Source organism: Leopardus geoffroyi, chromosome A3 (genome assembly GCF_018350155.1).
Source record: "Leopardus geoffroyi isolate Oge1 chromosome A3, O.geoffroyi_Oge1_pat1.0, whole genome shotgun sequence".
NCBI classification, from domain to species: domain Eukaryota; kingdom Metazoa; phylum Chordata; class Mammalia; order Carnivora; family Felidae; genus Leopardus; species Leopardus geoffroyi.
Window position 1 is genome coordinate 101,329,259 of NC_059336.1, and position 287,407 is coordinate 101,616,665.

Here is a 287,407-nt window from a genome sequence, read left to right on the forward strand (position 1 = left end):
CCCCCTGCCAGAGATGCAGGAACAGAGAGGTTCCCAAGTGCTTGCTGATTCCAGTGCTGCCCTTTCCCCCATTCTCTAGGACTTTGGGCAAATTTATTAAAGGTGGACACTCTGTAGATCATACAGGGTGACCCGTCTACAGGGCTCACCAGGGCAGAACTAGAATCTCCTAGGATTTGGGCTGCGAGTAGGGTGCTGGAACACCCTTATGGGAGGGCGAGGGAATCTGGTGAAAATGTGAAAGATCCACCCATGTGGACCCTGCACTTCTTGCCTCTGAGTCTCATGATCCTGCGGCCAGGCAGCTTTGGTGAGGTCACAGCACGGCTGTACTTCCTAGGCAGGCAACATGAGACAGGGATTATTGAGATGCCTTCCCCTTGAGGCCCTGCAAAAGGCAGGGTCGCACCAAGGTGGTGACAATCTGTTGGTTACTTGCTAAGGATGATGGATGATTTACCATGTGATTTAGCTCACCAGTCCGATGGTATGTCAACTTAAATAGAAGGAACCAGGATTGTAGCACCCCACAGGCCTAAGGGCACAAGAGGATCCCCCCCCCCCCCCAATTAATTTAAGACCTGAAGCCAGAAACCTCTGATTCTGTTTCTTCTGAATTCTCCTCAGAAGGAGGAAATCACACAGAACCACTTACGGTAATTGTGCCCCCAAGGTAAGCAAGTTCATCTCATTTGGGAAAGTAAAGTGAGGGTCCCACCCTTCTCTCCAGGCCATCACCTTGGGTTTTATCACCGTGGTTAATCAAGGTGAATTTCAGTAGTGTGTGACCTGCAAATTAGTTCCCTGACATTTGGGGTCAAGGGTAGAAAGGTCTGTAGGTGAAATAGACAATCCTCATGCTCTTAAAATTTCTCCCAGCAGAGTTGTGAAGTGGGTCGGTATTGTCATCTCAGGTTGGAAGACAAGCCAGTCTGTCCCAAATGTCAGTGAGCTTGTTCTGACAGAAATGTCTTCGGAGAGGTACACCATATTGGACAAGAAGGCTCAACTTCAAGACGTCTGTGTTCCCCAGTTAATATTACAGATCAGTGTACTCTAAACGTGAACTAGACCTTCTTAACAAACTGATTATAAAAATTCATGGGAAAGTATAAAGGACCAAAAAGGGCTAAGATAAGTTTGCTGAAGGGTAAGGGGAGAATCTACTTTTCCAAATATCAGGATTCATAAAATGTAGTAATTTTAATAGTAATAAAGAAGAAAGTAGAGGGCTTAGCAAAGATACATATGAAAATATTGGAGATGGCTGTACACATCAGTGGGTAAAAGATCTAGTCATGGGCTGTGACCATTGGCTTTCCATGGGAAAAATGTAAAATCTGACCTATATCTCCAACCATTTACAAAAGTATATCCCAGATGGACCCAGATGAAGTGGAGACTAAGTGTGAAAATAAATGCTTTAAAACTTTTGGGGAAAAAAAATTTATGACATAGGATAAGGGCAAGATTTCTTGATCAAGACCTTAAAAACAGAAACCATAAAGGTCTGACAAAATATTACCATATTAAATTTTTAAAAAAGAATGTGGTACAAAAACCAGTAAGTGCAAAGTTTAAGAACAGATCTCAGATTAAAAAAAGATACTTTCAGTGCATAGAAGCAGCATGATCCATAATGTATAAGACTATTACAAATTAAAAAGATAAAGGCAAATAACTCAATTAAAAATGAACAGCTCATGGGGGCGCCTGGGTGGCTCAGTCGGTTGAGCATCCGACTTCGGCTCAGGTCACGATCTCAGGGTCTGTGAGTTCGAGCCCCACATTGGGCTCTGGGCTGATGGCTCAGAGCCTGGAGCCTGCTTCCAGTTCTGTGTCTCTCTCTCTCTCTCTCTGCCCCTCCCCTGTTCATGCTCTGTCTCTGTCTCAAAAATAAATAAAAAACGCTAAAAAAATTAAAAAAAAAATAAATAAAAAAATAAAAATGAACAGCTCATGAACCAACCAATATCCATATAAAAAGACAGTAAGCCTTAAATGAGTAAGGGAAATGCAAATTAAAACAACTGATACTACTTTATACTCAGATTAGCAAAAATTAACAAGACTAATAATATCAAGCATGAGAAAATGGCCAATGAATTTTATGCAGTGTTGATCGGAATGTGAATGGGTGCATCCACTTTGGAGACAATTTGGCGATATCTAGCAAAAATGAATGTACTCATCACCATTCCCACCCCCTGCTTTCCGAACTGCCCCCCCACGCCCCCGCCCTTCCACTTCTAGGTTCATCATTCAGAGAAACTTTGAAGTATGAGTGCTCACAGAGGTAACAAGAACAGAAACTGGAAATTTGTAATAACAAAAATTGGAAACAACTTAAATATTGAATAATAAAGGAATGGGTAAATAAGTGTTGATAAATAACACAGTGAGCAAACCAGATCCACAGGCATCAACACAGATAAACCTCAAAAATATGCCATTTAATGAAATACGAAAATATCTAAAGTGTACTCTCAACCTGACACCATTTATAAACAAGAAAAACACATGGACCATAATGTCCTGTCTTATTTTTTATTATCATTAGTTATAAATACATACATATAAAATATAAGTATAAAAATGTAAAAGCCTGACTAGAACCAGGTAGAATCCACAAACTTCAGGATGGGGATTGCTTTGGCGGTGAGTGGTACTGGAGGATGGAATGGGAATGAAGTAAGTGGTACCATTTTATATCTTGAAATAAAAAACTGAAGGAAATTTGGGAAAATGTTAAATTGTATAAATCTGACAGTGGGTATCTGGGCACCTATTATAAGACTTCCAGTGCTTTTCTTTATATGTGAAATATTTAATAATTTAAAACAAAAATTTAAAAACTGTCCTTTTAAGAAGGCTAATAGACTAATCATATAATGAGTATCTGCTGGGTTCTGAGCGCTGTGTAAAGTACTTAATTTCCAAGGAAACAGGCTTTGCGGGCTTTGTCAGAGGATAAATTTTAAGCTATTCAAAAATAGCCAGGCAAATCATCTGAGAAGGGGCTAACGTCCAAAAATATAAAGAACTCACACAACTCAATAGTTAAAAAAAAAAAACCCAAACCATCTTATTTAAAAATGGGCAGAGGGCGGCGCCTGGGTGGCTCGGTCGGTTAAGCGTCCGACTTCGGCTCAGGTCATGATCTCACGGTCCGTGAGTTCGAGCCCCGTGTCGGGCTCTGTGCTGACCGCTCAGAGCCTGGAGCCTGTTTCAGGTTCTGTGTCTCCCTCTCTCTCTGCCCCTACCCTGTTCATGCTCTGTCTCTCTCTGTCTCAAAAATAAACAAACGTTAAAAAAAAAAAAATTTAAAATGGGCAGAGAAACTGAATAGACATTTTCCCAAAGAATACATTCGGATGGCCAATAATCACATGAAAAGGTGCTCGACATTACTAATAATTAGGGAAATGCAAATCAAAAACAATGAAATATCCCCTCATACTTGTTAGAATGGCTATCATCAAAAAGACAAAAGATAAAAATGCTAATGAGGATGTGGAGAAAAGGGAACCCTTGTGTATTGTTGGTAGGAATGTAAATTGGTGAAGCCATTATGGGTAAACAATATAATGATTCCTCAGAAAAGTTAAAAATAGAACTACCATAGGGACGCCTGGATGGCTCAGTTGGTTAAGCACCTGAGTCTCGATTTTGGCTCAAGTCATGATCTCAGGGTTGTGAGACTGAGCCTCCCCACCCCCGCCTCTATGCTGGGCATGGAGCCTGCTTGGGATTCTCTCTCCCTCTCTCTCTGCTCCTGTCCTGCTTGTACTCTCTCTCTAAACAGTAATATTAAGAAGAACTACCAAATGATCCAGCAATCCCACTTCTGTGTGTATATATATTTACCAAAGGAAATGAAATCACTATCTCAAAATGGAATCTGCATCCCCATATTCATTGTGGCATTGCTTACAATAGCCAAGATATGGAAACAACCTAAATGTCAATGGATGAATGGATATATATGTTACAATGAAATATTCAGCCACTTAAAAGAAGGAAATCCTGCCATTGTGACAACATGGATGAACCTTAAAGGCATTATGCTAAGGGAAATAAGTCAAGTGGAGAAAGACAAATACTGTATGAGGGGTGAAATGGATTAGAGATATTCTACATATATATATATACACATATATATATGTATATACATATATATATATACACATATATATATGTATATACATATATATATGTATATATGTATACATATACATGTATATATGTATATATATGTGTGTATATATATATATGTATATATAAAGTTTATTTTGAGAGAGAAAGCGCAGATGCGAGAGGGGAGGGGCAGAAGGAGGGAGAGAGACAATCCCAAGCAGGCTCCCCGCTGTCAGCACGGAGCCCGCCTCAGGGCTCAAACTTACAAACCGTGAGATCATGACCTGAGCAGAAATCAAGAGTCAGAGGCTTAACCGACTGAGCCACCCATGTGCCCTGAGATGTTCTTTCTATATATTTATTCTCAAAAGGTATGAACCCATATATTAACAGGTACAAACTTCCAGTTGTAAGATAAATAAGTTCTGGGAGCATAATGTACACCATGGCAGCTATAGTTAACAATACTGTAGTGTATGTTTGAAAGTTGCTAAGAGAATAGAGCTTAAAAGTTCTCATCACCAGAAAACAATTTATAATTATGTGAGATGATGGGTGTTAACTAGACTTATGGTGATCATTTCATAATATACACAAATATCAAATCATTACATTGTACACCTGAAATTAACATAATGTTATATATCAATTATATCTCAAGAAAACTGGGGGAAAACAACAGCCACGGTCACTTGGCTGGGATCACATAAGCGGCCCAGGTTTTCTGGATGCCAGCCTTTGCCTTAAACATGGAGCCTTCCTGTCTGTCGCTCGAGCTCTGGATTCACCCTCCTCCAGCCTTACCTCTTCTCCTGAAACATTCTGTATTGCTGGGTTTACCTGATTTGAAAGCCAACTTAACTTTTTGTCTCTCAGCTAACCCCAGAACTCAGACCTTTAAATCAGGTTACACACGTTTTCTCCCAAGTTTTTCTCCAAACTCCTAGGCTTGCACTTCCTCAAAATCTAGAGAAACAGCTTGGCTGTGCCTGGCAAGTGTGGGGAGTAGGTAAGGCGTTGGAGTCAAGCTGCCTGGGGTTGAATCCTAGCTCTCGGATTTAGTAAACGCTGTGTGATTTTGATCATGCTGCAGAGCCTCTCTGGGCCTCAATTTCCTAAGAAGTTAAAAGGGTTGGTTACTGGACCACCCACCCTGTTAGCCTGTCAAGAAAGGAGGCAAGAAAGAACGCACTTCTCCGGGCACAGTGCTGGAGCCTGGGAGCAGAGGGGAGTCTTATTATCCTTATTTGTCTTGTGCTGAGGAAGCAGATGGGGTCTCGTGCTGCCGGGCACACTTAAGACACACGAGCTCTTTCACACCCCGGCCCATGCTGGGATACCAGATGTGCTGGGCCCACTGCAGATGAGCCTTGAATACAGAAAGCAGGTGGAGGGAGGGATTGTTTTTACGCCAGTGCAGACCCTCAAGTGGAACATCTTCCCTCCCAGGGCAAACCCCTTCAGAACCCTTGAAAAATTATGGTTTCACTTTTAGCAAGACCCTGCCACAGTGTGGGGAAGCCCCCCACAGTAACCAGTCCTCTCCAAAGCGGGGCAGTGGCGGGGGGGAGTCCTCTTGGAGGGGCTGTGTTTGTTTCATGCCCCCTGCTAACTGCACTGTTGCCTTCCCGCTGCTTAATTCCTTGGCTCCATCCTGTCCTGCCTTCTTTATTCTTTTGCCTTTTCCAGTCCTGCTCCTCTCTCACTTTGGAGGGCTGGCAGAGCCTTGGCATTGCTGGCAGGTCCCGGATGGTCTGTCTGCCGCAGCCTTGGCGGGGATCCTCTCCCCAGCAGCCTCATTGCAGTCTCGTGCTGTGTCTCCGCACAACTCCGCGTAACACTGTGCTTAGATTACTGCTTCTGAACAAGCCCGCCGTGGTGTGCCCCCAGGCACGTGGCAGAAATGAACCAGGTACCCTATCTAGGGTTTTGAGTTCCTGCCGTGTGAACAGCATATGCTCTATACTTCAGCGCCACAGCACAGCAGGCAGGTCTGTGTACCACAAGGGAAGATGTTCCACTTGGGAAACACAGAATTTTTAAATGCTACATTCTTCCAAGGCATGATCCACGAAAGAAAGAATTGATAAGCTGGATTTCATTAAAAGTAAACACTTCTGCTCTGCTGAGACAATGTCAAGAGAGAGTGGTAAGATAAGCCACTGTCTGGGAGAAATTATTTGCAAAAGATATATCTGATAAAAGGTGTTCTCTGAAACATACAAGGCACTCCTAAAATGCAACAATAAGAAAACAAAGAACTCAGTTAAAAAATGGTCCAAAATATCTTAGCTAACATCTCACCAACAAACATATACGGATGGCAAATAAGCATACAAAACGATACTCCAGGGCACCTGAGTGGCTCAGTTGGTTAGGCGTCTGCCTCTTGATTTGGGCTCAGGTCATGATCCCATGGTTCGTGGGTTCAAGTCCTGTGTCCGGCTCTGTGCTTGAGATTCCCTATCTCTCCCTCTCTCTCTTGCCCCTCCTGCACATGCTCTCTCTCCCTCTCTCTCAAAAATAAATAAATAAATAGACAAACAAACAAACTTAAAAAAAAAGAAACGTTATTCCATCTAATATGTCATCAGGGACATACGCATATTAAAATGACATATCACCCATACAGAGAAAGACAGATACCATATGTTTTCACTCTTATGTGGATCCTGAGAAACTTAACAGAAGACCATGGGGGAGGGGAAGAGGAAAAAAAAAAAAAAGAGAGAGGGAGGGAAGCAAACCATAAGAGACTCTTAAAAACTGAGAATAAACTGAGGGTTGATAGGGGGTCGGAGGGAGGGAAAGTGGGTGATGGGCATTGAGGAGGGCACCTGTTGGGAGGAACACTGGATGTTGTATGGAAACCAATTTGACAATAAATTTCATATTACAAAAAATAATAAAATGACATACCACCACACACCTACTAGAACTATCAAAAGCCAGAACGCTGACCATCCCAAATGCCAATGAGGATGTGGAATGACAGGAACTCTCAGCCATTGCTGGTGGGAATGCAAATGGCATGGCCACTTTGGAAGACAAGTTGACAGTTTCTCTTAAAACTAAACATACTCTCATGCCTTGGTATTTACCCAAAGGAGTTGAACACTCTTATCTTCACAAAGACCTACACAGATATTTAGAGTAGCTTTATTCAGAATTGCCAAAACTTGGAAGCAACCACCATGTCTTTCGGTACGTGAACGGAGAAGTCGACTGTGGTACGTGTAGGCAATGGAATAGAATTCAGCACTAAAAAGAAATGAGCCGGGCACCTGGGTGACTCGGTCCGTTAAGCATCCAACTTCGGCTCAGGTCATGATCTCGCAGTTCATGGGTTCAATCCCCAGGTCAGGCTCTGTGCTGACAGCTCAGAGCCTGGAGCCTGCTGCAGATTCTGTGTCTGCCTGTCTCTCTTCCCCTCCCTCGCTTGCACTCTGTGTCTCTCTCAAAAATAAATAAACATTTAAAAAAAAGAGCAACAACAAAAAAAAAGAAATGAGCTGTCAAGCCATGAAAAGACATGGAGGAACCTTAAATGCATGCTACTAAGTGAAGGAAGCCAATCTGGAAAGGCCACATACTGTGTGATTCCAATGATATAACATTCAAAAAAGGCAAAAACAATGGAGATGGTGAAAAGATGAATGGTTGCCAGGGGTTAGGGAGTGGGGAGAGACGAACAGGTGGAGCACAGAGAATTTGAGGGCAGCGAACTACTCTGTATGATGCTATCATGTGGATACATGTCAATATGCATTTGTCCAAGCCCATCGAATGTATAAGAGTGAACTCTAATGTAAACTATATACTTGGGATGATGTGTCAATGTAAGTTCACCAGCTGTAGCAAATGTACCACTCTGGTGGGGGATGTTGAAAATGGGGGAGGCTGTGCATGTGTGGGGGCAGGAGGTATATGGGAAATCCCTTTACCTTCCTTTCAATTTTGCTGTGAACTGAAAATCGCTGTAAAATATAAAGTTTTTTTTTTTTTTTAAAAAGTAACTGTCTTCCAATACAAAATTATCACACAATGCTGAAAAAGTATTTCCCAACCTATAAGCCGGTAGGGAAAATAAAGGTGATACCTGTTGTGGGTGAAAGTGTGGTACATGCTTGTGGCTATAAAATGTTTACACCCACGAGCTCAGTAATTCCAGTCTGGAACATTTCTCCAGTAGGTATAATCTTTGATTAGGTACAATAGGGTATGAACAAGATATTAAGTGTTAAAAACAATGGAAATGTTTACAAGTAACAGATAATTTAGGTAAATCGTGATAATCCATTCAACACAATTTTAAACATTAAAATTACGAAGTACTGTAATTATGAACACTACGCAGGAACAAGGAACGTGCTGAGAGTATACTTTAAAAAAACATAACATGCAGTGAGATTACAACCATGTAAATAATATTTCAAAACCATTAGAAGAAAATGATCAAAATTCCCTTCCTTTGCTCCTTTTTTCTAGTTTCTAAACGTCCGCAATGTGTATGTGTTATTGCAGTTAGATGACTTTTACAAATGGAAAGCTTAAGAATAACTCACTTCCCTTCTGGGGGGTGGTGTCAGTGCAAAGCCACACTCCGCCTCCGACACAACCTTCAGAGTTGGACTTTTTTCTTTTCAGGGGCCGGACTGAGCAGAGTGTATCAATCTTTGCCTGATCCTGTCTGTGCCATTGATTCAGATGTTGTCTGATCATTCTCCAGTTGTTTGCTAGGTTTATATCTTTCCCCACAACCATTTTAAACATTTTTTAATTGTGACAAAATACATATAACAGTAAGTTAACCATTTTAGCCATTTTTAAGTGTCCATGTTGGTGGCATTAAGAACATTCGCAATGCCGTGCCACCTTTGCCACCTTTGCCACCATCCGCCTCTGGAACTTTGTCATCTTCCCAAACTGAAACCCTGTCCCTATTAAATGCTAGCTCATTGCTACCCCCCTGTCCCTAAACCCTGGTATCCACTATTCTGCTTTCTGTGTCTGTGAATTTGACTACTCTAGGAACCTCATGTGGAATCATACATTTGTCCTTTTTCCACACCACTTAAAAAAATTTTTTTTTAACATTTATTTATTATTGAGAGACAGAAAGAGACAGAGCATGAGCATGGGAGGGGCCGAGAGATGGGGAGACACAGACCCGAAGCAGGCTCCAGGCTCTGAGCTCTCAGCACAGATCCCGACGTGGGGCTCGAACTCACAAACCGAGAGATCATGACCTGAGATGAAGTCGGACGCTTAAACGACTGAGCCACCCAGGTGCCCCCTCCACAACCACTTTTAAAGCTTTTTGAGGAAAAGGACCAAGTCCCTGATTTGTTTTCATTTTAGGCGTAATGTCTATTTGCTCATTTGTTTCACATGCATTGTGCTGGGCACGGGGTTAAGCAATCTCAAGAAATACATGTGGTGTCCAAGACTGACAGTGTAGTGGGACAGAGATAATAGGGAAACCATAGGGAGAAGGAAGAACCACAGAGCGTGAGGAGTAGTGACTGAGAACCCGATGGGGTCTTCTGGAAAGTCTAAGTGTTTGTGGGATGAATGGGGGAATGATCTGGAAGGAAGGCTGAGGAGGAGCCTTGGGGTTCCAGGCAGAAAGAGGGGGCACAGAGCCTGAGGAGGGAGGGGCCTTCTGCGGTGTGTGTGTGTGTGTGTGTGTGTGTGTGTGTGTGCGCGCAGGGGGGCTATGGTAACTGTGTATTCTAGATGCAGTGGGGAGCTGTAGTGGGATCCCCTACATCTGAGAGGAGGAAGGGAATGCACAGCCGACATGCCAACACCTCGCTCTGGGCACTGAAGGCCATACTCTTTACCCACGTGTCCTCCTGGGCCAGGTACCCTGAAAAGCCCTGTTCCTTAGACACCAGGATCAGCGCAGCCTCTCACATGGCTACAGGCGGCTAAATGGGCGCGGCTCATGCTCGGATCTACCATTTGGTTCCGTGTCTTTGTTCACAGCTGGGCAGCTCTGTGCACAGTGTCTGGCAAATGGCAGGAAGGTGATTGTTACTTCCAGTTTGTAGAAGTGGAAACTGAGGCTTGGGGGCAAGGAACCACCTGCCCAAGGTCAAGGAGCAAGTAAGTGAATGAGGAGTAAACTCGTCACCGAATGAGCAAATGAAACGTCTGAGCCCATCCCCACCCCATCCTTCCCTCCTAGGGGCCTGAAGGAGGGACTTTACATGGCTGACTGTGGCCCCAGGAAGAAGCAAGAGGCCTGTGGGTGAAGGCGGGAGCGAAGCGGGGAGCAGAGCCCACCACAGAAGATGAAAAGAAGATTCTAGTCTCTCCAAAGCACATGCGAATTTGCTTTCTTGTGCTTCTTTCCTAAGCCTGTGTTGACCTTACTGCAAATGCAATGTTATGTCCTATTTTTCTTTTACTTATTTGCATGAACATTCTCAGTCTCTTTTTTTTGAAAATTTTTTAACGTTTATTTATTTTTGACGTAGAGAGAGACAGAGCATGAGCAGGGGAGGGGCAGAGAGAGAGGGAGATACAGAATCTGAAGCAGGCTCCAGGCTCTGATCCATCAGCACAGAGCCTGACGCGGGTTTCGAACTCACGAACCATGAAATCATGACCTGAGCCGAAGTCAGATGCTCAACCGACTGAACCACCCAAGCGCCCCCTCAGAGTCGCTTATAAAAATCTTTATGGCTGCCATTTTTGAACTTTGAATAATTGTCTACCCAAGAAATGGATCACAATTTCTTAAAATAGCTTATTAAGAATAGCTTATAATCACTTATTATTGATCATTTAGGTTGCTTTCAGTATTTCTCAAATACGTAAATAATGCTAGTAAATAGTGCTAAGAACGCTGAGAGTAGTGTTTCCTGAGGATTAATCTCCGCGCTGGGTTTCCAAGGTCTGAGTGGTTTCTTTGGGCCCTGTCGGGTTTGACTCTCCACGGTGCCTAAGGCGGCTGCGGGCAGGCCGAGGAGGCCAGGGACAGACCGGGATGACACTGCATCTGTGTTTGTAAATGAACTTGTTCTTTCCCTCTCAAGCAGTGGGGTAGGGGTGGCGGGCCGCTGCTGGAGCAGGGAGGGGCGCCCTACATAGCATCCCCACATAAAAGGGCAGGTGTTCAGGCAGGACCTAGAGTGATAGTGGTTTGGCCTGACTCCCGGTGCTTGTTGGGGGCAACGGCCTGCATCTGCTCCTCTCCAGCCCCTCATTGGTCTATTCCCGTTAGCTTCCTTGGGAAAGAGTCCCACATTCAGGGATTCTTTGCCCATTTCAATGTGATCCTGCTTGAAGAGCAGCCCCAGAGTCTGTACCGGTCGCAGCAAACCCCAGGCATGCAAAAACAGAGGCTTGTGGCTGGTTTGAGGCGGCTGTGATCGCATGGAGTCAGAACCGCTGCCCCGCAGGTGCCACTCAGCGCATCCCAAGTGGGAAAAGCCCTGTGCCAGTGGAAGCCGTGAGACTCTGGGAAAGCCCCCAGCCCTGAGACCTTGGGCTCCAGCCAACGCAGCCTCCTATTGGATGATGCCCGGGGTGGGGGAGGGGGGCAAACACCTTTAGGAAGAAACTAACAGAAAATGCATGTGGAAGCAATGCGGGAGAAGAAAAGTGCTGTGGCCCATCCTTGGCTGCCACCTGCATGGTTAGCAGACCTTGACCAGTGGTATAGAAGCTTCCCAGAGAGAGACACTCCCTTCCTAGCTGCTCACCTCCAGCCCAGACACCTCTGCCCTTTATTGCCGTTACCTGACTCTGTCAGGCTGTGTGACTCAGCATGTGACTGCCAGCCGTGCCCCCCCCACCCCCCAAAGCACACCAAGGAGAGCGGCTGCAGACCCCGTCCTCAAGGAAGGGCCACCAGGGCATTTCAGTCATGAATGGGAACGTACCTGAATGTGTGGATACTGACGGCTGGAGTTTTTGGAGGAAAGCATCCAAGACGGCTCCTCCAAGCTTTGATAAATCCGTAGACTAAGCCGACTTAGACACCTGGGTTTTTAGGTGGTTTTTTAGAAAGTCTCATTTATGTTATACTGATGTAGCCTTGAAAGACTGGGAGGAAGTGTGGTCTTGTGGGGGGAGCGCTGTGCAGGCAACACCAGGGCCTGTGTTGTCTTCTCAGCTCTGCCCCTTGTTGTCAGGGGAGTCCATCTGGGCCACAGGAGTGAAGGCAGGTCACACCTGCCCCCTGCTTAGCCAGCAACACCTCCCCAGTTGTGTGGCAGGGTGACGGAGTTGTAAAGCCAAATTACCCCTTCCAATAAACAAAACAAAGCAAAAGAGGGCAATTCTAAAATAGTGATTTTGCAAACAATGAAATATTCTGAGAATCTGTAATATGTGTGGGTTTGTAAATGAAGCGGAAACAGAAACCACTGATCATAATGATACCATTGAAAGCTGCGTTGGTTCTGGGCCAGGGGGCACCAACAGACATTCTAGGAAAGCAGATGACCCAGGACACGTGGCAATGCCTGGGCCCTGTCACGTGGAAAGAACCCCAGCTTACGTTCTTAACCTTCTCTGTATGGGTACCTTACTTTGTCACTGCTGGATGTGAAGTGTAACAGAAACGTACTTCCTTAAAATAACAGAGCAGGTTCAAGGTTATTCCTATAAACTATAGTGCCACGTGCTTACTTGTATCATGGTAGGCTCCCTTGAGTGGGCTAGAAAGGGATGGAGTGACAGCTGGGAATTGGCCATGGAAATGGTCACACGTGGACATCAATGTGAATTTCGTGGCAGCAAAAAGCTCACCTTGCTGCATTAGGAATTCAAAACTGCAGTCAAGTGTAAGCCATTGAGTCGACTTGCTTTTGAGGGGTTCTTGGAAGTTTGCAGGGACTTCCTTTGAGAAAAAATCACTTTGGGGTAGAATTAGTGAAATGGGAAATGGTTGCCCAGAGAATGTGCGTTCCGTGTCACAGGAAATATTTAACTGTGGGGAGGACAAACACTTGGCGGGGCTGTCGTAGAGGGTGTTCAAGTATTATTTTGGAAGCTGAACTGGACAGGCTAAACTCTTTCCCAAACATAGAGATCTAAACTTTAAAGAATCAGATTTCACCAGTTGCCAAGATTTTGAATTTTAGTTGCAGTTTGCTGCTGCTTCAAGCGGAGTAAAGAGCCCACAGGACGGCCGTTATGTAGCGATCATGAACTCTGGGCCTTCATGCAGTGCTAAGATTAGGTAAGCTTGTGCAGGACCCGAGATTAAACTGCTCTTGCTGCTGTTCCCGTGGGTTCGGGTGGGGGGCACAGGATATCTCATAGGTATCACTGGGTGGTGATAGTCAGGAAAGTCCTATCTCTGCCATTTGCTTTTTAGCCTGGTGACCGATGGTGCTCAGGCTTAGCATCCTGCTTGTAAAACGGCAAGAGTGCGTAAAGAGTTCATTGAGGGAGTGCAGGTAAGACAGTATAGTAGTAAGCACATAACAAATGTTTGATAAGTACAGATGGTGGCTGGCAAGTGAGGGCAAGTGTCAATAAACGAAGGGCAAAGACAGGGGTCATCTGGTCACGTTAAACTTTAGCGGGATTGGATGTGGGCTACCCTTCTCTGAAAACAGGTAGAAACAGGTGCACATGTGTGTGTGTGTGCGTGCTCAGACGCCAGACCGCTTTTTAAAAATAGATGTACGAAGTGGATAATCTCACTTATAGTTTGGAAATGTAAAATTTATTTTTTGTTATTTGATGATTATTTTTCTCCTATCGAAGGAGATTTTGCAGCTGCAGGAGATGTTCTTGTTGAGCTCGCTTCTGAAGGTAAGATGCCTTTAGAATGGCCGTGAAGGTAGAGAGTGAAACCCTCAGAGCAGCCGGAGAGGATGAGCCTGTGATATTCGGAGCCACCGTGGAAGTGAGAAGTTCTGTTCAAGTGGCTACAGCCTTAAAGACATTATTTTCTTAAATCAGAATCAGGTGTCTTTTCAGGGAAAATCTAAGCTCTAGCAAAGCAAAGAGGAGAGGAAAATAAAATATTCATATAGTCTTACCCCAAAGACGCAACCAGCAGCTTCTGCTGTATCAACTTTCAGATTCACATTCTCTTAAAAATGGGGTCATGCCAGTTGCTTTAATATTTCATAACTTTTTTTAAACAGTAATTTCTCTCTTGTCATTATACAGTCTCTCTCTCTCTATATATATATATATTTAATTGAAATTGCTTTATTGTTTTGTCTGGTTATACATGTCATATGCAGATGGAAGTAATCCACATGCATGGACAAGAAGGTAAAAGTCACCTGTCGTCTGCCACCTCCCCCGGCCCCTCGGGCAACCAGAGCTAACATTGACTGTCTTTCTATTTTTTCTACTGTATGTTTCTGACACACAGATGATTCCCCTCCCCTCCAGGATTGGGTTCATATGACATCTAATGTTTTATAACCTGCTTTTTAAATTGAAAAATACATTCTATCTTTCCTGTTAGTAAGCATTCTTGCACAGCATGATTTTAATGGCTCTCATGACACTGTATGGATGTATTCTCTTTTGTATCACTAGAGGATAATTAGATTTCTAGTATGTTTTCAACATGCTCACAATAAATGTTTTTGCCATTATTATCATTATAATCTTTGTGATAACCATAGTAATCTTTTCATGATAGATTCATTTAAGTGGGATTCCTGGGTCAAAAAATATACGTGACTCTAAGGCTCTTGGTACCTATTACCAAATTGCCCTTGGCAATGGTGACACCATTTATCAGCACTCTTCTCACCTATATGAAATATTATATTTTGGTATAATCTGGTATAATGCCTTTTAAAAATGGAATTTCTTTTTAAAATTTATTGTTTAGACAACTCTAATCTCTATTTGAAACAAGTTTGTATTTAATTGTTATTAGAGTTTATTATTCATTAAATTACTGACCTTCTGGTTTCTTTACTTATTGGGGCGCCTGAGTGGCTCAGTTGGTTGAGTGTCTGACTTTGGCTCAGGTCACGATCACATGGTTTGGGTTCGAGCCCCGCATTGGGCTCGGCTCTGTGCTGACAGCTCAGAGTCTGCAGCCTGCTTTGGATCCTTTTTTTTTTTTCTTTTGTTTTTGGAGCCTGCTTTGGATTCCGTGTCTCCCTCTTTCTCCTCTTTCCCTGCTTGCACTCTCTCTCTCTCAAAAATTAATAAACATTCAAAAAAAATTCACTTATTTAAGACACCTGAACTTGCTTTCTGTGTAAGATGTGAAGGACAAAAACCTAATTTTTTCCAAACAGCTAACCAATGATCTCAACACCTTTATTATACAATCTGTTCTTTCCCCTTGTATGTGAATGCCACTGGTGTCGTGCACTCTAATGGGGTCAGTTCTCATATCACTTTAGTTTAGTTCTTAGAATCCATAATTATAAACTGGCCAGTATGTATTTAATAGCTGATAACCCCTTGGGAGGAAGAGGTTCTTGCCTTTGAGGAAGAAAGACTTCTTGATTCCAAAAAGATGTGCGAGTCACATTCCTGCATGTCTGCAATTTTTCCTTCTGCTAGGACCCAAGGATGGGAAGCACAGGACATCACAGTGAGGCTACAGGAATCCAGAATTCAGAACCTGGATGACCAGTAACAAAGCTTATGGGAAAACTTAAGCTCCCCTTCCTTGCGCAGGGAGGTGGGGAGGGGATGAGGGGAGTGGGATGGGAGGGTGGGAGGTGGTCACAGTAATAGCTGAAGATGAGCCTCCAGGATTCTGACACTTTGAGAAGCCAGCCAAGTCCCGGGACCCTGAGAAGAAACTAAAAACCAAGAGTTTGGGAGGAAGTAGTGTTCTCATGCTATTACTGATATGAATTATTAAATGAATTCCATAACAAAACAGATAAGCGAAATGATCCATAGAGTCATGCCTTAGTAAGTCAATAACCTCATTGTACCTATGCTTGAAATGCCATCGTCTTAAGCGGAACCAACAATACGTTTAGCTGCTGTCCAAATTCTACCTCTCGGGGAACAAAAGTTTAAACGAGTGGAAATTGCGTTCTCTCATGTAACCATACTGCTGAGCAGCTGGGGCGTTCACACCACGAACCCACAGCCGGAGCAGCACGGTGTATCTGGGCTGGTGAATGGTAATTTTAGGTCAACATAGAGGAGAAAATAAACTATCTGGAGTGACTGGAAAACTAAAAATAGAGAGAGGTTGATAACACATCAAGATGAAGGACATAGTACCACCAGATCTTCCCGTGGTACCGAATGGCTCGGCTTGAGTGGGAACCCCATGTTGAACGCCGACAGGTGGTGTTGCCACTGTGATGTTCCTGTTTCGTCCCCACCCTCCATTGCATTGCTGGTTTGCCCTTTTTCACGGTTCCCTTTTTGCGTGTGTAGCTTTGTAACCTGCCCCAAATTATTTTTGAAATTGGGGAGTGCAAGAATGAATAAAAATATTGATTCTTGTGCTTTCCACTGTATTATAAAATTGCATTTTATCAGTCAAGTTAATTAATAAGAAATAAGAGGAAGAGTTGTTTTGTTTCAATTTCTCATTACTTCAGCGAGACTCATTCCTTTTCCTGGGGAATGTTTGCTTTTTAGGGCTCATGCCCAGGATTGGTGGTCAGGTGGGTGTCCTTCTACAGGGGCACCCGTCTGGCTCTCAGCCCTAGGCATGTAAATGGTTTACCACAGGTGCTTACTTGCTCGACCAAAACAGGATCGTATTGTAAATTCTTCCCTTCATCCAGCTTTTCCTACCTAAGGATTTCTGGTAATCTCACCAAATCATTCTCTTGAGTCATTCTTCTGATGGCTACATGATATTTCAGGGGGTGTATAGGTCACAACTTATTTAGTCATTCCCTGTTGATGAACTTGGGGTTGTTTCCAGCTTTTATTTTGCCCAAATGAAATTGAAAGAATCATCTTTGTATGTTTATTCTTTTGCAATAATATTTTTACTTTATAGGGGCATATTCCCTGGATTGCTGAGTTAGAGTATGTGATTTATGTTAGGTCTTACTAGATATTGCCAAACTGTTTTTCCAAAAGACTGTAGTGTGTCGCGATACCATCAGCAACCCCTGTGAGTGCCCTCGTCCACGTCCTCTCTGGCAGTGCGTGGTATCACTCTTCTACATTTTCACCCAACCAGTGACACGTGTAGGTACCTGACAGATTTCCATTTTCCTGGAAAGTGTATTCTTTTTTATTTTATTTTATTTTATTTATTTTTTTAACGTTTATTTATTTTTGAGACAGAGAGAGACAGAGCATGAACGGGGGTGGGTCAGAGAGAGAGGGAGACACAGAATCCGAAACAGGCTCCAGGCTCTGAGCGGTCAGCACAGAGCCCGACACGGGGCTCGAACCCACGGACCGCGAGATCCTGACCTGAGCCGAAGTCGGCCGCTTAACCGACTGAGCCACCCAGGCGCCCCAATGTGTATTCTTAACCTTGGCCGAATCACCCCTCATTCTCTGAAGGTGAAAGTTTGGTGTAAAGGTTATGGCAGGAGAAATGAGACCATGTGACTCAACCATCCTCTCTTAAACGTGCAGACACACTCAAAGGTCTTAATCTAGTTTGGATACTAAATGCAGGGCAGGGAAGAGGGCAGGGAGGTTTTGAGTTAACCTCGGCAGGGTCTGCCCGGGCTCCACTGTGGGACAGCTGTCCACTGAAAGGCCCTGTATGGCACAGTGATCAGGAATAGTTTACGAAGCTAACATCCCTGCCCCCACCTTGCCCGCCACACGCAAGAGCTCATTCCCTCCGAAGTGAAGTAGACTAGATCCCAATAGTATTATCGCTGTTTCATGGATAAGCTCTGTAGTTGCAGAGACCCATTGGGCAAGCTCGGCTCCCATCTGAGCCCCAGTGAGCCTTCCTTCTCTCCTCCTTTAACACCCACACCTCAAGATGGGCCATGAGAGATGGGATGCTGAGTTTCTGGCCAGATGGGCTCAGAGCGTGGTCCAGGAAAGGGCTTCCACAAAAGCCTGGGGTGGAGTGAGGGTAGAGGGACAGGAGTCACGGCCTCCCTTTTACCTGGCCTGGTCCTACCCAGACAGCAGGTCTAGCCAAGCAGCCAGCTTTTGGCCCACAGGATGCTGAAGGGGTGCTGGGGAGGGGTGGTTGGGGAAGATGGGCCTCCGCCTCCCCACCAACACTTCAAATCTTCCCTCTTAGCTTTGCCCCCACCCAACCGCAGAGACCTCCACAAAATCTACTGTGAAAGGCCTCACGCTCCCTTGTGAGGTGGCAATTCATGCCTTCAGGCTTGTGTTTACATCATCTGGGTATTGACCTGTTCACTCGCCCTGAGGACACTCACTCTTGGAGTCACACAAGTGCCGGACCTGTGTCTGGGTTCCCCACGACGGTGTGAGCCCGTGGGGCTGGGGACAGTGTGTGTGCTGAACGCATGGTTAGTGCCAAGGACACGCAAGGTGCTCAATTCAGCGCCAGTTCGTTGAGCTCGTGTTCTTCAAGCGGTTTGTTGACCGTACCCGGCAGAGCAAACACTGAGAAGTGAGGATAAATCAAGTTCTCACAGCCTTGGGGAGCCCCGACAGGCTGGGTTGGGGAGCCGGCAGCAGAGGGCTGAGGGGGTGCCTCAGGCGAACTGTGTTCCTAGCTCAGCAAGCGAGGAGCGGGGCCCGCTTGTGGGAGCCCTTCCTGCCTCGCTCATTTATTCATATTGATTCTGGCTTTGGGGCTCGGGAATGCGGACCTGAGTGTGCAGATGGCAGGACAGGCTCCCACAGGCCTTGGTATCCCCAGGAGATCAGGGACTGGCCAGTAGGGAGGGATCGGGGGCCAGGCTGCATCTGTCCTGGGCCCGTAGTCCCAGCACAGGGCCAGCCGGGCACACAGAAGGTGCCCCAAATAAATGCATTTGAACTGGCATCAAGAACCTGAGGAAAGGGAGCACGAACGGCAGACAGGAGGCAGGCGATTAGCCTTGTCCACGGGGGACAGGACAGGAGATGGTCTGTGGTTAAAAATATAGGAAAAGACACGTAGACTTTTCCGTTCAAATTCAGAAGCCCAAGCTAAGCTAAAGACAGGGACTTGCTCATAAAGGGCAGTACATGAACGCGAGAAAACAAGATCCAGGAGAGTCAACGACACCGTGCAGGAATAAATTCCTTTTTCAGCACTTCCGTGTTCAGCACGACGAGAATCACACGGGCCAGATGTCTGTCTGTCTGTGAATCCCAAACCGAGGCGGTGTCGGGGGATACAGCTTCCTTCTGTTTGGACTGAAGCACCAAGTTATGTAGCCCGGAGGACTCCAGGAACCAATGACTCACGGTCACCGAGGAGAGTCAGTGACGCATCTGAGGAGGTTTCCCAAGAAGTGATGGAGGAAATCTCTTTCGTCCTCCACACCTGGAAAGGCCTCTGAAGACAGGGCTCTTTCTCTCTTTCCCTTTGACTGGGTGGTAGATTCGGATCAACGTTGCAGCCCACACAGGGCTGGGGATCACTTTGTGAAAACAAGTTGCCCACTTCCTACAGGTAGAGACGCGAGACGAGGGGGGCCGGGGTGGGGATGAGGAAGGATGAAAGGGAGGGGGTGGCGTAGGAGCCCCCTCCATCCTTTGAACTCGTGCTGCTGGGTGCCACACCTGCAGCCTGGGCACCCAGAATTCTCTACCCTTGCTTCCCACTGAGAGGAAGGCTGGCCAAGGAACCACCACGGTTCCCAGACCCTGCCATCTGCCAGCCTCACAGCAAGACAGACCGACACTATTGTGGCTCCCATTGCAAAGGAGGGAACTGAGGCTCACGGAAGTTACAGGGCTTGTCCAAGTTGGCACAACTGGTAGGCTCAGGCCCCGCTGTCCTGCAGCCCCCACATGCGTCACGTGATTCCCATTGCACGGATTTTTAAACACTCTCGTTTATGAACAAATCTCTCATTGATGGATATTTAAGTGGATTCCAATTAAAAAAATTTTTTTAAATATTTATTTACTTTTGAGAGAGAGAGAGAGAGAGAGCAGTGGAGGGGTAGAGAGAGAGGAAGACACAAAATCCAAAGCTCTGAGCTGTCAGCAGAGAGCCCGATGTGGGGCTCCAACCCATAAACCGAAAAAGATCATGACCTGAGCCGAAGTCAGGCACTTAACCAACTGAGCCATCCACGTGTCCCTCCAATTTTTTAATAATACAATGATTGGACGGGGCACCTGGGTGGCTCAGTCGGTTGAGCGACCGACTTCGGCTCAGGTTATGATCTCATGGTTTGTGAGTTCAAGCTCACATCGGGCTCTGTGCTGACAGCTCAGAGCCTGGAGCCTGCTTCAGATTCTGTGTCTCCCTCTCTCTATGCCCCTCCCCCTCTCATGCTCTGTCTCTGTCTCAGAAATAAATAAACATTAAAAAAAAATAACACGATGATTGGAGTCTGTTTTTAAAAAGAGGCTGTTTTTTCCCCAAACCTTTTTACCCCCAATTATAAAATTAATACATGATTGTTATAAAAATTTACACAACACAGAAATGTACAATGCAGAAGTAGAAATTCTTCAGAGTAACTACCATTAACGGCTTGGAGTACATCATTCCAGACCTTTTTCTATGCATATACAAATATGTCCAGAGGCATTGATGCATATATTAGATGGAAAAAAATCAAATTTGCAGAATAATAAGATTCAATTTTTTTATATTCTACACCTTATGTGTTACATATTACATTTTATAAGGTTTCAATTTTTTGTTTAAAAAAGTACACACAGGAAACATCTGGGAGAACAAGAAACTTTCAAATACCAATGTTACACATTTTTGCAGTGCTCTGTGCTTAAGTATTTAAAATATCTCTTTATTTAAGTATAATCTATTGTCTATTTCCATATGTATATATGAAGGGTTGGCATATCCTACGTGTATAGCTCAGTGACTTTCCACGAACTGACCACACCCGTAAGAGTAGCTTCCAGATGGAAAAGCAGAACATGCCAACCCCCAAACCTCATACTCTCTCCTACTGATCACCCCTGCAACCATGGCAAACATATCCTGACTTTAACATATATCTGCTTTGCCTGTTCTTATCTGTGCTTGAATTTTAACAGTGGCCATATGTGGCACTTAAAACAAGGATAGGGGTGCCTGAGTGGCTCAGTTGGTTAAGCGCTGACTTCAGATCAGGTCATGATCTTGCGGTTCGTAGGTTTGACCCACACATCGGGCTCCGTGCTGTCAACGCGGAGCCTGCCTCGCATCCTCTGTCTCCCTCTCTCTGCCCCTCTCCACCCTCTCTCGCTCAAAAAACAAAACAATAAAAACATTTAAAAAAATAAAATAAAACGAGGATAATCAATACAGATGTTGTTAAAATATATGCTGAAGCCGTGGCCGTTTGATGCTAGCATGTGTGAGTCCAGTTCATTCCTTAACAGCTGCAGGGAGTCTCTTGTATCACAATTGATCTAACTGGCTTTTTCTTTTTCTTTTTCTCTTGTTTATTTATTTTTGAGAAACAAAGAGAGAGAGCAGGAGCGAGAGAGCACGTGTGTAAGCAGGAGAGGGGCAGAGGGAGAGGGAGACGGAGAGAGAGTCCCGAGCAGGCACCTCACTGCGAGTGTGGACCTAGACCTGGGGCTCCAACTCATGAACCGTGAGATCATGACCTGGGCTGAAGTCAAGAGCCATATGCTCAATCCATTGAGCCACCCAAGTGCCCCCTAATTCACTTTTCCTGATGGACATTTGGATCGTTTCCAATTTGGGACTAACAAGCCGGACTACAAAAAAATTTTTTGGACGTGTATTTCTTTGTACATGTAGCTTTGAGACGTGTTTTTTTTAAGATGACGCCTAGAGATGGAATTGTTGCCGGTCAAAAGATAGCCAGGTTAAAAACATTTTTTGGTAAATACTTTTGCCGCAATGGCCTTCCCCAAAGTAGTAAATGCTCGGTGCCTTCTTCAAAACAAAAGTCAGGTGCTGGGTGCAGACCTCTTCACCACAGCCCCTGCCCCTGCGGCTGGCAGCCAAGCCTGCTCCAGCTCTCTGGGCGGACCAAGCTGTAGCAGGTGTCTGCCGCACAGAAAACAGACGGAGGTGCACCCCCCTTCACCCTTGGTCCCCCAACCTCACCCCCTGTGAATTTGCAAACAACTAAGCACAACTGCAAAGGCGGCAATGGGGAGATGCTGTTAGTTAGCAGAGCCTGGAGTAGGACAAGGGGGCCTTGAGGCCTGTTCTGACTTCCGCTGCGGACTGGGTGTGAGCCTGCAGGGACGGTAGGCTGCATATCTGGGCTTTGGTCATGTATTAAATGGGATGTCTTAGAGCAAGAAGCCCACCTTCAATGTGAACCCTGGAGGAGTCTGGCCCAGGCTACCCTGGCCCTGCCCCCCTCCCCTCGGCCCTGGGAGGCAGCCTGTCCCCTTGTCCTCAGAGCTGATGGGCAGGGAGTGTTCGCTTCTCTCAAGCGCCTTCTGCATGGACCCCCTTCTAACTCCCACCCACACCTAGTTCTGTGACCTTCGCTCCACAGGCGGCATCCCTGATGCTGCGAGAGGGCCACGCGGCCCCCTCCCCTCGAGCCATCTTTCCTTTCCTGCTTTCTGTGGCTGCCAGAGGCCTCTGGGCAGAGCCTGGTTCCCCATCTCCCTTCCACAGTTGCACCTCCCAGCTGGCAGGAAAAGCAGCTGGGGCTCTATTCTCCTGTGGCCTGTGCATGGTGCTTCAGTGAACGCAGCCTTAGGCCGCATTCGTTTTTGGCTCAATAGCTCTCGTGCTGCTAAGGCCCAGAGTGGGGAGTCAAGATAAGATCCCTGGGCTTTCACGGAAGGCACAAGACCTTCATCTCAACTCCCTCATCCAGCTCAGCCTCTTCTTGCATTTTCTTTCCCCGTCAAAGCTGAGAAACAGTTTAAAAAAAAAAAAAAAAAAGGAAAGGAAGGAAGGACATGAGGACAGAGACTCTTCTAGTTTTTTTTTTTTTTTTTTTTTTTTTTTTTTTTTTTTTTTTTTTAGAGAGAAAGAGAAAACATGAGCAGGGGAGGGGCAGAAGGAGAAGGAGAGAGAGAATCCCAAGCAGGTTCCACACTCAGCTCAGAGCCTAATGCAGGGCTTGATCCCACGTCCCTGGGATCATGACCTGAGCCGAAATCAAGAGTCTAATGCTCAACGACTGAGCCACACAGGCTCCCCTCACCTTCTTTTTACTATAAGGTCACCAGCCTGTGGCTAGGAGTCTGGGGGTTCCACTCTGTACAACTGAGCAGGTGCTAGTGAAGACGGCTTGGAGTGGCCAGAAGAGTCGGCCCCTGGGGCCCCTGCCGCCTGGCTCTGGGTGCTTCCCAACCTCTGAGACTCTCCTGATGCCTCTGAGACTCTCTCAATGCCTACGATGCAGACTACAGCATGTTGTGGGGGCAGATGAGGACAGGCACATTTTATCTTTGTTACTTCTGTTTTAGCTGAGCATTAACATCTTTGCCGTACAGATGGGCTTTGTGCTTTTACATCTCGGGAGCCGTTCGCATCTTTTATTCAGGGTTTTATTTTTACAACCAAGACATTTTCATAAAAAGAACAGTGAGAGAAGAAATATACAAGCCATGGGAGGGCAGAAGTGAAAGTCGAGGAACTTCCTAATGGGAGATTGAGGAACTTCCTAATGGGAGATTAAGTGAACTCTGGCTCCCACACCACAAGTTCCTGCTCCACAGGAGGTCCCTGGAGACTGAACTGAGTCAGCCCTTCACAGAAAGCATGGTTCCAAGCTGGGTGTGGTCTCTGTGGCTCTCAGTGAGGACGGTGACCCCCGCCTGGGAAGACCAAGGAGGAGCCATCCCAGCACCATCCCATGAGAGACTCAGGACTCCATGTCACTGCCCTATCAGGGCAAAGCAACTTGCGAGAAGGTGGCCGGACGGCCAACACAAGGGTCCCAGCCCAGGGTGAGTACAGGAGCTGGGGAGTGGTGTCATGGCGGCATTTCTTACTCATTTGCAGGAAGTTGCAGGAAGTGCTCCGGGGCTCTGAAGCCTTCTCTCCGTGATTCGCGATGACCAACAAGTTTCTCCCATGCGTGAGGCCCACAGAAAGAACTTGCAGTAGTTAAAAGCAGGCAACTTCAGCAGGTCAGTGAAATTGCCACAATTGAGGGAGTTGAGCGTGTCCCTTCTCTCTCATTTTTCCAGATCTCGCTCATTATTGACCAACGTATTTTTGTAGCAGGACACCAAAAGCATATTCTCTGCTCATTTATAAAACCTGAAAACAATAGCAAGTCAAGAAACCACTTATATTCAGGGAAATGATATGAATTTCCTGTAACAGAGACAAATGACATGCGGGGATGCAGGGCTCCACTCCCAGTAAGGAGCCCGGGGGCCGGGAGTTTTCCACTAGTATGTTTTTTGGGCCCATCTTAGTCATTAAAAAAAAAAAATGAAGAAGCTCAAAAAAAAAAAAAAAAAAAAAAGCCCAAAGAACTCTAGCTTTGAATAGTGTTACTTCCTGCACTACCTTCTTAGATAAGCTATTGACAAATGCACACTGAGGGGCCAGAAGAAGTTGGTTGCTGATGGGCAGATTTTCCAGGGTCAGTTATAGGCTGGGGAACGTCTTCCCCAAATCACAACTTGAGTTTGGAACAGCTGATCTGTGAGGCCCATGGACTCTTTTGTCCACACCTGCATCACGGCAGCAAAACTAGAGGTGGTTTCCGAACTTTTTTGTAGCCACAAACCCTTTTGTTCAAATGATGTCTCACAGGTGAGCCTAAGTACAGGCAGCCGATGACGGCAGAGGGTTGAGGGGGCTCACGGCCCCCCGTGACCAACCCCCAGCTCCTTCCCCATCACAGTGGGTCCTCAGAACCCCTGGGTTTGTCAAAGCATGAGACACTATATCCAGCTCCCCTAAAACTGTCATCAGATCACTTGGGAACAAGTTAAAATGAAGGAGTTGGTGGGGGCAGTACCCTAATGGGGACCCCCCCCCCAATGGGGTCACCATGGGGAAGATGTTGAATGGAACATTCTGCAGATCTAGGCTCAGACAAATACACTCAGGTTATTGTCTGTTAGGTAGGGGGTAATTTCTAAATCCAGCACCTAAAATTGTGTAAATTGTGCACAATCAAAATGATTGAAAATTGCCAATAAAATGCAGCAGGCATGTTTAAGGGACTGTCTATAGTCAAGCAACTATAGCTACAAATATAATGTATTTAATAAGGTAGAGAATACTATATAGAGTTTATATGGAGATTACATTTTCAAGTATTTAGAGATACACTTTGTTCCTTGGTTGTTTGGCTCATAGAGTTGACTTTTGTAAGGAACATGAGTTTGTGCTTTGACTCCACAGGACCAGGGGCTGAGAACTTTATGGGTTTTAACCCAGTAAGTCCTCACAACAGCCATGAGGTTTGGGACTGTTATCCCATTTTACATGAGGAATCAGAGGCTCAGAGCGGTGAAGTGACTTGCCTACAGTCACATGGTTGGTGAGTGGCAGACAGGATTCAAACCCTCATGCTGGAGCCAGAGCTCTTAAGCCAAAGGCCCTGTTGCCCTCTTTAATCTAGAGGCACGATGGGCTTTCTTTTTTTCCGAACACCTCTATATAGAGGGGCTTGTCATTAATGAGATAGGTAGATGCGAAGCAGCATTTTGAGGAAGAAAAAGTAATCCAAGAACACTGCCCACGGCCCAGCTGAGGTCCCGAAGTCCCTGAGGTTGGGAGAAGCCCCTGGCCCCTCAGGGCCTTCTGCTCCCTGAAGAGCGAGTGCCTTTTAGCCCCCCTGTATATGTGACTCAACCTTTTGATTTGTCAACCCCTGGGCCCCGGGTGGGGTCTAGAGTAAAAGATGGGACCCAGGCAGCCCAATACCGGCAGGGAAGGAAGCAGGGAATGAATGGTCTTCGAATCCAGTTCTGCCGTTTACCATCCCAAATGCTTTGAGCAAGTCTTTCAACTGGTCTATGAAGGTAACCCTCCTATGTCATGAAGGACCAAGTCAAACGAAAAGAGTTTGGGGTATCCTACCGTATCCGATGCTTGCAAGAGTTGACTGTGAACATGGGGAGAGCTAAGCTAAATCTTTCAGTGCTTGAAATTTGACTTAATCGGCTACCCAGTAGTTTTGTTTGTTAGATGCTCTCTCTTCCTGAACTCTATCGCTCCATCTATTTATACAGTCTGAGATTTTTTTGAAGGCTGCGTCTGGCTTTGGCCCCCTGTGGGTGGAGGCTGCAGCAGCAGGGGCTGAGGAAGCCAGGACCACACCCAGGGCCGCGTCATGGGCACTCTTCTGAGGCCCCAAGCACTTACTGTTTCAGGAGGCGAAGCCGGGCTCTCCTCTTCAGGCCTGGAAGAAGCAAACAAGAACATCGGTTGGCGTGGGCTGTGGGTCGCCGACACCGAGCCCCAGAGAGCGAGGAAGGAGACCAGAGGGGCAGCCAGCACCTCAGACCACTTCCCTGGTGCAGGCTCTGCTCCAGATTTATGTGGTTTAACTCCCTTGAAGCTCGCAGCAAGCCTATGAGTTGAGTACTACTCTTACTATCTCTGCTTCGTATATGGGGAAACAGAGGCACAGAACACGCGTGTTATGGAATGACTTGCCCAAAGTCACGCGGCTAGTAAGCAGTAAGACCAGAATTCAAACTCAGTTAATGTGCTCTTAAACATGCCAGTCTGCCCTTTGCAGCAGGTCAGGAATGAGAGGTGTACACACAGGTGGTCGGTGGACTTAAGCTAAGGCGTGTGCGTGCGGGAAATGCACAAGGTCTCCCAACGGGATGTAGGAAGGAAGTCTGAGCACGTCTGTTTACATGTCTGTCTCATCCTTCATTCCTTTTCATTTCTGAAGCACATTTCGTAGCATATGTAATATATAACATAAATACACCTAATCGCAGTTTGAGTTTGTAATTTAAAAAGTTTTTACTAATAAGATCTAGATGCAGTTAGGGTTCATAATTTAAAACTGTTTTTACTAATGAGATCCTTGAACAAAAAAATTTGCAGACCACTGACCTTTAATGGGGTTCTTCCAATGGGGGCAAATGGATCCCTTTGTGGATGGCGATTTTATGCAAAAATGTGCGCATGACACATTTCTTTGTGGAGAGGGTCTCACCCTCTCCCATTTTATAGAAGCCCAGAGAGGGTCAGTACCTTGCTTGAGGTGGCACAGGTGAGCAGAAGGACCAGAAGGAGAGCCCTGGGCTCTTGGGCAGTTGTGAGGGCCTCCCATATAACTCCCCTCTTTCTTATGAACCCTGGGAGCCCAGAGCAGATGATCTCGTCTCCAGAGGGGCTGAGAGAGGCAGTCATCTCTGAATTTCCCTGCAGCCTCACAGAGAAGGAGGAGTTCAAGTTTCTGGGAACATGACCGAAACCCCACTGCAATGTCTTCTGTGTACTGTTTCTGTCCCGAGTGCTCATGGGAGTTCCTGCTTATCTCATGCCAGGCACTTTGGGCAGGACTTTACAAACAGCAACCCTGGGAGGTAGGTAATATTGTTACTCCTGGGTGGGGCAGTTGAGGCTCAGAGAGGCCAGAGTATGTGCCCAAGGTCACTAGATCCAAGAATAGTGAAGTTGGATTCAAACCCAGGTTTGTCTGACTCCAGAGACAGGGTGGTCTCTGACCTCTGTAGGATGGCCTCAGGCCAAGAAGCACCTCTGGAACTACCAGATGGGAAGGTGGGTATAAACTTCCACCAAACTGCCATCTGTCCTGCTTCCCTAGAAGAGGAAGGACCTCAGGGACACGTCCAATGGCAAAAGGAGTCGCCATCGTGGCCCAAGAGGCCACAACTTACGGTATAGGTGGATGGCCACACCCAAGGACACCAGCAGAACAAGGACTCCAGCCACCAACAGGCCGAGGGTGAGGAGGCCACAGGATGGGCCTGGGAAAGACACACGTATTGAACATTTGAGACATGCAGATAAACTACAGAGGGAAAAATCAACTGATCAACTGGAAGCCCCACCTCCCAGAGAATACCACTGCTGCACATTTTTCTCTCGTCGTTTTTTCTAGGCACTTCGAATACGTTGAGATAATTTTACATAGAACATTTTACGTCCAGGGGTGCCCTGGTGGCTCAGTCAGTTAAGTATCTGACGCGCGATGTCAGCTCAGGTCATGATCCCAGGGTCGTGGGATGGAGCCTGCCCCTCCCACCCCACCCAGCGTCAGGCTTCACGCTGAGAGGGTGGAGCCTGCTTAAGATTCTCTCTCTCCCTCTCCCTCTGCCCCTTTACCCTGCTTGTGTGCTCTCTCTGTCAAAAAATAAAAATTAAAAAATAAAATAATAAAATAAAAAAATTTTATGTCCCACATCATCATTTTAAAAATTAATTAAATGCAGGAGCTACTTATGTTCTAAAGGAGATAGATAATTTTCATGCCTGGTAATGAGATTTTTACTATTTATTTATTTTTTTTTTTTAATTTTTTTTTTTTTCAACGTTTATTTATTTTTGGGACAGAGAGAGACAGAGCATGAACGGGGGAGGGGCAGAGAGAGAGGGAGACACAGAATCGGAAGCAGGCTCCAGGCTCTGAGCCATCAGCCCAGAGCCAGACGCGGGGCTCGAACTCACGGACCGTGAGATCGTGACCTGGCTGAAGTCGGACGCTTAACCGACTGCGCCACCCAGGCGCCCCTTTTACTATTTATTTTTAAAAATTTATTTTAATTTCCCAAGAAATAGCTGAATATATTTTCATTGTAAAAGTTTCAAGTATATGGTTAGAGTGTTCCTTGGCATGCTAGCTCCTTCACAGAAGTAAATGCCATGGTTAACGTGGTACCTTTCTCTTTGTATTTATGCAGACACATACAGGTTTTTAAAAAATGTTTTGTTTAAATTTACTTTTTGAGAGAGAGAGACAGAGCGCGCATAAGTGGTGGAGGGGCAGCGAGCAAGGGGGACAGAGGATCCAAAGCGGGGCTTTGCATTGACAGGCTGATAGCAGTGAGCCCGATGTAGGGTTCGAACCCATGAACTGTGAGATCATGACCTGAGCCAAAGTCGGACACTCAACCAACTGAGCCACGCAGGCATCCCTACAGTTTTGTTTTTGTTTTTGTTTTACAGCATACAGTGGCTTATATTGTACAAACTGTTGTGCAAACCATTCTTTCTTTAAATATATCAGCACACTCCTTTTTCTAGTAGAGTAACATCTGAAGTATGGACATAGCATGGATTATTTAGCCATCAGTGGGCTTTTCGTTTATTTCCTATGTTTTACTTTTATAAATAACTCTGCAAAGAACATCCTGGTACATTTTTCCTAATGTGGGAGCCTGCCCGAGGCAGATATTGAAAACAGGAACTGCCAAACCATAGACTATGTCCATTTAATGTTGTAACAGACACTGTGAAATGCCTTCCAAAAAGGCCGCACTGGTTTTCATTCCTAACCACCAACTGTGCACCTTGCCGACCCTTGGTATTATCAGAGTGTTTAGTTTTTGGCCAGTCTAGTGGGTGAAAAATGGTGTTTGTCAACTTCAGTCTATTTTCATATATTGGCCACTTGTATGACCTGGCCCGGCCTTCCTTGCCTTGCATGGGTTTCGGAGTCTGCTGAAGTCTGAAAGTCACCACGTCGTTCCTGACACAGCAATTTAGAAATTGTCTCAGAATCATCTCAAGGGACAGCCCTAAGCCTTAGGGAGCACGTCCTTCCCCAGGGTGGCCACGTGGTTTCATTCATGATGACAAGTTTTGAGATCTATCTGGGTGTCCCCCAAGGTAAGTGCTTTGCATATAGCATCTATTTAATCATGCCTTCCCTTTAGCCAGGTAAACACCCCTAGTTTACACATGAGGAAACAGGTTCAGGAGGCTGAATCACTTGACCAAGGTCACATAGTATAGGCAGTGGTAGGCAGAGTCAGACCTAAACCTGGCTGACTTACCCCTAAGGTGCCCTGTCTCATGGCCCCCACCCCCAATGCAACCTCTACTTCTCCCCCCAATCCCCACTTGGCCACTTTCACACACAACCTGGTTATTCTTAATAACCTACTAATGTTGGATTTGCATTCTTGCCCTGGGATCTTGTTGGGGGTCGACATAAGGAATGATGCAAGAATCTCAAAGACCTTTGTCCACATCTCTTACAAAAGTGTTGTTCTACTGAGTTCACTATTGTTCAGCAGGCCTTACAGAAGGGTGAACAGAGCAGACTTTTTCTAGAATTTAACACTTCCCGGCTTTGAAGCCGGGAGCTTGGGGTTGTTTCTTTCTATCACTGTGGGGGGCAGGGTTTGTGTGCCATGTTATTTGGAGTATTGCCTTTGGTTCAGCTGGTTTTGCCGTTGCTCTAGAGTCACAGCACAGACCCAATTTTGGCACCTTCAACGTAATGGAGCTGTTGTATTTGCCTTTTGTGTTGTTTTGTTATTGTTGTTGTTGTAACTTGCCTAAAATCCTTTAGGCGAAGTTGTGGGGTATAGATACTTTATAAAATGAGGTCAATCTATCTCCACCTTTATGTTCACCAAGACTTTGCCCTTCTGCATTTGGGTTCCAATTTTTTTTTTTTACTGGGACCTCCTGGGGTAGCTTCCCATTCCCATTCTCGCAATCCCATTAGATGCCTGTCCCTCAGCTCTTTCTGTTACTTTATACATTTAAGACAAAGCAAACCCAGCAGCACGAGGCAGCCCTAGTGGGGCAGCTTGTCATTTGTTCCACGGGTGGGAGCAGATGACACTTTCTGTTTGTCACCAGTATCTTTTGGGGAGCAGAGGTCAGTATTTTTCCAGAAACACACTTGCACGTTTGGGCTAATGGTTCAAGGAAAGTGCACGTGCGTGTGTGTGTGTGTGTGTGTGTTTTCCAGCTGCTGTGTCTGGTGTTCATAGCACAGAGAAGCAAGTTAGTTCACTCATTAGCAAACAGATATTAGCACATACTGTGTGTTAGGCCCTCTGTTAGGTATTAAAACTGAAAAACTTTAAAGTTCTGGTCCCGTGGGTTAGGTATTTTTGTTTGTAAACAGTCTTACTGAGATATACCTTACATACAAAGTTCACCTGCTCCAAGTGTATAATTTAATGGTCTTCGGTATATTCACAGAATTGTGTACCCATCAAGCACCACGATCTAATTCTAGAACATTTTCATCTCCCCTCCCCCACCAAAAATCCTGTACCCATTTTAGCAATCTCCTCCATACCTTCCCAACTCCCCAGTCTTAGGCAACCACTAATCTACTTTCTGTCTCTATGAAATGTCACATTGTGGACGTTTCTTATCAATGGGATCACATAATACATGGTTTTGTGTCTGTTCTTTTACTGTGTAATATTTTCAAAGTTCATCATGTTGTAGCCTGTATCAGTATTTCACTGTTTATTATGGTCAAATAATATTCCATTGTATGAACAGTCCACATTTGGTTAATCTATTTACGGGTTGTTTCTACTTTTTTGGCGATTATGAATAATGCTGCAAGGAACACTGGTGTGCAAGTTTTGGGGTGGACATATCCTCCATTAAGTTTTGCTCTAGGACAATTTTCAAGCGTGTTCCTCATTAGACTGTGAGCTGTTGGAGGGCAGCACTGTGGTCACACTCAGCTTCCCTTCTGACCCCAGATTGGGTGGGGCCAGAGAAACAGGCTAGAGTCCACACATGGGAAGGGAAGGGAAGGGAAGAGAAGGGAAGTGAAGGGAAGGGAAGGAAAGAAGGAAAACTTCCTGCTCTGTTTCTGAGAGTCCAGGAGAATGGGAGAACTCACCCTTCTGGGTCACTGGGCTTGGGGGCCGGCACATTTTCTTCCTGGGGGTGGGCTTCTTGGTGGGCTGGGCAGTGGTGGGAAGGACATCAACTACAGAAAGCAAGCAAGACACATGTCTTAGCCAGGTAATCAGTAGGTGGACTTGCAGACAAAAGTTAAAGCCTCATGTCTTCCATGTAGATATGAAAGCCCTTATGACTGTTCCCTGGGCTGCTGCAGGGCTCCAAGGTGATAGAGTAATCGAGTTTTCTATGTGCTTCCCCAACTCTCAGACCTATCTGAGAGTCGAGGCAGGGGGTCACTTTGGTGTCTGGGGAAGAGAGGGGCTCTGGACCCACATGGACGTGAAGAGTGGCCCAGATGCCCTGATTAACCACTGAGTGACTTGGGGCAAGTCCTATCACTTTTCGGTGCCTCAGTTTTCCCATCTGCTGAAATAAAGATGACTCCCAGTTCTTTCTTGGGGTTGTCGTGAGAATTAAAGGGGACAGCATGCCCAGCAAATGGTGCAGTAGAGATGGCTCCCCCTGGCCAAAGACCCTGAGCAGAAGCTGGAGTCCCCAAGTGCTCGACGAGACCAGCCCCTCAGCCAACCTGCCAATCCCTAACCAGGTGGAGGAGGCTCACAGAAAGGAGGGTGCCCTTTAACACACATACAATACCATGCAGGTTGCATATATGGGGATTTTCTTACCTTCTCAAGTGTCTTTACAAGTCATATACTATCAGAGCTGGAAGGACCTCTAGTCTCAACCTTTACTTTCAAAGACGAACACCAGTGATGTAAGGCGCCAGCCCCGAGGCCCCACGATGCCAAGCGCCTGCCTGGACCACCCCAACCCCGTCTCCTGACTCGCGGATGGGTCACTCCTCTCTTTCGTTCTACGCCAGTGTCACATGCTGACGTGACGGGGCAGGGCAGTGGGACAGGCACACAGAGTGAAGGGAGACACCTGAGGTTCTGAGATGCTAGCGACAGGGTGGTGAGCACTGGGGGCTGTTGAACCCAGCCCTGGTCTCTGTGGGTTGAGCAAAGACATTTCACAAAAATGATCCTCTGCAAAACAGGAGGAGAGGGAAGATAACACCATCAGTTTAAACTCTAGCATCGGGAGGACAGGGAGGGGCAGCCAACAAAATGGTCACTTCAGGGCTGGCATCTTCCACATAAAGAGTGGACACTTTGGACCCTCGCCGACCCGAGTCTCCTCTGAGAAGCAGAGATGACACGCTCTGCCTGCTTCGTGAGGTTTCTGGGAAGAACCAACCACCAAGAATGAACCCTTGCTAAGTCCCGCCATGTGCTAGCGGCAGAACTAAGCAGCTCAGCTTAAGCGTATTCAACCCAACCACTTTGGCGATGGGAACGAGTATCTCCATCTAATCCCCGAGGAAGCCTAGGCGCAGAGAATGGAACTAGCTTGTCTGAAGTTCAAGAAACCCTAAACAGCACAGTCGGGATCTGAGCCAAGAGACCCCGATTCTAGGCTCTCACTAAGCCACACCACCTCAGGTGCACATGCTTTTCGACAAAAAGGCCCGTCGGGTCAAGGGCCTTGGCCGTGGGAATGCTGAAGGAAACTAGCATAAAAGGAAAAAAGGACACTAGCCATGGTGCTCCCAGAGCATGCGGGAGCCTGGCTCTCTGCTCAGGGTGACCCAGCATGGCTTTCTCCTTTACTCCTTATGGCCCTGGAGGTGTCCACTCCCTTTACTTTGTACACGAGGAGGCGCAGATGTCTCTCGGTTGGTCGGTGGGAAGCCTGCAAGGGAGACAGCTCTATAGGACCTCAGAGTCTTGGCTGGGCTCAGTGGTCGGGGTTCGATGAGGGGTTTGTGGGAAGGCTTGTTCCATTTTAATTTCTTCTTGCCCAGAGCTGGGTCCCCTTGATTCCTCCTGACTCCCCCAGCTCCCCATTCAAATCTACCCGCTTCTCTCCTCGTTGAGCGGGACAGGCTTTTTGAACCCATAGTGTGATTAGCCCCCAAAAGGTCGTTTACCCCCCCGCCCCAATACTTTCCTTACTGCCCGAGCTTCCCCTTTCCGTATGCACTGTCTTCCACAGGAGGGGTGGGGCCTGGCTCTTGATACCCTGACTCTGGGGAGATGTCGCAGTTGCAAGCACATGCTTTGGGGAGGGTCAGCATGAGGGGTTTGGAAATATCAAAGCCAGGAGTGGGTGAGTGGTGGTGGAGGTGGAGGGGGAAACTTCTAGAAACCAGTTTTACTTATTTCATCATCTATCTTTCTCAGACCCCCAAATCTAACGAGTGGGAAAACGCGGGGCTTGTAGAGAAAAAAACAATAAACCACACCCAAACCCCACACCCCCAAAAACCCAGTGTTCAATACAGGAATCAGTCAACTCCCTGCTGAGAATGCCTCAGCTTCTTGTCCCAGAGATCTTACCCCCCAACCCCTACCTTCTGACTGAAGACCCAAAGCTGGTGAAATGGGAGAGCAACCTCACTCTGGTTTTTGTCTTCCTAATTGTGCTGCTGTCCTAGCTGTCCCTGCATCTTCCCATGCTGAGTGACCTAATTCCGGGGGGGGGTTGGGGGGGACTTGGCATTCTCGGTGCCCCCAGCCTGAGAAGAACCCAGGTGAGCGGGAAGCAGGACAGTAGGAGGACCGCAGTGGGGGGTTGGCCGGCCGTGGGCTAACCTGGGGAGGGGGCTAAAGCCAGACCAGGCCTTTTGAGAATTTCTGCCACGACTCCTTCACACCTCTCACAGCTTAATCCTCACTCTCCAATACTGCAGCCACCTGTCGCCTTGGCTACCGGCCAGTCTGACTCGAGGTGTGCTGTATGCGTGAAACGTTAAAAACACATCGAACACTTAGTATGGAAAGGGAATGTAAAACATTCCAGTGATAATTTTTATATTGATTATAAGTTAAAATGATGATACTGTGGGTACACTGGGTTAAAAATATAGTATGTAAACTAATTCCACTCATTTCTTTTTCCTTTGTTAAACGTGGTATTCGAAATTTTTACATTTTATCTGCGGCTTTCTATTTCTATTGGGCATGCTGATTCAACCCACAGAACTACAGCTTCTCAGGGTGGCTGGCGGGGGGTGGGTCGTGGGGGCCAGCAGCAGCCCCATGATACAGATGGGAAAACCGAGGCCAGGGAGCAGAGGGACTGGTGCAAAGGCACACAGTGAATATGCAGCAACATGTGCAGCTAGGCCTGGGCGCCAGTCTCCTTACTCCCTGTAACTCCGGGTGTGGGTTTGAGCCATAGGCCCCTGTTCAGAATGTGAGGGCATCTGCCCCTCCACTGGCCCTAGAAATGCTTTCACTGGGTATGTCCAGGCAATGAGGACTTTCTTTCCTGGGATGCACACTTGGTGGGAATTTCTGAGACCACGGTCAGGTCTGGGGACTGAGGTCAATCTAGGCATAGCCTCAGGTAGGCCTGATGTGGCGGCCAAAGGACAGCACTGCCTTGTCCCCAGAAGTAGCAATGCTTCTAAGCATCCCATCTGGAACAGGAGTCAGTTCCCTACCTCCCTGGGTAGATGGCAGCATGAAGTGAAATGACTACATAGAACACTTGCGTGTGCTTGGCCCTGGCTAGGTCTGTTCCTACTAGCCGTAGCTCTATGGCTCACGGCTGGCACCACCACCCCCCGCCTCCTGCAGAGTGGGGCTCGCTGAGAGCAGGGGCAGCTCTAGTGTCTGCCAGGCACCCAGAACACAGTAGGCGCTTCATACTCATTGGCAGCACTGAGGTACTTTCTTACCCACACTCAGCCGAGTTCCCTTCCCGAAGGTCAGCTCGGGCGACCCAACGGTCATGCAGAAGTAGATGCCACTGTCTGCAGGCTTCACACTTGTGAGATTGAGAATGGACCGGGTTGCGTCCGGAAACACAGTTAGCTTCTCTGGCTCCACTTCCGGTCCATACACAGTCCCTTTTATGGGATCCCAGTAGGCCAGGCACTCGTAGTGACTGTCCGGGCTTGGAGCCTGGCGATGTCTCAGCCAGTAGATGCGCGTGCTAGTGGGCGAGGTTTTGGCTTCGCAGGACATTATCACCATTCCATTGGTCTGAACCATTACGGACCCAGGAGCCTGCTGGAGTACGGAGCTGCCACGGAGAGCTACGAGAAGCGGAAGGAGCAGACACCATCAGCACATTTTCCCAGCCACTGTTGTGGGTCCTGGGAGTCGCACTGAGTCAAGCACTGAAGGAAAGCTGTGGAAGAACCTGCCCAGTTGCGGGGTCCAGGGGCTGTACTCAGTGCAGCTAGTGGCTCCTGGACTCAGGAGACCATCTGCAAGGCAGGTGTTTCCTATGTCCAGCTTTACAAAGGGGATGGGGAGAGAGCTGCCATTTCTTGATTGCATGCCTATAAGCCTGGCTCTTTGCATAAATTATCTTAAGCCAATCTCAAACTTATTTGGGGATTTTTATCCCCATTACACAGACGAGGAAGCTGAGGCATGACGTTACTTGTTCCAAGTCCCATCAATAGCCAGTAAGTGACCTGGGATTCAAACTCAAAGATTCAAAGTCTGAAGTCAAAGCCTTTCACCTTGCCTTGCCGCCACTCTATGTACAGACCTTCAACAGGCTCCAAGCAGGTGTAGGAGACTCAGGTAGCCCAGGGGAACCCAGAATCAGAGGCAGAGCACAGGGCTGGCCTGGCCAACCACCCTTTCTGGACAGTGATGACAACAGCAAGAGGAACTCACTGTTGCTATTGGTGCAACTATAGCCTATCACTCCTCAGCCCAGCAAGTGATGGGTTCCTGGATCCCCATTCTCGAGGGGAAGGACAGATACCCCAGAAGCAGCACTTGGATTTCATTTAGTCTCAAGATGGGAAGCACCGACAAGCAGGAGATTGCTCATGGAGAATGAACTAGACTGGAACTCAGAGACCCGGCCTTCAACCCAGCTTCTGCCTCATACAGTGGTGGGACTGCAGGAAGTCAAGGAGCCTGTCTCTATCCTTTAAAAGGAGGGCAGCTTGGGGTCATTGTCCTGCTTGCCTGCGAGGGTTAGAGCATTTAAGAAAACACACTGTCAACTCTAAAGCAGTGCACACGAGTAAGTCATTTTCTACGTGTCTCATACATCAGAGGTTATTACTGGCAGCAGATGAAATCTTAGGAAAGATTTGAATGGGTCCTTCGCAGCCAAGTCCAACAAACTGAATCTGACCTGGCAAGCCTTCCATTTTAGCTGTGGTGCAGAGAGACCCCACAGACCCAGGCAGAGACCCAGGAACAGCGAGGCACAAAAGGATATAGACTTGGGTGGGCAGAGGAGGCCAGAGAGAGAATGTGTGTGTATATATATGTGCCCCAGGGGAGCTGGCTTATGAGGTAGTGGCCTAAAGGCACAATCCTGCTGATGTTTGTGTCTCAGACTTCATGGTTCCAGAATGGGCCGTGAACTTGAACTTTTTGACTCTACTCACAGGCCACTCTGAGCTTCTGCTTGTATCAAGAATGAAATGGTAGGGGTGCCTGGTGGCTCAGTTGGTTAAACATCTGATTCTTGATTTCGGCTCAGGTCATGATCTCACAGTTTGTGAGTTCGAGTCCTGTATCGGGCTTTGTGCTGACAGTGTGGAACCTGCTTGGGATTCTCTGTCTCTCCCTCCCTCTCTGCCTCTCTCTCTCTCTCAAAAATAAATAAACACTAAGAAAAAAAAAAAAAAAAAAAAGGAAGAATGAAATGGTACCTGGGGCCCAAGTGCCTGCTGGCACTTCTCTTTTCTCCCCAAACACCATACTGCCTTTTCAGCAGAGTAGACGGTCTTCATTGTTTGGGGTCACTGACATCTTGGGGGAGATCATAAGAATCGATGATGCCAATATTTACTGAACTGTGCCCAGCATGGTGCATGCATTATCTTGCTTAATCCTCACCAGATCCTGTTTTATACCCATACTCATGAGGAAACAGAGGCTCAGGAAAGTGAAGGACGTGCTCAAGGTCACACAGCCTGTATGCGGTGGATCCAGATTCAAACCCAGGTCTGAGACCCCAGAACCGGAACTTTGAGCCACTCCCCGAATCAAGGAGACCTGTGATCTTCTCCTGGATCACTGTCATGTCGTTGTGTGTACACAGTGGGTCTACAAATACACAGACTCCCGAAGTTCTTCCAAGAAAGCCCAGAAGCGACTCCTAAAGGGGTAAAGGGGCCCAAAAGGACTCTGGGTTTTTTGTGTATGTTACCCCTGCTGTGTCCTGACATGCAGACTTCCTGGCTGCAATATACCCTGGTCTCTCTCTTAAGTCCCTGGAGACTGAATGTCAAGCTCTATCTCTGTGCCAGACACAGAGCCAGGCCTTGCTACCTATGCGGTCTCATTTGATTCATCTGACTCTCTTCCAGTGACCCCCTTCTCAGAGAGGCCTGCTGTTTCTAAAACGATCAGCATTAACTACTAGTTTTGAATGGTCCTGACTAACTTCTGCTTGAGATGTGGCTGAGCTCATGGGGTCAGAGTAGGGGGCTGGCGGGTCTTGTCACCTCTGGCAGGTGGCCAGCTTTGGGCTTTTGGGGTAAGAGAGCAATCAACCACAGGTCAGTGGGCAGTTTGGTGTGTGGAGGGGCCTCTTCCAAAAGGCAGTCTGGCTGGGCTGATGAGAGGGACAGCGGAGACTGCCTGCTACATTCTAGCTCCAGCAGGGCTCCCATTGGAGCCGAGCTCCACAGCATACACAACCCAGGGACAGTGGGGTGGGGGGTGGCGTGGAAACAGGGAACCCCGAGGAAGTACTCTGTCATAGCCGTCTGGGATCTGGCAATAGCCTGGTGTTTGGCAGATTGTCCTCCGAATACTTTCCCGGAAGTACTAAAAATGTGTCTACAGAACCCTGGGTGAAGTGCAGAATACCAAAGCCAGAACTGAGCCTCTGGAACCTTCCTGGGGGCACACCCCTGGGAGGGAACCCTAGACAAGGGCATTTTTCCTTTTACTCTGCACTTCCTTCCCCTCTTTTCTTCCTTCTTGACTCCTGCCCTCCTTCCCCTCCGGGCTTTTGGGCAGAGCTAGCCTCAATCCCGGGCGGGGCTCCAGGGGCCCCTGGGGTAATGAGCTCTGGGGATGAATTTCCTCGCCACCCTTAGGGACTGTGCCTGCCATGCCGCCTCCCGAGTGCGCCCCCAGCCCCGGCTTCTGCATTCTGCCGGGACAGCCTTTGTAAACTCTACAGCTCAGGCTCTTCCCGGTCCCGGGGAGACCACCCGCTCCAGCCCCGGGCGCCCCACATATCTCCCGGTCTTACCTGCCAGCTGCGTGGCCAGGAGGAGCCAGAGCCCCGGCTGCATCTTGGCGAGCCCGGGACACCTGGTCCCGGCGGGGTTCTGCGGAGACAGTCCTGGCTAGGGGTGGGTGGGAGCGGGACTGGGCGGGGCAGTTTGGATGGGGGAGGGAGGAGGGGGGGACGGGAAAGACGAGACCGGGCGGGGTAGGGGAGGGAGTCCAGTGTGAGGTCGGCAGGGTCTCCGCCCTCATCCTCCCTGCATTTCAAAGGTCTTGGGTGCGTTTCCTAAGAGCCCACTGGGACCCCTGGCTTTCCAGTGAGGGGGTGACACCACTGTCCTGCGCCAAGCAATTGCACGTGTGTGATGGACGCCTGCCCTGGGAGGTGGCCAGGACAGGGTCATGACTCCCTGTGACAGTTGAGGCAACTGAGGCTCAGAGAGGTCAGGATATCCAAGGTTCCCACGGAAGTGCAGGGTGGAGCTGGACCGTAATTCGGGCTTTTTTTTTTTTTTTTTTTTTTTTTTTAATTTCTTTTCTTTTTGAGAAACTCGGTGGGGCCTAGAGTGACCAAGACCCAGGCCTTGCCCTCAAGGGCACACACTTGTGAGGGATGAAGGGCTGCTCCCACAGCCCAGCCAGAGGCCAGAATCTCTCAACATTTTCATTGTTCCCATGAGCAGTGTGAGGCTGAGCATACACTGGACAGACAACCCTGGGGACACCCCTGGCTGGCGTGAGCTGTTTTCTTTTTTTTTTTCTTAATTGAAGTGATATTTACATAACACAAAATTAAACACCGTAGAGGGTGCAATGCAGTGGTATTTAACCACCTCTATCTAGTTCCAAAACATTTTCATCTCCCCGAGAGAAATCCCTGAACCTGTTATGTAGTCATCTTCTATTGCTCCCTCCCCTTCTCACTACCCCCCTCCCCCAATCATCCTTTTGTCCCTATGGATGTACCTATTCTGGACATTTCATATAAATGAAATTGTACAATATGTGGCCTTGTGTGTCTAGCTTCCTTGGCTTATTGTAGCATTTCTGAGGCTCATCCAACGCGATGGCGTGTATAAGTACTTCAATCCTTTTTATAGATGAGGACTATGTCGTTGTACGTGTATGAGACAATTTGTTTAGAGATTCATCTGTTAATGGACATTTGGGTTGTTTCTCCTTTTGGCTATTGTGAATAAAGCTGCTACAAACATTCTTGTACAAATATGTATTTGAGTCCTCGTTTTCAATTCTTTTGGGTATGTTCCTAGGAGTCTAATTGGTGGGTTGCTTGGTAATTCTATGTTTGACTTTTGGGGGAACTGCCCAACTGTTTTCCGTAAGAGCTGCACCATTTTACATTCCTGCCAATAATGTATGAGGGTTCTAATGTCCCACATCCTTACCAACACTTGTCACTTTTTTTTTTTTAATATATCCATCCTAGTCTCTGTGTTGTGATATCTCACTGTGGTTTTTATTTGCATTTTCCTAATGATTAACGTTAGACATTTTTTCATGTGCTTATTGGCCATTTGTGTTTCTTCTTTGTATGTCTATTCAAATTCTTTGCTCATTTTAAAATTGGGTTGTCTTTTTGTTACTGAGTTATAAGGGCTCTTTGTACATTTTTGGATACTAGACCCTTCTCCGATACATGATTTGCAAATATTTGTACTGTTGGTTGTCTTTTCAATTTTAATGTCCTTTGATGCATAGAACTTTTCAATTTTCATGAAGTTCAATTTATGTATTTTTCTTTTGTTGCTCATGCTTTTGGTGTCATATCTCAGAATCCATTGCCAAATCCAAGGTCATAAATATTTGCCTTGGTGTTTTCTCTTAATATTTTTATAATTTTAGCTTTTATATCTCAGTTGTTGATCCATTCTGAGTTTGTTTTTGTATATGGTGTGAGGTAGGAATACAACTTCATTGTTTTGCATGTGGATATCAAGTTGTCTTGGCATCATTTATTCAAGAGACTCTTCCTTGCCCATTGAAGTCTTTGCACTCTTGTTGAAGGTCAATTGAACATAAATGTATGGGCTTATTTCTAGATTCTCAATTCTATTCCCCTGATCTATATGTCCGTCCTAATGCCAGTAGCACGCCGTTTTCATTGCTGCAGTGGGATGGTAAATTTTATGCCAACTTGGCTAGGCCATCAATGCCCAGATATCTGGTTAAACTTTATTTCTGGGTGTGTCTGTGAGGTTGCTTCTGGAAGAGATTTGAATTGGTGTACCAAGTAAAGTAGATGGTCCTTCCCAATATGGATGAGTATCATCCAATTTATTGAGGGCCTGAATAAAACAAAAAGGCAGAGGAAGGTTAGATTTGCCTTCCCTCTGCATGTCTGCCTGAGCTGGGATATTGATCTTCTCTTGCCCTCCACACTTCTGGTTCCTCAGGCCTTCGAACCTGGATTGGAATCTACATCATTGGCCTCCAGGTTCTTAGGCCTTCAAACAACACCATCAGCTTTCCTGGGTCTCCAACTTGCAGATTTGCTGTTCATGGGACTTCTCAGCTTCCATGATTGCATGAGCCAATACCTTATAATAAATCTCTATATACATCTCCTTTTGATTCTCTCTGGAGAACCCGGACTACTACATGTAGCTTTGTAGTAAGTTTTAAAATCTGGAAGTATGAGTTGTCCAACTTTGCTATTCTTTTTAAATGTTGTTTTAACTATCTGGAGCCCTTTATATTTCCATATGAATTGGAAGATCATCTTTTCCATTTATGCAAAAAAAAGGCTGTTGGAATTTTGATGGGATTGCATTTAATTTGTAGATTGCTTTATGTAGTACTGCCGTCTTAAAAATATTAAATTTTCTAACCCATGAACACAGAATGTCTTTCCATTTATTTAAATCTTTAATTTCCTTCAGCAATATTTTTTAGTTTGCAGTGTACAAGTCTTTGACCTTCTTGGTTAAATTTATTCTTTGCTCTACAACTGTGGGATGGTACCAACCAGCAAACAATGAATACTCCCACAACCTGCAAGATTCCCAAAGTCCTTCCAGACCTACCGCCAGGTGAGTTATCTACTCATCATGACCTAAGCCAAGAAATGAGCTCCATTTTACACATCAATAAAGCTTTCCTTTCTTCTTTCTATCTTTGTATTTCATTTATATTTCATCCTCTGCTTTATCTTAGTACCTAGAATAATGACTGGCATTCAATATCTGTTAACTAAGTGGATAAGTAGATGCCTATTTTCCTATTGGGTTGTTTATATTTTCTTATTAATTGATAGATGCTATTTGTCTGGTAGGGCTATATCGGGGCTCAATCAGAAGACAAACCATTCCAGTAACTTAAACAGAGAAAATGAAATATAAAATATTTTAAGCAGATAAATGTTTTTAACTACCAAAAGTGGTACAAGGAGAGTCTGAGGCAGGAATTGGCAATTTTTTTCTGTAAAGAGCCAGGTAGCAAATATTTTAGACTTTGTGGAATATTTATATATCACAATACAGAATGCAAACCTCCACAACCTTTGTCTTGATAAAATTAAAAATATAATAGTAAGTGAGCAAAAACTTTGGAATAAAGTTCTTTACTGAGAAGAATGGGATCCATTTTGTTGGGATAGCATTTTGCTTAGTTGGGGTTCAAATGTAAGAACCAATCTTAGATGGAGGGCAGCACAAAAACAGGCAGGGGGCTGAATTTGGCCTGTGGGCTGCAGTTTGCCCACCCTTGGCCCTTGAGGGAGGTAAACATGAAAGGAAGTGAGAAACTTTGAAGAGGGACTCTCCGCATGACTGAGATTCGGACTCTGCAGGGAGAATCTGCACAGGTCAAGCAGCTCACCAGGGACAAAGAAATATGTCAGAAGTCATGGACTGCACCTAGATCACACCCTCAAAGACAAGGACTCATTGCCAAGGGAAACTGGCAACCTTGGGAAAAGGGACAAAAGTTCCTCCTATTTCCAGTTTACAATGTCCTTCCAGCGCCCTCTATTGGCCGAGACTGTAGCATCAAGCTCACTGGCAAAGGAGAGCAGTCTCCACCACCCAGTTTCACAGAGGGGCAAAGAGGCAATAATTTGATAAATGACACAAAAGATATAGAGTGTTACAAATATTTTTCCCACTGTGTTTCTTGCCTGTAAAAAAATATTTGTTTATTTAAAAGGTAACAAGCTTGGGGAATCTGGCTGACTCTTGTCAGTGGAGCATTCGACTCTTGATCCTTGGGGTTGTGAGTTCCAGTCCCATGCTGGGGGTAGAGATTACTTAAAAATAAAAAAATCTCGAGGGGCGTCTGGGTGGCTCAGTTGGTTAAGTGGCCCGACTTCAGTTCAGGTCATGATCTCAAGGCTTGTGGGTTCGAGCCCTGCATAGACCTCTGTGCTGACAGCTTGGAACCTGGAGCCTGCTTCAAATTCTGTGTCTCCCTCTCTCTCTGCCCATCCCCCTGCTCACTCTCTCTCTCTCTCTCTCTCTCTCCCAAAAATAAACATTTATTTTATTTTATTTTTTAATGTTTATTTATCTTTGAGAGGGACAGAGACAGAGCGCGAACAGGGGAGGGGCAGAGAGAGGGAGACACAGAATCTGAAATAGGCTCCAGGCTCTGAGATGTCAGCACAGAGGCCTACGCAGGGCTCGAACCCACAAGCCGTGAGATCATGACCTGAACCGAAGTCGGACGCTTAACCGACTGAGCCACCAAGGCACCCCATAAACATTTAAAAAATATAGTAAAAATAAAAATCTTAAAAAAATAATAAAGGTAATAGTCTCAGATATTACAAAATTCAAAATAGAAAGAAATGAACACTTTGAAAAGTTAGTCTACCTGCCTGCCACCTCTGTCCCCTACTCAGTTGGTTTTTGCCCCCAGAGCCAACAGTTCAGCAAATCTTTTTGGAGGTGTTCTATGCATATATACAATACTTATCTTTTTTTTTTTTAATTTGCAAAAAAAAAAAAAAAAAAAAAACCCTTCTGTTATACAGATTTTTTTTCATTTTTAAAATTATTTTTTAATGTTTATTTATTTGTGAGAGAGAGAGGGAGAGTGAGTGAGCAGGGGAGGGGCAGAGGGAAAGGGAGACATAGAATCTGAAGCAGGTTCCAGGCTCTGAGCTGTCAGCACAGAACCCAACATGGGGCTGGAACCCAAGGACCTCGAGATCATGACTTGAACCGAAATAAGGCACTTAATTGACAGAGCCATCCAGGTGCCCCTGTTATACAGATTTGAAATGTTTCTGCAAACACATTTATTTTTTCTTTTTTATGGACCCTGACTCTTGCGTTTCATTCAGGAAGACCATTCACACTCCAAGATTAAAAATAATTTTCCTATGCTTTCTTCTAATAGTTTAAATTTTTAAATTTATTTCTATTTTAGAGAGAGAGAAAGAGAGAGAGAGAGAGAGAGAGCAAGCAGGGGAGAGGGGCAGAGGGAGAGGGAGAAAAAATCCCAAGCAGGGTCTAAGTCTAGAGCAGAGCTTGACACTGGGGCTCGATCCCATGACCCTGGGATCATGACCTGAGCTGAAATCAAGAATCAGATGCTCCACTGACTGAGCCACCCAGGTGCCCCCTAATCGTTTTATATTTTAGCTTTTACATTTACATCATTAAACCATCTGGGTTTTATATCTTAACAGAGTCTGAGGTGGGGATCAAGTTTCATTTTCTTCGAGGTGGTGGCCACTGAATCGCTTCAATGTCATTGAATCCAGCCTTTCTTACAGCTTCAAGTCGTTTAATATCGGGGCCCCAAATCCCCAACATCAGTAACAGCTGCCGAGGATAGCGTCCTCCCACAAGTCCCTCTCCTGCGTGCTTTCTTTGCCCGGTTGCTTCTTCTCTCTCTGGGACCTCCTTCCCTCCTTTGTGGTGTCCTGGTTGCTCTTCTTTCTGTGTTTGGGCTTCTCTGTGCTGACTGGCTGCCCCTTGGCCTTTTTCTTGCTCTTTTTGTGGGAATCTCCATCCTCGCCGTGCTTCGTCTTCCCCTCTACCTGCTTCTCCCTGGACCTTCTCTGGCCTCGATCTTGATCTCCAGCCTGATAGGCTCTGGTGTAACCCTCCTCCCGCAGGCGGCTGGTATCTTCTCTGCGTTGTGCAGCATGGGGGTCGGGGGGCTTTCCTTGCACAGGTGGGCTCGGAAGCCACACGTTCTTGAAGAAATGGTCGTGTTTTTTCTGATAGTGGTTTAGAGATTCCAGTCTTTGTCTGGGGTGATGTAGGTCAGACCCCGGGGGTAACTGGTTGCCCACTGTTCTCTGCCTTTTGTGGGAACTGGAGAAGGCGTGGGACCTCCTGAAGGGGAGTCTCCACTCCCCCACTAGAGGTTGGGGTGGAGCGTGTCCCCTTTCTCTGCACGCAGAGTTTTCTGTCATCTTTCTAGAGCAAACCTCTGGCTGTAATCCTCTGGCTTTCTGCTTTCTAACATAATCCTCAAGTTCATGTTGAAAAGAGTCATAGATCCTAGAATTTTCCATTCTGTTGACTATGGATGAATCTCTGCTAAGGGAGATAGAGGAATAACTTTCTGTTAAATGCATTCTTTTGCTACAAATGTGTTCTTTGTCCTTGAAAAGATCGAGCTTTCAAATTTCTAGCGGAGATTATGTTATGCTCATATACTATAAATACCAGGTAGCCATTGATATTGAAAGTGTGTATTTTTGACATAGGCTGAGAATCCTAAAATATAACAGACTAAGGAAATGAGTCTTAAAACACTGTGTAAATTTGAGGATTGGAAATACATAATGAATGTGTAAAATTTATCAGTGGTTATCCTTAGGTTTGAGGATTATGGATAATTTTAGTCTTTCTTACTTAATTGTATGTTGTGATTTTTTTTTGTCATAAATACTACTATTTATTTGTGTAATGAAAAAAAGAAAATGGAGTTATTTATGAGAAAACAAAACATAGCAAGCAACGAATTTAAACTAGAATCACTCAAAAATTCTACAAAAGCAGAACTGGCTTGACCCTGTGCTTATGCCCGAAGAAATAATAAGGGTCATCAAATATTCTCTCCCTCACACACTATGTGTATGTATATAAGCGTGTGTGCGTGCGTGTGTCTGCATTTTAACCTCATAGTTGGCATGAAAGAACACAGGAAGATGCTATTAATCGTGGTAAATGTGGACCTATCATTATTCCTTTTTTTGCAAATGAGGAAACTGAGTTACAGAGAGTTTAAATAACTTAAGGTCACATGGCTAGAAAATGGAAGGGCCAAGACTTGAACCCACGTGGAGAGGGTCCAGAGCCTGCTCACTTGACCACTCCAATAGTGGTACCAATCTTACAGGCGTTGGGAGGTTTAAAGCGTGATTACAAATGAAGGGCTTGGAACTGTGCTGGGTACAGAGTGACTGGTCGGTGGCTGTTAGCGATGACACTCTCAGAGGGAGGCTGGAATGACACGGCAGCATCTAATGGGCTACGGGTGGTCTGTTTGGAGACCTTGTATCCATTCTACCTCATTGTGTCTTGTCTTTCCATTTAATCAAAATAAATACCTGTTTGTGCTAAACGTAAACGCCCAAAACAAAAAACCAAAAAACCAAATCACAGCGACAATTATACACTGCAAAGTCACATTTCCCCGGCTTCCCCCTCCAGAGATAACTACTGGGTATATTACTGTGTTCCTGAAGCCTTCGTATCTAAATTCTAATCCAACAGATGTGAGGTCAGATGGTACATTCTGGTTCTCAACTCAGCTTTTCTTCCCAAACAATGTATTTAGATCCATTTCCTATTTCAGTGCACAAAGGGTTTACCTCATTTTAAAGAGGACCGCTTGCTGTGACAGAACAGGTGTGGACTGTGATTTAAAAGCAAAATGCGATCCCTGCAAATGTAGGTGCTCCTAGTTTTTAGCTGACCAACAAAGCAGCAATGTTTCGCACACACCCAGTGCTCTGTACCCACGCGTGGCTGTGCACACCGAGGTTGGGCTGTGGGACCAGGACCCTCACTCATCCTTGGGAAGGTTGGGCCGGTCTGGCCCTAAAACGTTACTGGTCGGGAGGGAAACCTCCTTCCCTAAATAGAACCTAAAGCGAGACTGAATTTGCCAGGGGAGGCATTCAATGTTTTCTGGAGGGTGTTTTTTGTTTTTTTGAGAGACAGAGGGCGTGAGTGAGCCAGGGATAGAGAGAGAAAAAGAGAGAATCCCACGCTGACAAAGCGGAGCCCAAGTGGGGCTCATGTTCAGCTTGATGCAGGGCTCAACTCACCTCATAGGAGGCTTGAACTCACAAGCCTGAGATCATGACCTTAGCGTAAGCTGGGAGCTTAACCGACTGAGCCACCCGGATGCCCCTTGCGGGGGGGTTTTAAATCAATTCTGGATCTTGGCAAAATGAAATAATTTCAGGGAGGCCGCAGGTCACTTCCTCAAAATGGAAGAATGAGGAGGAGTGAAAATTGGGCCGGTGAAGGATTTACTAGTACAGGCTGGCAGTTAAGATCCCAGGGTGGCTAGCCCAGCCTAAGAGAGGAAAATGCCAGAGTGTGTTATAGGGTCCCCATCCCCCCCGGGGAGGACTTATCCCACAGGCTAGGGCTGGGGCTGGGTTTCACTTCTGGTAGGAGTGACTTCAGCCAGGTGACAACCACAGGCAGATGTGGATCTGGAGCCAGGCTGGTCGCTTGCTCATGTGTTGACTTGCACGATTGTCTTATTCTATCAGGGTCCCGGTTTCCTCATATGTAGTGCCCCCTGTGGTGCGAGGTGCCAACTGGTGTGATATTGTTGTCTGCCCGTCCATGACACATGCCCAGTTGGGCGTGCACCCTCAGCCAGGTGCTACGCTTGGTATTGGGCAAGCATGAGAACTAAACGGACATGTTCTCTGCCTTGGGGAGGCTTACGGTCTTGTGTGATGGCCGGACAATACCCCTGCCCCCTCAATATGCAAAACAGCCACGACAAGGGCTGGGAAGGAGAGGAGAGGTCCAGGCCGTGTCCTGGGAGGCGGATGGTGGGGGAAGGGATGTTGAGCAGAGCGAAGCGGGCTCTGCTTGAAGAGGACTCAGGTGCCGGCAGAAAATGTCTGTATCGTGAGACCCATCAAGTCTGGCCTATTTTACCTACTAAACACCCTGGGGAATGAATATACCCCTGCCTTCCGACCTCGCTGCTCCATCCCTTGTCTGAGCCCCGTCTTCTCTCACTTGCGCTACAAATCAGCCTTCATCCACTTGAACACACCCTTGAATCATGCTCCAGGAAGCAGCCAGAGGAATTATTATTATTTTTTTTTTTTTCAGAGTAAATTTTTAAAAGACGGTCTGGTTATACCTCCTCCAGCCAAACCCTCGTGTTTACTATTGTTCTAAAATAGTCCTTAGTAAGAACCCTAGGCCACCCACGTCTGGTCTGTTACCTATTCCTCAGTCTCCAAGTACCAGCCACAACAGCTGTCCCCCATTTTCCCCAGCCTCTCTGTAAAAGCCGTGCTCCCTCAGGCCACAGAGCCTCTGTTCAGGCCATTCTTGAGTCCTTACCTTAACTACTACTTTTCTCCATAGTCTGCTAGGTTGTCACGTCCCTGCCTACTTCTTCTCTGCCTCGTTTCTGCCTCTCTGGCTTTGTTTTCTTAGCTGGGGTGCTGTGTATTAAGACAAACGTGGCTACACTATACAGTAGAAAGCAGAATTTGCAAAATAATGTGCAGGTGAAATCAAATTCTCTAAGGCATTTCCTTCTGCAATAGGGCTCTCACCCCAGACCCAGGAGACTCTGGTCCATGCTTCTCCGAGGAACTTGCGGGAAGTTAGGGGAGCCTGCTCTTCCGGCAGGCTCTTTCTTTGTGTCCTTTATTCCTGTTCCTCCTTCCACTGCTCAGACCAGAGCCACAAGAGACCCCGCTGCTCCCTTGCTTTTCTCATGTGGCACACACAGCAGGTCAGTTGGTCCCCCATGTTCTACATTCAAAATACACCCCGAATTGGAGCACTTCTCTTCACTCTAATGGTTCCTTCCCGGGGCCAGACCCCATCTCTGCTGAATCAGGCCTGTCAGCTGCTAACTGGTCTCCCAGCTCCCGCTTACTGAGTCTATTTCCAAACCGGCTGCCAAAATTAATCCCTTAACTATAATGTAATCCTGGCTAAAAGTCACTCCTCTGCTCAAAATCCATCAGAGGCCCTCCCTCACGCAGAAGGGCCTAGAAGTACAGACACTATTGGTTGTCCCACTGCCCTGCGGTCTCGGCTTCCTCTGTGACAGCAACCCCAATGCTCCTGCCTTTCAGCTACACCGTTCTCCAGGCTGGAGGGGAACAAGCCAGCACACCCTGACCTCAGGGCCTTTGTCGGTCTCCACCTGAAGCCAGCAAAGCTCTTTATTTATCTCCTTCTGAAGACTCCGCCTTCCTAGGCCTAGATGCGGTGTCACCACCCTATGCCCCTTCCCTACTTTGTTGCTCTGCATGGCATTTTCCATGACCTAACACGGGGCTTCGAGATATTGTTAAAAAGCTGATTCTGAATCACTGGTCTGGAATGGGGCCTGAGATTCTGCATTTCTACCGACGGCCCAGGTGATGCTGGCATTGCTTGGACCCAGACTACACGTTGAGTAGCAAGGATCTAAATGCAATTTAACTTTTTGAAATTTGATCCATTTTCTATCCCCAACACTCAAATATAAGTTCCTTACCCTCTCGAAGTGTGTGGGGCATAAAGTAGATGCTTCATAAATACTGCTGAATGAATACACAAGCCAAGGAAGGCCCGGACACTTTATCGTCAATGTGCGGGTCCCACTAGGAAGCCCAGATGCAAGAAGTCCCACTTGCCTCAGCCGGGCCTCCCCACCCCCTCCTCCAGTTCACACCTCAGCCGTCCTCCCTCTCAACTAGCGCCACATGCCACCCGCATGTTTGGCTCACCTCTTACCTGGAACGCACTAGCTTACTGAGAGCAATTTCCACAAACGGATGGAACCCTCATCTCGAGCTTCTGAGTCTTTGAGGTCGTGGTAAGTAGAAGTCCTGTGGGCCCACAGAGAGCAGAGGCCTCTGGCTAGACTCTCGAGGGGAAGTAAGGAGTCTCGTGCGGGGTGCAAGTTTCACTCTGAGCTCCAGGAGAAGTCCAACATTCTCACTGCTCGGCCTTCTCAGCCAGGCCCCTGGGAGCCAGGGAAGCAGCAAGTCACGCCCCTTCCCTAGTCTCCGGGTTTTGAGTTTTAGACCTCATCGTCCTACAGAGCCAGGCTCTCCCATCACAGTTTTTAAGGCGATTCGGGAACACTTAAGCCACCTTGGAATGCAATCTGTCTCTAACCTAATCGACATCATCATATCCTGTTTCGAGTCTATTTTGAAAAAATTTTAAATAAAATACGCCGCTCTTAAATTGCGAAATAAACACATATGCAGAAAATATGCACAAAACAAAAATATAAGGCACAATGATTTATCACAAAGGAAATGTCCAGCCAACTACATTCAGGTCAGTGAACAGAATGCCGCCCACACCTCAGAAGTTTGGCTCCTTTTCCTCCTCATCCCAACTGTGGGGCCCTACGTTGACTTCTGTGGTAATCTCGTCCTTCCGTATAGCTTATCACTTAAGTAGACATCTCAAAAAATGATAGTTCAGTTTTTGTGTTTGAACTTGACCTAAGCGGAATCATACGGCATACTTTAGTTCAACACACTTCTGAATTTCACTACAATGTGTTCCTTTTCGTGGTTGTGTGGTATTCCATTCTATTCGAAAAGATATATAATCACAGATCATTTATCCATTCATGGGGTTATGCATGTTTCTAGCCTAGGGCCATTTTAAACACCACTGTCATGAATATTCATATATATATCTTCTGAAGCCCACAAGTCTGCATTTCTAGAGGCTGTTTGCCTCACAGTGGAATTTCTGTGTTAACATGGCATTGTATACTCAGCTTTATCAAACACAACAACACCAAATATTTTTTGAAAGAGGTTTTACCAATTGAACTCCTCCCCCAGAAGTGTTTGGGTGCTTCTGATTCTTTCTTATGCTTGGAATTAAATTCTGTATCTAATTATAATAATTAAAGTGAAAGTCAGAATAAACGAAAACAAACCACAAAACAAAAACAGGCATTTCCCTGTTTCCAGTGATACTGAGTACCTTTCCTAGTATCTCCTGGCTTTGGGGGGTTGCTCTCTTGTGAGAGAGTACGCGCGCACAAGTTGGGGAGGGGCAGAGAGAGGGAGACAGAATCTCAAGCAGGCCGCACGCTGTCAGTGCAGAGCCCCATGTGGGGTTCGAACTCACGAACTATGAGATCATGACATAGCCAAAATCAAGAGTCAGTTGGACGCTTAACTGACTGAGCCATCAAGACACCCCAAGAGAGAGAGGATCTGAAGCCGTCTCCACCACACCCAGCATCGAGTCCAACACGGGGTGCTCACTCCCACAACCCCGGGATCATGACCTAAGCTGAAATCAAGAGTCAGCTACTTAACTGACTGAGCCACCTAGATGGCCCACTCTCTTGCGAAGTTCTGGTCGAGGTCTCTTGAACATTTTTCTGGTGCATAGTTTGCATTTTTTCTATATTCTGCAGATGAGTCCTTTGCTGGTTCTTCTCTCTCTTTTTTTAATGTTTACTTATTTTTGAGAGAGAGAGAGAAACAGAACTCGAGCAGGGAAGGAGGAGAGAGAGAGGGAGACACAGAATCCGAAGCAGGCTCCAGGCTCCAGCTGTTAGCACAGAGCCCTATGCAGGGCTCAAACCCATGAACCGTAAGATCATGACCTGAACTGAAGTCAGATGCTTAACTGACTGAACCACCCAGGCGCTCCTCCTTTGCTGGTTCTCTGGGTGTGAGATCTCCACTCTTTGCCTTACATTTTCATCCTCTTGGTGGCATCTCTTGACAGACAGCTCATGATAAAGTGTGAAATTTCATGGTGCGTGGCTCCATTCTCCCCATCTGGAGGGAAATCTTCCAGACCATCTGGTCCAATGTCCTCTTTTTATGCCTAGAAACAGCCCGTTACCCCTTTCCTATCAGACCAAGACTATCATCTTACTTTTCAAGGACTCCAGCACCTTCTGTGCCCTCACATTCTCTGCATATTCTATGAGGCCTCCTGAGCCCTTCAACCGTACTTTTCAAAGCTCTCACGAGACCTTCTGTGCCCTCATATTCTCAGCATATTCCCTCATACATGCTGAGGTGACTTCCTCCTTTCCTTCAAAATTTATAGTGAAACTGTTTCCTCACTCTTGGCCCCTCCAGGAAGACTCTAGATTCTCTGAAGTCCAGCCAGTACCCATCTGCCAGCTACCCTCACCCACCACACCTTCTCCTGGAATCTATTGCAGCTCCCTAAAGGGCTGGCGTTCAAACCTCAAATCTGGGAGGAGACAGGCCTGGGCTCCAGGGTAACCCTGGACAAAATTACTTTGAGTGGTTCTCGAGAGTCTCGCTTTCTTCCATGTAAAATGGTGGGAGCAATGGAAGTTCCCTTTATGGTAGCTGTGGGGATGAGATGTACAAGAATGTCAAATGTCTGTTGTGAGTCAGAGCCCAGTCAGCATCAGACTGTTATTAGGGTCTCTGGTCTCCAGGCAATCCACGATACATTTGGATATCCACACTGCCTATGAGAATTGTCCTTTTCTTTGGTTTGTTTCTTGTCCACGGAAGTCTATACTTTATGCTCCTGGAAGAGCCAGCCGAGTCCCCGAGTGCCCTTGCATCCATCGTTTCCAGGGCAGATAGCCTGGGGGCAGGTGGCAGGGAAAGCCTAGAGTGCACCCTCTTTCCTCCATGATTAGTGCTGCGACCCAGGGTATGCACCTTCATACCTCGGTCTCAGCTGCCAGCTCTCTCACATGCTTTCCTCTGGCATCCTGGGTATAAGGACTGCCTACAAAGTACTAAAGCAGTGTGCTCAGCCTGAGGACTGCCCCATTCCAGCCTGCGGAGGTTGTTTGTTTTTATTATGCTGAGTATTTTATGGCGTGTCAGGCACTTCAGATATATCTTCTCATTTAATCTTCGGAAGAGCCCTGCACGGGTACTTGTCTCATCGCCATATTACTGATGAGAGAACTGAGACCCAGAGAGATTAAGAAACTCACCTAAAATCACACAGTATATAAGTTAGTTTTTGCTGCATCACAAACCGCCCAACAGCTCATGATTTCAAACAGCAAGAAGTTTTCTCACAATTTTGTGAGCTGGCTGGCCTGGCTCAGTGGGGGTTGGATGACCAAGGGGCCTTGTATGTGGGGAAGAGGAGGAGTCAGTTCAATGTCAGCTGAGTGATGGAGACATGGCCACGAGGCTCTCATTATTCAGCAGGGCTTGTACCCAGTGGCTGAGTTCCAAAAGTAGCACGAGTAGCAGGCACAGGCACTTTTCCAAATCCAGCTTGCATCATATTTGTTATTCTCCCGTTGGCCAGGCCAAGTCCCACGGCCAAGCTCAGCAGTACGGGAACGGACTACCTAAGGGGTGGTACAGGGAGGAAGAATTATCGCTGCCATTTGCCCCAACAAAGAATGTGCCATACATAGCTTGTAAGTGTACAACTAGAGTTCGAAACCAAGTATGTCAGATCTGAAAGTTCAAAACTGTCTTGGGAGTTATTGCCCAGGGTCAGAACGCTGCATGCGTTGCCTAAATAAGTCAACCACCTTTTGCATGCACACCTGCAACTGTTTTGCAAATGCACATACATATTGCCATTAATAAACATAGCTTTAAGTGTCTGTTCTGCTTCACTGATTGTTTTCTTCCTTAGAGACTCCAAGTGTATTTGAGTCTCCTTTGCTTATCTTTTATCCTTAATCACCTTTTTGCAGGTCTTTTGTATTTTTTTCCTTACTTTTGTTGTCTTATCCTCATTATTCTCCTTTCTATGCTTTATTTCCTTTTTCTATATTGTCTATGCTCACTTCAGCCCTGTTTGAAGTGTTAGGTCAGAGTTTTCATCTGCTTAGTGTCTGAATTCTTCTGGTGTCTTCTTGTCAAAATATGTGCAGTTCATTTTTTCTCTTGTAATACCTTATGTGTGGCTAGGTCACTTTCTCCTCCTCTTTTCCAAGATTGAAATGAAATGTGTTAACCTTGACTACTGGAAGGTTCCTTTATGAAAAAGGAATGACCTAGGGTACCTTTCACAGCTTCACAGCTCAGGGCTCCCTCTTTTGTTATTGTGAAGGGTGCAAAATACTATTTCTCTGCCTTTCAGGGCTAAGGCTCGTTTCAGAAAAATCTGCTCTATTTCCTATTGGCCTACAGGCCTTACCTGCTAAGGTGAGAACCTTAGATGCTGTATTTTGCTGTTACAGCAGTTTCTGGGTTTTGTTTCATCTGGGACCTTTTCCTGCTCCCTGTTTGAACATTCTCTTCTCCTTACTCCTAGTGTTACTTCCCAGCTCAGTTTGGTTTCTCAACCCAGCAGATTTTTTTGTTTTGTTTCATTTTGAGGCAGGGTTTTGTCCTTCTGAAGGAAATGTTTGCTGGGTATTTCTGAAATCCTCAGGGCTTAGATGGCCATAACAGTCATAGGTTGCTGGGTGCCTCTGGTGCCTGTTTTGCACTCACCAATTCAGAACCCATGATGATTTCTTCCAGTTCTGCAGCTCTTTGCAGACTTACTTGTCCTGTTTAGTGCAAGGATAAACGATGGTTTGGGATAGGATGCCCGTCAACGAAGATGCAGAGAAGTGGACAATAGGAGAGATTATGTGATGGTATAACCAGGGGGAATTACTGATGGGCCTGATGTAGGAGAGGAAAGGTTGAACAATGGAGTTGGTGTTGTTATTCACAGAGATGGGGATGAGTGGACGGTGAAGAGGCGGGAAAGAACGCCTGGTGATGAGGGAAGCAAGTACTCTTTTGGGTTTCCAAGTGGAAATATCAACAAGTGCAGTTGGCTATGAATCTAGAACTCAGGGAGAAGATGTAGCCTAGAAATAGAAATTTAGAGGTATCTTAGATAATTTGTGTTGCTATAACAAATTACCATAGACTAGGTGGCTGATGTAGCTCTGGCCTCTTCTTATAAAGGCACTAATCCCATTCTTAAGGGCTCTACCCTCATGATCTAATTCCCTCCCAAAGACCTCACCTCCACACACCATTACACTGGGGATGAGATTTCAACATATGAATTTGGTGGGTGGGGAACACGTAGTCTACAACATCGATATACAGGTACATTTAAAGCCATGGGCCTGGATCAGATCACTTAGGATGTGTGATTACAGAGTGACGGTCTAGAGCTGGTCTCTGATGCACTATACATGATGATGCATTTTGAGGTAGGTGGAAAAAGAACCAGTAAAGAAGCCCATGAGGAGGAGGAGCTATGGAGGTAAGGAAAATCAGGCAAATGCAGTGCTATGAAGGCTGAGGGAGGGGCATTTCAAGGAAGAGGGGCTGACCAGGTGGAAGCTGCTGAGAGGCTGAACTGAATACAAATAAAAACAAATATCCATTGGATTTGACAACATGGAGGTCATTGGAGATTTTGACAAGAACAGCTTCAGCGAAGTGGTAGGGACAGAAACTAGATGGAAGAGATGGAGGAGAGAATGAGAGGTGAGAAAGTGTAGACAGCTGGCATAGACAAGTTCTTTTGTGAAAGAGAAAGGAGGTAGCTGAAAGACGATATGAGGGTCAAGGGAGTTGTTTGTTATTGTTTTTTGTAGAGGGGAAACAGAAGCATGTTTGCATTCTAATGGAATAATCCAGTAAAGGTGGAGAGACTCATGGTGCAGGAGAGATGAAGACATTGAGGAGGTGAAAGGGTGTAGGATCCAGTGCATGAGGGGAGACATTGGTCTTTACTAAGAGCAGGGACACCCTAACTGTAACAGGAGGGAAGACAGAGAACAGACTACCTGAGGGAAGTTTATCAGTCTGGTGGTACAAAGAGTTATAATCCTCTCTGAAGATTTCTTTTCTCACTGGAGTGTGAGGTGAGGTCATCAGCTGAGAAAGGAGGCCTTATGGGAGGCACTAGGAAGGGAAAGTTTTGAGGGAAGAGAATATAAAAGTGCTGTCTTTGAGAGTGGGAAACTTACTATGGAAACTCAATGGATTGGAGGTTTGTGGTCATTAGCTTAAAATAAAATGGGTCATATACCCTCTCTTCCTTCCTCTTCCCCTTCCTTCCTTCTTTGCTACTTGGGGCCTAGGCAGGTAGGAGGGTAGGTAGGGTGGTGATCCAGAGAAAGGCCAGGGCTGAGTAAGGCAGCAGCCCAGCAAGGATAGGGAGACTGGTTACATGCAAGAGGATGGCTGTGTGTGTGGGGAATATATGGAGTGATATATATGATACATATATATCTCTCATATAACATATATATATGTATATATATACACACACACCTATAAATATTTATATGTATTTTAGCATATAAGCTAAAATCACTTTTAGCAAAATAATTCTAAAGTTAATATTAAAATAGACATGTAAGCCCAGCATTGTGGAAAGCAAAAAAGTTTTCATATCACAGAATCTTGCTATTCAAGGCATTTTAGGGGCCAATCTTTCTAGTCATATTTGATAACGAGGAAAATGAAGTTAAGTGACTCCCCCAAAGTCACATAACAACTTGATGGCATAGCTGAGACTTGGATTCTGGGACTCAGTTTCCCAGGCCATAATTTTTTTCTACATAAAAAAGGGAATTATCAATTTCAACTATTTGGAAAAATTATGGTCATTAATAGATTTCTATCCTAAAAAGTGGGTTGAAATATGAATAAGCAAGGTAAAGAATTTTTACAACTGTAAAGTGTGACCCACCCAAAAGATCTTCCTCGCAAGTATAACTACTCCATTATTTCTCTTCCAAAAGAAAATCATCACTGAATGGGAACATATAATTGACACAGAACAACAAAATGCAGAAATTAGAACACTTTATTATAAATATTTCCAGAATATAAACTGATTTTATATCAAGACTCTTTGAAACTTTTAAAACTATATGTAACCTTAGCTTATTATTATTATAATGTATTTCATTTTCCACTTTGCAATCTAGAAAATACACTGCAAGTTAGGTCTAACAAAGGAAAAAAAATCAGTCTAAATTGTGTCAAAGAGAAAACTAATGAATATAAAAATACCCCACCCAAAACTAAAACAAACCTAATCAAGAAATAGATTCTGCAAAGCCCGTTAATACTTCAATTTAAAATAAGTGACCTCCCAAGGGAAAAATACTTCTACTATCATAGCATTTTGATGAGTAAAAGCAGTGCCACTCTCATTAAGGAAAATTACATTATATAGAAGAAAAATGTAGGGATGCTTTCAGGAAATGAGGAAAAGTAATTTCCGTGCTGGAGAGTAACCACATTAAATACTTTCGGTTCACTCGGCCTGTTGTTAGAAATTAAAGTACCTGTTCACATGAAAAAATCGATATGAACATGGACACCATAAAACCAAGCTCCTCAACTATTTTTTCAATTTAACCTCAGGAGAATCAACTCAGGATCTTCAAAATCCAAGGATAGACTGGTCCCAAAGCATTTCCTCCTCTGTCCTCTCTTTACCTTGTTCCTTTTTCTCTTTTCTACGCTTACGTTCCTCTTTCTTAGAGGCCACATCTCGGCCTTTCTTCTCCTTTCGATTCTTAAGCTTTTCTGTACTGACCCTGACTGTTTCCATTTGTGTTAGATTTCTTTGGAAGTTCTTGTGTTTGTCTAAATCTATTTCCTCACAACCTTTTTTCCTCCTATGCTTGGGCCGCTCCTCCTCTACTTTTTCTCTGGCTTCCTCTGGGTGCCTTTTCCCCTGCTGATGTATCTGTTTATGACTGGCTTGATGGGCGCTGGCACTGTTTTCTGAGGAGAGACGCTTGTAAACTCCAGATTCCACACTGTATGGGCGACAGTTATACGCTTGCTGACTAAGGTTCAGGGGTCCTGGTTTTTCTGAGAAACAGTCCCTGGTGAACTGGCAGTAGCTCAGAGAGTCTAGTCTTAGCCTGCTGTCATGAGCTGGTAGCCACTGAGGTAACCGGTTTTCCACCTTTGGTGAAATAGGGCATGATCTCGGGTAGGTCTGGACAGTCTCAGATGAGAGTCTGTGATCAAACATTCTATGCCTCGGTCTGTAATCAACCTCTTCTTTGTACCCACAAGTTTCCAAACAGTCCTCTCTCATCTTTCTGAAACAAGTCTTTGGCTCTAAGCCTCTGGCTTTCTGCACTTTGATATAATCTTCAAGTTCATCTTGAAAAGAGTCATATGTCTTCTTTGAATGCTTCATTAGGTTGACAACAAGGGGTTCTCTGTAGAGAAGATGGGAGAAAATTCTTCTTACTAGATTATTGTATTCTGAATATTTCCTTTGCTCTTGAAGAGAGATTCAAAAAACAAAACAAAGAAGCCCAGACAAATTAAAACCTAATTCAGCAAAGAAGTTAAATATCATGACATTATACGCCAAAATGGTACATTAGGATAGTCAAATATCTCCCAGGCCACTCACAAGTAGGTTTATCATTCTCAGAAGTGGGTGGAAGAGGGCAGAGAGCAGATGACACATAGGGTTCTGTTGTATGGCTAAAAATGTAAGGCATATAGGGATGTGTGGTTAAGGGCCACACATCCCTGATAGGTGGCTGATAGTTTTCATACTTTTCCTAAAGTTCTGACTAATCAATTTCTTGTATATTGTTTTTTAAGAGAAGTAATAGAACCATAGAGAAGTAATTTTTAAAATCTTCAGTTTACTCAAAAAAAAAAATAAAATAAATACGCCTACTTACCTGACTAGAGTACCATAAGACTTAATAATAAAAGGATGTTTATAAAATGGTTTGGGAATGCTGGAAATTGGAAATTCTGCTACGAGATGAAACTACTCTTTTGTATAGGGCATGAGGGAAGATGAGGGAACAGAGTTCTGTATCTTCTGTCCAGGGCTTGGATTCATTCCATTACTTCTGATTGGTAAAAAAAAGCATTCTAGAATGTCTTCTGGTTTGTTCTCTATTAAAGTACTGGTGGGAGGGTTAAGGGAGGAATGGAGGTGAAAGCAGAGAGGGGGTCAGACTGATGTAGAGAAAAGTTTTAGAAGAAATTTAAAGTAGAGACACTAATTTTTTGTTGGCTTGTTTGATTCTTTTGGTGGGGGCAGCACTATTTCTGATTTCTTTCCCCTATCTCAAATCCTGCATTAAGTACAAATGTAGCAGAAAACATCCTTACTACAAGATCATGTCCTATGTAGTTTTGGTGATATACTTTGTCTCTAAAAATTAGGAGGTGGCATACCCATGGAGAACAGAATGTTCTTCCCTTTAACAGAAAGAAAGAAGCATGACATAGCACTCCAGAGTCACTAATGATCAGCTACGTTTTCTGGAAATTTTAGATCAAAAAATAAAGTCTAAATGAAGTCTAATTTGGTGAATCAGAAAATTTAGCTCCTATTCAACTTAAATAGTACAAAAATTCTAACGAGAATAACGCAACAAATATTTGATTATAGGCAAAAGATTTGAACAGACAATTCAGAAAGGAATATATACAAAGGGCCAATGAACACATGAAAAAATATCAATAGTCATCAGGTCAATGTCAATTAAAACCCCAATGCAATTCCACCACGCACTCACTAGAATGACTGGGATAAAAAGAATGACACCAGCAGTGTAGTTGGTGAGGATACGGAACAACTAGAATTCTCACACACTGCTGGTCAGGGATAGAAAATGGTACAACCACTAGCAAACAGTTTGCTGGTTTCTGAGGAAGTTAAACATACACCTACTGTACGATCTAGTTATTCCATTCCTCAGTATGTCCCCCCAAAGAAAAGGAAATATATGTCTTTACAAAGAATGATACATGAATATTTATGGTAATTTTATTTGTAATAGCCCCAGAAAGGAAAAAACAGAAATGATGATCAACAGGTGAATGGAACTATCAATAGTGGTACATCCATACAGTGAAATACTATCAGTGGTAACAAGGGAAGAATTATTGGTTATTGACAGAGTCAACAACATCGATGCATCTCAAAATAATTATGCTGAGAGAAGCCTGACAAAAGAGTACATATGATTCCGTCTGTAGAAAACTCTAGAAAATGCAAACTAATGTACAGTAACAGTGTTTGCTTGGGGATGAGACAGGAAGGGATGGGAGGGATGATTATAAAAGGCACATTATGGAGTCTGGATATGTTTACTGTATTGATCATTTGATGGTATATACATATATCTGTCAAAACTCAAATTTTGTATTTTAAATATGTACAGTTTATTGTATGTTAACTATATCTCAATAAAGCTGCTTTTACAAAGTCACTAGCAAGATTAAAAAGATGGTGATAACTGTTGAAGCTGGATGCTGGTATATGAGGGTTTGTTATACCATTTCGTCTACTTTTATGTTTAGAAATTGGTATTTCATGCCCAGAAGGATGGCTATAATAAAAAAGACAGGTGAGATTCAGTATTGGCAAGGATGTGGAAAAATGGGTCATTTCATTCATTGCTTGTGGGGATGTAAAATGTGCAGCTATTTTGAAAAATAGTTTGGACTTCTGGCCCCACGCACACAGGTCTGAGCCTGCCTGGAGCCAGGTAGACCATCACCATGAAGTTCAACCCTTTTGTGACCTTGGACCACAGCAAAAACCCCAAATGCCACTTCAGTGCTCCCTTGCACATGCGCAGGAAGATCATGTCTTCCCCACTCTCCAAGGATTGGTGGCAGAAGTACAAGGTCTGCTCCATGCCCATCCACACAGATGATGAGGTTCAGGAGGTTCAAGGACACTATAAAGTCAGCAATCAGCAAGGTAGTCCAGGTGTTTAGAAAGCAATAGGTCATCTACATTAAGCAGGTTCAATGTGAGAAGGTAATGCCACAACTGTCCATGCACGCATTTACCCAAACAAGGTGGTTATCAGCAGGATAAAACAGGAAAAGATCAGGAATAAATTCATTTTTTTTTTAAAGACTTTGTTTCTTTTTTTGTTTTAAAGTTTATTTACTTAGAGACAGAGAGAGGGAGCAGAGGAGGGGCAGAAAGAGAGAGAGGGAGAGAGAGAATCCCAAGCCCTGACGCAGGGTTCGAACCCATGAACCGTAAGATCATGACCTGAGCTGAAGTCAAGAGTCAGAGTCAGATGCTTAACCGACTGAGCCACCCAGGCACTCTTGATCAGAAAAAAATCTTGAATGCAAAGCCAAATCTCAACAAGTTGGAAAAGAGAAAGGCAAATATAAGGAAGAACTTATTGAGAAAATGTAGGAATGAGTATAAACTGTTATGCAACCATAGTTTAACTGCAGATTTTTAGCCTGGTATATACTTCTTTGAAACTTTTCAAGATGTCTCTTGAACGTTTCATTTCCTTCCTGTTTTGTTATTGACATGTGGCTCTGTAAATCAACTTTTGCTGTTTTAATAATTTTATGAATACCCATTGGAAATGTTTCCTAATTAAAAAGAAAAAAAAAGAAAAACAGTATGGCAATGCCTCAAAATGTTAACAGTGTTACTGTATGACCCATCAGTTTCACTCCCAAGTATATGCCCAAGAGAACTGAAAACCTATGGTTACACAAAAACTTGCACACAAATGTTCACAGTAGCAATATTCATAACTGCTAAAAAGTAGAAACAAGTCAATGTCCATTAACTGATGAATGGATAAATAAAATGTGGTATATTCATACAATGGAATATTATTCAGCAGTAAAAAGGAATGAAGTAGTAATATGTGGTACAACATGGATAAATCCTGAAGGCATGCTAAATGAAAGAAGCCAGTCCCCAAAGCCCACATATCATGCAGAAATCAATGAAGAGGTGAATGGAAACTTACCTTTATCAGGCTGGGAACTTGGTGAAGAAATCTGATCATATTCCCCCATTAATTGCTTCAGTTTTCTAGCATGGACTTTCCCCAAATGGTGAGACCGTGCAACAACCAGGAAGCTAAAAAACATGATGCAGAGATCCCAAAATCTATTTTTGTCTAATATTCCACTCCTAGTCATCTGAAACCAAGTACAATCTTGTTACAAAGATTAAATAGTTCAAAGTTTAGACTCATACCACCAACATAGATCCAGTATCTGAAAATTCGCAAATCCATATCCTTTTTTATCATTTTACTTCCTATAAACCTGAAAGTTAGGCTAACTTTTTGAGCATATATTTTACTCGGGAAAAATAAATAATATTTTGTTTTACAACACAGTGACCCCAAATGTCTACCTCTAAATTTGAAAATAGCTTTCATGATTTTTAACACATTTAGTCTGAACTAAAAGTTTAAGGACAGAGTTTTGTTTGCATTCAAATCAAAGTATCAGCTTCAGTAGAAATTATCCTATGATTCGGAAGATCTTTATTTTCAACCTCTCTCATAATATGAAATCCTTTGCAATTCAAACTATATCACTACTTCCCATATACCTTTTACAAAGAGTATTTGTAAAAGCTCAATATTTATTCATTCAATGTGGTATCTATGAATAAAATAAAGGGAGGGAAGATTGAAGATCATATTAAACATTTAAGGTAATATTTTCAATCTGTAACTAGATATCACTTCACATACCATCTCAAATCTTAATTTCCTGAGTGCTTGCAAGACTACTAACTTTTTGCTAATTAGAATGAAATTTCAGTATGAAAACATTTAGTAAGGCTCTACTATTTAATATGGTAGTATATTCTTATTTAGTCCAGAATATATTCTGAAAGGGAAGTTACTGGGTCACCAGTAGGAGTCTGGACTTTATGGAAATGATCTGTATTGAAAGGCTGGGAGAAGATATCTGGCCTTGGCATTTTTGTGTTTTATAGCAGACAATTTCAAGAAATAGTCTATTTTAAGATAGTTACTGATTCTAGCTGTATCTCTCAGGTCATCTGGGAATCACAGAGAGGAACCACAAACCATCTTTACCTGTGGTGGGCAACAGTCCTCTATAGTTGTACAAAAATGATCACAAGCAAGGCTCCCTAAACAAGGCTCAGATAAGCCACTCAAAGCTATAGTCATATTCACATATTAACTTCCAGAACTTTTGCTCAAAGTGTTCCTCACCTCAATAAATAGTCTACACCAAACTTACCACATGTATACTTGAGGTCTATACTACTATCTAAAGTTCCTAACAGTTGAAACGTATTTTTATTGAAATTTACTAGTTTATAGCCAAATTATGGGAAGAGCCTAAATGTCCATCAACTGATGAATGGATAAAGAAGTTGTGGTTTATATACACAGTAGAATACTACTTGGCAATGAGAAAGAATGAAATATGGCCTTTTGTAGCAATGTGCATGGAACCGGGAAGTGTTATGCTAAGTGAAATAAGTCATACAGAGAAAGACAGATACCATGTTTTCACTCTTATGTGGATCCTGAGAAACTTAACAGAAGACCATGGGGGAGGGGAAGGGGGAAAAAAAGTTAGAGAGGGAGGGAGGCAAACCACAAGAGACTCTTAAAAACTGAGAACAAACTGAGAGTTGATGGGGGGTGGGAGGGAGGGGAAAGTGGGTGACAGGCATTGAGGAGGGCACCTGTTGGGATGAGCACTGGGTGTTGTATGGAAACAAATTTGACAATACATTTCATATATGTATAAAAAGAAATTTACTAGTTTATAAATATGATACCCATCATAGAACGTCAAAATTGTACTTCCTATGCAGCCACTTAAGTGAATATGAATTGGAACCACATGTACTGTCATGGAGAAAAGTCCATGATATATTAAGGGGAAAAAACAAGATGTAGAACTCTATCTATCTACCTACCTGAGTACCTATCTGTTGATCAATCTCAAATCCAATTTTAGTATAAAAACACAACACAGAACCAAAAAATAAATATATTCACATGTATTTATTGTAAGGAAGGAGTTAAAGGAGCTGGGCTGCAATCCATTCACTTCCTTTCTGGGGGTGGGGGAGAGGGAAGAAGGTAGGTGACTTCTGGACCTCTGAGAAAAGAGACCAATGATACTGGCTAAAAGAATAGGAACTTATCTTTGAAATGCCCTTAGCAAGAAGTTCCTGGCTAAGGATGATCTACAGTAAATAAATTCAGGACCAATGAGGCATAGCTCTATGAAGAATGTCACATAAGCCAGGGTATATAAAATGATTCATAATTTAAATACCCACACTGTGTGAGGTGATCCTTACTTAGAAACCTCATCTATCTATTATTTTGGGTTAGAGATGCAGGTCTGAGGAGCCATCTTTCATGTCCTAGAGATCTTTGCTTCTTTAGAGTTGCTTGATTGCTTGTATCCTTGAAATACTTAGAAAGCCTTGATACTAGGTAATATTACTGATTTGTGTTAGTGTGATTTGACAGTCTGATCTTGTATATCTCAATACCCATCAAAAAAAAATCTGAAAAGATATACACTTAATGGGGCTTGGGATATGAATTTAGGAAAGGAGTAAGAGACAATATTTAACATTCTGCTCTCTGAATATGTCTGTACTGTTTTAATTTGTGCGAAAAAAAATTACTTTGTAATTAAAAACTCCACAAAAATTGAATTTAAAGGTTCTACAGGTTAATTTTCAGAACAAGTGTATAGACGAAAAAGGTTTGGCTAAAAATATTGAGTTTAAGAACTGTAAATGATAAACTTTTTAGAAAGGATGATGAATATTTAAAAATGTTTCTCTAATATATATAGTATCTCTCTGAATTATTTCTGAGTTGTTTTAATGTATATAATTTACTTATGACTCTAAAATTAAAATGAAAAGCAAGCCATAAAGTGGGAGAAAATATTCCCATCTCATATATCAGACAAAGGACTTGTATCTAGAATATATATATAACTCTTATGACTCAGTAAGATAAACACAAATTAAAATGGATGGGCAAAAGATTTTAACAGACACCTCAAAGAGTGTATATGTGTGTGTGTGTGTGTGTGTGTGTGTGTGTGTGTGTGGCTAAGTAAATGCGAATTAAAACCACAATGAGATACTACTACACTATCACTGGAAATGATTAAAATTAAAAGGACTAAAAATACCAAATGTGGGTAAGGATGCTGAACAACTGTAATTTTCATACGTTACTAGTTAGAATTTAAAATGGTACAACTTTACAAAGCTGTTTGATAATTTCTTTAAACATTCAACATCTATCATATGACCCAGCCATTTCACTTGTATTTGTTCAAGAGAAACAAAAACATATATCCATGCAAAGCCCTGTACATGAATGTTCATAGCAGCTTTATTTGTAATAGCCCCCAACTAAAACAACCCTAATGTCTGTCAATAGGTTAATGGATAAACAAAACCTGGTATATCAATATGGTAGAATTATTCAGCAACAAAAAAGAAACAAAATAGCAATATATACACAACACAGATGAATCTCAAAATCATCATGCTTAGTGCAAGATATGAGTACCTACTTGTATGATTCCCTATTTGCAAAAAGTTCTGGAAATATAAAGTAATCTATAGTGATAGAAAGCAGATTAGTGGTTGCTGGGGACAGGAGTAGAGGGAGGGATGGATTGTAAAGAGGCATGAGCAAACTCTGGGTGTTGATGGAAATATCTGGCATTTTATTTATGATGGTTGCTGAGTATATACCTGACAAAAACACACTGCCTTGTGTACTTTAAATATGTGTGTATTTTAAGTAAAGTATATCTCAATAAAGTGTACTAAAAGAGCTTAAAGATCTATTAACAGATGTTTTTGGAAAATTAAATAATTTTACCTTAATTTGTTAAACTGGACTTTTAAATGTTGGTTTTTTTCCCCCAGAAAGATTATCCACCTAACCTAAGGCCAATTCACCTATGCAGAACTGCTGCCCATCATATTGTGTCACTTATCTCGTTGCTCTTATGATCCAGACATAGGGACTCTGGAGCCAGTTATTAGCTGTGTAAGCTTGGTTAAATTTCTCAACCTCTCTGTGCCTTAAGTCCCTCATCTCTAAAATAGGGATATAACATATACTTCAAAGAGCTGTTGTGAGCCTTAAGGAAATGAATATACATAAAATGCTTAGAACAGTATAGGTACATAGCAAGTACTGAATGAATGAGCTTTTATTGTTACTCAGGATTTCACCCATTTTACTGACCTAGTGAAATGTTCTCCCAGCCAACTTTTCTCGTAACTACAGAAAGCCAAATAAAGGAAAGGTTATGTGTAAACAGAGCAAGAGTGCCTGACAGGAGTACCTAATTCTTTGTATTTCAAGATAACTCATGTTTTAGAGGATCTTTTTAGTACTTATTTTTTGAAATGTTTATTTTTGAGAGAGAGAGCAAGTGGGGAAGGGCAGAGAAAGAGGGAGGGAGAGAAGCCTAAGCAGGCTCCACGCTGTCAGTGCAGAGCCCAACGCGGGGCTCAAACTCACTAAATGTGAGATCATGACCTGAGCTGAAATCACAAGTTGGACACTTAATCGATTGACTTCAGCTCAGGTCATGATCTCACAGTTGGTGGGTTCCAGCCCCACACCGGGTTTTTCGCTGACAATATAGAACCTGCTTGGGATTCTCTCTCTCTCTCTCTCTCTGCCCCTCCCCTGATCACACTCTCTCAAAAATAAACATAGAAAGAAAGAAAGAAAGAAAGAAAGAAAGAAAGAAAGAAAGAAAGAAAGAAAGAAAAGAAAGAGAGAAAGAAAGAAAGAAAGAAAGAAAGAAAGAAAGAAAGAAAGAAAGAAAGAAAGAGAAACGAAATGGAAATGAAATGAAAACTGGGGGCTCCTGGGTGGCTCAGTGGTTAAGCGTCTGACTTTGGCTTAGGCCTTGATCTTGTAAGTTCAAGCCCCGTATCCATCTCTCTACTGTCAGTGTGAAGCCCACTTGCGATCCTCTGTCCCCCTTTCTCTGCCCCTCTCTTGCTCTCACTCTTTCAAAAATAAACATTAAAAAAAGAAAGCAAGCAAGCTGAAAGTTAGACTTGATCATTATTGTGTCTTCTGGGTGCTCTATTTTGAACGAATTCTTTGAAGATTTCAGTTTATATCCTGTGTTAATTGGTGCCATGTCTAATACCCAAAAGAGTATGGAACATCAAGCAGAAACCTCTAAGGATACTAGCTAATTTTACTACTTACAGGCTGGTATTAGGTCCCAAGCAAGAAATAGCTTGTCTTGACTGAAACTCATCTGGAGTATTATTTTAGATTTACCTTCTAATATTTTTTGGAAAAAATCTAGCAAAATTCTGAAAACTTTTCTGTTTCTAGAAATAGATCTCATGTCCTGATCTGGTCATAAGATCCAGCCCTGTGTTGGGCTCTAAGCTGAGCAGGGAGTCAGCTTGGGATTCTTTCTCTTGCCCTCTCTCTCTGCCCCTCCACTGCTCTTGCAAGCATGTGTACTCTCTCTCAAAAATAAATATTAAAAAAAATATATTAAAAAATGGAAATTGCAAAGCCGGAGCTTTTGCATTGTATAAAATGTTTTTAGTAAGTCTCAGTTCTGATGAATAAATCAACTGAATTTAAGTGAAAAATCTATTTAAAAAATTTCATGCCCCACCGCACATCATTTCTGTTGTGACACGGCACTTAAACATTATACAGCATCTTTAAAAAAATGTGTATTAAATATCTCTGAAGAAAAAATGAGCAAAATTAGGATGTTAATTTGTTTAGTTTTAGCTCAGTTCTTTCCCTTTAATAAATACACCCCCAAAATGGTATGGTCTTATACTTTGTTTTTGAAGTTTATTTATTTTGAGAGAGAGAGAGAGAGAGAGAGAGAAAACATGAGTGGGGAAGAGAGAGAGAATCCCAAGGAGGCTCCACATTGTTAGCTCAGGGCCCAATGCAGGGCCCAAACTCACCAACTGTGAGATCATGACCTGAACTGAAATCAAGAGTCAGATGCTTAACCGACAACTGAGCCATCCAGGCGCCTTACGGTCTAATACTTTTAAATCTAACTCAGTCAGAAGTATTAGGAGACGTTTTATATTTTCCCATTATTTGCATTTTTCTCTCAGCCATGTTATGTAGCATTCTCTGTATTCCATTAAAGCTATCTAAAAGTATTTTGTTTTTTTGATGCAGTAGTAAACAGTATTTTTAAAAATCTGTACTGTTTGTTGCTAATACTGAGCAATACAATTGATTTTGTATATGGAGCTAATATTTTGCCCCCTTGCTAAATTTATTCTAGTAGCCTTTTCTGAGGTTCCTTGGCATTTCCTACATAGATGATCATATCACCTGCAAATAGAGAGTGTTATTTCTCTCCAATCTGAACATCTTTTGTTTTTCTTGTCTGACTGTACTGGCTAGGACCGCCAGTACAATACTGAACAGAAGTGGTGAGAATGTATAGCCTCCCCTCATTCCTGCTCTTGAGTTTTGCAATCTTTTAGCATCATTATAATCTCAGGAAAGGCTAAGCAGAGCATAGCATTACATTTTAGGAGACTAGGTAACTGACTGTTATCTTTGCTATCTTTTGTAACTATTTGTTATCTTTTCAGGTTTTTATTTTTTACCTATTTAAGTATTTTTTAGAGATCTTAATTGTGCTAGACATGCAACCCTGTAGCTGTCAGCCTCGTAAAAACTCCTAGCTATGTTGGTTATTAACCCTGTCTTTTCAGGATAGTAGTATCTGATTTAGGAGTTTGCCAAGCTCTAGCTATTTCACACTAACACAACAATCACAAAAATAACTAAGGGTTTACTACTATGGCAAATTTCCAATGATAAAATACAAAAGAATTAACAAAATCATTAATTGGGAGTCCTACACATTTAATATAATTACACATTTAATATAAAATTTATGTCTTTATTTAAACTGTCTTTGAACATCAATAATTGTAAGTACTCTGTGGCTAGCTAGCTCAAGGATCATGCTTGTGAAGTTAGTTTTACTTGGACCCAAGGCAGACATCCAACATCAGAATGCCAGCAGATGCATTCCATTCCTTTCAAAGGATTAGTAAATGTGAATGTGAATGGGTCTGTAAGAAGTGGGGGAAAGCCTCAATGCTTTCACATAGGTGCCCTAACATATATGTGATGAATATGGTAGGGGAAATCTTTTTAGCCATTTTAACATGCTTAGTCACTATTTTCACACACTGACATCTAATAAAGTCAGCAGATCTGCAACTAACAAATAATCATCAATGTCTCTCCAGAGATCTTTCTCCCCAACCATTCTACCCATCTGTCAACACTAGATTTACAACATAACGTGCCCTGGTGTGCATGTAGCAAATATGTCTTGGACAGAGCACAGCTTTATACAAAACAATGAACTACTCCTGATTATCCCAGGAGTCCTGGCTAATCCACATTTAAGACTACATTTTCTCTAATGTGTTCATCCTGCTATTTCTTACCAATTTTAGAAGTTGTCAATTAACCTGTTTCCTCCCCACTCCATGGAGAATTTGACTGCCACAAGCTACTATCCCACATTTCCTCTGCAGCCATTTCAGACTAAGAGATAGAAGTTGTGTGTCAGGAAGAAGAAAGCAATCATGCCAGCTCTGGAGCACTCACCATTAACGTAATTTGAGAGATAAATAAACTTTTATTGTGTTTAAAAGAACAAAAACCCCCCAAACTGCATTTTGTTTTGTTTTTTTTCTAATTTCACAAAAAAACATTAACTACTAAGCTCTTTAAAAGGGCTGTGCCTAATTCATCAGTATATCCTTGGGACTGAGCACAGTACCTGATACATACCAGGAGCTCAAAAAGTGTTTTCTGAATAATACAACAATGGCTATTAGCTAGATTTTTCTGTCATTTGATCCAAATCTCTGCTTACTATCATGAAAACAAAGGAAAACATTTTTAGGTAATGCTATGTAAATGGGTTACTGATTCAAGAAGGAGTCAAAAATGTCCTTCATTCTAAAACCAAGTTCATTTCATTTCTTGAAAAGAAGCAAATAAGCTGGAATTGTTTTTTGTGTTTTGTTTTTACTAATCCTTCAGGAATATGATTACTTAAAAAAATTTTTAAACTGTCAAAAATACTTGAGAAACCAAAAAACTTTTTTTGAGAACCCTCACTGAATGAATTAGAGTGTCCTGGAAAACGTTATGACAACTTCACCATAAATTCTATATATGTGTCTTTTCATAGAAGTCTGGTTATGCGGTATTTCTTTGGGTTTTTGTGAGTGAGTTTAATTTCTCAATTTCCTATTTGTAATCTGACACTTTCTACATATTCTCTGCTTGCCAATATTTAATCCTTACTGACATCTGTTCATTATCAAGCCCATACAAAGGAGCTCCTCTCAGTGTTACAGCTATAGGTGAAAATGGTTTAGCAGATGTTCTTCAAATCAGTTTGAATGGTCCTATCAGGATCTTGACAGTCACTGGGAGTTTAGTAACTGGAAGCACACTACTTCTTTCGTACATTTAAGGTAAATCTCCTAACCAAGTCTTTTAAGGAAAAAAAAAAATACTGGGTCAGTAACAAGCAACATTTTTTCCCCCTCTTGTTTATGTACTGTCTTACCTGGCAATTATTTAAGGCTTTTACAAATATCTCAAGTAAAAATATATGACTTCTACTAGTGTTTTAAATAGTACAATATGCCACATAGTTACCATTTGTTAGGTAGCAGTTAACTGAACAGTTAATGAAGGATATTTACCCAAAATAATGTCACAAGAGGTAATTTTTAGGTAGCGAATTATATTTTGTTTTTCATATCCTCATGAATAGTCTCAATCTTAACTCAGAGATTTCATCACTCTTTGAATGCCACCTGACGGCCATTATAGGTCGAGGTTTCGTGTTTTATGAACTGCTCTTCCAGTACACAGCCAGCCCATGGAAAGAATATCAATACCGAACTGTAAAGCCAGTTAACAATTTTAAGGACCTCAGAGTTTGGTTGGTGCAGAGGTCCTCAACCTCGACACTACTGACATTTTGGGTAGGAGAATCCTTCGTTGGGGTGGGTGTGGGACTGCCCTGTGCATTTTATTTCTATCAAATAGATGCCAGGTAGCACCTGTGCTCACCCTGTCCTTCCTTGCCCAGTGGTGGAAACCAAAAATGTCTGCCAAGTGTCCTCTGGGGTAGGGGTGCAAAATAACCCCTGGCTGAGAACCACTCAATTGGGCTAATCCCATTCCCCTTCCCCACAGATGACAAAACTCAAAACGGAAGTTTGGGACTTTGAAAGTTTGAAAAAAAAAGTTTGGGACTTACTCAAGTCATACAACTAGTGGACAAACTAGCACTAGAACCTAGTACTAGTCAAGATTCCTATTCCAGTATTCTCATTATACCACCTTGAAGTCGTATAGAAAGGTTACTGCTAGCATTGTGTGAACTGACATTGTACAAAGTCTTAAGAAATTGCACATATTTAAAGTCATCACACACACGAAAAACAAAAAACGCCATCTGGCAAAAAACTTGTTTTTCCATGAGAAACTGTTTCCAAATCTTCCTGTGATCTGGCTGAGAGCCAAACTGAATTGTATAAACTATAAACCGCATAAAAATTATAAACTGTATTACAAATTACATAATCTATAAACTGCTCAAGCTTACTTCTTGGTGAGAGGCAGTAAGTCTGGTATGAAAACTAAATCCAGAGTTTATTTTTGACCTCAGAACAATGATAACTAACCTAGGCTGACTCAAGACGTTAAATCTAGTCTTCCGAAGGTTGCCTTCTTTCAGAGATTTACTAGAACATCATTTGGTTGCAATGACTTCCTCATTCCATTTTTAGTGCATGGAATTTATATAAAGTGCTTATAAAAATGTTTTAAGAAACGTATACTTTTTTTTTTTTTTACTTTGCCATTCCACCAAAGTGAAATACGTAAAAGATTATGGAATAGCACAGAAAAATAGAATATATCACGAAAAAGGGTAAAAACAAAATTATTTTCATGAGGTTATTATATTGATGCCTCTCCAGAAAAAAGGAATCTAAATTATTCTACAATATCTTGGCTTCCACTGTCTTTTCCCTCTGGGGACAAAAAGCAACATAAGTCAACACGATAAGTACTAAAAATGATGAGACTGAAGATGGTGAAATGTTTTACTGAGACCTGCAACGCGATGAAGCTCCACCATCTAAAATCCTTTCCTAAACTGCCTTACAGTCTTACCTCATAGTTTGGGACAAATAGGGTGTTCACAGGCATATAGTACTTGTAGGAACTTAAACATCTGTTAGATCGAGATGATGAAGAAATAGCTTTTTGTGTTAGGGGAAATGTGTTGGTGAGAACTGTGAAAACTTGGGCAGAAACACTCCTTCCAAACTCCTGCAGGGAGACTTGACCAAATTTTAACTTGGCCTCTAGCAGCTTAAGGCTGAATCCCAGCGATGACCCAGCCCCTTTGGAGCTCCTGCAAGAAAAACCTCAGGGCTGTCAAAAAGAAATCTGCTGTTTTTAGAGCCAACACCTGATAACAGGTCCCCATCTCTCTTTTTAAGAGTACTTACTGAATTTGGATTGTGAATCCTTCCTGTCTCTGAGAAGGATGTGTCCCTCCTACAACTCAGGAGTGTCCTTCTCAAAGACCTGAAAGCCATTCCATTGAAGTGTAATCATCGGGAAGGAGACGCCTAGGTCTCCCAGTGGCTGTGGGAGGATAGAATCCTAAGGTCCCTCCCTACTTGCCAGCAGCCAGACACAGCTGGCCTAACAACATCCCCTTTGTAATTCCTCACTTCCTTGACTCTTCTGGAACCCCCACCTCTCCTCCAGTCCCTCATTTTCCCTTTGAAACTCCCAGTCACCTCTGCGCAAATGCAAATGGAGCTCAGCTCTTTCCCCTACAGTCGGGAGTGTCTGGATAAATTCCGTTTTTCACCGCTCTCACTACTGTCCACTTTGCTACCTTTGACACTGATCTGTAGATCCCTATTGAACTCAGACTACTATCAAAATAGGCCTATAAATCTCAGAAGCTTGCTTTATAGGGTGTTATCCTCAAAAAGCCCCGGAAAACTCTCCAAAGGGACCTCTCAACGCCCTTACCCCTCCGCTCTTCCCCCAGGGCCCCGACAGTTTTAAGCTCCGGAGCTACTTCCTGCGGTGGGCAGAGTCCTAACTCCACTTCGGCCCAAGTGTCTACTTCCCCGGATGTTCAAGTTCACCCCGCCGAAGTTTCCTCGCTTCCACGTCTCAGGACGTTTCTCTCCTTATCCTCGGAGCTACCTCATCCATCCTCCTTCCCTTTCCCTGCCACTCCAGTCAAGACTTCTCCCTGGACATCTCTCTGCCCCCTCAATCCTCAGCTTCCTGAGCTTGCTGGGGTGTCCCTCTCCCCTCCACGCTCCACCGGGGGGCCGTGGCGCCCCTTTCCCCGGGCGGCGGGTGGTGAGGAGGGCGGACGGACTCCGGCCCCGACCCGGTCGGCCATGGCGCACGTTAGGGGCGCGCCCAGCCTTCACTGGGCCGCGGAGGGAGCTGAGGGGCTGAAGACCGGGCCGCCCCCGCCGCCGGGGCGGGAACTCACCTTCTCTGAGGCAGGGGCGGGCGTCTACAACTACTGTCCCCCTCCCCGCCAACGCCGCCGGCCGGGGGATAGGCCGGGGTGGAGGTGGCGGAGAGGCAGGGACAGGCGCTGCCGCCACCGCCGCCTCCGCCGCCGAGCAGGCGGGGTGAGAGGAGGAGGCGGAGACCAGGCTTCCTGAGGGGAAGTCTCCGCCACCACCGGCGGCTTACTGGACGGCGCCAACGCCATGGCGGCAAGGCGCGCTACTGCGCTTGCGCGGGTGCCTCCCTTCCAGGGAGGCCCTTTAGCCCCGCCCCCTTTAGCCCGGCCCCTTTCGCTGGGGTTTTTTTCGGGGGCGGGGTGGGGGGGGGTCTCGGCTCTAACTGTGGCTGTGTCCCCTCCGTCTCGTGTACTTTCCCCGGGGACTTTCCCCTCGTTGTCGGAGGGAAGGGAGAGCGCGTGGGGCCGCTCGCCTGGGGTGAGTGAATCTAAAACCGACTAAGAAAGAAAAAGTCTGGGAACCTCCGGATTCTTCCTCCAAAGTATCTGAGAAATACGTCATCTCCTTTATCTGTTTGTCTTTCCTTTGTTAGGGCCTTTATTGCACAGAGTTAGAGTAAGCAGAAGCCTTGGTCCTGATACGTTGTCGTCACTGGTCCGTAAATGACTTTTGTCGCCCTCCGTCAATATATGCCTATATGCGCGCACTCACACGCACAGCCAAACTCACCTCATCTCATTCCCCATCTCCCAGAGAAATCATTACCCTCCTTTGTAGTTTCTTTTCATGTCTATATCTTTATTCCATACGTATGCGGCCAAAAACAGTTTGGATGATTCTTGAATTTCATAAGATTTGTATCTTTCTCTATGCAGTATTCTGGAACTTGTTTTCACTCAACATTTTGAGGTTCATCCAAGCTGTTGCCTTTAGGTGTTTGTTTCACCGCTGCACAGTATTCCACCCATTTTCCTGTTGAGGGGCTTGACTCCTGGTGAGTGTGCCAAAGTTTCTCTTGAATGGATTCTCCCTCCCTGTCACACTGCCATTGCCTAATTTCAGGTGCCCATCATCTCCTGTTAGAACCATGGCAAGAGATGCCTAACTTATCCTTCCGACTTGACCAGCCCAGTGTCCTCTCCATACTACTGCCAAAGCCTTCTATGTAGAAGTCATTTTGGCTCTCCATTGTCTGTTGGAGAAAGTCAAACAGGAGTACTACTGGGCTTCTGTGCACCCTGATCTCTGTCTTTCTACTGCTCACCTCCCCACCCTGCTTTTTCACTTTATGATTTAGCAACGTTAAACCTTTACTGATTCCTATAAATACCAAATTACTGCGTAACTCAGTTTATTGTATATGCTGCTCCCTCTTCTGGAATGCCTTCTCCCTACTTCCTAATGAACTCCTCCTCCCTTCGGAAGTAAATTCTGTCCTGAATGCAGCATTTCTCATTCCTATTCATTTCTTAATACTTTTGCTACATATGTATGTGTCCCCAAGGAACATGAAATATTGCTTTGCATGATTTAGAACTTTACATAAATGTTATTATACATACTGTTTATTCCCTTGCAACTTTTTTCACTTATTATATTTTGATATTGAGGTATGCTGAGATGTGAGGTTCTAATTCATTTACCTTCACAGCTTTAGAGCATTCTGTTGCATGAAAACACCATGAACTAGCCATTTGACAGACATTGAGCCTGTTGTTCATTTTTGCTTTTATAGATAGTGCTGTTCTAATGTACTTGTGCAGTCTCCCTGTGCATACATGTGAGAGTTTCTCTGGGGTTTATACTTATGAGATGCTGCTGCTTTTTAAATAGAGGCTTTGATAATACCCACTTTGAAGGGTATTATGAAAAACATACAAGGTAATGTTAATAAAACACAATTTCAGACATTCATACATTTATGTTAGAAAACTTGCAAACGTATATGAAACAGTGGGTCACAAGGGCATAGTTTGGTGTTAGAATGGTGAACAGAAGTATAATATGCGTGCTTCTGTAGCTCCAAGGTACCCAACCTATTGTAGGTGTCTGTACGTCTGCCATTTCTTTACCTCCACACCTCTGCTTGTGCTGATGTGTCCTTGGGGCTGAAATGGTCTCCTCCAGTTCTGGTTGTCTCACTCCCTTCTTATCTTTGTTGGCTACTTCTCTGAAGCCTTTCCTGACTCCTCAGGCTTCCCTGGATATCCTTTCCCCTCCCTTCCTGTATCTCTCTCACCATCTTTACATGCTCTTCCATAATCCTTTCTAAATGGTCAGTATCTTAAAGACAGGGGCTGCACGTTACTCGTCTTTGTATCCGGGCACTGAGCACAGTGATGATAAATGTGCTGATAACTACACAGGAGTGGACTTAGGAATTCTTGGGAAGAAAGCAATTTGCAGCCAAGGATTTCTTGGAGCCAAAAGAAGAGAGATGGAAGCAAGCATGCTCTTTTGTTAGGAACACAGAGACCGGAGAATTTGAAGGGGTTTTTTGGAGGCTTTTTTTTTTTTAATTTTAGAGAGAGAGGGAGGGAGACAGTGGGGGAGAGGGGCAAAGGGAGAGGGGTAGAGGGAGAGAGAGAATCTTAAGCAGGCTGCACACTCAGCATGGAGCCCAATGTGAGGCTCGATCCCATGACCCTGGAATCATGACCTGAGTCAAAATCAAGAGTCAGATGCTCCACCAACCAAGCCACCCAAGTGCCGCGAGGGTTTGAAGTTTTGCCAATGATGTAGTTATATAGGATATAATGGACTGTTAAGGAGGAGACCTGCCCCTGTCATTCTGGAATGTGAGAGCTAGATGTACGCCAGAACTTTTTCTTTGCATCTGTCACTCCTAGGGATTATAAAATGAATGAATGAATCAGCCAGTGAATTCACTTGAAGGCAGTGAGCAGCCCCTTGCTTATTTAACATTGCCAGGCTTTAAACTGTTATTAGTTTAAAGCAGGCGTTGGCAAACATTGTCTGTAAAAGGCCAGATCGTAAGTATTTTCAGCTTTGTGGGCCATATGGTCTTTGTTGCAAGTATTCAACTCTGCTGTTACAGTGTGAAAGCAACCATAGAAAATATGTAAACAGAATAGTATAGCTGTGTTTTTTTTTTTTTTAAAGTAGGCTCTGTGCTCAATGTGGAGCTCAAACTCACTACCCCGAGATCAAGAGTCCCATGGCCCACCAATTGAGCCAGCCAGGCGCCCCTAGAATAGCTGTTCTTTAATAAATTTTATTTATGGTCACTGAAACTTAACTTTCATATAATTTTCATGTATCACAACATATTCTTTTGACTTTCCCCCCCAACTATTAAGGAAGGTACAAACCATACTTAGTTCACGGTTTCAAAAAAAACTTGTTGACCCCAGGTGGAAATGAACCTTACTTCCAGGTACAAAGGGGGTGAAATCCAGTGATAAAGCACTGTTCTTTTACTAAACAAATCTTGCAGTTCTCTTGATTAACCACTAGATGGTGGTCCCTTGTAGGTGTGTGGCCCAGCCAGTGAGTCTTTCCAATAGAAGGGATGATTGAAGTTTTTCCAAGTATAGTAGATCAGCCACTGCTTTGTTAACACAGGCATACAAACTGTCCCAGGCTTTCAAAAACCATTCTTCTAGGTTTCATTTATGTCTCCACCTTCACACTTATTTGTACAAATTCCTTCCATGGCAGCATATCAAACTGAAGGGAACGCAATCGCTCTCAAGTCCTCTGAGATTATTTGCTCGAAGGCTCAGGAGGACAATAATTGAATACAGGCTATGGCTGAAGATTTGGGAGCTGCAACTTGGATCTGGGAACAGATGTTACCTGAGATACAGATTAATAAGTGGAGCTTATATTGAGACGATACTTGAAGCCCAAGTGTTGATACTTAAAACTCCAAAAGCAGCCCCCATTCTTGGCCTCTTCATGTCACCTTTTTCTATCCTTAAGGTGCCCAACTGGGGACCCAACATAGCCCTGGCTTAGCATCTTCTGCAACAATTTTCTCACACCTTTCTTAGGGTATGGGAGTATTTGGTAGCCATAGTGACGTTCTTGGCATGTATGTGTGGCCTGAGGTGCAAGGGAAGTTCAGCCGAAATAGAGGTGCATAGAACCATTGTGATTATTCCTGTCATCCTCTTGTCTGAAATCTCCCAGCTTAGATATCTCTTCCAGACTAGGAGTCCCCTGGCTTGAGCTGTCCCATTTGTCTCCCTTTCTCACCACCCTTCTTTATCCAGACACACGAAAGAAAGAGACTGGATGGCTATTAAAATTGTTAACAATGGGAAAAGTTTCCATCTTCCTGGAGCAGAAAAGGGCTTGACAGAAATATGACTTTGAAGGTCCTTGAAGCTCAAGTCTGTGACCCTAGCCACCACACCACACTGTCACATGGTTATGTCCACTCTGCCCCCTAGTTGGATCTTTCAGCAAACATGGAATAAATCCGTTTCTTCCACACCTCGATATACGATGTTGAAGAGAGCTCTTAGGTTCTTCCTGAGTCTTTTCAGCTGAGCATCTCCAGTAGAGCAGTAAGATATCCTTCCAAAACTCTAGATGGATTTTTCCTGGTCATGAAGACCAGCAGTTCTCATGAAGGCCGTTCCACTACTTAGGGGCCATTTTAGAAATGTCACGGGGTAACTCTTGGTTGTGCAGTGGTGCTGGCATGTTGTGCGCAGGACCAGGGTCACAAAGAAGGTTTTGGATCCCAGTGGAAAACAAAACGGGACGGGGGCAGATGGGAAAAAACTATTATAGAGGATTTATGTTGATAAGCAGTATAGCAGGGACATGTACCAGGACATGTCCTTGTCACCAGCCTAATAACTGGAGCCAACATCCCCTGTCTCATTGATCCTGGCCACAGATGCAGGATATCTTGGGAAGAAAGGAACAGTCATACATTGAAGATTCTTTGCCTGTCCTACACAGCCTCAAACATACAGATGTACATTTTAGGTATATGGAACTTTGTTTATAATTATCAGAGTCTAGAATTCTGTTTTATATATAATCACAGCATCATTTTTAATATATCCTAAATTTTCCAAGGCAACCTCTTGTTAACTGAAGGATTATGCTTTCTTTCATTCAGAACTTGACTAAGTAAGAGTCATTCACCATTTCAGAAAATCATGTCACAGACAACCGTGCCCTGTGTGATATTTGTGTCTCCAGAATCAATCTACATTTTCGGCTCTCGCTCTCACAGCGATTCTACTGGAAGGTACAAACATATGACCGCTGTATCATGTTTTCTAGTGTAGTTGTGCCCAAGCATATGCATAGTGAGTTCATTGACATATTTAATTTAGCATGATTATATATTATTTTATTATAGGCTAACTTTCACTCTATCTCTCCCTTATTAGGTTAGGTAAATGTTTTAGTCCATACGGGCTACAATAACAAAATACCACAGACTGGGTAGCTTATAAACAATAGAAATTTATGCCTTACAGTTTTGGAAGCTGGAAGTTAGAGATCAGGGCATCAGCATGGTTGGGTGAGGATTCTCTTCTAGATCGTTCACAGTCTTCATGTAACAGAAAGACCTAGGAACCTCTCTGGAGCCTCTTCTTCACGAAGGCTCCACATTCATAATTTTTAAGCACCTCCTAAAGGCCATACCTACTAATACCATTCATTACCTTAGAGGGTGAGGACTTCCATATTTTGAAATTTGGGCTGGGGGCTGAGGAGAGTGAGATACACAAACATTCAGTCTACAAGATATAGTAATTTATATTTTTTAGGTATAAGAGCTGGTAAATTATGTATGCCATTTCATTTCAGAGTAGCAAAAGGGATGTTATAAAATATTTACTAGAATGAAAAACTATAATATTTTATATATTTGTTTCCTGGTTTTGCCATAACAAATTACTTAGTGATTTAACATAAATTTACTATCTTACCGTTTGGTGGTCAAAAGCCAGAAATTGGGTTCACTGGGCTTAAATCAAGATGTCACCATGGCTGTTTTCCCTCTGGGGGTCCAAGGGGGTGAAGCTGCTCCCCTGCCTTTTCCAGTTTCTAGAGAGACCACCTGCATTTCTTGTCTCATGACCCATCCCTCCATCTTCAAAGCCAGCAATATGGTATCTTCAAATGTCTCTCTGACTCTGACCCTCTGCCATCGTCTTATAAGGATTCTTGTGATTCCATTGGGCCCTACTGGACAATCCAGGATAATCTCCCTCTCTCAAGATCCTTAACTTAATCACACTTGCAAAGTTTCTTTTGTCGTGTAAGGTAACATATTCCCAGGTCTGGGGAGCAGGGCCTGGACATCTTTGTGGGGGGTGGGCCTTTATTCTATTGACCACACTTTATTTTTTTTAATTTTTAAGGTTTTTTTAAAATGCTTATTTATTTATTTTGAGAGAGAGAGAGAGAGAGAGAGAGAGAGAGAGAGAGAGAGAGAATCCCAAGCAGGCTCCATGCTCAGCATGGAGCCCCACGCAGGGCTTGAACTCATGACCTGAGTTGAAGTCAAGAGTCAGATGCTTAACTGACTGAGCCACCCAGGTGCCCCCTATTGACCACACTTTAATATAATACTTGTTCTGATAAGGTCAAGACCCACAGATATAACTAAAGCATTGGGCTTGATGTTCCCTCTCTTTCTGTCTTGGAGCAACAAGATTTCTTTCTTGACCTTGGCTTGGGCTGAACCTGTTCCAGGGGTATAGTGTTTAGAGAACAGTCTACTCCCTTCCTGAGGGGACCTCCGAGTTGCCAGGCAATAGGGGTCCAGATATTCATTTGAAGTCAACCTGGATTGAAGAGCTCTTTTTCAATTTTTTTTTTTTTTTTTTTTTTTTTACCACTGGGAGCATGTGATGTTTACTCTTTGGGGCATCCAGCCTTGTTTTATTTATTTATTATTTTAAAAAATTATTTTTATTTTATTTCTTTTTATTGACGTATCATTGACATACAATGTTAGTATTAGCTTCAGGCGTACAATATAGTGATTTGACAACTCTGTACGTTAATGCTGTGCTCACAAGTGTCTGTCACCGTGACAGACTTGTACCGTCTGTCACCATACAAGGCTATTATAGACCATTACTATATTCCCTATGCTGTACCTTTCATCCCTGTGACTCATTCATTCCATACTGGAAGACTGTATCTCCCTCTCCCCTTTTGCCCATGCCCCCACCCCTCTTTCCTCTGGCAGCCACTAGTTTGTATTTGTGAGTTTGTTTCCGCTTTGTTGGTTTTGTTTTTTAGATTCCACATATAAGTGAAATCACGTGGTATTTGTCTTTTCAACCTTGGGAAGAGCTGTCTGGTAATCAAGAAGAGTGGCATTTAGAGGCACCTGGCTGGCTCAGTCTGTAGAGTTTGTGACTCTTGATCTAGGGGTTGTGAGTTCGAGCCCTACGTTGGGTGTAGAGTTTACTAAAAAAAAAAAAAAAAAAAAGGAGTGGCATTTAGGTCAATGGACACTTTAGAATTTTCCCTCCAATGTCCTTATTCCTGGGAAAGAAGAAAGACAGAGCATGTTGGTGTTCTCCTGGCAACAGACACGGTTTAAGGGAGATTTGATAAAAAGACAGAAATGAGGGTTTTCATTTTCAAGGCCTATTTCCTCTCCTAGCCTGCGTCCAGCACCCCTGTATCATCAGGGGGCTCCCAGACCTCTGAGCCCTGCGTGGGGGTGCTGTGGGAGTCCCAGGTAATACTGGAGAAGAGGGATGTCACTTGGAGCCTAAATAGTACTGTTCTGTATGTGCGAAGGGGGTCAGTTGGGCATCTGCTGTATTCTGCAAGCAATCCACCTATGGGGGAGGGGAGAGGGGGACAAGGGGCCCATCTCACTTGAGAAAGTATGAGCCTGACAGCTGAAGGTTCCCAGAGCAGCAAGCATCACCTCTTCTCTTGGACCATTTCAGCTGTCTGCTTGGGATTGACAGAGGCATCTGGCTGCTAAAAATACCCCACTGACCAAGCGTTCCCTATTCCAACTGAAGCTGAGCACAACCGCCATCCAGGACTGAGCTGCTTCTTGCAAAGGAATTTTGCAAAAATTTTCAGGTCCAATTCGAGAGGTGCACCAGCCCGTGGTCATTTCTGCTTTGCCAGCTTTGCTGGTGATGAACGTGACCCTTCTCGGATCACCGTTCTCTTGCCTGCCCCATTCCCACCTCCAGGAAGCGTGGCAGAGGGGGAGGTGAGGGCCCCATAGCTGAGAGGGGGTAGGGAAGGGGAGGTGCTTGTCCATTTATAGGCTTGCTCTTTGGGATGCTGAAGGTGCTGAAATAGCAATGACAGGGGACTTGGCTCCGTGTTAAATATCTGCCGAGCTGCCTGAAAGACTCTGAAATGACAATAGGAAGAATGGAGAACGTGGAGGTCTTCACTTCTGAGGGCAAAGGCAGGGGTCTGAAGGCCACTAAGGAGTTCTGGGCTGCGGATGTCATCTTCGCCGAGCGGGCTTATTCCGCAGTGGTTTTTGACAGGTATGAAATGTGGGGTGTTGCCTTCTTTTCTCTGTTGGTTTGGCCGGTGCCAAACTCTAAAACACTTTGCTCTCAAAATCTTCAGGGAAAGGGATAGAAGCCATATGATCATTTTTAACAAAATGGCACTTCTGACAGCTGTTTTCTGGAATAACTTTTTCTGCAAAGCGTCATCACTAATGTGATTTGCTCTGGTCCGTAGGAGGGTTGTAAAGGTGAGCCAGGGCTCTGGGGTACTTTCTCACAATACCATTGAACTTGGCTGAGTGGGTGTGCTGGAGCCCACTGGAGAGGTGGGTGTGGTACTATAGGAAATATCTTTCTTTTCTTTCTTTCTTTCTTTCTTTCTTTCTTTCTTTCTTTCTTTCTTTCTTTCTTTTGTCCGTTCTTTTTTTTTTTTTTTAAGTTTATTTATTTACTTAGAAGGCGAGAGGCAGAGAGAGAGGGAGAGAAAGGATCCCAAGCAGTCTCTATACTACCAACACAGAGCCTGACGCAGGGCTCGAACACATGACCTGTGAGATAGACCAGAGCTGAAACCAAGAGTCAGATGCTCTACCGACTGAGCCACCCAGGCGCCCCATAGGAAACATTTTCTTACAAAAGTCTCCATGTTTTTAGCTTCTCAAGTATAATAAATATATTACAGCATAAAGTAATTGCTGAGACTTTTAAAAAGTAATTGTAAACATTACAATCCATTTACATTTGGAACATTAGAATATCACCATGAAGCCGAAATCCCTTTTTACCGTTCCTACTCCCAATCCCAATCTCCTGTCTTTCCTCAGAGGTAATACTTGTTATGATTTTAATGTGCTTCCTTCTAGAATGTTCTTGTACCAGTACATACGTATATCTTCATTTATCGAGAACGTAGCACCGTAGTTTGTCTTTTTCTTTTTTTTAATAGAAGCGGTATCATACTTCAGATGTCATTCTAGAATTGCTGTCTTCACTGAACATGTTTTTGATATCTACCCTCATGGGAACTATAAGTCTATAGATAATTCTTTTAAATCCTCAAAGATCTGTTTCTTTTACCCCCATGTAGATCTATCCGTGTTGATCCATATGCTATGTGGATCGCCAATTACAACCGCTGTGGATATTCTACCCAATAAATATATGAAAACTTATTTATCCACTTCCCTAATGAGAGACCTTCAGTGGTTTCTAGCTTTTCACAAAAACAAACATTTCTGCAAATAAAATCCTAGACCATGTCCACTTGCACACATGTGTGATTATTCTCAAGGATATATGGCTAGAAGGGGAATTGTTCCAGAGTGTGCTGTTTCTATTTTAATAGGCCCTCCAAAGTGGCTCTGTTAAATTTACATTCCCATTTCCCCACAACCATGTCTATACTTGACCAAACTTTTAAATTAGTATTAAATCTTTATTTCAAAACAAAACAAAACAAAACAAAACCTGCCTAGTGATTAAACTATGACAATGTTCCCTCCACCTAAAGCTGGGTGACCTGCCTGACATTGATGTGATCTGAATCAAGATGGCCTCTGATATCTAGGCTTTGTGGTTGGCTCGCTGTATAGACCATCCTGGGAACGGGCACTGCTTTTCAGAGATAATTCGATTAGCGTTCAGATCTTCGTTTCTTCTTGCCTACCAGGACCCGCAGGGAGACGGCAGTGAATGGAGTATGTGGCTGACTGCCACCTGCAGAATGTGAGGGGCCTGAGGAGACAGTTATACCTCTTCAACAGGAGTCTGTCTGGCTTTATTAATTTACTTGTATGTGTGTCGTGCATGGAGGTGAGTGTGGTAAAGGAGTCAGTCGGGTTCAGAATAAAGACAAAAAAGTTAGAAAACAGAAACTCGGAACACTCATCTTGATGCCGCCACTGAGTCGCCACACTGCCTTGTATAGAATACCTCCATTGGTGCCTCTAGTTCCCTAAAAGCTAATATAGCCAATTAGTGTCCCTTTTAAGAGTGGAGTTGAGTGGGTTTTCCTTCCATTATAAAAAGAAAACTAAGGAAGAAAAAAATCTTTAGTATCTTCACACAAAGAGACTAACTCTAAACACTCTTGTCTGTTTCCTTACCATTTATTTTAAAAGGTAGGTTTCATTTGTACTGCACAGCTGGGATCTTATTACAGAAACTATGATGTTTTACGTTTCATAGTTTAAGTACTTCTGGGTGACTGTACTCTCTTCATAAACATAGTATTTAATGGCTGCGTATTCTCCTACCACTTTTTTCTGACTGATGTTTACATGGCTTTCTTGGTATAAATAAGTCATCATTCATTAGAAGTAATAATTACAAAACAACTTTAGTGAACATTGCAGATAGAATGCTAGCAAAATGTTATTATTACAGTAATAAAAATTGGGATGATTGGGGTAAATGATCTTTAAGATGATTGAAAAAAAATCTAAAAGAGATACTTTTAAAAAGTGATTTTTCCCAAGTATGTCACTGCAAACATGAAGGGGCTGCGCTTTGGGTATACCAAAGATAGCTTGGAAAGGCATGGGAGGAAAGCTTTGCCCATCCTGCCCTCCCATTGTGGCCTCCTGGGGAGACTCAGCCACTGTAGATGAGAAACCTGAGGGGGGAGGTAGGACTGAGAGTTACCCACAAAAGAGGCACATTTTAATCATTCTATAGAAGAGATACATCCTAATCCATGTTATTGCAAGCCAGGCTTCCTGCCCTACCCTCCAAACACAAATATGAGGAAAGATTTTATTTTTAGTTGAGCGCAACATTTAAATGAAAATTCTTTCAAACAACATATGACTTGTATGTACCTATATATGTTATGAAGCATAACAAGAAATGAACACCCATAAAACCATCATCCTGTTTAGCTAGAGTATGTGATTCTATTGTATCTTCTCTGTCTTCCCCTATCCTGTCCCCAACTTGTCCCAAAGGTAACTAGTAGCCTGAATTTTATGTTATTTATTCCGTTGCCTTTTGAGGAATAGTCTTACCACATGTGTACATATTCTTAAACAATATATAATTTACTTTTTTAAAGTTTATTTATTTTGAGAGAGTGCAAGTACATGAGCAGGGGAGGGACAGAGAGAGGGGGAGAGAGAGAATCCCAAGCAGGCTCCATGCTGTTAGTGCAGAGTCCGACATGGGGCTCAAACCCACAGACTGTGAGATCATGACCTGAGCCAAAAATCAAGACTCAGATGCTTAACTGACCGAGCCAAATATTTTAGCATTTAAAAATGCTAAGGAATGTTTAATGACTGCATAGTATTCCTTTTGACTGTTATATATCAGATTAGCAAGTGCCATCAAACTTGGATGTCAAAGTTGTTTCAGTTTTCCTAATAGATCTCTCTGTACATCTCTGATTGATTATTTATTAAAGATAAACTCCTAGAAGTGTATATTTTGGATTGAAAAGACAGTTTTGAGTCTTTTACTATAGATTTCCAAATCACCCCCCCCCCCCAAGAGGATTATACTAGTTTTTTCCACGAGGGCTATAGCATTTGCCTCCTTATCCAAGCACTGGCTAACACAGAAAACTAACTTTTACTTTTGTATTTTCCGACTTCACCTATAAAAACTTAGTACTATTTTGTTTTGAATTTTTTGATTAAGGAAGTGAGATTTTTAAAAAAAAAAATCTGTTTATTGATCATCACATCCTTCTTTTGTGATTTGTCTATTTTCTATTGATGCCCTCATTTTAAAACTTTATTTGTTTATTTGTTTTATTTGTTTTATTACTCCTCATTTGTTTTATTACTCCTTAATGTTCCAAACTTCTAAATTGTTTGAATTCTTATGAATCATTTTGGTTTATTAGCCCTTTTGATTTTAACTTTTTTCTAGTCCTCAGTTACTTTTGACTTTCTTTATTTTTCATGTCTTTTATTTTAAAACCTATTCATTTTTCTATCATATGTATATATATATTATATATATAATATATATATTAAAATTATGCCTAAGCTTTAAGTTTCTTTTTTTTTTAGTTTATTTTTATGCAGTTACTTATTGTCATTGAATTTATTCATTTTCATTGAATTTTATTCACATTCATTTCATTGAATTTATTCACTTTTAGCTTATTTAGTTCATTTTCTGTCAAGGGGAATGAGAAGATAAATGGTTTTAGCCGTAAGACTGACTCAGGCCTTCAGCAAGATTCAATCCTTATCTTTTTGCTGTTTGGTCTTGAAAGAACCCTTCCAGTTCTCTGAAGTAGAACCTTCATCTTTTCCAAACTATAAAATCAGTTGGTTAGCCCAGTGGACCTACAGACTGAGGTCCATGGGGCGCCATTTATCACACTGAGTACAATTCCATTGCCACCATCACCATCACCGTCTTCAAACAAAACCCACAAACAAATAGATTCATGGCCAATGTGGAATAGAATCAGATTTGACCAGGATAGGAATTTGAAGCATATTTTACAATAACATTGGAGAACTTCTTCTCCTAAAAGCCATCTACAAATAACAAACTGTCGTTTGCAAGACAGAGGGTTCTAAACTTTATTTTTGTACTTGACAGAAGGGTGAGAACCAAGCACTTTGAGCAGAAGTTATTTCTGGTCAAAATGGGATGTGTGGTGGGGAAAGTGCTAGTTAGAGCTCAAGACATTTAAGAATGAAGTAGGCCCTGGACACCTTTACCTTTAGAGGTTCCACCTCACAATATGTCAAAAGGTAGTTTTTGCTTACCACTTCTGAATGGGTTTTTATAACTTTGCTATTACAATTGTTATTAATTTCCATTTTGCATTTTTTTTTTTGTTTTAAGAAAATTTGGGGACTATTTGAAGGTGTGACGAATTCCAAACCTTTTCCTGGGTCACCTGTAAGCTTTTAGGCCCTTGACACCGAACCTCTGTTGCCTAACGGGAGACCAGGGCTACCAGTGCTGTCTGGAGATGGGAAGCTATTTCCAAGGTTTTGTAGTTTCTGGTGGCAACCTGGCAGAGATGATGTCCTTGGGGAGTTGGGCAGTAGAAGGGAATTGGGTCATTTGACCCTGAAGATCTCTTCTAGCGTGAGATTCTATGGGTTTCATGATTTCTTCAGTACATGTGAAGGACTCTGGTGCAGCAACAGAGGGGTGCTGGACTAATATAAAATGGAGCTTGTTCTGGGTATTTTTTATTTTAGCATTAAACACAAGACATGGCATGGGAATGGTGCTCATGAGCAGTTCCGGGAGCCAAAAATGCTATTTGATGGTTCCTTTTTAACAGTCCCAGACGTTATGAATTTAGAGTGCATCTAGGCTTTGGGTCCATGGATCCTTAGCTAAGGAGAGAACTATGTTTGAAAGATCAAAGTTTATGTGGATGGGCATCTGTGCTTTTTATTTCTGGGGAGAAAGTCTATAGCGTTCATCACTTTCAAAATCACTTTCAACCCAAAAGAAGGTTGAGACCCATTGGATATATTCAGTCCTCTCTTATAGATCAGGAAGCTGAGGCTTAGTGAGGAGACAGGCAGGCCATCCCAGGTCATACATGGATGGACAAGCATAGGGCAGGACTAAGATTCCTGAGATCTTGTCCATTTATCACTGCCCCCCATCCCAAGTGGGTCTGGCATCGCTGACTTAATTTCTTCTTTCCTTGTCAGTCCAGTTAATAATATTTGGTCTTAATAAAGGAAACGATACTCATCCATCAATTTCAGAACAATCAAAATCTGGTTCTGGGACCTGAGAATGGTTAGATTCAGAGACTCCTAGGTAAAAAACAGGAATATACATGTGATTACACAGGAGACTTCCTGCCTCCTTCCTATAAGGACCCTTGCAATTGCATTAGACCCACCGGGATGTTTCAGGATTATCTCCCCTTCTCAAGGTCTTTAACCTTAATTACATCTGTAAAGTCCCTTTTGCCATGTAGTGTAACATATTCACAGGTTCCAGGGATTAGGACCTTGACATTTTGGGGGGCGCTATTATTCAACCTACCACAACCAGTAAGATGAATTTCCTATTAATCCAATTCATCACAAAAAAAAAAATGTTAAGAAGGAGCAAGGATAGTGGATTTTTACCAAAATTTCTTTAAGTAAAAACTTGACTGGTTCCTAAGTGATTCTGTATAAGCAGTTGAAAGTGTCTAGGAGATTATGCACACATATGTAGGAATAAACAATGATAAGAACATAAGAAAAGTAGAGTACTTTAAGAGAAATTAATGCCAGCCAGGCTTTTTTGAAAATTGGACCAGTTATAAGCTTCAGGTCCACTGGAGACAGCTGGGCTTTTAGCCAGTGTAATTCTATATGGGCTGTGGGAACAGCAGGATTAGTGTGGCATACACAACCAACACACTGCGGCCTTTAATCTGATAACAGCTGGTGGGGGGGGGTGGGGGGAGCAAATGATGCTATAAATGGAAATCATTTAATAGAAGGATTAGGGAAATTCCTGAACAGTTAGTTCAGAAATGAATGAATCACTGTTTATTGTTCAATTTACAGTGTTAAACATTTACACTGGATGTTGCGGATAACCATAGCAGATTTAAAACTATGTCTTTATTTTATTTTAAGTAAGCTCTATACCCAACGTGGGGCTTGAACTCACAACCCTGAGCTCAAAAGTCACATGCTATACCCACTGAGCCAACCAGGTTCGCAATGTCTTTAGTTTGACAGTTTAAGTTGCAGGTGCAAGACGTGGTGACATGTCACATGCCCCGTTACAGGTTGTATTGCTACATTTTATGAAACGCATTTAATCCTTAAATGCAGAAGTTTGCAAATAATTGCTTTTTAAATATAAATGAGATCAAATGCCAGGTTGTCCCCACAGTGATTTCCTCTTCAGTCATGTGCATCTGAAGATGTGTTTTAAGCATGGGAAGTGAGGTGTGGTCACAGCTACAGTGTTGGAAATGCAGACAGGTCTGAGTTGGGAGTGTGAGTTGTGGCAGAGGAAAGCTCGAGAATTGCTACTTGAATATAGAAGAGATGTGAAAAAAATAGGCAATACCTAGATCTGACCTAAGGAAGCAGTATCACCTAACTTCTTAAGCTAAGGTCTGTATAGTGCAAACATGAATCCAGCGATGCCCCTCAGGGGTTGACGTGGGCCGTTTCAAAACAACGTTAAGTAGATGCCATGGGGAAAAGAAAATGAGCCTTCCAACTCTGGGTGGGTGTCTCTTCTCTGCAGGAGCCTTCAGTGGTTCCCCCCTTTGCCTGCAGAATAAGGACATACTACTGAGAGTAGCATTCCAGGTCCCCTCGCCTCCGGTCATTGTTCCAGCATCATTTCCCAGTGTGGTGCATCCTATGATCTTGTCAGATAGCTACTCCCGTCTCTCCTGTATGTACCTGTGCCCCTATACGGACGCCTTTGACTCAAGCCAGTGCCTCTCCACAGAAGAACTGACGGTCTCTGAGTACAAACTCGGCCCATCTTTAGAGGGTCAGAACAGTGCCTCCTCCCTTCACAGATGATTGCCTTCCCAGATTCCTCGCCTCCCCCACCTCAGTGGGAGTTAGGCTTCCCTTGAACCCTGCAGGAGTTACCTGCACTCCTAGATGGCATGCCTCACCTTGCTTATATGTGTTTATGCCCCAGCTCAGCCTAGGGACCGCTCAAAGGCAAGGTTTGTGTCTTGTTTATTTTTAAGGCCCTGTATTACCAAGTTCAACGCACAGCACATAATGGATGCCCAATAAATACTTGTGAAAGGAAAGTAGAGTGGAAGGGACAAGGAAGGAAGGAGAGAGGAATTTAAAATATTGTAAAATCCTCTGGGTACTTGAGGAATGTGGGATGTTCTTTAGGACGTGCCCCCTTCCCCCTTGGTTTTTGAGGGAACAGCTCCTGGCAGGCTGAGAGTCTTTAAGCAGTACAGAAAGCGAGAGCTGTTGGTTCAGTCCTTTCTGGCTGTGTTTTTAGGCGGCTTGTCCACCTTGCAGGCGCCTTCTCTTGGCATTTATCTGTCCAGCAACTGGTTATTTCCATATAAGGAGTTGAGCAGCAGCTGCCCTTCTAGCCCTCTTGATTCTGACAGGTGACATGACCCAGGGCAGGGCTGCAGAGCAAGGAGTGAGTGGGGACCCGCTGGCCAGGGCAAAGAACACTCAGGGCTGCAGACAGAGCCCAAAAGTGGGCTTTGGGGACTTCCTCTGTCCTCTGTGCTGGGCGCAGTGGCAGACATGAGGAACCCCTATAAGGATCCTCATATCCCCAGGAGGGTAGTAATCACTACTCCTAAGGGTTGTTGTGAAGGTGTAACAAAGGAGAATTGCTTATAACATCTCTTTGAAAATTGCAGGGGGTTGTGTAGGTGGGAGTTAACATCCTCTGTGGGCACTGGGGAAAGAGACTAGGAGGAAAAATGGGACTTCCTGAAGGCTGCCTGGCTAAGCCTGGCTATAAGAAGCATCTTTCTCCTGCAACCCAAAAAGTGGTTTTAGGACTTCCTGTCTTCTGGATTCTCTCTCTCTCTCTCTCTCTCTCTCTCTCTCTCTCATTGGGGTTAGTAAGAATGAGGGGAGGTATTTCTTTTCTTTTTTTTTTTTTTTTAATTTTTTTTTCAACGTTTATTTATTTTTGGGACAGAGAGAGACACAGCATGAACGGGGGAGGGGCAGAGAGAGAGAGAGACACAGAATCGGAAGCAGGCTCCAGGCTCTGAGCCATCAGCCCAGAGCCCGACGCGGGGCTCAAACTCACGGACCGCGAGATCGTGACCTGGCTGAAGTCAGACGCTTAACTGACTGCGCCACCCAGGCGCCACCCAGGGGGGAGGTATTTCTGTCAGAGAATTACCTGCCCCTCCTACAGGGATTCTCTGCTAGCCTGGAGGTCTTTCTCTCTGGTAGCTGCCTGAGAATTAGTGGATGCTGGAGGACAGCAGGAGCTCTGAGATCACCTGGCCCAACCTCCCCATGTGACAGATGGGTCGATGGACCCGGTTGTCTCTACTGAGCACTGTCTTGTGCCAGGCTCAGAGCTGGCTAACTTTACATTTAATCTGATAGTGGTGGGATTTGGGAACTTCTTTGTAATCTTCTTCTTGCTTGAATTTTTAAAAATAGTAAGCATGTTTCATTAAAAAGTAATATTTGTCTAAAAGATATCAAGATCTAGGTGTTGTTATGGGTCACCTGGGTGGCTCTGTCAGTTAAGCGTCTGACTTTGGCTCAGGTCATGATCTCACGGTTCATGGTTTGGAGCCCCAAGTAGGGCTCTGTGCTGACAGCTCAGAGTCTGGAACCTGCTTTGGATTCTGTTCTCCCTCTTTCTCTGCCCCTCCCCCATGCATGCTCTCAAAAATGAATAAACGTTAAAAATTTTTTAAAAAGGCATCAAGATCTAGGTATTATTATTCCCATTTTCACATATGGAAATGAAGGTCCAGAGCGGTTAGGGTACTGGCTTGAGGTAGATACCGGAATCCGGAGTTGAACCCAGCTCTGACCGGTTCCAGGTCTGACCTTCCGTAATACCCATCCCACCACTATTAAAGGAGATGGAGACCAGAGAGATGGGCTTTTCTTTTTTTTAAGTAAGCTTCCCCTTTCTGCCTGCCTGACACTTCCTTGCACACCCCACCAGAAGGAGCAGGTTTTCTCTCATCTCTACATTCTTGCTACCCAAAGTCACAGCTCAGCATCACCTAGGAGCTTGTTAGAAATGCAGAATCCTGGGCCCCACTCCAGACCTACTGAATTGGAACTTGAATTTTGACAAGATCTCTAGTGATGTGTGTGCACACAGAAGTTCGAGAAACCCAGCTCTGCTTCAGACCTACCCCCCTTGTCCTTCCTGGTTCCAGCCTCATGGCTAAGCTTTACTGGCAGGTGAGGTAATGGAGAGAAAGGTCAGCCTCATCCTAAGGAGATCTAAGTTAGGAGATAACTCCCGATGCTTTTTCACTAGCCTTTAAAACTTGACTCCAGGCCCTAGCAAAATTGTAGGATGGGTTATAAAACAGGTGTGTAAGCCTTTGGAAATAGTTTGCATAGTTGGGTGGCTAACATTTGGAACCCACTTTGTGTTCACTATAAGAAAAAGAATCATTCCAAATTGACCACATTGTCTTTCTATGAAAAGTAATTAAAAGTTTATTATAGAAAAGTGTAAAGACTCTGATGAGACAAGATGATGTGAAATGCTGAACTGATGAATTGAATTGATGGTAGCTGAATTGATTCGAGGACTGATAATTGATTGTATAGTGACTGGAGAGGTCTCCCTATCATCCAGTCTGGGGTGAAGTCTTTACACTGTTAGACTGTATTTGTGAGAAATGCAGAATCCTGGGCCCCACTCCAGACCTACTGAATTGGAACCTGAATTTTAACAAGATCTCCGGTGATGTGTGTACACATGGAAGTTTGAGAAACCCAGCTCTGCTTCAAACCTACCCTCATCGTCCTTCTAGTCTCCAGCCTTCTCCTTGTCAAAATGGTTGTTAGTGACTTGGGAGATGTGAGGGGCTTTCCACTAGAATTTCTTATGGACATATTATAGCTATAGTTCATGGCAGATTGATTATTCTATAATCAGGCTCCATTAAGAAGTGTGTTAGGTCAGTTTATGGGGGCCTGGATGCAGGCTCCAGGACAGATGTATTGTCCCTCTATGAGCCAGACTAAGAAAATTTGAGCCTCACAGGCAGTGTGGACGAAGGGAAGGGCAATGCCAGAGGTCCAACCATGGGGCAGACAGTAAGGGGGCATTGTCTGCACAGAATTTAAAAACAATAACAGAACTGACTTTTAAAAACCTGACTAAAAGATTCTGTGTTTTTTTTTTTAATTTTTTTTAACGTTTATTTATTTTTGAGACAGAGAGAGACAGAGCATGGAGGGGGGAGGGGCAGAGAGAGAAGGAGACACAGAATCGGAAGCAGGCTCCAGGCTCTGAGCCATCAGCCCAGAGCCTGACGCGGGGCTCGAACTCACGGACCGCAAGATCGTGACCTGAGCTGAAGTCGGACGCTTAACCGACTACGCCACCCAGGCGCCCCAAAAAGATTCTGTTTTTATTATCACCATGCACCAGTAATTCTAAACAATGTCAGGGATAAAATACTCTTCCTTGGAAAAAAAGAAAAACTGTGTTTATCTAAGTTCTAAACAATTGCCATTGCATAAACTTCAAACTGGCACATTTTAAAATCACATAACCCTTAATAAACATTGTATTCTGCCTGGGAGCTAATCCGGGAGACTCTCAGTTGGCCCCTAACACATGTTCCCAAACACTACATGTTTGTTGCAAGAACAATTTCTTAAGGTTCACAATTGCTTGAGCTTATGAAGGCCACAGCTCATGTCTCCAACCCCTATGCTATTACCTCTTCCTGAAGTTTAAGTGTATTAGAAATAAGCGGACCCCAGGGGTGCCTAGATGGCTCAGTTGGTTAAGCGTCTGACTTCAGCTCAGGTTATAGTCTCATGGCTCATAGGTTCAAGCCCTATGTCAGGCTCTGCGCTGACAGCTCAGAGCCGGGAGCCTGCTTCGGATTCTGTGTGTCTGCCCCCCGCCCCCACTTATGCTCTGTCTCTCTCTCTCTCTCTCTCTCTCTCAAAAATAAATATTAATTTTTTTTAATTTTAAAAAAGAAAGAAATAAGTGGAGCTCATAAAGATAAAGCAGAAGAACTTTTGTCATTCTAGGTGACCACCTGGAGTTTATGGTCCTTTTTAAAATGTGAAACAGTGAAATGGTGTGAGAACTGCAATGCATAATATTTGGTAGGTGTAAATTCCAGTTTCAACATGAAATATGTATACGAATGTGAATATATGTGTACAAATAAAAATATGAGGATATAATGCTTGAATGTTCTAAAAATATCAGTTTGGGTATAAAATGTTAGGGCAATCCAGTGCGGGTTTGTTCCCTGATGGACATCCCTAGGGCAGATAGGCATGGAATTCCAAGTGACAAGTCACAAATGGCAGCCTGCATGATCACACTTGCTTCTAACTCTCCCCTCTCCAGACCATTTCCCTTTCTTTCCTGCCTTGGGTTTGTATTCCTGGTCTGAGTCCTGATACCCCAGAGGCGAGAATCTGCTCCTCCTTCCCCATCCCAAACTAAGAGATGCTCTCAGACTTAGAGATGACTCATGGCTTAGCATACTGTTATAAGTGATGAAAAACTGAAAGCTCAAAATGATTTTGACCGTTTGGAATACTATAAAGGTGAAGACGCCACTTCAGTTTAAAAAATTCAATGTCATGAGGAAATTTGGGGGAATGTGGATAGGTTCACTGTCTTGGTCATGTTGTTGGTTTCATAAGTATATGCACATGTCAGAGTCTACCAAATTAAAGATTTTGGATATGTATGTCAGTCATACTTCAAGCTATTTAAAAAAGGTAGCATCATATGGACAAATGGAGGGAAGCTCTGATTTGGCTGTGTGTCTTTGAGAACACCTGGGACGTACCAGTGATTAGATTTTTAATTTTATCTCAAATAACTGAGTTTTTTTGCAGGAAAGCATTTATAGCACCACACCTGGATACCATGCTCTGTTCTTGACCCTGTAATTATAAAACTCTGTGACCCAGTATCCACCCTTGAGTGGCCAGGAGACAGGATTTGGAGCCTCATTGGGATCCAAATTACTTGGGTTCTTCAGCAATTCAGTCTCTGCTGAAGAACTTCACATTTCTGCCAGAGAATGCCATCTTGACTTGAGGCAGATACGAGAAATTCATAGCTCCCCATTTCTAGGGGTTTGAAGATTCCACTAAATGGTCAGGGTCCTGCATGAGCCTATCTGCTCTGTTCTGCTGGAGCGCTCATGACAAATGACCTTCTCAAGCAGGGAATACCCTCTGTGGTATAGCTACGATGGGCTGCAGATTCTGTGCAAATATAGCATATTCTAAATATGGTAGTGTATTTCTACTCTTCCTCTCCCATTGGGAAAGCTTAAGGGATTGCATGGGACTGAGGAAGACATTATTAGGGGGATAACTTTGAACCTGCTCTAAACTTATAACCACTAACCTTCCATGCCCGTGAGTATTTCATGATTAGTAACAAGTTATTAGCAACATACCTCACAGCAGATGGGGACACAGCAGTGTGTTGAGTTGGCCACCCAGTGGCTGAAAACTGGACTCCAGGAAGCCCAGGACCTAGCTTACAGCAATAGCCTGAGCAGTGGCCTCAGTTTGGCTCTCTACCTCTCTCCATTTCTTGATGCCCTCCTGGGGCCACAGGGCCTGACCTTTGGTCTCCTTGAGCCCAGCGCCCTAGCATTGGTCGCTGAATCTTGCTTGATTACCCTGCTGCACTCACTTTCCTTTGGCTACAGGGACCCACTGTGGGCGCATCAGAGACTGGAATAGGACTGTTGAAGGAGCTGGGAGTGAGAGTGCGAATGAAAGGGAGTCACAGCAGCGGTCTTCAGATTCTTGCATCACTGACCTACCTAGGCCTGTTCCACTGGACAAGGATCCAGAGAGCCGAATTCGATAATAGGAGTATGTTTCTCAGGAAGGCAAATTCAGGCTGAACTCAAGGAAGAAATCTGCAACAATTAGGACTGGCCAACAATGGATTAACTGTTCTTGGAAACAGTGTACTCTATTTCACTATGGGAACTTAAAAAGTGCAAGGTCAAGGATGGACACAGGGATTTCTGTGTTTGTATGTTCTATTGAAGGTTCTTTCTTCAGGCCCTAGCCTTCTGTGATTCCAAAAGCTCCTGTTTTCCTATACTTTTAAGATGCCTCTTTAGACCGTAAACTCCAGTCTGAGTTCACATACCCATTTTTTCCCAGGGAGCTCAGCGTTTCTGCGCATACTGCTGAGCTTGTTTTCATCATTTTTCTGCTTCAGTGGCCAGGGTTTCTTTTCTCCACATTGCAGAGATATTGAGATATTGCGCATCATGCCAGATTTCACTCACTCTTGGTATTAGGTTTCCATCATACTAGCCTGTGCTGTTTTCTGCCTGAAAGACGGCTCTAACCTGGGAGACACGAAGCTCTCTCTTGGGAACACTGGGGGGGTGGGAAATACAGGGTAAGGAACCTCATCTGCCTATTCATCTCTCCCTCTCCCACTGAGTGGGCAGGCATGACCTTCCATGTCACTTCCACTCTCTCTCTCTGAGTCAGGAGAATACAGCGGGTAACCTCCGTGACATCAGTAACCTTGTAATTGTTACTCTTGCAAAACACACGGAACTGTGACATACATCAGAATGCTCAGACCCCATTTTGCATAAAATACATCATGTTTCACGTCCCATCATATTGTAGGTAGTTATGAGTTTTATTCTTCAAGGGAAAGGGGCATTGCCTTTCAAGAACAAGAGGGTCATGTCACACAGAGTGGTATGGTACCAGTGACCTGTGGCTTTTGGCGAGGGAACCATGAGGAATTTCCACCTAGTCCTTTGGCCTGGAAGACTTCCTGGGCTCCTCAAGTGTCTGTTCCAGTGTGTTCCAGGAACACCCCATGGGGCCGCTCTCATAGCTTTCTCATGCAGGTTATGTATTCCCAGTGCCTACCGCATATGGGTCTAAATCTACACTTGCAGAATTAAATTGAAAGGCTTATGTGCAGCATGCAGTAGTGTCCCCACGTTGGGGTCCAATGTCCAGTGCAGTCCCTGTTTGCTGTGCCACCCCCAATCACTTGTTTCTCCCTTCATTCCCAGCCTTGTTAACTTTGTGTGCCATACCTGCTTCAAGAGGCAGGAGAAGCTTCATCGCTGTGGACAGTGCAAGTTCGCCCACTATTGTGACCGCACCTGCCAGAAGGATGCTTGGCTGAACCACAAGAACGAGTGTTCGGCCATCAAGAGATATGGGAAGGTGCCCAATGAGAACATCAGGTCAGAGCTGGGCCCCGGGGCTAATGTTTGGGATTCCCAAGTGTCAAGTGGGGAAGGCATTAGTGACAAGCATTCCCAGGCCCAAGGAAGCCAGGCTGAGTGCAGATCAGGGTAGAGCCTCAGAGAGACTGGATAGGAGCATCTCTGTGCACTCCCTTTAGTTGTGGGAGCCCATCTAGAACTGGGTGTCTGTGGCCATGGTTTTAGTCCACAACCCCTCTAGACTTGACTACAGACCTGTTCTCAATGGCTCCCTAGTGTTTAACTTAAAAAAAAAATTTTTTTTTGATCTGCCAATGTTTAAAAAAATTGGAAAATTCCACATTAAAAAAATTAGGATTTCTGGTTTCTCTTGAAAGAAAAAAATCTGAAGATTTGGCAAAATGAGCTAGAGCTCAACAGCAGCTGAGCTATTTAATTCCAGCAGAATTAAACACACAAAAAAGCAGAGCTTTTTTTTTTAAAGGTTTTATTTAAATTCTAATTAGTTAACATACAGTGTAATATTATTTTCAGGTGTCCAGTATAGTGATTCAACATTCCCGGCACTCATCACAAGTGCGCCCCTTGATCCCATCACCTATTTCATGCACCCACCACTCTGGTAACCATCACTTTGTTCTCTGTGGTTATATAGCAGCATATCTGCAATAGTCAAATTACAGAAACAGCTCAAGTGTCCATCGACTGATGGATGGACAAGGAAGATGTGGTATATATACACAATGGAATATTACTCAGCCATCAAAAAGCGAAATCTTGCCATTTCCAATAAAACGGATGGAGCTAGAGAGGCTTATGCTAAGTGGAATAAGTCAGATTTCACTCATATGTGGAACTTAAGAAACAAAACAAATGAACAAAGGGAAAAAACAGACAGGTAAACCAAGACAAAATGCAGAGCTTTTCAAGTAACCATAGACCACTAGTCCCTTGGCTTGTGCACACAGCCCTCTGCACTCATTATACGCGAAAAACATTCACAACAGTTAGTGGCATCCCCAGGGCGGCTGCGGCCAGGAATCTCAGGGCCAACACCGCAAGATAGGGCTGCAGGTCAGTGCTTGGGAGGTGGTGTTGGAGAGCAGAGGAGATGGGGAAGGTGAAGTTGGGACCATTTTCAGTGGGTAGGGTGGGAAGTTCAAATACAGAATGGAATCATCATATCCTAGTAATTTTTAGGAAACTACAAAATGAAATGGCTCAGTCAGCTCCCCATCCCCTTAGTTCCATCTGTTGAAATCCTGCTTCTTTAAAAACATGTTCTTTTGCAATTTTATTTTATTTTCATGTTTTAAAAATTTCAGCTTTATTGAGGTATAATTGGCATATAAGATCGTAAGATATTTAAGGTGTACATAATAATGATTTGATGTGTGTATACAATGTGAAAGGACACCTCCCATCTAGTTAATTAACATACCTATCACCTGACATATTTATCCTTTTTTTCCCCAAGTGAGAACCTTTATGTTCTACTCTCTCAGCAGATTATAATTATACAGTACAGTGTTGTCAACTGTAGTCACTATGTTTTACATTAGATCCTCAGACCTTATTTATCTCCTAGCTGAAAGTTTGTGCTTTAACTAGCCTCTCCCTGTTTCCCCCACTACCCAGACCCTGGAAACCACTTTCCTCGGTTTCTATGAGTTTGACTTTTTTCTTTTCTTTTTTAAGATGCCATACATAACTGATACCATGCAGTTTTTGTCTGTGTCTGGTTTGTTTCACTTAGCATAATACCCTCAAAGTCTATCCATGCTGTCTTAAATGGAAGGATTTCCTCCTTTCTCATGACTGAATAGTATTCCATTTTATACATATATATATACAATGTATAATATTATATATACATGTATATTATATATATTTATATTATATAATTATATATTATATTTATGTTATATATATATATATATATACAGTATATATATGTGTGTATATATATCTACACACACACACACACACACACACCACATTTTTCTTTATCCATTCATCCATTGATGGACACTTAGGGACCATTTCCCTAGTATGTGGAGGCAACAGACACCCTACTGGAGCCTTATTTTCTCCAGTGCTGTCCTGAGCTCCATGTGGGGATACCTCAGTTCCCAGGCACCTGGGATTGCCAGCAGGGCATCTTTTCAGAAATAACTCTGTGACCCAAACGAGAGGAGAAACGGGCCTGTTCTTTGCCAAGGAGGTCCCTCAGGGACAAGATCTGCCTTAGGCCCCCACCCCCTTGCAGGTGCTTGGCCAGCATGCATTCAATGAGTAGCCGAGAGTTGCCAAAATGCCCCTCAGTCATAGGCTTCATCTAGTGGGCATAGGCTGCCAAATAGGTAACCCTCACTGTCCTCAAGATGAACTGCACCCTTCTGTCTCACACTCCACACCCTGTGCTCTCCAGGGCTCCCTCCTATCCCGCCTTGCCTCCCCTCCTCCTTCAGAGCCCTCTGCCTCAGCCAGGCCAGCCCCCTCCCCTCCCTGCTTCCTGCATATGCCAAGCCTGTAGCCGCCTCCGAGCCTTTACGTACACTGTTTCCCCACCCAGATTGTCTTTCCCACCTCTTTCTTTAATCACTAAGACTACAGATAAGTTCACACACATGTAGACATCTGTTACACCACTTTGTCTTCCAAATATTATGTCAGGGGATATGTATTATCATCTTTTACTGGCCCTTAGATAGGTCCAGGGAATTGCCCAAGGTCACATAGTAAGCGGAAATGGATTTGAACCCAGGTTGTTAGACTCCTTCTCTAGTGCTCATCTCAGTTAGCCATATTATCAGGAGAGACCCAGGCTGCCATACCTCAGTGTCCCCAGATGCCTTTTTCATGGTCTCATAGACCCCACATGACCTGGCTCCTGCCCACCTCTCCATCTTTATTTGCTCTCCACTCCCTACTCACTATGCTCCATCCACCTTGGATTTCCTGCTGTTTCTCCATCATTCCAAGCCCATTCCTTCTTCAAGGTCTATGTACTCACTGCTCCTTCCCATCTGCACAGAGCCAGCTCCTAGTCATTCCATTTTCAGCTTGAGTATCATCCTCAGTATCACCTCCCTTAATCACCTTGGCATCCCTTCCCCCAGTCACCCTCTACTATGTTTTTATTCTACCCTAGTTTATTCTTTGCGTTGCACTTAATGCTAGTTTAAATTATTATTTTTTAAACTTAGGTCTCCCCACTATACAAGGGATAGTGAGGGATGGGCATTGAGGAGAGCACCTGTTGGGATGAGCACTGGGTGTTGTATGGAAACCAATTTGACAGTAAATTTCATATTAAAAAAATTAATAAAAGAATAAAATAAAATAAAGGCTCCACGATAAAAAGAGATTCCATATATGTAGGTCAGCCCTGTGCCTGACATGCATTAGGCGCTCAGTAAGTGTTTGTTGAATGGATGACGGTGCTGGGGCATCCCTAACCCTGCCCCTCTCCACAGGCTGGCGGCCCGCATCATGTGGCGGGTGGAGAGAGAGGGCACTGGGCTCACAGAGGGCTGCCTGGTGGCTGTGGATGACCTGCAGAACCACGTGGAGCACTTCGGGGAGGAGGAGCAAAAGGAGCTGCGGGTGGACGTGGACACTTTCTTACAGTACTGGCCGCCCCAGAGCCAACAGTTCAGCATGCAGTACATCTCACACATCTTTGGCGTGGTATGATCCCCCATAAGGTGGCGGGGGTGGGAGGTGGCAGCTGGGATTGGTCAACCAAGAAGTATTCAGAAGCTACCAGGCTGGAGCGGGGGAGGGGAGGCCGAGAGAAGGACCCGAGGGGTCAGAGGCCCAAAGTGAAGAACTTTCATCCCATTTCTGTTGTTCTGGCCTTGCTTACCAGAAAGTCATTCCCACCCTATCAGAAGCAGGCATCCCACACACAAACTGTTGGTTATCCCTGCATGGTAGATTTGGATAGGAATTGACCTTCTTATTTATCTGTGCTTTCTACTTTCTCTTGTTTATACTGAGAGCAAAGACCCAATCACCATCCTTTGTTGCCCAAGTCACTCTGGAAATGAGATCCTTCCTTTTCCCAGGTATGGTAGGCAGGATAATGGAGAGCCTGGAGTCGTGTGTTATGGACATCAGGGAGACGAGAGGAAGGACTTTTGGAGAGAGCTGCCTTGGAGCAGCAAAACCAGAGCTCTTGTAGCCATAAGAGGCTAAAGCATGGGGGTAGGAGCTTCATGGATCAGCAGGTTCAGGCCTTGGGTTCTGGGGGTAGATGTCTTCCAACTGGTGGGTCTTCCTTCTGTGGTGCTGATGAGTGGGCTGAGGGGGGAGGTTACTGTAATAACAACAATAGCATGATCATACTCTACATCTGTCCTCACCATGTGCCAGAACTTCTGTGATAGAGCGCTCTAGAGAAACAGAACCAATAGCGCGTGTGCACGCGCACGTGTGTGTGTGTGTGTGTGTGTGTGGAGAAAGAGGGAGGGAGGGAGGAAGAAGAGATTTATTTTAATAAATTGGGTCTTGTGATAGTGGAGACTTAGTAAATACAAAACCTGCTGGTAAGCTGGCAGGCAGGGGGCCCGAGAAGAGTTGCAGTTCAAGTCCAAAGGCAGTCTGCTAGCAGAATCCTTTCTTGTTTGGGGGAGGTCAGTCTTTGTTCAGTTATAGACTTCAAAAAGGAAAAGAACCATATCATCTTGTCAATAGATGCAGAAAAAGTATTTGACAAAATACAGCATCCTTTCTTAATAAAAACCCTCAAAGAAATTGGGATAGGAGTAACATACCTTAACCTCATAAAAGCCATATATGAAAAGCCCACAGCTAAAATCATCCTCAATGGGGAAAAACTGAGAGCTTTGCCCCTGAGATCAGACAGGGATGTCCACTCTCACCACTGTTGTTTAACATAGTGTTGGAAGTCCTAGCCTCAACAATCAGACAACAAAGTGAAATAAAAGGCATCCAGATTGGCAAAGAAGAAGTCAAACTTTCACTTTTTGCAGATGACATGATACTCTACATGGAAAACCTGAAAGACTCCACCAAAAACTGCTAGAATTGAGGCATGAATTCAGCAAAGTTGCAGGATACAAAATCACTGTACAGAAATCGGTTGCATTTCTATACGTCAATAATGAAGCAACAGAAAGAGAAATCAAGAAATCGATCCCATTTACAATTGCACTGAGAACCATAAAATACCTAGGAATAAACCTAACCAAAGATGTAAAAGATCTGTATGCTGAAAACTATAGAAAACTTATGAAGGAAATTGAAGAAGATACAAAGAAATGGAAAAACATTCCGTGCTCATGGATTGGAAGAATAAATATTGTTAAAATGTCAATACTACCCAAAGCAGTCTACACATTCAATGCAGTCCCAATCAAAATTGCACTGGCATTCCTCTCAAAGCTAGAACAAACAATCCTAAAATTTGTATGGAACCACAAAAGGCCCTGAATAGCCAAAGTAATGTTGAAAAAAAAAAAACAAAACTCAAAGCATGGGGCATCACAATCCTGGACTTTAGCCTCTATTAGAAAGCTGTAATCATCAAGACAGTATGGTATTGGCATAAAAACAGATATTACAGACCAATGGAATAGAATAGAGAACCCAGAACTGGACCCAAATATATGGCCAACTAATCTTTGACAAAGCAGGAAAGAATATCCAATGGAAAAACGTCTCTTTAGCTAATGGCGCTGAGAGAACTGGACAGCAACATGCAGAAGAATGAAACTGGACCACTTTCTTACACCATTCACAAAAATAAACTCAAAATGGTTGAAAGACCTAAATGTGAGACAGGAAACCATCTCCTCCTAGAGGAGAAAACAAACAACAACTTCTTTGACCTCAGCCACAGCAACTTCTTCCTCGACACGTCTCCAAAGGCAAGGGGAATAAAAGCAAAAATGAACTATTGGGACCTCATCAAGACAAAACCTTCTGCACAGTGAAGGAACCAATCAACAAAACTAAAAGGGAACCGACAGAATGGGAGAAGATATTTGCACGTGACATATTGGATAAAGGGTTAGTATCCAAATTCTATAAAGAGCTTACTAAACTCAACACACGAAAAACAAATAATCCAGTGAAGAAATGGGCAGAAGACATGAATAGACACTTTTCCAAAGAAGACATCCAGATGGCCAGCAGACACATGAAAATATGCTCAACATCACTCATCATCAGGGAAATACTTCACACCAGTCAGAGTGGCTAAAATTAACAACTCAAGAAACAACAGGTGCTGGTGAGATTGTGGAGAAACGGGAACCCTCTTGCACTGTTGGTGGGAATGCAAACTGGTGCAGCCGCTCTGGAAAACAGTGTAGAAGTACCTCAAAAAATTAAAAATAGATCTACCCTATGACCCAGCAACAGCACTACTAGGAATTTATCCAAAGGATACAGGAGTGCTGTTTCATAGGGACACATGCACCCCAGTGTTTATAGCAGCACTTCCAACAATAGCCAAATCATGGAAAGAGCCCAAATATCCATCAACTTATGAATGGATAAAGAAGATGTGGTTTTGGGGCACCTGGGTGGTTCAGTCGGTTAAGCGTCCAACTTTGGCTCAGGTCATGATCTCATGGTTTGTGAATTCGAGCCCCATGTCGGGCTCTGGGCTGACAGCTCAGAGCCTGGAGCCTGCTTCAGATTCTGTGTCTCCCTCTGTCTGCCCCTCCGCTGCTTGCACTCTGTCTCTCACATTGTCTCAAAAAAAAAAAAAAAAACGTTAAAAAATATTTTTAAAAAAAGCTGTGGTTTATATATACAATGGAATACTACTTGGCAATGAGAAAGAATGAAATCTGGCCATTTGCAGCAATGTGGATGGAACTGGAGGGTATTATGCTAAGTGAAATAAGTCAGAGAAAGACAGATACCGTATGTTTTTACTCATATGTGGAACTTGAGAAACTTAATAGAAGACTATGGGGGAAGGGAAGGGGAAAAATAGTTTTAAACAGAGAGGGAGGTAAACCCATGAGAGACTCTTAAATACAGAAACAAACAGGATTGATGGGACAGTTGGGGAGAGGGTAAAATGGGTGATGGGCACTGAGGAGGGCACTTGTTGGGATGAGCACTGGGTGTTGTATGTAAACGATGAATCATGGGAATCTACCCCCGAACCAAGAGCACACTGTATACAATGTATGTTAGCTAACTTGACAATAAATTATATATTTTAAAACTGTAAAAAAAAAATATGGGCTTCAGCTGATGGCATGAGGCCCACCTATACATTATTATGCAGGCTAGTTTGCTTCACTCAGAGTCTACTGATTGATTGATTGATTGATTGATTTTAACTTTTTAATGTTTATTTATTTTTGAGAGAGAGAGAAAGAGAGAGAGAGCTAGCAGGGGAGGGGCAGAGAGAGATGAGACACAGAATCCAAAGCAGGCTCCAGGCTCTGAACTGTCAGCACAGAGTCTGATGTGGGGCTCGAACTCACGAGCTGTGAGATCATGACCTGAGACGAAGTTGGACACTTAACTGACTGAGCCACCCAGGCACCCCTAGTCTACCGATTTAAATGTTATATACAGAATACTGTTTAACTAAATATCTGGGCACTACAGCCCAGATTAACCATAAAATTAACCATCATAGCTTTCCATATATTTATTTTATGCAATCTTTAAATACAAGATGAAATCATTGCTTTTAGCACTCCAATTTTATAGAATAGGAAGCCTAGGCCTGGAGAGGCTATGTTATCTCCAAAGCCCACATAGTGATAATGGGCTGGTATTCAAGAAAGGACTAGAAGCAGTCTGGCAGGTGATTCTAGATTTTTTACTTTTAGCAGTTATGCTCTATAGCCTTGGGGTGAATGGGTGTCACAGACCGATCCTGGGTATCACTAAAGTGGTCCAGGGACTAGAGTCACAGGACCACATAATCACCAAAGTGCAGAGCTGAAAGAACTCTTAGAGATCATCTAGTCCAACCTACAGATGGGAAAACTGAGGCTCAGGGAAGAAGGAAATTTGCCCGAGGTAACAGCTTGTTAGTGGTACTGACAGGCTTGACTTCATGTATTTGCTGAATGACTGACGAGATTGAATGGAGAAAGGGACATTCCTGCAATATCTATGACACATAGCCACGTGAGTGCATGCATGCATATGCATGAGCACAGTGTAGCACATGTTTACATACGTATTTATGCAGACAGCAGACGTTTGTGTGCAGTGGTTAATGTATTCTAGGTTGTATTTATTCTTACGCATTTTTTCGGAAAAGGTATTTGGAATCTGTTTCTATAAAGAATAAGTGATTTGGGGGGAAAGGAAATCAATAGAGTGCCACATAAGTAGTAACCAACTTGATTTGTCTTGCATTCAAAGATATATGTTAAGTGTTACACTCAACAGATTTTGAAATTGTGAACAGGAGTAAAAAATATCCATCCACCAGACCCAAAACAATCAAAAAGAGATGTCAATTTTATGAGCAGCTATAGGAGTTGAGGGTGGGTAGGCAAAGGATGCAGGGGAGGCACACAGCCCTCTGTATCTACGCGCACACACACACACACACACACACACACACACGCACATATGCATGCACACACATACACAGAGTAAGGCAGAGCAGATCACGGAGAAAAACCAAAATAGATACTGGGGAAAACTCATGTGAGACCCAGAAATAGGAAAAGAGGGAGACTTCTCAGAACCAACGTTTCCGTCTTTGATCTTTTTAGAATACAGCTACCAAAAGCTTCCAAGGTGGCTTTGTTTTTTGGCAAGTACAGTACTCTCCCAGGGTGCTCACCTTGAGGGTCCTTTGGAGTCACCTAGAGAACAAGAGATTAATTGTTTTGTTGCAGACTCTCTAAGCATCTCCAGGATTAGACTGAGTCTTCTATTTTCTTGAACTTTGAACAGCCAAGATGGTGTTCTGTCCTTGGTCTATGTCTGTTAATCGACTCTTTTATCTTTTCCTCTGAGTAGATTAGCTGCAATGGCTTCACACTCAGTGACCAGAGAGGCCTGCAGGCAGTGGGCGTGGGCATCTTCCCCAACCTGGGCTTGGTGAACCATGACTGTTGGCCCAACTGCACCGTTATATTTAACAATGGCAAGTGAGTATGTCTTTAACTGGGGATGGTATCATGGGGATGTGGACCCTATTGTGTTTTCTCTACTTGACCTAAACCAAACTGTGGAACCTGAACTAGCATGGATTTTGACTGGGCAGCAAATAGAAATTTTGTTCTAGGGGCACCTGGCTGGCTCAATTGGATGAGCCAGCGACTCTTGATCTTGGGGTCATTAGTTCAAGCCCCACATTGGGTATAAAGATAACAAGAAAAATTTTTTTTAAAAATAAAAAACATTTCATTCTAGAATAATTGTGGATAAGAGAAAGGTAATGAGAAAGCAAAGGATTCCACATGGGTAATAACTGAGTCTTTGCATGTTTCTTGAGGCTGCCTAGATATGTTAGGTAATTTATTTATTTTGAGAGGGAGAGAGAGAGAGAGAGAGAGAGAGAGAGAGAGAGAGAGAGAGAATCCCAAGTAGACTCCACGCTGTCAGCACGGATGTGGGGCTCTGTCCCACGAACCATGAAATCATGACCTGAGCTGAAATATAGAGTCAGATGCTTAGCTGACTGAGCCATCCAGGCGCTCCAAACCTCTACTGTTTTAAAGCTCAAAGCCTGGGATAATCTATCAGGCAGTCATTGCAGAACAACGTCAACTGAGAAGGTGCTTGGCAGAAGCATATATTAGTCAAGGTCCCAGCAGAAATCAGAAGGTACACTCAGTGTTTACCCAAAGATAATTTAATAACAGGAAAATTTACAGAAGTAGAAGTACAGAAGTTTACAGAAACTAACAAGGAATGGTGAGGTGTGCAGGGTCTAGCAATAGTATGAAATCATTACCACCTCCAGACCTGGAGGGGCAGGTGGAGGAAGTACTGTTCCTGCATCTGGTGAGAGCTGTAGCATGGGAGAGTTCCGTTTCTCCACCCCCCACCCAGTGGCTTGGCTGTACTGGTAGAGAAAACTGGCACTGCTGGAACCATGGCCAGGCAGAGAGGGAGCCAGGAGAATTAAATACCCCAGCCTCCCTCTCCTCCCATCTTCTGATCCCCTCCCACTGGCCAAACTCCAACCAGAAGCCAGAGAGCAAAGGACTCTGGGTGATGAAGCTCCCAGAGGTCATCCCCCCTCACCCCCAACTCCCAAGGCACAGATCAGGGGACAGAAGGACAAAGAATGGATCTTGGGATGGGCATAAATGGAGAAGTCAGCAAACAGAATGAGAGCCTGGCTGTCCATGACTCAGGGCTGGGGGAATTTGGAGGACGAGTCCTAAGCAATATTACTTATTTTGCTCTTAGAGATGAGACAAGATTTTATGACAGGTGTAAGTCAACTCTGAGCCATCAACAATGAGCTGCTTTGCCCCCAAACATCCTGGAAACCAGAGACAATGGTTTCTGGTTCTCAGTCAAGAATCAAGCCTAAACCCCAATATAGCAAGGACTCTGATTTCCCTTTTCCTTCCTATTTCTGCAAACAAAGGCCTGGCCTGCATGACACCAGGCTCTAAGCAAGTGAGAAAGTTACTCAAGACAGAGAAGTTTATTTGGGACCCAGACCATTTTCCCCGGAATTTACATTTCCCTTGCTAAGCCTCTTGGGTCACTGACGTGGACCTCATAGAATACTCCTCAGAGGGGCTGTTGTCCCAGGTTAGCCTGCTTGGCTGAGGATCAAATTCAGCCATATATGGGGCTGGTCTTTTGGGACACCACTCCCCTAAGCAGTGATGACCCAGGGCTCCCCTTGTCACTACATGTAACAGCTGTAGGAGCCCAGGAACCCTTTCTTCAGATCAAATCTGATGTCTGCTCTGGCTTCTTTGCATCCACTAATTTTGAGCAGCCATATTTACCTGGCTTCTTGGCTGTTGTGCAAAAGAAGGTGATTTTGCAGTCATAGTCTAGCTGCCTGCCATAGTGGAAAGAACCCAATTCTAACCCAATGGAATTTTACATACTACCTATGTGACCGAACCAACCTCCATTTGCGGTTCACACAGTCCCCAAGATAGACATCAAAGAGGCCACGATGCCTGTGAGTGAGATAACAGCACCCATACAGGGTTTAGCACCTATTATTAAATGCACTGTCTCATGGTAGTCCCATTACCAGGTTGCAGTTGAGGACAGTGAGCCCAGGAAAGGGAAATAACTTGTCCAGAGCTGAGGACCTTTGAACCCAGAACTTCTCATTCTAAATCCAGTGCACTTTCCACTATAGCAGTCTGCTTCTTGTCAAGTGAGCCCCCACTGGAAGGGGCTGGGATAAAGTGGTGGTGATGGCCAAAGCTTTCATTGCATAAGCTGGAATGCTGTGCTCCCTTGCTAGCTGTACTGGACCAGCCAATGGTAATGATTTCCATTCGGGTGTCTGTTTTGTCTTTCAGTCATGAGGCAGTGAAATCCATGTTTCACACCCAGATGAGGTGGGTCAGTCCTTGCAAGCATCCCTGCCCCTCTGACCCATCTCCCTTACTTGCCTGGTTTGCTGGGGCCGCCCCCTCCCGAGACTCCGAAGCTGCTCTCTGGCTGTAATATCCTTCCACAGCCCAGAGTCTGGTCTTTGCTGAATGCTATATTTTAAATGCATATATATTAATCGTTTTGTTCCTCACCCACCCACTCCCCACCGTGCCTTTGCTTCTTTTCTTTCCTGTCTTTCACTCCTTGCTTCTCTCACTACCCCAACCCCAAAGCATGCCAGTCCCTTCTAGTCCACATCACCTTAGCAAAACCCACGCTGTCCGTCGAAGTCCTGCTTATATACAATGAGGATGCTGATATTACTGACGTACTAAAGGGACTGTGTTTATGTATAACCCGCAATTTCTCACCCAGACTGTCTTCTGAAAATAGCACCCGTAGCTGCAATCTTTTTGATAAATATTTATTTACGCTGTTTGTTCAATGTTTCTGGCCAACTATGAATTAGTGGTTTAAGTAAAGTAAGATTTTGCTTTGACTTTTCTTAGTGACAAATAAATGGCCCCAGGTGGATCTATTTCTCAGGCTGGGTTTGAAAGTACTTGAAATGCTCTTTAGATTAAGAACAAAACTCTGCATGGGAGTTTGGGCTCTGGGAAGGCAGGGGTAGGAGTGGTTGCTGCATTGGAGTATGTGTTGGTCTGCATTACATGTGACTTTGGATGATTCCCATCATCCCTTGGGCGTTTGGTCCCACATCTGTAGAGCAAAGGTCAAGATGAGCACATCTCTAGGGACCTTCCTAGTTTTAAGCCTCTGGGGCTCTGCACTGCATTTCTAATCTCTCCAAGAAATAAATACATTAAATAAGTTGCCTATGTGTGCCTCAGTTAGCTGAACTCCAGAATTGCAGGCATTAAAGATGGAAAAGGGAGAATGGACTGATGGTTGCTATTCATCCCCTGACCCCGAATCCCAAGTAAGGTGAAATGGGGCATGCATATTTTCATATTTGAGGGACACTAAGTTCATTTGGTTTTGAAAATTCTCTACATAATTGAGATAATTTGAGATACTCTGAGACCTTGCAAGAACTGACTGAGCCGTGATAGGAAGAAAGGCTGTTGGGAATCCTCACTCAGTTGGCATTGAATCACTGTTGAATGGGAATATGTCGCAATGGAGCCGTGTGGGGTTGGTGGGGGCAGAATTACTTACCTTACCAGGACCAGATGCCAGAGATCCACACTCAACACTGGCCCAGGAGTTGTTCGCATGGAACGATTTAGAACATTGGCAGAGCTCTGAAGTCAAAGGCTTTGGTGCATTTCTTTCCCTGTGCATGGCAGACCTGGGAGGCAGACTGAGGACACTCTAGGGAGAGGATTCTATTGAGGTGAAGTGTGAATGGCACTCGATTTTTCGTCTTGACTGTTGCCCAAGTGCTGTGGGGCCTCATGGGGGGAGTTCCTTCCCCTCTCTGGGTGGCGGTGCCCTCCCTTGTGAAATGGGGACGTTGATCCCCTGCAGCTGAGACTATTAGGATTCTAAGCTGAGCTGTGAGGAGAATCACACAACTCACCTCTCGCTCTTGCCTTTCACCATGGCGGGAACAGCTGCTGCCAAAAATTGGGGTGGGGAAGAAAAGAAAGGGGTCCCATGGGCACGTGAACAGGCACTGAGACTTTGCCAGGCTCCCTCTGAATTGTTTGTATATATTATCACGTTTATTTGGCATGTCAGGGTACCCCGATTTGGGAGAAGGCTTTTTTACCTTAAGTGGTCACCTAAGATACTTGGACATGCCTGTCACTTCCAGTCAGTGGTTACTCACCTGGTTGTCACCTCAGAGTGTGTGGAAGGGGCTGCCGGTCACATGGTGTCTGACTCAGCCTCTCTGGGAGGTAGCGGAAATAAACACAGACCTGTCTGCAGATGTTCTCCCCAGCCCTCTGCGTCCTGCCACCCACTCTCTGGGTGATGGCTTCCCACTGGGCAGTGAGAAGATCCTGGGGGGACACAAGAGCACAGCTAGGCAGCCAGCTTGCGGGGCTCCCCGGTTATTCTCTGTAGCTCCTGGCCTGTGGTGGAGGGTGCATGATTGAGAGGCCCACGAGCTGCTCTGCCTGTTTGGCCTCGCTGGATGTCAGCTCTGCAGTGAGTGGGCTTTTGTCCTCAGCACCTTCTGTATCTGTTACCTGGTAAGGTGGTAGTGCTGTAGGTAATGAGAGGGTCAGGTCTAGGCTGGAAGGGGATTGAAATGCCATCTGCTGTTGCTACCTACCTTCAACCAAAACCCGCGTCCCCCGGTAAATACAAAATGAACAATGCAGCAGGCTAACAGAGCCAGCCTTTGTTTATTCATCATCAGCGATCTCCAGGCCTGTCTCTTTCCATAACGTAGACCAGAACCAGTGGACTGAGGGGTAGGTGAGGGAGGGCTTAATGTTGAACCCAGAACAGGCCACAATTGTGGGTAACTGAATGTATGTACTTTCAAAAGAGTGGTCTCTAAACTAAGCAGAGGCAACTGTTGAGTCTTCTCCTATTTGGAATGTTTACCTTCTTATTTCTCCCTTCCTTTGTTGCAGGCATCCAGTAGCTAAATGTACAGGGATAATTGCAGGCGGGGAAGCTACGTATGGCTTTGTGACTGTGCCCAGCCCTCTCCTGGGAATCCATTTAACTGGATTTCAGAGCAATTAACTGAATGGAGCAGATTTGATTGTTATAATGTGTAGAGCAGAATTATCCAGAAAATTGTCCTTTGGGTCCTTTGGGGGTAGGGGTGGGATTGGGAGTTTTCTTGGAGTGCTAGTGGGAGTTGTCTTTAAGACTCAACTCCCTGAGACCTTGGAGAGCAGAGACCCCACTCGGAGAGCCCTGGATTTGATTTACTCTTTCCTCTACCTTGTCCAGAATTGAGCTCCGGGCCCTGGGCAAGATCTCAGAAGGAGAGGAGCTGACCGTATCCTATATCGACTTCCTCAACGTCAGTGAGGAGCGCAAGAGGCAGCTGAAGAAGCAGTACTACTTTGACTGCACGTGTGAGCACTGCCAAAAAAAGCTGAAGGATGACCTCTTTCTGGGGGTGAAAGATGACCCGAAGGTACTTGTAGTCCTGCTCCTGGGGTGTCTGCGACCATCTGCTCCGGGAGCCAGCAAGGGTGGATTTCACAGCTCATCCGTGCAGAGAACCAGCCTGTGACTATTAGAAAGGTGCTGTGGGGTGGTGGACAGGGCATAGAGGAAAGGTCCCAGCTAGCGTCCTGGGGCCACCACTTGCCAGGTGTTTGCGTTGGTGACGTTGCTCAGTGTTCTCATCTGTAAAATAGGAATGATGGCACCCACCAGAAGGGGTTACTGTGGGGACTGAACAAAGTGATAAATGTAAAGGGAGTGGCATACAGAGTGGACACTGAGTAAATTTTAGTTCTTCTCTGTGCCCTTTTGCTGGTTAAGTAATGCTGAGAGTTTCATATATTGAGACCAGATGGGCAAAGAGATTATTTGCCTGGTTATCACAAAAATATTCCTAGTCCCATGGAAATGGGCAATATAGAGATTGGGTAATGTGCTTAAATCCTGAATAGCTTGCTGCCTGGTTGCTGGTGAGACCACCAAGCAGCTAAAGGATTCCTGAGGGGGATTTCAGGAGCTTGGCTGAGCTGGGAGAGAGCCCAGCAATGGTATAAACAAAAGGCTAAAACTGGACTCCTCTTGTTCCATTTTCCCCCATGGAAAAGTGCACAGGTGGAGGGTCAGGTGGGGGTCTTCTCCCTGCTGAGGGGCTCGGCCAAAGGGGTTCAGCAGTTTTATGGACCTGAGATGGGGAGAGGGTGGAAGAAGCTGTGGGGGAAGGGCTAAGGGTAGAAAAGTACTGGGTACCAAGTTGGAGTGGGGGAGAGAATCTTTAAGGTTCCCTCCTCCTCCTCTGGAAGGAGGCCTCCAGAGGTCAAGACCTCAGATAAAGAGACCTAGGAGTGAAGGCTCCTGGCTAGGAATACAACCACGCAATATGTGGCTCTTGGTTCTCCTCTCTTTACTTGAGATACGCTGCTACCAGCTGGTGACGATATGCCCACGTCTTCCAGTGTGGAATTGCAGAGTTGGCGTCTCTCTTGATATAAAAGACTGATGATTTCTGCTTGAACCTACCTGGATTCAAAGCAAAAGCTTTCTGTTGTTTTTATGTAAAATTTGGTTTCTCTATGAAAATAAACAAAAGTAACCCAAACCAAAATTAGTCAACCAAAAAAATTCATCAGAAAAAAATTGAGTTTAACCTATTTTTATTTTTTTAAATGCTTATTTATTTTGAGAGAGAGAGAGAGAGAGAGAGCAGGGGAGAGGCAGAGAGAAAGGGAGAGAGAAAATCCCAAGCAGACTCTGCACTGTCAGCGAGCGTAGGGCTCGATCTCACGAGTCATGAGATCATGACCTGAGCCAAGATCAAGAGTCAGACGCTTGGGGCGCCGGGGTGGCGCAGTCGGTTAGGCGTCCGACTTCACCCAGGTCACGATCTCACGGTCCGTGAGTTCGAGCCCCGCGTCGGGCTCTGGGCTGATGGCTCAGAGCCTGGAGCCTGTTTCCGATTCTGTGGCTCCCTCTCTCTCTGCCCCTCCCCCGTTCATGCTCTGTCTCTCTCTGTCCCAAAAATAAATAAACGTTGAAAAAAAAATTAAAAAAAAAAAAAAAAAAAAAAAAAGAGTCAGACGCTTAAGCAACTGAGCCACCCAAGTGCCCCAAATATTGAGTATAATTTTTTAAAAAGCAATGCATCCTGGGGCGCCTGGGTGGCTCAGTCGGTTAAGCGGCCGACTTCAGCTCAGGTCACGATCTCGCGGTACGTGAGTTCGAGCCCCGCGTCGGGCTCTGGGCTAATGGCTCAGAGCCTAGAGCCTGCTTCCGATTCTGTGTCTCCCTCTCTCTCTGCCCCTCCCCCGTTCATGCTCTGTCTCTCTCTGTCTCAAAAATAAATAAAACGTTAAAAAAAAAAAATTAAAAAAAAAAAAAAAAGCAATGCATCCTAAGGCAAATTCAAGGCCATTATAATGTAGTAGAAAGAATACTGGAAAATGAGCCAGGAGGCCAGTGTTAAGAGTTCGGGCTATGACACTGAATGTTTCTGAGTGTGGGCAAGCATCTTCCTTTTGAGCCAATGTCCTCATCTGTAAAAAGGGAGTTGCACTGTTAGCAGTTTTTTCAAGCTTATCCTATCTATGTGGTTGTCAAAGCTGCTTTTCTTTAAATGCGTTTATAATGCGTTATCTCAGCCTGATAAGCCCTGTCCAGTAATCCAGGCTTTGTGACTCCTCCTCAAACTTTTGATTCGCATCAGAATGCCTCCTGACTCCTTAATACATGTATGTGTTAACTCGTTAATATGTGTGCGTATGTTAACCTGGATCAAAGTCAAAACCAAATATTTACAAAATGCGAAAATAAAACCAAAATGTTTAACATTCCCCTCAACTGTAGCTTTGGGCCCTCCTTGTTTGGATTGCTTAGGTTTTTCTTTTTCTGTCTCCTCAGTTCTCACCCTTGGTTTTCACGATAGGAATATGCCAGTTTTTCAACGTTGGGGAACCAGTATCCCTCTTTCCCTCTTCTCTTCTACTTCTGGCTCCTCCCTCTCCAGTGGGTCCTTCCCTTCTGATGATTCCTCCCCATCTGCTGACTTCTCCCCTTCCTCCTAGTCTTCCTCCTCCTCTTCCTCTGGCTCCTCTTCCACTGACGTTTCCCTCTGCTCCAGCTCCTTACTCTTGTCCTCCTGGTTTTCTATTTATTTTGTATTTCTAGGGAGGAGAGTCTCTCTCTGCAGGGTTCCTAAAATCCTATCTGCAGATCATGCTTTCCTGCCTTTACTCTGAAAAGTGGAGCCAAATGGAACAGCCCTATTTCCTTTCTCAGAATAGCTTTATCACATGTTGCACATGCAATTAACAACCTACTAGCCAGGTTGTTTTGAGAATCTTGGCAGCTGCCTCCTTGAGCAAATTTGATTCACTTCCAAAGCTTGAAGTAACACTCTTCCTTACAACATCAAATTGAACAAGAATTTTATTAATACCTGACCACTTGGTATTCTCCAGCTCTACCCTGATTTCTCCAGAAGATTCCCTACGAATTTTGAGTTTTAAAGATGATGGAACTTACTATAGATTAGAGATTAGTGCTCATAAACTAGAAGTGCTTCAATGAGCCATTATTTGAGCAACAAGCTATGGATGAAAGGAAAAATCTAGGTTTGACAGACTGGTGGTACACCTCTGGACTACCAGTTATAGAACTCTGCCCAACCAGATGAGACATAGACCCCCTCTTATTTATGTGCTTGCTTCAAATGAATTTAGGAAAGCAGATATGCACTTAAATGACCTGTCTGGAACCAAGACACGATCCGAGTTAGCAGAAGGCGAAGAAGTACTCTGGGGCTGGAGGGTAGCCAGAAGCCAGAAATCTGAGCCACATCAAAGATCAAGACAAAGGTTGGGTCAGGAGTGAGGCCTGTGAGCAAAAATCACAGCACTGGTGGATGCAACACTTGTTGGCGTCAGGCCACGCAAGACCCCAGAGATCCAGAAGGATTCCAGGGAGGCCAGATGCAGAAGGAAATGAGGGTAGTCAAAACCGTAGTGTTAGTTACCTAACACTTTAGTTAGTTAAGAACTCTGCGGAAGCCGAAGTGCAGTGCGTAGAATAATAAATACAAAGGCCATTCCTTAGAAGATCCTGACCCTGAAGCAAGCTGTCCTGGCCAGGGCCTCTCATACTGCAGGGTGGATACTCAGTATAAAACTGGCTCAGGACAGCTGGGAGACCAAGGGAAGATCCTGATCTCCATCTATTAAGGGACTGTATTTTTATGGGAACAGATGCCCATCCTCTTGTTACTTTTTGGTGGTTTTGTGAAGGTCATGATCTCACAAAACAACGTAAGCAGCAAATCAAAATGGATCCATTGGACCCAATTCCTTACAGTGAAAAAATTGGAAAACTGGTTGAATAAATTATTCTGGCTTTATATAGTGGAAAAGTCTATAATTATTAAGCGTGGTGCTGTATTTTTATATTGACAGGGGAAAATATCCATAACGTACTGAGTGAAAGAAACAGACTATAGACGGAAATCTGATACTATTCCAATTAGAAGAAATATTTGATGCTGTTGGCATATACACACACGCATGTGCACATGTACAGGCGGTTCAGCCAGGATATACTGCTAAGGCCGTATAAATGTATGGCTGCTTATGGTCAGTGTCTGTTCTGATTGGTCAGTGCCTTTCCTGTACCAGTTGTTAAATATTTTAAATATTATTCTTGTATATATGCATTGGAAAGTGTTCCTCAAAATGCTATGTTCATCTTTGGGTGGATTCCAAGGATTTCTGTTTTTTCTCCATGCTTTTTTAACGTGTTTTAGTTTGTTTGTTTGTTTGTTTTTTTGTTTTTTTTTTTTTTTTTTACAACTTCTATATATCATTTTTATGGTCGGAATAAATAACAAAGTTTTTTTCATTTTGGAAAAAAGTTTTATCAGATTTGTGTAGGCAAAAAAAAAAAAAAAAAAAAAAAAAAAATTCTTATTTTTGTATTCCGGAAAAGAGTTTCTGATATGGATGAGCCCAGCAAGTAAACTTTTTCTTTGGACACTGAGAAGTTTGGCACTTCTTATTCAAAATTATGATGCCCTCGTGGGCTTTTAATTATGGTGCCTCCTTGCCTGAAATATCAAACCTTGGTTTTTGAAAAATAAGATCACTGGACCATGTAGGCAAATGTGGTAAACCTGATGAGTCTAGATTTCACAGAGACAGCTGACAAATTCTCTCATGATATAATTTGGTCAAGACAAAGAAATATGAACTGGGTGCAAAGATACTTTGGAAGGGTTTGAATGCCCACAACCACAAGTCCCTTCTAGAATGAGCTCAATGGCAAACTGGAGCGCGATTTTTTGGTTAAGCCGTAAGCTTCTGTCCTCAGTCCTGTGCCAGTCAGTATTTAAATCCATGACTTGTGCGAAGACTAAAATGCGAGGGCATTACCTGCAGAACACGTGGTTGACTTGAAGTAAAGACAAATAATGGAAGATATTTTGGGTGATAGAATGAGAATGTCAGATTCTGCACTGGGGTTCCAAAACCCAGGCATGAACACCAGGTGGGGAACAATTGGCTGGCAGCAAGGTGCTGGGGCTTGGTCAGTAGAAAACGCATGTGAGTCAGAAGCATGATGAGGGAGCTGGAAAAGCTATAGGGATCTTGAGCAGCATTTATGGAAATGAAGCATTTCGAATGAGGAAAGCGTTAATCTTGTCCTACATTGAATGTCAAAGATGGCAGCTATTCAAAGATGCAATGGGTTGCTTCGTGAGGGGGTCTCTAACTCAATGTTCCTTTTTTCCCAGCCCTCTCAGGAAGCGGTAAAGGAAATGATACAGTTGTCCAAGGATACACTGGAAAAAATTGACAAGGCTCGCTCTGAGGGTTTATACCATGAGGTAAGAATTCATTTTTATAGGGATGGGGTGGGGAAGAGGGCAGAAAGATTCTCTAGTATGGGAGGGACATGGGGAGGGGTGGAGATGAGGAGGCTACCCAGCAGGTTGTTTTTCTGGAGGATAGCCCTTGGTTTGGACCATGAGTCTTCTTGCCCTTAAGCCTTTAGCATCAATTGGGGATATGTTCTCAGTGATTGCTCAACCGACTGAAACGGGGTCTGAGGAGAGCACAGGCAGCCTGGCAAATGTCCCTGGGGGGTCTGTGATATCTCAGGTTGGCATCAGAGGTGGAGAAATGGAAATGGCAGTGGGTCGCCTGCTTTTTCCTAATTGAATGCATGTCCTGGCTACAGTTTCCAGTCTCTACCAACTGAGCATTCAGCCCTGGCTCTCGAAGCAGCAGGAATTGTCAACTGGATGTACACTAGAATCGTGGAAAACTCCTGATGCTCAGGCTCCGACCCAGGACATTTTCACCCAAATCTCTTGGGGGTAAAACCCAGATGTCAGGATTTTTAAAACTCTCAAGTGATTCCAATGTGCACCCAAAATGGAGACCCACTGCCACACACTGACCTGCAGAGTACTTGCATCAGATTTACCTGGGCAGCTTGTTGGAAATGCAGATTCCCGTGTCTCGCCCCCTAAGATATGATTTGTCAGATCTGCAACAGAACACAGCGACTGTGAATCAGTGTCTTTCCCCCAGGCTCTTTCAACAACCCAGGCATGTAGCTGGGTTTGGAAGCCACCAAGGCATGGCAGTGAGAGATGAATTTGTTTTCATTTCCACCTGCTTCTCCTTTATTTTCATCCTCTTCATTTACTCATTCATTGCACATTTGTGAGCCCTTACTGGTGGGGTGACCAATGCGAGACATGCTCCTTGTCTCCCAGGAGTTCTCGTGGGTGGGGAGACAGGCACGCCAGCAGGGTGTTACTGAACAATGTGGAAAACCTATGTCAGAGGCACGACGTAGGAGCTGAAGCAATCAGGAGGGCTCCGCTGGTTCCATTCTTCTGACTTCTCTTCATTTCTCCCCTTCCATTCAAACCTAACAGGACCAGGTGTAGGCCTGGACACTGGCCCCATGGGGTTAAGAGGATTATCTTCAGGATGGATTGATTATCAGTCCACAGTTGGTCACACCCCCACCCATGGGACTCTGGGAGAGTCTCAGAGCAAAATTAGTTTCCGCTCATTTGAGATGGAAGGCATTGTGTGACATTTCTCCCATGACAGTGGCAAGCGAAAGGGGGAACAATGAACAACTAAAATCTAGAGACCGTCTGACTTTGTAGGGTGCAACCCAAGCCCATGTGGACACAGGAATCAGTCAGAAAAGCCTGACTCCAAGCTCAGTGGGGTCAGGCCCGTCTTATTCCTTACCAGAACCAAGGTGACATCCTCCTGGTGGGTCTCCCAGCCTCCTGGGAGCCTCCCTTTCTACCAGCTCATCTTGTATGCTTCCATCGGGGAATGATTGTCCAAACTCTCTGCATAAGGACCACCCAGGAGCTTATACACTCTACAGATGCCAGGGTCCCTCCCCCAGATATTTGCTTTCACTTGGTCTGGGGTAGGGTCCAGACACTGCTGTTTTTAAAAATGTCTCCAGGTAATTCCAGAGCCCAACCACGGTGGAGAGTCACAGGAATGGTGGTTCAGATAAAGCCCGGCTGCTTAGTTTGAATTCTTGCTCCATGTTTTACCATGTGCGTGACTTCGGCAAAGCACTTAACCCTTTCTGTGCTTCAATTTCCTCATCTGGTAAAACGGGAATGTTAGTAGTACCTATCTCATTGCATTATTGTAAGAGTCAATCAATCAATCAATCAGTCAATCTCTCTCTCTCTCCCTTTCATAACTCTCTGCTACCTACTGATTATGAAAACTCATTTTTGTCATATGTCAGCCATATCTCCCACTGTCACCCTTTCCATCCCTGCATCGTAGCCAAATAGGGCCATTTTGCTATTCAGATCACAGACTGGTGCTCCTGCACCTCTGTCAGCCATTTCCTTGGCCTTAAAAGAATGAATGTCTAGTGTCATCGTGGTGCCCCCATATGTGAGCTAAGTGCATGCTGTGATGCCGTGGTCACAGACAGGTCCTGTGTCTCCTCCAGGTTGTGAAATTGTGCCGGGAGTGCCTGCAGAAGCAGGAGCCGGTGTTTGCCGACACCAACCTCTACACGCTGCGGATGCTGAGCACTGTTTCGGAGGTCCTCTCCTACCTCCAGGCCTTTGAGGAGGCCTCGCACTACGCCAGGAGGATGGTGGATGGCTATATGTAGGTAACAATGCTGGGTCTCAGAAAGTCTCCTGGAAAAGTGTCTATTCCAGGGATGGCAAAGATGGCACCCATATTGCTGTCCCTCCCTCCTGCACCCACGGGAGGCATCAGTAATCGATCATGGTCCTCTTTATCTTTAAGTTTATTTATCTTATTTTGAGAGAGAGAGAGAGAGAGAAAGCATGTGTGTTCGCATGAATTGGGGAGGGGCAGAGAGAGAGAGAGAGAGAGAGGGAGAGAGAATCCCAAGCAGGCTCTGCACTGTCAGCGCAGAGCTTGATGCGGGGCTCGAACTTACAAACTGTGAGATTATGACCTGAACCGAGATCAAGAGTTGGCTGCTTAACTGACTGAGCCACCCAGGTGGCCCAGTCCTTTTTATCTTTACAACTGAGTCTTTTTACCATGGTGCTCTGAGTGGTACTGACCGAATGATCAGAGTTAGTACCTGAGATGATACCTATGGGTCATCCCTGGTCTTCCCCAAATCCTCTAGCACATCTACCACTTGGGTGGCCCCTTCTGCATTTGGTTTTCTTAAGGCTAAGTTCAGCTTGCTTTTAAGTGCTTCGAAAGGATTTCCCCCTGGCAGTCAGCACAGGCAACCCTGTGACCTTTCTTTTATTAAAAAAAAAAAAAAAGTGTTAGCCATCCCTGCTTATAAATTAGAAAATGCACAGTTCCTGCCTTCCCTCTGCCAGTGTCTTTCTCTTGCCTTCCATGTCCACGTTGGCATGTGAATTTGTATCTTTGACCAAATGAGTATGTTGGCACAAGAAGGTACATTTTTTTTTGGAGAGAATGTTCCTCATAAACAAAAGCCAGGAAGATTGTACAATATGCTAAAAGGAAGCTCTGTTAGGACCGTGCCAAGGAGGTGAGAATACAGTTCTGTTCCAAAAAGGACATTCAAGTTATTTTTATTCCCCTGAACGTCTACTTTGCAGGGAGAAGGCTGGGGTGCTCCTGAGAGCTCCCAGCCTCCTGTCCTCTAGTTCAGAGTCCAATCCTGACTCCATTTCCCCATGAGGACTTGCCTTGGTGGCCCAGGTCAGAGTCTCAGCTCTCACAGCCTCACCATTCAGTGTTTTTGGTCACTGCCCACCTTCTCTGTGGCTCAGGCCCTGCCCAATGGGCTGTAGATGCCTCATGGTGCTGATGGGAGAGCAGATGGACTGAATCAATGAGGGTACATGGTGAGCTGTCAAATACCGTGCCCCTCTCAGGAAGGTTGGGATGATTTGTACAATTATTTGCTATGCCCCCACAGGAAGCTCTACCACCCCAACAATGCCCAGCTGGGCATGGCCGTGATGCGGGCAGGGCTGACCAACTGGCATGCTGGGAACATTGAGGTGGGGCACGGGATGATCTGCAAAGCCTATGCCATTCTCCTGGTGACACATGGACCCTCCCACCCAATCACCAAGGACTTAGAGGCAAGTAGCATCTCAGAGATGGGCATCCTTGTCTGGTCTGAGCTCTCTAAGGATGGGAGCTGCAGACCCCAGAGTTCTGGACTCTGCATTTGGGGAGTCCCATAGATTGCCTGCTGGAGCAGAAGGGAATTCAGAACTGCTTTAGTTCACCACCCCCCTTGTTTTACATCCGAGCAAACTGAGGCCCCGGGAAGGGGATTAACCTGTCTCTGGTCACGTAGTGAGTGGATGGCAAAGCTGAGGTTTGAACCCTGAGATGCTCCAAGCGTGGACTGGGAAAGCCTAACCAGCAGTATGCGTGCAGCCACGTACATTAGAATTTGTGCCGCATAGAGCAGAGCTGGGGAGCATAGGCCCTGGAATCAGGCTGCTGAGACTGAACTCCAGCTTTACCACTTTCTAGCTATGTGAGTGCAAACGTGGAATGTGTGGGCCCCAGTCTCCTCATCAGTAAAAGGGAGAAAAAGGATAGGGTTGTGATAAGGGTTCAGTGAGTTAATGTGTAAAAAGCACTCAGAACAGTGCCTAGCAAATGGCCTGGTCTTAATAGCTGGGGTTTCCTTTGTGTTTGGAAGAGCTGGTTTATTTGAGGGTGACAGGGTTCAAAGGACAGTCCTCATTCAGTATGGTACAGGGAAAGAGGACAGACTTCAGTGTCATAAAATGTCTGAGAAGACTAACTTTATGTATAGTATATTAAGTTTGCCAAAGGCTCTGCCTTCTTCACTGCTGTATCCTTAGTGCCTCAATGATGCCTGGCCCTTGGTAAATGTTTCTTGCATGGAAATATGGGAGCATAGGGGCTTTTCTATGCATCACAAACTGTAATCTTCTTGGTCCATTGTGACGTATGAAGGAATCTCACCCACTTTACGTGTGAGGAAACTGAGGTCTGAAAGGAGGTGTCATTTGCCTAAGGTCCCACAGTGTTAGTTGGGACCTATGTGCAGGATCCAGGGTTCAAACCCAATCCCCACTTGTCAGTTCCTGTGAACAAGCATTCTCTGCTGTGAACAATCCCTCAAGCAGCTACTTTCTCAGGGGTCTGCCTCCCTCTCCCTAACAAACCGAGCCCACTCCCAGGACTTTAAGCCCCCAGAGGATGTGTGTGTGTGTGTGTGTGTGTGTGTGTGTGTGTGTGTGTATCTGTGTGTCCTCGGAGTGGGAACAGCTGAATCTCAGTGTCTGGGAGTCATTTACCCCATTGTCTGCCCTTTCCAAAGGGGCAAAGGTAGGTCAGAGGCCAATACGTCCTGGTGACCTGTCATCACCGTTTATTGTGTATTTATGTCCCATAGGCCATGCGGATGCAGACGGAGATGGAGCTGCGCATGTTCCGCCAGAACGAGTTCATGTACCACAAGATGCGTGAGGCCGCCCTGAACAACCAGCCCATGCAGGTCATGGCAGAGCCCAGCAATGAGCCAGCCCCGGCTCTGTTCCATAAGAAGCAATGAGGACCGGTCTGGTGGGGGAGGGGCACCGTGGCTGGGGACCTGGGGAGATGTTCTGGAGGTGGTAGGTTTCTGGGAAGACCCTTGATGAGGAAGTCAGGGTCGTGTTCACGCTTGTTGCTGTGGGAGTATACTGCTCTATGTTCCTAAGTTCATTTTGGTTCATTTAAACTCAGTTCGATTCAGTTGAACTCTACCCCAGCCCAGCCTAGCCTAGCCCAATTTATCCTGTAAATATTTATTGGGTGGTAGACCCAAGGGATAAAGAGGCTTCAAATGTAGCTGGGCAGCCAAAATGTAAACAATTAAAGCACAGTATAATAATAAATGCAATGGTAAACTATATGGGGGGGGGGGTGCAGTGGAGGGCATGTGGCTGGTGTGTGTGTGTGTGTGTGTGCATGCGTGTGTGCGTGTGTGTGCACACACGCATTTGGAGGAGTATCATGGAGGAGATGATATTTGAGCTGAGAGGGTGGCAGGTGCCAGGAGCCTCAGATGACTGCTGACCCACCTGTGCAGGTATCTCAGGGACTGCTGGTCTTACTCATGGTCTGGAATACTCAGGTCTTGTCCGACTAGGATGGATGATGTCTAGTTTCCTCAGATTAGTGTGGGATTATAAAGAAGGGGGTGATGTTTGGGCCATTTGAGTTCTACTCAGAGAACCAAAACCTCTTAGTAAATATGAGAATGAGATGAATGTGCAGAAATAGGTGGGGCTTTGCCCAAACCACTCAAGGCCTCAGTTTAAAGTCTGGATTCCAAGTATTATTCTGAAACTATTTCTAAAACACACAGAGGGAGTGTCTCCCCCCACCCATCCTCACTGTCAAGCTTTGATTCCCTATGATGTGGGTGCTACTTGAACAATATCTGAGATTTTATTGGCCACTGGTCAACCAGGATTGAAGTCTTAGCAGGGTGAAGCTGAAGGAGAAACTTGGAAACACACATACCTGATGGTCATGGGTTCAGCAGAATTGGTTTGGGGAGATTTTATTTGGTTACATGTGCCTGGATAGTCTTTACTGGCTTAGGCCTCATCATAGGCCCCGAGCAAATTTCTATTCCTAGTAAGGAATAATTATGATTTCTCTTGCTTAATTTCTCTCACTGCCCATCCCCCGAGGCCTCTGCAAGTCTCACCAGGGGGAAAGTCTAATCCGGACTCTGCATGCCTAGGTTAGGATCTCCTTGGGGACATGACTGACTTGTCATCATTTCCTGGGAGGTTGCTGTGGTTTCCAACCAAGAGTTAGGGTCTTGGGATCGGCCAAATCTAGTTGTTCCATTAACTTCTGGGGTCCTAAACTTCTCACCAATGTTTTGGGGGAATCCTGGAGCAAAGCTATCCATTTGGGGAGTGTCACCAACTCTTCTATACCACCTGGGGCCACCCTTGACCCCAGAGCTCTAACCATCTGCAGGCGATGCCACCAGGCCCCATATTTGTCATCTCTGCCTAAAGTGTTGGTTCCTCCGTTCCTACTTTTTCATCCTCAAAACCACCCACTGCCTCCCTCTTAACCTTTCCAGTGGCTCTGCAAATATGCCAAAAAAACTGACCAAAAGCTCTGTGAATGTGCTACGTCTTTGCACAATATTCATGTCTGGCATTTGGCTCTTCTTCAAGGATACCCCCTTCTCTAGAAGCTTTCACAGGAAGATTGGCCATTCTTCCAAGCCTTCATACCAACAGACCTACAGATGGCACCAGCATTCTTCCAGGGGCCCAACTGCACATTGAAATAATCACTTTTCTGCCTCCTATAAAACCTGCCCCCCACCCACTACCCTTCTCTGTCACTGTCGTCTGCCATTCCGCCGGTCATGCTCCCATATTCATGGTCTTATTTTCCACCCCCTCTGCCTCAAATTTGGTGTCTTCAATGTCCCCTCACAAAAATCATCTAGTCCTCTTGCTTCACAAATTCTTTATTTACTCAATTACAGATATCTTTCCAGTTTTTCCATTAGCACCCTCTCCTGGCCATAGTTTCTCCATTCTTATTTTATTTTATTTTTAAGTAAACTCTACACGCAGTGTGGGGCTTGAACTCACAACTCTGAGCTCAAGAGTCACATGCTCTACTGACTGAGCCAGCCAGGCGCCTCAATTTCTCCATTTTTGATGTTTAACTTTCTGGTCATTGCTTCCTACCTTTCGCCTCTCTTTTTTCTCCACCCCAGATTACTATATGACATGTATACTGGAGTGTTTCACCTGCTACTTTCTTTGCTTCCTTCCAAATAAGCTTCTGCCCGTTGTCCCTTTCTGCCTGGCAGAGTCTCAACCCTGGATTAATTTGGCTGTCTTGTTTTCTGTCTGCTGCTCCTGGAGATGCTAAGAACAGTCAGGGAGAACAGTGGCTCTCGGAAAACATGCACTTCTACAAACTCCTTGCCAACCTCAGCTGGCCTTTGGGCGCAGCCCAGAAGTATTTCATGTGCCCTTCATTGGCTGTCTCTCCCTTTTGCCCAGTAGCTATTTGAGGCCTTCGCTCCTGTCCTCGAGTCCTCTGCTTTCAGCAGAACCTCATCTCCTGCTTCATGGAGAAACAGAGGCCAGAAGATGGGACTCCCTCAATCCTCTTCCCACATTCATGCACGTCTTGTCTGTGCTTGACCTTCTTTTCCTCCTTCTCACACTCATGGAACGGGAGCCCCTCTCCTCCCACAAAGCTAACTCTCCACCTGTGCTGTGGACTTCTTCCCCTCTGATGTCCTCAGGGCCTTGCTTCACCTTTCATTCCCTCACCACCATGGATCCTTGACATTCCTCTGTCCACTGCCTTCTTCAATGCCATCAACAAACGTGCTGAGGGCTCTTTGATCATAATCTTCACAGCCGAGTATTTTTTTTAATGTTTATTTATTTTGAGAGAGAGCGTGCAAGCAAGGGAGGGGCAGAGACAGAGGGAGAGAGAGAATCCCAAGCAGGTTCCATGCTCAGTGCAGACAGAGCCCAACACGGGGCTCAATCTCACGATCATATCATGACCTGAGCAGAAATCAAGAGTCAGACACTTAACTCAGGAGCCCACTGAGTACTTTTTTTTAAAGGACTTATCTCTCAGGGCACATGTGTGTCTCAGTCAGTTAAGTGTCCTACCCTTGATTTTGACTCAGGTCATGATCTCATGGTTTGTGAGATCGAGCCCCGCATCAGGCTCTATGCTGACAGCGTGGAGCCTGCTTGGGATTCTCTCTCTTCCTCTCTCTCTGCCCCTGCTCCCACTTGCATGCTCTCTCTCTCAAAATAAATAAGTAACCATTAAAAAAAATAAAAGACTTGTCTCTCATAGTTCTTCTCTGCCTTTCTTGACTTCTCATTTGTTCCTGAGCCCACTGCAGGCTGGCTTCCTGAACTCCACTGAAATGGCTCATACCAAGGTCGACTCTGGTGGGCGGGTACCTTAGTCTGTATATTATTTGGCCTCTTTGCACAGTTGACACTCCCAGCCCTTGATATCTGGATACCACTTCTTGTGATGATCCTCTGGTGTGGTTTCTCTTCTTCCCCGACCCCATTTCTCTACCTGCCCCGGAAACATTGACGTATTTCCTGGGATTGGGTTTGTTCCTTCTGGTCATTCTTGGTCCGTGCTCATCTTGCTTTGCGCACTCCCTGCATGAGCCCAGCCAGGCCTTTTGTTTAATCACCACCTTGAGGCTGATTAGTGTTAAATCTGTATTCCCAGACCTTGCTCTTGAGCTCCAGCCCCACATACCCCCTCGAATGTTGTCCAGGCACACCACCCTCGGCACATCCAAAACAAAACTCTTTCTCTTTCCTTTCTCCCCTCCCCCACATCTGCCCCTCAGACTGACTTCTGCTCTAGCTACTTGCTTCCACTGCGTCCTAGACTCCAGTCAAACCCCATTCACTCCTGGGTCCCTGAGTGACCCATGTTCTCCTGGGCCTCTCTTTGAATTTTGAAACATTCTATCTAAAATATCTGAAACCTGCCAACTCCTAGTCATCTTTCAACATCCAGTTAGGAAATCACCCCTTCTGTGAAGCCTTCCCTGAGTGCCTTGGATTCTGCTGGCTGCCTATCTCAGTCTCTCACATCACCCTCGAATCCCCCACCATCGCACTGTCCTCATGACTAATAATTGCCTTTTTCCTTGTCTGCCTCCTCCATCAGATTGTGAGCTCCTGGAGGGCAGGAGCTGTGTCCCTTTCTTTGTCTTTCAATCCCCAGAACCTGGCACAGGTCCTGGGACTAGGTGCTCAGTTAATATGTGTTGAATGAATGAATAAGTGAATGACTTTGCTCATCTCAGAGCAGAAGAGACAAGTAACACTGCGTATTTTTGAGTTTTTATGTTATAGCAGTCAACAAGGCCATTAAATCGTCCATATTTCCAAGCAAATATGTGTGGCTTCTTTCTTTCTGATAGTCTGTTTAGAGCAGCACTCTCTGATAGAACTTTCTATAATGATGAAAATATACCATGTCTGTGTTGTGCAGTACCGTAGCCCCTAGCCCCTACACCTTTCAAGCTCTAGCGATGTGTCTAGTATGAGTGAGGAGCAGAATTTTAAATTTTATTTAATTTCAACTAATTTCAGTTTTAAAAGCCAACGTGGTTACTGGCTGCTGTATCAGACAATGCAGTTTTAGGGAATAGTGTGGTTTTTAAGATTATGGATGCAGAGACAAGTGACGTTCCTTTCTCAGCTCTCCTAAGGTTAGCATGACCTTGGACTGGTGATTTCACCCATGCCTCAATTTCCTCATTTCTACCTACCACACAGAGTTGATGTGAGAATTAAACTTTTAAAATGTGAAAGCCCTCTGAATGGTGCCTGGCTCATCCTAAGTGCTTCGTGGGCACTCCGGCCATGGTGCTGTCCAGGGTCCCTTCCCCTAAGAGGAAAGTGAAGGTCGAGGGTAGATGCAAGCAGCAGTATGTGGGAACCAGCTCTTCCCAGCCTGTGAGAGTGGACTGTGCACATCTCTTCCAAACTCTGCATTCATCAACATCACGTCGATAGCTTGGTGTTGGCCATGGTGGGAATATTTATACCGGGGCAATTGGCTTAACTTTAAAAGAACACATTCATTTGTAGTGTTGTCAATCTATAAAAACGCGGTCCACTACATACGAGTAGCAGAACGAGTAGTTAAAAACGCCATTAAAGAAATCTTTCCTGGGGCACCTGGGTGGCTCCGTTGGTTAAGCGTCAGACTTCGTTCGGCTCAGGTCATGATCTCAGGACTTGTGGGTTCAAGCCCCATGTTGGACTCCGTGCTGACAGCTCAGAGCCTGGAGTCTGCTTCAGATTCTCTGTCTCCCTCTCTCTCTCTGCCCCTCCCCTGCCCATGCCCTGTCTCTCTCTCTCTCAAAAATAGATAAACATTAAAAAAGAAAAAAAAAAAAAAGAATGCAGGAGGGAATCAGCATAGTTGGGGCATGTAGCAGAGAGAAGAGGAACATATGTGAGGGCAGTCAGAGGTGCAAGCTCTTGGACTGAGGTGTGCACAGTGCTGATGATAACATCCAGTGCGTGAGGGTTAACAGCACCTCTGGAAGCTGCCTTGCCCGCTCCTGGCCCAGCACTACATACAAATCCCCCAATCTCACGTTGCCCAGGAGTACCTCATCAGTCTCAGAGAAGCACAACACGCAGCCTGACCACGGGCCACCCCATGGGTTCAATAACTCAGAGTATGGCTATGCGACAGTTTATCTAGCCCTTTCTTACTCGTGGGCATTTTTATATATGTGTCCAAACACTTCTCTAGGGAGACATATAAGAGTGCCATTGCTAGGTGTTAAGGAACTTAGAAAATATTAGTAGGTACCGTTACACAATTTACATCTCTACCAGTGATGGGAGAGCCATTCTTGACTCATATCCTTGCAAACGCTCCTTGTTATCAATCCTTTTACTTTTTACTAATTTGATTTGTAATATGGTATCTCATCTTAAAACCCTCCTCCCTGATTACTTTTGAGACTAAGCATGTTTCACACTGTGAATTGCCCATTAATGTGCTCACCCCACCTTCCCATTGACTTGTTGGGCTTCTTACTGATTTGGAAGAGGTTTTTATATTGTGTCAACCTCTGTTATGTAAGTCACAAATAATTTCTCCCATGCGGTTGCTTGTTTTGGAAACTGTGTTTATAGTCTCTTTTCATACAAACCTTTGTAATATGAATTAATCTTTTTCTTCATGGTTTTTGCACCTGTACGTCAATATATACTGATTTATCTACTATGTCTATTTTTAATGTTTCACATTTATTCATCTAGCTCTTTAGTTCGTCTAGAACTTATTTTTGTGAATGGCATATTGTAGTGTGCTTTAGGGTTTTTTATTTTTCTTGTATCTCCTACCTCTGAATTCTTACTGAAGCTCTGAAGCTCTTTCCTTAAGTGTGCCTCAGTTCCCCAAATTATGGGCTCCCTCTTTTTCTAAGACCCCACTCCACATATGTCAAATACTGTAGTGCAAGGTAGGAAGAATTTCATCCAATAAACTGGTGTAGATAAAATGCCAGAGGGAGGGAAAGAGTACTTTCAGCTGTGCGATTCAAGAAGTCTTCTTGAAGTAGGCGGCACTTAAATTGCTAGGGCAATGAGAGATTGTTTAGCTTGATTGGAATGTATATTATAGGAAAGGGTTGAAGCTCGATAAGGCAGGGCAGACTATAATCAAGCAAGGGTCAGCAACCTACAGTCCATGGGTCAGATCCAGCTGCCATTTGTTTCTATATGGTGTGCAAGCTAAGAATGGTATTCTGTGTTTAAATGGTTGAGAAAAAAATCAAGAGAAAAATGCTATTTTATGTCACATGGAAATGATATGAGATTAAAATTTTTAATGTTTATTTTTGAGAGAGAGAGACAGAGTCAGAGTGAGAGAGAGAGAGAGAGAGAGAGACGGAGTAGGGGAGGGGCAGAGAGAGAGGGAAACACAGAATCTGAAGCAGCTCCAGGCTCTGAGCTGTCAGCACAGAGCCTGACGCGGGGCTCAAGCCCACAGGCTGCAAAATCATGACCTGAGCTGAAGTCGGACACTTAACTGACTGAGCCACCCAGGCACCCGGAAATGATACGAAATTTAAATGTCAGTGTCCATAAAGTTTTGTTGGAACACAGCCATGCCCGTTTGTTGGTGTATTGCCTGGGCCTGCTTTGTGCTGTAAGAGCAGAACTGGGCAGCTGTGACGGGGACTGGATGGCCCATAATGCTGAAAATATTTACTCTCTGGCTTTTTATAGAAAAGGTTTCCTGCCTCCTGATATAGAGACATGAATGCAGGTTGAGGAGTTTGACTCTTATGTGAGAGGCAATGAATTAGGAAGCTTTATGATCAGTGCTATTTTTACGGAAGAGGACTATTAGTAGGGTGGAGATTTGTAGCTGAGAGGGGGGTGGTGGGGAGACGCCACAAGTCCTGTGCAACCATCCACATAACAAGTTACGGGGTTTCAACTCTGGAAGTGGGAAGAGAGGAGGTAGGAAATGTGACAGGTTCATTCATATTTAAGGCAACTTTGTTGAGAGTGCTCTGTGGGCTGGTGCCATTCTGAGGCTGAAAGACATGATGAAGGTAGACGTGTCTGGGCTTGGCAGTTCTTTGGATGTGGGGAATGAGCACCGTATCAGCTTGCTAGGGGTGCCATTTCAAAGTACCCCGGACTGCGCAGCGTAAACCACAGAAGTGTATTATCTCACAGTTCTGGAGGCCAGAAGTCTGAGATCATGGTGAAGACAGGGTCATGCTCCCTCTGAAGGAGGTAGGGAAGGATCTGTTCCAGGTCTCTCTCCTAGATTCTGGTACATCCTTGGCTTGTGGCTGCATAACTCTGATCTCCGTGTGGCACACTCCTCGTGTGGATGTCTCTGTCTGCAAAAGTCTCCCTTTCATAAGGACACCAGCCATAATGGATTAGGGGTCCCCCTTACCCCAGCATGACTTCCTTTTAACTTAACCAATTATATTTGCAATGTCTGTATTTCAAAACAAGGTCACTATCTGCCGTCCTGGGGGTTAGGACTTCAACATGTGAATTTTAGGGTGGCGGGGTGCAACTCAACCTATAACAGCTACCGGAGCCTGATACAAAGTGCTGTTCAGAGAAATCCTTTTTCCACATTCTGCCTTTGCCCATAGCACAGAGGGAATGTCCACCTGACCTTCCTCTGTCCACTTCTGGTGCCTCCTGCTAAGCTCCTCCGTCAGCCCTTCTTCAGGAGAGTGAATTGTTCATTTGGTGGGTCAGAGCCTGGTCTTTTGGTTCATGTCCCTTGGTGGGCGGGGACACCATGACCACACTGACAGGCATAGCTCCCCTTTGCCTGCGCAGCATTCCTGTTCTCTGTCCCCACAGACAGCCAGCACACCCTCTTACTCCAGCTCCTTGCCTGTCTGGATGACCAGGAACGTCATTCCAGGGCTGCCATACACATCCAGCCACATCTTGGCTTCCCTGTAGGGTCACCTGAGTGGGCAGCCTAGGGTCCGCTTTCAGGGTGAGAATCACCCTTCAGACTTGACCCAGCAGGATGGAACCTGCAGATGATCAAGGTTTACAAAGATATAGGTGGTCAATGCACACTGATACTCAGCACCATCAATGACAGGCTGTCGAGAAGAAAAGACTTTTTTTTTTTTTTAAAACAAAGTTCACTTTATTACATTAATTTTACACAGTAAAAGAATATGAAACGCAGACTTGTCTAAATTCTCTTGCTGATTCTCTTGAAGACAATGTTATTCAGTGTCATGGTCTGAAAGTCAAAAAAAAAAAAAAATCACAAAATGTTCATCTGATGTGGAGTTGCAAAAGGTAATTAAGGCTACAAAATCATCCCAAATATGCTAGCATGAGAAACAACCCGAAGTTTTCTATAGGACCAGAGGAAGGGTTGGCAGTCTTTTCTAAAATCCCATGCCAGATCTTGGTCACTTCACTTCCTCATGTGGAGAGTTGTCCTGCCTTTTAGTGAATTCCTTTCTATATCAATGGCAGTGAGGGCAAGACCATCCAAATGGGTCCAGTCCAGTCCAATTTCTCAGTTTCATTGAGTGCCTGCTTACTACGTACCAAACACATGTTGAGGACCAGGAGCACATGTGCATGGAAACACACGTAAGCACGTAGCCTGGAACATAGTAGGCATTGCAAAATTTTCCTCCCAAAGAGCTATGAAGCATATAAAAGCATTGGACCATTGGATTAACCAGTTTTTGAATTTTTGAGGGACATTCCTTTCTCCCACACAACCCCACCACCACTGCCCCCCACTGGTTCTCTTGAACAGGTCTGTGACAATGACACAGGGTAATGTCATCAGGGTTACAAAGGAGCCCCTTAGCTTCAGCAGCAATGGAATAGAATGGAAAGAACTAGGTTTGAACCATGGTTCTATAGCTCATTAGCTGGGTGACCTTGGACAGGTCAGCCTGTCTATTAAATCCCTCAGCCTGCCTCCCTCGCAGCAGAGGGAAAGATTAGGGGAGCTATCAAATGCATATCAAAGTACAAAAAAAGCCTATCAAAGGACTTTGGCCAGAACTGAGTCTAGGCTCATCTCCCTTCCTCCTTCTGGCACCTTCCTGATGTGCTGTGAATGTGTCCAACAGGGGTGGGACCACATGTTTCCTGGCTGACTCTCACACCCTCCCTAGTTGAGGGATTTTTCCCACTTGAACAGGGGTGCAACAGACTCCCTGGGTAGTGTTCTGCCTTCTGTTACTCCCCAAAGCAAAGAAGAGCCACGGGAATATAACTGCAAGAGAAACACTGTACTATTCACCCCCAAATCAGGGATAGGACATGGTCGGCAGTCAGGCACCAAGGAGGATTGCACAACTGGTGTGTGCCATTCTGATAAGCTGCCACGAAGCTGCTATGAATATGATTCTCCTCGTAAATGCCTGTGAGCAAGTCTTGTGGCCACATCCCAGTGGCGACTGAGAAAGGTGGGCCACGCACGAACAGTGGCTCGTCCTACCAAGCACCTCTTGTTCCCCCATCCCATTGGGGTATGGGTGGAAGAAAGGAGACAGCAATGAGGAGAGAAGGAAGAGCGGGGGGTTGACCCCGACCTGGAAAGTGGGGATGGAAGGGCAGGCTGAAGGAACTCAGGAGAGGTGGAGAAGCACCAGCTGGGGCCCACCTCCAACACATGGGGGGTCTTGGGTGAATTAAAAAAGGATGCCCCTTCCTCAAGATACTATACTTCTATCTGCTGGGAAACTATCCAAATACGCTGCACTAATTTTGTCAGAACAAGACGGTTAACTGACATGCACTTCAAGATGGTAATAAGAATACAAGTCTACACCATGTATAATGGGAGTGGCTCCCTGTAGGGTTGTGCAGGGTACAGCTGTGGAGGACGGCCCTGTGTGACAGGCCCCGATCAGAGGAACCCCAGTTCTGCCATTCCCTGGCTATGTGTTGCCTCAGTTTCCCCACTTAGAGAACTTAGGGTTGTTGGGTAAGATAGAATGTGTGTAAAGTGCCGAACATAATGGGTCCTCAGTAAGTGGTAGCAGGGACTGACAACAGGAAAGGTGATAGAGCTCCTCCCCACTCTACCTCTCCCCTCCCCTCAAGCACCGGGAACCATAAGCTCAGAGGGCCAACTTACGTTGGTGATTATGTCGCCATTGAGTTCGGTCACAGACTTGATGCCTTTGAAAGTTGTCACCAGCTTATTGTCACCTTCCATCTGAACCACTGCCTGCAGGAGACAGAAGAGATGACCTGTGAGGAACGTCTCTCGCTAATGAGGCTGGCTCCTCCCCTGCAGGGGTCTCTGCTTACAGCAGCCTCAGCCTAGCATACCCCCTTGTTCTCCAGCTCTAAAGATGGGAGGTTCATTTAAAAGCTAAAGAAGGGGCGCCTGGGTGGCTCAGTTAGATAAGCGTCCGACTTTGCCTCAGGTCATGATCTCCCGTGGGTTCAAGCCCTGCATTGGGCTCTGTGCTGACAGCTTGCGGAGCCTGGAGCCTGGAGCCTGCTTCGGATTCTGTGTCTCTGTCTCTCTCTCTCTGCCCCTCCCCTGCTCACACTCTGCCTCTTTCTGTCTCTCAAAAATAAATAAAAATTAGAAAAAAATTTAAAACTTAAAGAAAATGTCAGGGCTCCTTTTGTCAAACTTTCATTTTTTTAAATTTTTTTTAATTTTTTTTAATGTTTTTAATTTTATTTTTGAGAGAGACAGAGACAGATTGCGAGCTGAGGAGGGGCAGAGAGAGGGGGAGACACAGAATCCGAAGCAGGCTCCAGGCTCTGAGCTGTCAGCACAGAGCCCGACGCGGGGCTCGAACCCACGAACCATGAGATCATGACCTGAGCTGAAGTCGGCCTCTTAACCGAAGGAGCCACCCAGGGGCCCCAAAAACTTTTGATTTATGATATGTGAACTAGAAATGAGCATAGGACACCGAAGTGGTGTCGACTACAAGCACTAAAATAAAATCAGTAAAATCTTAATTGTCCAAGCTGATGGAAAGAGGTAGTAGCAAAATTCCAACTACTGGCCAGTTGGGAAAACACATATTTAGCGTTGGTATGTATTCCTTCTGGCACGTTTATGTTTTCTATCGTGGTCTCTGTTTCAAGCCTTATGTGTCCAGGAAGAAGCAACAGAAACCCAGCAAGTAACAGAACACCCTGGCCAAAGTTAGAAATTTGCCTCCAGGATGGACAATTGGAAAAAGACACTGTGGGGGCGCCTGGGTGGCTCAGTCGGTTAAGCGGCCAACTTCAGCTCAGGTCATGATTTCGCTGTCCGTGAGTTCGAGCCCCGCGTCGGGCTCTGTGCTGATAGCTCAGAGCCTGGAGCCTGTTTCCGATTCTGTGTCTCCCTCTCTCTGACCCTCCCCCGTTTGTGCTCTGTCTCTCTCTGTCTCAAAAATAAATAAACGTTAAAAAAAAAAAAGAAAAGAAAAGAAAGAAAAAGACACTGTGGTAAAACCCATAAGGGCTTGCCCCTTACTATGGGCCTCTCAAGACAATTTCCTGTTACAGATTTCCTGAGCTGTGATGTTATATCTGGAGAAGCGGAAATAAGAGGCCATCAGAAGAGGTAAAAAGGCCAGCATGCTGAGGCCGATGCATAAAGTTGTCTGGAGGGGAAGGGTGAAGATGGCTGCTCTGTGGCGTTGGCTGTGCTGGGGTGTGTGGACTTTCCCAGGGAGGAAGAGAGGTCTCTAGTGAGGAGCCTCCTGCCCCCTGGATTTCTCTGCCATCTCCTTCTGACCACTCCCATAGTCTACACCCAGGTCTTACTGCACACCCTGAGCCACAGCCCAGCGGAATGATGGTGCCCTGCCCACTGCCTTCAGTCAGGGAAGGGTGTCTGTGCCCATTTTACAGATGAGGTAGCTGAGGCCAGGGGCTCGGACTCAGTCTGAGGGCCTGCCTGGGGTCTTGGTATTCTGGTATTCTTGATATTGCCAGCCCCTCTTCCAGGAAGTCTCTCCCCATGACCAGCAGCTCTAGGCTCAGCAAGGCCAGTTTCCTTTGGGCTCAGGGATGACATCACAGCTCTGCTTAGGGTTTTTTGCTGACTCCTGCTTGTCTGGGCCTGGGAGAACTTGTGACTGGTCCCCCCATATCCTCCACGTGGGAGAGCTCGGGTTCTTGGGTCATAGCACCCACCCAGTCACAGGAAAACAGGAAGGGTTTCCTTAGAGCTTCTTCCCTAGAGCTGTCTTGTCTTTCTGCCTCCCAGCCCAGAGGTGGGTTCAGAGATAAGGTATCCATGGTGGGGACTGTGAGGTGAGAGCCTGGTGGGATGAAGCCCTGCGGCCAGGTTCCAAGGAAAGTTCCAGAACCAGAGGGTGGCTCGAGGGGGCACCTCCTACCTTGACCTTCTCCCCAGTCATGGTCTCCAGCTCACACTCCTCCCCCAAAGTGAACTCATTTTGGATCACTTTGGGCCCCGTGGTGATGGTGAGTTTGAAGTGCTTCCCGTTCTGCACGATCTCCGACACCCCCTTGATGTCCTTCCCCTTCTGGATGAGTTCGTCAGGCAGACCTGGTGGAAACCATGTGAGGTTCAGAGATGAGCAGAGGTGGGGATTGCCAGGCGACGGTCACAGAGAAACTTTGTGGCGTGGGGCAGGGGGGGAGGCGCCGTACCCCCCCAGAGACCGCAGGCACGAACCAAGTCCTGTGAGCAACATGGGCTGACCTCTGAAGGGAAAGGTTGGTGGCCTGCCTCGGTCTGACCTGGCGGTCTGCTGTTTTGCCAGGAGGGTTGTAAAGAGGACACTCCTGGGTCCCGCAGAACCTGTCCTCTGGTGACCACCCTGGTTCTCGCTCGCTCTCCCTCCTCACGCCAGACTTTGCTCTCTGAGTGTCAGCGTGCCATTCTCCACACCCAGACTGACTGCACGGTTCGTTTTCTGAGCCAGGTCCCTACTGAGAGTGAGAGGAGCAGCTACGAATAAGGTGCCGGGGCAACACTCACAAGCTGGGGTTGTGTCCACAAAGCCTCCTTCCCCTACCCCTGCCTCAGCCTCTGCTGTCGAGGCTCTTGAGGAAGGCACAGTGGGAGTCCCTCACCCTGGGACAGAGCTTCACAAATTTCAGGCCATATCTATACTGTTAAACAAATTGAGGTCCACGTGCAGTGTCAGTGGGGGTGGAGTGTCCTATGGCCCAGGTAAAGGATTCGAAAGACACCCTATAGGAGAAGAGCCTAGCCCTTGCCTATCCCTGAGGGTCCTCCTCTCCTGCCTTCTGTCTTCTCCACCCTGTCCCTCCTGGGCACCCTTCTTTGGCACATCGACCCTTTATTCAGAGGGTTCCCGCTACCTGGAGCACATTCCCCTCTCCCTGTCCCCTAGGGGACATTCGCTCATCTTCCAAGGCCCAGCCTAGGCTCACCTTCACCACCACCAAGCCTTCCATCCATGCCCTCCCGCGAGCACCTCATCCTTCTGCACATGACTCTGGGAGTCACAGGGGATTAGAGTTGGGTCTCTGGAACCAGCCTCTACTTCAAATCCCAAGGCAGACACTCCTGCCTGTGTGAACTTGGTCAGGATCACTTAACCTTCTTAGGCCTCAGTTGTCTTGACTGTGAAATGGGGAAAAATACTAGTACCCAACTTAGAGATTTGTGGTGAGGATTTATTACATGTGAAGGGCCTAGCACGGTGCCTGGCAGTGAGTCAGTGCTCAGTACACATCAGGGGATACTTTATTGCATCTATCTCATCTCTTTGTCTGTCTGTAAACTGTGACTTGGAAATGTGGCTCATTGTTATCTGTCTCCCTGGTATCCATCCAACATGGCATATGATTGGAGTCGAATCAATGTTAGAAGAATGAATGAATGAATGAATGAGCAGGCTCACACAGTGAGGTACCAGCAGAGATCGCTTCGATCCAGATCAGCCCCTAGCTCGGTGCTTTCCACTTGCCTATGAAGTAGCCTCATCCAGTGAGTGATACTAGCACAAGCTGCAAATATCTGCAGAGGATGCACCACATGGCCTCTGGCCTGTGCAGAACCTGAAACTTTCCTCCCATCCCAGCATCGAGACTCTGATTCGCTACCCCTGGCAGGGCCAGACCCTCATCGCCATGACCCCCAGCCTTGGCGTCCCGCCCAGCACTTACCAACTGCCTTCATGAAGGCCTCAAAGTTTTCCTGGCTCTGTAGTTGGTACTTGCCGGAGAAGTTCATGGTGGCGACGAGGCTCCCTCCACAGCTGATCTGCAGCTCTGTGGGCTGCGATGTCCAGTGTGGGCTGATTTATAGGGGGCTCCTTCCGCTTCGAATGTTGGCCATAGGTCAGCAGCTGTCGACTCCTTTATGGCCAGGTTCAAACATTAACTGCTAGGAGCAATGGTCAACGATAAAAAAAAAACCAGGATGGGCACAGCAGTGGTTTGCTCTAATTCAGCAAACATTAGTGGAGGTCAGTCAAGTGCAAAGCCCTAAGTCCCCGCGACTTTAATGTGCTAATCCTCCATGAAATGTAAATTTGTGTGTATATGTATGCTTACATATATGTACACACATATATGTTCCTGCATGCAGAGGTATGTGTGCATATGTGTGTAAGTGTGTGCATATACATGCACGTGTGTTGAGATGTAGATACACAGAAAAATACCGAAGAACCCCTTTAAACTCAGAACTTCACCTTATTGGGCATCTGGGTGGCTCAGTCATTAAGCATCTGACTTTGGTTCAGGTCACGATCTCAGGGTTCGTGAGCTTGAGTCTCACCTCTGGCCTCACTTCTCTTTGTCCCTCTCTCTACCCTCACTCACTTGTGCCCCCTCTGTCTCTAATAATAATAAAAAAGGAACAAAAAACCTTCATCTTATTTACATAACCTTATGATCTCTTCCATTTTTATCATTACACAAACTTAATTTTTACAAAGTTGTCATAAGCTCCTAGAGCTATTTTGTATTCTGGTAATCCTCTTGATAATTGTAAGCTCTGCACAATCCACGTCAGTCTTCGTTTAAAGATGTCAAAGTACTACGTACTGAAGGGCAGATGGGAACCATTGAAATGGGGTGTATGGAAATTGAGATGCACTTTATTAGGCAGAGACGAGGTAGGAGAAAGAAAGCAGGTAGTACGTGCTGGGCTGTACATATTGACAGCTGAAGGTGTCAGGGGCGCCCATGCCCGGGTTTGCTTTCCCGATGAGACTCTGCCCATCCTTCACCCCCACCTGTTCACCTCCTCTATAAACCATCTGGGCTCCTGGAACACTTCACAAATACCTATCATCCAAATCCTACTGGGATTATTTCTCTATGTATTCTTTTTCATTTCTTCCTTGGTATTCCCAATACCCGGCACATAGCAAGCGTCTAATTCATGATGAGTCAGCAAATAAAAACCATCAAAGGATAATGAGGCCATGGATCTTCTTGTTAAAGGAAAATAAGAAACATGGAGTAGTCAGGTTGGCCCATTATCCCCTCAAATCACTGAAACCCTGGGGCTGGGCAGCCAGGATCAGGGTGTGTATGTGTGTGTGTGTGTGTCTAACCGGGCACGTATGCCTAGATGAATCTCCAGTGTGAGAGGAGGTGAACAGGGCTGGCAACATGTGATCCCAGACCCCAGGGCCAACCACTGTCTTCCCATCCCTGCCCATTCTTTCTCCTTCTCCTGCACCAGGAGAGATCTGCTCTGCCATTCCAGCCTGCACCAGGGAGATCACAGCCAGAGTCCTCTGTTTCCTGGAAGTGCTCTCCCCTGCCAGGAGATCCTGTCTGTTCTCATCTGCAGCATGATCCCCAGGAAGCCTACATGCTCACTTACCCACCTGCCAACTCTGGGCTCCTGGGGGTCTGCTCTGGAGACCCAGCAGCCCTCAGGTTCTGGTTGTAGATGAGCCAGGGGACAGGTGAGTGGACGAAGGTTCGTGCCAAGGACGCAGGAAGACAAACCTAAGGAGGAGCACGGCACTCATGCAAGTGTGTCAGCCCACAGTAGAGGTGCACTCTGTCCAACTCCCTCACACATCCTCTCCCAAACCTCCAGAATCTGAAACATGGTGATCCGGCAAAGTACCTGAGAAGTCCTCTCATCCACCCATGTGCTCAATGTCAAAGTCCTCCTCCCTTCTGTGGAGAGATCACTCCCTTCTGAGCGGCATGTGCAGAGGGCACTGGTTGCCTGCCATCATGTGGATCCTAACACCAGTCAACCTTTCCCTCCAGCGCAGAGAGGTGCTCACCTCTGCCCTCTCTGCTCAGTCCTCCTCCTCTGACAGTGCCCAGGACACAAAGTGCTTTCCAGGCCACAGGTCAGGATGGTCCCTGGCGAACACTAAGCAGGCGTGTATGTCCAGAACTCACAGGCATTTTTAGCTACCTCAAATGCCCTTGCACCTAGCTGGCAGTGAGAGAGTGGCTCACAGGATTACGGGCACATCTTCTCATCTTGTTCTGAACCTTGATTATGTACCTTTATATATGTCTTATTGTATCGAGGGTGCCCATAGTAGACCCTAATCTCCTCCGTGTGGGACAAAGATTTTTTATTTTATATATGTATATGTAAGGAAGTCAAAAATCCAGTGTCTTAAGAATTAGCATCAGAATTCCTCTCTGATATGAACAGTGTGTGTGTGTGTGAATGGCTAAAGAAGCTGCTTGGGAGAGAGTGAGTGAAACCTACGGTCTGTGGTCAACCAGGGCTAAGGTAGTGATGGGGAAGGACTTCTGGGTTGTGCAGGACCCAGGGAGAGGCTTGGTTGTGTCTTCTTTCTCCACCTGGACATCAGGGAAAGGAAAGAACAGTGCAGCAGGCAAAAAGGAGGGGGAACCACTGAGTGGGTATGGGGTGATGGGTCACAAAGACACCCCCAGTGACAGTGAGGCACTAAGGGCTTCCGGGAAAGCTAATGTTGAATTTGAAGCTGCTCATTGGCCACAAAGTGAATCTCTATCCATTTTTTTTTAATTCTCTCCCCAGCTATCTCAAATGCTTCAGTAAATTATAATTCATAAATCAATACATGTGCAAATAGGAAATGATGAAGGGCTGAGCTTCATTTCCAGATTGATGTGCTGGAGTTGAAACAGTATAGAACTTCCTCAACTTACGATGGTGTCACATCCCAACAAACCCATTGTGAGCTAAAAATGTGTCTAATCCACCTGACCTACTGAACATCGTAGCTTAGCCCAGCCCACCTTACATGTACTCGGGATACTTACATTAGCCTACAGCTGGGCAAAATCATCTAACACAAAGCCTATTATATAATATAGTATTGAATATCTCATGTATTTTATTGACTACTGTACTGAAAGTGAAAAACAGAAAAGTTTGCCTGGGTCCAGAATGGCTGTTAGTGTATGGATTGTTTAACTCTTGTGATCCCATGGCTGATAGAGCCAAGGCTCTTTGTTGCAGCCCAGCATCACAAGAGGCGATCGTACTGCATATCACCAGCCTGGGAAAGCACCAAAAGTCACAAAGTACGGGTTCTATTGAATGAGTATCACTTTCACACCATCGTAAACTCAAAAACTCCCAAGATGAACATAGGTCAGGGACTGTCTGTATCAGAGAGTAGAGTGTCTATAGGAGTACAGTGCCTCCAAGGATCCCCAGAAATCTTAGCGAGGGGTTTGGGGGAAATTAATCTGATTTTATCCAAATCCCAGAGTGCCATGTGGTCTGAGATGGCATCTGCATGGCGTAGGCTAATAGCAACTGGCTAACAGCTAGTGTGTGTCTGTCTAATGGCCATAGTGACTGAGTGCTGGACTAAATTCAAGTCATGCTTGAGACCCCAACCACCCCACCTCACCTGCCACCTACCCAAAGAACTTTTCAAACACTTATCAAGGAGTAAATCAGTAAAAATTTGCAGCAGTGGGGGAGCATAGGAGCTCTGTAGTCTAAAGCCAATGAAATAACCGCTAAGAAAATGGCAATGATGAGGCCATTTAAACCCCCATCCCCCAGCCATTAAGTGTTCCATCTGGGAGGATCTCCTGGCAGTGCCTTGGATACACCATGCTCTCTTGTGCCACCACTGGCTGCCCAGCATCTCTCCTCAGATAAAGGGATACCTGGGTCTACATCTAGACCCGCTCCCCTTAACCACAGATGTCAAATGACACACCCCATAGTGCTGTTCTCTGGGCTCCAAGGTAGAGAGCAGGAAGGAATTTCATGAATTTTTCTCCTTAGAGGAAGTTAGCACCCATCCCAGAGCCCTGTCAGGAAGCCTGGGATAGGAACTCCTTTTCTGGTATCTGAGAGCTGACTCTTTCCAGACCCTTCTGCCTGCCTCTGTACTTCTTGCCTACCCAGTCCAGGCGGCACCTGGGCATGATTCACTCAGAGGTTGGTCAATGGACTGGCACAACAGCGAAGACCCACCAGCTTTTGGAGCAAAGAGCCTGACAGACATGAGGCAAGGACCTCCTCTCTCCCCAAGATCCCAGAGAGGGCCTTCTCAGGCAATCGGCAATGGCCTCTTTTGACCCCTACCCCCCATTTTTTTTTAGTGAGTCTTGGGGCCAAGAAGGTTAGTGGCCATTTCAAAATCTAACACTTGTAAGTAGCTTTCCATAAAATTAGGAGAGAGTTATGATATCCCCTGCCCACAAGCTAAGCAAACACAAGAAGAGATAAGCTTAACTGCAATGACAAAGTTCAAGTGGCTTTCAAGAAGAAAAAAAAAAAAAAATAGACTCTCACTTCATGGGAGCAATGTATGATTTCTCAACCCCCAAACAATAATGCCTTCCCACTTCCCACTAGACATCCCTTCTCATGCTCCCTCTTCAGATGAGCAGTGTGGAGGCATGGGAGAAGGGGAAACGTGCTCTTGGTGGTCAGAATATGACTGGCATTCATTTTAAGCCAGGTACCTCTACAGTTGTATCTGATGCCAGGGTGTCCGCAGTGCCAGCGTGCCCATTCCAGGGTGTTCCAGGAGGTGCCCTGAGCTGCCCATACTTCTGCAAGAGGCAGGGCTGCGGAGGGGAAGGACTTGGGTTTGGGCCCGGATTTCTCTCCCTGATGTGTGATCCTGGACAAATCACTCAGCCTTATGGAGCCTCTACTTCCTTTTCTGTGAAACGGTCACGGCATCCTCTGCCTTGTGAAAGCACTGTGTAAACTGTCAAGTCCTTCAGGACCGTGAAGCTCCTATCAGAGGGGGCCGAGCACTTTGCGTTGGCTTTTCCAGGTGTCTCAGAGGTATCTCCAGCCCAGGACCAATTTTTATGTGTACCTCTTGGCTTGGGGACGAGCTCCTTCACATCTCTCTGGGCTGGTGGGTAGTGCCTTCCAACCCTGCCGGCCATCTCTCCCACTTTGTGTATTTTACAAGCCCGAGGCCCCATCTCCTGCTCCTGAGGGCATGGAAACCCACATTCTTGGCCAACAGGACTTATTTCCAGGTCTGGCCACCCCTCCCCTGCAGGCACCCCAGCCTCATCAAACTGCTTACTGTTCTTTCAGTTTCCTCTGTGCTCGTGGAACTTGGGGATTTTTCTTTCTTTTCTTCTTGTGACCTCAGCTGTATATCTGAAAGACTGTTAGGGTTCAGCCTGCACATTTTTTGCCATGCTGAGGGAAGAGCTTACATCAGCTCAGTTGGCCATGTCATGGGACCTGGAAGACTTGTGATTTTATTATGTGCTGTCTTAAATCCTTTTGGTGGGATTTTGGGATGCACATTTTTCAACAAAAAATTTTTGGAAGACATTATTTTTATTTATTTATTTACTTTTAGAGACAGAGCGAGCAAGGAAGAGGCAGAGAGAGGGAGAGAGAGAGAATCCTGAGGAGGCTCCAATGCTGGCAGCACAGAGACCTTAACCAAAATCAAGAGTCAGGTGCTTAACCCTTAACCTACTAGCTGAGGTGGCCCCAAAAGACATTCCTTAAGCTTTGCTTTTCATATGCTTATTCTATCTCGAGCATTGCATTTCCTTAAAGAACCCTCTGTAAATGACTGTCCAGTATTTAGAATGGAATCTGCCTTAAAACCATCCAATATCTGTGGCATTTTTAGACTTCTGCCTGCTCGAAGGACCCAATGGGGCCCAAAAGTGCGAATATGATAAACAAACTTTGTGGGTGGTGGTTTGCACTGTGAAAAGAATCACACTACACAGACTGCATTGAAAAGTCCACTTAACAAAATTTCCCTTTATAACTTTTAGGACTATCCTTGTTGTAGAAAGGGAAACCTTCCTGTGATTTATTTAAGCCACCCTTCCACCCCCGCCCCACGAGTTCTCCTTTACTGTGACACAGTGGAGTGGAAAATCCTGTGGATTCTGTGGCAGGCAACGGGGATGATTTGTGAGCTGATGTAATCAAGAGACAACTCAAAACTTATCTGTAAGTCTTGTTTATTAGGCTCCTATTTTGGCTGTGAAGCTAATAGTGTTTGCTTGTCCTATGTCCCTGTGTCCTTGTGTCCCTTGCCCTCTGAGGGTTGAAAGCTAGTCCAGTTGGCCTCAAAGTCAGCCTGACACTTCAAAGAGAAATCTCGCCAGCCTGTCACCTCTGCCCTGCAACTCTGCCTTCTCTCTGCTTTAGAGCCATGAGTCACCAGCCCTTCAGAGTTGGGACGGCCACTCCACTGACATCTCTCAAGGTTCAGCTCCACGTTCCCTCACCATACAGCCCTCCTGAGGTCTCTGCTTTCTCTACTCCCCTAGACCAAAGTACCCAATGGCAATTTTTAATATGTTCCCTTAATTCTATTGTATTAATAGTGATAAAATAGCAACTTCTATTAACTGAACACGAAGTAGATAGTCCTTCTGGGCCACCTCATCAAATTCTCAGAACAATACTATAAGGTAAGTGTTATATTCCCATTTTTCAGATGAGAAAGCTAAAGTACAAAGAGGTTAGTAACTGCTTCTAGGTACCAAATAAGAAGCTGGTAAAAAGGAACATGAACCCAGTCTGTTGGACCCCAAAGCTTATATTTTTTACCTTTATTATTTCCATATTATAATTTTTAAAGGTATACCTTGCTTACTTTCCTGAAAATTCTTCTACACCAGAGCTTAGCTTGCACTTTCCATAGAGTGTGTGTCTAGAAAATGTTGGTAGGACAATAGTCCAGATGCCATTGACCTCTTGGGTCATTCATGGTTGACTTACTGTTGGCTCAGAAGTGTCCTATTAGTCTAGATCAAGTAACCTGACGGTCCATGTGTATAAAGACAAAACTCAAAGAAATGAAAGATCCAGAGGTAGCTGCTGGGCCCTTGTGTTCAGGAGAGGTACAGTGCAAAGCATATTTCACTAAATTCTAATTCTTTAATGGTATGATCTATAGTTCTTCCTATATTGGTTTTACTGGAATATCCCATATGGGTCACTCTGTAAGCACACCCCTGTGCTCTATGGTGATCATGCACATCATTCTGTTCCCTCCTCCAGGGTTTCCTGGGAAGCCTTTCCCCAGCTTCAATCCCAACAAAGCCACAGGCATCCAATGATTCACCTACTTGTCAAGTATTCACTCAGCAAGCATACACTGACCTACTATGTGAAATTGTTGAGGGGAGAGCTACGTTTTGAATCCACAAAGGAACTCACTGTGTAGTAGGGAGCACAATGAGAATTTAAGCTGCCTTTTGACTAGGACGAAGTTTGAATAAAATTTCAAAATAGGGGTGTCTGGGTGGCTCAGTCGGTTAAGCATCCAACTCCTGGTTTTGGCTCAGGTCATGATCTCACAGTTTCTGGGTTTGGGCCCCATGTCAGACTCCATGCTGACAGCATGGAGACTGCTTGGGATCCTCTCTCTCCCTCTCTGTCTGTCCCTCCCCTGCTTTCTCTCTCTCAAAATAAATAAAATAAACTTAAAAAAAAACTTCAAAATGTAGGGAATGATTGAATTAATAAATGAAGGAATATTTTGGTCAGGGAAGGAGTCAAAATACTTTCATGAATAGAGAACAAAGCATGCAAAGACATGGAAAAATAGGCTGCCGTTGAACAAAGCGGGAGGTTCAGGGAAAAAGAGTAGAGAGGAAAAGGGAAGAGTCTCTGTAGGCGTACTGGGGATGGAGGCCAGAAAGGTAGGCCACAGCCAGACAGTGAGGGAGAGATTGGATTGGATCCCCAGACGAGAGTCTGTATATACCCAGAATGGAGTATGTATCAGTACAGGAGATGATTTTTAAATGGTACATGGATGAACACTTTTATGTTGATATATTAATATTAATAGTTATGCATGGAGTCTAATATAGATTTGGAAAATATACACCAACTTATGACCTCATAGATGTTATTGCTTAGGACAAGGGAAAGTTGTTTTTTAAGGAGCAACTTAGAGAAAAATAGTACATCACTAATAGTACGGAAAACAGAAAGTGCCCTAGGCATTTCAAATGAGGAAATTTAATACAGGGGATTAGTCACCAAGGTTTTAGAAGAGCTGGAACAACCAAAGAAAGGAGGTTCAAGGATATTTATGCCCCTGGGCTGGGCTCCAGAGGCCTACACTTGCTTCTACAGTGTTGGAGCTTGCTGGTGCCTTCAGTGCTGGATTCGGTAAACGGCCGCCACCTTGGCTCAGGCATGAGTGACTGACAGGGGGCCACCCCAGCCAGGCTGCTGGAATCTAGAGCCCCTGCATTCCTGCTGCCACACCAGCAACCACTAGAATGTCCAGCAACTGCTGCTAAGCAAGATTACCTCCTCCTTCTGATTTCCACTTTCCTGCTGATTGGGTGATCGCCATGCCTGAGATCCTAACGGGAGACAGCTGTCAAAGGAGTTCAGAAAATGTAGTTTGTAGACTCCAAGTCCCTAAAATACAGAGCAGAGTGGTGAGTGAGGGTAAGGGGCTGAGAGACATGGTCAAAAAACTGGCACAAAGGTACCTAAAGATATGACAAAAAGAGATAGTGAAGCTGATGTGCTAGTGACAGCATTTTGGATACTGCTATGCTAGGTGATGGACAGCCAACAAAAGTTTTAAGCAGAGGAGAGGTGTGATTGTGGTTTTGGAAGATTACTCTGTGGAGCAGGAAAGACTGGCTTGATGGGGAGACATTTGGAGGTGGAGAAATGAGTTCGGAAACTTCTACAAAAATTCTGGCAAGAGACGAGGGGGACCTGATCTCGGGAGGAGGTGGGTGGGTGGGACTTGGAATGCTATTGTGTAATTAAATGTAACACTACAGTGTTTGGGGGTCTACTGTAGGCGCATGGATGGGGGAGGGGCTATAGACGCTCCGGGAAGCTCCAGCCCCGGTGACCATGGGGGTGTCAGTGCCATCCAGTGGGTAATGGAGGGAGATCATCCTCACCTCTTCCCTCTCCTCCTTCTCCCAGCTGGAAGTATGTCTTCCTCACTCTGAACTCTCCTGAGTTTCTATGCCTCTCTCACTGTTTGTACCACTCTATCTTCTAATCTCACCTAGCTTTATGTCTTCCTTTCCCTCTGGATGGTAAGGTGCTAGGTAGCAGGGTGCAGTCATTCACCCTTGTCTCCCTGACTGGACTTTCACTGTCCCTGGCACAGAGAAGGATCAATGTATGCCTGAGGAACAAGGTGGCTGTAATGATGTAATGATGTTATTTGTGTATGTTCATGCTGTACAATCTCCTCTCCTCTCCACCCCTCTTCTGTTCCTAGTAGATTGTTCGTGCACTGTCATATGTCCATGGTCCCTTAAAATCCTGAGGGCAAAATCCAGCATCCACATCGACAGCTCAACAGAAACAGCCAAAGCTTGGTGAACATTGTTTAGAGGAATTCATTCAGGCTGCCTTGTCACTCAACCTCTTACCTGATGGGATTCCCATATACATAGTACAGCTCAGTAAACACTAAACGTTTTATTTATTTGTTTGTTTGTTTGTTTATAGGCTTCACACCCAGTGTGGTGCCCAATGCGGGGCTTAAACTCATACCCTGAGATCAAGATCTGAGCTGAGACCAAGAGTTGGTCATTTAATCAACTGAGCCACCCAGACATCCTTAAATACCAAATTTAAAGTGTAGCACCTTCTCATTTCAAGGGTCTGTGGTCTCGAATATCCTTAGTCTGGAAGTTGTGTGAAGGAGGGTTCATGAAGGAATAGCCTCCATATTGGTACTTTCTTTGTAGTACCCAGAAAAAGGGGGTGTCTTGAGAGGGATTATCAGAATATCTGCCCGTACAGGATTGCCTACATTGATTATGGTCCATCTGTGACTTGAATTACTGTGTAGCCATTGACAAGCATGAGTGACTTGAAAATATTTCCAGAGATGGACTGTTAAGGTAATAAAAAGTGGTTACAGAAAAATATAGAATGATTTCATTTGAATTTTAAAAGCCCAATAGCCATGATTATGTATGCACATACACCCACACGCATGCAGAGAAAGTCTGGAAGGGCGCACCCCACGGTTCACAGTGGTTACCTGAGAAGAGAGCAGTGGGAAAGGAAGGAGTAGCAGAAAGGTACTTTTTACCTGTGTTCATTTGATTTTTCATAGTGGATTGCTTGTATGATTAGATTTCTGACAATGGGGCCATCATTGCCATGTGAGAAATACTCAGGCAGTGTCTCTCTCCACTACAGAAGGATGGGTCCTGGCTCCTCCTGTAGCTGTGGGAAAAACCAGTCACTTCCAGCTCTAGACCTCAGTGGGAGGTCTCACCCAGACTCACAATGGCACCGCTTCATGGCCCTCTGGCATGTCGTTGCTGTTACAGCTAATACTTCCTGGCACTCACTGGTACCAGGCACATTTATATGAATTATCGTATTTCACAACATATTAAACCCATTTTAGAGATGAGGCACAGAGAAGTTAGGAAGTTTCAGCTCCACCCAGATGAGAAGCAGAGGAAGGAGGCAGGATTCAAACCCACGGACTCTGGCTACACTGCCCAGACCATTGATTCCAATGCAAGGTGAGAAGTCAGATTCTGTCATATTTCTCGGTGCATCCTGATTCACAGGGATCTAACTACACTCACCAACTTCATAGGAACCTTGAATGGAAATCAGGACAGAAGGATCTATTAATGTCAAAACCATCCTGATCCTCCCTTTGTTAATACTGGACCTGGGAGTGAGCCCGCTTAGGAGGAACCATGCTAAATCCTTCATCAGAATGCTTCCCACAAACGTTCTCCAAACATGTGCGACTGCCTCACATGTGCGACTTTGGTACCTCACCAAATGCTCTGCAGGATTTTTGAGACTGCCAAGGTCTCAAAGGGTGGTAGGTTTCAAAGTGTAACCCTGAGCTATTCTAAAAAAAATTTTTTTCAACGTTTATTTATTTTTGGGACAGAGAGAGACAGAGCATGAACGGGGGAGGGGCAGAGAGAGAGGGAGACACAGAATCGGAAACAGGCTCCAGGCTCTGAGCCATCAGCCCAGAGCCCGACGCGGGGCTCAAACTCACGGACCGCGAGATCGTGACCTGGCTGAAGTCGGACGCTTAACCGACTGCACCACCCAGGCGCCCCAACCCTGAGCTATTCTGCAGCACTGTCGACAAGCACGGGGTACCCAAAGCTCCATTTGGTCTGAGGCTAAAGGGAAAATCTTGGAGTTCCCTGAATTGTCATCTCTCCCCTTGTACCTCAAACTTCTATTGAACTATTACATTGTAAACTTTGTGGAAATTTGATTAAGAAGCAAAGTTCCTGGGGTGATGGGGTGACTTAGTCAGTTAAGCGTCCGACTTGATTTTGGCTCAGGTCATGATCTCAATGTTCATGAGTTCCGAGCCCTAAATCGGGTTCTGTGCTGTCATCACAGAGCCTGCTTGGGATTCTCTCTCTCTCTCTCTCTCTCTCTCTTTCTCTCTCTCTCTCTCTCTTTCTGCATCTCTTTCTCTGTCTCTCAAAATAAATAAATAAACTTAAAAAAAAAGAAGTAAAGTTCTCAAAAAACACACACACACACAATTTCTACTGCTTACTTTCAGTTTATCAATCTATGACTGGGAGGATTTCAACTGTTAGGGAATGATCATCATAATATTAACTCAGGAGTAAAATGGTACAGTTGGAGAGTCAGGGTTTGTAACCCCATTTTCTATTTCTGTTTTGTTTATTACTTGTAACTTTCTTGAGGGCAGGGACTGTGTTGTTATGTGTATCTTTAGAGCTTAGCAAAATCCCTTAGAGTAGAAGGCACTCCGGACATGCCTGGCGTGTCTGTGGAATAGCCGAGTGAACGGGTAAGAATAAAACAAATGTCACAAACTTGGCCTACAAGTGACAACCCTTCTGGCTTTTGCCTCCTGGCAGGATCTTCCGTTACCCAGGGAAACAAACGCCTTGCACGGAGTGAAGATGTAATTAGAGATCTATGAGAAAGGGCCTTGGGTCTGTTTAAGCAACATCCTCATAAACATTTCATAGAAACACTAGAGCCCCCTGCTCTTGGAAAGTAACATGGAGAAATACAGGATTCCATGATGTCGGCAGAGCTCATGACATGCACATGGTCCACTGAGAGGAGGGATTGCCCCATCTGCTGAAGGTGTGTGTGTCAGGGGTAGGGACACTTGTAATCACATGTCCATTTCTGGCCCAAGTCCCTGCTTTGACCAAAGCTTTTGACAATATCGTTAAATGTCAACTAAATATTATTTGACTAAACTACCCCCCTTGTAACTTAGGCCCCTGGAGTCTGTCAGCTTTCTTTGCTGTCTTTGCTGAAAATAGCCTTGAAAGAAGTTGTTTCCAAGGTCAGGGCAAAGTTTCCCAAGGAGACTCTGGTGTCTCGAGAAAGGGCAGGATTAACTGAGTTAAGTGGGATTCAAAGTTTATTACAAAAGTGTGTGGGCCAGGAGAGCCTGCACGGCTTAGTCGGGTGAGTGTCCAACTCTTGGTTTCAGCTCAGATCATGATCCCAGGGTCGTGAGACTGAACCCTGCATCAGGGTCTGCACTGAGCGTGGAGCCTGCTTAAGGTTCTCTCTCGCTGCCCCTCTCCCCCACTTGTGCATGCTTTCTCCCTTTCTCTCTCTAAAAAATAAAATAATAATAATAATAATAATAATAATAATAATTGGGGCGCCTGGGTGGCGCAGTTGGTTAAGCGTCCGACTTCAGCCAGGTCACGATCTCGCGGTCCGTGAGTTCGAGCCCCGCGTCGGGCTCTGGGCTGATGGCTCAGAGCCTGGAGCCTGTTTCCGATTCTGTGTCTCCCTCTCTCTCTGCCCCTCCCCCGTTCATGCTCTGTCTCTCTCTGTCCCAAAAAATAAATAAACGTTGAAAAAAAAAATTAAAAAAAAAATAATAATAATAATAATAAAAATCAAAGATGCGTGGGCCTGAGTGGGACCAGTCAGGTGTCTCCAACCATTCGCTTGACTCCCAAGTGGACAAACTCTTGACCCTGGGTTGGGTTGATATTTTTCACTCTAGTTGGGGAGACTGATTCAAAGGGAATCCAAATCGCCAAAGGTTAGAATAAATTGCTGAACCATAATCTGCACAGCACAGCTCAGCAGGATTTATGCATTCCCAACGCCCCGTCAGGCAGGCATGATGCACGCTACAACTCCTATTTCACCCAGAGAAAACTGAGATCCAGAGACGGAAAGCATCTTGTCTGAGGCTGCACAGCTAGGAAATAGCAGAGAAGTCAGCCCTTCTGGGAGCAATGTCAGAACTGTCTCCTCCGTGCCAGAGGTATCTCCTCTTCACATTTTCATTCTAAATGCAAAACAACTTTGTATTTTAACGAAGTATATATACTCAGAGTTGGGGAATTTCTCTTCTAGTGCATTACCAGCGAGTTTGGCTACTAGACCAGAAAATCAGAGACATCAGTGCCTGGCACATTGCAGGTGTTAAATAACCATTTATTGAATGAATGAATGAATGAATGAATGAATGAATGAATGAACGAGCAGTGCCTCTGGCCTTTCCTATTAGTTCGCCTCAGGCCCAGGCTGAGCCCAGGCAGGAGCTGTCCGGGAAAGAACAGACTCCCTGGCTCTTGGGGTCCAGTCTGTCCCAGTCACAATTGCTTGCCAGCCACTGAAGCCCACTTGGCTGGCGCTCTCAGAGCTGTGCTGAGTGCCAGGCCCCTGCCCACTCCCAGCACCGAGCCTCTAAGGCAGCAAGTGGTTTTGACCTTGCCTTCTGCTTCCACACCCAAGTAGCAGACATTGCCCTGTCCTGTTTCTAGTGTAAGCCATTTCTTTCTCTCACCCTCAGGGGTGAGGGTGATGATCAGGACCAAGTGATGGGAGTCACATCATCACAGAACGAAGCTTGAGAAAAGAGGGGCACCTGAGTGGCTCTGTCGGTTAAGTGTCTGACTTCAGCTCAGGTCACGGTCTCATAGTTCGTGAGTTTGAGCCTTGCATCGGGCCTCGTGCTGACAGTGCAGAGCTTTCTTGGGAAACTCTCTCTCTCTCTCTCTCTCTCTCTGTCCCTCCCCTGCATGCTCTCTCTGTCTAAAATAAAATAAAATAAAATGAGAAGAGAAAAGAAAAGAAGAAAAGAAAAGAGAAAAGAAAAGAAAAGAAAAGAAAAGAAAAGAAAAGAAAAGAAAAGAAAAGAAAAGAAAACAAGGAAAGTTCTGTATTTCATTAGTAAAGCATGGCCCTTAATGCTGCCAGGGAAGCTCTGCTGATGAGGTTGAATGCATTGCTGGAGGCCTCCCTGAGCATCCTGGAATCTCCCCCACTGGCCCTGCAAGTTAACTACCAACCTCTCTGTTCAAATCTCCATCGGAGATCATGGCATGCTGGCCTAAGGACACCACTCTGGCCCTCAAGTGAGCGTAACAGGACAGCCCCAAATTGTACCTTGAACCATTCACAGACTCAGACTGCAGCCTTTACAGTTTATTGCTGCCAAATCATCTTCAGTGACCCGTGAGGAGGGTCCCTGCTTCTGACTCCTACCTCTGCTCCCAACTTTCAATGGACATGAGAAATAGGCATTCCCATCTACTGAAAAGAGTGTAGGATTTGTAGCCAGGTATCGTGGATTCCTGGCCCCACCACCCTGGGGGTACATCAGCTTCCCTGACCACAGTTTTCCCATTTGTAGAATAAGAAGCAATTTAATTACTCACTCATTCAACACATATTTATTGAGCATTTACCTCAAGCCGGGACCTTGCTCATCCAAGATATTAACAAGTTGTGGCCATTATCCGTGGGACGTCTGCAGAGCTTTGATCCTCCCAGGCGTCAGTGCTGGCTGTCCCTTGGCTTTGCTGAGAGGATTGATGGAGATCATTCATGTGGATATCTTCATAAAGGACAAGGGCTGAGGATCCAGAGGACTGGAGGTACCTCCTTACTCCCTGGGTGGCTATGCATGAGTTGAAGGTGTAGGAACAGGAGGGCTGAGGAGGAATCAACTCACTCAACCTTCCCAAAGCCTGTTAGTTCAGCAGTTAAATGTGGAACTACATATACTATAGAGATCAAATGGTGTAGACTCTGCTTTTATAAATGATGGTAAGAGGCCAAAAACGTTAAGATATTGACCCAAAGTTCCAGTGCTCTTGTGTGGGGGCTGGGATTCGAACCCTAGGCGCTTGACTCCCGGTCAGACACTTTTCCCTGCACCATGCTTAGTGATGCAGCAGACCCTTTTGATTGTTTCCTGACATCTTCCTTGCTAATAAAACCCCCACCATGTTCAGATGGTGCTGTACTTTCTTTTACTTGGAGCTCTGGGCATTTCTGATAAATCAAGTACTTTCCACACTTATGTCTGTGTCTACGTCAATCTACAGACACTTGTCATCCTTATAATATTGAGTCATCGCATCAAGTGCATATCCTCTTGGATTCTTTCATGGAGTTTAAAATTTTCCCCACGGAGGTGTCACATGTTTTAAAAAGTCAGTGCCTAGATGTTTTGTGATTGGTGCTGATATTGCAGATGCTATTATATTTTCGAACTGATTAGTCCTGGTATAGGAAGGTGCCTTTTTTCTTTTCTTTTCTTTTTCTTTCTTTCTTTCTTTCTTTCTTTTTTTTTTTTTTTTTTTTTTTTTTTTTTTTTTGTTAACAGAAATCTGGCCACCTTGTTGAACTATTTTATACTAGGAGATTAATTTTTTAACAGCTTTATTGAGGTCTAGTTGACATGTAATAAACTACACATATTTCCAATGAGAAATTTGAGGGGCACTGGGGTGGCTCAGTCAGTTAAGTGTCTGACTCTTGATTTCGGCTCAGATCATAATCTCATGGTTTGTGAGATGGACGTTGGTGTCAGTTTCTGTGCTGTCAGCACGGAGCCTGCTTGGAATTCTCTCTCACCATCTCTCTCTGCCTTCCTCTCTCTTCCTTTCTTTCTCTCAACACAAATAAATAAGCATTAAAAATAAAATAAAATGTAGAATTTGATAAGTCTGACATATGTATGAATCCCTAGAACCATTACTACAATCAACATAATGAAATATTCATCACAGTCTAGAGTTTCCTTGTGCCCCATTATAATTCCTCCCTCTCACTCCCTGTCACCCACATGCCCCCATTCCTAAGCAACCACTGATCTGCTTTCTGTCACTGGGTTGGTTTGAATTTTCTAGAATTTTGTGTAAGTGCAATCATACCATATATACTCTTTTCTGCATGGCACTTAATTTAGTGTAATCATGCCATATCATAAATAACAAAAACAAAACAAAACAAAAGGACAAAGAAGGCATAATCTCAGACAGAACAGTCGACAACCTTATTCTGCCATGTTATATAATGCGTCACGATGTAGTAGTGGGATACTGAGACTGGGAATGAGAGAGCAGGACGGTAGGCTGATGGGGGATGTAAATATCTTGGGGAGGCCAGTCCCACCAGCCTCCCACGGACGGCCATTCCTCCAGGCTGGGATGGTGATAGGCTTGTGGTCAGGAGTCCTGTGCCAGCACACATGTCCCAATGGGTGGCTCACAACTTCAGTGGCCCTGAGTTTGCTCTTCCTATCTAAGAACTTGGCACTGTGACCATTGACCAGCTGGCCATGTGCCACAGATTCAATTAATCTCATTGAGATTAGGGAAGCAGCAGGAGCCAATGGTTCCTTCGATTAGACCCGAAATGGTCTGAACTCAGCACTCAATCTCGGCCTCTGATGGCCCTGGATAATAGGCTTCCGTCTGGATGAAAGGTCTTCCCAGGCTTGACAAAGATGACTAAAGACCTTTGGGCCTCACAACTGTACAGGTTGTCCCTTCCCAGGGCATCTGAGCCCATGAACCAGATGAGGAATGAGCACCATGGCCATTATCAAAATCGTTACTTATCTAGAAAGACCATTTTCTCCAGGATCTGAAGGACAAGGGTAGAGCTGAGCCTACTTCCCCAGCTGACCTGTCTTTCTTAGAATCAGTTTTTGATTAAATGCAACTCTTTGAGATGTTCTGATTTCTTATAGCCCTGGATGTCCTTGGTCCCTCATCATTCCCAGCAGGAGACTTAGCCACTAGTGTCTTGGTCAAGGTGGAGGAGATTTATATTTGCCAAGTTAGTGATCAGCTCTTTGAGCCCATAACAGGCAGTGTGAGGTGCCCGTTCAGTGCATGAGACCACCTATGGGCCGTGACTATTAAGTAGCTGTTCAGATGGGAGTCCTGCCCTCTCTCCCCAGCCAGTCTGCCCACAGCCTCCAGAATCCATATCAGCCTTGAACATCAGAGCTTCAAGGGACATGTTCTTGGAGAACATTCCTTCCAAAAGATTGTAACCAAAAACCTAAGGGACCCCGAAATTGTGTGCGAAGTATATTGCATTTCTCTGATAAGACTTACATTAGAGGGGCGCCTGGGTGGCGCAGTCGGTTAAGCGTCCGACTTCAGCCAGGTCACAATCTCGCGGTCTGTGAGTTCGAGCCCCGCATCAGGCTCTGGGCTGATGGCTCAGAGCCTGGAGCCTGTTTCCGATTCTGTGTCTCCCTCTCTCTCTGCCCCTCCCCCGTTCATGCTCTGTCTCTCTCTGTCCCAAAAATAAATAAACGTTGAAAAAAAAAATTTAAAAAAAAAGACTTACATTAGATCCTCAACTTGAACCTCTCAAAAATCTTGAGAAGCTCTGACCTAATTCGATCCCTTGCTAAGATGGGGAAACAGAGAAGCGAAGTGGTTGGCGCAAAGTCCCACAGCGAGGGGGATGTGACCTGGAAGACAATTTGGGGCTTAGCTCTATCCTGCCCTCTACCCCTCTCAGAATCTAGAGCAGAAGTGCCCAAGTGGTCCTCTGAACCCCTGTGGCAGGTTAAGCACTCAGACACCTGGGCCTGTGGTGGACCTACTCAGAGTCAGAGGGTGGGGCCGGAGTTTAGTAAGCTCCCTCCGGGTTTTAGGACACACTAAAGTTTGAGAATCAGGACTGCCCGAGAATCAAAAAATACACACAAAACACACATAAATGGTAATGTAATGAGGCGATCGCAACCATGTTCAACTCTTTTAGCTTTTTTCCCCCCTCGTACTTTTCTCCACGTTTCTAAATAGCACTGTTTTATGATCTTTCCTTCCTTCTTTTGTCCTTTTCTCCTCTCCTTACTTTTGTAGCTGTAGATAGTCTCAGCTAAGTTTTTATCATGGGCGATTAGGATCATGAGACTTGTTTAGGGGTTTCCAGGTGCCCAGCTGGGCTCACGTCTGTCATCTTCCTTGTCAGGGAATGTTCTAGACTCTAGACGTGCTATTGACATACCCATTTCACCTGCCACAGTAAGTCCAGCCTCCCCTCCCCTCGGGGGCGCTGGAGAGCAGGCCATGGTCTGTGCGCCCTGTTCCCCTCTGCCTTCACTGCTGATCCCAGCCCCCAAGACACCTGGGAATCCGCCCTAAACCTTCCCTGCAGGCCTTTGTGAGTAAGAAAGAGGATCCTCGCCTTCTCCTGACTTGTAGTGCCAACCCACGTCCTCTTTGCCACCAGCTCCTAAACCCCAATGGCGGTTTCATTCTTTTGCCTCCATCCTTTTCCCTCTGTATCATCTTCCCCACGCGTGAGAAGTTGACAGAACTGTGCATAAGTTTCTATTTGTTGTTCTTACATCTGTTTATTTTTTTAAAGGTCATTCCTCTATCAAGGCACTTGGTTGTGTAACATCCTCGGCATCCCCCCCTTGATGGGAAATGTCTGCGAGGCTCACACCACCATAGTCAGCTTCGACTCTCCAGCCTCATGCGGTGCTTTGCATCTAGGAAATGCCTAATGCCTGTTTGTTGAATGAATAACTTTGTCTTGCAAAGTATCTGTTGGTATTCTTTAAGAGATCGTTTCCTGGGACACCTAGGTAGCTCAGCAGGTTGAGGGGCTGACTCTTGGTTTCGGCTCAGGTCATGATCTCACCGCACCTGAGATCAAGCCACTGGAGATCCAACCCCACATCTAACTCTGGGCTGATAGCCTGGAGCCTGCTTTGGATTCTCTCTCTTCCTGTCTCTCTGTCCCTCAGGGCACTCTGTCTCTCTCTCCTCTCTCAAAAATCAATAATCAAACATTTGATTTTTGAGAGAGGAGAGAGAGACAGAGCCTGAGCAGGGGAGGGACATAGAAAAAATTAAAAAAAAAAATTTTAATGTCTGATTATTTACTTTTGAGAGACAGAGAGAGAGAGAGCATGCACAAGCAGGGGAGAGGCATAGAGAGAGGGAGACACAGAATCCAAAGCAGACTCCAGGCTCTGAGCTGTCAGCACAGAGCCCAACACCAGACTTGGACTCAGGAACCTTGAGATCATGACCTAAGCCCGAAGTCGACACTTAACTGACTGAACCACCCAGGCACCCTAAATAAACACTTTAAAAAAAAATCATTTCCCTAAAGTTAAGAAAAACAGAGACCATACTGCCTTAGTTACTAAGAAATGAGAATTTTAATCCCATCAAAAGGGGATTACTGAGAAATGAACCAGGTGACTTTGGAGATGAGACTCCCAACTCTGGTTTCCATCGGTAAATTATCAGGGAAGGTCCAAACTATCTTCTGATTCTAACATATCATAAACATTTTAGACAATAGCTGCCTTCCAACCATCATCTACTTAGAGAAAGAAGCTGGGGGAACAGGCAAAAGTGTTAGTGTCAACAGAAGATCATGAAAAAAATGAAGTATAACATCACCAATGTGTACACTTGGTACCTGGCCAGAAGGTAAGGAGGACGTGGTAAGAAAAGATCATTCCCATGGCAAAATTCCAGTTTGCCAATTTTCTAGGAAAACATGGAGCAGTGATTTCAATCTACTCTGGAGAGCAATACTCTATTTGCTTGATGTTTTAATCCTTTGGGGCACATAAATATATATGCCATATACAATTTGATGAATTAAAGTAAAAAAATTTTTTTTTTGAAAATCCTATCACCACTCCCAGGAACTCACCACCACTCCCACCAGCTCACTCCCAGGATAAACCAAAACCCAAACTGGGGGTGGTTTTGCGAGAGGGCGCCGTTGTAGCAGCTCTTTTGACCCAATACTGCCATCTAGTGGCACTGAATGTAAACACTATGTTTTAGGACGGATCCAGGAACCAGAGGTGGCGCTCAGGACGTTGGTACCAGGTAAGAGAGAAGGGAGCCAAATGCCCTGTATCTACTTCCTGCCTGGCGTGAGTGGGTGAAAAGAAGCCCTCTTCTGTTGTACGTATAGCTGCAAACCCGAGTCACAGAAGTTGGACCAGGGGCCACCTCCTCCACGAGGGGTTGGGTTTGACTCCTGAGCCCCAACAATCTGGGCCGAGCCACGCTCAGGCTTGCTCCCTTAGAGCGCTTCTCATTTGGGCTGTGCGTGTCCCTCTCCCTCTGCTCCCCACACTGCGGGGTCCTGAAGGGCAGAGGTCTTGTTTTATGTCTAGAGCCTGGCCCAGTGCCTAGAACTTTGTAGGTGTGCAATATATATGGAGTATAATTACACATCATACACCATATGTATAATTATGTATCAGCATTAAAATAAAAAATGAGTGAATGGCAGAGTAAATGTCTATCACCTTCATAAAGTCAGTCCCAAGAGAATGAAACATCTACCCCTCTTAAGTCATTTTCTAAATGGAGTGGATGCGTGACGCTCGGCCCATCTCCTCTTTCAGGAAGAAAGAGCTTCTTCCCCAGCTGCTGGGAACTGCTGGGACAAGGCCTTCAGGCCACAGCCTTCTTTGGGGATTTGTGTCAGCTGGAGATACAACTGTGGGCACTGACTGTACCATTCTGGCCCAAGGTCACACCTCCTTCCGGGGCAGCCGTATCCAATGCTTAACCCATGTGGGAGTATAAAGGCCCACATTTGTAGAATCACATGCGATTCCTGAAGATGCTGTGGTGTTCCTAAGGTCTGCCCCCAGGAGCCTCTGTCTCTTTCAAGCCCTGACTTACTTACCCCATTTCTACACTGGGGGGAGCATGCCGCTCTCTCCTCCCCTCCCACAGCTTGGGGTACACGTTGTCAAGTGTCCCCAGTCCTCCTACTCCTTTCAGGCAAGCTCAGCTCAGTATCTATGTTTTTTAAGTAGCCTGCTCTTTAAAGTGTTCTCCTTGGGTCGCCTGGGTGGCTCAGTCGGTTAAGTGTCCGACTTCGGCTCAGGTCATGATCTGATGGTTTGTGAGTTCAAGCCCCGCATCTGGCTCTGTGCTGACAGCTCGGAGCCTGGAGCCTGCTTCCGATTCTGTGTCTCCCTCTCTCTCTGCCCCACCTCTGCTTGTGCTCTCTCTCTCTCTCTCTCTCTCTCTCTCTCAAATATAATAAATAAACATTAAAGAAAATTTTTTTTTAAATGAAGTGTTCTTGCCTCTGTGTCCCTATGTGACTTGCATTGTTTCCTGGTCCCAGCGCCTGCCTGTCTTCCCCTTAGCAGGTGATTTCCTGACTCTTCTTGTGAAGTCCTGTCATGAGACACAGAGGCAACAAGTTCTGAGTCTCCTCCAGAGTGTTCACATAAATACTGCCCACCTTTGCCTCCATGACTGTAATTCTACATAGGAAAAATCTTTTTTTTTTTTAACGTTTTTATTCATTTTTGAGAGAGAGAAACAGGGTGTGAGCAGGGGAGGGGCAGAGAAAGAGGGAGACACAGAATCCGAAGCAGGCTCCAGGCTCTGAGCTGTCAGCACAGAGCCCGATGCGGGGCTCGAACCCACGAACCGTGAGATCATGACCTGAGCCGAAGTCGAACGCTTAACTGAGCCACTTAGGAAAAATCTTTTAAACCAGGGCAGGCAACCTTTTTCTGTAAAGGGACAGATTTTAGGCTCTGCCAGCCATATGGTCTATGTTGCAGCCTCCACAGTGCAAAAGCAGCCATCTGCAATACTCAGATGAATGGGCACAGCTGGGTTCCAGTAAAACTTTATCTACAAAAACAGGCAATGGACCAGATTTGGCCCATGGGCCATACTTTGTGGACTCCTGTTCTAGAAAGTCGGCATCTGCTCCCAGCCGAGGCTTAATCTACCGCTGGTCTACCAGACTCATGTTTTCTTAACTTCCTGTCCTATGTTGTCTCAGGCTTGTTCCGTGTGACCCAGACCTATGCCATCCAAATGGCCTGTGTGACACCTGTGTCAAATTGAAGTTCACCTATAGTTTTCTATTCCCCTGAAGGAATAAATTCTGTGCTGACCTTGCCCTATTTTGTCTCTCTCAGATTTGTCAAAAACCACACGTAGCCATGCTCAGAGTAGCATTCGTCATTAAAGACTGTTAACTGCTTTTTTTGTATCCACAGGAGGGTGGTGGTAAGGACTTTTGGGTCTGGAGGCACCAGGAGGAGTTAAAGGTATTGGGGTACAGAGAGGGGCCAAGATCTCCAATATGCAGCCATGGCTTCCTTGACCCTGAAGCAAATATTTTATTGAGCATGTATCATATGACAGGCCCTGTTCTAAGCACTGGCGATAAATCAAGGGAATGGAACAGAGCTATTCCCTGCTTTTCTGGAAGCTTTTCTTACGGTGAGGAGAAACCAATGGCCCTCTACAGTGTCTAGTGGTGATAAGTTTCCGCAGAAGAGTAAAGCCAAGCAGGGGGATAATGAACCATTGCTTTAGACCAAGGGATTACGGAAGCCCTTTGTAATTAGGACACCTGACTGCACCAAGAGGGAAGGACTCTCTGGAAAGAGCATTCTGGGCAGAAGAAGCAAGTGCAAAGGCCCGAGCACGAGGTCATGCAATGTCTGATGCACGGAGGAGCTGTCGGGTGCCACGGTGGCCGGAGCAGAGAGAGCAAAAGGGAGTGTGTAGGGCAGGGAGTTAGGACTGAATACTCTGATATTTCTCACTGCCTGTGATAAAGAACTGTCGATCAGTTTTTTCCCTCAGTACGAACCCAGGCCCATTGTCATGCTCGGTATCAAGATTTCACTAGCCCATTCCTGAACTTCAGTTAGACATTTTCAGGTGTCTCAACAAGGACCATTGGCAAAGACTATATTGTGAGCGTTATATTCCGTCACTCTTCCTCACCACCCGTGACAGGGTATCCATAAAGAGCCCCTCTCTACTCTTGCCCAAAGCCTTTTCCTATTTCTCCAGCTGCCATTGGCTACTTTTCTTGAAGGCAGCTTGTTAGCTCATCACTCTTCTTGAGTTTTTTTCTTACAATGGTCAAATGCAAACTTTCTCTAAATATATCAACAGACAGTTTGAACCAGAATCACCTCAGCCACTTGTTAAAAACAAAGATTCCTGGGGGGAGCCTGCGGGGCTCAGTCGGTTAAGTGTCTGACTTCGGCTCAGGTCATGATTTCATGACTCGTGAGTTCAAGCCCCGCGTCGGGCTCTGTGCTGACAGCTCAGAGCCTAGAGCCTGTTTCGGATTCTGTGTCCCTCTCTCGCTCTGCCCCTCCCCTGCTCGTGCTCTGTCTCTCTCAAGAACAAATAAACATTAAAAAAAAATTTTTTTTAATAAAATAAAGATTCCTGGGCCCCTCCTACTGACCTTGGGAATCAGGATCTTGGAGATTGAGCCCAGGAATCTGCATTTTAAACAAACTTTCTAGGTACTTGCTATCCAAAGTGTGGTCCTCAGACCTGCAACATTGGTCTCACCTGGGAATCTCAGTCCCATCCCAGATCTACTGAGTTAGAATCCACATTTTAAAAATCCTCAGGTGAAGCTTTTGCATGTTCAAGTTTGAAAAGCATAGGCCTAGATGATATTTATACACCCAGGAGTGTAAGAACCACTGATCTAACACTATCAACAGGTGACAGTATGTATTCTTAGAATAGGGTCTACACTCAGATTGGGGCCACAGGAAATGGTTGTTTGGTTCACCCAGAGGAAGAAAGTTATGCACCTGCAGGTTCCTTTTCTACATTAGAGACCACTTCAGTCTATGCAGATTTTCTAGTTCTCGATCTGCAAAGAAAAAAGCAAAAAAAAAAAAAAAAAACAAAAAAAAAAACCAAAAACGTGTTCTCATTCTGAAGCTTGAAAATGTCTTTGCTAACCACTGTTTTCCAGGATGGTTAGCTTAGCCACCAATTATGGGATTTTTTTCAAGTTTATTTATTTATTTTGAGATAGAGAGAGCATGTAAGCAGGGGAGAGACGAGATAGAGGGTGAGAGGGAATCTCAAGCAGACTCCCATGCTGTCAGTGCAGACCGCAAAGTGGGGTGAGATCATGACCTGGGCCGATACGGAGACTGAGATGCCTAACTGACTGAGCCACCCAGGCGTCCCCAATTATAGAATTTCATATCAGTCTCCAATCAACTTTTGCAGGCTGGCCTTTACTAAATGAGTAACCAATGACATTTAGGTGGCTGACAATTCAAGCAAACCTTTTATTTTCTAGCATTTTCTTCATTCATCCAATAAGCATGTACTGAGTGTGGCTGGTGATTGTTCTAGGTGCCAGGGAGAGACTGGTGGATACGACAAATAAGGTCTGTGTCCTCGAAGAACTTCTATTAGAATAGAGAGAGGAGAAAACAGCCAAGAAGCACATAAATCTGATGCGGTAAGTGCTATGAAGACAATGGAACAGGGCGATATGATGGTGACAGGGGGAGGGGTGAGCTCTGAGGGTGCTCGGAGGCCATTCTGAAGTGACAAACAGTATCTGCCATCTCACTCCTAGAAAAGAGAGGTGGCTGTCACACCTACCCAAACTGGCAAGTATTAAGAGCTTGAGTGGGTGGTGCTGGGCCCAGGGTCCAGGTCAGAGAAACCTCTTGGGCCATGTGGGCTCAGAACTAAATTCTAATAGTGACAAGAACTACTGAGGATTAATGAGTCATCTCAATGGGCAGATGTGCCAACGGCCTATGAAACGCCTAATTTCAGGGCTCCTCTACTGTGATGCCAACCCCATGGCATGTGCAGTAACATCGGGTTCTTGCCATGTCCTCCCCTGGGGGTTGGGGGTGTGGAAACTAGTGCTAAGATGCTGCTCTGGCTGCTTTTTCCAGGGAACGATCAACTGTTTCTCTGATCCAGAAAACCCCATGTCTCCCGTCAGGAGATAAACCTAAAGTGTGGCAGGCTAACCTGTGAGCTTCCAAGCAGGGTGACGTCTCAGACCCTTCGCGGTTTCCGACTTAACACCAGGCTAACTAACGAATGAGTCCCAGGGGCACTAGTTGGGTCTATTCCTTATAAAAGCTGTCCTGGAAACTGTCCCAGAGCTTTTAGCTTGTATCTCACTGGCCCGAACTTGGCCACTGGGTCACCCCTAAAGGCAGAGAAGTTTGAGGCACATGTGACGTTTCTAACTGCACATCTTGCCACATCAGAGGAGTAGGTGAAAGTGGGTGTTGGTCAAGCATCTCGCGGTGGTCTGTCCCAGGATGTTTGTAAGGTAGCTCTTACACCGCTATCTTTCCCAGACTTTCAGAATTTCTCATCAATGGAAAACATCTTTTCCAAGTCCCAAGCAACTGAGAGTGGTGGCGGGATGAAAGGGAAATTGGATGCTGAATTGGGGATGAATCCCGGACGTGCTGCTGTCTAATCGCGTGCCCTTAGGCAGGCAACAATCTTGCTGAGTCTCAGCTCCTGAAAATTGGAAATGACGTGGTGACTGGGTGGGTAAATGGGCTAACATATGTGAAGATTCTTAGGAAACGTGAGTCCAGCTGAGAGAGCGGAGGAGCAAAGGGCAGGTCCAGCACCTGTCGGGCAGCATGGAGCCAGGTCCCCTCCCAGAACAAAGCCACAAGAGTCCGCTCCCGTGACGTGACATATCCAAGTCCACGTACGGCGGGCACAAGACCTCCCATCCTGACAGCCAACGATACCCATGACTGCGGAACTGTACAAGCAATTTACAATTATTACCACTCGGAGAAAATATGCAGAACACACAGGGTCAGTGTGGGCAATGGTCTCGAAATAATGGAACATGAGTCCGGGCTTTTACTTAATTCTGCTTCAGTGGAGATCATTGGGTACGCATGATTTCCTATTTGCATGAACAAAAGTACCTTTGAACTTGGCACAGATGCTTTCATGCACACAGAGCAATGCTCAGCACGGGCCAGGGGGAGGGAAAAGACACGACCGAGAAACCAGCATCCAGTCCTTGTAACAAACATCTCCTATAAATGCACACTCTGCTCAGATGGTAAGAAAGTATCACCTGAAGTGACATTAACTGCAGAGCTATTTGTACCCTTCTCAGCATTTTCTGCAGGTTTCTCAAAAGTTATGGAGTAAGACCAGATATCAGAGTGGTAAAAGGTATCTCTGACCTGCATTAATTATGCCCCATTGACTGCTATTCCAAGTAAATTAGCCATGGAAGACTATATTTAGAAGAGCAGAAAAGAGTGCATACTAACTACGCAGAGGAAACTTCCAGCATCGGAAAAGGCTTGCTTGTTCTTTTCTGAGTTTTTAGAAATGATTTCTAAAGTTGTTCGCTGATGGATTAGATTATGTCTGGATCAAAACTCTGATTGCTTTGTACTCCCAGTGGGAACAGCGTGCCCCTTCTCAGGGCTCAGTCTGCCCTGTCATGCCATCAAAGCTTTTCTCTCTGGGCAGCTCTTTTGGATAACGTGCCCTGACTCCTAGCCAATTAGTGTTTATGTTTTTTTGCATTTTTTTTATTATGATATAATTCACATAGCATTAATATCACCCTTTTGGGGCGCCTGGGTGGCTGAGTTGGTTGAGCGTTCGACTCTTGAGTTTGGCTCGGGTCACGATCTCACAGTTTGTGAGATTAGTTCCCTTGACCGTGGAGCCTGCTTGGAATTCTCTCTCTCCCTCTCTCCGGTCCCTTCCCCGGCTTACACATGTGTTCTCTCTCTCTCAAAATAAATACATAAACTTTAAAAAACATCACCCTTTAAAGTGTACAATTCAGTATTTTGAGTATATTACAAATTTGTGCAACCATCACCACTGTCTAAATCCAGAACACTTAAATTATTCCCTAAAAACACCCTGTCCTCATTAGCAGTCACTCCTTATTTTCCTTTCATCCAGCTCCTTGAAACCACTACTCTCCTTTCTGTGTCTATGGATTTTCCTATTCTGGACATCTCATATAAAGAGAACCATACAAGATTTGGACTTGTGTGTCTGTCTTTCACTTAGCATAATGTTTTCAAGGTTCATCCGTGTCATAGCATGTTCATCCATGCTATAGTATCTCTTTTTGTGCTGAATAATATTCCATTGTATGGATATACCACATTTTGTTTATACATTCATCAGTTGATGAACATTTGGGTTGTTTCCATTTGGGGGTTATTATGAATAATGCTGCCATGAACATTTGTGTTCAAGATGTTGTATGAAGATATGTTCTCAATTCTCTTGGGCATGCACCTAAGAATGGAATAACTGGGTCATCGGGTAACTCTTTAAACATTTTGAGGAGTGCCAAATTGTTTTCCAAAGTGGCTAGACAGTTTACATTCCCGCCAGCAATGGGTCTCGGTGTGTATATGAGGATTCCAATTATTCCACATCTTCACCAACACAATTTCTCCGATGCAAGCCATCCTAGTAGGTGCGAAGCGGCATCTCATTCTAGTTTTGATGTGCATTTTCCTAATTACTAATGGTATCTTTTTATGTGCTTGTTGGCCATTTGTAGATCTAAGTCCTTTGCCCGTTTTTAAATTAGATTGTCTTTTTATTATTGAGTTGTAGGGGCTTCTTATATATTCTGGAGACTCAACTCTCCAGAGTTGACTCAACTGTTGAGTCTGGAGACTCAACAAATCACAGCAGATTTGTGATTTGCAAACATGTTCTCTTATTCTGTAGGTTGCTTTTTCACTTGCTTTTAATAGTGTCTTCTGATGCACGAAAGGTTAGCCCAATTTGTCTGTTTTGTTGTTGTTGCATTTGATGTTGGTCTCATATCTAAGAAGCCTTTGCCTAATCCAAGGTCTCATGAGGATTTATACCATAGTTTTCTTCTAAGATTTTTACCATTTTAGTGCTTACATTTACATCTTCTGTCCATTTTGAGGTAAATTTTGCATACGGTGTGAGATAGGGGTCCAAATTCACTCACTTGCATGTAGATGTCTAGTTATCCCATCATCATTTATTTAGAGATTATTCTTTCCCCACTGAAAAGTCTTGGCACTCTTGTTAAAAATCAGTTGGCCATATGTGTATGGGTTTATTTCTGGACTATCAATGCTATTCCGTGGATCTGTATGTCTATTCTCATGTCAGCACCACACTGTCCTGACTACCACAGTTTTGCCAGGTTTTCAACTCAGGAAGTATAAGTCTTCTGCCTTTGTAATTTCTTTTCAAGACTGTTTTGATTATTCTGAGTCCCTTGCATTTCCATATAAATTTTAGGGTCCACTTGTCCATTTCTGAAAGAAAGGTAGTTGGGATGATACTCGTCAGTTTTCTCTCGATAATTTGAGACTTTACTTGAAACTCTTAGTTACAGAGTCAGGAACTCAGAAGAATGAGGGTGATTCAGAGCACTTGAGCTTAAATATCACCCCCTCTCCTCAAACAACTATTGCACACATTAAGTAAAACAATTCTCAGTTTAGGAGGTCAAAATGCTCAGAGATACCACGCATGTGTCTCTGAATGCCATCTTTTCTCCTCTTTGCCTTGCTGCCTTGCCTCACCAGAACTCCAGAAAAAGCCTGAGTGCTCGCCTGTGCTCAGCACAAACGGCTGGCAGGCTTCTGGCAGGTCACTTGTTCCTCCAGCATCCTGTGTGTTCTCTAATCTTTACAGAGGGCTCTGGCCCCTAGCTCCTACATCCCACTGCATGGAGACCACGGTGAATCCGCTGTGCTCACAGTCTTGTAGAAGCTTCCCTTAGAGGACTTTGTAGGGACACATGGAAGAAAATAGCACTGCAGGGGCCCTGGGGCTCTGCTTTGAAAATCATTGGCTTCAAGGCCACAAATGGCTACGCACTCAAATCTGGAAGGTCAGAAAGCAAAATAAATAAATAAGAACAATTTTTCATCTCATAAAAGCTAAACGGTGGTCTAGTGTAAACGTCTCCGAGAACTCCACATTCCTACTATTCCTGCTTAGAATTCAGAATTCTGTTCTCCTCATAGTCCGCACAGAAGTTTCTATTCTCTGTAGCTGCATTGTTCTGAATGTCCTGGGCCAGGAATTCCTAACAAATTAGACCCCTGAGCAAAAGGCTTCTCTCCTTTCTGAGGGAGTCAGACGATTTATAGAAGAGCTTCTGGCCTCCCCTTCTGCTTACAGAATAATGAAGAAGTCTTGCAGGCCTCTGGGAGTCTGGCCTGGTGGGAGAACTCTGTGGAAGCTACTTTTGTCCTTGTGGAGTTTTTGAAACTCCATCCTGGTTGGTCACGAGCATTGTAACAAACATAGCTGTGTCTTAGGGCCTCTTTGCCAGGTGCCTCAGTTGCCCTGGCCTTTGTATACCTGATATAAGGGATGGATACCCTTGGGGGTTTTGCCTGGCCTGTATCCTTCTCTGGGAATGGCTCCCTGGCATATATGTGAACTCCATGACCACCGTCCATTAGCTGAACAGGGACTAGTCAGACTCTCTCTTTCTGGAATCTGAGACCCATCCAGACTAGAGTTGGCCAATGGCAGGTACGTGGACTCGTGTAGATATGTCAAATGAGCACGTGTGGGCCAAAGTTTGGAGAGAGGTAACTTGAGTAAGCAGAGACCACAGGGTTAGGAGAATGTCACAGATAGGAGGAAGAAAGGAGGAGGGCAGCCATCCAAGTCCACTGTCCCCACGAGTCCCAGCTGGGCCTGCTACACTGACCAGGCCCAGCCCAGAGGCACAGACTAAATCTTAGCTGACATCTGTCCAGCTCGGCAAACTTTGCCTCCAAAGTGGCTTGGGACCCAGAAGCACGAATACGAATCCAGGGGCATTTGCCATATCTGGAGGACAGTTTTTCAAGTGTCTTGCTTCTTTTTTAAAAAAAATTCTTTGGGGAGGCACTTCACTCTAGACTAGATCTGTACTTACTAAAAAGTGTTTTCTGACAAATAACAGTCGAGCTAAAACAATGCCATGTGTCCTTGTGGATTCTGAATTCCTAATGTGCTAGCCCCAGTCTCAGGAACAAGGAGTTTGTCCAGTCGTCTGATTTTGCAGGTGAGAAGCATAAAGCCCAAAGAAGATAAGGGCTTCTTCTTTCCATCTTGTTGTCTTCTAATCTGAAAAAATAAGGTTCCAGGGCTGCGATGAAGATTAAGAAACTGAATGTAAGTGATTAGCGAGGTGCCTTAAAAGCATGCCAAGTGAGCTGCTCCCTCACTGCCGTGCCCTTTGGCGCCCTCCTCCCCCTCTTCCCGCGCCGCTTTCTTCCGCGCTCGGCCTCACTCCCCCGCGGCCCTTCTCACTCGCCCGCAGAAGCCTGAGGCCTGCGGCCAAGTCCAGCGCGCACGGCCGAGCCCCGGCCCCGCCGCCCGCCAGCCGCCGCCGCCGCCCGCGTCCTGGACCCGGTAACCGTCCCCCCCACACACACACCCGGCCCAAGCCAGCCGATTCCGGGCCGGGATCCGGGGTGGCGCCGCTCGCTCGCCGCGGTGACCAACCCCCGCCCCAGCGGCCGAACCTCCCCCCTCCCAGGCCGGATCTCCTCCCCGCGTCGGCTTCTGGCGAATTGAGGCGCCCTCCCCGCGGTAATCGGTAGCGGGTGTCTGCGCTTTTGAACTTCTCTCGGTTTCGCTCAACCCTGACTTCCGCGTGGCTGTGTCGGCCTCCCTGCCCCCTTCCATAGTCTAGTTGGGGCACTGTGCTCAGATTTGGAGGACCTGGGAGGGTCGAGGGTTTCCGAGGCTTGGAGCCTTCCGTAGGGGCTCTGCGGTACTCGGACACTGAGCAGTGTTTTCAGAGGCTGGGAGTGTGCCTTATCCTGCAGACCTTATCAAAACCTCCTTCCCTGACCCACGGCCTGGATAGCCGAAGACTGGTGCCCGGTGACCTTAGACAGGCAGGGGCCTACCTTGAGCCTGCTGGAGCCTCCACCCTGAGGGGCCCAGTCTGGGCTCGGAGGGCAGAGACTCAGCTGCTGGGGTCCAAGTCCCGGCCCTGCCCCGCCCTTTATCAGAAAATTTCTTCGCCTCGCTGGGCCCTTCCTGAACTGTTTCTTGGCCTTGGGGCTTTAAAATCAGACCTCCTGAATTCACTGTCATGGTCCAGAGAAAGGTATTCAGAGCTCAAGCTCAGCTCCTCAACATGGCACCCGGCTCCTGAGAAACTAACTGATGTGACATTGTAGCCAGAGTTAGGCCTTGGGTGCCCTTGGGCACTCCCCCTGGCCACAACCCCAGTCAGAGTCCTGAACCCACCCAGGGCCAGTCAGCCTTAGCTAGACAGTATTAAGGGTAGCTTTTCAGCACTTCTAACTATTCCAGAGTTAGGCTGAGAAGTAGGGCACTGGTTTTCAATTAGCTTGACCAAATCCTAGTTTGTCTACCACTGAGAGGTTTCCTGGGACAGGGGACTTCCGGTTTTAAAACTGGGAAGGTCGTGGGCAAAGTGGGATAAGTTGGTTCCTGTATTCTTAATCCTGGCTGCACGATAGACTCACCCAAGGAGTTCTCATATAGGGGTTCTAATTTCATGGATTCAGGGAGGGCCCCAGATAGGAGTATTTTTTTATAGCTCCCAAGTTGATCCCAACAAACTACCAGAGTGAGGAACCACTAGGTTATGGGCAGCAATGCTGTAAAACCATTGAAGGTGGCTATTTTTTGAACAGAAGTGGACCCAGACATTTCTCAAAATGGTGGTCCTGTCTTTATCAAGAGGGCTATCAAACTGGCAGTTGCTTTATTATTGCTATTATCTTTCCCCAGTTCCCTTATTCCTCAACAGTGAGGACCAACAAGCCTTCTCCTTTCCTCGAATGTCTCAGTATCCTCTTTCCCAAGGTCAGCGAATTTGCCTCATTTGGATTGGAGAGGCCATGATGTGGACAGTTCCGGATGAAGCTGGCATGAGACTCAACAGGGCTCCAGTCTCTCAGTCTGGGATGCCTACCCCAAATGAGTCGTGGTCTAGGGGCTAGCCGAGGGTGCTGTGTATGCTTCAGCTTCTCTCTGTGGGGTACTGAGCTTGGAGAGCAGGTGCCTCTGGGACTTTTCCCTCTGCAGGCCACCAGGGATGCGGTACATCAGCACTCGGGGAATGGCCCCCCGGGTCGACTTTGAGGGAGCCCTCTTCTCTGGCTATGCTCCTGATGGGGGTCTCTTCATGCCCGAGGAGCTCCCCCAGCTGAGCATAGAGACCCTGCGTCAGTGGAGTACGCTGTCCTACCCCGGCCTGGTAAAGGAGCTGTGCACCCTCTTCATCGGCCCTGAGCTCATTCCAAGAGATGTCTTAAATGGTGAGCACCCCCCAGCCTCCCTACTCTCCCACCTAACTCCCCAGCCAAGCCAGCTCCCCCACAGAGCTGCAAATCCATCACTTAACTGCTGGGAGGTTTCTAGTCCTATTTCCCAAACTTGGGATTTTTTTTCCAGATTCTGGAATCCCAGAAATGGAAATGTCCCCAAAGAGTTCATCCATTCCATTCCACCTTCCATCTCCAATAAAATGAATGCCCCGTGGCATCTGCAGAGAATTTTTCCCTTTCATTTATTGTTCAAAACCCTTTTCAAGACTAGACATTTCACCACCATCCTGAGATGCTTGAATAGTGGGATGCTTCCTGCCTGTATGTAAAGCGCTTAGACCCTCAGATTGCTGTTTTATTACCTTGAATGGTAATTTTAGAAGGGACTTTGAGAGTATCCTGGACCAGCTCCTCTCAAAACTGGAATATACCCATGGGTTGCCCTAGGGATCCTGTTAAAATGCAGATTCTGATTCAGTAGGTCTGGGGTAGGCCCGAGAATTCTGCATTCCTACCAAGTGTCCAGAAAATACTAGTGTTGCTGGTCCATGGGTCAAACATGTGATACAATCACAATATAATGGTGAGAGCTTGGGGCTGGAAAGAAGAGGGCCACTCAAAATGTGGTCTCATGGCAGTGATGGCATTGCCTGGGCACTTAATCAGAATTCTCAGACTTCTTCAGGCCTACTGAACCAGAATCTGCATTTAAAGATCCCAGGTGATTGGTTTGCTAATGAAAAGTTTGAGAAGCATTACCTAAGATGGCCTGCCTTAGGTAGGATTATATGTAAACCATCCCAAGGTTCCGGTATCACAGATGTGAGATTTAGTATAGGAAAAACAAATAAAGAACAACCTCTCTTTCGAAAGGAATGTTATGGGGTGCCTGGGTGGCTCAGTCGGTTAAGCTTCTGACCTCAGCTCAGGGTCATGATCTCCCGGTTCATAGGTTCGAGCCCCATGTTGGGCTCTGTGCTGATGGGAGCCTGCTTCCGATTCTGTGTCTCCCTCTCTCTCCGCCCCTCCTCCGCTTGCCCTCTGTCCCTCTTTGTCTCTCAACAATGAATAAACGTCAAAAAAAAAATTTTTTTAAGGAAGAAACATTAGAAAAGATGAGACATGGATTTGTTTGTTCACAATTGTTTCATCAAACTTCTGTTGGCATTCACACACACACACACACACACACACACACACACACACACAGAGAAGAAATCCAAACAATGAAGTTTACACAATAAAAAATGGAAGTCTGATAGTGTCATTTCTCTTCTCTGGGGCGCATCGCTATGAGGAATCTATGGACGGTGTGGTTCACGTCTTTTCAGACTTGTTTCTCAGATCATGCAATTATATTCATATACAGTATCATTTGGGGTAAACGTTTTTTTGCCCTCTCATCTGGTAGCAGGAGATAGGAACTTCAAATTCAAAAGCGTAAAGAGACAAGAGAGAGAACCTGTAGAAGAGATAATGCCCTTCTTCCACCATCCAACCCCTCTCCCCTCACAGGTCTGATCGACCAAGCCTTCAGCAGATTCCGCCACAGAGAAGTGGTCCATCTGTCCAGGTTGAGGAATGGGCTGAACGTGTTGGAGCTGTGGCATGGCGTCACATATGCATTTAAGGACCTGTCCCTGTGCTGTACAGCACAGTTCCTGCAATACTTCCTGGAGAAGAAGGAGAAGCACGTCACTGTGGTCGTAGGTGAGCCCCTTGGGGGCCCTGACTTGCCCACGTCCATCCACAGGATGCCCGTCATTGATGTTTCTCAGGGAGGGTGTGTTACTGGTTCTTCTAGAGCAGGGTTTATAACCTTTTCTTGGGCCATTGGCCCCTTTGACAATCTGAGGGAGGCTATGGAGACTTCACAGAATAATTTTTTTAAGTACACAAAATATGTAAGATTATATGGTACCAAGTGCACAGGTGCCCTGATTTCTATCCCTGGATCTCTAGGAGGTTAATGGACCCCAGATTAAGTACTAGGTTCCTACTCTTCAGGTATTTGAAATAGACATTGTCTCACATGGCAGCCATGCTTTAGGGGCCACGTCTTTCCTTTTCTGTCTCCCCTGTTCTAAAGAAGAGGGTTATTTTTGCTTCCTACCCAGGAACGTCTGGGGACACAGGGAGTGCTGCCATTGAGAGTGTTCAAGGGGCAAAGAACATGGACATCATCGTTCTGCTGCCCAAGGGCCACTGCACGAAGATTCAAGAGCTCCAGATGACAACAGTGTTGAGGGAGAACGTCCATGTGTTTGGAGGTGAGTGCTGGGATGGCAAAGCGTGGCCCTGCCTCATGGGGGGTCTGTTTGGGGAGATGAGCTGGAATAAAATGGTCAGTTGATTGGTCGATCTTCCTTCCTCCTGCCTTTTCTCTGTCCTTTCTTTCCTTCAACCGTTATGAGGTTGGTATATGCCTTGGCTTAGCTCTGGGCAAGCTCTTGGCAACACGGTTTCATAAGCTGTTGGAGGTGACGAGCGCACAGACCAATACTGTCAGTACAACCTAAGAAGTGTAGGCTGAAAACCATAATCCAAAGATTGCCACCTTCATGCAGGTTCAACCTCCTGGTGCCTTACATACGGGCAGCCACTAGACCCATTCGCCTGAGCCAAGTGACTTGGGTTTTGTTCCAGGACACGGGAAGTTTAGAGGGCACAAGCATATGTTAAATAATTATTTCTTAAATGTTTATTTATTTTTGAGTGCGAGAGCGTGAGCGAGCAGGGGAGGGCAGAGAGAGAAGGAGAGAGAATCCCAAGCAGAGAAAGAAAGAGAGAGGGGGAGAGAGAACGCCAAGTAGGCTATGCACTCAGTGCAGAGCCTGATGTGGGACTCAAACCCGTGAACCATGAGAACCTGATCTGAGCCGAAACCGAGAGTCAGACACTTAACCGGCTGAGCCACCCAGGCACCCCAGCAGGTCTAAGTATTTAAAATAGGAAATCAGTTAGTGGTACCCATGGCTAGAGACACCCTTTCCTGAGCCACATCAGGAATTTGGGCATTTTGTATTTGCAGAAACACAAAAAACTATCTCCTTTAATGTCAGGACATCTATTTTTTAGAAATCGAGACTGTGGAAGGGTGGGGTGAGCTTGAGTGGAGCCGAACACTTTTATTTCCACTTCTCACACCTAGCTAGACCCCAGGTAGCCCCAAAGTAGGGGCGGGGATATGAGCAGTAGGGGTCTTGGTGAGGTTTTGCACACTGTATACACCGTGGCCTTGGGGAAGCTGTCCCGGTGGTCTGGTCTCGTTTGGTCACTCACCAGGCAGGAGAGCAAATGTGGTGGCAGAAGACAGTCCTCCTACAACTCGCCTGGTCTCCTGGTATGATCCCATAGAGCGTGTTTGCATAGGACACGGGCTTTGTCAAGGAGCAAAGTGTAGTGCAAAGAAACCTTCCTCATGGGAGTAGCATGAATAGCCTTTGTCCATTTGTTCAGAAGTAAGCAAAAAGCCCCTTCTACTCTTCCCTTTAACAAGCACATCCACATCCCAGTGAAAGGTTCCGGGTTTAGCTAATGCAGGTGTTGGCAAAATCTTTCACATTAGCCTTGGTGGTTGGCCGTATTTGGCCACGTTTTTCTGCACTCATTGCAAAATTTTGATGTATGATATTTGGGCTCCTGAGGGTCTCTGTTATACCCTAAGCACTGAAATTGCTAGTGATGGGTCCAGGGCTGTCTTTGCCTAGAACCAAAGCAGAGAGTAACCTTTTGTATTTCTGTCTGCCACCTACTCTCTTCTTGCCTTGAACCAGATTTTGGAAGACTTTTATCTAAAGGCATGGGGGTTGGGGAGCCTGGGTGGCTCGGTTGGTTGAGTGTCCGACTCTTGATTTTGGCTCAGGTCATGATCTCACCATCATAGTCTCATGGTTGTTAAGATCGAGATCCGTGTCAGGCTCTGTGCTTGGCAGGGAGCCTGATTAAGGTTCTCTCCCTCTCCCTCTGCCCCTCCCCTGCTCTCTCTTTCTCTCTCTCTCTCTGTCTCAAAAAAGAAAAATAAATTTTAAAAAACGACATGTATGTAAGCTTGGTTCCTGACGATGGGGTGGAGAATGGTGCCCATTTGTGAAATAATGGTAGAAATGTCAATGGTATTGAGTGCAAATCTGTCATAAATGTATTATTGCTGAAGCTCAAGAGGGCATTTCTGTCGTGCACATGCTCTGAGCTTCAAGAAAATAAGGCAGCAGACTTTAGAGAAATTAATTTTTATTTCTAAATAGCACCGTTCAGGTTCTTCCTTTCCTTTCTGGAGTCTTCTGATTTGGTTTCTAGGAGGATGTGTGTTAGTTCCAGAGCCAACAGTGGATATGTATTTTCCCTTAGACCAGTGAGCTCAGGGAGTAGGGATGGACCACCTGGATTGTTGTGAGCTGGACACTGATGTTTTATAAAGTCATTAATTTCCAGGGCACCTGGATGGTTCAGTCGGTTAAGCCTCCGACTTCAGCTCAGGTCATGATCTCGAGGTACATGAGTTTGAGCCCCTCATGGGGCTCTCCTCTGTCAGCACAGATCCTCTTTCCCTCTCTGCCTCTCCCTGGCTTGTGCTCTGTTTCTCTGTCTCAAAAATAAATAAAACATTAAAGAAAATAAAGTCATTAATTTCCGTATATATTTTATACTTGGTTTTTTTTTTTTTAAAGAGACTCTCTTTTTTTAAGTTTATTTCTTTGAAAGACAGAGAGAGCATGAATGGGGGTGGGGAGGGGCTGAGGGAGAGGGAGAGAGAGAGAGAATCCCAAGAAATCTCCTTGCTGTCAGAGCAGAGCCCAGCGTGGGGCTCGATCCCAGCACCCTGGAATCATGAGCTGAGGCAAAATCAAGATTTGGATGCTTAACCAACTGAGCCACCCAGGTGCCCCTATACTTGGTTCCTCTTAAGCAGAGAGTAATCAGCAAGTGCTAGTTACACATTATTTGGGATGTTTGGGGCCAGATGTAACAGAATATCTAACTCAGACCAGCTTGAACAAGAATATTTTCCAGCTTACATAACTGGAAGTCTAGAGGTGGGCTGGGCTCCTGAATAGTTGATTCAGTGACTCAACAGTCCCTCAACAGGGACCCAGATTCTCTGTATTTTCTGCTCTGCCTTCCCCAGTCCTAGGGCTCCCTCCCCCTTGTGTATGTAGTGCTTACTTAATGTAGCCAAGTCTCTCTTCCTGTGGCTCTGTCTTAAGAGCAGTGAATTTTTTCTGGAACTCCAGCACACATCCCCTGGTGCATGGATCTAGAGTCAGCCCCCTAGCCTCATTGCTGCTACTCAATGCGAAGGGTGGGATGAATAACAACCTCAGTGCCTACTCTGGCACTTCCCACGGTAAATTCCAAGTTTGGATCCAGAGGAGAAATAGACCCAGGTTTCAGATAAGAGATCCATATTGGCTTGATTGCTAGTTGGGCTGGATTGAGGAATGCAACTTGGACTAGTAGCCAACTCACCCATAAATTTAATGAGCAATTCATCCATAAATTAAATGGGGTACACACCCGGCTCATGGAGGAAAGGTCCATGCCAGCTTCCCTACCACGTAGGAGCAGGGAACAGAATGCCTCTCTGTGATCTGAGAAGAAGGGCAGACCGTATGGCAACAGTGACTCTTTACCCCCACCCGCTGGTAGAGGACCGTGGAGTGAAAAAAGGATCAGCCTCTTGCCACCTCACGACCTCATAAACCATCTCTCCTTGTTCCTAAAGAGCGGGGAAGGTGGGCACGGATTACAAAGAGGAGTCATTTTCCCAATATCCCAGAAGGCTGACATTATATGTCTAACTTATATAGTGGTAGAAATGTTGGAAATCTGACCACAAGAATACGAGACATGGTTTCTTTCCTTGAGTTGCTTAATTTTGCGTCTAAGAAGCCAGGCCAAGACATGGGAGAGCAGAAACCGAAGGTCGAGTGAAGGTCCCGGCAGGATGGGCCCAGTGTGGGAGGGCCTTGTTGCAGGCAAGTGCTGACCACCTGGGGGTTCTTCATGCTCCTGAGAGCCACCCTCCACTCTCTCCCTGACAGTGGAGGGCAACAGCGATGAGCTCGATGAGCCGATCAAAGCTGTGTTTGCTGACGTGGCTTTTGTCAAGAAGCACAACCTGATGAGCCTGAATTCAATCAACTGGTCCCGGGTCCTCGTGCAAATGGCCCACCACTTCTTCGCTTATTTCCAGTGCGCGCCATCCTTAGACATGGACCCCCTGCCCCTCGTGGAGGTGGTTGTACCGACAGGGGCTGCAGGTAACCTTGCAGGTAAGGAGACCCCTGGGCAGAAATGGGCTTTCCAGAAAAATGCCTGTGGCCCTAGTCCTTCCCGCCACCCCCCCCTCCCCCGGCTGCAACTATGAGGAGGAAGATTGAGTCCTCCCTCGCTCTGGCTAGGCAAGCCCTCAGCAAACTTCCCCCTAATTCCCTGAGAGGACATCCCGGCCTCTTGCTGCAGGAGGGAAAGATGGGCTCACCCCGCTCAGGAGAATGTGGGAAGATGAGATCAAAGTTCACCTCTGTGCTGGCCTGGCAGCTCCCTCTTCCAGAGATACGGACTTTGCTCCCAGCCTCGGCCAGCTGCCTGCAGTGAGGGCACCTGGCACACCGTGTTCCCACTCCTAGAATCACTCCCCAGAGACCGTGTGAGATGGAAAGGAGGCTGGACTTGGGGTTCTGGCCCCAGCTGCATGGCCACGGGGCCGTCCCTTAGGCTCAGCCGCTCCGCTGTAAAAGCAACATCGGATAGCTTATCATATCTCTCAGGACTACTGCGAAGTGCACATGAGTCTTCACGTGTGTAGGTGAACTTTGTAAGGGTGAAGGGCTGTACCGCTGCGTGGCATTAAAATCGTCTTCCGGAATAATGATAAACATTTACCCAGCACTTACTACCTAGCAGGCTCCGCTCTCCGTGCTTCTCATGTATCAACTCATTTAATCCTCGCGTGCGCCTCTGAGGAGGACAGTCCTGTTATCTCCACTGTATAATGAGGCAGTGGAGGCACGGAGGGCTCTGCCAGCTTGCCCCTGCTTCCACGCTGGTCAGCGGCAGAGCCAGAAGTACCGTCCAGGCAGGCTGGCTCCAGAGCCTGCGTCCTCATGAGCTTGCCAGGCTGCCTCGTAACGGGCACTTCCGTCTCTGATGGTTCGGTCGGTGGCATCGCTTCCGATGGGCGCCAAGCATGGCTTACGTGACACCATGAAAGCGTCTTAGTGGTCGGGAGTCTTCCTGACTTCTTCCACTCACACGGGGATGGGGAGAACGGGGAGCTGGCAGTCAGGCAAGGATCGGTCAGCCGCCGTGACCACTCACGGGGTGAAGCCCACCGTGCTCCCCATGTGCATCCCCCTCCGGTGAATGATGCCACCTGCGCGTGCCCCAGTGCCTACCACAGTAGCTCCTACCTACCTCTGCTTCATCGGGAACCAGCTGTTTCAGCTTAAGCCCCTGGGTCCTACTGAGGGTCCACGTCTCCTCTGCCGTACACGGATATCAGGACGTTTACGTGCAGATCCAGTGAAACAGAATGTGAACATGCTTTCGCAAAGTTCAGGGTGACGTTGGGGTGGGGTGGTGATCCCTAACTCCTCTTGATGACCTGCCAGAGATAGGCCACCGCTGGAAGTGTGTCGTTACCTTTTTGGGCTCTCCCTCTCTCAGGGTGAGGGATTCCTTATTTGTTCCGTGCAAATAAGGCGCCGCTCCGTCCTCCCAAAGGGCCTCTCCAGGAGGTGCCGTCTGGAGGCGCTGCTTCCAGGAGGCTGATTTCGGGGGGCAAGACCATGTGCTCTGGACTTAGACCTCTTTCCAGTCCTTACTGTGCCACTCGGCAGGCTTGGGGTGGGTCATTTCTACTTCCCAGAACCTCCATTTTCTCTTCTGCAAATAGTAGTGAGCATTTAGGGGCACCTGGGTGGCTCAGTCAGTTAAGCACCTGACTTCGGCTCAGGTCATGATCTCACAGTTCACGAGTTCGAGTCCCGAGTTGCGCTCTGTGCTGACAGCTCAGAACCTGGAGCCTACTTTGGATTCTGTTTCTCCCTCTCTGCCTCTCTGTCTCTCAAAAATAAAGAAACATTTAAAAAATGGAAAAAAAAAAACCCCAATTCATCCATTTAGAGTATACAGATCAATAGTTTTTAGTATATGTGCAGATTTGTGCAACCACCCCCAGTCAACTTCAGAACATTTTCATCACCTTGGAAAGAAACCCTATTCCCATTAGCAGCTACTCTGCATTTCCCCCTCATTTCCCCCACTCAACCACTGATCTCTTTTGTCTCTATCAATTTGCCTATTGTGAACATTTTACATATAATAGAATCATACAATATGTGACCTTTTGTGTCCAGCTTCTTTCACTTAGTATGTTTTCAAGTTTCATCGATAGTATAGCACAGATCAGTACTCCATTCCTTTTTCTGACTGAATAACATTCCATTGTGTGCATGTACCACATTTTGTTTGTCCATTTACCAGTTAATGTTGATATCTGGAATGTTTCCATTTTGAAACTGTTATGACTGATGCTGCTATAAACATTGGTGTGTAAGTTTTTGTGTGGACCTATATTTATTTCTCTCGAGTATATACACCTAGGAGTGGAATTGCTGGGTCATATGGTAACTCTATGCTTAACTTTTTTGAGGAACTGTCAGACTTTTCCAAAGCAGCTGCACCGTTTTATATCCCCACCAGCAATGTATGAGGGTTTCGTTTCTCCACCAGTACTTTGATTCTAGCCATCCTAATGGGTGTGAAACAGTATGTCATTATGATTTGGGGTTGTGTTTTCCTGATGACTGATGATACTGAATTTCTTTTATGTTCTCATTGGCCATTTGTAAAGCTTCTGGAGAAATGTTTGTCTAAGTCCTTTGCCCATTTTTATTTTTTTTAATTTAAAAAAAGTTTTTTGTTTTTTTTTTTTTAATTTTTTTTTTTTCAACGTTTATTTATTTTTGGGACAGAGAGAGACAGAGCATGAACGGGAGAGGGGCAGAGAGAGAGGGAGACACAGAATCGGAAACAGGCTCCAGGCTCTGAGCCATCAGCCCAGAGCCCGACGCGGGGCTTGAACTCACGGACCGCGAGATCGTGACCTGGCTGAAGTCGGACGCTTAACCGACTGCGCCACCCAGGCGCCCCTTAAAAAAAGTTTTTAAGGTTTATTTCTTTTTGAGAGAGAGACAGAGTGCGAATTGGGGGAGGGGGCAGAGAGAGAGGGAGACACAGAATCCGAAGCAGGCTCCAGGCTCCGAGCTGTCAGCACAGAGCCCGATGCAGGGCTCAAACCCACAAACTGTGAGATCATGACCTGAGCCAAAGTTGGACGCTTAACTGAAGCAAGCGCCCTGACATTTGCCTATTTTTAAATTGGGCTATTTGTGTTTTTGTTGTTGAGTCAGAAGGGTTATTTACATATTCTGTATGCAAGTCCTTTATTAGATATATGATTTGCAAATATTTTTTTTTCTCATTCTGTGGGCTGCCTTTTTGTTTTCTTGATAGTGTCCTTTGAAACACAAATCTTCCAAAGCATAAAAGTTTCTCAATTTTGGTGGAGTCCGGTTTATCTGAATTTCATTTTATTTCTTGTACTTTGGGCACCATCTCTGAGAAAACTTTTGTTCTTCTCTTCACTTGTCTTAAGCGGGGTGCATTGCTCAGAAGATGGGCCTCCCTCTCCGCCTTGTCGTGGCAGTGAACCGCAATGACATCATCCACAGGACTGTCCAGCAGGGCGACTTCTCTCTTTCTGAGGCCGTTGAACAGACCTTGGCATCAGCAATGGACATTCAGGTAGGACCTGTGGGAAAGTGTGCAGGTCTGGCCCAGCTATTGATTGGTTGGGAATGGACCAGGACTGACATCAGTGTGGCCCCTGGCACCCTGCCTTTCCAGGTGCCCTACAACATGGAGAGAATCTTCTGGCTGCTCTCTGGCTCCAACAGTCAGGTGACAAGAGCCCTCATGGAGCAGTTTGAAAGGACCCGAAGCGTGAGCCTACCCAAGGAACTGCATAGCAAGGTCAGTCCCCGGTTGCACCCCACAGAGAAAGCAAAGGGTGTAACCACGAAACTCAGTGTAGGCTTGAAAATCTGTCTAAGGCAAGAGGACACCTGTTTCTTGAGCACCTGCTATGAGCCTGGCCTTTTTGCAGTCTCTTTACAGGGACTAATTTGTTGAATGAAGAGAGGCAGTAGAGAGCATTGGTTCAAATCAGACAGGGGTTGGCTCTAAGCCAGCTGTGAAACCTTGGGCCAGTTTCTTAAACTCGTCTATAAAGTAGGGCTAATGAGAATGCCTGTCACAGCATTGTTGAAGATTTACGTCAATTAATGCCCATGAGACACGTTGTATACTGCCTGGAAATATAGGGCTTAACACATTCACTGTTAATTGTTTTAATTCATTATTGTCGATTTTCAGTAGTAGCAACAATTGGAAGCCACTTTGCCCATCCAGTATGAACAAAGGCCTGTTGAGCTTTTTTTTTTTTTTTTTTTTAAGGAAAAGGAGAAATTTTATTTCTTCAGAGTGGTAGGAATCTGGTTGGGAAGGATTGCTTTTATTTTAATGTAGCCTAGTGATGGTCCACTTATTTTATGTAAGAGAAAGGATTTCTTTTTTTTTTTTTTTTTTTAATTTTTTTTTTTTTTCAACGTTTATTTATTTTGGGGACAGAGAGAGACAGAACATGAACGGGGGAGGGGCAGCAAGCGAGGGAGACACAGAATCGGAAACAGGCTCCAGGCTCTGAGCCATCAGCCCAGAGTCTGACGCGGGGCTCGAACTCACGGACCGCGAGATCGTGACCTGGCTGAAGTCGGACGCTTAACTGACTGCGCCACCCAGGCGCCCCGAGAAAGGATTTCATATGTTGACACTGCCTTTAATTTTCTCTATCACATCCCACCAAGTCATCCAGACCGTGTGTATATCCAGTGACCAGGTCCTCACTGGCTCACATCAGCTCTAATCATTACAAAGTTCTTTATGTTGAGCCGGAATCTCCTTCCAACTTGTGCCCTGGGGAGCAGTCCGATTCCCATACTTGAAGAGAATCTTTGTTTCTCTGCTGAGTCTTCCCGGTCCCTTTAGCTGTCCCTTCCGTGACCTAATTTTGCATAGTCAAAGTCAGTCTTAAAGGGTTGTTCCCAGAACTGGATACAATTTTCTGGGTTTAGGCACCCACGCAGACCAGAGTGGAATTTCAGTCTTTCTTGTGCTGCAACTTGTCGTCGTTTGCACTGCCATAGCAAAGTACCAGAGACCGGGTGGCTTATAAACAACAGACATTTATCTCTCACGGTTCCGGATGCCAGAAGTCTGAGACCACGGTGCCAGCACGGTTGGGTTCTGACGAGAGCAACTTTCGTAGAAGTGGCAGACCGCCAGGGTCTTGTCGTATCCTCACATGATGGCAAGACATTTAGCTAGCTCTCCGGCCTCTTTTTTTTTTTTTTTTTTTTTCCAACGTTTATTTATTTTTGGGACAGAGAGAGACAGAGCATGAACGGGGGAGGGGCAGAGAGAGAGGGAGACACAGAATCGGAAACAGGCTCCAGGCTCTGAGCCATCAGCCCAGAGCCCGACGCGGGGCTCGAACTCACGGACCGCGAGATCGTGACCTGAGCTGAAGTCGGACGCTTAACCGACTGCGCCACCCAGGCGCCCCTCCGGCCTCTTCTTATAAAGGCACTCATTCCACTCATGAAGGCTTCACCCTCATGACCTCGTCCCCTCCCAAAGTCCCACCTTCAAACACCATAACGTTGGGATTAAGTTTTTAACATACGAATTTGGGGGAGGGAGGACGTAAACATTCTGACCATTATACAACCGAAGGTCAACTTACTTGGTTAACGGTTCGTGTTGATATCCCCAGTCCTTCTCCTCATGTAAATGAGGTGCTCCATGGAAACAGACACCAGATCCCACACTTCTTCATTCTCTCCCTGGCTGTACACGTACAAAACATCGCATCTGCTGGAACAGCATTCATTCATTTATTCATTCAACATATCTACTGTAATCCAGGAACTGTGCTAGATACTGGAAGTACAAAGATAAAGAAAATACTTTCTCTGTCTTCTGTGAACCCTAATGGGACAGGTAGCTGTACAAATGATTTATAACACCCTATGGCGGCAGTCAAGTATATGCAAGGTGTTTGGCACCTCAATAGCATGCAGTAAATTTTCAGAGAATGATCAGATCAACCGTCCACACTGAGGGGACAGTGAGAAGGGAGTCTTCTGCTGTCTGAGGGTGGAAGGGGAAGGCTTCCTGGAGGAGGTGCTACCTGAGCTGGGTGGGAACTGACTGGAAGATGACCCACAGGACAAGGATGCACCAAAGACAAGGCACCAGGAATGTTTGATTACCCTTAACCTTCTGTGTTTTGTCGGTTTGTTGAACAAGAGTATATACTAATTTGCTGATTCATGAGCTAATCCTTACTAAATTTACTGACTTGAAACTCGAACGGTCCTTCCCCCAAACTGGTGAATCAACTTAAAACTGGGAAGCCTGGGGAACCAGCTTTTTCTCTGAGCTGAAGCTGAGCTACTTAGTCTGAAGACTTCATCTGAATCTCTCGTGTTGCCTGGCTATGTTTTTTGTTGTTTTTTTTTTTTTTTTTCAATATATGAAATTTATTGTCAAATTGGTTTCCATACAACACCCAGTGCTCATCCCAAAAGGTGCCCTCCTCAATACCCATCACCCACCCTCCCCTTGCCTGGCTATGTTTTGTAGTGAGTTTTTGGTCGCTTTCCCTGGGTTACCCCCAAATCTGATTCCCACCCCCCCCGACCCTGGGCCCCATCAGCTTTCAGGGGCAGTGACGTCTGAGTCAGTGTCGGATGAGGCCATCACCCAGACCATGGCTCGCTGTTGGGAAGAGAACAAGTACTTGCTGTGCCCTCACTCGGCCGTGGCCGTGAGTTACCATTACCAACAGACAGAGCAGCAGCTGCCCAGGTATAGGCCATGGGCTCCTGGGTCACTGGGGTACTCTGGTTTTCAGGGGCCCTTCTTTCCCCCAAGCAGAGGAGATGGGAGTCCGAACAAATGGCTGTACTGAGCATGACCGGTGCTGTGTGGAACAGTGCCCCGGGAACAGGGATCCCAGAGGAGGGTGTGTGATATATTCTGGGGACAGCCACTGTGACAGGTGGTGGTTGAGCTGGGCCTCCAACAAAGAAGAGCAGTTTCCCTAGCAGTGTCATTGCAGAGGTAAGTTCAAGGTACCAAGCGCCTGTCTCTTTCTCTTTCTTTCTCCCCTGTTCCTCCTTCTCCTCCCTCCTCGCCTTCTCCTTCCCTTATCTGTCCCTCTCTTCTCCTACCCCCCCTCCTGTTCCCACCTGCTCCATGCCATAGCCTTCCCCGGTGTTGTCTGGCCCCCGCCTCTGCAGCCAAGTTCCCAGAAGCTGTCCTGGCTGCCGGGCTGACCCCAGAGACCCCTGCGGAGATCCTAGCCCTGGAGAGCAAGGGGACACGCTGCACCCCGATGCGGAAGGGTGACGACTGGACGCTGATGCTTCGGAACACCATTGAGGACATAAGCTGCCAGCAGAGGGGTCACTTCCTGAATGCTCTGGAGTAGCCAGGCTGGATTTGACTTCCTTCAGGCTCCAGACCGCAGGGAGGCATGCCCTCTAAACTGCTTTGCACACCTTCTCGTTAAGAGTTGGTGTAGTTGGTTCTCAGGAGGTTGCCCAGCATGGTCTGGGGACCAGCTGGCTTTGCTGTGTTCTGGAGCCGCTCTGTGTCCTCACCGTGGTGGTGGTGTGCCTGCTTACCGGAGATGCTGGCTGGGGATGTGTGTGTGTGACGGGGCGTTCCGGATGGTGCAGAAGCGTCACTGTTGCGGCATGCCCGCTAACCGTGCCATAGTTCTCAAAGTGTGGCCCTTGGGTCTCCTCAAAATGCACATTTCCAGCCCCTACCCCCTACCTTCTCAGGCAGATCTCTGGGTGGGGGGTGGACGTCTGCAGTTCTTACGAATTCCCTGAGTAAGTCCTCTGTGCACTCCAATTTGGGAAGCCCGAGCTGGGGAGTTTAGGTTGATACGTAATTTCTTATTTATCCATTTTGAGGTGTACTTTCTTTTCACGAGGGCATGCTTTATTGCTTCTACTATTTTCACGATCTAGCCCTGCCCTGTCGGACTCAGTAGCCGCCAGCCATATGGTCTCTGAGCACTTGAAATGTGACTAGTATGGCTAACACACTGAATTTTTCATTTTTTAAAATTTTAATTGATTTACATTTAAATGTCTTGACTTCTTACATTACTTGATTCCGTTATTTAAAAAATTTTAAGTGTGGTTAGAAAAATGCAAGGATGTGAATCGGCTTTTTCAGCTGTCAATTTTATGAAGTCTAAATACAAGTAAGTATGTCCAATGAAAATTTAGCGTTCTAATTGAGAAACACCGTAAGTGCAAAATATATATTGGATTTCAAAGATGTCAAACGAAAAAAATCGGAAGTATCTCAGGAATAATTTTACACTGACCACATGTTGAAAGGATAATATTTTGACGTATTGGGTTAAATAAAATAGATCATCAAAATTAGTTCCATCTGTTTCTTTTCCTTTTACTAGGATGTTTAAAGTGATATATGTGGCTTGCCTTTGTGGCTCACATTGCATTTCCATGGACAGAAGTGATCTAGAACCTAACCTTGAACATGCTACAGATAGTTGCAGGTTTAGTTGTATTACTGGGTTCACATCCTGTCTGAATCGAGGAGGGTGAAATGAGACCAACACAAACATGTGAAGGTCAACACAAGCCTTCTGCCCTGGATGTGATGGCAGGGGGCGGGGGGGGGGGGGGAGGCTTTGGAAGGCAGGTGAGGCAGGCACATCATGGAGGGGGGCACTAGAGCTCGCTGTTGCTACCATTCTGAGGGCTGCAGGGAGAAGGCATCCCGCCTCCCGAGCCCACTTCCCATGCCCTGAGGTCTAAAGGAGCCGGTCACCCAGGTTGATCTCTGGCTGCCATTCCCACAGCACAGCATGCCGGCCCCACCTCTCTGTGATGCCCAGGGAGAGAAGGAAGAAGCTGGAGGGCGCCCTCCTACTGGAGAACTTTTCATTGAAGCATGGCAGTCAGTACAAAAATGGAAGGGCAGGAATGCTGGACCCACAGGAGGATGGATAGAGCATTCCTAAAGGAAAGACAGTGACCCTTACAGGTCAAAACCCTGGGCAGTTTCTGAGACACTGTAATATCTATGTTAGCAAACATGATGGAGCCCCAGGGCCCGTTTACCCACCAGGCGCTAGAGGTCTGATGCTTAGGAGTCATGATACATTGAAAGACCTATGAAAATGCTTTCATTTCTTTTAAAATCGAAAGAAACAATGAATATAACCCAGCTTGGCTTATATTCATCTTTATACCAGCACAGTTGTACAAGAGAATTTTAAACATTTTTTATGGAGGAAGAGGCCCATGACAGCAAAAGTGCCCAGGGCCCGCAGAAGTCATCATGTGGGTCTGGTCGCGCCTACTATGTGCCAGGTAATGCTTTACAAAGTAACTACGGCAAAACCTTGGATTGGAATGACTTGTTCTGCGAGTGCTCCACAAGATGAGCAAACATTTCTAATAAATTTTGACTTGATAAACGAGCGATGTCTTGCAATACGAGTGGTACGGGATGCCGAACATCAGGTGATCACAACCGGGCCAACGGTTCTTGAAATTCACTCTGATAGACAAGTGCTTTGGATTACAAGCATGCTTCGGAACGAAGCATGCTCGCAAACCAAGGTTTTACTGTAATTGAATCCTCACAGCCTGGGACGTAGGTATTGCTATTACCTGCGTTTTACAGACGAAGGAACCGAGGCACGCTGAGAGGTGAAGACCTTGCTGGGGTGGCACCACTAGGGGGCAGAGAGGCTGGAACTTGAACCCAGATCCTGTGGCTTCAAGTTCACTGTATAGTTTCCATCACACCATGTCTTATGTAGCTGCTCTGTGGTCCGCCGGCTCTCCATCCTCCCCCCGGCTGTGGCCCTGCTTCCGGGGCCTCCTCTACCATCCCCTTCATGGATGGATTTGGGAGTGTGGCTTTGCTTCCCTGAGAGGCCTGCCAGGGGCTGCTACAACCCCGCTTTGCTGGTCTGTCTAACCAGCACTGACCCTGGCACCCGGGGCCCACTGTGGGCCGACCTGAGCCAAACTACTTCCCCATCTTTTGCTGCCTTCTTTCTGAAGGGCTCAGGGCAGTGTTGGGGTCATAAGGGTAACAAAAATCCCTGCCCTCTGGGTGGTTCAGAGACCTACCTATCCAGCTCTGAAAGGTCACCACACCTAGAAGAAGGGACCCAGAATAAAGCCACTGGACACAGCACAAATAGATGTGAAACATGTACTACAAGATGGTCTGGCCACAGGGCATCTTGGGGGTGAATGGAGGAGCAGGACCCGGGTGAGGGAAATATCCGAAGAAGCACCCACCACGTAAACATACACACAGCCCCGCTGTCCTGACACACACATACGTCTACACACACACACACACCCCCCACTGGCACCAGACCAGGTTAGAATCGGTTGAAGACGTCCTTCCTGAGTCAACCGCTCACTGGTGGTGTGATCACAAGCAAGTCATTTCACCTTCGTGAGCCTCGGTTTCCTCATCTGCCGATTACAGTACTTCCCTTGCTGGTTTGTTTTCAGGATTACCTGAAACAATGTATCTCCCAGTGCTAGGTAAATGCTAAAATGCTGCACAAAGGGTTCTTCTTATTAACACAATTATAGTCTGCACTGAACAATTTAGTGCTTTTAAGCTATCTTGTATTTTTTACTAATTGCTTTGCGACTTAGTCTTATCTTGCCCGTGAGGTTGCCTCTTCCTTGAGGACCCAGTTCTCCTGTGGCCCCACTATGCTGGCAAAGCTCCGGGCACACGGAGAGCTGGAACTGCCCTCACCCAGCCAGTGTGCCAGGCTCGGCGAGGCTCTTTTGGGGGCTGAACGGCATGGATCGATCAGCAGTGGCTCTGTTAGCTGGTTAACAAACCTCACTAATCCACAGTGATGATAGTGATGGACTGATTCCCTTTCTTGAGCACTGAAGGCCGGCTGAGCCCTTTGTGAAGCACTTTCCAGACATCGACTCCTTTAATTCTCACGAGGACTGTATCAGAAAGTACTGTTAGGATCTCCATTTTAGAGATGAGGAAACAAAGCTCAGAGAGGTTAAGTAACTTGCTGAAGACCTCCCAGCCTGTGGGTGGTGGAGGAGAGATGCGAGGGACTGTGAGCTTACACATCGTGCTAGGCTGGGAGAGGCACTTTGGGCCAGATGGCCTCCAGGTTCTCTTGAAATCAGAGTCCGCAGTCATCCAAAGGTCAATGTGTCCGAGGAGAAGAGGGCCAGATGCTCGCGGGAGGGGGCAGGGAGCCAGAACCTTTGCTGGGGGCTTGCCTCTGGCCCGGGCTCCCACTCGGAGCTGGGTTCCTCACAGGGGAAGGTTGGGAGCAAGCGTCTGCTAAGTGGGGCCGGTGTTGTCGTGGGAAGAGAGTGACGTGGCAGAAGTTCTGAGGGCTTTTCAGCTGCCGGCAGGGAGGCCTGGCCTGGCGGGCCCCACTGGGAAGACTCACACGCATGGAGCTGGGGAGACTCTCTTGCGTTTTCTGTGTCCCCAAATGAACAAAGCATGAGCAACCCGAGGAGGGCTGGGCCACAAGCCCCCTGAAAGAGGAGAGCGTCGACTTCTCTCTGTCCCGGTCAAGAAAGCTTTGCTTTAAGGCCTGCCTATCAGTTTATCCATCCACAACCTACCAGGTGCTGGGCCCTGTGTTGGGTTCCAAGGGAGAGAGAAAGAGTAGGAAAAGATGGGGTTGGGGTTGATTTATGTAGAAGGAGAAGAGTTTGGAAAACACTCAGGGCCTGCCCCAAGGCTGTGCGTGACTGGCTCCTGGATGCTGAAGCCCCGGCAGCCCTCTCGTGGCCCAGTCTTCCTGGTCCAGCTCCAGCACTGAGCCACGGTGCTGCAGTGATTGGTTTAGGGGCCTGCCCCCTGAATACTTGAGCATTTCTGCAAGATTGTTGTCCAATACCCCATAAACCGACACCTAACCCCCAAACCCAGCCTTCCTACGTGTGACCTCCACAAGTGCCTGATTGGAACCCATCTGGCAGGAGGGCTACAGGGCCCACCAGAGGAAGGAAGGCAGCAGGAGAGCAATGGGTGGGGGAGAAAGAGGCTGCTCTGGGTCTCCAGGGGTCTGCTAGGTACCGAGGAGGTCCTCCTAGATTCAGAACTGTTTCTTTCTCCTCCTCCATAGTTTGGGGGTCACAAAGATCTTGAATAAGAAGGCGAAGGGACTTCCTTCCCTCTGAATGAATGCTCAGGAGCTGAGTAACCAAGGCGAAGTTCCTGTAACAGGTACAAAACCAAGAACCCAGGCAAGGCTCTGGGTCCTTCAGGCCAGGGAGAAGCCGCTAGAGCCTTCCCCCAGTTTGGCCGCTAGGGGGACCCACGGAGTGTCACCTACCCCGCCCCCACTTCAACTCCTCAATCGCCTGATCACTGTCTTCCTTACAGAATCCCCCAAGCAGAGACAACGTTTGCTTGTAGAGTGGATTCAGTTTAGGTCTCCAGGGATCAGAAGGGACCAGGCCCAGTTCTGTGCAATGCTCCTGCCAATAAAGGTCACTTTCGCCCCCTTTCCCCCAACCTCTGGGCAAAAAGCTCCCTCCAAATTCTCCGGGCCCAGGAGGAACGAGCCTGTGATTCACATGGCCAGCAGAGGGCGGCAGAACCCCCCCCCCCCCCAACCCGGCCCTCTCTCTCCAAAGGCCATTGACCCCAGCCCCACCCTCGACCCCGCCCCCTACAGGCATGCTTGTCTGACTTTGTTCTCCAGGAATTAGAACCCCTGAAGGTCGGGGAGGGAGCGGAGGCAAATTTTTTTAGTTCATCCTCAAATTTAACATTGGGACCTCCATCCTTTAAAAATGTGTGTGTGTGTGTGTGTGTATCATAGATGCTTCCAATGTTGTCTTAAGTAGTTTTTGTTTTGTAATAATGCTACTCAAACATGTACAAACATAAAACCACCTGTGAACTCCTTATACTGATAACTCCCATACAAAGATAAACAGAAATAAAAATTCAAATTAAATGAGAACAAATCTACAAACAAAATCAGAGTTCAAAGTAACCTCATTAATGAATGTGATACGTCACATGCTGCACTCAAATCCCTGGTGCCCCGTAACCATGGCACTGAACTCTTCAGGCATGATTTTCCTTGTCTGTTTAGCGTATTTATCCCCTGTTTGTGATGGAATAACTCATTCTTTCATTACTCTTCGTTTCTAACCACAGGGAAACATCCCGAGCATAGCACATTGTAATGTCATATAGCCTTTGCTAAATGCAACTCACCATGCATTTGTCACATGGTCTACCCTTCCTTATTGCCTTGTGTCAATTGAGACAGTATTGTTGCTCGTGATTGTGAATACAAACACAAATGCAGACACTGGAATTACACGTAAGACTTAATTTTAAGGTGGCCGGACAGATGATCCACAAAATGTTCTTTTACAAAACTTATGAAATCACATACAAAAAAAAAAAAAAAAAAAAACCCACACCACTGACTGAGAATTCTTAAATACCAGGAATGGGTGTCCAGAGCCCCATGTGACAAATGCCATCTCCCCCAACCTTCACTTTTTGCAAATGAGCACAGAAACTCAAAGAGAGTTGGCTTAGCCAAGGTCACAGGGCCAGTCAGGGCAGCTTGAAAGCTATGGGACTGTCTTACTTTGCATAGCACTACCTCCTGTGAACACACTCCTGAGGAAAGGAATCCTGGGGGTTCTCTTAGGGGTTAGTCATTGATTACAGTTGGGGTAGTTCCCTGCAGGTTTCAAGCAGCCATCTTTTGAAATTTGGAATATGAAAGAAATTGGATATACGCAGCCACTGCCACATACGAAAAAAATTTGCTTAAAGCCCTTCCAGATTCTAGTGTCTGAAAAGAAGGCCCAGTTTGCACCTTTCCATATGCTCTCATTTTCTGTATGTTTGTGTGTGTGTGTGTGTGTGTGTATATATATACACACTAAGTATATGTGTGTTGTATATATATGTACTAAGTATATGTGTGCGTGTATATATATATACACACTAAGTATATGTGTGTGTATATATATATATATATGCTAAGTATATGTGTGTATATATATATACTAAGTATATGCCTGTGTATACATATACTAAGTATATCTGTGTGTGTGTGTGTGTGTGTATATATATATATACACATATATATGTATACATGTGTGTGCATACATATATATATGCAGGCTTATATATAAAATCACGTAAAAAAATCACGGTATTCCATTCCCCATGCCAGTTTCAGAAAGAGCCTGTCACCCAGTTTTGGCCCATATGATGCAAGGAAAAACTCATCCACAACTGATTCTGCTTCTTGACATTGGAATGGGAGGCAGGGATGCTTGGAGCCACTGCAGCCACCTTGTCCCCAAGAGGATGGCAGAGCTGGGACAAGGCCCTAGGCTCTCAGTGATGCTGTGAACCTCTGAACTGAGCAGCCTGCAACTTCCTGCTTCTGGACTTCTAGTGAGGGGAGACAACAAGGGTAGTTATATTTATTTATTTTTGAGAGAGAGAGAGAGAGAGAGAGAGACAGAGCATGAGTGGGGGAGGGGCAGAGAGAGAGGGAGACACAGAATCCGAAGCAGGCTCCAGGCTCTGAGCTGTCAGCACAGAGCCTGACGTGGGGCTCAAACTTGGGAACAACGAGATCCTGACCTAGGCTGAAGTCGAATGCTCAACCAACTGAGCCACCCAGGCACCCCACATCCATACTCTTCTAAGGAGCTTATTATGGTTTATCCTTGGAGGCGATGATGTGGTGAGCAGGGTCGGGGATTAAATGATTGAAGGAAGGGACTGAGATAGTGTGATTTATACTCTAGAAAGAATACTTTGGAGGCAATGCGGAGGATGGGATAGTGGAAAATGGTTAATAAATAAAATGGTAAAATAGTGCAAATATGGTAAATAAGCCATCTGGGCCGGGGGCCTTATTCTGCTCTCAGCTTGAGGGAAAAGAGAAATGGAGTAGGTAAGCATGTTAACATTAGAACTTCATTAAAGGTCTCAACTTCCAGGGGACCCCAATCTCACAGACCTCACAGAGGACTGGCTGCTGGGGATGACACTCAGGATGGTGACACGGAGGCCCTGTCCCACCAGTGAGGCCACCAGCATCACCAAAGAAAGGGCTGGTCTTCAAGGTCCCATTTTGGTTTCAGGAATCTTCCCTTCTAGTGTATACTATTCTTTGAAAATTGACAATCTTTCTGATTTAAGCACTTACTCTCAATGAACCAGAATACCTCCTTTCCCTACCCCTCCCACTCCCCGCCCAAACAAGAGAAAGCTTGCTATGCTTAGGTGTGTGGGTCTGTTTCGAGGCCTGTCCTGGGGACAGAGGTGGTGCTTGTGGTGGACAGAGGAGTGGACAAGGACAGTGTCCTTGACTGAATAGTGGCACTGGCCTCATGTTCTCTGTGTTTCTTCCTGGTCCCTGCACCCTTAGACTCACAATCCCCCACTGGGTTGCATCTTTTACTTGCACGGAGTTGGGGACGAGATTCCTCAGGATAAAATATATTGCTGTTGGTCTCAGGCGTGGTGCCTGCGGCCAGCCGAACATTCAGTATTTATAAAGCCCCTACTGTGTGCTTGGTACCATGCATGAGGAGGCATCCTGAGGAAAAAGTAGGCCCCACTCTCTAGTAGTTGCCAGGGACCTGTGTACACTCACACACTCACACACACACACGCATACACACCTGCACACACACACAAATGCACACGTACACACAAGATGTGAAATGGTGGGGGCAGTAGGTAATTTCCTGTGGTGGTTCTGAGAAGGAGGGAAGTCACTGATTCAGTGTCAGACAGCTCATAAAATCTTCCTAGGGGGAATGAGTCAAGCATCTCGTGAAAGGGTGGTAGGTTTTAGCTAATGGTTTATGAGCGATTGTGGAGTGAATTGTATTCCTCCCAATATTCCTATGTTGAAACCCTAAACCCCATTCTGGAGAATGTAATTGTATTTGGAGATAGGGTCTTTCAAGAGCTAATTCAATTCAAGTGGGGTCATTAGCTTGGGCCCTAATCCAATATGACTGGTGTCTTTATAAAAAGAGAAGATTCTGGCAGACACATACAGAGGGGAGACGATGTGAAGACACAGGGAGAAGACGGCCATCTTCAAGCCAAGGAGATAGACCTGTAAGCCAGGCATAGTTTTGGGCACAGGGATATGACAGATAAGATACCTGCTCCTTGGGAGCTTTCATGATGAGGAAGCAGCGAGCAGGCAACCAAGAAACAAACAAATAAGCAAGGTCAGCCCAGACTGTGATGCGGCTGGGAAGGAGAGTTAAGCAGAAGGTGAAGATGTGGCGGAGATGGGGGAGGGGCAGGGCCAGCTTTAGCTGGGGTGGTCAAGGGAGGGTCGCTGGAGAGCTGCCATGCCAGGGATGACAACTAGGGGAGTCAAGAATACTCTTGGGGGAGGGGTGCCTGGGTGGCTCAGTAGGTTAAGCCTCTGACTCTTCATTTCAGCTCAGGTCATGATCTCACAGGTGGTGAGTTCGAGCCCCACGTCAGGCTCTGTGCTGACGGTATGGAACCTGCTTGGGATTCTCTCTCTTCCTCTCTCTCTCTCTCTGCCCCTCCCCTGCTCTCTCTCTCTCTCTCTGTCAAAATAAATAAATAAATAAACTAAAAAAATATATTAAAAAAAAAAAAGAACATTCAAGGGGGAAGTCACAAGCGAGAGCAGAGGCTTATAGGTAGGGTGTGCTTGGGTGTTTGAGAATCCCCAAGGAGGCAAGTGTGGCTGTGTCCAGTGTGCGAGGTTACGGTGGGATGAGATGAGCTCCCTAAGCCTGGCAGGGACCCTGTCACGCAGACCCTTGAGGGCTCCAAGAGAGACCATTTAAACAAAATGGTTTAACTTGAATGTTTAAAAGATCAGCCTGGTACATATGATCTAGTAATTCTACCTCTGGGTGTATACATTAAAGAACTGAAAGCAGAGAATTGACCAGATACTTGCAAGCCACCTTCATAGCGGCATTGTTCACAAGATCCAAAAGGCAGAAGCAACCCAAGGGTCCAGCCACAGAAGAATGGATAAATAAAGTGCAATACGAGGGGCACCTGGGTGGCTCGGTCAGTTAAGCGTCCGACTTCGGCTCAGGTCACAATCTCGCGGTCCGTGAGTTCGAGCCCCGCATCGGGCTCTGTGCTGACAGCTCAGAGCCTGGAGCCTGTTTCAGATTCTGTGTCTCCCTCTCTCTCTGCCCCTCCCCTGTTCATGCTCTGTTTCTCTCTGTCTCAAAAATAAATACACGTTAAAAAAAATTTTTTTAAATGCAATGTATCCTTACATTGGAATATTATTCAGCCTTAAAAAGGAAGGAAATTCTGATACCTGCTGCAACATGGATGAACCGTGAAGATGTGATACTAAGCGAAAGAGCCAGACACCAAAGGACAACTGTCATGTGTTTCCACTTCCAAGAAGTACCTAGAATAGGCAAATTCACAAGCAGAACAGAGAATTGGGCAGGGGGGGGGAAGGGGAGGGTAGGTCAGGGGAGAGGGGAATGGGCAGTTAGTGTTTAATGGGTACAGAGTTTCAGTTTGGGAGGATGGAAATGTTCTGGACGTGGATGGCAGTGATGGTTGTTCGATACTATGAGTGTACTTAATGCCACTGAATCGGATACGTAAAAATGGTTCAAGTAGTAAATTTTATGTTACGTGTATTTTACCACAATTAAAAAAAAAGAAAGATCGGTCTGCTTGCGGCTCAGGCGGGGAGTGAGGCGCAGGCTAGAAAAATGTGGGCAGGCCGAGCGATTTCCCCGTTGCTCTGTGCCTATCCGGGCTGGCTCCGGCATTTCCATTCAAGAACCTTCCCGTGCCCCAGCAGAAGCCGGGACTTCAGACCCTCAGTCCGAGGCTCCTGGCTTGGGAATCACACTGCAGCCTTGCATCTGTCTGGGTGTTATCTGGTTGCTGAGGTGGGAGGCTGAGGAGTGGAGGGAGGCCTGGGGCTCGGGACCCTTGCAGCCTCCCCAGAGCAGAGCGTCCCCACGATCCGAGATCCGCAGCAGACAGCTTCTGCAGGCTCCTTCCTGCGCCCGGCCGGTGGGGCTGCCTGGGCAGGCCCGCACGGGGGAATCACCCTGCCCTGGAAAAAAAAAAAAAAAAAAAAAAAAAGGCGAGAGAGGGAGAAAAGCAGCACCATTAAAATCTTAGTGCATGAATAATTACATTTTAAAAATCCCCACATTTTTTTTACATCAAAAGGAATTCTGTAATCAGAGGTTTAATTTGCAGATTTAGTGGCATTTGGCAGGTTAAAAGTAGGTGCTGTGAAGTGAGTAAGCGTGGGATTTGGGGCTGGAAGCAAAGAATGGGGGAATCTGCTCAGCCAGAAATCCTGGCTTTGAGCTGCCTCTGAGCTTTGCGGCCGCACTTCCTCTGCCCACAGCCACCCTCGGACGTGCTACTTTGGGGGCGGGCGGAATGAGGGAATGGAGAGGGAGAAGAATCAAGCCCTCCAGCCCTGTGTCCTCGCTTCCTCCTTCTCCTTCAAAATAGCTGTATTGTGTGTGTGTGTGTGTGTGTGTGTGTGTGTGTGTTTTCCTGGTTATTTTCTCATTGAAAAAAAAAATTCTGATAATAGAGAAAAGCAAAAAAGGAAAACAAAGATCACCTGTAGTTTCAGTGCCCCAAGGTAGGAATGCCTCTTCTCCTCTCTAAAATAATGTGGATAAAACCCTTTTGCCAAGTGGCTTGGGCTTTACTGATGTGCAGGTTTATTATTCTCACCCCTCTCCACTTCTCCCTCTTCTCTCTCCTCCGGGAGTCACCCTGTCTTTCCTTCCCCATGAGGAACAAAACAAAACAGGAGCTTGGACATCTGAAGTTCAGGAAGGGAGATCTGGGCCCGAGAACCTTTCCAAAGCGGGTGCTGTGGCACAGCAGCCTGGGAGAAGGGGCTCGGAGCAGGGCAATCCCGGCTGGAGGAGGGGTGGCCTGGGGGAGGGGTAACAGTAGGGCAACCGTCCTGTGGAAGGGAAGGAAAAGAAGCAGGAGTGAGCTGTGTTTGCCCCCCCCCCCCATCGACTGTATGTGGACACACCCCAGAGGGGGGGACATCGGATGAGCTGACTGTCCTCAGCTGAGACAATTTCTACATAAGTAGGGCTCAGTGCTGCCTGCAGCAAACCGCTAACAGCCGGGGCGGGGGTGGGGGGGGGGTGGGGGGGGTGGTGTATGCCCTTCACTTCTGAAGGGTATTGGGGGCGGATGGTAGAGAGACAGAGAGAAACACAGACTGAGAAGCTGAGACAGGGAGACAGAGAGGGTTGCTGGAGCTCACCAAGGCAAAACTCTAAAACCAGCACCAGGCAGTTGCTCCTGGAGAAACTTCCAGTTGCCAGGCAGTTTCAAGAGGCATCGAGGGGTTCCTGAAGTCGGTTAAGTGTCCGACTTCAGCTCTGGTCACGATCTCATGGTTCATGGGTTCAAGCCCTGTGTCGGGCTGTGCATTGACAGTTATGGAGCCTCCTTGGGATTCTCTTTCTCTCTCTCTCTCTCTCTGCCCCTCCCACTGCTCCCTTTCTATCTCTGGCTCTCAAAGTAAATAAATAAACATTAAAAAAAAAAATGCTTCTGTGAGAACAAATGTAGGAAGGAGACAACAGCTAAGCTGTCCTGCAGCTCACCGAGATAGGACCAAAGCCATGGGATGGTCTGGCAGTTTGTGGAAAATAAGACAGGCGCTTTCAGGAGACTGGAGGCAAAATCCAAAGTGAGAACAAACAGCAAGACTTTCCTGAGGGTGGCCGAAGCCGCTGGCCCCCACCGCCCCTCTGTCAGCATTCCTGGGTGGAATCTTCTTATCACAGACTGTGCATCTATCTGGCAAATACTAATGGTTACCATTAATTTAGTGTGACTGTCTTGTCCCCCAAGAAACTGGGGTTTTGCTCTTGTACCAAAGTCAGAAAATGAAGACTAAGAGAGGTTGAGGAAGTTGCCCAGGCTTCACAGGTAGGGAATGGCAGAAAGTGGGTTCAAACCCAGGTGCTCTGACTCCAAAGCTCTACACATATCCACTGGCTCTTGTGACCATGTTTCTCCAACTTATACCATCATGAGATACTTTATGAAAGTATAACAGATTGGAAGGACACCAAGGTGATTAAACTCGTGTGCTTGGATCACGCCAAATGGAAAGAACATGGTCTTACATATTAATTGTAGCAAGAAGTTACCAAAAAATTATAGCAAGAGATTATGGCTTTTTATTTATTTATTTTTAATGTTTGTTTATTTATTTATTTTTTAATTTTTTTTTCAACGTTTTATTATTTATTTTTGGGACAGAGAGAGACAGAGCATGAACGGGGGAGGGGCAGAGAGAGAGGGAGACACAGAATCAGAAACAGGCTCCAGGCTCTGAGCCATCAGCCCAGAGCCCGACGCGGGGCTCGAACTCCCGGACCGCGAGATCATGACCTGGCTGAAGTCAGACGCTTAACCGACTGCGCCACCCAGGCGCCCCAATGTTTATTTATTTTTGAGAGAGAAAGGGAGACACAGAATCCAAAGCAGGCTCCAGGCTTCAAGCTGTCAGCACAGAGCCCGATGCGGGGCTCCAACTCCCGAGCTGTGAGATCGTGACCTGAGCCGAAGTTGGACGCTCAACCAACTGAGCCACCCAGGTGCCCCAAAGAGATTATGTTTTTAATTTAGAATAAAACTGCCAAATTGTATACATTAAACCAACTTAATTTCACTAATAATAGATCAAGATTTTAAATATTTATATTCTACACATTTTTTTAAAGTATGACCCTCTCAAAATTATTTCAATTGGAAGAATTCTTTTTGAATTATTTAAAAAACACCTTTTCACTTAATAATGGGGCCATGGGGGCTGGTCAGGATCTTCCTTACAAGGTTCAACATCAAGTCTATTTACTATTCTGGTTTCTGTCAGCAGTAAAATGTAGCAAAGGAGAAAAGAACAAATTCCCATTTTGCACTGTTTGTGTTGTGTTTTACTGTTATTATGGTTGGCAATTAATGTATTCATTTTGAACAGCTCTTCTAACTTGTTACAAACTCTCTTCATGTGGAGGCTGCCTGATTGTGGTTCTGTGATTCAAACCTAGCTTGGGAACATGTGACTCTGCTTTTTATTTGAAACTTCCTTCTTCTGGATCCACGGAGATGATATGAGGCAGTATCTATGTTTAGGATACAGAAAACTTGGAATCACATCATGAATATATTGGATCTTGTATGTCTGAATGCGTAGCGAGGCTGATCATGATCAGTTGTTAAATACCACACATCAGTAGAGGCTATTAGATGCCACACGTGTGTACTTAGCCAATGCTTCCTTCCATTCTTCAATATGGCACATAAGAAGACTATCACGTAATAATATCAATGCAACCTATATGAATGTGTCTAGTGTTTTTCTTTTTTTTTAATTTCTTAAATGTTTATTTATTTTTGATTGAGAATAAGAGCGTGAGTGGGGGAGGGGCAGAGAGAGAGAGAGAGACACAGAATCCGAAGCAGGCTCCAGGCTCCAAGCTGTCGGCGCAGAACCCGATCTGGGGCTCGAACTCACAAACCGCGAGATCGTGACCTGAGCCGAAGTCAGATGCTCAACCGACTGAGCCATCCAGGCGTCTCTCTTTTCCTTTTTTAATTCAAGTCCAGGTTAGTTAACATATGGTGTAATAATGATTTCAGGAATAGAAATTAGGGATTCATCACTTACACATAACACCCAGCGCTCATCTCAACAAGGGCCTTCCTTAATGCCCATCACCCATTTAGCCTAACCCCCAATCTTAGTCTTTTTCTTAAGTGGATATTTTAAATATTTTTAGAGCAAAATTATGGCTAATAGAGCTTTGAGCTTTTCTGGTGCCACACCTTTTAACACCCCATAGCACACAGGCTGCACCTTAGTCTCCATAATACATTAGTAAATCATGCTAATTTGATCCAATGTACAAAACAGTAACACATGCTCGGGATGCCATGGTAAAAGACTGGTGCTTTGGACATGCATTCTAGAGAAAAACGATACCGGGTTCAGAGACAGACTATATTGATAAAGTTTTTAAGGGTTCAGTGGTTTGAGCCCCAATCAGATTAAGCCTCCAAAGTAAGGACAACTTATGCACGTTTAAACCCCTACTACCGAGAAAGAAACAAAACACTTGGTGGCCTTCTTTGGGTTTTGGAAACTACATATTCCATACTTAGGAATCCCACTGAGATCCATCTATCAGGTGTTCCAGAGGGCTGCTAGCTTTAAGTGGGACCCAGGGCCAAAGCGGGCCCTACAGTAGGTCTAGACTATAGGACAAGCAGAGCAGCCCTGCTCCTGGCTGGTGTGACCTAGGACATCACATGGCATCAAACCTGTCTATGGTTGAGAACGCTGCCAGGTGGAGCTTCTGCACAACCCAGGAAGAGAGCAACAGTCCAACACTCGGGGTTCTGCCACAAGATAGAGGCATTTGCAGCAGAGAACTATGTACCATTATTGCAAATACAGCTGCTGACATGTTAGTGGGTTCTTGTAGAAATTTAGCCTCTGACCGACCCTGGGGAGTCAAAGGGCCGTGAGGCGGTGATGAGCTGGATACTCTTAGAGCCACACGTCCTAAGGCTGGGGAGGGAAACAGCAGAAATCTATCATAAAAGTGATACATTGGGGACTGGGCTGAAGTGGGTTCATGGGGGAGAAGGGAGCAGCACACAGGGATGAGTCAGACACCCATATTAGTCACCACGTTTGTACCAATACACCTCTGGTCTTTGTGTGATCTTGACCTGTTTCCTTACCAATAAAATCCGGATAATCATAGGGAATGTTGTGAGAGTAAACGAAGATAACAGACATGGGGAAAAATAGAAAAGTTAAAATTACTAAGCAATTAAAATTAAATACGATCTATCATAGATGAGGCTCGAACCAGGGTGTAGAGGTGGGAAGAATTTGCCCTAATCCCAGCACTGGAAGGCTCTCTGGGACTTTGCAGACTGGGCTCCATGACTCTGGAGGGGTCCTCAGTGTCCCTGCAGCGGCCTTGGTGGGAAGCAGGCTTCTGGATCTTCCTCTTGCTGTCTCTAAAGCAATTCTGTTTGATCTGTTGGCTATGGTGGGCATAGGAATAGATTAAGACTTTAAAGTCCCTGCATACTGAGAAGACCAGGAAACCCCCATCCCTACGTACAACTTTAATTACTGACATTAAAGTGGCTCATTTCTGGTTTTGCTGATGGAGAAATTCTAGCCGCGTTTATATTCAAATCCAACGTTTCTCTCTCCCTCTTCCTATTCGCCTGCTGTTCTAAGCATAGGCTTAGCATGCCTTTTGAGTAGTCACAGCATCGCCTGGGTTTTCACAGAAAGATCCATTTAAAAAGGGAGTTGTAGCAACGTGGATGGAACTGGAGAGTGTGATGCTAAGTGAAATAAGCCATACAGAGAAAGACAGATACCGTATGGTTTCACTCTTATGTGAATGCTGAGAAACTTAACAGAAACCCATGGGGGAGGGGTAGGAAAAAAAAAAAAGAGGTTAGAGTGGGAGAGAGCCAAAGCACAAGAGACTCTTAAAAACTGAGAACAAACTGAGGGTTGATGGGGGGTGGGAGGGAGGCGAGGGTGGGGGATGGGTATTGAGGAGGGCACCTGTTGGGATGAGCACTGGGTGTTGTATGGAAACCAATTTGACAATGAATTTCATATATTGAAAAAAAAATTAAATAAATAAATAAATAAATAAATAAATATAAAAAGGGAGTTTCATTGTGTAAACTCTTGATCAAATCTAATGTCTGTTTAAATCTCCTCGCCAATAGCTCACCAAACATTTTCCCAACTCTGGCTCAAATACCTTCCATAGTACTTACCATCCACCAAGTGACCCTGGCATCTGTTCAGATTATTATTAGAAAGGCTGGTAGCGAGGCCAAATTCACTACCTTTTGGCTTCCGCCATTGGGTCTCCCTCTGCCCTCAGGGCTCTGCTGAACATGTTTAATCCCCCTTCCACTGTCTGCCTCGGCTTAGCCAGGTGCTTGGGTGGGGTTCTTGGAGTCAGCCTGTCTCCTCTCTTTCTCTCCAACCTCGACTCCTCAAATAGTCTCCCCAGGTAGTGATGATGATAATAATCACCGCAATTAGCTGGACTCACCATATGCTGGATGCCCAAGTCACACAGCTAGAGGATCTTAGAGGCAAATGCTAGTTTGTCTGATCCTGGGGTCTGTATTTTTAGCCTCTACGTTATGGTTTTAACCTCCCACCTGGTCTGAAACAGACAAGTGTTGTCTCTTCAGAACATTCAGCACAATTGGTTTGGAAAAAAAGATTTCAAGTACCACCAGCCTTTGACACGGAGCATTGTCTAGAACCTGAAAGAGTGAATCAAGGAGTGTTCCCTTGTTAATCAAAGGCCCTGCCCCTGAGTTGAATCTGCTCATGCTTCTCCATATGAGGCATCTCTTAGGTGTAGGGGCAGAGATGCAGCTAACTATGGCCTCTGACCCCAGGGAAGAGTCATTGGACCTACTGAATGTTCTCTGGATGATCACAGATACCTGCAGTGATCTCCGGTTCATCTGGGTGATATTGTCCCCGTAAGGAGTTCGTGGCTCAAGTGTCCCTGGCACCTCACTAAAGGCCAAGGCAGGTAGGGGCTTCTGGGCAGGTAGCTTTGGTCCCATGCCAGTGTTCTACCTGTAAGGACAGTCGGGTAAGCAATTTCATGGGTTCTGCTTCCTTAGTGTGAGGCAGGTTTTTCCTGTCACCAAGATTTATACGTAGGGAATTCTTCCAACCTGGGGAGAGAGATCAAATGTGCTGAACCAACACGTGTCCCCATCTCTGTAGTTATGAAATTCCCCAGGTCTTTTCCTTTAATAAATCAACTCCCATTTCACTCATGTTTATCAAGTCCAAGGTCCCTGAAAGGCACAGCGAAGGGGAAGGTGACTGCCACATTTAGGTGAAACCTCAGATCTCCAATGGGCTCAAGGTCTTTCAGTTCCTGTATGCACCAAGCCTAAACTGGGCTCTTTATTTACAAGACCCGAGGTCAGATTGGGGGGTGAGGAAGGATTCAAATGCCCGGCCTTCTCCTCTTAGATTTAAAACACCCAGCTAAAATCCTCAATCTCTCCTCCTACTGCCAGGGCTTCCACAGGGCTCTCTGTAATATTTCTAAAACATATATAAAACTGTCACCTCCACAACCCAAAAATCATTGATTAATCTCCATTACTCAGAGGCTACCCCATTCATTCCTTTACCCATCCAATAGCCACGTCTGTGCCTATTATGTGCCAGGTATAGTGCTCGACACTTGAGAGACAAAGGTGAAAGCCACGGGCCCACCCCGCGGCGAGCTCAGAGTGTAGCCAAGGAGCTGGATATGAGCACAACTACGTTGGGAGAGACAGGAGCACGGGCCGCTAACGGTGTGCCCTTAGCGCTTCTTGCTGAGACGCCCTCCCCAGCAGGCAACCCCCGCCCCCGCCCCCCCAAGCCCATACCTGTATCCTGTAAATCCTGTGCTTCCTTCAAATCTAATCTAGACATCTCCCTGGGAGATCTTCCGATGTTTCTCTGTGTGTTCCGAGTGCTGGAATCTCCTGGAGAGCTGTGTGGGGTGGGGCAGGAGGGCCCATGGCATTTTTACTGTGTGTTTCCTGGACCGCCCTGCAGCACGCACCCTTAGCACCTAACAGGATGACTCCTCTGGTATCTCTTCCCTCAAAATCAGTACGTGTTCTGGAAGATGAAAACACATTTTCGTTGTTCAGTTCCTGAATGGGATGGGGTTGCTTCTCAAAGTCACATTCACCGCATGCTCTGCACCTGGTAGGCACTCAGTGACCATGTGGGGTCTGCTGGGAGGCTCATCTCCAGCCCCCATCAGGTCTGCACAGGGCAGGGCTCCCCAAGTTGGGGGCTCCCGGAGACAGCTTTGCTGCTTGGGGGATGTTCCACCTCCATCAAGTCTAAGTGAGGAATCTGGGCCCCAGAAGATAAAATGGTTTTGGGCCTGACGGAACTTGCCGCCTCTCAGATTGGCCAGCGGAGCTTTGGTTTCCGGCCAAGTCCATGGTGGGCTTCCCGGCTTTGATGTGGTTTTGCAAGGAAAACATCCGCAAACGAGCAACAACCAACAGAGTCTCTTTCTCTCTTAGTCCACCTTGAGTTTTTAAAAAAGAAGTGCTAATTAGCTTCTTGGAATTGGTTGAAGCTGGAGGCCACCGCCCCTCTAGAGGAGAGATGGGTACAGGCTCCAGAGTCCGAATACTGGGATCTCCAAACAGTTACTCAAACATGTGTCATTGGTGGAAGAGGGGAAGCGAGGACCTTTGGAATTAGGGGACCTAGGTCCTGAGTCACTCAGGCTCTACCTTTTAGTTAAGGTATACCATTTTGTATCTGAGCCTCGGTTTTCTCATCTATAAAATGGAGATACCAATCAAAGTACCACCTTAGTACCAATAGTCTCCAGTAAAATATGCCTGTGAGAGCCCTGTGTGGTCTGTCAAGCTCTATCCGTGTTAGGTAATCACCAGGGATAAATACCTAACCCCAAAATAAGACAAAAGAATTGTCTATGAATAGTAGAGGCAAAGCATGTTGATCAATTCTTTTTGAAAAAGGCTTTTAATTGAGCTAGATATACTTTGTATCACACTGGCAATAACAATAGAGCCTATAGGAATAGATTTAATATCAAAAACATTTAAAACAGGGTGGCTGGGGGGCTCAGTTGGTTGAACATCTGACTCTTGGTTTCGGCGCAGATCGTGATCTCAAGGTTCGCGGGTTCGAGGGTTCGAGCCCCACATCAGGCTCTGCACTGACAGTGTGGAGTCTGCTTAGGATTCTCTCTCTCTCCTTTGCCCCTCTCCGCCGCTCATTATCTCTCTCAAAAATAAAATAAAAATAATTAAAAAAAAAAAAACATTTAAACTCTTTTTTTTCCCCATTGGTGCAGAACATTTTCTTAACTTTCTATTTTGAAACAAGTGTAGATTCACAGGAGGTTGCAAAAACAGTGTGTAGGGAGGTCCATGCACCCTTCATGCAGCCTCCCCGGGGTAGGGGCGGGGCGAGGCGGGGTGGGGGAGGTCTTACGTAACCAGTACAGTCTCAAACCAGGGAACTGACATTGGCGTAATCCACAGAATTTGTTCAGATCTCACCGGTTTTACAAGCACTCATTTGTGAGTGTGTGTATATATATACCTCTGTGCAATTATCACACATGTAGCTTTGTTTAACCACCTCCACCATCAAGAGTCAGAACTGCTCATTCACCACGGGGTCCCTTATGCTACCCGCTCATAGATTCCCTGGACTCTAGGCCCCCACCCCTGGCAATCACACTAATCTCTCTATCACTATTGTTTTGATATCTCAAGAATGTTATATAAGTGGAATCATACAGTATATAACCTTTTGAAATTGGCTTTTTTTCATGCAGCATAATCCCCTTGAGGTCCTGTGCAAGCTGTTGCATGTATCAGTAGTGTATACTTTTTCTTTGCTGAGTAGGATTGATGATGTGGACGCACCTTGGTTTGTGTAACCACCAAAGGATATGGGGATTGCAATTATTCCTTATGAAAGAAGGGAAATATTTTTTGGTTCTTTTAGTAAATATTTATGGAGTCGTCCCCATGAGCCAGGTTCTACCATATATGTTGGTGATGTAGCAGGAAATGAGAGAAAGATGATAAAGCCACAAAGAGAATGATTGTAGGGACTAATAAGGGATATGGAGGAACTAACAACCTGGCCGATCAGAGCGTGTAAGACTCCTCCAGAAGGGAGATTGGTGGGGGCCCCTTGGAGGAGGTATCATTTAAATCAAGACCTGAATGAGGAGGCATTAACCCTTCAAAAAGCCCTAGGAAAGAGCGTTCTGGGCAGAGGGAACAGCAAGTGGGAACACCCTGAAGTGGGCATGTGCCTGGCTATTAGGGAAACAACGGAACGCTGCAGGAAACGTGAAGGCAAGGTTAGGAGAGGTCAAAGAGGCTCCCAGTGCCGGATCAGGCAGGGCCTGTGAGCTACAGAGAGGACTTTGGATTTTATTCTGAGGATATCAAGGGGGAGGCATGATGCTATTAATGTTTTAAAAGATCACCGTAGGTTTCAGAGACAAACTATTTTAAGCCCCTGGGTGTAATTTTACTGAGTAACTACTCATTTATTATTCACAAACCCTTGAACTAGAATTGAAAGCTAACAGCCTTTCTAGCTACTAGTCATGTGGGACTACCCCCTCCAGGTCAAAAGGGAGTCCCTGGAGGATAGACAGGGTCAAACATTTTCTGCGGCTCCGAAGTCCGCACCGCAGCTCAGGAAGTATACATTCATACAGAAGAATATACAATTTTTTTATATAGCTACCCATTGGATTTCACTTGGACTCCATGAGAACTTGCTGCCTGCCCCCTCCATCCCACTGTGTGCCTGGCCCCTATCCCCTCCTCCCCAGGCAATGGTAGGGGTGAGAAGAGAAGGGGATGGGCAGGCAGGAAAGGGGGAGATAGGTCATCAGCCCTCAGAGAGCTGAGTTTACTGACCTCTGTTTACTGACCTCTGAGTTTACTGACGTTTACTGACCTCTGTGGTGGACAGACTCTAAATGGCCCCATGAATCTTGCCACCAGGTATTCATGCCTCCGAGGAATCCCTCCCCTTGAGCGAGGGCAGAACCTGTGACGTACTTCTAACCAACGGAATGCAGCCAAGGCCGCCATGTTCCCATGACTTCACAGAGGACTGTAACTTCCATCTTGCTAGCAGACCCTGTCCCAGGGTAGCTTTGGTAAAGCCAGCTGCTGTGTTGTGAGCTACTCCACGGAGAGACCGTGTGACAAGAAACTGGGGGTTGGCACTGGACAACTGCGGCCAGGAAACTGAAGCCCTCAGTCCAACAACCTTGCAAGGAATGAAATCTGGCCAACTGCCACAGGAGTTTGAAAGTGGATCTTTCCCCAGTCGAGCTTCAGAGACCCCAGTCTCAGGTGACGGTTTGCTTATAGTCTTGTAAGAGACCCCAAAGTAGAGGGCACAGCTTAGCAGACCAACAAAGGGTGAGATGATAAATGTGCGGGTTTAAAATTTTTTTTTATTATTGAAGTATATCTAACGCATAATGTTATGTGAGTTTCAGCCATATGGTAATGTGATTCGATAATTCTATACGCTATGCATTGCTCACCATGATAAGTGCCATCACCGTCTGTCACCATGCAACGTTATTACAGTATTATGGATCATATTCCATGTGTCGTACTTCCCATCTCTGTGACTTATGCATTGTGTAACTGGAGGTCTGTACCTCTTAATCCCCTTCGCCTTTAATGTGTGTTGTTTTAAATTGCTAAGTCTGTGGTAATATTGTCTCACGGCAATAAAGAACTAGGGGATTAGAATTCAGATTTCCTCAAACATGGAGCATTTGGTGGGATTCCCTTCGCATACACAAGATTTCTACACAGCTCCTGGGGAGCAAAGCAGAGAAGTGAGGTGAGGCCCTGGCGGCCCTGGGTGTTGCAGGAAGATCAAGTAGATGAAGATTCTAAACCAAACACCACGGGGTGCCTGGGTGGCTCAGTAGGTTAAGCGTCCGACTTCGGCTCAGGTCATGATCTCACGGTTGGTGGATTCGAGCTCCACATCAGGTTCTGTGCTGACAGCTTAGAGCCTGGAGCCTGCTTCAGATAGTGTGTTTCCCTCTCTCTCTGCCCTCCCCTGTTTGTGCTCTGTCTCTCTCTGTCTCTCAAAAATAAATAAACATTAAAAAAAAATTTTTTTTTTTTCAAAAAAAATTTTTTTTCAACGTTTATTTATTTTTGGGACAGAGAGAGACAGAGCATGAACGGGGGAGGGGCAGAGAGAGAGGGAGACACAGAATCGGAAGCAGGCTCCAGGCTCCGAGCCATCAGCCCAGAGCCCGACGCGGGGCTCGAACTCACGGACCGCGAGATCGTGACCTGGCTGAAGTCGGACGCTTAACCGACTGCGCCACCCAGGCGCCCCCCCAAAAAAAAAAATTTTTTTTAATCAAACACCAGGTTCACCAGACCCTGGGATAGTTAGAAGAGATTCCTAAGGATGATCCTATTTAAATGAACCACCAAAAAGCCTATCATTAAGGGTGCTTCCAAGTGGGCATGACTGGAACAATGTGAATTCCCTAGATGTGCTTAGGGTCCTGGGGTTCTGTGGCCCAGAGGCACACTGGCTGCTTGGCTCTGAACTGCTGCAGGGTCATGGCCCTGGTGAGCTGGGTGACCACTGAAGTTTGAGAACCTCCTGCGGCCCATGACTTTAAGTCTTATTTGGGGGTCAGGATTATGCAGTCTACACTGCTCTCATCTATTCCCCAGTGGCCATCTCCTAATCCTGAAGCCCTTGCCCACTGCCCCCTCAACCAGACAGTCCTACCACCCAGAACCATCTCTGGCAAGAAAGTAGAGCACAGACAAACCGAAGAGGGCAAGAAGTGGGGACCTCTGGCCTCTACCCAGAAGTTAAAGAATGTAGATACATGCACATACAAAGAATCATTTGATTATGAAATTTAGGACAATAAAGATGCGATAGATATTTTTTTAAGTTTATTTATTTGAGGGAGAGAGAGAGGGAGAGAGAGAGAACGTGCACATACAAGTGGGGGAGGGGCAGAGAAAGAGGGAGCAAGAATCCCAAGCAGACTCCACACGGTCAGCACAGAGCCCCCTGCGGGGCTCGAACTCACAAACCACGAGATCATGACCCAAGCAGAGATCAAGAGTCTGACGCTTAACTGACCGAGCCACCCAGGTGCCCCTGGGGTAGATATTTTTAAAAAGAAAGTTCAAAACCTTTGTCAACCCCCAAGTTAGGAAACATCACCCTGGGATGTCAGGAGAGAGTTGTCCTGGAGCCGATGTGTGCGAGACGTCTGGTGGGTAGTGAGGCTCACCACTCAGCTGCTACTATAAAAGGGCTCCCCCTTCCAGATCGACCTCAAGGCCCTGCCGTCCACCTGCCACCCTTGAGGCAGAACCAGGAAGACTGATCTGCCAGGGTGTCTAACAACTAAAAGAAATCTTGATTATTAATTTTTGAACCACTAAGTATCCTTTTGTTTTAAAACTCTTGAAGCAGCATGATTACCAGGGCAAGCCATCTTTATGGTGAATATGTCAGAATCTAAATAGAGTCTTCATTCATTCTATCAACAGATATTTACCGAAACGTTCACGGAGTACCCACTGTACCCCAGGCACCGTCTTAAATGCTGGAAATACAAAAGTAGACAAGATGCACTTGCTTCCTGTGTAGGGCGGCCTCGGGGAGTTTCAAAATAAAAAAAATAGCAATAATAGCTTTTGTTCTTATGACTATTACTGTTATTATAATTTACAGCATGCGTCCTTGATAACTGTCTTTTCTGTCCTTGCTGTTAAAATTTTTAAACACCTGTTAGAAAGAGTCCACCAGGAGTCCCATTAACCATTGAACTACGTGAACTCCCACCCAACATGTCCCAAGATTACTCATGGGTTTACAGAGTCTTCTCCGTAAAGGGTTGTCCCTGAGGGTGAGATAGATACTTCAGTGAAGACCAACTTAGCACACAGTCGACTGGAACTCTGAACTTTTCTCACTTTGAAAGCAAATAAAACTGTTTGGTGGCAATGCTTTGGGGTCTAGATACACATTTTCAGATAAAAATGTACCTTTATTACAAAACAAAACTCTGTAATGTAAAGAATGAAAGACCCCATTGAGTCTTTTTAAACTTTCTGCATTTATTGTTTAAAAAATGAAAAAATAGAGAAAATGTAAAAAGCAAGTCTTGCCAATAACCCCCCTGACCTTCCCCACCTCCCCACACAGAAATAAAAGGTAACCACTGTTGATAGGTGCATTTTTTATGTGCATCTAAACATAGAGATTTCTGGAATAAAAATGGGATATTATACCCAGTTTTGAAAAATGGATTTCTCCCCCACTCAACACTACATGGCTCAGCCAAACAGCAGACACATTATTCCTGTGTCTATGCACAAAGACCCCCACACTGTTTTGAAAGTGTGGTAGAATTCCATTAAAGGCTGTTCCACAATTTTTAACCAATTCTCTATTGATGGACAATCAGCTGGCAAGTAATAATTTGCCAACGATGTTGCTATAATCACTCTTGTACACAAATGTGTGCATTTTGAAATAAATATCCCCATAGGGTACATTCTTTCTTTTTTTTTTAAGGATTTTTAAAAGTTTATTTCTTTTTTTATTTTTGAGAGACAGAGAAAGAAAGAGGGAAAGCACGAGTGGGGGAGGGACAGAGAAAGACAGAGAGAATGCCAAACAGGCTCCATGATGTCAGCACGGAGCCCGACCCGGGCCCGGTCTCCCAAACCATGAGATCACGACCTGAGCTGAAATGGAGAGTTGGACACTTAACTGACTGAGCCACCCAGGCGCCCCCCATAGGATACATTCTTAGAAGTGGATTTTTTTTTTTTTTTTTAACCTGGCATTAGTTCTGGTAATGAGCTGTAGTAGAAAAAGCACTAACGGGGCGCCTGGGAGGCTCAGTCAGTTGAGCATACAACTTCGGCTCAGGTCATGATCTCACAGTTCCTGAGTTCGAGCCCCATGTCGGGCTCTATGCTGACAGCTCAGAGCCTGGAGCCTGCTTCAGATTCTGTGTCCTCCTCTCTCTCTGTGTGCCCCTCCCTTGCTTGTGCTCTGTCTCTGTCTCTCTGTCTCTGTCTCTCTTTCAAAAATAAATAATAAAAAAAAGAGAAAGAAAGAAAGAAAGAAAGAAAGAAAGAAAGAAAGAAAGAACTAACCATGGATTCGGGAGCCCCCAGTACAAATCCATTTTTCACTCTTGGACAAGTCACTGGACCTCTGAGCTTCAGTTTCCTCATCCATGAAATGAGAATACTAATCCCCCATTGGCCCATTTCATGGGGGGCGGGGGGGGGGGCGGTGCTGAAATCAATTGAAATAAAAAATGCAGAGGCACATTGAAGGAAACGAAGCACTACACTGAGGGGGAAACGGTGGTAGGGTCATTACTATCATCCCTTAGGTGTTATGAAATTCCCTGCATGAATTTAATTAACTCTAATTTTTAAACTGGGAGTACAGTGGGGGGTAGTTACAGGTGCCAGGGCCGCGGACTCACAACAAACATGAGACTTTGCTGGCAGATACCCAGAGGGCTCTTGGCCTAGACTTACCCTGGGGCCTCAGAGGCCAGAGCGAGACGGAAGGCTCGAGGTCGAGGGAGGCTGGTCCCGACATGCTCCTTGGAAGGGTCTCATAACACTGAGAGCCGTCCAACCTTTGGGAGTTTGCCCTGTGAGGGAAACTCCCAACACTGGAAGCATTCAAAGAGAGGCAGATGAACCCCCGTAGGGATCACACAGAGACGTTTCCTGCAGGAAAATTGCCACCAGGGCTACCCGGTTGGGCCCTCTTCTTTTCTGAGAGACCATCAGCCTCAGTCCACAGGTGGACAAGGGCTCTGACCGGTACCTGTGCCCTGGTACAGCCCCCAGACCTGGTCATCATTCAGAGTCCGTTTATTATGTAGCCACCACTCTGGGGGCTCCATTCCTCAGAAATGCTGCCTACCACCAAAGAAACCACTTTTACTATGAAACGATGATGCTCCACTCATTATTTATCAAATCAGAGACAATCAAAGCTATGAAATAGCCAGGGTTACCATTCTCACCTTACGTGATTACAGCCCCAAACAATGACACTTAATTCAGAGAAGTTGATTGACTTGTCAAAGGACACACAGCTGGAACACTGCCAAGCCAGGACTGGAAGCTGGGCCATCGGAACCTGTATCCTCCCTCCTGAACAGAGAGAGCGGGCCCCTCTCAGAGGCCCAGCGGCTCTAGCTTCACAGACCCTGCTTTGGGGACTCTGGTTCTAAAGTGCCCAGCACTTGTAGTTAGAGGACAAGGTTCAAATCCCAACCCTGCTGCTTTCTAGCTGTGCAAGCTTCTGGAAAATGACAGCAATGACACTGTGCTCTTAGAGCAGCTTCGAGGAGCGGATGACACCAAAACTGCTCTATCATTACATAAAGGGGAGGCTTTTATTCTGTGATTGAAAACGAAAAGAAACAGCATGTGAGGAGGTAGAAATGTGCACAGGCCTTCAGCATTAGCATGACTGCTTTTCCTAGAGTCAGAAACCGCTAGGTGTGGGGTTGGCCTCTGCAGGCCGGAGACCAGGTTCCCCAAGGTGGAGCCAGATCTGTCCAGCTCCGAAGTGATTAGGGGTTTGATATTCCCTGCTGCCTCTTTGAGGAGCCTCAGGAGCAAAGTTGGCCATGCGGGGAGAGCCAAGCGATCTAGGACCAAGGGCGCTGTGCTCCCTCCATTTGGAAGTTCATATTTTAATGTCTTTGACCCTGTTAGGATAGATGAGGGCGTGTAATGTACAGTTTTTGTTTCATGGCTGCATTCCCTGGAACGATCCGTTTTCCTCACTGTCCAACTGTCTGGACAGTTGTCAAAGCCCCGCCCCACACGGGGCCCAGGGAGTCCTTGGCTTAACTCTGGGCACATCTCACCCCTTCTCTTTACAGGAAACTGAGGCTTAGGGAGGGTGGCGTCAGGGAGCCAGAGTGGGCACGAGCAGGGCCTCAGAGCCCCTATGTGCTTTCTAAAATTCAGGAGGCTGAGGCGCCCTACCCACCGTGAGCAGAGGAAGGACAGTGGGACACTGTCCCTCCCCAAGTTCTTGAGGGGGTCAGGCCTCAGGCAGTTAGAGAGGTGGCTTGCGTCAGTCTCTAGAGCCTCTCCGTTCCCCTCGCAGAGCCCTGACCAGCCACAGCAATACCATCTGCCGGCCGTCTCGCCCTCGCTACCCACCAGGCACGGTCCTGAGCTCACAGCACTCAGCCCTTGGAGGCGGAGGCACAGACACTTTATTTTACAGGTGACAGTGTGAGGGCTGTAGCTCGGCCAAGGTCACACAGCTAGGAAGTGGTGGAGTCAGGATTCGGGTCCAGGGCTCATCAGAAAATGTCCTCAGGAAAAAAAGGGCAAGGACATTATGCATCATCCTTGCGGTTGGTCTGAGGGTGAAATAGCTAAGGCTTAATGCAAGGATGCCTGGGTCTCAGTCCCAGCATTTCCGACTCAGAAAGTTTCTGACTCGGTCTGGGGTGGGCCTGAGAATATGCATTTCTAAGAGGGTAGCAGATGATGCTGAGGCCGTCCCGGTTGGACTACACATTGAGAACCACTGCTCTGGTATGTTTCTCCCGCCACCACCCGGTAACTCACACCCCAGCCCCATCTGGGCTAAGACAGGGGGATTCAAACAAGCAGCAGCCTCAGACAGTGAGATGAGGAACAACCCCATAGTCTGAAAAAGTGGGTGTTGATTTTCCTGTTGGCTTTTTCATCTCCGTGTGGACCTTCGTTAAGTAACCTAATTTCTCCGAGCCTCAGAGAATTCTCTAGAAAATGCAGATCCTAAGACCTACTTCGTAGATTGCTGAGATTATGACTATAAACCCACCCAGGATGTGGTAGGAGCTCAATAAGTTACCCTGCGTCTGGAACACAGTGATTTCTCTTTGATTTCCGCTTCTCCACCAGACCTCTGGACTCCTGGGCCGGGATGTTCGAAACCCTGGGGGCTGATCGTGTTCTGTGTTCTTTAAAAATTATTGGGGCGCCTGGGTGGCGCAGTCGGTTAAGCGTCCGACTTCAGCCAGGTCACGATCTCGCGGTCCGGGAGTTTGAGCCCCGTGTCAGGCTCTGGGCTGACAGCTCAGAGCCTGGAGCCTGTTTCCGATTCTGTGTCTCCCTCTCTCTCTGCCCCTCCCCCGTTCATGCTCTGTCTCTCTCTGTCCCAAAAATAAATAAACGTTGAAAAAAAAATAAAAATAAAAATAAAAATAAAAATTACTCCTAAAGGCAGCATCAACCTGCTTGAGAGGCCTGCAGTTGAAGACTCCCCCCATCCCAGAGCCCCCAGTAGACTACACAGCCAGGGAGGGCGGGGAGGCAGCAGAGAAAAAGCCAAAGGAGATGGAAACTGCCTGTAGTTTAACCCCTTAGTGACCCAGGGCGGTGCAGTCTAATTCCTGACAGCTGTAGGCTCCAGGCTTTGTCACGTGGGAGGAAGCAGCTGGCTCTTGGATCCTGGGACACAGGTGCTGTGGCTGCAGGGTTTTGATCTTGCACAGAGCCTGGCAGTTTGCAGGGGGCGGGGGGGGGGGGGGTGAGGTGCCAGCATCTGCTCAGCGGACTGGGTGCGTGCCTGGCCCCATCTGCTCCCCTCACCTCTGCCTGTGTTTCCTTCCTCCTAATGGAGGGGCCCCAGCGGCAGTCTGGCTCCCTCCCACCCCAGCTCTGAGAGAGATGCGTGGGCGGGGTGTCAATGAGCCCACATCCTCGGCCAGCGCAGTTCCTTTAATTCAGCTCGGAGTTCCAGGATTACCAGGGTCACCCTGTAGGCTGGTACAAGAACTTCCCCTCCAAATAACTTAGGCTTCAGTCAGAGAAGCAGAACCCTGCGATTTGCTATAGGATTTGAATGTATGCAATTACGGGAGCTGGTTCAGCACTTTCTGGAGGGTTTGTCTTCTCTGATGCTGGAGCACAAAGTCTGCAGGGCAGATAGTTGGGACAGAAAGATGGATGCAAAGTGAGGAGCATCACAGGAAGGCTGTGTGCCATTCGTACGAGCTAGAACCGTATCGGGCTCTGTACAGTTTGCTATCGCTCCCATAACAACATACTGCAGGCTGGGTGACTTAAACAGCAGACATTTCTTTCCTTACAGCTCTGGAGGCTGGAAGTCTAAGATCAGGTTTAATTTCTCTTGAGATCTCTCTCCCTGGTTTGTGGGTGGGATGACTGCCTTCTGGCCATGTCCTCATATGGCCTTTCCTCTGTGCCCATGTATCGCTGGTGTCTCTTCCTCTTCTTTTTTTTTATTTAAAAAAAATTTTTTTAATGTTTATTTATTTTTGAGACAGAGAGAGACAGAGCATGAATGGGGGAGGGTCAGAGAGAGGGAGACACAGAATCTGAAACAGGCTCCAGACTCTGAGCTGTCAGCACAGAGCCCAATGCGGGCCTCGAACTCACGGACCGTGAGATCACGACCTGAGCCGAAGTCGGACGCTTAACCCGACTGAGCCACCCAGGCGCCCTTCTTCCTCTTCTTACAAGGACTTCAGTCATACTGGGTTAGGGCCCCGCCCCATGACCTGACCTTAGCCCAGTCACCTCTTTAAAGGCCTTTATCTCCGAACACAGTCACATTGGAAGTTAGGGCTTTAACATGAGCCAGGTGGGCAAGCCATAGTCTACAAAGACTCTACTCAAAATCAGGTGGCATTCACAGATACTGGTGGTTAGGAGTTCATCATATCTTTTGGGAGGCACCATTCAGTCCATAACAGGAGGTAAGCCTAGCTAGGAGGGGATGCAGAAGAGCAGTCCAGGCCAGCCACGAGACAGGGAGACCTGATAGGAAGCCATTGGAGAGACCCAGGTAAGAAGCAAAGATACTTGAATAAGGCCCTGAGGGCAGGGAGCGGGAGGCAGGTGAAGTGGGTGTGACTATGTTGATTTACAGGTGAGGAAACTGAGTCACAGTGCAGCCCTATTACCTTGTCTGAGGTCCCGCTGTGCACAGATAGGAGCCTGGATCTGTGATTCTCTGGTGGCTCGTATTACACGGTCGGCTCCAAAGCTGGGCCAAGGGCCCCGGTCCTCACCGATGGTGAATGACTGCTTGACTGAGGTCTTGCCACTTAAAAGTCCTGTTCTTCTGCCTCCAGGTCCAGTGCCATGTAATCCCAGGAGATCGCTCCTCTGCCCTAAAGGGGAATTAGGAGCTCTCTCCCTTTCTATCACCTATGCTTCTATTTTAATGCAGGCCACTTCTCCAGGCCTGGTTTAGCCCCTACTTGGGCCATCCCTATGTCCTTAGATCCTGTTGATCAAGAGGCCAGCGTGACAAGGATGTGACAAGACTCCTCTGGCCCATACGCCTCTCTTCATGGCCTGCTCTAGTTCTCCCTGTCACACACAGCCAGCACCTTGGGCTTTCAGGAACTCCTGGCCTGAGCGATCTGAATTACCATCTTATGTGATCACAGGTAGGAATCTGATTTGAGAAACCTTCTGAATGCTGACTGCTTGGAAGGCGGGGGGTTTGCTCTTGCAGGAGTGTGACCACGGCAGTCACACCACAGCATCAGCCTGTCACCTGGCTCGCCTAAGCGGTGGTGCAAACTGCAGCTTGGAAGACAGAAGACTCAGCCTCTGAGTACCAAGCTCTTCTGGGCCTTTCAGAACTTCTGTATCTTTATCTGAAAATGTGAGTCCTGTTGCCTACTTCCCATGATCAGAGATTAAATTGAGTAATTTTGCAACAGTGCAAGGTGCAGAGCCTGAGCTAGTAGAAACTCAGTAAATGCCAGATCCCTCCCCTTACCCCTTTGAACCACTCAAGCCTAGGCTTCAGTGTCAGACCTGAGTTTTAACCTGAGCTCCTAGGGCAGTTGGGCCGTGTGTGACTGTGGGCGAATGCCTAGAGCCTCAGTTTCCTCTTATAGGAAGCAGTTGTAGAAAGGTGGTTAAAAATAAAAAGTCTAGAGCCAGAGGGCCCAGATTCAGATCCTGGCTCCTCTTCTCATGAACTGTGTGACTGGTTAAGTTCCACAGACTTTCTGTGCCTTGGCTTTCCCCTCTGTAAAGTGGGCATCGTAAGAACATTCAACTTAGTACATGATTTAAGGCCAACTTTGAGTTTTTCCTTTTTCCTGCACCATTTTTTTTCCTTTGTGCTTCAATTTGGGTAATTTGTATTGATCTGCTTTTGAGTTTCTTTTTTTTTTCCAGGCGCCCCTACTTTTGAGTTTCTGATTCTGCAGCTGCAGTTTACTGATTTGGCAACTGTTTTAGATAAAAAAGAAACAGTCAAGCTAAAACAGTGCCCTTATGAGATGACAACAACAAAGGGTTTAGGAGACAAACTTGAACATGAAGTCAAATCATTCTTTGCCTGAAAGAAGAAATATCAGCACCTTGGCCATTTCATTAGCCACTCCAAAATTTACAAGGAGGGGTCTGTGAAAACATGTTGATTTGTAAAATGCTGGATGTGGAGGTAAATGATGAAAATTACCACATTCCTCCCATTCCCCACATCTGGAAAACAGTAGTAATAATATCTGTAACTGACAATTATTATGTATGCGCCAGGCACTATGTTAGGAGCTAAGTGTTCTCATCTTTATTTTTTTTTTTAATTTTTTAAATATTTATTTATTTTGAAAGAGAAAGAGCACACTCAGGGGAAGAGCAGAGAGAGAGGGAGACACAGAATCTGAAGCGGGCTCCAGGCTCTGAGCTGTCAGCGCAGAGCCTGACACGGGGACATGAACCCACGAACCACGAGACCATGACCTGAGCCAAAGTCAGACGCTTAACTAACTGAGCCACCCAGGTGCCCCATAAAGGAGTATGACTTCCTGTTTAAGCTGTTGAGAAGATTCAGTAACATTAAGAGTGATCTCATGTGTGTGAAAGTGCTTTGCAATATGAGGCCATGTTATAGATTGTGAGAACTAGAAGGGGCTGGAGAGAGGATTGGATGCAAGTTCTCACTCCATCTCCCCATGAGAAAACTCAGAAAGGTGACAAGACACAATAGATGGTTAGAGCAGCGGAGCTGGAACCGTTCATTCATTTGTTCTACAAATGTTTATTAAACACCTACTGTGTGCTAGAGCCATGTTTGGTGCTAGTATTGATGTTCTCAGATTCTCTTTCTGGTCACGTATGTTGCTGATGTGATCTTGTGAACTTGACAGGTGGCTCTATGAAGGGCTTAACCTCAGGCCTCCTTTAGTCCCCTTTTAACACACTCAGCACTAGTTATGGACAGCCGGGGTGACTCGTGAGTTCTACTCTTTTTGAAAAGAACTCCTTCATCGCACCCAGAGAGCCCATGCTTCAGTTCCAATGTTCTCAACCTATTGGTTGGGGCATAGCCTTCTCCAGTTTTCTTATAACCATATAAATAATCGTTTAAAAATAAAATAATCATGAAAATCAGCAGTTACCAAAATGTTTATCTTTCTGTACACTCTTTATTTAGAGACTTCTGTTGTGCCAAGGATGTCAAGCATAGAAAGAATAGTATTCACTGAAACCTAGGACCATAGATTTCATCTTGGTAGAGTGTTCTATAAATGTCAATTAGATCTTGTTGGTTGCTGATTTCCTGTCCAGCATTCCTAACAATTGTTGAAAGAGGGGTGCTGAAGTCCCAACTATAATTATGGGTTTGTCTATTTCTCCTTTCAGGTCTGTTAGTTTTTTGTTTTTGTTTTTGTTTTTTTACATGTTTTGAAGTGCTATTGTTTGCATATTTAGGATTGCTATGTCTTTTGGTGGTGTGATCTTTAATCATTATGTTATGTTCTTCTTTCTCTGTGGTAATATTATTTGCTCCAAAGTCCACTTCATCTGATATTAATATAGCCACTCCTACTTTCTTTTGAGTAAAATTTGCATTAATTTGCATTGTATTTTTGCTATCTTTTTACATTTAACCTATCTATATCATGATATTTGAAGTGAGTTTCTTGTAGACAGCACATAGCTGGGGCATATTATTGTATCCACTTGCTCTTGTTACTTTCAAGATTTTTCTTTGTCTAGTTTTAAGATTTCTTTGTCTAGTTTTCTTTGTCTAGTTTTCTTTGTCTAGTTTAAGAGTCAAGGCTCTGTGATGATGTGTCTTGGCATGGATTTCTTTGGGTTTATTCTGTTTGAGTTTCAAGTAGTTTCTTCAATCTGTTTATATGTTTTGCTAAATCTAGGACAATCTAGGACATCATTTCATAGAATATTTTTCAGTCCCACACTCTTTCCTTTCTCTTTGTGGGATTCCAATGACAAATGTTAGATCTTTTGTTCCACAGATCCCTGAGATTCTGTTCTTTTTTTTTTTTTTTTTTTTTTTTTTGGTCTATTTTCTTTGTGTTGTTTAGATTGGATAGTTTATTTTGCTTTATTTTCAAGTTTATTGATTCTTTCCTCTGTCACTGCCATTGAGTCCCTCTAAAGACTTTTTTTCAGGGGCGCCTGGGTGGCGCAGTCGGTTAAGCGTCCGACTTCAGCCAGGTCACGATCTTGCGGTCCGTGAGTTCGAGCCCCGCGTCAGGCTCTGGGCTGATGGCTCAGAGCCTGGAGCCTGTTTCCGATTCTGTGTCTCCCTCTCTCTCTGTCCCTCCCCCGTTCATGCTCTGTCTCTCTCTGTCCCCAAAATAAATAAACGTTGAAAAAAAAAAATTTTAAAGACTTTTTTTCAGTTAGTATATTTTCAGTTCTAAAATTTCTATTTGGTTCTTCTTTCTATCTCCTATTTCTTTGCTGAGGCTTTCTGTTTTTCATTTGTTTCAGCTGTGCTTGTAATTGCTTGTTAGAGCACTTTCATGATAGCTGCTTTAAAATTCTTGTCATATTATCCCAACTTCTGTGTCTGTGCTTTTTTTAAAAAGTTTTTTTAATATTTATTTATTTTTGAGACAGAGAGAGACAGAGTGTGAGCAGGGGAGGGGCAGAGGCAGAGGGAGACACAGAATCCAAAGTAGGCTCCAGGCTCTGAGCTGTCAGCATGGAGCCCAACATGGGGCTCGAACTCATGAACCTTGAGATCATGACCTGAGCTGAAGTCGATGCTTAACCGACTGAGCCACCCAGGCACCCCTGTGTCAGTGCTTTTTGATTGTCTTTTTTTTTTTTTTTCCATTCAAGTTGAGATATTCCTGATTTTTGGTATAGAAAGTGTTTTTCTAATGTAAACTGGATATGTTAATTAAGTATTCTATTATGAGACTCTGGATATTATTTAAATATTCTATTCTAGCAGGTCTCACTGACTCTGCACCAAAAGATGAGGCCACCTCATTACTGCCAGGTAGTGCAGAAGTCAGGCTACCCACCTCAGTCTCCGCCGATACTGCAGGTGGTGGGGATTGGGAGTGGGGAGGTAAAAGAGGAAACTTATTGCCACTGGGCAGGGATAAAAGCCTAGGCTCCCACTCGACCTCAGTTGTTGACAGGTACTTGTTTTTCTCATGGTGTTTGGCTAGAGTAGAGTGAGTATTTTCAAAAATGTTTTTGATCTACTAGGCCTCTTTTCTTCCAATCCTTTGGCTAGAGATTTTCTTGGAGATTAGTTTTTGTTTCTGTTTTTGTTTTACACCTTTTGGTGTTTCCAGAGTGAGGGAAGCCATAATATACATAAGAAGAGAGAATAAGAAAATCTAGGAACTTATTACCATGTCATTCCTCAAATCCAGAGGTTCCTATCCCACTTCCCTTTTCACCTCTCAGAATTTTCTTATATTTGTCTTATTTATTATGTCCAGGGTGTTTGGTTTACTTGGAGGAAGAGGGAGAAATGTGTCTATTCCATTTTGTCTGGAATCAAAAATCTCTATTTGATAACATTAAAAAATTATTAGGGCTTTTCCAAATTTTATTGAGATATAATTGATGTACATTCATTTTTTTGAAGTATAATTATGAAACTGTGCTTTTTAAATAGTTCTTTTTGGGGTGGCTCAGTCAGTTGAGCATCCGACTCTTGTTTTCGGCTCAAGTCATGATCCCAGGGTCATGAGATCAAGCCCCATGTCAGGCTCTGTGATGAGTGTGGAGCCTGTGTCTCAAGATTCTCTCTCTCTCTCTCTCTCTCTCTCTCTCCCCCTCTGCCCCTCCCCCACTGCATTCAAGTGTGCATGTGCATGTGCTCTCTCTCTCCTCCTCAAAAAAAAAAAATAGTTCTTTTTGAGGTACATACTGAAATATTTATGTATGAAATAATATGAAAGCTGGAATTTATGGCAAAATAATTCAGTGGGGATGGAGGCTGGTAGGGACATAGGTGAAACTGGAATGTTCAGAAGTCGGTAATTGTTGAAGTTGAATGATTCATTTAAAGTGGGAATTCAGGGGCACCTGGGTGGCTCAGTCGGTTAAGTGTCCAACTGTTGATTTCGGCTCAGGTCATGATCCCAGGGTCGTGCTGAGCATGGAGCCTGCTTGGGATTCTCTCTCTCTCTCTCTCTCTCCCTCCATCCTCTCTCCTACTCACACTCTCTCTCTAAAATTAAAATTAAAAAACGAAAAAAAAATTAAAAAACGAAGTGGGGAGGGGCACCCGGGTGGCTCAGTTGGTTAAACGTCTGACTCTTAGTTTTGGGTCAGGGCATGATCTCACGGTTTGTGGGTTTGAGCCCCACATCCGGCTCTGTGTTGATGGCACAGAGCCGGCTTCGGATGCTCTCTCTCTCCCTCCCTCTGCACCTCCCCTGATTGCTCTCTCTCTCTCTCTCTCTCTCAAAATAAATAAGTAAACATTAAAAAAAAATGAAGTGGGGGTTCAGTGTTCTATATCAGCTTAATTCAATAGAAATTTAATGTGAGCTATATGTATAATCTAAAAATTTCTGGCCACATTTAAAAAGGAATGAAAGGTATTGTTAACTATAATAATACAGTTTATTTACCCCACCAAACCCAAAAAAATTAATATAAAATTATTAATGAGATGTTTTACATTTTTTATACTGTTTTTGAAATCGGCGGGGATTTTACACTTATAGCACATTTCAATTCAGACTAGTCATATTTCAACTATTTAAGAGTCACATGTGGCTAGTGGCTACTGAATGAGACAACACGGTTTTTTCTTTTTAAAAATTTTTTTTAATGTTTGTTTATTTTTGAGAGAGAGAGAGAGAGAGCTCAAGTGGAAGAGAGGCAGAGAGAGAGGGAGACACAGAACCTGAAGCAGGCTCCAGGCTCTGAGCTGTCAGCACAGAGCCCCACACGGGGCTCAAACCCACAGACCGCGAGATCATGACCTGAGCCAAAGTCAGACACTTAACCTACTGATCAAGCAGGCGCCCCAGAGACAGCACAGTTTTATATTCTCTTCTTTTGTTAATGTTTGAAACTTTTCATAATAAAAAGTTTGTTTAAAAAATCTAGATCTGAATTCAAACCCTGTGCTCCTAACTCCTATTTTCTTTCACTCCTGCAGCCTTGCTCTATAATTTGGGACTCCTTTAAACCCTGCCTAGCAGGGGCGCCTGGGTGGCTCAGTCGGGTAAGCGTCCGACTTCAGCTCAGGTCACGATCTCGCGGTCTGTGAGTTCGAGCCCCGCGTTCGGGCTCTGGGCTGATGGCTCAGAGCCTGGAGCCTGCTTCCCATTCTGTGTCTCCCTCTCTCTCTGCTCCTCCCCCGTTCATGCTCTGTCTCTCTCTGTCTCAAAAATAAATAAACGTTTAAAAAAAAGATTTAAAATAAATAAATAAAAATAAAGTAATAAAATAAAATAAACACTGCCTAGCAAAGAGTGACACACATCGGTCTTGGGAGAGGCACACACCTCACCAACTTCTCGTTTCTCTGCCGCTGCCCTTTGCACAATCCAGCATCTATCTCCTGCCGTGTTTTTGAAGGTCAGACAGGTCAGAGTTCAGGCGCTGGCTCTCCCTCGCACCCAATATGTACTCAGCACAAAATTCACGTGTCATGTACACTGACTAAGCAAACAAATGTTAAGCAGGAGACAAGAGCTCCTGCATATTGTGAAGTGGGTGACAGCAAAAGAAAATTGAACACTTGAAATGTGTTACAGGCATTTTCACACATGAGATCTTATCAAACCTTTGCAAAATATACGTGCCTGAAGTATTAGCATCACCCCCCTGCAGATGAGGAAATGACTCAGAGTGTCTAAGTTACCGGTCATTACATGCGAAAGCCAAGCTTCTGGCCAGATGTGCCTTGACCAAAGCTCCGTCACACCATCTCCCCGGAATTTGCCCAGCAGCTGGAAGGGAGTGCACGATAATCCGCCCTCTCTTGCCCTCCTCACTTTTGCCCGGGTTGACCTTTCTCAGCATGTGGTGGACAGAATAATGGGCCCCAAAGATGCCTATGTGCTAATTCCCAGAATCCATGACTGTGTTAGGTTTGATGGCAATGCAGAATTAACACTGCACAATAAATTAAGGCTGCTAATCAGCTGACATTAAAATAGGGAGATTATCCTGGATTAGCAAGGGGGCCCAATATAATCATAAGGGTCCTTAAAAGTGGAAGAGGGAGTTGGAAGGGGGAACCAGAGATGTGGCAGCATGAAAAGGACTCAGCCTGGTGTTTCCTGCCTCCAGAGCAGGAAAAGGCAAGGAAACGGGCTCTCTTCTAGAGCCTCCAGATGGAACATAGCCCTGTGGTTACCTCAGTTTTAGCCTACTGAGACTGGTCTTGGGCTTCTGACCTTCAGAACTGTAAGACATTCTTTTTTATTGTTCAAGCCACTACATTTACGGTAACTTGTGATAACAACAATGAAGAACTAATACATAGCCCTTGCCCTGGCCCAGCCCCCCTCAAGGTCCAGAATGAGCTGCCATTCTCATTCGTTGCCTTGCTTCTCTTGAAGCCTGATAGGCCAGCTGGCATTGAGTCAGGCGCCATGGAGGTCTTGGTATCTCTGATACCTTCCAGCTTTTTTCTGGTCCCTCCTGCCCAAAGCTTTTGGGGTTTGTGAGGTGTCGTTGGCTCTCCTTTAAGTCAGTTGTGTCCTTTGTGGTGAGTCTTGCCTGGTGCCCGAACTTTCTGCAGACTGCCTGGCATTTTGTTACTCTTTGCCCTGTGTTTCCGTGTGGATGGGTCCTATCCTGGCCTGTCTTTAGCAGGTGTTCAGATGAAATTCCTGCAATAACCTGGCCTGTATATCACAGCTGTATCCACTTGGCGTGGCGCAGAGCTAAGCTGACTGTCTCCTCCTGGGTCAGAACCATTTTTTCCCCTGCAAAGCTGCGGAGGGTAGGAAAAAGGTTTTGGTGCCCCGTTTCAGAAGGTCTGGGTCAATGTCGGAGATTAACGTGGGCCAGTCGCCAATTCACTCTGCTTCCTCATAGGTAAAGTGGGGATAACGATAATAATACCCATCTCACAAGGTTCGGTGTTCAATTTAACTCACAAACATTTAGAATTAGTAAATAATGACTAATCATAATTGAGTGATTTGTGCTCCAGGTATTATGTTGAGCATTTGACGTATTGTTTAATCCTCAAAACAGGTGTTTTATAGTTAAGGAAACACTGTCATATTGAAGTAAGAATGCTATGAGCCTACTGTGTACATATGTCCTCTGTTTTTGTTCTTCTGATGCTCTTTGCTTCCATTAAAAAAAAGAACAATACAAAGAATCAATCTTTGTACAATTAATTTACAGTGATAATCACTGGTGACATTCAGCCTTAGAAATAAAAAAGAGGGAAGAAATCTGACATCAGCTAAAATGTGCGCAGTGAAATCTGAAAACTGAAGCATCACATCGAAAGGGAAAACACCTCTGTTTATCTCTACTGCACTTCTGCGGTCCTGGAATACTTCATTTCTGGTCACTAGGTGTGTGGGTTTTCCCCACCTAACAGCTCTGTAACACCCCCAGATGTCCTCTAATTCAATTCTCATACTAACTGGAATTAGTTCCGATGCCACAGGGTAAGGGCTCAGGGCCACAAGACTGTCTTCCTCAACTTCAGACACCAGCTGCAAGTGGTGGGTCCCAGCTTACCTGCGACTTGTCCAAGTTGGCTCTAAATTGGAGGTTTGGGTTGGATCAAACCTTCCCTGGGTTTGACCATTTGCTAGAATGGCTCGCAGTAAACTCCCAAAAGGGTTTACCTATTAGATTACCAGCTTATTACATAGGATCTTGAAGTATAAGAATGAACAGCGAAGAGACACCTAAGGTGAGGTCCAGAAGGTTCTGGAGCACAGGAGCATCTGTCGCTGTGGAGTCATGGTGCAAGTGGATATGTTCTTGTTCACCAACCTAGAGCTTTCCAAACTCCATCCTTTTTGGTTTTTTATGAAGACTTCATTACATAGGCACAGTTGATTGAATCATTGGCCATTGGTGATCAGTTCAGATTCCAGTTCCCTTTCCTTCCCCAAAGATGGGGTGGGGGCCTAAAAGTTCCAACCCTGTAATCATGTGGTTGGCTCCCTGGCAACCAGCTCCAATCCTGTGGTTATCTAGGGGCTTTCTAAAAATCACCTCATTAACAAACTCAGGTGTCGTTGAAAGACGCTCATTATGATCAAAAAGAAACATTCATTTACCCTTGTGTCTCTGGACCTATTTCAGGAACTGAGGACAAAAATCAAATATTATAACAAAAGATGCTCTACCACTCTAATAACTTAGGAAATTACAAGGTTTTAGGAGCCACAAAGACTAAAATGTGTATTTTTTTATTATAGTCACAATGTCAGATCTTTTGAGTAACATCAAAAATGCAAAAATTGGTCCAAGAAAAATTGGTCTGTGTAAAAGTATTCAACATATAATTAAGCTGTGAACGGTTCAAGCTATATACGGTAAAATTGGTTACAGATTAAAAATTGGCAGAATTAACGTTTCTTGGTAAAACTGCAAATTTCAGGCCTGACTAGGAAAATTAGATTTGGTAGCAATAGAAACCACAAAGCAATAATCACAGCGCTGGGAGAATGCTGTCATTGTTTAATTTGACAAAAATAAAGTCTTGACGGATAAACAAGTCACCTTTCATTGTTTAGTTTTAGAGCAAGAAGAGAAAACACAGGATCCTGATTAAAATTCTTCTGTAAAATAAAAATGAAAATAAGGGGGAAACTGTATTACTGTGTTGGGTAGAAAATTGATCTAGAAATCATACCGACTTACTGAGACTTGCTCCTGAAAATTCTCTCTTGGTGAAAAGTGTATTAATATTGGTAGAGTTCTATTTCTTACATTTTATATTTACACACCCAGAGTCCAAACACGTTCAGGTCACTATGATGATGTATCATTGGGGTTTCAGCACAAAAAAGAAGACAAAAGTATTTTGCATATTTCAAGAAGGAGGGTTTACTGTGGGGAACGAGGAGCTAAGAGTGAAGAAGCCATCAGGGACCATTAGATTTTGGTCAGACTGCCCCTGCAAGTTTTAATCCAGAGGTCAGAACGTGCAGGAACTTGCTTCTGCCAGCACAGATGACCAGTGGACGACGGGAAAGCCAGCCGACCACTGCAAAAACTCACACCTGCAGAAGCTTAAGTACGCTCTAGTCCCCGGTGCTGGAGAGAGGATGCCTCCGCCTTGCTTCCGAATCTCCTGCAAGTTGGTCCTTTGGCAGAACCTTAACCGTATCCTTGCTGGCAAGGGAGACTGGGATATGTAGTTCTCAGGTTTCTAGCCTCCGCAATATGCTGGAGAGGATACAAGGGGGGGAGGAATGCATGGTGATCACCTTCAAACGACATCCAACACCAGAGGGGAGTGATGGCTAATTTTATGAGGCAACTTGTCTGAGCCACGGGGTGCCCAGATATCGTTATACATTGTTCTGGGTGTTTCTGTGAGAGTGTTTTCACACGAGATTAACATTTGAATTGGGAAGACTGAATAAAGCAATTGCCTCTTCCAGCTGAAGGACTGAATAGAACAAAAGGCTGGCTCCTCCGCCCCCCCACACACACACTGGCCCCCGGAGTAAGAGAAAATTTTCCTGCCTGACAGTCTTCCACCTGAGACATTGGAAGACCTGATTCTACAGCCCTTTCCAACCTTCACAGACATGAACTGGACCATCAGCTCTGCAGAATCTGGACTTGCCAGCCTCCATAATCATGTGAGCCAATTCCTTGTAATAAATCTCGTTATACGTATATATAAATATACATTCTCTACATAACTATTTGTGTGTTAATATGTAATCTTTTATACGGATATAGAATGAACATCCCGTATGTTCGGTTTCTCTGGAGAACCCCGACTAATACAGGGGCCAGAACAGCTTGTTTCTAGATAAGTCTTGGAGAAGTTCACCTGACTAAGATCACCGTGTGAGGTGTGGGGTTACGGAGCCGAGTGAGGACTGGGCCTGCCCTCTCAGAGCTTCCTGTGGGTGGAGGGAGACAGACAGGGAGTATCTTGTCAAGCGTGGCCACAATTGCGCGCTCACAGTGGCGAGCTCACAGTGAGGCCGCGGGGAAGGAGCAATTCGTACTGTCTGGAACAAGTGGAGTCAAGAAAAGGTTTGAAAAGCCGCCAGTCTTTAGTTGGGCGTTCCAAGGGGGCTGCCTTCACAAGGTGGAGAGACCTTGGGCTTGCCAAGAGGAGGACACAGCCGGAGAAGGCCCGGCAGTACCTTCTGCATTTGGCCGTGCCTTTGGGCTCTGAGGAGTTAAGGCCTCAGGCACTCAGCTGGCTGGAAGAGGACCGAGCACGGTCAGCAGGGCACTGATGGGTGTGCCCCTGTTGGCCGCAAGCTGTGGAAGGAAGGCAGCCGTCGAGTAGCGGCCAGAAGCCCCTTAGAACTCACCAATACAGGGCTGGGCCCTGTAACCATTCTGGGCCATGTTCCCCCGGGGCACGGCATTGCAGGACTGACTCCCATCTCTTCCTACCCCCCCTCCCCCCCCACACACACAGATTCAGTCCTCTATCGTAGCTAATCCACCTCCCAGTACTGCTTTCTGCTTTCGGGCTCTAATTTCCTAAACTTCCAACGAGTAAACGCTTTTTATAATCTTCCAGATTTTCCAAATCCATCTACCAAATTAGCAGTTCCTGGGGGGTGGCTGCTCCAGCCGGTGCAACACCGAGAGATGGGTTGGGTTTTTTCAGTCATAACTAGCTTTTCACAGCTCTCTGAGCAGACCCTACAGTTGGTGAGCCCTGAACCCTGGCCCAAGGGCCCCGCTGATTTCATGTGACCAGATATTCGACAAGGTTGGAGAAAAACTGGCACAGACGTAACTGAAAAGGTGATGCTGCAGAGAGCAGAGCCTACTAAGGCCATTCACTTTTGATACCCCTGTAAAGTAGGTATAATCATGCCCATTTTACAGATGAGCTGAGTCCCCCCCCAGGTAGAAAGAGGTACGGCTGAGACTTAAACTAAGCTCTTTGCTTCCAAGTCTAATGCTCTTCCCACTGAACCACAGGGCACACCCCTCATTTGATGGCCCTTTTCCTCTATCTTCTTTGATATTCATCCTTGAAGGATGTTCTATAGTTAATGTCCAGACGGGGAGACGATTTGGTGACAAATGGTGAACTAGACAGGGTGCTAGGACAACAGATGCAAACCTGACTGTCCCAGTCAAACTGGGCTGCAGGGTCACACTATTTATAGTGAGCCGAGTTTGATGTGCAAGGTGGGGGGGGGGGCGGGGGGTGGAGATGCGGGCATGCCATTTACATATACAAACAAAAGTATGGGCAGATTTGTCCTAGGAACAACCTAGAGATGGCGTACGGGATATGGATAGCTCTAGGCACCCCTGGGACGGTATCTACTCCATCCCATCCTGCTTCTAAAATGCTTAGAGATCATCCATGGAAGTCCCCCACCTGGATGCCAAGCTTCCCTGCCAGGCACCTCCCTGCCTCCCCCAAATCTATTCTCCCTCCTGTAATCTCCATTAATATTCTGGTCTGAACTGTGTCCTGTTAGGAGGCAGCAGGAAGCTCTGCCTGGATTAGCCAGGCAAAGTGAGATTCTCAGGGGACAAAAGACATCCAAATCTTGCAGGTGTGGCTGAATCCCAAGTCTGCTTGGCAGGAGAAGGGCTCCAGAGGTTTCCAGGGATATGCACATTCTCGCTCTCTCTCTCTCTCTCTCTCTCTCTCTCACACACACACACACACACACACTCAATGTAAAATCTTCCCTTTAAGTTTGAGAAGTCAGTTGCACAAGAACACGATGGAGAATATCAAACCTCACTGAAAAACATCTGAAGGTTCTTACCTCATCCCGTGTGTCACCTGAGCTGGCTGGGTGATAGGCTTGCTAAAAACACTCCTCTGAGGTTCAGTTTCACCATCTGTAAAATAAGAATAATATTTAGAGGGCAGAGGGTAGAGGGGTGGGCAAAATGGGTGAGGGGAGTGGAAGATACAGGCTTCCAGTCACGGAATGAATAAGTCACAGGGATAAAAGGCACAGCACGGGGTATAGAGTCAATGGTATTGTAATAGCTGTGTATGGCGACAGATGGTAGGGACACTTGTGGTGAGCACAGCATAATGTATAGACTTGTCCAATCACTGTGTTGTACCCCTGAAAAGGCTGTAACCCCGCATGTCAACTGTACTTCAGTTCTTTCAAAAAAGAAAAAAAAATATTTCGTTCAATGAATCTTTGATGGATCCGCTGGTTGTACTTCTGAAAATACATGATAAACTCTAGGGTTAATTCAAATGCGCGATGTGGTGACAATGAGGACAAAGATGGTAATGAAAAAAGATGAAGAGGAAGAGGGTGCTGGTGAGGATGTTGGTGATGGTGATGATGGTGATGACGAAGATGAGGAGGAAGAGGAACGTACGAGAATGCTAATAGTTGAGGGACAGACCACTGGAGAGTTGTCTTCAGAGAGTTGAAGAGCTGACAGAGGGGCAAAGAGTAGGTATAATCTTTCTAGCTCCAGACTAACACAAGGGAGGTAAATCCGCATTTCTGCAGCCATGTTTCAGGGCTGCAAGGAACTTTCACAGCCATGCCTTGCTCACCTCCCAACTCCCCAAAGTCTCCACATCAGTCTTAATAGGCAAAGCGATTTGCCTAAAGTCATGTGAGCTAAAACAAACAAAAAGAATACGGTTGGGGTGCCTGGGTGGCTCAGCCAGTTAAACCTCCAACTTCGGTTCAAGTCATGATCTCACAGTTTGTGAGTTCAAGCCCCGCATCAGGCTCCGTGCTGACAGCTCAGAGCCCAGAGCCTGCTTCGGATTCTGTCTCCCTCTCTCTCTCTGCTCCTCCCCCACTTGGGCTCTGTCTCTCTGCCTCTCTGTCTCCAAAATAAATAAACATTAAAAAAAAATGTTTTTTTAAAGGCAGAGCCAAAACTGAGGCATTTGGGGTTTTATAAATTCCACCTTTATATTCTATTTCCATGCCAACAGAATGGCATCTTCAAGAGAAGAGAGGAAAACATTACAGGAAAGTCCAGAAGCTATACAAACATCTGCTTATGGGGGTTATCATCTGGTGAGTCAAGCCAGATGTCCTCCTGAACTGTCAGCTCTGTGTCAGAACATACATACATTGGTGCCCTACTGACATTCTGTACCCCCTGGAATGACCAGTTGGGTTCATCTCTTTTGGCACTATAAAATGGTGGTTAAGGCCCAAGATTCTGGAGTCACAGAGATGTTGGGTGCAGGTCCCAGCCCGCATTTTATAGATAGGCGTGGAAGGCCCAGAGAGGGTAAGGTCCTTGCCCAAGAATGCCTACTGAGGCAGCAGCCAGGTGCAGAACCCAGGTGTCCTGGTTCATCATATTCTTCCCTAAGAGACCAAGCCCTCCTCTGTGGTTGCCAATCTATGCTGTCTACACTGCTTCTCAAAGTGGCACATTTAACCAGCTCTTCTGTATTTACCCAGCCAGTGGGCTGATGGTCACATGGGTGCCCAGAGGCTGTTACTGATTTCACCTGCTTCAAATAGCTCATCACGGGCCTAAACCAACCAGAATCCTGGCAAACGGACAAGGGTGCTCCTGTGAAGACAGACAGTGGTGTGTGTGTGTGTGTGTGTGTGTGTGTTGCGGTGACTGTGAGGGCAGCTGGTCTACCTCGGTGATTTTATGTACACCTCAACCACATCTCAGTGAAGCAGGCAGGGCAGGGATAATTATCTCTTCTTGACAGATGAAGTAACAGGCTCGCTGGGGTGACCTGTCAGTTACTCCCCTCTGTGGGCCTCAATGTCTTCACCTGGGCATAAGGTCTTTTTCAATTCTAATAGTTAACGCCTCTATAGTTTGTCCAAGTTGACACAACTGTTTAGAAGCAAAATCAAAACTAGGACACAAGTCTTGGGGCTCCGAGACCAGTGACCTTTTCAACGCTGGTTGTATTTGTTTCCTAGGGCTACCACAAACCGGGGTGGCTAAGAACAAGAGAAATGTATTATCTCATGGTTGTGGAGGCTAGAAGTTTGAAATCAAGTTGTTAGCAGGGCCACGTTCCCTCCGCAGCCTCTAGGGAAAGATCCTCCCTTGTCTCTTCTAGCTTCTGGTGGCTCCGGCTCCTTGGCTTACGGCAGCTAACTCCAGTCTTTTGTCTCCGTCTTCATGTGGCCGTCTTGCCGCTATGCCTGTGTCTTCAAGTGGCATTCTCCTCTCTGTGCACATCTGTGTCTCAATTTTCCTCTTGGCATAAGGACCCCAGTCATACTGGATTAGGGCCGCTCCCAATTTCGTCATCTTAGCTTGATTACATCTGCATAGACCCTATATCCAAATCAGGTCACATTCACAGGAACCGGGGGTTAGGACTCCAACATATCTTTCTGGGGGACTCAAGTCAACCCACGACACTAATAATGCCTCACATTTATAAAAAGCTTTTCCTTTATGCCAGGCTCTTTTACGTGGATTATGCTATTTAACATAGACATGCTGTAAGCGTTATTATTATCTCCCTTTTACACATTAGGAGACCTAGCAGAGAAGCTGAGTTGACTTGTCCAAGGTCAACTAGGTCCTAAGGGGCATAACTGGGGCCCAACCCTGCCTCAGCTGACTGCAGAGGCTGCACCCCTAGCCATCAGGCAACCCCGCCTCTCTGTTCCCTGTGGCCTGTGGTCGCCGCAGTGTGGTTTCCTGTGGGGGTGGCTACGAGGAAGGTGTGTCTGGGTGGTAAAGAGGACCAAACATGGCTGGTAATTTTGTTTTCTCAGCTGAAACGCCAACACACAGTGAGTCGATATTGAGTCTGGCGTCTTCCCCATGATTCCCTGAGTGGCTGTGGGTTCCCAGAGCAGCCGAGGCCCAGGGTGAAGTCACCCCAGGTGAGTGGGCATGACGTGAGTCCTAGGGAGGCAGGAACTCTGGGAACTTCGTCTCAATGTTGGGCTTGGTGCTGGAGGGAGTGCAAAATGCATGCATAGGGGAGCAGCCCAAGCGAGGCAGAACATGAGTGGTTTGGGGCAGAGTGGGTATAAGCAGGACCTGTAGATTCAGACAGCCCTGGGATGAGATCCTTGATCCATCACCTATTAGCTGTGTTACCTTGGGCAACTTACCTCAGTTCTCTGAGCCCAAGTTTCCTCGGTTGTTCAATGTAGATCGTAACTGTCTCTACCTCATGGAGTTGTGAAGACACACAGGAATAGTATGAGAGCCCAGAACCTAGCACAGAAGAAATGCAGCAAATGCCTACACATGGTGGGTAGTAGCACAGGTTTTGGGTGTGCCGGAAAGTGGGAAAGAAAATGGAGTATTGATCCCTTCAAAAAACTAACAGACAAGAGGTTGTACAAGAAAGTGGTCGTAGTACATTTAAAGGAAATTCAGATTAAATTAAAGCTAAGACTTGGAGGTTCCATGGAGAAATGGACTCCTGAGAAAGCTCTTAAGGAAGGTAGGAGGAAAGACTGGAACAGGTGAAGTATACAGGGTTCAATAGCCCTGAGGGTTCTAGAACTTTCCACCAGCAGCAGCAGTGCCTGGGAGATGCTCATTCTCCTCCGGGGACCTTGTTCCAGACATCTTCTGAGATGGCCAAGCTCCTCCTTCCCCTTCTTCCTTCCTGCAAATCACACAGTGTACCACCCTCAGCGCACACACACACACACACACACACACACACACACACACCCCTACCTTTCCATGCTGCTTTTTGTTTGAAGAGCCACAAAGCTCGGGTTTTCCCTGGGAAGGGCCTGTCAGTCAAGAAGTGTGTTACCCAGAACTAATGAGTAACTCAAGAGAGATCAAAAGATAGAAGTGATGCCTTCTATTAAGCTCGCAGATTTATTATAAGTGAGACAGCAGGACCACACAGGTCTCCTGTCCCGGTGCAGGAGAGAACGAGTGCGTGTGTGGTCTGCAGCAGTCGAAAGGCAGTGAGACGGCGGGTGTGAGCCCAATAAAGGCTGTAATTGGCACCTCTTTTCCCACAAAACCCAGCGACCACCTTCTCCCATTGCCAGGCTCTCTCCTGGGGGGGGCGGGGGTAAGTAGGGGAGTTCGGCCCAGGGGAGGAGCCTGGAGTGGGCAGGGGAGGCTTCAGGTGATGGGCCACGGCTCCGAATGTAAGGGTGGCAGGGAGTGAGTGCTTCCTCCTGGGAGACTATCCATCAGGGGAGTCAGGAGGTGCTTTCAGGGACCCCCAGGCTGGTCACAGTCATTCAATTACATGCCCCTCTCTCAGGATGGAGGACAGGGAAGATGAGTCATTTCTACAAACTACTGTCTGGTACATTATTAATATTAATATTTCATTGTTGTAAATATTATAACAAAATTATAATATTATACTATAATAAATATATGTTATGTTATGCTGTGTTTATTATAACATATTATAATAAATATATATTATGTTATGCAATATTTATTATAACATTATAATAAATATCATAAATATTTGTTGCAGTAGCAACAAAATTTTCTGAAAAGCTGTAACCGTTGGCTTCCACTCCCACAACCTCCATATTCCAAAAGAAAGAAAACAGCAGCGTGAGTCTGTGTGAGTGTGGTACCCTCTGCCCAAAGGTGACGCACAAGAAGTTGGCATTGCCTCAAGACTTTCACGAGATGGGCTTAACACTTTGCGGACATCTATTCCTATTTTGGCCAAAGCAGGACACTGGACTTCCCTTCTCCGAATGAGCCCTAGAAAGCCAGGCCAATGCAATGAGGTTCTTCCCTCATGAAACATGCATGTCCTTGGCCAAGTCAGAACATGGCTGGGCCTCAGTTTTGTCATCTGTACAATGAGACAGTACAGCCACTTGATGTGGAGGACTTTTCTAGCTCTGACATTCTGAATCTGAGCCTACTAGCAAGGCCCATCTGTCACTCAAGGGCACAATGGCTTCAATGTCCCTCCACTTCCCATCATGACCCAGTGACCCTTTGCCACTGTCCTTCTAGCCCTCCCCTGCAGCCCCTCACCCCCGCCCCGGCTCCTGCCTTGCTTCCAGCAGTCTCTCTCTCCATCTGCACGCCGCCCACCTCACGCATTAGAGCCTGGCTAATTCTGCTTTGGCAAAGCCACAAGCCTGATAATTCCCCCCGACATTCCTTGGCAGGCTTTCCTTCTCCTCCTCAGCAAAGACTTAAGAGCCAAGAGCAGCCATGAGCTCATATTCTGGTCCAGCTTTATTACTTCTAGAAAGTCAGCTTCATTTACTAATGTGCTATTAATTTATTGCTTCAAACAATTGAATCTAAGTTGAATATTCTGAGACAGCCATAAAAAAACTTCAGTCCAGGAAGTTTACTCTGAATACCTTCTTATTACTTACTCTGCCTTAAGATTTTACTTTTACAACAACAAAAAAAAAGAAAGAAAGAAAGAAAAAAGAAAAGAAGAGAAAAGAAAAGAAAAGAAAAGAAAAAAAGAAAAAAGTTGCTACTGATAACCAAACAAGAGCACTCAAAATAAGTTTTGCTATATTGAGAGGCAATAACAAGAGACTCCAGAGATGGAAAGGATAAAGAACACTAACATTAACTAGACATTTCATATTTGTTAGCTCATTTCAACACCAGAACAGGTAATCTTTATTATTTCCAGCTTGCAAGTGAAGGGACGGAAACTTCAAGAAGGTAAGTCCTACAACCCATGGCAAAATGGGATTTGGAGCCAGGCCTGTCTCATTGCAAGCACTGTGTTCTTCTGTGATGCCCATGACCTTTATTCACTCGGGCTGAAGTTTCCCCAGATATAACTGCAAGGACATCAGCCCTCCGGAAGTGCATATAGGTAAGTCCTTTCCCTCCTACAAGCTATAGTACCTGATCACTCGTTTCATCCAAAAGTAGGAACTACTGAACATTATTTGACCTTAGAGAAAATCACTTCACATTTTGAGTAGGTAAGAAAAATTTTACATAAAATACAGGCATTACAGTTAGCAGGAAATGATTTTTACTTCATAACATAACACTAGAGAAAAAACTGGGCAGGCCTATGCTTTATAGAACTGAATTTTAAGCCATGTTCTCCTCCACAGGCCCTACCACTCCCAGGTACCCTATTTCCATTATTATTTTTTTTAAGTAATCTCTATGCCTAATGTGGGGCTTGAACTCATGGCCCTGAGATTAAGAGTCGAATGCTCTACTGACTAAACCAGCCGGGTGCCCCCCGCTTACTCTATTTCTAAAACAACCTTACTCTATAGAAAACTCTAGATGTTCCTTAATCCTTCAGCTATAGAAATGTGAATGTGTGGTTAAAGAATTTTGAATACTAATTTCTTGAATGCTAACATGAGCGTAAATACAACATTTAGTAGAGGAAGGCAAGGCAGGAGCTAAGAAGGAAACGTATGGATGAAGGAAGGTATGACTGTTTCCCTCGGGGTAAAGTTAGAACATGGGGTTGGGGGTGGGTGGGAAGGGGAAGGCAAGAAGGAAGGGAGGCTTGGAGACCCGGCTTCTTGCAGTAATTTTCACTTATTCCTTTAGACCTGGGATCAGCGCCCTTCAAGCCATGTGCCAAATCTGAGCCACCACCTGCTTTTGTATAGCATATAACTTAGAATGGTTTCAAATTTTTTAATAGTTGAAAAAAGGTGTACAACAGCAAGAGTGAACCCTAATCTAAACCATGGACTCCAGGTGATAACGACGCGTCAATGGAGGTTCATCAGTTGTAACAAATGTACCCTCTGGTGGGGATGTTGATCATGGCAGAGGCTATGTACGTGCGGGGGCAGGAGATATACAGGAAATCCCTGTACCTTGCTTTTAATTTTGCTGTGAGCCTAAAACGGCTCGAAACAAATAAGTCTTTTTGAAAAAATCAAAGGAAGAATATTTTGTGACACATGAAAATGAAATGAAATGTAAATTTCACGGCCCATAAGTACGATTTTATTGGAAAAGAGCCTTGCTCATTTGTTTGTGCATTGTCTTGCCTGCTTTTCTGCTACAACGGCAGAGCTGAGTAGTTGTGACGGAGACTGCGTGGCCCGTAAAGTCTAAAATATTTACCAGCTGGCCTTTCACAGAAAAAGTTTGCTGACCCCCAGCTTTAGCTAGCTCCCGCTCCCAACCATACAACCATCCTCCTTCTCTTTCCTTTTTCTTTCTCTTTCCATCTCCTTACCATCCCCCTTACCGTCACCGAGGGAAAGAAGGATGGTGTCTGTGTGGAGTTGCAGGTTGCCTTCAGGGTGATTGAGGAGTGTGTGTGTGTGTGTGTGTGTGTGTGTGTGTGTGTTGAGTCTGATAATGCTTCATTTCATTTTTACTTTTTGTGGCTCAAGGAGCAAATTTCAGTCATCAGGAAATTCCGTCCCCTGCTCAGACACTTAGATAGACACTGTGTTAATCAGGTCCACATTGTTTCTTATTGGGCAATGCCCATAGATGAACTTGTAATGAACGCAGAGGATTTCAGGCTCACCTAGACATATGAGCTAGGGTCCGAACAAAAAGTAGAGGTGAAGTAATTGTCAGGATAATTTGAGCCCCTACCTCAGCTCTTTCAAGAAAGGACGAAGCAGGCCTGCATTATCCAGAGAAATGGCACTCACTGGGAGATTACACCATCGACCCGTGACCTGTGTGTGGTGGGTATGGCCTTCAAAGTGCTACACTTCCACTGGTCTATCTTATCCCATGCCCATGGGCAGGGAGGGCCCTGGGAGACCAGTGTGAGGAGGGGACAGCCCATCCTGACCCATCAGCTCCAGGAGGAAGAGTCATTCGTGTGCCCTTCTCAGGGCCCCACACTCTGGGCCGCTTTTCTGCTTCCCAGCTCGGCGGGTACCACGTCCTCCCTGACTCGGTTGGCTCTGAGATTCCTACCTCTTGCCACCTCTCAAAGACTCAGAGTTCCTTCTGATGGTGAAATGAACTTGGCATTCCAGGCTTGGTCACGCACCTCCTGTGGACCACTTCTCCTGGGTCGTCTTTCCCCCCTAGCTGCCAGCGGTGGGTGATTTCAAGTTTATTTCATTTGTACATTTTTCTTTGGAGAACACATTTCCGGGAATTCACACATCCGTTCCACACTGATGACTCTACCCTTCTCTAGAGCAACGAGCATACATCTCCAATGCATATATCTGTTCGTTCTCTTGTTAATTATTCACTGAGCGCTTGCCCTGCTCTGGCAGTGTGCCGAGCACAGTGGTGCGGGGGTGTCCGGGCAAATAGGAGCCCCGTCCTCAGGGAGAAGGGAGACAGAGGTAAGCAAGTGGTTGCACACAGTACAGTTATTTTACACAAAGTGTCACAGAGCGCTGTGATAAATGCCCCTGGGAAAGGGAGAAAGGTACATCACGCTCTGAGGTGCGCAACAAGGGAACTTGATACAATTCGGAGGCGGGTGGGGAACTTTACCAAGGAATGGGATTTCAAGCTGAAGTCTGAAAAACTCAAAAGAGTTAACAAGATAAAGTAGACGGAACTCTGGCTAGCAGGACCGAGGCGGGTAAAAACCCAGAGGTGGGAAGGAGTGTGGTATGCTCAGGGGACAGAGGAAGGCCACGGTGGAGTAGTTTTCGAACAAGGGGGGAGTGTTTTCAGATGCCACTAGAGGCAGGTCTTTTTATCAGTTAGTGTGCTTCTGGCTGCGAGTAACAGAAACCTAACTTCCCCTGGCTGAAGAAAATGAGCAAATGTAATGTTTCACAGAACTGGAAGCCCTCACCGCAAGCACCCTTGAGAACTGACCTCACCTAATGACTCTGTGTTAGTTAACAATTGCTGCGTAACAAATTACCCCGAGACTTAGAAGCTGAAAACAACGTTCTCATCTCGCATTTCCTCTGGCTCAAGATCTTTCATGGGGTTGCAGCCGAGCCACTGACCAAGGCTCTGGTCATCACAAAGCCGTGCTTGGTGCTGAGGGATCTGCTTCCAATATCAGCTGAGCGGGTGTTGACAAGCTTTGGTTTCTCACGGGGTTAGGCTGAGAACCTCCGCTCTTCACCGTGGGGTCCCTCCCACGGGGTCGCTGGCAACCGGACTCGCCTCCCTCAGCGCAAAGAGCCGCAAGAGAGAGAAAGGGCCGTGTCTGCTTGCCTGGTAAATTCTTGGAGTCTAACAAGAAGCAGGACGGATCAGTCACGGAGGCTGTGGGTTTGGAGTTAGCCCGTCCTGATTTCCCATTCTGACTCTCCCAGTTACTAGCTGCATGAGTTTAGGTAAGTTACTTAATGTCACTGAAGCTCAGAGAGGTTTCCTCACTATAATGTTGTTGGCAGCAGGGGGGGTGAGTGTCTGTGTGTCCGTGTGTCTGTGTTTCTGTGTGTTTCTGTGTGCGTCAGGGTATGGGTCCTGACAAGAACTTCAGGGAGATGAGTGCCTGGCAAGGGACCTGTAGCCCAGTGGCTGACGTGATACCAGGCTTTTGGTAAATGGTAGCTGAGGGGCACCTGGGTGGCTCAGTTGGTTAAGCGTCAGACTCTTGGTTTCAGCTCAGGTCATGATCTCACGGTTCATGAGTTCGAGCCCCATGATGGGCTCTGGGCTGACAGCACTGCTCGGGATTCTCTCTCTTCCTCCATCTTTGGCCCTCCCCTGCTTGCTCTCTTTCTCTCAAAATAAATAAACTTAAAAAAGTGAGTAAGTGGTAGCTGGTTACTATTAAAGTTTCTAATAAAATCACCACGGGAACATCCCCTTATTAAATCTCATCTGCTCCAGGCTACATGCCTTAAACATTTCATGTGGATAATTCACAGAGGCCACTGTGTTTATACTAGGTTTCCTTTGACTTCAGAGCAGAAATGAGTTTGGCAGTTCTCCCCTCTCCTTGTGGGAGACTCAGTGCCCTCTAGTGCGGGTGGGGGCGGGGGGGGCTGTGGGGCTTGAAGGCAGGGCTCCCTCCGGCTGACGTGGGTAGGCCATGGATGTATCTTGGGTTGGCCACCGACCTGGATCACCCAGCAATCACCACCGGGGGGGGGGGGGGGGGCGGTGGTTCCTGCAGCCCCTGGCAGAGACTTTGCAGGGCCTCCGGCCAGGCTAGAGCTGGGGGTGCTGGTAAGGAGCTAGGGACCCCAGGCTTGAGGGCAGAGATACCTCCCAGACCTCCTCCACGACCACCTTGCCATCTTTCTTTGTTCCTTCAACTCCCACCCCAGCCGGTTCCAGACCTCATTACTGTTCTCTCCTTCCCTCTCTGCCATCTGCTGCTTTGGATAGGTTCCTCTCCCCCTGTTTTACTGTGGAACAGATGCAGGACACCTTAAAGGACGATCCATGCACGCTGCCCGAAAGCAAAACCCCAGTCCTTTGAGTTTCTAAGGCTTGTTGTGGCCAGTTACTCCAAAGATGAGGCTTCTGGGGTGAAAAGCCTCGGCTCTTCCATTTTCTTTCCCTCTCCCCCACTCCTCACTCCCTCTTTCTTTCCTTCCCTCGGCTCCCCTTCTCCCTACCTTCTTCCCTCCCTCTCCCCTACCCCTCTCCTCTTCCTCTCTCCACCTCTCTCTTCCTCTCCACACTTCTAGCCCTAACCCTAACCAGCTTCTTTCCTCAGTCCGAGAAGAGGCATCAAACCCTTATTGGGGTCCAGAGAAAAGGAACAGTGATATTTGTCTCTGTCCTTTCTCATCCGTGATTCTGGGATGCTGGGTGTGGTTTCCAGGTTAAGTAGGACAAGAATTGTTTTGCTTGCACAAAACAGGAAAACCTCTGCCAAGTGAGCCTGGCACATTTCTAACTTTCACTCTGAAGACACTGGAAGGTGTGACAGTTCTCCAGCACAGTGTTTGAGGGCTTGGCTCAAAGTTCTGTTTCTTCCAGGAAATCTGGTCCAGGTGAGGGGTGGGGAAGGAAGGGGAGGGCCAGGGATATGTCTTAGCCTGACTTAGGGCTTTACTCCTGATTTCTGTGTTGGGAGAATCTGGACACACTCTTTGTTTTATGACACGACTGGTCATGGATCATGGCGCACATCTGTTATCACGTAGTGATGTATGAACTCGAGAGAAGTAGATGTTTTATGCAATTACTCACAGTTACTGTGCCGTGGTAACTGAAAGGTGAACCGTGGTGTTGGGCATGGTGTTATTCACCATAGGTGGCAACTGAAATCCACGTGTGTGGAACCATGCAAAACAAGGGCTTTAATTTGCCGCTAGACAGCTCCACCGAGAAACTCAACAAGCACCTAAAAACCTGTCACCTCTCCCTTGAAACCTGCTCCCCTTCCTGACTCCCTGCTGCGCCCTGCACCAAGGCACTCAGGCTAGGAGCCTGGGGATCGTTTCATCTCCTGACTCTCCTCACTCTACCTCCCAGCCAGGACCCAGCCCTGTGATTCCAGCTCCTAAATATTCCACAAATCTGGAATGTTCAGGATCCGTCTTGCTTATAGGATGCAGTGAGGGTCCTGTCTCACGGCCTCTGCCGAGGTCCCTTCAATCAATCCTCTGTACAACTGCCATGAACTAAAACGTAGAGCTGCTGCTGTGATGCCCTTGCTCAACGCCTTTCAATGTTACTCCCTCGCCTAGAGAATAAACTCCAGCATATCGCCATGGCAGACAAAGCCTTCCAGAAGCTGGTCCCTGTGGACGTCGGTTCTCTCATCATTCCCTGTCAGTACTGAATGGTTAGAACCATGGAACTGCACTGGATTGGTTTCCATGCTTTTTCCAGAACGTCCCCCTCCCCAGCTACTCTCTTCACCTGGCTACCTCCAACACATTTAAGACTCAGCACAAATGTCTCCTCCTCCTTCTCACCTCTGGACTGGGTCAGGTCCCCTCCTCAGTTCTCCCATTGTTCTCTTGGATGAGCCTATCACTGCTTTCACCACCACACGGCTTTATAATCAACTCCTTCTGTGTGTATCTCCTCTACCAGGAGGCAGGAACCATACCCTACTCACCTTCGTGTTCCAAATGTAAGCTATAGAGCAGGTGCTTAATAAATGCTCCTTATACAATAAAATTAAAAGTTTGGAGTTGTGCAAAGTTTGGACCTGTACTGGACCAACTTGAATGGAATGTGACAGCATGCAAAATGATTTCATGTATCTTGCGGATGAGAAAAGTGAGGTTCGGGAAGCCTTAGTGGCTTACCTGATGTCATGTGTCCTTCGTGGGGCAGAGCGCTCTCTCAAACCAGGACCTTCTGACTTGAAGTCCAGGCCTCTCTCTCTGACGGATCCCAGTCCCGACCTTGTCTGTTGGCTAAGTGTTAGGGGTGTGCTTCATGAAGACCAGGCATGTTGCTCATTTTGTCGACTGTTCTTCCAGCGCCTAGAGCCCATGGTTGACACTCAATACATATTTGTTGAATTAATTAATTCATGAGTTAGTGAAAGCCGGCATGAGGTCAGGTTTTGTTGGTCGGAATGGAGAAGCCAGGCATTTGGGAATTGCAAAGAGTGGTATAAAAGAGATATCAAAATAGCCTCAGTTCTAGGGGCAACAGGTAGAAAGAGGATCGCTTTCTCTCCTACACTCAGATAATTAGATGTCTGCAGGGTCCCTCAGGGCTGGAGCCCCCAACACTCCAGTCTCCGAACAGGTGAAAGGGAGCATTAGCAGGCAGCCGGCTCCTGCCACCCCCGGAGTGGGGTTCTTGGAAAGGTATTATCACTCCTGGCTGTCAGGATGGGACTGGAGCACACTGCCTTCCAAGAATGTGACTGACAGCAAATTTGAGTTCAAAAGAAGATTGGATTTCAAGGCAACTGGAAGCTATTCAGTCAAAGCCAAGTTTTATAGGGAGAATTTCCTCCCGTCTCCTCTCCTGTCCTCCTCCTCCTCCCTCCAGGGCAGCCCGGGCTTGTTGAGACCTGAAAGAGAACTGACAGTGCCTCACTGTTTCCCTAATTGAGAAAGGGGGAGGCAGAAAACCAGACTTTGGACTTGTTTAGGAGCCCAGGCAGGATCCAAGAAATACATCTCCTTGAGCATCCCTGGTGAAATGGCTACTCAGAGCGCGCCCAACATGGTGGCTGGCGAATGCCCAGGCTGGGCCTCAGCGCTCGTGGTCCAGCATTTGGCAGCCTCCCTGGGGAAAAGAGGCCTTCACCATGCTTTATGCTGACTGTAAGAGGGGAAAAGGGGCCGCTAATAACACATCGAAATCTTAGGTTTGTACAGAATTTTCCAGTTTGCCATCACAACAACATACATAAGCAGCTACGCAGTTAAACGCTTTCCAGTAAAGAAATCTGGGCCAAGAGAGGTTGCAGGACCCGATCATGGTCACACAGCCAGCAGATGGTAGTGCAGGCTTAAAACCAGGCCCTTGACGGAAGACCTCCTCCAGCCTGGTGTGTGTACCTGTGCACTTTGACACATTAAACCCTTAATCCTCACAGGAACCCTAGGAAATGGATGCTATTTTTATCCCCATTTTATAGATGAGGAAACAGAAGCTCAGAGACATTCAGTAAGTTGCTAAAGACCATTCAACCACTAATAGGGGAGCCAGCATTTGGTTTTCAAGCACAGAGAGCCCGGCTTCAAAGTCAATTATGCAACCACTACTTGATTGTAAATTTCTAAGCTCAGAGGAAAATCTCACCAACAGTTACTTTGGGTCGGGGCGGAGGGCACCAGGAGGCCCCGTGTTTGAACTCGGAAGATATCACAGCTGCACCCTTCCCGATCCCAAGGTGGCCATCACCCTTGACCACGGCAGGTTGAGGGCCGTAGGAGAAGACCCCAACCAGTAGGCACCAAGCACACAAATGTTACAGCCAGTGTGCCAACGGTCAAAGGGCAGGTTGACAAACAGAGATCAAAGAAATGCAGTGAGGGGAGGACAAAGCAAAGAAGGATATATAAAGTCCACATGGCCTGAAGTCTGAGAGAGGAGGAAAGGACAAAGAAAGGGCCAGTTTCAGGGAAGCATATATTGGATTGGCTTGTTGATTTCAGACGGACTACTAAGTGTTGATTTTGTGCACTATTCTGCCATGTAAACTTATTTAGACCTCACCGCAGATGTTTCATGGAAACTGAGTTCTGAAGGTCTGAGTTACTACCACCCGTCCTGCTATAGTCTTAGCAAAGATCTCCTGGCTGTTGATCTAAAATGATCTAAATTCTAAACCATCATTATTAATTTCCCAAGATTTCTACTGCTCATGGCTCCCATGGGTCCCATCAGTGAAAAATCTATAGCCATTTAGCCTTCAAGGCTCTTTGCAAGGAGTCAAAAGAACATAGCATATGCACCATTCCTGTCCACCAGGAGCTGGCAAATTCACTGCGGAAAGACTCCACTCAAGTTCATCTTTACATCTAGCTATCAACAGTGGGTGAACTGGCATTTTGTTTGGACAGCAAAGCAGAGTGTTTTTAGCATGGAAAATTCTAGATGTAAAGCCCCTGAAAACAAAACAAAACATAACAAACAAACAAACAAGTGGAAGTAACTTTTCATTCCCTCATTAGTACTAACTTTAAGACATCTATTAATAGTAATAAAACAGGAGGACTTAAAATATACCCCTCATTATGAAATAATGAAAAACATACGCGGTTCAAAAGCCTAGTGCAGAGGAGTGGGGACATGCCTTTGCATAGAAGTGATACTATCCTCTAACCTCATAGTTAATTAAACTTAATTTTATTTATGGATTCCTCTTGGCCTTTCCCTTGTTTGGGTTCTGTTCCCATCTAAACTCATCCAGTTCTCTCCAACCCATCTGCTGGACAGTTTTTTCTCCTTTTGCAGCCCCTTCAGATCTTCTAGAGAAGTCTCCCTCATTCTTCTCAAGCCCAGCCCAAGGGGAAACCAGGTAAACAAACCAAAAAAATCCTGCTTGCTTCACAAGGACACACATGAGGAGATAAAACAGGAAGTCATGCAGTAAATGCTGTGTATCAAATGAAGGTTCTGGGCCTGAGGTTCCCAAACGTTAAGACAGAACCTTTAGTGCCTTAGTAACTTTTTGATGGTGCCCCTGGGCCAAATGAAATACCAACCGTTCTATTTATGAAGTAATTAAGTAATTAGGTCCAAACAACTTAATAAGTATTTATGGCTTAACAACTTAGTAGCCGCTTGAAAAATTAATACTCAAAAGATTGAAACAAAAAATATTTGTGTTTCATCATTAAATAATTACGGTTACTTATTTATGGGCATGGTACAATTTTTCAGACCATGGAATCAAGTCGGATACAACACTGTCACCCTCATTTCCTGCTGCACATTGATTTTCACATGAAACTTTTCTTTAATCATAGCAAGTGCAAAAATATGTTAACAAGGGGTTCCTGGGTGGCTCAATCGGTTGAGCATCTGATTTCAGCTCAAGTCGTGATCTCATGGTTTGAGAGTTTGAGCCCCGTATCAGGCTCACGGCTGTCAGCCTGTCAGCGCAGAGCTTGCTTTGGATCCTCTGTCCGCTCCCTTTGCCCCTCCCCTGCTCACGTGCATGCACACACGCACTCTCTCTCTCTCTCTCTCTCTCAAAAAGAAATAAACATTAAAAAAATATGTTGTCATAAAGGATGTGGCACAATAACGTGGAAACCCTAATCTAGTAGTTTGCATGGCATCTGACAGATATTTCTTTGAGAAAGTCTAAAATATTGCCCAGCCCCCTGTGAACTTGCTGCAGTGGCCTGGGCACCCCAGCACAGTTTGAGGATCACAGTTCCACGCACTAAATGCCATGAGGGTTCCCACAAAAGTGGTTCGCATAAGATTTCATGGAGGAGGAGATATGGGAGCCAGCTTACGGGGGTGGCTGGGTGAAAAGGAAGCCATGGGAGCACAGCAGCATAGAAAGGGGTGTCTGTAGAGGGGGGCATGTGAGAAGTGCAAGGGAAGCCAGCACAGTTCCGCCGGACGTGGTTTCCATGCGAAATCTCCTGGGTGCGCTGGAGGTAGACGCCGAGTGGAAAGTGGGCTGCAGCATATAGCTGAGGGTCCTGGGCATCAGTACGAGGGCTGCACCCGGCTCACCCTTCCCGTGGGCCACCCTTCACTGCCTCCACTTTGCCAAATCCTTACCAGTTTATCTCCTCAACAGCACTGACAGCTCTGGGGGCAGGGACTGTCTATATCCCTTTGTATCTTCCATACCAAGGAGCACAGAGCTTCTCGCAGAGTGCTCTTTCAAGAAGTAGTGACCATACGGACACGCCCACTGTCACGGGGATGCTGATATCCGGGCCTTTGCAGACCAAGGCACAGCCAAGGATTCCAGCACCAGGCGGGGCGGCAGAGTAAGGTCCGATTCCTGCTACACATTCCCATGTGGCGAGTTTGCAGGGAAATAATAGGTGAGGAAACTCAGCCGAGGTTGTTTTCAAGAATAAAATGGGAAGCGCCAAGAATGCTCATTTCCAGATCTCTTATCTACTGGATCTCCTAAGTTTCACCAGTAAGGCAGATCTTAGGGAATGTACTTGCTGCCAGCTGGGCCTCCCTAGCGTGTCTGTTCCCACGAGGCAGCCCAGATGTGACAGTAGCTCATCAGAGAGCTGTTTGTGTCTTTCTTATTTACAGTGTAAACAGCATTTAGGCTGCAGCTTTGGAAGGCCTCCGTCTATTTGTTCGGGTAAATCCATGGCCCTGGATGTGGTTTCTGTGCAAGATCTCAGGCCGTTAAGGCATAGGAGGTTTTGCGCAGGGGTTTCTGGATTGTTCCTCTTCACTGGCCATTACAGAAAGAAGAAGTCCTTCAGCCCGCAAGGCTTTTGCACCAATTCTGTTTATTTACATTGCTCCTAAACAGAGTCTCCCAGGAGAGAAGATGGAGCCTGCTTTTCTGTACCCCTGTCCCTTCCTTCTGGAACACAGCACTGTTTATAATAACAAATCTCTTGGGAAGGTAGCTTTATAACAAAGTTCATTGTGTCAAAAGCAAAGTCAACAATAACAAAAGAAATTTTCATAATCAAGGACTGCGCAGCGATCTACATCTGCAGCTACGCAACCAAAAGGTCTGCTTCTGAAAGAGCTGTGTCCTCAGAATTTGTTGGCTTCGGTATAAATACGGTACATTTGCCACCGGTGGTATCTTTTACTTTGTGAAAACCCTGAATTCTAGCAAAACTAACACATAATGGATTCTGTTTCAAGAGAAGCTGATTGTTTTCCTGCTAATTTCCTTCATAAAAATGAAAATACTTTCTCTGCTTCTCACGGGCTCTTTAAGGTCTGAGTTTACAAAGTAGCAATCAAGAGACATTTCAATTCCTCCTAGGTATTTTGTCCTCAATTAGAGTAAATTACCACTAGTTGGATAGTAATGCTTCATGATTCAACCACCCAAGCTTCTCATGGGGTCCTGAGCCTAGAGAAAAATTCACATACTTGTCCTTTAAATGTGCCTTTAGGGACACCTGGGTGGCTCAGTTGGGTAAGCCTCCAACTCTTGGTTTTGGCTCAGGTCATGATCTCACAGTTCGTGTGTTTGAGCCCCACGCCAGGCTCTGTGCTGTCAGCACAGACCCTGCTTGGGATTCTCTCTCTCCCTCTCTCTCTGCCCCTCCCCCTCTCCTCAAAACAAATAAACTTAAAAAATTTTTTTTAAAGTAAATGTACCTGTGGGATGCCTGGGTGGCTCAGTAGATAAGCAACTGACTTCAGCTCAGATCATGATCTCATAGTTCATGGGTTCGAGCCCCACCTCAAGCTCTGTGCTGACAGCTCAGAGCCTGGAGCCTGCTTCAGATTCTGTCTCCTCTCTCTCTGCCCCTCCCTCACTTACGCTCTGTCTCTCTCTCTCTCTCTGTCTCTCAAAAAATGAATAAACATTAAAAAAATGTTTAAAGTAAATATGGCTTTAAAACAAAAAATTGTAGGGGTTTCTGGGTGGTTCAGTCAGTTAAGTGCCCGACTTCAGTTCGGGTCACCATCCCATGGTTCCTGAGTTTGAGCCCCACGTTGGGCTCTGTGTTGACAGCTCAGAGCCTAGATCCTGCTTCGGATTCTGTGTCTCCCTCTCTCTCTGCCCCTCCCCACTTGTGTTCTGTATCTCTCTCATGTCTCTAAAAAATAAATATTTTAAAACATTTTTAAATAAATAATTAAATAAAAATAAAAACTGTAACATCAGTTGTGACCACTAAGCAACATTGCCAAAGAAGAACATGAAAGAAAGAAAGAAAGAAAGAGAAAAAGAAAGAAAGAAAGAAAGAAAGAAAGTCCAGATAAAATTTGGAACTCTCCTCCAAATTCTTTTTGTCATTAACCGATGTGTAAGAGAATTCTGACTTTCATTTTCCTCCAAGGTGGAATAGGGGTTTCTTTTTTTTTTTAATTTTTTTTTTTCAACGTTTATTTATTTTTGGGACAGAGAGAGACAGAGCATGAACGGGGGAGGGGCAGAGAGAGAGGGAGACACAGAATCGGAAACAGGCTCCAGGCTCTGAGCCATCAGCCCAGAGCCCGACGCGGGGCTCGAACTCACGGACCGCGAGATCGTGACCTGGCTGAAGTCGGACGCTTAACCGACTGCGCCACCCAGGCGCCCCGGGAATAGGGGTTTCTTAACTCACCCTGGTTGTTAACACTTGCTCAACTCAAAGCCTCTTCTGCTGGGGGTGATTTAAATCTTGGTCTAGCTGAGTATTAAAAACAGTTACAAGCAGGGACGCCTGAGTGGCTCAGTCAGTTAAGCGTCCGACTTTGGCTCAGATCATGGTCTCACTGCTCATGAGTTCAAGCCCTGTGTCAGGCTCTGTGCTGACAGCTCAGAGCCTGGAGCCTGCTTTGGATTCTGTGTGTGTGTGTGTCTCTCTCTCTGCCCCTCCCCTGCTCATCCTCTGTCTCTCTCTCTGAAAAAGGAAGAAAAAAAAAAAAAAAAAAAACACTAAAAGAACCAACTGCAAACAAAACTCTGGCTTTTGTTCTGTTTTCCAATTTCTTGCCCTCGTGAACTCCTCCCCAGTAGAACACAAGCTCCTCGAAGGCAGGGGTTGTGCCTGTGTCTTTCACTGGTTTATCCCGAGGATCCGAGAGGAGGGCCTGGGCACACGGGCTGTGCTCAGTAGCTTCTTCCTGAGGAAGGAGTGAAGCAGGCAGCTCATGGAGAGAGGTGCTGTGAAGTGTAAGAGGGACCAAACCCACCGAGCGATACTCAAATCCAGGTTGATTTCTTCCCCTCCGTCCTCTCTGGCAGCCTCTTAAATCCCCAAACATCAATCCTTCTTCCCAGACTATTCACTGTTCTGGTCACCACACCTCTGCTTCACTGTGACAGTGACAGCTCATTTCCTGTGACCACCGCAGGAAATCACCACCATCTGGGTGGCTGAAAATGACAGAAATTTCTTCTGTCACAGTTCTGGAGGCCAGAAGTGCAAAATCAAGAAGCAAAATCAGAAGTGGGCAGAACCGCTCTTCCTCCAAAGGCGCTCAGGGGTCGATCCAGTCATTCCTTGCCTCTTACAGGCTCTGGGGGCTCCCGATAATCCTCAAATTTCCTTGCCTGGCTGCTGCCCCAGGCCAGTCCTGCCTCCCTCTTCACACTGCCTTCCCCTATATTGATAAGGACATCTGTCCCTGGATTTAGGACCCACCCAAAATCCAGATGATCTCACTTAACTTAATTCACCTTAACTTAATAATATAATAATAAATAAATAGGCAATAATAAATAAATATTATAATTTATTTATAGATTAATAATATATAATAATCATAATAAAATCATATATAATAACTATATATTTAATTTAAATATGTATATATAATAAAAATAATAATAAAGAGGCAAAGGACCTTTTCCAGGTTCTGAGTGGACATGTCTTTTGGGGGGCTACTACTTAGCCCACTACAGTGAGAACCAAAGAGGTCTTACGGGTGACCATCAATGGTCACCAAATGAGACCATCACTTAGATGACCTCATGATTTAATAAATTCTAAGATTCTTAAGTGTTTCAGTTGCCAAGACCATGACTGGCTCAAATGAACTTCGTTGTCACATGAACACAGACTTTATACGGCTGTTAAGCCGGATCTCCCCACCTGCATTTATGTCCTTGTTCGTGCAGCAAAAAAGAGATCATCTTATTCCCCCATTGATTTCACGTAGAGAACATTTGGAGCCTTGACCTCATCCTCCATCATTTTATCTAAGCTGCAAGTCTATATATCAAACACAAAGAAGCCAAAAGAGAGCCATGAGGAGAAGTTAACTAGAATTCTATCCCTTTCCAGCAACTCGTTTAATGAATATTTATGGTGTTTTCACACTGAGTGAGATGCTACACTGGGCTTTCTGAAGGACTCTAAGTTAACGCGTAACTTATACAATATCACAGAAAGCTCACAAAGCCATCAATGAATATTTTTAGGCATACTTGAAGAATTCAACTTAAAGCATATGCTTTTGCATTATTCATAACAGTGAAAAATAACTTGCCAAATGCCTTGCTTGACATGTATGTCAAGATACATTTATCTACCAATTTGCCAATTCAATAACCAATCTTATCAGAAAGAGGCTTTTATTTGCCAGGGCTTATTTTCGGCGAACCTATATCGGTTCCCGATGATCGCTGTTGGAAGATTGATTCTAAAATGATGGGGTTGGCACACACCAAGTTTATCAGTCTGCAGTTAGTAGAATAAAACTTAAAAAAAAATTTCTCATATCCCATCAACTGACACTTCTTTAACTTTCCAGGAATTCCAAAAACTACCGACAGGGGCTTTTCCTGTAAGGAATTGACTCACCTGCATGAAAGAAAATTTTTGTGTACAATGAGTCGTGTGTGTGTGTGTGTGTGTGTGTGTACAAGTGTGTTTGCAGAATATATGTGTGTGTGACTTCCTTTTGTCAAATTAATTCTCAGCGCAACCCTATAAGGTGGAAACTGCCCATTAAACCTACTTTACTGATAAGGAAAATAGTTGAAGCAAAACTGGGTGACAAGAAATACTTTTTCATGAAAGCTGGACATGAGTGAGCAGGGGAGGGGCAGAGAGAGAGAGGGAGAGAGAGAATCCCAAGCAGGCTCTGCACTGTCAGCACGGAACCGGACGTGGGGCTGGAACTCACAAACTGCGAGATCATGACCTGAACTGAAACCAGGAGTCGGAGGCTTGACCAGCTAAACCACCTGTCGCCACTTAAAGGAAGCACTCTTTTTTGGAAGATGAATTTTCTGGTCCCGGACAATGTCCTTTCATCTGAATAAGGCCACCCATGCACACGAGTTCCAAAGATGGTGGGTGTCGCTGGTGCCACCTGAATGGGGATCAGTCACAGATGAATGAGAATCTTGCCCTTGCTATTGAAGGTCATTGACATTTAAATCAGGACACCATGCCAGTTACATTCATACCAGCTCATGTTTTCGTCTCGAAACAATTCCTTCTTAGTTGACCCTCTGAAATATGAACTGAAATGCTTTTTTTTTTTTAATATTTATTTATTTTTGAGAGAGAGTGCCTGCGAGTGGGGGAGGGGCAGAGAGAGAGGCAGACAGAGAATTGGAAGCAGGCTCCGCGCTGCCAGTGCAAAGCAGGACACGGGGCTGGAACCTACAAATCGTGACATCATGACCTGAGCTGAAGTCAGACGCTCAACAGACTGAGCCACCCAGGCGCCTCAAACTGAAAATGCTTTTAAACAATCAATCCAGGTCAACAGTTCAGATGAAAGTCATCAGAAAACCTTATACAATAGCAACAACAATAAAACTGTATGTAAGCCCTTCTCCAGACCAATTAAAAGGGGTCAGTAGGAGTGAGGCAGAGAATCAACATTTTTAAAAGCTTCCTGGGTGATTCTAATGTGCAGCCAAGGATTTGAGCCACAGATCGAAAAATATCTCATCTAGAGGGGTGAGAGCAGAGTCTCTCAGACTTTACTGTGGATAAAAATGACCTAGAAGTGTGTTAAAAATGCAGATGTACAGTTACCAATAGAGATTCTGACTCAGGGGGTCTAGTGAGGAGTCCAGGATCTGCAATGCAAGTATCCCTTCATCACATTTTTAAAATTTTATTTATTTATTTATTTATTTATTTATTTATTTAGAGCAGGAGCAAGAGAGGGGCAGAGAGAGGGAGAGAGAGAGAGAATTCCAAGCAGGCTCAGCACTGTCAGTGCAGAGCCCAATATGGGGCTCAAACTCACAAACCATGAGATCATGACCTGAGCTGAAGTCAGGAGTCTGACACTTAACCAACTGAGCCCCCCAGGTGCTTGACCCCATTTTAAGAAACAACAAAATAGCAAAGAGGCATAGCAAGATGCCCTCTTTTGGCCTCTCTTGGACTAAAATGATTTCTCCTGGTCTTTCCTTTCCAATGTGAAGATCATCCTTATTTCCAAAAATATTTAAGTAAACTAGGCATCACGTTAGCCAGGTTAGGTTCTGCTACAGTAACAAACTCTCACACCATAGGGGTTGTTTTTTGTTTTTGTTTTTATTTAGTTTATTTATTTTGTAATTTAAATCCAAATTAGTTAACATATAGTGTACTAATGATTTCAGGAATAGAATTTAGTGATTCATCACTTACATAGAACACCCAGTGCTCATCCCAACAAGTGACCTCCTTAATGCCCATCACCCATTTAGCCCATTCCCCTACCCAACACCTCAGCAGCAACCCTCAGTTCGTTCTCTGTTTTTAAGAGTCTATCATGGCTTGTCTCCCTCTCTGTTTTTATCTTATTTTTGCTTCCCTTCCCCTATGTTCATCTGTTTTGTTTCTTAAATTCCACATGTAAGTCACGCCTTAGGGATTTTCTACAAAGTTTATTTCTGGATACATCGCTGACTTTCCCATCACATCGGGAGGTCTGCTCCATACGAGCAGACTTCTGCTCCATAGAGACCGAAGTCAATGGAGATACCACTCTCTGGTAACACAGCCATATCAACAGGCGAGGAGCAGAGGACAAAGAACAGTGCAGAAAACTCCCAATGGCTTGATGTCCCTCAGATGGGAAGTGACACTGGCACAGCCACTCACAATCCATTGGCCACCCCTAGTCACGTGACTCCCAAGAGGGAGAGGAGAGAATGAAGGGGAGCTTGGATGACAATTGGTAAATGCAACTGTCTCTTCCAAGGGATTTGAACAGTTGTGCCTTATCTCTGGCTCCTTTCATCTGTTGACAATGTATTATCTTTCTCAATCAAGCAAGCATTTATTAAGCCCCAACTCTGTGATTAGTACTGTGCCAGAAAATAATCGAAGACAGGCTCCAAAAGAAATAAAAAAATAGGCCTCCTAGTCGTTGAGATTCTTGAGGGAGATAATACAGATAAGAAGGAGTTAGTGAACAATAGACAATATTGCACAACTGAAGGCCAAATTATGTGGGTGCCTCTGTGTGCAGTCGCTGCTCAGAAAGGGTGTGATCGTGAGGCCTGGGATGGTCAGGGGAGACTTGCACGGGCACTGGGAAGCTGGATCGGACTTGAAGGAGGCCTAGGTAACAGCTTAGAAGGCGTAGGAATCACTGAGTATGAATCTTCTAGGAGGATCAAGGTGTTACGCATCCTGGGAGACCCGACTGGTCCATTTGCTACTTCTGAGTTTATTTTGGTTTCTATTAAAGCCCATAATTAACTGAACTCAGGACGTCAGTGGAAGTCAGCCACTGGCAAAGGGCAAACTCCAAACAGTGGCTTGGAAATAGGACTAACTTCTACCTTTCCCCTACTGAAGAGGGGAAGGGGGGACGGCTCAGTCGGTCGAGCGTCCAACTTCAGCTCAGGTCATGATCTCACAGTTTATGAGTTCCAGCCCCACGTCGGGCTCTGTGCTGACAGCCTGGAGCCTGCTTCAGATTCTGTCTCAGTCTCTCTGCCCCTCCCCTACTCACTTTCTGTCTCTCTGTCCCTTTCTCTCAAATATAAAAAATAAAACATAAAAAAAAATTTTTTTTTTTATTTTTTTTTTTCAACGTTTTTATTTATTTTTTTTGGGACAGAGAGAGACAGAGCATGAACGGGGGAGGGGCAGAGAGAGAGGGAGACACAGAATCAGAAACAGGCTCCAGGCTCTGAGCCATCAGCCCAGAGCCCGACGCGGGGCTCGAACTCACGGACCGCGAGATCGTGACCTGGCTGAAGTCGGATGCTTAACCGACTGCGCCACCCAGGCGCCCCCAAAATTTTTTTTTTTTAAAGAGGGGAAGGGCCCTGGGAGAATCTGTAGAGCTTGCCTGTGGTGGCCTCTCTAACATCCCCCAAAGAGTGGCTCCTCCCGTGAAGGCCACGGGTAGAGTCCCGAGGAAGAGCTGAGCACTTGGAGTTCACCCTGTCAGATGTGATGTAGACTCGTCTCTTAAGACTCGAAGCTCTCCTGTCCTGCCATACTGCCACTAATGTCACTGCCACCATCTTTCGGATTTCAAGCTCCCGAGGCTTTCCCACTGAAGGCAGGACTCCGCCAGCCCAATAAATCAGCAGAAAAATAATAAATAGATGCTCTCACTGCCCGTCCGGAGGACGCTTGTGCAATCCCCCCCCACCCCGCCCGGTGCCCTGTGCTACTGTCACCACTCCTGCCGGGGACCCAGGGAAACTCGGGAGGGAAGGTGTGGGTGCCTCCGTCCCTGCAGACAAAGAGCCAAGTCTCCGAGATGTGTGAGCGTGTGCTGGAGGCAGCGCCTGAGGATGGGGTGGGCTGGGAAGATTGGGATCTGCCGGGCTGTGTTGAAACCGAGTCTCGTGCTGGGCCTGGAGGAACAGAGCGTCTGCAGATAAGCGAGCCGGGCTGGAAGTCTGGGTCAGGAGGGGGCTCACCTCTGAGAACAGCCTGCTTGGCGGTGCGGTGAGAACCGTGGTTTGGACATGCCTATTTGCTTGTGGCTTTGGCCCCCAGAGCAAGGCGCAGGGGGAGGGGGAGGAGGGGGAAAAAGTGTTGAAATGTCAACAGGGAGGCTGAGGAGTTCTCATGGGTGGCTGCGTCAGGGTGGCCACTGGGGTAGGAAGGGAGGACTCGGGCCTGGGGTCTGGGAGGAGCTGCTCCTTAGGGACTGCGAAGGGAGAGACCGTACAGACCAGGTTAGAACATCTCCAACTCCTCTGCCTTATAAGTCAGCTCAGCGAAGCCCCGAGAAGGAAGCCGGCCGACCCCAGTCACACAGCTAATGGGGGCAGAGTCAGCATCGCCCAGTGTTCCAGGCTCATAGTCCAAAGCCACTTGTCCACCACGCTGTCAGGGCAAAGTCATGCACACACACACACAGTTGTACAAACACACTTATGGAAAATCAGACAACAGAGCAGAGCTTAACTCAGGGTGGGCAGGCTTCTGCAAGATGGGGAGAGGGCCCCAGGAAATGCCCCCCACACCTTGTCAGCCTCGACGGCTTCCCCCTCAGGCTAGACAGTGCCATCTTCTAGCAACAGATCCTTAACCTCCCGTCCCAGGTGAACTTCTGATTTTTCGTTAAGGCTCCTCATTCAAGAGGTAACCCACTGGCAGAGCTTTGATGGGACCACAAAGAAATCTCTGACACATCTGAACTGTCCACAGGACGCCTTGGCCTTGGAGCAAAGTTTTCCTGGAATTATTTTGGGGGAGTAGGGGCAGGAATTCTGCTCACTGGGTGGGATGCACATCATTTCTGACTCTAGAGAAGTGATATGTTGAGTATCACACCCCTGCAGGAGCTGGGAAGTCACCGGAGGGAGAGGCCCACGGGCCTACCCCACACTCGGCTGACAGACAGCCTCGGAGGGTGCCTCCTTCCTGGGAGCTTCTCCAGGAAAAGGCCACATGCTCTGACCCTACACTCTGCCCTCCTGGCCAGTCCCTTCCAGACTCACTTCACTGGTGTCTGAGGCTGCTCTTCAGGCACTGGGTCGAGAGGTTGTGGGCCTAGTGGCTCGAAACACAGACTCTGGAGCCAGACTGCTCAGTGCAAGTCTCGGCCCCACCACTCAGCTGTGTGATCTTGAGCCAGTTACTTGACCTTTATTCTTCAGGCTCCTTATCTCTAAAATGAGAATAACAATAGTCCCTCCATTACAGGGTAGTTATTGGGGATTTTATTTATTATGTAAAGTACTCGGGGTGCCTGGGTGGCTTAGTTGGTTGAGCGTCCGACATCGGCCCAGGTCACGATCTCGTGGTCGTGGGTTCGAGTCTCACATCGGGCTCTGTGCTGACAGCTCGGAGCCTGGAGCCTGCTTCGGATTCGTGTCTCCCTCTCTCTCTCTGCGCCTCCTCCACTCATGCTCTGTCTCTCTCAGTCTCTCAAAAAAAGATAAACGAATGTAAAAAAAAATGTTTTAATATCATGTAAAGTACTTAAAATCTAGCGCAATGTGTTCCTTTACTATAATCAGTATTCCCTCTTCTAGACATAAAATAAATTTCCTGTTTTGTCAATGGGACCAGCATGAGAGAAAGAACATGTATTAAAGTAATAAAAATGTCTCAACTTCATTCATTCATTCATTCATTCATTCATTCATTCAGCATGCACCATGGCTGTGCTTGTTCTTTTCAAGTAAAAAAGCCACAGATAAAATACAACGATTCAAATATAGCTTCGGGCACAGCTTAGCTTCCACTTGTTCCTCCTGGATCTCCAGCTGTTCTCCGCAGACCTATAATTGTCCCAGCTGCTTTCTGAAAACATCAGCCCAGCCCCTCTCCCAGGTGAGTGATGGCAGCAGCCTGGCACGCCTGGGTCCCACCTGGGCACCCAACGGGAGCGTCTGCATCCTTCCTAGGCTGTTCTTTTGAAATTCCACACCAATAATTAAGGATTTCTAATTCTGTAGTAATTGAGCACTATTTGGGACTGATTAAGTAGATACTATCTAAATAATTATCTATTATAGCGTTGCTTTCTTTTGTGTGGGTTATGAATGGCTTGTCCAAAGCGAACATAAAATCTCTCTCCCACCTGGCTCTTATTATGTCTATACATTTTCTCTCCCCGTTCCCTCACTGTTTCTCTCTCTTTTCTGCCTTTTCTCTGCTCTTTTTGCTTTCTCTTTCTCCTTCTTTTGCCTTGCTTTGCCACAGCGCCATACGACCTCATCGCTTTGGTGATTTGGTGATAACATCAACCTCTAGTGTTTGCTCTGTGGAATTCCAAACCAAATAAATAGTAGGGCTGATTTTTATTTTAAGTGGTAGAATTGACTGGTGGTTAGGGGACCCTCGTTATATTATGTCCAGGAGTCTGGCACTTTATTAAGGGCAGTTTAATTATTATGTCTAACTTAATGAAACCATCACAACAATCAAGGAAAGTAGATAACATCAACTAAGAAGCGGAAGCAGAGAAAGTCAGGTAGCTTGCCCATGTGTGATATGTGTGTAACATACATTAACACGCATGATAATGGAGGTCGCATGTGTATGATCATGTGCAGAAAAATGAGCCCCCTTTTCATTTCAAGTCACTGCTGGAATGAAGCAGACCACAAATATCCCTCCCCGCCCCAAGCCTGAAGGTCTTGCTTAACACTTCCAGATGCAGCAGAGGGTCCCTGGTAGTCAGAGGCCCCTGGTCGTTTTCACTTCCCATAACAGCCTGCGGCTCACCAAGGGCAGGGGTCGCGTCCTGTCTGCCTCCACCCATTTCTTCAGCACTCAAACCTGTGTTCAACACATAATTTTTGTGAATGCATTGAAGGGTTTGTTTGCAGGTATCTTAGTAGTAAGACTTGCTCCCCACTGATTTGGACCCTAGTAGGGAGCTTGTACTAACTGCCTCATCTCCTACTGTCTTGTCTGTCCAATAAGATGGCACGCATTTCTTGGGGCGCCTGGGTGGCGCAGTCGGTTAAGCGTCCGACTTCAGCCAGGTCGCGATCTCGCGGTCCGTGAGTTCGAGCCCCGCGTCGGGCTCTGGGCTGATGGCTTGGAGCCTGGAGCCTGCTTCCGATTCTGTGTCTCTCTCTCTCTCTGCCCCTCCCCCGTTCATGCTCTGTCTCTCTCTGTCCCAAAAATAAATAAATGTTGAAAAAAAAAATTAAAAAAAAAAAAAAAAAAGATGGCACGCATTTCTTTTCCCATACACTATGGCACCGACAAGTGCTGGGGATACAGTGGACATTCAAAAAGTCCTTGGCAAGGGTGCCTGGGTGGCTCAGTAGGTTAAGTGTCTGGCTTCAGCTCAGGTCATGATCTCACGGTTCACCAGTTCGAGCCCCACAGCTCAGAGCCTGGAGCCTCCTTCACCCTCTCTCTCTGCCTCATCCCTGCTCATGCCGTCTTTCTCTCTCAAAAATAAATAAACACTTAAAAAAAAAAAAAGTCCTTGGCAAATTAGACTGAATTACTAAATGGATGGCAGCTCCAGGGTAGTTTTCATTTTTTTTTTCATACTTTTCAAATTTCTTATTTTTAAGTGTTTATTTATTTTGACACAGAGAGAGTGGTCATGCACACACGGAGGGGTGGAGGGGAGGGGCAGAGAGAGAGAATCTCAAGCTCCTCACTGTCAGCTCAGAGCCCATCGTGGGGCTTGATCTCACAAATCGTGAGATCGTGACCTGAGCTGAAATCAAGAGTTGGATGCTTAACTGACTGAGCCACCCAGGCGCCCCAGGCAGTTTTTTAAAGAAATATAAGGGTGCTTGTCCAGTCTCTGAGCTGAAAGCTATAAAGAACACCCAGCTTCCCCACCCCCCTGCCCACCTGTCAGGCTTACCTGTCAGTGCAGATTGTTGGTAGTGGAGTCAAAGTTTCTCCAAAGTACACATAGTTAATTAAATGGTTGACAGGCCTACTTATCTCACGTTTCAGAATCTCCAAGAATTCTTAGGTGATGGCCAGTTGATGTGGGCTGATCACTCATCAATAGACTTCCAATTGTTAAAACCATCCCTGCAGCAGGGGTAAAAATGTACCAAACATCTTTTGTTTGAGATCAGATCTAGCTTGAAAATATAAGACATTTGTCCCTGTAAATATGAGACATCTTATGTTCATATGCCTGGGTCTCCAGAGACCAGATTCTCCAGACAAATTCCCTTCAAGCTCTCCCTGCATCTTGGGAGGGTTACTTTATGTCTTGAAGCCTTTTTTTCCAGCTTACTTTTTTTTTTTTTTCAATGTTTACTTATTTATTTTGAGAGAGAGAGAGATGGAGATAGAAAGTGAGCAGGGGAGGGGCAGAGAGAGGAGCAGAGAATCCCAAGGCAGGCTCTGTACCCTCAGTGCAGAACCTGATGCAGGACTCGATCTCAAGAACCGAGAGATCATGACCTGAACTGAAATCAGGACTGGACTGCTTAACCAACCGGGCCACCCAGGCGTCCCTTGAAGCCTTTTTTCCATCTGTAAAATGAGGATTTTGTTCTTTGAGTTCTCGTCCACACATCCAACTACTAAGACTCTATGATAGGGGCGCCTGGGTGGCGCAGTCGGTTAAGCGTCCGACTTCAGCCAGGTCACGATCTTGCGGTCCGTGAGTTCGAGCTCCGCGTCAGGCTCTGGGCTGATGGCTCAGAGCCTGGAGCCTGTTTCCGATTCTGTGTCTCCCTCTCTCTCTGCCCCTCCCCCGTTCATGCTCTGTCTCTCTCTGTCCCAAAAATAAATAAACGTTGAAAAAAAAAATTAAAAAAAAAAAAAAAAAGAACGCGTGCTGTAAGGTAGGGAGACAGTTCCTCTGCTTAGAAAGCCTTGTAACGTTAAACTAGATCACGACGCATTCTTCCCTCTAAAGCCCTGAGCGCGCTCTGTCAGGACCAAGGAGGATGAGACACAGAAACACAGCCTGCAGAGTTACAGACATTTCTTGAGGCTCTAATCCTCAAATAAATAGCTCTTTCATCTTCTCCGGGTGACACCCCCTTTGTTAAAGCTGTCAAACTCGGTGACACCTTAAGCCCAACTGGCTACATTAGTGGGCATGCTGCACAGGGGCCGACCTGGTTGGGTCACAGCTCCACGTGCACTGGCCCTTTACGTCCTTCCGCACTGCCACATTCCTAGGGATCCTGTCTGTGTAGGACAAGATGAGGCTTATCCTTGACAACAGGGGAGGCAGTAAAGTGTGGTGAGTTCCGCAGCCAGCCAGGATGCCTGGATTCAAATCCCTACTCTGCCACGTGCTACGTACGAGCTGGATGACTTTGGGTAAGTCACTTAACCTCTCTGGGCCTCTAGTTCCTCATCTATAAAATATGACACAATAAGCATACCCGTTTCATAGAGTTGTTGTGGGATTAAAAGAGTTACTACATGGAAGGCATCCAGAACAACCACTGGCATGTAGGAGAAACATTTGATAAACACTAGGTGTTTGTTACAATGGGTCTGCACAAGGAAGTTGTGGTTGGGGAGAGAGGACTTCACAGGCTCGCTCTGGCAAATGACTTTGAGCAGGTGGCCTAATGTTTCTGTATTTTTTGGTCTAAATTATGAGAACAATGAGGATCCCCGATTACGAGGATGACAGAGAACAGCAAGGAGGGAGTTCAATTCAAGGAACAATCATAATTTTATGTGACTGTGACGTGTTGGAAAAGCTTTCTCTGCTAACAGTATTTTCTTAGAAGTTCAGGAAGTCCCACTTTTCCATTTTCAGGGCAGTGGCCACATTTTACGTCTCACAGACCCTCTCAGAGTAAGATGAGATCGTGGAGTCTGAAGGATAGAAGCTGGGACCCACAGGGTAAATCCAGGCTGCAGATGTGTTTTGCTTGGCCTGCAGTGAAGACCCAACAATGTTTTTAAAATGTTTACTTAGTTGCCAACATTACCCGGGCGCTCGCACACACACACACACACACAGACACGCACACGAGATTTCACATTTTAAAAGTCCAGGTTTCCAGCTCCTCTTGCAAAACCAGATGATATGGCAACCCTGTCCCTGATTCAAGCCAGGCAACAACTGGCTGGCACAGGGCTAAGGCCCTCTGGGGTGCGACGTTCCCAACCTGGTCCACCTCACTCCTTGTGACCTGCCCGATTCCATCCATCAGCAGCCCTGATCTAGTCCAACCCTCCCTTCTACTGATGGGAAAACCTAGGGGCCCAGGTTCCCAGCCCCCAGGCCAGTGCCCCTCCTTTGTATCAGTGGTTCTTGAACTTGAGCCCACATCAGAATCACTAAGAGGACCTTCTGAAACACAGATTGCTGGGTGGAAGTTTCTGAGCAGTAGGTTTGCATTTCTAAGGGGTTCCCAGGCGACGCTGCTGCTGTTGGTCCAGGGGAAGCACTTTGAGAATAACTGTTTCACATCCAACCACTTTCTATTTGCGAACTTATCGGCGTCGACCCAGCAACGGACTATTCCCATTGATCCCACCCTTCTTTTCCCACTGTCCTTTTTCCCTTTGAGTTTTTCTCATCTTTTTTCTTCTTAGCCATTTTTTTTTTACCCCCACCCTCACTTTTCTCAGTTACCTATTTTCTGGAGGTCAGCTGCGGCAGCGCCACGCGGCCCTCTCCGCATAATCTGCCTGGCACCCGCAGACCCCGCCAGGGGCAAATGTCGCCCCTCTCTGTCCAGTCCCAGAACTTCGGGTCCCTCGGAGCCCCGGCCTCCCCCGCCACGGGGTCCCGCTGTCCGCGTCTTCGCGGAGATCTGCAACCCCGCGGTCACAGCTGCCGCGCCGCCGCAGCATCTGTCTCCCTTCACACTCCTTCGGTCGTCTGGACGGTTTTGAGCCATCGGGCCGGGCTGCCCGGCCCGGTTGTCCCCAGAAGCCCGGCGGCCTCCTCCGAACGGCGGGCTTTGAAAGGAACCAAAGCGATCGCGACCTTGATGGACGAATTTTCTCTTCTGAAAGAAGCCGAAACATGCTGGTGGGCAGGACAGGGCTTTGGCGGATCAGCTCCGGCCCCGCGCCCCCGGCGCCCCTCCCCCGCGCGTCCCCGCGCCTTTGATGTCGCCCCCCTCCCCGCCTGCTCCACCCCCACCCCAGCTCGGCCCGCAGGGCGCGCCAAGTTTGGGCTCCGGCTGCTGGCTGCTCGCGGAGCTGTCTGCCAATCCTCAGCCGCACCTGCCCCCAGGCCGGCCCGGGTCCCCGCTCTGCACCTGCAAGGGGCCCCAAACGCCTTTGGTGAGACTCCCTCCCCCAGGTGGCTCAGGGGTGGTGGGGTGTCTGGGTCAGGGGGAAGCCCCAGGTAAACTCGAATAAGGAAGGAGACGGGAGAAAACTTTCTTTTAAGGAAGGAGAAGGGGAGGAAGGGGATGAGCACCTTCTCTAATGACTTCTGGGATCATCTTGAGTCCCACCGTGTACCTAGCGCTTGCCCGAGTCATTGGCAGAGCTGGGCTTTCAAAGCTCTCTGTTCAGCCCTCGTCCCAGAAAGGAAGCTCCCATTGGACCTGGTGTTGGCACTTTGCACCCCTGCCCACCAACCAAGGATGAAAAGGGAGGATTTCTGGGTCAAAAGACCCGGGGCCCCTGGTTGCCACTGGTTTCTTCAGTTCCATAAGCTCTCTACCACTCTGCCTCTCAGCACGCCAGTCCAAAGCCCAGCCTGCCTATATGGCATCAAGGAATGGTGAATCCTATTAAAAATAATCATAATAAAAATAGAAAATAAAAGGACTATGGGGGAAAGAGCAGATGGCAGACTGGGGTCTAGGGTTCGGGGGTCAGGGGGAGGCATCTCCTGCCATAGGATTTATGTGGTCTACGAAAATCCAGTAGGGTAACAACTGCTGGTATCTGGTGAGCATTCGCTATTCCCTAGACCCTGCACCAGGGGCATGACTTGTTTTCTCTCGTTTCTTTTACTTCTAATTTTTTAACACTTATATATGTAGTTAACGTTTATTTATTTTTGTGCGAGAGAGAGACAGAGTGCGAGCAGGGGAGGGGCAGAGAGAGAGGGAGACACAGAATCCGAAGCAGGCTCCAGGCTCTGAGCGGTCAGCACAGAGCCCGACGTGGGGCTGGAACTCACAAACCATGAGATCGTGCATGACCTGAGCTGAAGTCAGATGCTTAAACGACTGAGCGACCCAGGCGCTCCTTGTTTATTATTCTTTTTTAATGTTTATTTATTTATTTTTGAGAGAAAGAGAGCACAAGTGGGGGGAGGGATAGAGAGAGAGAGAGACATACACAGAATCTCAAGCAGGCTCCAAGCTGTCAGCACAGAGCTTGATGCTGGGCTCTCCAGCCCACAAACCCTGAAATCATGACCTGAGCTGAAACTGGGCACCTAACTGACTGAGCCACCCAGGAAGCCCATGTTTTCTCTCGTTTAAAACTGCTGCTCTATAAAATAGGTTCCCATTGGGGTACCTGGGTGACTCAGTCAGTTAAGCGTCCGACTCTTGATTTAGGCTCAGGTCGTGATCTCAGGGTTCCATGGGATCAAGCCCCTTGTTCGGCTCTGTGCTGACAGCACAGAACCTGCTTAGGTTCTGCACCTGCCTCTGTCTCTCTGTCTCTCTCCGTCTCTCTCTGCCACTCCCTAGCTTGCTCTGTTTCTCCAAATAAATAAAATAAAACTTAAAAAAAAAGATAGGCATCCATTGTACAGATGACGAAAGTAAGGCTTAGAAAAGGTTATGTGTTTTTATGTATTTGCCCTTAACCATTCAGGCAAGTGGTAGGAGGAGATCCAAACTCAAGCTGGTTGACTCTGAAGCTTGCACTTGAACTCCTTGATTATCTGGCTTTCTAAACAGTGTCTCTGTGGGCAGGTGGGATCAAGAAGCCAGGGCTTCCAGGGAGGCGGAAGCTGGATGAGCATCATTGGCCTTGAATAAGACAATGAGATTTCTTCCCTCCTCTTCCTCCTCCTCCTCCTCCTTCTTCTTCTTCTTCAAGGAATAGAATAAAAAAATATTTAATGGTTGAATGTTCCAAAAATCTCAGGCCTGTCTTCATGTCCAAAAGTTTGTCCTGGTACATTTACTAATGAAAACATCTCAGACAAATTGTTATCTGGGATCCAGATCGCCACTCAGACTTCTAACCTCTGGGGATGAAACCCTGAAACCCTCCTGTGAGTCCCACCTTTTGACATACAAATGACAGTTTCCTGTATAGTAGGAGCTTCCCCTCCTTCAAGAAAAGGAGTTGGAGAAATTTGGGCCCATTTTCATTTCACCATAACTCAGACAAAACATTTACGAGGATATATTGAGGTTTCCCAAAAGCCTATAACTTTCCTTTATTTGTTTGTTTGTTTTTGGTGATCTCTATTTCCCTGTAATGATTTGCAGAAACACCTTGAGAGTTAAAAGTGACTTTACAGATTCTATCATCAAACTCCTAATTTTACAGGTGAACCCAATGAGGCAAAGGGCCTAGGGACTCCAGATGGCTGGATTAGGCACTGGTCAAGGTAGTTGTGCTCCCAGGAAATGTAAACAGCTCTTGTGCTTGTATCGTGTGGTGGGGGGTGAGAGGGGGTGGAAGCATCCTAGGAAGTAGAGTCTAGACTGTGGCTAGAGAGAGGGAGTCCTGGGAGAAGGGAGGGGAGCAAAGGAGGTGGGCTGGGCCCCAGAGGGCACGGAAGCCATGTGTGTCCCCGGCAGGTACAGATCACTGAGGGTTCTCATTAGAACAGTCTCTCCTTGTTTGGGTAGTTTGGCTTAGGTATAAAGCACTGAGCAAAGCCCTCCAGGCACTCCCTGTCACCCCTCCCCTTTAGTCTGCAGATCCATTACTTCTCAGAACCCTCACCCCCAGGTTATGTCCTTCTGACTTCTCAGGCCTTTCATCCCTCCTGTTCTAGGGACAGGCTTGCCTGCAGCGTCCCCCTTGGGCTCTGACTGAGAGGACATGTCTATTGGAACCCCCTACCCCCGCACAGAACCCTCCTGGCATCTCCCCTTGAGTTTTTCCTGTCTCTAGTGATGGCTGTAGAGCCACTGTCCTTCCAAGGGCCCGGGCCGTGGTTATGAGAACCTGGGAAGAGGGTCGCCACTGATTAGCAAGCAGACGATAAGCTCGCTGTGTTCTGTTCTCCTTTCAGACTTGCTGTTCGCCCTGATACACCACCAAACAAAACAAAACAAAACGAAAAAGTGCCTCTTTGAAGATCGAAGTAAAACTCTCTGCAGAAATTACCATAGTTTTGACTTCTTCTTCGTAAAGAACAAGTGAATTACATTTTAAACATTAAGAATTTTGAGTTTGGGGGTGCCTAGGTGGCTCAGTCGGTTAAGCATCCGACTTCGGCTCAGGTCATGATCTTGCAGTTTGGGAGTTGGAGCCCCACATCAGGCTCTGTGCTGACAGCTCAGAGCTCAGAGCCTGGAGCCTGCTTCGGATTCTGTGTCTCCCTCTCTCTGCCCCTCCCCTGTTCGCACTCTGTCTCTCTCGCTCAAAAATGAATAAACACTAAAAAAATTGATTAAAAAAAAGAATGGGTTTTAAGGAATATATGAAAAAGAACTGTGATGGGTTTTAAAAGGTTAAGAAAAGCAGATTTAGCTACTTCGTCTTCTGAGATCAGTGCTGTGGCTTTCTCCTCCCCCCCCCCCGCCCAGCCTGTTCCTAATACTCATGTGGATATTTAGAATGTGTATCAGTGAGGACTGCAGGCCATAAGGTCTATGTAACAACTACTCAACTCTGCCTTTCTAGCATGCAAACAGCCATTACATGAATCCGTGGCTGTGGCTGTGTTGCAATAAAACTTTATTTACAAACACGATCAGCTCCTAGTTTGCCAACCACTGGTGTAAAACAACAAAGGTTTAACTTCATGCTTGTGTTCCGTGTCCATTGTGGGTAGTTGGGAGCTCTGCTTCATTTTACCATCATTCTTTTTTTTTTTTTTTTTAAGTTTATTTATTTATTTTTAAGAGAGAGAGAGAGAGAGAGAGAGAGAGAAAGCAGAAGCAGGGAGGGGCAGAGAGAGAGAGAGAGAGAGAGAGAGAATCGGAAGCAGGCTCCAGGCTCTGAGCTGTCAGCACAGAGCCTGATGCAGGGCTTGAACCCACAAACTGTGAGATCGTGACCTGAGCTGAAGTCGAACACGTAACCGACTGAGCCACCCAAGTGCCTCATTTTGTTATCATTCTTTTTTTTTTTTAATTTTTTTTTCAACGTTTATTTATTTTTTGGGGGACAGAGAGAGACAGAGCATGAACGGGGGAGGGGCAGAGAGAGAGGGAGACACAGAATCGGAAACAGGCTCCAGGCTCTGAGCCATCAGCCCAGAGCCTGACGCGGGGCTCGAACTCACGGACCGCGAGATCGTGACCTGGCTGAAGTCGGACGCTTAACCGACTGCGCCACCCAGGCGCCCCTGTTATCATTCTTAATCCAGGCCCCTGCTCGATGGACGAGCCTCTAAATGGAACATGGCTAATCACCTAAGCAGAGGGGAAAAAAGTGGCCAAGTCTGTATTGGTCCCGCCCATGTGACACATCTACCCTGCTCCCATTTTATTGCCCAGAACAAGTCACACGGTCCCGCCTAAATTCAACAGGCGGAGAAGTATAAAATCTAATCTTACCACGTGCGAAAGGCAAAGAGAACTAAACATCTGTGAACGGCCGTAGTGTTTACCAGTGAACGCAGAGTTGTAGGTTAAAGAAAATCTCCATCTTGCCTGAGAAAGTTCAGTCATTCTGCACACATTCACTGAATGCTCATATTCAGGGATGAGGATGAGGAAGTACTTTACAGTGTCTGTTAATCTCTACCAGTAACAAACAATGTCATCAGCACGGAGAGAGAAAAAGAAACCCGTGAAGAGAAATGGCTAGAGAGAAGAGGAAGAAAATCAAGAAAGCAAGATAAGGGAGGCAGATAACGTAGATAAATAGATAAATGGATTGGATAGCAAAAAGACCGGAAGGATGCTCATCAAAACGTTGCCAGTGGCTAGTTCTAGATAGCTGGGATTACCCTATTTGGGTTTTTATGTTTTTCGGCATCTTCCAACTTTTCTTCAGTGATCAAGCATTAATTGTATACCAGCCTACCTCGTTCTATTGCGCTTCGCTTTATGGTGCTTCGCAGATACTGCGGGTTTTGTTGTTTTTTTTTTTTTTTTTACAAAGCGAAGTCTGTGGCAACCCCGTGTTGAGCAAGTCTGTCGACACCCTTTTTCCAACGGCATTTGCTCACTTCATGTCTCTAGGTCACATTTTGGTAGTTCTTGCAATATTTCAAACTCTTTCATTATTGTTACACTTGTTATGGTGGTCTGTGATCAGTGCTCTTTGATGTTACTATTGTAATTGTTTGGGGGCGCCACATTCATATAAAGATGGTGACTTTAATCGATACATATGTGTATTCTATTCCCCCGTCTGTCTCTCTCCCTCTCCTCGGGCCTCCCTATTCCCCAAGACACGACATTTCGCATTCAGATAGATGCTATGCTAGTGCACCATGCTCCATATGGTATATATGTTTCCCAAAATTTGTGTGTATTTTTTACAAGTCAAATTCTGTTTTCATTGCCCCACACAATACTACTACCTAGAGGCGCACTCTAAGGCACCTTAGTAGTGCGAATGCCTTGTAATCTATCCCTTGTTTATCTGATTCAAATTTAAGATACTCGTAATCATTTTCTAAAATGGAGACTCATATTTTGTATGTTCTTTCTGGTTCTGTTGTGCTTTAAATCCAATGTCTGCGCCAGGTTTTTGGTGTCTGTGTCAGTGAGTGGTCTGGTCAAAGACGGAATCAAGGAACCTGGAATCCTGTGGGCAGAACCTCACTCAAACCACTAGGGGAAATCAGCTGTGCCCATTTTTTAGTCATGTGACCTGTATTGCTTCCTTCTTATTACCATGGCTTTAAAGTCCTGGAGACCAAGCCTTCTGCTGGACGCTCTTACCCTGGGTTATTACAATTTCAGGAGGCTACTGGGGCGGGGGGGGGGGGGGGGGGGGGAGTCTAAAAAGTTCTCTTTAGCAAGGTAATAATAATAATAAAGGAAGTTTAAGAGACACTGCTTTAAGAATTCATGGAGAAATTTAGACCAATTCTGGCTGAAGAAACTGAGGAGGTCTTGATACAGGAGGTAAATTTTGAAGAAGAGTTTGACACCCAAAAAGGATTTGGGTTGTTGGACATTAGGGGAGGAGGCATTCTAGGTAGAGGGAGTGGGTAAATGGGATTATGGATGTAGGAAAGGAGCCGTCCTCCAGCTAAAACAGCAAATAGTTGACTCCCAATGGAGCAGAGGAATCCTGGAAACTTCCAGAGAAAATGCAGACTATTTCATATGCATATAAAACTAGCTTCCTAACTAGATGGTGACTGGTGGTTTCTTTCTTTAATAGCTTTAACTCCCCAGTCCTACATATGGCCAGAATGTTGACCAAACTGGGTAAGGAACATTTGTCTTTGACCTCGCCTTCTAAATCAGCACTTCGTCCCATCGCCCTCCTGGCGGTGCTTGCTTTCTTCCCCCTGTGTGCTCTCAAAGTCTGTGAAAGAGCAGCCCATGGTGATCACTGTATCATTTCTATAGGATGTGGGTCATTGTTACGTATGCATGGGACTTTTACTAGATACGCTTCTCCATAGAAAAGGAAGATAGGAGACGTATCATTGCTACTCTTCTATGAGATTTGCTAGATACACTTCTCCACAGAAAAGGAAGATGCTACTTGGGAGAGGAGATGGGAGCAGGGCTGGGGCTGGGAACCTGGGCTGAGACAGGTTTGTGCACTCATTGGGATCCGGCTGATGTCAATAATCTCTGCTATGCAAATGAGGAAAAAAAAAAAAAAAAAAAAAGAAGTGTCTTGTCTAGACCAGAAACCAGACCTCAGACCTCAGTGGGAGGTCGCTAAAGGGTGTGGTGCGGCTGGAAACAGAAAAATTCGTTTCATCTGGCCTTGAACAGAACAGGATATTCATCAGACTAGCTCCGGGGAGGCAGGTAACAACACAGAGCCCAGAGGCCTCATAGATGAGAGGCCAAAAATTTGCTCATAGTCCAAGACCCAGTGCTCAGCGCCCCCGTGTCAGGCAAATGTGAGCTGGTAATTAGATCGCTAGCATCAGGAGAAACCTGCCCTTGGTAAATCTACTTTTGGTTATGATTTCTATTTCCTTTATTTCCCTTTGGAAATACTTGCAGCTTAAGCGGGTCTTGCATGCTGCCTGGCAATCATTCTGTGGTTCCCTAGTCCGTTCGTGTTCCCGCTCTCCTAGAGCGCTATTCTATGTCTCTCTGCAAATCCCCTGGTCCTGAGAAAGCGGGGCAAGCAGAAGAGAAGGTCCTAGACTCCTGCTGCCAAAGCCACTCAGTTACCAGCAACAACAGCCACGAATTCTGCTTTCCTGCGTTGCCGTTCTCTTTCCCGGAAAGCTGATTCTAACTGCGCACTAGCCGCTGTCCTGCTGCTCACGGACGGCCCTCCAGCTGGTCTCTGCCCTCTGCAGGTCTCCCTTTCTCCAGATTACTCCTATCAGTTTACAAACACATCGTTACTTCTCCCGTTTTTTTTTTTTTTTTTTTTTTTAATTTTTTTTTTTTTTCAACGTTTATTCATTTTTGGGACAGAGAGAGACAGAGCATGAACGGGGGAGGGGCAGAGAGAGAGGGAGACACAGAATCGGAAACAGGCTCCAGGCTCTGAGCCATCAGCCCAGAGCCCGACGCGGGGCTCAAACTCACGGACCGCGAGATCGTGACCTGGCTGAAGTCGGACGCCTAACCGACTGCGCCACCCAGGCGCCCCTACTTCTCCCGTTTTAAACAACAACGTCTACAAACATTTTTTTTTATGTTTATTTTGAAAGAGAGAGACTGTGTGTGTGCGTGTGTGTGTGTGTGTGTATGAAAGTGGGGGAAGGGCAGAAAGAGAGGGAGACAGAATCCCAAACAGGTTCTGCGCTGTCAGCATGGAGCCCGATGGGGGCTCCATCCCACAAACCAGGAGATCATGGCCTGAGCCAAAGTCAAGAACCAACTGAGCCATCCAGCTGCCCCTACAAACATCTCTTAACCGTCATCCCATTTCTTTGTTCCCCTTTTGCAGAAAACTCTTCAAAGAGTTACCTTCCACACTCCTAAGTCCAGTGGCAGAATCTCCATCCTCATCCTATCTGATGACACAGAGAGCGACAGATGACACAGCCTCCCGCTGCCTCCTCCTTGGCTCCCACGACATCCTGATCTTGGTTTTCCCCCAGCCCCACTGGCTGATCTTGGTTTTCCCCCAGCCCCACTGGCTGCTTCCTCTTCTCCTCTACCCCTTCACCTTGTAGGCGGTGTTCGTTTTCCATTGCTGCTGCAACAAATTATCACAAACTTGGTGGCTTACGTAATACTAATATATCATCTTCCAGTTAATAAGAGGTCAGCTGCCCAGTCCAGCAGTCTGGGAGCTATCTTTGACTCCTCCTTCCCTCCTACACCACTCATCCTGCATGTCAGAAATCTTGTCTCTGCCTTAGAAATACTGTTGCCCCCCTTATCCATGGAGGACGTGTTCCACGACTCTGATGCCTGAAATTGCAGATAGCACTGAACCCTATATATCCTATGCTTTTTCCTGTACATACATACTATGAAAAGGTTTAATTTACAAATCGGGCCCAGTAAAAGATTAACCACGTCTCCTTTTCAACAATCTCTTCTTTTCCTTTTAAAGGTACAGAGAATAATGTCCACCATATTCTACCAGGCAGATTTATCAAAGTTAAACAAACCGTGCCATATTTACGTCAAATTTTCTGTAAGAAATAAAGTGTCATAGGTGTGCCTGAGTGGCTCAGTCGGTTGAGCCTCTGACTCTTGATTTCAGCTCAGGTCATGATGTCACGGTTCGTGGGTTCGAGCCCCGTATTGGGCTCTGTGCTGACAGCACAGAGCCTGCTTGGGATTCTCTCTCTCCCTCTCTCTACCCCTCCCCCACTCTCTGTTTTCTCAAAATAAACTTTAAGAAAAGAGAGAGAAACAAAGTGTCATAAATACAATTGAACCTCAGTGTGTCCTTCTTCAATCTCATTCACTTCTCTTCCTCTCCAGAACCATCTGCTATCTTGATTTTGGTGTTTATCATTCACATATATATTTCATAATTTTTATTGGTATTTTAAAAGCTTCCCCTCCTCCTTGTCATTCTAATGCTTTAATCAAGATGAAACCTCCAAAGTCCCAAGAGGTCAACACTTGTCCAAGGTCACACAGCAAGGTGACGCCAGGATAGAACAAGGCCCAGGACTTCTGACTCTTAGTTCAGAGTCTTCCCGATGCTCCATGGTGTATCTTTTCAAAATGCATGTAAATCAGGGGCGCCTGGGTGGCGCAGTCGGTTAAGCGTCCGACTTCAGCCAGGTCACGATCTCGCGGTCCGGGAGTTCGAGCCCCGCGTCGGGCTCTGGGCGGATGGCTCGGAGCCTGGAGCCTGCTTCCGATTCTGTGTCTCCCTCTGTCTCTGCCCCTCCCCTGTTCATGCTCTGTCTCTCTCTATCCCAAAAATAAATAAAAAAACGTTGAAAAAAAAAATTAAAAAAAAATGCATGTAAATCAAATACATACCATCTACTATGTTCCCGAGACAGTCCTAGACTCTTTTATTTTTTTATTTTTATATTTTTTTCAACGTTTATTTATTTTTGGGACAGAGAGAGACAGAGCATGAACGGGGGAGGGGCAGAGAGAGAGGGAGACACAGAATCCAAAACAGGCTCCAGGCTCCAAGCTGTCAGCACAGAGCCTGATGCGGGGCTTGAACTCACAGACCGTGAGATCATGACCCGAGCCGAAGTCGGACGCTCAACCGACTGAGCCACCCAGGTGCCCGGCTTCAATGTTTTTTATTTTAATTTTTTTTTAATTATCATTTGGTTAGGGGTGCTTGGCTGGCTCAGTCAGTAACATGTGTGACTCTTGATCTCGAGGTTGTGACTTCAAGCCCACGCTGGATGTAGAGATTACTTAAAAATAAAATCTTTATCATTTGGTGGGACATCACATATCTGATAAAGACTTATATACAAAATATAAAAAGAACCTTAAAACTCAACAATAAAAAATGAATTAAAAATGAGCAAGTGATCTGAATAGACACTTCATTAAAGAAAACATACAGGTGGAAAATAAGTATAAGAAAAGAGATCAACATCGTTTTCATTAGGGAAATGCAAATTAAAGCAAAAATGAGATGTCACTATACACCTAATTAAACTATCTAAAATCCATAGATCTGAAAATATCAATTTCTGTCAAAGATGCAGGGAAAGAGTACCCCTCATTCCTTCCTGGTGAGAATTCAAAATGGTGGAATCACTTTGGAAAATATTTTGGCAGTTCCTTAAAATGTTAATCATAGGTTTACCTTATGACCAGCAATTCCACTCCTGGCTATAAATCCAAGAGAAATGAAAATTATGTCCACACAAAACTTGTACACAAATGTTCACCTCAACATTGTTCATAGCAGCCAGAAAGTGGTAGCAATCCAAATGTTCGTTAACTGATGAATGGATAAACAAAATACAGTGTATCCATACAGTGGAATATTATTCAGCCATAAAAAGGAATGAAGTGCTCATTCATGCTACAGGATGGATGAACTCTGGAAACATGCTAAGCAAAAAGAGCCATTTGCTAAAGGCCACAGCTTGTATGATTTCATTTATATGCAATGTCCAGAAAAGGCAAATCCCTAGGCACAGAAAACAGATTAGTGGTTGTCAAGGGCTGAAGGGACGGGAAAAAGTGAGTGACCTATTTTGGTCACTCCTAACCTCCAGAACTGTAAGATAACAAACTTGTGTTGTTTAAAGGTACTAAATTTGTGGTAATTTGTTACAGCAGCAATAGGAAACTGACACACTCATATACTCAAAGTACAACATCTTTGTACTGCAAGCTCATGTATTGTTATGCAATGTGTACTGTGGAAATAGCATGTTCGTGTAAATCCACGTGAACATACCTAGCTGGAAATTAAGTATTGCAACTCCTAGATTAAGTATTACAACTCCTAAACATCTTTCAATTAATACATATATGTTGAGCGTTTGAACGCTTCCCAAATATTGATATTAATCAGCACTCTTTACTCTTGCCTGGAGCTCAGGGCAGGAAGTTGGAAGGACGGTAAGGATCTTGGGGATGCTGATCTGTGGCTCCTATCAATCAAGACAGGTTGTGATGCCACCCCCAAATGTCTGACAGCACGTTGGAAATCACAAGCTGTGATGGAACTTGGCCTGGATACATTCGGCTAGCTGACTTCTGGAAGTCTCAGTTCTAGTTCTTCCTGATGCTGAGGATGAGGCCCAGGAGGGGCCACGGATGTGGGCTCCAGGGTAGAGGGCAACAGCCGCTCACTACCCGGTGGATCAGGGTCGGTGAAGACCCCAGCTTCATCCTAGGGGTCTGCCCCAGAATGCAGATGGCCGGCAACATCACTTAAACATCCTGCGTGGATTCTCCCCGGAGAAGAGAAAGGGAGAGCCATGTCCCTGCCACCCCACACAAATCTGCCTGATGACTGGGCCCAGTGGGGAGGGGATTTGCCCAGCAGGCTGGGTGGAAGTTGCCCTGCCAGATAACCCCAGCTCCAATTAAAGCCATTAATGAGAAATGAAGCCAAGGACCATTATCCCTTGTTAGGCCCCTTTCACCAAAAGTCTCGGCTTTAAGACACAGTGGGTCAGCCTAGGAGCAAATACTCCATGAGGCACTTACTTTTCATCATTCACCAATCAAATTCTGGTTGGCTCTAGAGTGACCAACCATCCAGTTTTGCCTGGGATCAATGCGTTTCCCAGGACAGGGTGCTCACAGAATCAAAACTGGGGAAATGCAAGGCAAATTGGGAAGAGATGATTACCCTACCTTCCACCTTGATGTTGCGGTTTTGTGCAGCACTGGACTATTTTCCTGAGCTATGAGAACTCTTTACGAATCATCAATTTATACCTAATTCTCTTAGATGCAAGGCTCTTCCCCCAAATTTCCTTGTAATGACAAGAGCTACCATCTACTGAGTACTTACACTAAGAAATGTGGAAAGCACTCTCCGTTATTATTTCTGTTAATTCTCTTACTAATCCTAAGAGACAAGCAATTTTATTTTTATTTTATAGATGATGAAACTCAGGCAACGAGAGCTTAAATAATTGTTTAAGGTCACGCTGAAAGTTCGTGGCAGAGCCAAAATAGTCTCAGGTCTCTCTGACTGCAGAAAAGGCACTTATAACCATTGTGCCATTTGCCTCTACAGGGACGGACCCACGGGACAGTCAGTACCTTCTTTGGGGGAGGGAGCTTTTGTCTTGTAGCAATCACAGAAGTATGTGTATGCTTTTTTTTTTTTTTTTTTTTTTGTAGGCTCCACGCCCAGTGTGGAGCCCAATGTGGGGCCAAACTCACCATCCTGCTATCAAGATCTGAGCCAAGATCAAGGCCTGAGCTGAGATCAAGAGTCAGATGCTTAACTGATGGAGCCACCCAGGCACCCCTGGGGCAGATGTTTTTTCAAGCCATTTGTGACCCGAGGCTACTGTGGCTTAGTTTTTTGGAAAAGGGTCTTCCCCAGCCAGAAGCCAAGTTTCTGAGAACTGGAAAAATCAGAGCTTGCTCACAGGGTCAAAGTGGCCCACTTCAGTCCCCGAGGGGCCTCGATGCTGTGCCGCGCAGCAATCTCGGGACCCCGCTTTCCTGATCCCTCACCGGGCAGTTTGAGATTTGAGGCTATCCGCATCAGGCAATTGCAGATTCACAGCTGCAGGAGTCCTCTTCCTCAAGATCCCCTGCCGGCAGCCCCCGTGGCAACTCCAGGCACCTCTGCTTGCAGTAAACATGACCTTAGCCTTCTGCCACCAACATGACATTGGCATGTCGCTGCTGATCTGTAAACACAATTGTGTTTTCAATCTTCTGACTGAATTTTGTTCCTGGGATCCTAACAGGCAGCAGGTCTCTGTTTATCTGTAAACAGCGGCCCCATTCCCCGGCAGAGAGGTTACGATGCTGTTTGTTTTTATTACTTTACAGTAAGAAGAAAAGGTGGTTTGTGACAGGCATCCACATTACCCCTCCCTCTCCTGAGTGTCTGAGAGGATAATCTCTCTCTCTCTCTCTCTCTCTCTCCCCCTGCACACATAAGTCCATACCCTAGACCAAGAGAAGGAGTGGTATATGTCTCACTCTGCCTTTTAGCATCTCCTGAAAGGACACTGGGGAATCTGGTGGCAATAATTCAGATAATAAGTGTCCAGTGCTGTGTGCAACAGCTAACACAGATTCCCATGTGGAGGAAGGAATGTGAACAGCTCCCCCAGGAAACTCAGTATCAGAGCCCACAGTCCCCAGGTCCTGTTTCTGAAGGTCACTCATCGCAGGCAGCCCTAGATGCAGTGTGTGCCTTGAGAAATTTTTGTATTTCCTTTTTTTTTTTTTTTCTTAATTTTTATTTATTTCTGAGGCACAGAGAGAGACAGAGCGTGAGTAGGGGAGGGGCAGACAGAGAAGGAGACACAGAATCTGAAGCAGGTTCCAGGCTCTGAGCTGTCAGCACAGAGCCCAATGCGGGGCTCAAACCCACAAACCGTGAGATCATGACCCCAGCCGAAGTTGGACGCTCAACGAACTGAGACACCCAGGCGCCCCTAAACTTGTATATTTCTACCTGTTACTCTTGAAGTGTCCTTCTGCAAAACTCAAGTTCTCTATTAAAATAGGTAGATTTCTTTTTCCCCAAAGTTTGTGTTCCAGCTAAAAGAATGTGATCTTTTAACAGAATGCATAAAGAAACTGGATACTTGAAATTTTCTAAGAAAATTTCCAAAGTATTGATTCACCTATAAAATCTATAGTTATTAGGTATAGATTTCAGTTTTCATTAACTCTAGCAATGGAAGACAAAAGCCAGATTGGTATCTCTTCTACAAAGCTAAGTTATCAAGGACATTGTGATTTAGGAAGATTTATAAGGTTTCATGGGTGTCATAAGGTAGAGAAAATGATGGAAAAGGAAATTAAAGTATTTATTATGATTAGGTGAGAAAAGCAAAAAAAAAAAAAAATGAACAGATACAATTCAAATAGTAAAATACTGGAAGATGAGAAGGACATATGACTAACTGAATTACAACAAAATATTCAAAATCAAGTCTGTTAATAGGAATAATTATTCCAGTTAGTGAAAATGGGAACTTGGATGCTTATTTTTTTCTTCCAGTGTGCCAAAGGAAACATCTTTTTAAGTAGGGTTATTTAAAAAAGCTTGATGGTGTTATCAAAATAGTTCTTTAAATAAAAAGTTCTATTTTGTTGACGCAGAGAAATGGAGTGAACAACTTACTGTAAGAGTAAATTCAGTTGGAATCTACAAAATCTAAGCTTAGAAAGTAATAAAATATCTAGTTCAACATGATGGATAGAGCATATGTGCTTACGTGAAATTGCATAATTTTCAAATAATAAATTCAGAACAGGTCTGGAAAGTAAGACATGGTGCCATCAACAGCACAAAACTTTGAAGAGATGGGTGGAAATTGGAAAACATATGTGATTAGGTTCATGGAGAAAGCATATCTGAGACAGACACAGTGAAGAATCCTCCTTTGAAAGGTCCCTAAGGAAACTCCAACTCTTCATCTCAAAGCACAGAGAGCAGGTGGGCTGTCCAGGGGTGATCACTGGGGTAACTAGTTAAAGATCGCCTGTGCAGCTCCCCTCTCCTGCTCAGAGCGGCCAATGGGGGCATCATCCTCAGGTAAACCCCTGAGAGCAGCTCTCAAATGAACTGGAAGATCATCTAAGGGAAGCTCTGGGACGTGGTGTTAGAGGCAGAAGGAGCAGAGTGAAGCCTGGTAACTCTGCACATCCATCATGGATGTGAAGAAGCTGAGAGGCATTCAGCTCTTCCCCACCCACCCCCACCCCCACCCCACCCCCCACAAATTAAATATACCTTAGTATTTCTTCTGTTAAGTAAAGCCTTCCTCTTGGACAGTCGTGCCAGCCTGCTGGTCCCCATTACGTGCTCTATAGGCACTGTCTACTCAGCCTCCTGTTCAAGGGTGAGGTCTGTTGGGGAAACAGACTTGAATCATGGCAGAGGAATTTGTCATAGCTGCAAACACTTAGCAAAAGTCTTTCATTTAGAAATATGAACAGACAACCAAGGGTCACCAGAGACTTGTTAACAGCAAATGATATGAAACAGAAAGGTCAAGATGAACAAACAGGACAAGCAATCTTGAAAGGAATGGATGTAAGGAATGGAAAACAAAAGAAATGAGGAACGTTCTTGGAGGTTATATGCACAATGGCAAATTTCAAAAATAGCAAAAGTTCAGAATAACTTCCAGATCAATGATATGATGCCTATGATTCAAATCTTAAACTTAAAAACAAAAGCTGGAGGTGCCTGGGTGGCTCAGTCACTGAGCATCCAACTCTTGATTTCAGCTCAAGTCATGATCTCAGGGTCATGAGATCAAGGCCTGCATTGGCTCTGTGTAGAGCACAGAGCCTACTAAAGATTCTCTCTCTCCCTCTCTCTCCAACCCCCCCATCCGACTTGCTCTCTCTCTCACACACATTTTTTTTAAATAAGTAAATAATTTTTAAAAATAAAAAGTAAAAACAAAATCTGACAGTAAAAGGAATTAAAAAGATATAGCAAATACTAACCTAAAAAAAGCGAGTGTGGCTACATTAACATCATAATATTATTTAAGACAAAAAGCATCATTAAGAGTAGAGATCATCCCTACATAATGATAAAAGGTTCAGTTTGCCAAGAATATAAAACAATATACTTATAAACCCTTAATGCTCCAAAATATATATAGTAAAAATTTATAGAACTATAAGAAGAAATGAATAAATCCACTATTATATTATAAGTTTTAAACACACATCTCTCAGTAAATGGTAGGTCAGGCAGACAAAAAAAAAAAAAAAAAAGTCAGCAAAAACATAGAAGCTTTGGACAACACAATTAACAAGCTTAGATGAAACAACATATAAGAATATCTGTACCCAACTATTAGAGAATATACATTCTTTTCAAGTACAAATGGAACATTTATAAAAATGTGCCATGTAGTCATGAAGCAAGTCTCAGCGAACTTAAAAGAATAGGTATCATATAGATCTCTGCTTTTCAAACTAATAGGTACACAAATCACCCAAACATCTTGTTAAAATGGAGATTATAATTTAGGCGATGATGCCTGGGATTCTGCTTTTTGATTAAGTACCCAAGTGATTTCTGGTGCTACTGGTCTGCAGACTATACTCTGTGTATCAAGAATTATAGACAATGTTTTTCAACTACAACTTCTGTCTTAGTTTGAATTCCCCTAGAAGTGGACCCTAAGATAAAGATTCAAGAGCCAATGGCTTGCCTTACCGGTGAAGGCAACACCAACTGGGGAGTGAGGCTATGAAACAGGGTCAGGAAGACAGCTTTATTAAAGGGTATTATAAGGCTAACAACCCTTGAGGGCAACTGGGACTTATGACCCTTTAAGAACATTAAAAGCTAGTGTCAAACATATGCCTCACAGTCATGCCCTCAAAAGGCAAGGGAATTAGAGTGTCATATATCCACTTCCATCATTCATTTGTTATGGGTTATTCTCTTATAGGGAAGTATTAAGAATTTTAAGGCAGGTATTATTACTTTCCTTAATAAAGTAAAGCAGAATATACTCATAGCAAATTTTTAAATGTTTTTTCATTCATTTTTTGAGAGGGGAGCAGAGAGAAGGAGAGAGAGAATCCCGAGCAGGCGCCATGCTGTCAGCACAGAGCCCAATGTGGGGCTCGATCCCACAAACTGTGAGATTATGACCTGAGCTGAAATCAAGAGTTGGATGCTTAACTGACTGAGCCACCCAGGTGCCCCTGTTCATAGAAAATTTTGAAAGAAGCAAGTAAAAAAAGACAAATTATATACAGTGTAATAATGATAATAGTTGACTCATCATCAGAAATTATGAAGACCAGAAGAGAGTGAAAAACACCTTCAAGTACTTGAAAGAAAAACTACCAAACCAAAATTTTATATCCAGCAAAAATATCCTTCAAGGCTACTGGTAAAATACAGACTTATTCACCAGTAGAGGCTCACTGCAAAAATTAGTAAAGGATTTTTTCATGATGAATGAATGAAAATATTACCAGATTTAAACAAATAGCTTTAGAAATGAATAGAGAGCATTGGAAATGGTTCATATCTGGGTAAATTAAAAGACTGATTTTTTTATTTCCTTTCTCTTAATTTCATTATACACATGGCCATTGAAAGCAAAAATTATAACTTCTTTGTGGGATTTACAACCTGTGTAGATACAGGACATATAACAGCTATAACATAAAAGAAGGTGGTAAGGGACATATATGGTTATCAGGTTTCTATATTTTTCAGGAAGAAAAAAAAATCAGTAACTATAAGTGGATGGTGAAAAGATAAAAATGTATATTATAATCCCAGAATAACCACTTAAAATCAGTGCATAGAAGTATAACTTAAAAAAAAAAAAGTTAACTGGAATTCTAAAATATATTCAAGTAATTAAAAAAAAAAGGGCAAGAAATAAGGAAAAGAAAAAAAAAAACAGAGAGAAATAGAAAACAAATAATAAAATTATAAGCCCAAGCTCAAATATATCAACAATTACGTTAAAAATTAATGAACCTGGGGCGCCTGGGTGGCTCAGTCAGTTGGGCATCTGACTTCAGCTCAGGTCATGATCTCGCAGTCTGTCAGTTCGAGCCCCACGTCGGGCTCTGTGCTGACAGCTCAGAGCCTGGAGTCTGCTTCAAATTCTGTGTCTCCCTCTCTCTGCCCCTCTCCCATTCATGCTCTGTCTCTCTCTGTATCAAAAATAAATAAAAACACTTAAAAATTAAAAGAAAATTAATGAACCTGAAACTTCAATTAAAGGGCAGAAATTGTCAAAATGGGTAAAAAAAAAAAAAAAAAAAAAAAAGCAAGACCCAACTGCTATGGACTGAACTGTGCCTCCTTCAAGTTCATATGTTGAAGCCCTAACCCCACACAGAGTGTGACTATCTTTGGAATAAGAAATTAATCAAGGTTAAATAAGGCCATAAGGGTGGATTCCTGATCTGATTAAAGTAGTGTTCATATAAGAGGAGACATGAGAGTTTGCTCTCTCTCTTTCCACTATGTCAGAACACAGGAAGAAGGTGGCCACCTGCAATCCAGGAAGAGAGTCCTCACCAGCTACTGACTGGCCAGCACCTTGACCTTGGCATTCTCAGCCTCCAGAACTATAAAAAAGTAAATGTCTATTGTTTAAGCCACACAGTCTATGGATTTGGTTATCACAGCCCCAACTGACTGAGACAACTACAGGCTTTATTTAGAAGCTGAAAATAAATGGATGAGTATATACCATTCAAACAGTAAGTAGCATAAAGCCGAAGTGGCTATCGTCATATCAGATAAGATATATTTCAAGACAGAAAGTACTAGGAGAAATGAAGAGGAACATTTCATATAACAAAAAGATCAACTCAGTAGGAAGACTCAACAGTCACAAATGTGTGTATACGTAATTACAGAGCTTCAAAATACATGAAGTAAAATTTGCCACAATTAAAGGGAGAAAAAGACAATTCCATTATCATATTTAGAGACGTTAAGACCTCTCTCTCAGCAGTGAATAGATCAGACAAATAAGATCAGCAAACTCACAAATGAGCAACACTACCAACCACCTTGACCTAACTGATTTTTATAGAACATTACATCCACCAAGTGCAAACATACATTCTTTTCAAGTGCACCAGAATAGACCACATGTTGGGCCATACAACACATTTCAATGATTGTGCCACATGATCACAGTTAATTTAATCGTGCACACTCACGCATGCACACACAGCATCCAGGCAGTAACACCTCATAGTTTGCTTCATGATCTGGCCTACCAATTATGGTTTAATAATCAGCACATTGATCCGTTCTACTTGTTGTTGGTCTATACCTGCCAAGATCATGTAACCTAGCAACATTCTATTTTCCTTGTTTTACAGGGGAGGTTCTTAGGTTCCAAGGAGAAGTAAGCTTTGTCCAAACTTACCATTCGCTAGCAGGTGCCGTGCCTCAGCTCCTATAGACTGCATTCTGGATTTTCTATTTCTTCACCTGGCCAAGGCTTGTCCTCCTCAGCTAGCGTCCAAAGGCTTACTTATTTTCTTCATTTAAAATCTATCTTGGGGTGCCTGGGTGGCACAGTTAAGCGTCTGACTCTTGGTTTCAGCTCAGGTCGTAATCTCACGGTTTCGTGAGTTTGAGTCCTGTATTGGGCTCTGTGCTGACAGTGAGAAGTCTGCTTGGGATTCTCTCTTCCTCTCTCTGCCCCTCCCCCACTCGCTGTCTCTCTCAAAAGTAAATACATAAACCTTAAAAAAAATTTTTTTAATCTATCTTTGCTACCTAATTTCTATCAAACACCTCTGTGCTAGAAAACAAAATTGAAGTTAATCGTTTAGTGAGTAACATGTGGATTTCCACTCATGGCTATATTACAAACCCCCAGAGTAAGATGGGAGACAGAGTGCCAACTTTATTACAGGTGTAGGTGTTTGGGGACCGTAGGGGTGGATAGAAGAGATCCAGTCACTTGGGGACAAGCTCACAGTATCCAAAGATCACAAGTTTAGGGCCCTGGGAGCAATTGATGTTGTAAAGTCCCAGGCACAGAAGGTCCCCCTCCTTCTCGCCTCCCTCAGGAAGCTCGTCCCATAGCCAGACAGCTCTGTTACCCAACACCTAGCCGAGGAGCAGCCGGCCGCCCAGTTTATGCTGTCGGTGATCTCATTAGGAATGAGATGAGTCAACATTCACACAAAGACCTTCTGGCCTGCAATCTGAGAACAGGTTTAGGAAGAACAAAGCAAAAGGGAGAAATGTAACCACGAACTATCTCTTTATTGCTTTTGAGTTGTTTAAGGGGGTTTTAAGGGATTAAGGCTAAAGAAATGTTGACTGTAGGGAGAGGAGCAGGATATCAGTTGAACAGAATAGAGGCCTTTTGTGCTAAGAGGGGATGCACCTTAAAAGAAAATCTCCTCAGCCTGGCTGCTTGCAAGGGGATAGGGCTGGAAGTCAAAGGTGAATAAGAATGCCAGGTTTCTAGCCTGGGGGAGAAGTCAAGGTATAGAGGCATCTTTGGGGTCCCTGGTGGTTATGAGTAGACAACCAAAGACTACCAGTCCCCTGGCCCCACCTTTCAATCCCTAACCAAATTCTCAACCAAAACCCTGGGAGAAACCTCATCATAAGCACAGAGAGGGGCTAAGCCCCAAAAGCAATGTGCCAGAAGGTCTAGAAAACCCAAGGGCCAAAAAAACATCAAGGAGACACATAAAGTGGACTTGGAGGATAATAGATTCTACCTCATTCCTTTCTTCTTTTTCCTATTTCTCCCTCCCTATGGGGCTTTTCTGTTTCTATAATTGTATCAGCCAATGTCTGTCTTTATTCTCTCCCTGTGTTTCATTCATGTCTGTCCGTCCGTTATTCTCGGGAGATGTTCCTCCCCACACAGATACTATGCATACGACCCCCATCTCCCTGCGATGGTTGCACGACCAAGAGGGGAATTCCACTGAGGAGAAAGTTCCTCACCACCCCCTTCTCTGTCCCGACCTGCTACACACCCACCGTCAAAAGCATGAAGAACAGATAAGGGCTCTGGGCAAAAGGAATGATTTATTCTCTTCTTTCAAGTGAGCAGCCTCAAAAAGCCCAATAATACTTTCTATTTTTATCCCTCACCAGATGTTACCTTCCCATTCTTCCAGCAACTCTGCCAGATAGAGTTACTTTCATTGGGAAAACCCTTCCTGGCTGCCCAGGCGGGGGAGGGGGTGTGGTGAGGGTAAAGGGTGGGAATAGGTGTTGCCCTTGTCCCTTACTGACCTTCCCCAGGCCTGTTCTGCCTTCAAAGTATCCGTATTTGCTTCCTCCCTTTTTCCTTTCAGGACTTCCCTTGTCGTTGGAAGTTTGATCTCTCTGGTTAGGCAATCACTGTGCCGTGATAAATTCTGCTTTCCTTCTGCCCCATTCATTCAGAGACCTGAGCTGAAGCCCTGGCTTTGACGCTAGGAAGGTGTATGAGCTGGGAACAATGATTGCTGACCTCTCTTGGCCTCCTTTTCTCAACCTCCAAATGAAAAGGTGTGATAGGAAGTGTAAGTCTATGATTCTTTTTTTTTTTTTTTTAATTTTTTAAAGGTTTTATTTATTTTTGAGAGAGTGCAAGAGGAGGAGGGCCAGAGAGAAAGGGACACAGAGAATCTAAAGCAGGCCGTGCCCTGACAGCTGTGACTCAAATGTGGGGCTTGAGCTCACGGAACCTAGAGACCATGACCTGAGCCAAACTAAGACACTCAGCTGACTGAGCCACCCAGGTGCCCCAAGTCTGTGATCCTAGTTGGAGTTCCGTGTGGTGTCTTTGAGGGCAGGAACATTTAAACCACTCCTGCGAAGCCTTGTAAAGCATCCGATCCTATCCAGGACGTGCGTTAAAATCACTCAGGAAGCTTTTAAAACTTAATTTCACATAAATATCTCTCCAACATAGGAAATTCTGATTCTGTAGCTTTAAAGCAGGACTTGGAGAGTATTCTCTTTCTTTTTCTTTTCTTTTCTTTTCTTTTTTTTTTTTTTTTAACTTCTCTGATGATTCCTCATTGACTGACAGACCAACCGACAGAGATCTCCTTGCTTGGATCTCCAATACAAAGTGAAACGGATGTATCTACTTATTATCTCATTATTAAGTTTACCTGAACAACCACAATTACCAAAGAGGATAATTCCTGACAGAAAAAAGAAACCCACAGCCTGTCTTCTGCACCCCGATCTTTTGCTGGAAACTTGGGTAAGGTTTCAAATTGCAACAGCCAAAATCAAAACAACCTATAGTCGAACTCAAAGAGGTTAGTTTATCCACTCTGACAGAAACTTTAATGTCAGAAGTCCAGGGACCTGGAGCATGACAAAGGACAAAGACAGCAGCATCTCTATTTGCTTTGTGTTGTAATTCCCTGAGAATCGATAGAAAGAGACTTGTCAGGTATTGAGAGTCTGTAATAAGGTGCTATGGGGTGAAGGAGATGGGCTGGAGGGGGGTTGATCTCCAGGAACTATAGTCATCTTAAAGATGACTGCAGGTCAGGGGCAGAAATGGGTTAGTGGGTTCTAAGTTCACTGTGGCTGAGACCAACAAGTACCAGCCCATAAGATGTCGAACCTCAGAGTTTCATCTCTGCATCTCCCCCTATTTAGGCTCTACTCCTTAGGATGGAACTCTAGGACTTTCACAAATGTCTCAGCCTCAAGAGGAAAGGCAGGGAGGGAGTGGCATGAGATGGGTCAGAGAGACGGTCAGAGAATTTGATTTGGTAAGGCTTTGTAGACTAGGATAAAGACATACGATGTGTATGTCAGGGAAGCTTTAGAGGAATTTAGAGCTCATTCATGTTTCTAAAAGATCATTCTGGCTACCATATAGAGGATGGAGTGCAGGGGAGTCACAAGAATGGGGTAAGGAATGGGATACCTTCTAGAGGGTTACTGCAGATGTCCAGGTTAGAGAACATGGTGGCTTGGACCAGCGTGTTAGTGAAGGACATGGTGAGATGCAGGAATATTTCACAGATCAAAGTATACTTTGGAGACATCTTTATTAGGACTTGCTGATGGACTGGATGCAGGGAGCAAGAGGAAGAAAGACATCAAATCTCTATGCTTCTTTACTTGAGGTACTGGCCGGATAGTTGTGTAATTTATTGCAAAGGAGAAAACTTAGAAGGAGCCTTGTGTAGGTGGCATGGAGATAATATGGAATCACAAGTTCTGTCTTGGCCATGTTAAGTTTGTGACACTCCATTGTCAAGTGGGGATATCAAGTAAAGAGTGAAATATATGTCTGGAATTCTCGTGAGAGGCCAGAGCAAGAGATATGAATTTGGGAGTCACTGGCATATAAGCGAGATTTAAAGCCATAGACAACATTACTTAAAATGAGAGCCTGGATATAGAAAAGATGCAAAGTTGGGACTCAGCGCTGGTTTACTCCAAATTTTCAAATAGGCCAAAGGTCTGCATCAAGTCGAGAAGGAGAGAGAAGAGGTAAATTAATATGTACACATACACAGAAGTGAAGAAACAGATAAGCCTAGCTCTTAGAGTCTTGATTCCGTAAATGGTCACGAAGATGTGGTTGACATCGATGAACTTCCTTCTCCGCAATCCCTTCTATGTTTCCTTTTACCTGCCCACGTGCCCAGGTGCCACAAACATTCATTCTTGGAAGGTCTGAATCTTCAGTGTCTTTGTCTTTTTTTTTTTTTTTTTTTCTATTTTCTTTTGGTTATTGACATTTTCATTGACTTTTACCATTACAAGTGGAAGTATCTAGAGAGAGCCCAGGGAATCTCTTAGGTTCCAAACATTTTCTTCATGCCCTGCTGTGTAGCAGCAACTCAATTCCTTCTTGGTACCAAGATCGTTCGCCTTGTCTCCACAAAGAATAGTAACACTTTTCCTTGTCTGCTGACTCTTTGTCATGAGAGGACCAAAATGGCCAGGTGGTAGTTTTACCTATGAGTTCAATGGAATTGCCAATGTGTCCTTTGGTGAAAGCATTTTTCCTTGGGAATTGAGACTTTAAAATCAATAGAACCTGGGGCAGCTGGGTGGCTCAGTCGGTCGAGTGTCTGACTTCAGCTCAGGTCATGATCTCATGGTTCGTTGAGTCTGACCCCCACATTGGGCTCTCTGCTGTCAGCACGGAGCCTGCTTCAGATCCTCTATCCCCCTCTCTCTGCACCTCCCCTGGTTGCACGCTCTCTCTCAAAAATAAATAAACATTTAGAAATAGTAGAAAATAAAATCAACAGAGCTCAACATGGTGGAGATGGGAAGCAAAAATTCTGCAAGTGGGTTATTAGGTATAGTACTGACGGGCCCCAGTTTATTTCTACCTCCTGATTTCCAGACCCATTTCTGTATTTGTCAGGAACCATCCAAGTGACAGAAACAGTACCATTAATTAAATAGAGGAAATATAATATTAAAAAATGTTACCTAGGTAAACATTTGTTAACGAGGTGACTGAAAGGGTATATCCTAACCCTTGAGGTATCATAAGGATAAGAATTACAGGAAGCTTCTATCATTCCCAGGGCTGAGCTTCTATCATTTCCACAGGAAAGAGATTAAGAATATAAACGTCTAGGGGCGCCTAGGTGGCTTAGTCGGTTAAGCGTCCGACTTCAGCTCAGGTCAGGATCTGGCAACCTGTGAGTTCGAGCCCCAAGTCAGGTTCTGTGCTAACAGCTGAGAGCCCAGAGCCTGCTCCAGATTCTGTGTCTCCTTCTCTCTCGGCCCCTTCCCCGTTCGTGCTGTCTCTCTCTCTCTCTCTCTCAAAAATAAGTAAACATTAAAAAAAAATAAAAAAAGAATATTGACGTCTAGAAATTTAGAAGAGGGGCACTAAGGAGCTGAAACTCAAAATCCTAAGAAGGAGGCACTGCTTAACCAGTACCGGTGTCTCTGAGATCAGAGGAAGGTCTGAGCCCGGCAAGGAGACACTTAGGAGGGGGCACCAGCCGGCTCATGCTGGTATTTCTGAAGTGAGGCACTAGTAAGCTAGTTCTGCAAGTATTAAGTGCTTTGCATTCTTATCACACGTGCAAAGCACTTCTCACAATGCATGGCCTGTAGCAAGTTCAAATTCTCATCACTGTAAGTAGTAAGTATAGTAGTTATAGGAAGGCAGCCGGTACATGATGCGTTCCCAATAAGTGATGACAGTTTTTAAGTGTTCATACCCATATCCCTGAACAAGCACAAAACTTCAGACAAAAAGCCCATCAAGGTTTATTAAATGGAATATCTGGATGTCCCGACCTGCGAACCCCAGGCTTAACCACTTTTATTCTTCTTTTAGCCCTGTTCTTTGAACATTGTTGTAGGCAGAATGGTGATGGAGAAAGATGCCCTTATTTTAACCTTTGGAACCGGTGAGTTTGTTACTTTACATGGCAAAAGGGACTTTACAGGTGTGCTTCAGTTAAGGATCTGGAGATGGAGAGATTATACTGGATTATCCAGGTAAGCTGCTATGGTCTGAATGTTTGTGTCCTTCCAAAATTCAGAAGTCGAAACCCACCCCCTCAAGGTGATGGTATGAGCAGTGGGGTCTTTGAGGTGACTAGGTCATGAGGGCAGAGCCCTTGTGAGCGGGATTAGTCCCCTTACAAAAGAGACTTCCTCTGCCACCGGAGGATACAAGAAGTCTTTGACCCGGAAGAGGGGCCTCACCTAGCGCCCTCGTCTCAGACCTCCGGCCCCCAGAACTGGGAGAAATAAGCTTCTGCTCTTTATAAGCTACCCAGTCTGTAGTGTTCTGTTGCAACAGCCCTAAGACACGGGCCCAGTTTAATCACATGGGTCTTTAGAAGCAGAGGACCTTTCCCGGCTGTGGTCAGAGGGAGATGTTGTGACGGAAGAACCACAGAGCGGGGCCCCATGAGAAGGACTCAAGCTGCCATTGCCGGATTCGAAGGTGGGGGCGGGGCATGACTCAAGGAATGCGGACAGCCTCTAGAAGCTGGAAAACTTAAAGAAGTACATCAGAAATCCTCCTGTGGAGCCTCTAACACCTTGATCTTACCCAACCTGACCCATCTCTGACTCCTAACCTCCAGAACTGTAAGATAATAAATTGGTTTTGTTATAAGCTACCAAGCTTATAATTTCAGCAGTAGCACTGAGTACCGGCATTGTCGTTTCCTTTACTCCTTGCTGGGCTGTCAGCCCCTACTCCCAGGAGTGGCCACTCAGTGCTCTGATGTCCCCGTGCCCTGAGAATCAGTTTTGGGCACTGATTCAGTTTTGGGCACTGAAGAAATGTCCCAGTGGTCATTTCTTCCCCATGTCCCCAGCAGTGGAAGAGGGGGTCTTGGCTGGGCAGGCAAACAGACAAAAGGCTCATCACCAGGTGCTCTCCAGACCCTCACAAGGAGGGTGAGCATACTTTCCATCAACAACGGTGTCTGCATTTATTGACCTTGTTCAGCAGCACGATTACAAAAATCCTACCTTTCGTTTATTAAAATCAAACTTCTTGCTGTGACCTATCAGGTCTGTAAAGTCTGGCTTCCCCCACCAACTTTCCTTCATACCGTGCCTCACGTCATCACTATAATCTTAGCAGTTGCTAAGATTTCCCACCTCCGGGCCTTTGCACCTGCGCTTCCGTCTGTCTGGGACACTTACATGCCACTCTTTACATGATGGTTGCTTCTCATTCTTTACATTCCAGCTCAAATCTCACCCCTTAGATCCTCTGATCCCCCCCCCACCCCCCCACCCCCGGATATTCTCTATCAGGCCAGCTGTTAATTTTTTCCCCCCAGTATTTATCACAATTAGGAGCTAATTTGTTTGTTTTTGTGTTTACTCATTTACTTTTCTGTTTAGTACATTTACTAGGATGTAAGTTCCATGCCATCAGGGACCTTGTCTGGCTTATTTGCTAGTCTATTTCCAATGCCTGGAATAGCACCTGGCAAATTACCGACATTCAACAAATACTTTGAAGGAGAGGAAAGAAGGGAAAGAAAAAATTCCTGGTTATGTTCCCATTTCGTGATCTAGTATGAGAGTCCCTAAAATCATTTAGGGTCTACACCAGGCCTGTCCTAGGCTAGGTCAGAATTGAGTGCCTCCCTGGCTGGAGGTTCCGGCCCTGGACCTAGGCCCGGATCATTATTTGAACTCTTAACAGCAGATCAGGCAAGTCCCGATTTAAAAGTTACCTTGCTCTGGTTCTGCCTCACTATTAGAACCTGACCCTGACTTGCGAGTCTAGACCATGAACAGAGTCTTGTTTTGACATTTAGGCAGTATGATGAGTGTGCTACAGGTTTCGGAGTCAGAGAACTGCAACATGAATCATCCCCATGCCGCTTTCTTGCGTCTTCGTCAGCTGCCATAACAAAATACTACAGACTGGGGCGCCTGGGTGGCTCAGTCGTTTAAGTGTCCAACTTCAGCTCAGGTCATGATCTCACAGTTTGTGAGTTCGAGCCCCGCCTCGGGCTCCGTGCTAACAGCTCAGACAGAGCCTGGAACCTGCTTCAGATTCTGTGTCTCCCCCTCGCTCTCTGCCCCTCCCCCACTCGCACTGTGTCTCTTCCTCTCAAAAATAAACATTAAAAAAAAAAAAATACCACAGACTCAGTGGCTGAAATAACAGAAACTTATTTTCTCACAGTTCTGGAGATCAGAAGTCCCAGATCAAGGTGCCCATCAAGATTAGTTTCTGGTGAAACTTCTTTTCTTGTCTTTTAGATGACCACCTCCTTGCTGTGTCTTCACATGGCCTCTTCTCGATGTAGGCCCAGGGATGGGGGACCAGTGTTCTCTGGGTGTCTCTTCCTCTTCTTGAAAGAACACCAGTCTTGACAGATTACAGCCCCACTCTTATGACCTCATTTAACCTTAATTATTTCCCTAAAGCCCCAACTGCACATACTGTCACATTGGGGATTAGAGCTTCAACATGTGAATTTGGGGAGGACACAATTCAGTCCATAACATCTTGTGACGAATCTAGTCTGAGCCTTGGTTTTCTTGCCTATAAATTAGGGATGGTGATACACCATCTTATGGTTACTGGCAACACCAAATGAGGTGAAGAAACAAGTGTGTGTTTCAATTATCTGATACTGTACAACAAGCCACTCCAAAACTTGGTGGCTTAAAATAACACTGATGCTCATGAGTCTATAGTCTGGGCGGGGCTTGGCAAGGACAGCTCATCTCTGCTCCATTTGGTAGCAGCTGGAGTGGCCAAGGAGTAGTAGCTGGAATGATCCGAAGTTCACTCACTCCCATGCACCATGTTTGGATGGGGAAGATCCAAACATCTGGGGAGTAGAGCATCTGGGGCTCCAGGAGCCTCTCTCTCCATATAAGTATAGATGATACAGGTATAGATACAAGTTGTCTCTCCAGGTGGTGGTTTCAGGATAACTGAACTTAAATATCAGCTCAGTCCTCCCACGTCCCAAAAGACAAAGTCAAGTCGAAACTGTATCACCTTTAATAACCAAGCCTTGGAAATCATGCATTGTCACTTCTGCCTATCAGGTGGGGCAGTCACAAAGGCCTGCCCTTATTCAAGGGGAGGAGAAATAGTCCCCGTCTCTTGATGGTGAGAGACAAGATCCTGGAAGGCATATGAGACTGAAAACACTGTTGTCATCATTTTTAGAAAATGCAAACTGCCACTGTACTCAAATATATGACTTGCTTTGGACATAATTTGCAGATTGCAAACCCTGGCCCTCTGTGAGCCTCTTCTCCTCATGAGAGTAGTACAGCCTAATGGCTGTCCCCTGACCAACCACTCAACTGGACCCAGAAGACACAGGGAAATGTTTCTGGTTCTGGAACGAAAGTGATGACTTCTTTGCATCCTCGGAGTTCTTGTGGTTTGTCATAGTGCTGTTCGTTCAGAAGCCTTTCAGCGATGAGAAAAGTCTAAGATCATTTTCCAGTTGAAATCTCTCATCCGTCATATCCTATCCCAGATGGAAGACACAGATCTGGCTGTGCTGGCCTGAGGACTGAAACTGTAGCCTAGGCCCTCTACACCCCAGAGGGAGGCCTGTGCTCCCCCCACCCCACTGCAGCTAGGGGAGCTCTGCCTACACCGCTCATGATCAACTCCATTGTCACCAGCCTGCTCACCATACCTTGCACAGGGCTTTCTGGCTCAAAGAAATGCTCCTCTAATAAGAGGTCTGGTAAGGGACCACGGCTACCCTGTCTCCTCCTTCCCGCCTTCCGTCTCTCTCTGCTGACCCTTCTCATATACTCTCTCCCTTCTGCACCAGTCCTTGTTCAAGAACACAGCCATGGCTCCTTCTGTTCTAGCTGCAGAAAGACCCCACAGAGGTAAGACACACCCTCCCGCTTCTTGGACAGGTGGCCCAGAGCCAAAAGGCCTGCTGACTTCCTTCGTTT

General features: G+C 45.6%; 6 protein-coding genes across 16 annotated transcripts; 2 read left to right on the forward strand and 4 right to left on the reverse strand.

The window, feature by feature from the left end:
• Window positions 1-23,613: 23,613 nt before the first annotated feature.
• On the reverse strand, window positions 23,614-39,250 carry CD8B (CD8b molecule). Its single transcript, XM_045446779.1, has 6 exons — window positions 39,128-39,250; window positions 35,619-35,978; window positions 31,863-31,952; window positions 27,916-28,005; window positions 26,417-26,453; window positions 23,614-24,349 (listed from the first exon to the last, which is right to left on the reverse strand). Exons 1-6 carry the CDS (start codon window positions 39,168-39,170, stop codon window positions 24,337-24,339), a joined length of 633 nt encoding a protein of 210 aa, XP_045302735.1. The 5' UTR covers window positions 39,171-39,250; the 3' UTR covers window positions 23,614-24,336.
• A 5,631-nt stretch (window positions 39,251-44,881) lies between these two features.
• On the reverse strand, window positions 44,882-45,490 carry LOC123581409 (lysine-rich coiled-coil protein 1-like). The gene has a single exon (XM_045447477.1). It carries the CDS (start codon window positions 45,488-45,490, stop codon window positions 44,882-44,884), a length of 609 nt encoding a protein of 202 aa, XP_045303433.1.
• Window positions 45,491-56,999: 11,509 nt separating this feature from the next.
• KRCC1 (lysine rich coiled-coil 1) lies at window positions 57,000-73,765 on the reverse strand. Of its 2 annotated transcripts, none has more exons than XM_045446780.1 (3): window positions 73,598-73,765; window positions 61,957-62,069; window positions 57,000-58,398 (listed from the first exon to the last, which is right to left on the reverse strand). In XM_045446780.1, exon 3 carries the CDS (start codon window positions 58,374-58,376, stop codon window positions 57,603-57,605), a length of 774 nt encoding a protein of 257 aa, XP_045302736.1. In that variant the 5' UTR covers window positions 58,377-58,398; window positions 61,957-62,069; window positions 73,598-73,765; the 3' UTR covers window positions 57,000-57,602. The 2 variants fall into 2 exon arrangements, with proteins under 2 accessions (XP_045302736.1, XP_045302737.1); XM_045446781.1 differs by having other exon boundaries at window positions 72,579-73,765.
• A 169-nt stretch (window positions 73,766-73,934) lies between these two features.
• On the forward strand, window positions 73,935-122,412 carry SMYD1 (SET and MYND domain containing 1). Of its 3 annotated transcripts, XM_045446784.1 has the most exons (11): window positions 73,935-74,054; window positions 78,679-78,810; window positions 96,699-96,875; window positions 100,337-100,550; window positions 105,843-105,973; window positions 108,335-108,373; window positions 111,291-111,480; window positions 116,788-116,880; window positions 119,010-119,173; window positions 120,447-120,615; window positions 121,914-122,412. In XM_045446784.1, exons 2-11 carry the CDS (start codon window positions 78,719-78,721, stop codon window positions 122,070-122,072), a joined length of 1,428 nt encoding a protein of 475 aa, XP_045302740.1. In that variant the 5' UTR covers window positions 73,935-74,054; window positions 78,679-78,718; the 3' UTR covers window positions 122,073-122,412. The 3 variants fall into 3 exon arrangements, with proteins under 3 accessions (XP_045302740.1, XP_045302738.1, XP_045302739.1); XM_045446782.1 differs by lacking the exons at window positions 73,935-74,054; window positions 78,679-78,810 and adding an exon at window positions 81,847-82,057; XM_045446783.1 differs by lacking the exons at window positions 73,935-74,054; window positions 78,679-78,810; window positions 108,335-108,373 and adding an exon at window positions 81,847-82,057.
• Window positions 122,413-130,704: 8,292 nt separating this feature from the next.
• On the reverse strand, window positions 130,705-136,824 carry FABP1 (fatty acid binding protein 1). The gene is made up of 4 exons (XM_045446785.1): window positions 136,687-136,824; window positions 134,922-135,094; window positions 132,698-132,790; window positions 130,705-130,828 (listed from the first exon to the last, which is right to left on the reverse strand). The coding sequence occupies exons 1-4, from the start codon at window positions 136,751-136,753 to the stop codon at window positions 130,778-130,780; spliced, it is 384 nt and encodes a 127-aa protein (XP_045302741.1). The 5' UTR covers window positions 136,754-136,824; the 3' UTR covers window positions 130,705-130,777.
• Window positions 136,825-161,317: 24,493 nt separating this feature from the next.
• THNSL2 (threonine synthase like 2) lies at window positions 161,318-183,898 on the forward strand. 8 transcript variants are annotated; one of them, XM_045446786.1, is made up of 9 exons: window positions 161,321-161,464; window positions 169,057-169,289; window positions 170,814-171,008; window positions 171,416-171,568; window positions 175,343-175,573; window positions 178,963-179,111; window positions 179,214-179,339; window positions 182,146-182,297; window positions 182,697-183,898. In XM_045446786.1, exons 1-9 carry the CDS (start codon window positions 161,460-161,462, stop codon window positions 182,920-182,922), a joined length of 1,470 nt encoding a protein of 489 aa, XP_045302742.1. In that variant the 5' UTR covers window positions 161,321-161,459; the 3' UTR covers window positions 182,923-183,898. The 8 variants fall into 8 exon arrangements, with proteins under 8 accessions (XP_045302746.1, XP_045302747.1, XP_045302742.1 ...); XM_045446787.1 differs by lacking the exon at window positions 161,321-161,464 and adding an exon at window positions 167,234-167,400; XM_045446788.1 differs by lacking the exon at window positions 161,321-161,464 and adding an exon at window positions 167,407-167,587.
• Window positions 183,899-287,407: the final 103,509 nt, after the last annotated feature.

Coding starts and splice junctions, on each gene's coding strand:
- LOC123581409 (XM_045447477.1), bottom strand. CDS start 45,490: ATGACAGAAAACTCTGCGTGCAGAGAAAGGGGACACGCTCCACCCCAA.
- FABP1 (XM_045446785.1), bottom strand. CDS start 136,753: ATGAACTTCTCCGGCAAGTACCAACTACAGAGCCAGGAAAACTTTGAG. Junction 135,095..136,686: donor GGCCTTCATGAAGGCAGTTG/GTAAGTGCTGGG, acceptor GGTTTCCACCAG/GTCTGCCTGACGAACTCATC. Junction 130,829..132,697: donor ATGGCGACATAATCACCAAC/GTAAGTTGGCCC, acceptor TTTGACTTTCAG/ACCATGACACTGAATAACAT.
- CD8B (XM_045446779.1), bottom strand. CDS start 39,170: ATGCAGCCGGGGCTCTGGCTCCTCCTGGCCACGCAGCTGGCAG. Junction 35,979..39,127: donor CCTGGCCACGCAGCTGGCAG/GTAAGACCGGGA, acceptor CGCTTCTCGTAG/CTCTCCGTGGCAGCTCCGTA. Junction 31,953..35,618: donor GGGAACTCGGCTGAGTGTGG/GTAAGAAAGTAC, acceptor TGCTTTCTGTAG/TTGATGTCCTTCCCACCACT.
- THNSL2 (XM_045446786.1), top strand. Junction 179,340..182,145: donor CCAAGGAACTGCATAGCAAG/GTCAGTCCCCGG, acceptor GGGCCCCATCAG/CTTTCAGGGGCAGTGACGTC. Junction 182,298..182,696: donor ACAGAGCAGCAGCTGCCCAG/GTATAGGCCATG, acceptor TCCATGCCATAG/CCTTCCCCGGTGTTGTCTGG.
- SMYD1 (XM_045446782.1), top strand. CDS start 81,921: ATGACAATAGGAAGAATGGAGAACGTGGAGGTCTTCACTTCTGAGGGC. Junction 108,374..111,290: donor ATGTTTCACACCCAGATGAG/GTGGGTCAGTCC, acceptor TACCTTGTCCAG/AATTGAGCTCCGGGCCCTGG. Junction 116,881..119,009: donor CTGAGGGTTTATACCATGAG/GTAAGAATTCAT, acceptor TGTCTCCTCCAG/GTTGTGAAATTGTGCCGGGA.
- KRCC1 (XM_045446780.1), bottom strand. CDS start 58,376: ATGAAGCATTCAAAGAAGACATATGACTCTTTTCAAGATGAACTTGAA.